The 227,989-nt window shown below is 29.6% G+C and overlaps 65 protein-coding genes across 72 annotated transcripts in view; 25 read left to right on the top strand and 40 right to left on the bottom strand.

Annotated features, from left to right (window-relative positions):
* Positions 1 to 869: 869 nt before the first annotated feature.
* OCT59_025751 (uncharacterized protein) lies at positions 870 to 1,224 on the top strand (the record flags this gene model as incomplete). Its single annotated transcript, XM_066140762.1, has 2 exons — positions 870 to 930; positions 1,049 to 1,224. The coding sequence occupies 2 exons, from the start codon at positions 870 to 872 to the stop codon at positions 1,222 to 1,224; spliced, it is 237 nt and encodes a 78-aa protein (XP_065992280.1).
* A 3,970-nt stretch (positions 1,225 to 5,194) lies between these two features.
* OCT59_025750 (uncharacterized protein) lies at positions 5,195 to 5,701 on the top strand (the record flags this gene model as incomplete). The annotated part of the gene is made up of 1 exon (XM_066140752.1): positions 5,195 to 5,701. The coding sequence occupies one exon, from the start codon at positions 5,195 to 5,197 to the stop codon at positions 5,699 to 5,701; it is 507 nt and encodes a 168-aa protein (XP_065992279.1).
* Positions 5,702 to 17,505: 11,804 nt separating this feature from the next.
* Positions 17,506 to 19,670, bottom strand: OCT59_025749 (uncharacterized protein; the record flags this gene model as incomplete). Its single annotated transcript, XM_066140738.1, has 15 exons — positions 17,506 to 17,542; positions 17,747 to 17,787; positions 17,866 to 17,907; positions 17,990 to 18,032; positions 18,167 to 18,210; positions 18,296 to 18,336; positions 18,412 to 18,455; positions 18,566 to 18,590; positions 18,808 to 18,831; positions 18,919 to 18,954; positions 19,046 to 19,080; positions 19,297 to 19,335; positions 19,429 to 19,469; positions 19,517 to 19,558; positions 19,668 to 19,670. The coding sequence occupies 15 exons, from the start codon at positions 19,668 to 19,670 to the stop codon at positions 17,506 to 17,508; spliced, it is 537 nt and encodes a 178-aa protein (XP_065992278.1).
* A 377-nt stretch (positions 19,671 to 20,047) lies between these two features.
* OCT59_025748 (uncharacterized protein) lies at positions 20,048 to 20,884 on the bottom strand (the record flags this gene model as incomplete). The annotated part of the gene is made up of 2 exons (XM_066140734.1): positions 20,048 to 20,625; positions 20,701 to 20,884. 2 exons carry the CDS (start codon positions 20,882 to 20,884, stop codon positions 20,048 to 20,050), a joined length of 762 nt encoding a protein of 253 aa, XP_065992277.1.
* A 653-nt stretch (positions 20,885 to 21,537) lies between these two features.
* OCT59_025747 (uncharacterized protein) lies at positions 21,538 to 21,957 on the bottom strand (the record flags this gene model as incomplete). The annotated part of the gene is made up of 1 exon (XM_066140724.1): positions 21,538 to 21,957. The coding sequence occupies one exon, from the start codon at positions 21,955 to 21,957 to the stop codon at positions 21,538 to 21,540; it is 420 nt and encodes a 139-aa protein (XP_065992276.1).
* Positions 21,958 to 29,357: 7,400 nt separating this feature from the next.
* On the bottom strand, positions 29,358 to 31,604 carry OCT59_025746 (uncharacterized protein; the record flags this gene model as incomplete). The annotated part of the gene is made up of 10 exons (XM_066140716.1): positions 29,358 to 29,482; positions 29,560 to 29,612; positions 29,697 to 29,965; positions 30,070 to 30,150; positions 30,229 to 30,278; positions 30,409 to 30,733; positions 30,803 to 30,997; positions 31,101 to 31,186; positions 31,264 to 31,327; positions 31,404 to 31,604. The coding sequence occupies 10 exons, from the start codon at positions 31,602 to 31,604 to the stop codon at positions 29,358 to 29,360; spliced, it is 1,449 nt and encodes a 482-aa protein (XP_065992275.1).
* Positions 31,605 to 33,428: 1,824 nt separating this feature from the next.
* Positions 33,429 to 35,072, bottom strand: OCT59_025745 (uncharacterized protein; the record flags this gene model as incomplete). The annotated part of the gene is made up of 12 exons (XM_066140707.1): positions 33,429 to 33,518; positions 33,606 to 33,623; positions 33,682 to 33,696; positions 33,764 to 33,792; positions 33,873 to 33,906; positions 33,980 to 34,010; positions 34,081 to 34,138; positions 34,233 to 34,259; positions 34,332 to 34,364; positions 34,439 to 34,472; positions 34,545 to 34,556; positions 35,040 to 35,072. 12 exons carry the CDS (start codon positions 35,070 to 35,072, stop codon positions 33,429 to 33,431), a joined length of 414 nt encoding a protein of 137 aa, XP_065992274.1.
* Positions 35,073 to 35,197: 125 nt separating this feature from the next.
* On the top strand, positions 35,198 to 36,741 carry OCT59_025744 (uncharacterized protein). The gene is made up of 2 exons (XM_066140700.1): positions 35,198 to 36,134; positions 36,206 to 36,741. Exons 1-2 carry the CDS (start codon positions 35,218 to 35,220, stop codon positions 36,615 to 36,617), a joined length of 1,329 nt encoding a protein of 442 aa, XP_065992273.1. The 5' UTR covers positions 35,198 to 35,217; the 3' UTR covers positions 36,618 to 36,741.
* A 1,092-nt stretch (positions 36,742 to 37,833) lies between these two features.
* OCT59_025743 (uncharacterized protein) lies at positions 37,834 to 38,308 on the bottom strand (the record flags this gene model as incomplete). The annotated part of the gene is made up of 4 exons (XM_066140696.1): positions 37,834 to 37,884; positions 37,966 to 37,997; positions 38,047 to 38,108; positions 38,175 to 38,308. The coding sequence occupies 4 exons, from the start codon at positions 38,306 to 38,308 to the stop codon at positions 37,834 to 37,836; spliced, it is 279 nt and encodes a 92-aa protein (XP_065992272.1).
* Positions 38,309 to 45,161: 6,853 nt separating this feature from the next.
* OCT59_025742 (uncharacterized protein) lies at positions 45,162 to 45,584 on the top strand (the record flags this gene model as incomplete). The annotated part of the gene is made up of 1 exon (XM_066140687.1): positions 45,162 to 45,584. The coding sequence occupies one exon, from the start codon at positions 45,162 to 45,164 to the stop codon at positions 45,582 to 45,584; it is 423 nt and encodes a 140-aa protein (XP_065992271.1).
* A 5,814-nt stretch (positions 45,585 to 51,398) lies between these two features.
* On the top strand, positions 51,399 to 53,661 carry OCT59_025741 (uncharacterized protein; the record flags this gene model as incomplete). The annotated part of the gene is made up of 16 exons (XM_066140673.1): positions 51,399 to 51,401; positions 51,507 to 51,548; positions 51,650 to 51,691; positions 51,766 to 51,824; positions 52,042 to 52,076; positions 52,166 to 52,201; positions 52,289 to 52,304; positions 52,407 to 52,443; positions 52,530 to 52,564; positions 52,669 to 52,712; positions 52,787 to 52,835; positions 52,913 to 52,956; positions 53,215 to 53,256; positions 53,335 to 53,375; positions 53,502 to 53,542; positions 53,625 to 53,661. 16 exons carry the CDS (start codon positions 51,399 to 51,401, stop codon positions 53,659 to 53,661), a joined length of 603 nt encoding a protein of 200 aa, XP_065992270.1.
* A 1,788-nt stretch (positions 53,662 to 55,449) lies between these two features.
* Positions 55,450 to 56,491, top strand: OCT59_025740 (uncharacterized protein; the record flags this gene model as incomplete). Its single annotated transcript, XM_025326789.1, has 3 exons — positions 55,450 to 56,196; positions 56,273 to 56,333; positions 56,406 to 56,491. The coding sequence occupies 3 exons, from the start codon at positions 55,450 to 55,452 to the stop codon at positions 56,489 to 56,491; spliced, it is 894 nt and encodes a 297-aa protein (XP_025174331.1).
* A 1,506-nt stretch (positions 56,492 to 57,997) lies between these two features.
* Positions 57,998 to 58,375, bottom strand: OCT59_025739 (uncharacterized protein; the record flags this gene model as incomplete). The annotated part of the gene is made up of 1 exon (XM_025326790.1): positions 57,998 to 58,375. One exon carries the CDS (start codon positions 58,373 to 58,375, stop codon positions 57,998 to 58,000), a length of 378 nt encoding a protein of 125 aa, XP_025174332.1.
* A 4,488-nt stretch (positions 58,376 to 62,863) lies between these two features.
* OCT59_025738 (uncharacterized protein) lies at positions 62,864 to 63,781 on the bottom strand (the record flags this gene model as incomplete). Its single annotated transcript, XM_025326791.1, has 3 exons — positions 62,864 to 62,925; positions 63,006 to 63,066; positions 63,146 to 63,781. The coding sequence occupies 3 exons, from the start codon at positions 63,779 to 63,781 to the stop codon at positions 62,864 to 62,866; spliced, it is 759 nt and encodes a 252-aa protein (XP_025174333.1).
* Positions 63,782 to 71,525: 7,744 nt separating this feature from the next.
* OCT59_025737 (uncharacterized protein) lies at positions 71,526 to 73,387 on the top strand. Of its 4 annotated transcripts, XM_066140655.1 has the most exons (5): positions 71,534 to 71,905; positions 71,977 to 72,015; positions 72,580 to 72,627; positions 72,801 to 72,930; positions 73,039 to 73,387. In XM_066140655.1, the coding sequence occupies exons 1-4, from the start codon at positions 71,659 to 71,661 to the stop codon at positions 72,809 to 72,811; spliced, it is 345 nt and encodes a 114-aa protein (XP_065992267.1). In that variant the 5' UTR covers positions 71,534 to 71,658; the 3' UTR covers positions 72,812 to 72,930; positions 73,039 to 73,387. The 4 variants fall into 4 exon arrangements, with proteins under 4 accessions (XP_025174334.1, XP_065992269.1, XP_065992267.1 ...); XM_025319173.2 differs by lacking the exon at positions 73,039 to 73,387 and having other exon boundaries at positions 71,526 to 71,905; positions 72,693 to 72,962; XM_066140657.1 differs by lacking the exon at positions 73,039 to 73,387 and having other exon boundaries at positions 71,526 to 71,905; positions 71,977 to 72,090; positions 72,693 to 72,962.
* Positions 73,388 to 79,026: 5,639 nt separating this feature from the next.
* OCT59_025736 (uncharacterized protein) lies at positions 79,027 to 79,504 on the bottom strand (the record flags this gene model as incomplete). The annotated part of the gene is made up of 4 exons (XM_066140644.1): positions 79,027 to 79,034; positions 79,108 to 79,168; positions 79,238 to 79,362; positions 79,435 to 79,504. The coding sequence occupies 4 exons, from the start codon at positions 79,502 to 79,504 to the stop codon at positions 79,027 to 79,029; spliced, it is 264 nt and encodes an 87-aa protein (XP_065992266.1).
* Positions 79,505 to 80,031: 527 nt separating this feature from the next.
* On the bottom strand, positions 80,032 to 80,633 carry OCT59_025735 (uncharacterized protein; the record flags this gene model as incomplete). Its single annotated transcript, XM_066140641.1, has 5 exons — positions 80,032 to 80,046; positions 80,127 to 80,167; positions 80,246 to 80,287; positions 80,370 to 80,378; positions 80,465 to 80,633. The coding sequence occupies 5 exons, from the start codon at positions 80,631 to 80,633 to the stop codon at positions 80,032 to 80,034; spliced, it is 276 nt and encodes a 91-aa protein (XP_065992265.1).
* Positions 80,634 to 80,926: 293 nt separating this feature from the next.
* On the bottom strand, positions 80,927 to 83,026 carry OCT59_025734 (uncharacterized protein; the record flags this gene model as incomplete). Its single annotated transcript, XM_066140635.1, has 11 exons — positions 80,927 to 80,979; positions 81,049 to 81,090; positions 81,160 to 81,192; positions 81,262 to 81,303; positions 81,365 to 81,374; positions 81,467 to 81,512; positions 81,576 to 81,608; positions 81,795 to 81,840; positions 81,918 to 82,033; positions 82,233 to 82,381; positions 82,628 to 83,026. 11 exons carry the CDS (start codon positions 83,024 to 83,026, stop codon positions 80,927 to 80,929), a joined length of 969 nt encoding a protein of 322 aa, XP_065992264.1.
* A 54-nt stretch (positions 83,027 to 83,080) lies between these two features.
* Positions 83,081 to 84,029, bottom strand: OCT59_025733 (uncharacterized protein; the record flags this gene model as incomplete). Its single annotated transcript, XM_066140629.1, has 3 exons — positions 83,081 to 83,511; positions 83,563 to 83,778; positions 83,915 to 84,029. The coding sequence occupies 3 exons, from the start codon at positions 84,027 to 84,029 to the stop codon at positions 83,081 to 83,083; spliced, it is 762 nt and encodes a 253-aa protein (XP_065992263.1).
* A 1,245-nt stretch (positions 84,030 to 85,274) lies between these two features.
* Positions 85,275 to 86,138, bottom strand: OCT59_025732 (uncharacterized protein; the record flags this gene model as incomplete). Its single annotated transcript, XM_025330531.2, has 1 exon — positions 85,275 to 86,138. One exon carries the CDS (start codon positions 86,136 to 86,138, stop codon positions 85,275 to 85,277), a length of 864 nt encoding a protein of 287 aa, XP_025174336.2.
* A 597-nt stretch (positions 86,139 to 86,735) lies between these two features.
* Positions 86,736 to 88,227, bottom strand: OCT59_025731 (uncharacterized protein; the record flags this gene model as incomplete). The annotated part of the gene is made up of 6 exons (XM_025319175.2): positions 86,736 to 86,846; positions 86,917 to 87,017; positions 87,086 to 87,375; positions 87,446 to 87,580; positions 87,640 to 87,778; positions 87,936 to 88,227. 6 exons carry the CDS (start codon positions 88,225 to 88,227, stop codon positions 86,736 to 86,738), a joined length of 1,068 nt encoding a protein of 355 aa, XP_025174337.2.
* Positions 88,228 to 90,625: 2,398 nt separating this feature from the next.
* Positions 90,626 to 91,842, bottom strand: OCT59_025730 (uncharacterized protein; the record flags this gene model as incomplete). Of its 2 annotated transcripts, none has more annotated exons than XM_066140615.1 (2): positions 90,626 to 90,904; positions 91,336 to 91,842. In XM_066140615.1, 2 exons carry the CDS (start codon positions 91,840 to 91,842, stop codon positions 90,626 to 90,628), a joined length of 786 nt encoding a protein of 261 aa, XP_065992262.1. The 2 variants fall into 2 exon arrangements, with proteins under 2 accessions (XP_065992262.1, XP_065992261.1); XM_066140614.1 differs by having other exon boundaries at positions 91,336 to 91,650.
* Positions 91,843 to 101,644: 9,802 nt separating this feature from the next.
* On the bottom strand, positions 101,645 to 102,591 carry OCT59_025729 (uncharacterized protein; the record flags this gene model as incomplete). The annotated part of the gene is made up of 4 exons (XM_066140607.1): positions 101,645 to 101,723; positions 101,792 to 102,006; positions 102,096 to 102,427; positions 102,525 to 102,591. 4 exons carry the CDS (start codon positions 102,589 to 102,591, stop codon positions 101,645 to 101,647), a joined length of 693 nt encoding a protein of 230 aa, XP_065992260.1.
* Positions 102,592 to 107,297: 4,706 nt separating this feature from the next.
* On the top strand, positions 107,298 to 107,957 carry OCT59_025728 (uncharacterized protein; the record flags this gene model as incomplete). The annotated part of the gene is made up of 1 exon (XM_066140599.1): positions 107,298 to 107,957. The coding sequence occupies one exon, from the start codon at positions 107,298 to 107,300 to the stop codon at positions 107,955 to 107,957; it is 660 nt and encodes a 219-aa protein (XP_065992259.1).
* Positions 107,958 to 108,583: 626 nt separating this feature from the next.
* OCT59_025727 (uncharacterized protein) lies at positions 108,584 to 109,661 on the top strand (the record flags this gene model as incomplete). Its single annotated transcript, XM_066140595.1, has 4 exons — positions 108,584 to 108,632; positions 108,712 to 109,170; positions 109,327 to 109,450; positions 109,529 to 109,661. The coding sequence occupies 4 exons, from the start codon at positions 108,584 to 108,586 to the stop codon at positions 109,659 to 109,661; spliced, it is 765 nt and encodes a 254-aa protein (XP_065992258.1).
* Positions 109,662 to 114,052: 4,391 nt separating this feature from the next.
* Positions 114,053 to 114,697, bottom strand: OCT59_025726 (uncharacterized protein; the record flags this gene model as incomplete). The annotated part of the gene is made up of 1 exon (XM_066140585.1): positions 114,053 to 114,697. One exon carries the CDS (start codon positions 114,695 to 114,697, stop codon positions 114,053 to 114,055), a length of 645 nt encoding a protein of 214 aa, XP_065992257.1.
* Positions 114,698 to 115,341: 644 nt separating this feature from the next.
* On the top strand, positions 115,342 to 116,066 carry OCT59_025725 (uncharacterized protein; the record flags this gene model as incomplete). The annotated part of the gene is made up of 2 exons (XM_066140582.1): positions 115,342 to 115,344; positions 115,701 to 116,066. The coding sequence occupies 2 exons, from the start codon at positions 115,342 to 115,344 to the stop codon at positions 116,064 to 116,066; spliced, it is 369 nt and encodes a 122-aa protein (XP_065992256.1).
* Positions 116,067 to 121,627: 5,561 nt separating this feature from the next.
* On the bottom strand, positions 121,628 to 125,526 carry OCT59_025724 (uncharacterized protein; the record flags this gene model as incomplete). The annotated part of the gene is made up of 7 exons (XM_025309754.1): positions 121,628 to 121,865; positions 121,954 to 122,220; positions 122,300 to 122,424; positions 122,504 to 123,107; positions 123,182 to 123,365; positions 123,438 to 123,557; positions 123,636 to 125,526. 7 exons carry the CDS (start codon positions 125,524 to 125,526, stop codon positions 121,628 to 121,630), a joined length of 3,429 nt encoding a protein of 1,142 aa, XP_025189555.1.
* Positions 125,527 to 126,377: 851 nt separating this feature from the next.
* OCT59_025723 (uncharacterized protein) lies at positions 126,378 to 130,429 on the top strand (the record flags this gene model as incomplete). The annotated part of the gene is made up of 3 exons (XM_025309755.2): positions 126,378 to 126,459; positions 126,533 to 127,132; positions 127,221 to 130,429. 3 exons carry the CDS (start codon positions 126,378 to 126,380, stop codon positions 130,427 to 130,429), a joined length of 3,891 nt encoding a protein of 1,296 aa, XP_025189556.2.
* An 802-nt stretch (positions 130,430 to 131,231) lies between these two features.
* Positions 131,232 to 133,062, bottom strand: OCT59_025722 (uncharacterized protein). Its single transcript, XM_025312365.2, has 8 exons — positions 132,964 to 133,062; positions 132,736 to 132,882; positions 132,548 to 132,659; positions 132,253 to 132,467; positions 132,015 to 132,177; positions 131,759 to 131,956; positions 131,602 to 131,682; positions 131,232 to 131,535 (listed from the first exon to the last, which is right to left on the bottom strand). The coding sequence occupies exons 1-8, from the start codon at positions 132,987 to 132,989 to the stop codon at positions 131,350 to 131,352; spliced, it is 1,128 nt and encodes a 375-aa protein (XP_025189557.2). The 5' UTR covers positions 132,990 to 133,062; the 3' UTR covers positions 131,232 to 131,349.
* Positions 133,063 to 133,123: 61 nt separating this feature from the next.
* On the top strand, positions 133,124 to 134,358 carry OCT59_025721 (uncharacterized protein). The gene is made up of 4 exons (XM_025312366.2): positions 133,124 to 133,483; positions 133,559 to 133,656; positions 133,731 to 133,883; positions 133,975 to 134,358. Exons 1-4 carry the CDS (start codon positions 133,169 to 133,171, stop codon positions 134,171 to 134,173), a joined length of 765 nt encoding a protein of 254 aa, XP_025189558.1. The 5' UTR covers positions 133,124 to 133,168; the 3' UTR covers positions 134,174 to 134,358.
* A 111-nt stretch (positions 134,359 to 134,469) lies between these two features.
* On the top strand, positions 134,470 to 136,543 carry OCT59_025720 (uncharacterized protein; the record flags this gene model as incomplete). The annotated part of the gene is made up of 11 exons (XM_025323781.2): positions 134,470 to 134,702; positions 134,797 to 134,890; positions 134,975 to 135,103; positions 135,186 to 135,309; positions 135,412 to 135,457; positions 135,554 to 135,711; positions 135,778 to 135,945; positions 136,015 to 136,061; positions 136,196 to 136,214; positions 136,304 to 136,364; positions 136,531 to 136,543. 11 exons carry the CDS (start codon positions 134,470 to 134,472, stop codon positions 136,541 to 136,543), a joined length of 1,092 nt encoding a protein of 363 aa, XP_025189559.2.
* OCT59_025719 (40S ribosomal protein eS12) lies at positions 136,427 to 137,381 on the bottom strand. Its single transcript, XM_025312367.2, has 4 exons — positions 137,319 to 137,381; positions 137,053 to 137,223; positions 136,886 to 136,980; positions 136,427 to 136,815 (listed from the first exon to the last, which is right to left on the bottom strand). The coding sequence occupies exons 2-4, from the start codon at positions 137,170 to 137,172 to the stop codon at positions 136,551 to 136,553; spliced, it is 480 nt and encodes a 159-aa protein (XP_025189560.1). The 5' UTR covers positions 137,173 to 137,223; positions 137,319 to 137,381; the 3' UTR covers positions 136,427 to 136,550.
* Positions 137,382 to 137,676: 295 nt separating this feature from the next.
* On the bottom strand, positions 137,677 to 139,888 carry OCT59_025718 (uncharacterized protein). Its single transcript, XM_025323782.2, has 4 exons — positions 139,402 to 139,888; positions 139,042 to 139,198; positions 138,823 to 138,959; positions 137,677 to 138,691 (listed from the first exon to the last, which is right to left on the bottom strand). Exons 1-4 carry the CDS (start codon positions 139,505 to 139,507, stop codon positions 137,964 to 137,966), a joined length of 1,128 nt encoding a protein of 375 aa, XP_025189561.1. The 5' UTR covers positions 139,508 to 139,888; the 3' UTR covers positions 137,677 to 137,963.
* A 426-nt stretch (positions 139,889 to 140,314) lies between these two features.
* On the top strand, positions 140,315 to 141,415 carry OCT59_025717 (uncharacterized protein). The gene is made up of 3 exons (XM_025323783.2): positions 140,315 to 140,601; positions 140,691 to 140,810; positions 140,899 to 141,415. Exons 1-3 carry the CDS (start codon positions 140,379 to 140,381, stop codon positions 141,246 to 141,248), a joined length of 693 nt encoding a protein of 230 aa, XP_025189562.1. The 5' UTR covers positions 140,315 to 140,378; the 3' UTR covers positions 141,249 to 141,415.
* Positions 141,154 to 142,321, bottom strand: OCT59_025716 (uncharacterized protein). 2 transcript variants are annotated; one of them, XM_025331022.2, is made up of 5 exons: positions 142,261 to 142,321; positions 142,150 to 142,184; positions 141,948 to 142,060; positions 141,721 to 141,884; positions 141,154 to 141,647 (listed from the first exon to the last, which is right to left on the bottom strand). In XM_025331022.2, the coding sequence occupies exons 1-5, from the start codon at positions 142,295 to 142,297 to the stop codon at positions 141,340 to 141,342; spliced, it is 657 nt and encodes a 218-aa protein (XP_025189563.1). In that variant the 5' UTR covers positions 142,298 to 142,321; the 3' UTR covers positions 141,154 to 141,339. The 2 variants fall into 2 exon arrangements, with proteins under 2 accessions (XP_025189563.1, XP_065992255.1); XM_066140525.1 differs by having other exon boundaries at positions 141,948 to 142,184.
* Positions 142,322 to 142,517: 196 nt separating this feature from the next.
* OCT59_025715 (uncharacterized protein) lies at positions 142,518 to 144,504 on the top strand. The gene is made up of 5 exons (XM_025312368.2): positions 142,518 to 142,949; positions 143,035 to 143,135; positions 143,204 to 144,069; positions 144,151 to 144,277; positions 144,355 to 144,504. Exons 1-5 carry the CDS (start codon positions 142,550 to 142,552, stop codon positions 144,421 to 144,423), a joined length of 1,563 nt encoding a protein of 520 aa, XP_025189564.1. The 5' UTR covers positions 142,518 to 142,549; the 3' UTR covers positions 144,424 to 144,504.
* A 16-nt stretch (positions 144,505 to 144,520) lies between these two features.
* OCT59_025714 (uncharacterized protein) lies at positions 144,521 to 146,178 on the bottom strand. Its single transcript, XM_025312369.2, has 4 exons — positions 146,097 to 146,178; positions 145,899 to 146,008; positions 145,653 to 145,813; positions 144,521 to 145,576 (listed from the first exon to the last, which is right to left on the bottom strand). The coding sequence occupies exons 1-4, from the start codon at positions 146,149 to 146,151 to the stop codon at positions 145,240 to 145,242; spliced, it is 663 nt and encodes a 220-aa protein (XP_025189565.1). The 5' UTR covers positions 146,152 to 146,178; the 3' UTR covers positions 144,521 to 145,239.
* Positions 146,179 to 146,200: 22 nt separating this feature from the next.
* OCT59_025713 (uncharacterized protein) lies at positions 146,201 to 149,336 on the bottom strand (the record flags this gene model as incomplete). Its single annotated transcript, XM_025312370.2, has 12 exons — positions 146,201 to 146,678; positions 146,753 to 147,023; positions 147,098 to 147,236; positions 147,307 to 147,411; positions 147,499 to 148,035; positions 148,114 to 148,208; positions 148,282 to 148,344; positions 148,408 to 148,509; positions 148,579 to 148,796; positions 148,868 to 148,984; positions 149,066 to 149,170; positions 149,259 to 149,336. 12 exons carry the CDS (start codon positions 149,334 to 149,336, stop codon positions 146,466 to 146,468), a joined length of 2,043 nt encoding a protein of 680 aa, XP_025189566.2. The 3' UTR covers positions 146,201 to 146,465.
* Positions 149,337 to 149,607: 271 nt separating this feature from the next.
* OCT59_025712 (uncharacterized protein) lies at positions 149,608 to 150,199 on the top strand. Of its 2 annotated transcripts, XM_066140493.1 has the most exons (3): positions 149,608 to 149,849; positions 149,923 to 149,977; positions 150,069 to 150,199. In XM_066140493.1, exons 1-3 carry the CDS (start codon positions 149,670 to 149,672, stop codon positions 150,098 to 150,100), a joined length of 267 nt encoding a protein of 88 aa, XP_065992253.1. In that variant the 5' UTR covers positions 149,608 to 149,669; the 3' UTR covers positions 150,101 to 150,199. The 2 variants fall into 2 exon arrangements, with proteins under 2 accessions (XP_065992253.1, XP_065992254.1); XM_066140494.1 differs by lacking the exon at positions 150,069 to 150,199 and having other exon boundaries at positions 149,643 to 149,849; positions 149,923 to 150,063.
* A 461-nt stretch (positions 150,200 to 150,660) lies between these two features.
* OCT59_025711 (uncharacterized protein) lies at positions 150,661 to 152,060 on the bottom strand. The gene is made up of 3 exons (XM_025312371.2): positions 151,450 to 152,060; positions 151,222 to 151,373; positions 150,661 to 151,147 (listed from the first exon to the last, which is right to left on the bottom strand). Exons 1-3 carry the CDS (start codon positions 152,029 to 152,031, stop codon positions 150,787 to 150,789), a joined length of 1,095 nt encoding a protein of 364 aa, XP_025189567.2. The 5' UTR covers positions 152,032 to 152,060; the 3' UTR covers positions 150,661 to 150,786.
* A 1,229-nt stretch (positions 152,061 to 153,289) lies between these two features.
* On the bottom strand, positions 153,290 to 154,236 carry OCT59_025710 (uncharacterized protein). Its single transcript, XM_025312372.2, has 4 exons — positions 154,178 to 154,236; positions 154,006 to 154,104; positions 153,853 to 153,927; positions 153,290 to 153,763 (listed from the first exon to the last, which is right to left on the bottom strand). The coding sequence occupies exons 1-4, from the start codon at positions 154,191 to 154,193 to the stop codon at positions 153,543 to 153,545; spliced, it is 411 nt and encodes a 136-aa protein (XP_025189569.1). The 5' UTR covers positions 154,194 to 154,236; the 3' UTR covers positions 153,290 to 153,542.
* A 110-nt stretch (positions 154,237 to 154,346) lies between these two features.
* On the top strand, positions 154,347 to 155,456 carry OCT59_025709 (NADH:ubiquinone oxidoreductase 24). The gene is made up of 4 exons (XM_025312373.2): positions 154,347 to 154,531; positions 154,607 to 154,857; positions 154,928 to 155,135; positions 155,223 to 155,456. The coding sequence occupies exons 1-4, from the start codon at positions 154,361 to 154,363 to the stop codon at positions 155,391 to 155,393; spliced, it is 801 nt and encodes a 266-aa protein (XP_025189570.1). The 5' UTR covers positions 154,347 to 154,360; the 3' UTR covers positions 155,394 to 155,456.
* Positions 155,389 to 156,943, bottom strand: OCT59_025708 (uncharacterized protein). Its single transcript, XM_025331023.2, has 3 exons — positions 156,177 to 156,943; positions 155,972 to 156,091; positions 155,389 to 155,848 (listed from the first exon to the last, which is right to left on the bottom strand). The coding sequence occupies exons 1-3, from the start codon at positions 156,909 to 156,911 to the stop codon at positions 155,609 to 155,611; spliced, it is 1,095 nt and encodes a 364-aa protein (XP_025189571.1). The 5' UTR covers positions 156,912 to 156,943; the 3' UTR covers positions 155,389 to 155,608.
* A 157-nt stretch (positions 156,944 to 157,100) lies between these two features.
* OCT59_025707 (uncharacterized protein) lies at positions 157,101 to 158,215 on the top strand. Of its 2 annotated transcripts, XM_025312374.2 has the most exons (6): positions 157,106 to 157,236; positions 157,329 to 157,363; positions 157,440 to 157,498; positions 157,576 to 157,649; positions 157,729 to 157,852; positions 157,963 to 158,215. In XM_025312374.2, the coding sequence occupies exons 1-6, from the start codon at positions 157,228 to 157,230 to the stop codon at positions 158,046 to 158,048; spliced, it is 387 nt and encodes a 128-aa protein (XP_025189572.1). In that variant the 5' UTR covers positions 157,106 to 157,227; the 3' UTR covers positions 158,049 to 158,215. The 2 variants fall into 2 exon arrangements, with proteins under 2 accessions (XP_065992252.1, XP_025189572.1); XM_066140439.1 differs by having other exon boundaries at positions 157,101 to 157,236; positions 157,729 to 158,215.
* A 297-nt stretch (positions 158,216 to 158,512) lies between these two features.
* On the bottom strand, positions 158,513 to 159,953 carry OCT59_025706 (proteasome core particle subunit beta 3). Its single transcript, XM_025312375.2, has 6 exons — positions 159,887 to 159,953; positions 159,626 to 159,810; positions 159,430 to 159,537; positions 159,092 to 159,361; positions 158,984 to 159,026; positions 158,513 to 158,902 (listed from the first exon to the last, which is right to left on the bottom strand). The coding sequence occupies exons 1-6, from the start codon at positions 159,887 to 159,889 to the stop codon at positions 158,897 to 158,899; spliced, it is 615 nt and encodes a 204-aa protein (XP_025189573.1). The 5' UTR covers positions 159,890 to 159,953; the 3' UTR covers positions 158,513 to 158,896.
* A 110-nt stretch (positions 159,954 to 160,063) lies between these two features.
* Positions 160,064 to 160,703, top strand: OCT59_025705 (uncharacterized protein; the record flags this gene model as incomplete). The annotated part of the gene is made up of 4 exons (XM_025312376.2): positions 160,064 to 160,079; positions 160,158 to 160,210; positions 160,277 to 160,430; positions 160,519 to 160,703. 4 exons carry the CDS (start codon positions 160,064 to 160,066, stop codon positions 160,701 to 160,703), a joined length of 408 nt encoding a protein of 135 aa, XP_025189574.1.
* A 126-nt stretch (positions 160,704 to 160,829) lies between these two features.
* On the bottom strand, positions 160,830 to 164,365 carry OCT59_025704 (uncharacterized protein; the record flags this gene model as incomplete). Its single annotated transcript, XM_025312377.2, has 4 exons — positions 160,830 to 162,621; positions 162,691 to 163,147; positions 163,216 to 163,756; positions 163,821 to 164,365. 4 exons carry the CDS (start codon positions 164,363 to 164,365, stop codon positions 160,925 to 160,927), a joined length of 3,240 nt encoding a protein of 1,079 aa, XP_025189575.2. The 3' UTR covers positions 160,830 to 160,924.
* Positions 164,366 to 164,583: 218 nt separating this feature from the next.
* On the top strand, positions 164,584 to 165,684 carry OCT59_025703 (uncharacterized protein). Its single transcript, XM_066140412.1, has 3 exons — positions 164,584 to 164,616; positions 164,693 to 164,969; positions 165,041 to 165,684. The coding sequence occupies exons 2-3, from the start codon at positions 164,844 to 164,846 to the stop codon at positions 165,554 to 165,556; spliced, it is 642 nt and encodes a 213-aa protein (XP_065992251.1). The 5' UTR covers positions 164,584 to 164,616; positions 164,693 to 164,843; the 3' UTR covers positions 165,557 to 165,684.
* OCT59_025702 (uncharacterized protein) lies at positions 165,596 to 166,154 on the bottom strand. The gene is made up of 2 exons (XM_025312379.2): positions 165,849 to 166,154; positions 165,596 to 165,776 (listed from the first exon to the last, which is right to left on the bottom strand). The coding sequence occupies exons 1-2, from the start codon at positions 166,111 to 166,113 to the stop codon at positions 165,658 to 165,660; spliced, it is 384 nt and encodes a 127-aa protein (XP_025189577.1). The 5' UTR covers positions 166,114 to 166,154; the 3' UTR covers positions 165,596 to 165,657.
* Positions 166,155 to 166,319: 165 nt separating this feature from the next.
* Positions 166,320 to 171,341, top strand: OCT59_025701 (uncharacterized protein; the record flags this gene model as incomplete). Its single annotated transcript, XM_025312381.2, has 21 exons — positions 166,320 to 166,619; positions 166,679 to 166,877; positions 166,946 to 167,013; positions 167,090 to 167,360; positions 167,434 to 167,844; positions 167,912 to 168,141; positions 168,218 to 168,257; positions 168,330 to 168,395; positions 168,473 to 168,681; positions 168,746 to 168,975; positions 169,066 to 169,174; positions 169,254 to 169,318; positions 169,387 to 169,551; positions 169,644 to 169,790; positions 169,871 to 169,954; positions 170,020 to 170,106; positions 170,173 to 170,302; positions 170,376 to 170,559; positions 170,633 to 170,653; positions 170,732 to 170,979; positions 171,065 to 171,341. The coding sequence occupies 21 exons, from the start codon at positions 166,320 to 166,322 to the stop codon at positions 171,146 to 171,148; spliced, it is 3,348 nt and encodes a 1,115-aa protein (XP_025189579.2). The 3' UTR covers positions 171,149 to 171,341.
* OCT59_025700 (Nascent polypeptide-associated complex subunit beta) lies at positions 171,187 to 172,453 on the bottom strand. The gene is made up of 4 exons (XM_025331301.2): positions 172,360 to 172,453; positions 172,218 to 172,274; positions 171,973 to 172,146; positions 171,187 to 171,888 (listed from the first exon to the last, which is right to left on the bottom strand). The coding sequence occupies exons 2-4, from the start codon at positions 172,261 to 172,263 to the stop codon at positions 171,530 to 171,532; spliced, it is 579 nt and encodes a 192-aa protein (XP_025189580.1). The 5' UTR covers positions 172,264 to 172,274; positions 172,360 to 172,453; the 3' UTR covers positions 171,187 to 171,529.
* A 100-nt stretch (positions 172,454 to 172,553) lies between these two features.
* OCT59_025699 (uncharacterized protein) lies at positions 172,554 to 173,922 on the bottom strand. Its single transcript, XM_025312382.2, has 5 exons — positions 173,628 to 173,922; positions 173,389 to 173,557; positions 173,129 to 173,292; positions 172,970 to 173,049; positions 172,554 to 172,896 (listed from the first exon to the last, which is right to left on the bottom strand). The coding sequence occupies exons 1-5, from the start codon at positions 173,882 to 173,884 to the stop codon at positions 172,694 to 172,696; spliced, it is 873 nt and encodes a 290-aa protein (XP_025189581.1). The 5' UTR covers positions 173,885 to 173,922; the 3' UTR covers positions 172,554 to 172,693.
* A 37-nt stretch (positions 173,923 to 173,959) lies between these two features.
* On the bottom strand, positions 173,960 to 177,605 carry OCT59_025698 (uncharacterized protein; the record flags this gene model as incomplete). The annotated part of the gene is made up of 17 exons (XM_025312383.2): positions 173,960 to 174,159; positions 174,235 to 174,296; positions 174,363 to 174,514; positions 174,591 to 174,655; positions 174,736 to 174,792; positions 174,867 to 175,412; positions 175,485 to 175,711; positions 175,781 to 175,865; positions 175,936 to 176,051; positions 176,134 to 176,167; positions 176,237 to 176,316; positions 176,393 to 176,703; positions 176,796 to 176,953; positions 177,034 to 177,131; positions 177,198 to 177,319; positions 177,400 to 177,493; positions 177,569 to 177,605. The coding sequence occupies 17 exons, from the start codon at positions 177,603 to 177,605 to the stop codon at positions 174,106 to 174,108; spliced, it is 2,298 nt and encodes a 765-aa protein (XP_025189582.1). The 3' UTR covers positions 173,960 to 174,105.
* Positions 177,606 to 178,385: 780 nt separating this feature from the next.
* Positions 178,386 to 181,935, top strand: OCT59_025697 (uncharacterized protein). The gene is made up of 7 exons (XM_025323784.2): positions 178,386 to 178,486; positions 178,652 to 180,152; positions 180,231 to 180,387; positions 180,460 to 180,696; positions 180,773 to 181,166; positions 181,235 to 181,772; positions 181,849 to 181,935. Exons 1-7 carry the CDS (start codon positions 178,474 to 178,476, stop codon positions 181,856 to 181,858), a joined length of 2,850 nt encoding a protein of 949 aa, XP_025189583.2. The 5' UTR covers positions 178,386 to 178,473; the 3' UTR covers positions 181,859 to 181,935.
* On the bottom strand, positions 181,799 to 182,486 carry OCT59_025696 (uncharacterized protein). The gene is made up of 2 exons (XM_025333772.2): positions 182,199 to 182,486; positions 181,799 to 182,129 (listed from the first exon to the last, which is right to left on the bottom strand). Exons 1-2 carry the CDS (start codon positions 182,451 to 182,453, stop codon positions 182,010 to 182,012), a joined length of 375 nt encoding a protein of 124 aa, XP_025189584.1. The 5' UTR covers positions 182,454 to 182,486; the 3' UTR covers positions 181,799 to 182,009.
* A 12,177-nt stretch (positions 182,487 to 194,663) lies between these two features.
* On the bottom strand, positions 194,664 to 196,139 carry OCT59_025695 (uncharacterized protein; the record flags this gene model as incomplete). Its single annotated transcript, XM_025323785.2, has 5 exons — positions 194,664 to 194,986; positions 195,097 to 195,154; positions 195,482 to 195,693; positions 195,763 to 195,825; positions 196,028 to 196,139. 5 exons carry the CDS (start codon positions 196,137 to 196,139, stop codon positions 194,664 to 194,666), a joined length of 768 nt encoding a protein of 255 aa, XP_025189585.2.
* A 2,087-nt stretch (positions 196,140 to 198,226) lies between these two features.
* On the top strand, positions 198,227 to 199,378 carry OCT59_025694 (uncharacterized protein). The gene is made up of 2 exons (XM_025333776.2): positions 198,227 to 198,287; positions 198,353 to 199,378. The coding sequence occupies exons 1-2, from the start codon at positions 198,285 to 198,287 to the stop codon at positions 199,031 to 199,033; spliced, it is 684 nt and encodes a 227-aa protein (XP_025189586.1). The 5' UTR covers positions 198,227 to 198,284; the 3' UTR covers positions 199,034 to 199,378.
* A 5,294-nt stretch (positions 199,379 to 204,672) lies between these two features.
* OCT59_025693 (uncharacterized protein) lies at positions 204,673 to 205,545 on the bottom strand (the record flags this gene model as incomplete). The annotated part of the gene is made up of 1 exon (XM_025323786.2): positions 204,673 to 205,545. One exon carries the CDS (start codon positions 205,543 to 205,545, stop codon positions 204,673 to 204,675), a length of 873 nt encoding a protein of 290 aa, XP_025189587.2.
* A 2,763-nt stretch (positions 205,546 to 208,308) lies between these two features.
* On the bottom strand, positions 208,309 to 211,383 carry OCT59_025692 (Elongation factor G mitochondrial; the record flags this gene model as incomplete). The annotated part of the gene is made up of 12 exons (XM_025312384.2): positions 208,309 to 208,416; positions 208,495 to 208,854; positions 208,932 to 209,378; positions 209,447 to 209,545; positions 209,615 to 209,977; positions 210,063 to 210,213; positions 210,291 to 210,446; positions 210,513 to 210,589; positions 210,655 to 210,743; positions 210,814 to 210,974; positions 211,042 to 211,142; positions 211,231 to 211,383. The coding sequence occupies 12 exons, from the start codon at positions 211,381 to 211,383 to the stop codon at positions 208,309 to 208,311; spliced, it is 2,265 nt and encodes a 754-aa protein (XP_025189588.1).
* Positions 211,384 to 211,505: 122 nt separating this feature from the next.
* On the bottom strand, positions 211,506 to 215,166 carry OCT59_025691 (uncharacterized protein). The gene is made up of 17 exons (XM_066140334.1): positions 214,976 to 215,166; positions 214,696 to 214,793; positions 214,510 to 214,617; positions 214,331 to 214,436; positions 214,102 to 214,264; positions 213,904 to 214,040; positions 213,770 to 213,819; positions 213,631 to 213,705; positions 213,349 to 213,553; positions 213,146 to 213,267; positions 212,648 to 213,070; positions 212,420 to 212,558; positions 212,120 to 212,342; positions 212,000 to 212,051; positions 211,842 to 211,925; positions 211,705 to 211,764; positions 211,506 to 211,619 (listed from the first exon to the last, which is right to left on the bottom strand). The coding sequence occupies exons 1-16, from the start codon at positions 215,114 to 215,116 to the stop codon at positions 211,719 to 211,721; spliced, it is 2,172 nt and encodes a 723-aa protein (XP_065992250.1). The 5' UTR covers positions 215,117 to 215,166; the 3' UTR covers positions 211,506 to 211,619; positions 211,705 to 211,718.
* A 206-nt stretch (positions 215,167 to 215,372) lies between these two features.
* Positions 215,373 to 217,962, top strand: OCT59_025690 (Putative UTP--glucose-1-phosphate uridylyltransferase). The gene is made up of 7 exons (XM_025323787.2): positions 215,373 to 215,481; positions 215,553 to 215,648; positions 215,728 to 215,804; positions 215,884 to 216,094; positions 216,185 to 216,387; positions 216,461 to 217,109; positions 217,180 to 217,962. The coding sequence occupies exons 1-7, from the start codon at positions 215,419 to 215,421 to the stop codon at positions 217,390 to 217,392; spliced, it is 1,512 nt and encodes a 503-aa protein (XP_025189590.1). The 5' UTR covers positions 215,373 to 215,418; the 3' UTR covers positions 217,393 to 217,962.
* An 867-nt stretch (positions 217,963 to 218,829) lies between these two features.
* On the bottom strand, positions 218,830 to 219,937 carry OCT59_025689 (uncharacterized protein; the record flags this gene model as incomplete). The annotated part of the gene is made up of 2 exons (XM_066140316.1): positions 218,830 to 219,309; positions 219,824 to 219,937. 2 exons carry the CDS (start codon positions 219,935 to 219,937, stop codon positions 218,830 to 218,832), a joined length of 594 nt encoding a protein of 197 aa, XP_065992249.1.
* Positions 219,938 to 221,147: 1,210 nt separating this feature from the next.
* OCT59_025688 (uncharacterized protein) lies at positions 221,148 to 221,501 on the bottom strand (the record flags this gene model as incomplete). The annotated part of the gene is made up of 1 exon (XM_025323788.2): positions 221,148 to 221,501. The coding sequence occupies one exon, from the start codon at positions 221,499 to 221,501 to the stop codon at positions 221,148 to 221,150; it is 354 nt and encodes a 117-aa protein (XP_025189591.2).
* Positions 221,502 to 227,049: 5,548 nt separating this feature from the next.
* OCT59_025687 (uncharacterized protein) overlaps positions 227,050 to 227,989 on the top strand; it is a gene marked incomplete at both ends in the record, with an annotated part of 1,298 nt that continues 358 nt past the window's right edge. The window contains 2 exons of the mRNA XM_066140299.1: positions 227,050 to 227,063; positions 227,138 to 227,297. Of these exons, the coding sequence (XP_065992248.1) occupies positions 227,050 to 227,063; positions 227,138 to 227,297 (174 nt within the window). The remainder of the gene's footprint in view (positions 227,064 to 227,137; positions 227,298 to 227,989) is intronic.

Here is a 227,989-nt window from a genome sequence, read left to right as displayed (position 1 = left end):
CAAAATCAAAAAAAAAAAATAAATTTATTAAAAAAAACAACTTGCTGTCCAGTTTCTCCTTATCTACAGACTCCATTTTAAAAAGTTCAGTCATAATTTTTATCCGGAAACTTCAATAAAAAAGAAAAAGAGATCATCAGATGATTTGTACTACGCAATTCATCTGATAATCTGTGTCGGACTGGCGGACTATAATTGGCAAATCTGCAAATCCGCAAATCCGCAAATGTTCTGCAATTTCGTAAAGTACTGCAATTGTACCGCAATTGAATTACGGTACTTTAGATCATTTGCGGAATTGCGGAATATTTGCGGATTTGCGAATAATTGCGAATTGCGGATTTGCAGATATTTAGACTTCAAAATCCGCAATGTTCCACAATACCGCAAATCGCAATTATTCCGCAATTGCCTATTTGCGGCGTCATCCTTAGTTTAAGGACAACAGTATGAATAATTGCTTAAGGGCGAAGGCTTTTTAATCAATGAGTTGATATTGTTATTACTAGTGAAAAATTCAAAAAAAAAATTCAAAAATAAAAATTGTAAAAAACTCTTTTTCTTAGACAATATTTTCATTTTTAACATAAAATTTATTTTCATTTTCGATATAAAATTTTATTTATCGACATTGATGTAGAAAGTTTATTTATTGAAATATATATAGAAGCTTATTTAAATTATTTCCTAAATAGATATAGACTTTTCTTATATTAAGCTTAAATAAATATTAAATAGTCTTTTAAATTTTCCCTTATATAACGATAAACTTTGTTTCTTACCTACCATACCTACCATACACAATAATAAAATTAGTAACGAAAAATAATTTATTTCAAATTTCGTGTCTACAGTAATAGTTATTTATAATGACAAGAGTACAAAAAGTGCGAAAAGTTACAGCATCAAATGAAATAACAGAAATCGCAAGTAATTATTTTATATAAAATTGCAATATTGATGCAAATTTTATTTTTTTTTAATATACAATTACAATGTTGTCGCAAAATTTTTATTTACTTTTTAATTTTTTTATTTTAATTGTAAGATCGTGGAAAAAATAGTGGTGGGCGAAGTTGTGGTAATAGCTGTGGTCGTGGTCATGGTCGTGGTAGAACGAATCAGCCAGTTGGCTCAGTCGAACCTTCTGTAAATACTATCAAAAAGAAAAAAGCTAAAACGAGTATAATTTTAAATACATATGGGCTGATCCTTGGAATCTAATTTTTTTACACAAAAATAATTTTATTAAAGCAAATATAAATTATCATTTATATAAGAATAATAAATTTATACTAGATAATGCAAAAAAAACTAATTAATTATATAATTTTTAATTTTTTTTTAATATAAGATATCTTTAAAATTTAAAAGATCAAATATAACTCTCATGACAAAATCATTGATAATTCTTCGTAGAAATAAGCTATACAAATAAATTTACATTCATTTGAAAGAGAAAATCGAGATCTATCTAATGAATCTAAAATCAAGTGAATTGAATCACTAGTTGTTCAGTAATCACGTTCAGTATATTTATTGAATTTTATCTAAATTTGATCATTAATTACTTCACATGTAGTGATTCAATTTGAATGAACTTTGCTCCCTAAGGTGATGCCAACTTTTATCTTTAAAATAAATTTAAAATAATTCGTTTAATATATGTAGATGTTTAGGAATCATCAATTATATTATTAATATAAAATTTTATAAGTTTGATAAAATCTGATATAAAAAAATTTATTAAATACCTGTAGATGCAAGCTACACGAATGAAATTATATTCATTTGAAAGAGAAAATCGAGGTCTATCTAATAAGCCTAAAATCGAATAAATTGAATCACTGGATTGTGAATAATTACGTCTAATATATTTATTTTTAATTTTTAAATTTGATTTGACTTTGATCGTTAATTACGCCTCATCCAGTGATCCAATTTTCCTGATCTTTGATTCTTACGATAGAGCAAATTCTCAGCTTTCAAATGAATGTAAAATGATGACGTTAGCATATCTCCAGGAATAATAATGCACGATTTTGTCACCTGCATAAAGTCCGATCTGAAAATTTTATTTCTTACCAAAAAATGCTTTCATAAGAGAATCCCAAATTCTTTTACTTTATTTAAAAGATTTTATTTGCCATTTAAGGATTTTAGTAGAATAAATCTAATAAAATAATTTTAAAAGATAAAAAACAAATATATAATTAGTTATTTTGAAAAAAAAGAATATCTTATTATTCATTTTACAACTATTTTACATCATAATTATTTTTTATTTGCATGTATTTTTTACAAAGAAAAAACAATAAATTAAAGCTAAAAATTATGAAAAAATATGTCTTATCTATGTATATAAAATATTAAGTTTTTTCTTTTACTTACCACTTAAAAATAACTGCTATATTTGCTTATAAACTTTTTTGTCATATTTAATAAAAGTGAATAGAAAAATGATGGAAAAGTGATGGGCAGTGATGGGAAAAAAGAAGTGGTTATTACCGTTATTTTTGAATATTGATTAAAAAAATTTTTTTTATTTTTTATTAAATCTGAGTTACGTAAATATGTAACACATATTTAATTTAGATTTGTGTAATGTTAATCTTACTAAAATATTAAATTTTTATAAAAATCTTAATTTAAACTAATTCCAAAAATCGGCACATATGATTTTTATTAATTACTGGTTTTTAAAATTCATTATATTTTCCTAATTTTCCTTTGTATTATGATTTATTTTAATAACTAGACGACCGTGGTCAGGGTAAGGAAAAGGAGCCAATTGAAACATGCACTCTAAGTCAAGAAGATGAAGTTGAAGCTGATTATACTGAAACAAAATCTTTTGAATCAATTCCTAATGTCATTACTATTCTTGACGATGAAGCAACAACAATACATGACGATGCTCCTAATGACTTTAACGCTTCAGAAGATACTCCTGATGGCTTTAACACTTCAGTACTCCCAGAAAGGTTGCAATTCCTACCCTTCAAATTGGATTGTAGTGTGACTATTGACAAGTCTAACAAAATACACAGAGGAAACAACAAAATAGAATCTGCATCTAAAAGTCAGTCGAATAAAGTTACAAATAAAAGACGGATCATATCCACCAATTTACCTGAAAGTAAACATCAAAAATGTCAAGACAGTATCACTAATTTACTTCAACTATCAGAAAGTGAAGAGGAAAAATGTAATTGTAGACTTTTTCCTTTATTTTTTTTTGTCTACAATTTTGACTATTATTTTATTTATGATATATTACAGATGATAGCTATGAACATCTCAAAAGCTCAGATGAGGATGATAATGAAGATAAAACTGAGCAAGTCTTTACATCACATAGTGCAAAAAAAAGTAAATGTAATTAAGCGTTGTTTATTACTAATACCATTATTTAATAACTATATCATACATCTATAGACAAGTCTGAGGCGTTAAATGGAATGAAAAGTGTTTTTGAAGTTTGCCAATAGCTAATAACGGAAAGGACGGATATATTAATGATAGCAAATCAGATGTACAATGCTATGAATACATCGCTAGATTCATCTTATGTAAATATGTCTATTATCCTAATGCTGAAATCTGCGACAGTTGTACACGAAGATGAAAAGACGCTTGCTCAGCTTTGGCACGAAGAAATAAAGTGTCTTTTTCTCAGATGCAGAGCGCCACCAGATGTAGCTATTGAGAGACTTGTCAAGAATATCTTTAATTATGACTTGTACAGTAACAATGCAGAAGAAGTCATTGGCCACTCTAAACGCGTTTTAACGGACTTCCGTAGCAAAGTAAATAAAAAAATTGATATAAAAGTCCATGAATTTAAAGAAAGCTGACTAAGAGCAGGACAAAGGACCACGCTAACAACCACAGAAATTGAAGAATTTATGTTTCAAGAGGTTGTTGAGTAGTTGTTATTCAGATATTTAGCGGCTACTAACAAAGCTAAACTTAAAAAATGTGGTATTATGGAACGACTCGTATTATTTGTTGTGAAAGCGTTTAAGGTACATTATGTTAAATATGATGTTAAAACTATCAAGGATCTTGATATGATTACGATGGAATGCAAAGTGCCAAATAGATCTGGTAAAAATATTGCTTCGAGACTTTTGTTAGAATAAAGAAAAATATTGAAAAAATCAGAAAGACAAAAAATATTTTAAATTTTATTATTTATATATTCTTTACGAGCTTTTCAATATTACATTATATGAAATATTCCTTAGCTGGTCTAAACGGAAAACAAAATAACAACGAAATAAGAAAAACAATTGAACTAGCCGAAATGACAAATAATAACACTAGAGTTACTCCAAAAACAAGGACAGAAAGGGAAAAGTCCTACCAAATTCATAACACGTCCCCCAAGAATATTCAAAACAGCAACGCGACCTATACACAAGACACGAACATTCAAAGCAATAACGCGACCTACACAAAAGACGTGAACATTAGGTCCCCACAACAAGAACAAGACGTACACAATTCTAATAGTAACATTAGCGACATTAACACTTTTAACTTAGTACTCATGGGACACAACATTAACGGAATTGGACCTGATGACTTTAAACTCAACATGTTAATGGATTATTGCGTGAATAAAAGAGCAGATATTGTGGGAATAGTTGAAACTAACAAAGACAGAAAATACGGCAAATTCTGGAATAAACAAAATCCGGAATATATCTCATTCTGGACTAACAAAGACAACAAGATCAAGAGATCCGGAGTGTGTATTATAATCAACAAGAAATGGGAAAAACATTTAGGAAAAATTAATAGAATTAGTGCCTACTACATAGAAGCCCGGCTACTACTCAAGAATTGCACACTTATAATAGGCGTCGTATACATGCCACCATCTGACACGGAAATGAAAAACGAATTAACCAATCACATAAAAAACGAATTTATTAACCATAGCAAAAGAATAGATATTATATTTTAATAGGTGACTTGAATATGTATATTGATAAATCGTTGGATTACAGCGGCCCTTCTAAGCTTGGAAAAAAACCCTCTAACATCATCATATGGTTAGATAATACTTTCTTTGTGGATACATTTAGGAAATTAAATCCCAAACAGAAGCTTTACGTGGTCAAATAAAATTACATCAACCAGAATCGATTACATCTGGGCGGATCCTAAACTTGAAACTAGAATAATGAAGAGTCACATATACCAATCAGCAGATATTACAGATAGCGATCACAACATTACGTTCGCAAAGATCTCATTCACAGATATAATAGTTACCAATAATAAAGGGGGTAGAAGAGCAGAGAAAAATACAAAACGTATTGTATACGATTATGAAAACACCACAAATGAACAATGGAATGAATATGAAAACTACCTCAAAAGCCTCTTGGAGAAGCATAAGGCCTTCAGATACATAGAAACTCATGGACGAAGTGAAGACACCTTAAATAAACTATGGGACATTATATGCAAATGTATACAGCAGGCATCACTTAAACACATCCCACACAAAAAGGTAGGAGGTACCAAAACAAACCTCAACAGAAACTATAAAGAAATTGAAGACTCCTCAAAAGAACGTAAGGATCTCCTATACATGAGAAGTATAATGAGAAAATTATATAAGAATGAGTTGAAAGGAGCGGAGTTGCTCAAGGCATCAAAAGGGATCAAAACTTTCAATGAATGATACGGAACAAATATATCTGAGCTTAACAGAAGACACAGATTGGCACACATGGAAATGCGAGACTAGAAATTGGCTGTAGATAGTCAGAAGAGTAATCAAAATGAAAGACAAAGAGTGTAAAGAAGGCAACAATAAAGAGAAGGATAGAAGAAAGGAACAACATGATCACTACAGACCAACGGAAAATGATCAATAACATATTAGACAAGACATACTCAAAAATTAACCTGGACAGAATCCGCATAGTCACGGACACACAGGAAGAAATTCTCTTAAACACTAAAGAGGAAGTCCAAGCAGAAGCAATTAACGCATTTTCATCATTATTCCGTGCGAGAATCACAAATTTGAGAACCTTCCAGAACAATGGAAAACCATATATGAGCCACGAACTGACATCAACCCACAAATATATGATCACCTGGGTGACACACCGACAGAACAAGAATGGAATGAGATGCTCAACACCATGAATGACAGTTCAGCGCCGGGTATATCAAACATAAGTTACAAACTAATAAAAAAAGCGGGTATCGAAGTTAATAAATTATTTAGGCAATACACAGGTTTGTGTTACTACCTACAGAACATACCAATAAAGTGGAAAATATCCCAACTTTATCCGATCCCCAAGACATACGATTGGGATTATAACCTAGCGAGAACGCGTCCGATCCTTTTGATTGAATGTCTACGTAAATGCGCGGTAAAAATCATCACAAAACGCCTCGGAAGTATACTCAGTAGGCATGAAATCTTGAAAGGACCAAATTACGCAGGCCTACCTGGGGAATTGACATCAACTCCACTCACAATGATAAATAGTATCTTGGAAGACGCCCGCGAAGAAAACAAAACAGTATGGATTGTATCTCAAGATATGGCGAAGGCATTTGACAGCGTTGGGATGTTTCCCCTACAAAAAGCCCTAGAAAGAATTAAAATTCCAACTACTATCATCAATTTTATCATAAACATATATAAGGATCGAAAGATAAGAATTATTACGGCTTATGGCTTAACGGATGCTTTCACTGCGCGCGATGGTATCGATCAAGGGGAGGTGATATCGCCCCTAATATGGAGGATTTTTTATGACCCTTTACTCCACAGAATACAGGAGGACGAATCATTAGGTTACTCTATGGAGCTGAAATGGCCGTATAACACAATTTGTAATGAGAAACGGAATGTAAGAATACAAACCGCCGCATCAGCATACGCAGATGATACACAATGGATTGCTAAAAGTAAAAATGAAGCAAGGAAAATAACGTTAATTGCTGATGAGTTTTTTGATATTAATGACATTAAGATAAATGGAGAAAAATCCGAAATTATAGTTGTTAATCCGGAAGATAATAATGAAGAGGAAAGGTTTATCGAGATAGGGAAAAATAGAGATAAAGTAACAGCCAACAAAGGTTCAGTCCCAATACGAATACTAGGAGTATGGTTTAAGGCGGACAAAGGTGACAAGCACACAGAAGGAATAGTGAAAAAGGAAATTTCGACAGTGTTAGGAGCCATCAGACGCAAACATATAACTCACATGCAAGCAATATATATCATCAACACAGTGCTACTCCTAAGACTCGAATACAGGCTGAAGACTACCATTTGGGAAGACAAGAAATACGAAGAAATCTATAAACCAATTATGAAGGTAGTCAAGCACAAAACGCGACTTCCAATTAATTGTCATAACAACATCCTCTTACACTCAGCACAAGGGAATCTGAAAAACCTTTGGAGAAATCAAACAGCCGCGCAAATAACAGAATTTTTAGTAGCTCTAAACTCTCAATCGAAGCAGGCAGATATGCTCAAAATGAGACTAAAAAAAGCGCAACTAACGCTAAACATTACATCATGCATATTAATGACTGACCCTGACGTTACAGTTCCTAACAAGATGTTGAACAATCATGCGTACAACGTAATAAGGAAAGCACATGACTATCTTTTCAAAATTCACCCGTTAGTGGAAAGTGAAGAATGGAATATACCAATAATTGGCCCAGACGTGAGGAATTTCGTATACCAACAGGCGTCAGAGTTGCAAAAAAAGGACAAAGAATTTATTATAAGGAAAGCAGCAGCCCTCTCAATACATGGGGCGCTACAGTTACTAAACCACGACACGTCAAACACGATTACATGGCAACAAATTTGCGACATTAACAAGAGACAAGCAAGAGGTAGGACTCCGAAGTGGTTCACTACGCTATCAGGCCTCATACAACAGTCGACCCAACTAAAAGACCTCTGCAAGACTAACATAGAGCCCTCAAATTCAGAAAGAGAAACAGAAATTGACAGAGAAGCCCTAATTAACATGCAAGCTTTTAAGATGACAAAGAAAATGCCGTCTAAAGATAGTAGGAAAAAGGAGTTTGTGTACACACACCAGGATGGCACACTAGTATGGGGACAAATTATTAAAAAAAACAATAAGACAGGGAAGTTTACAATACAACATTGGGTCAGGAATAGTAATAACCAGAGTGAGGATAGCGGTATGATGCAAAAAGTCATTCAACGTTGTAGTGGCTGTAGACTAAATGATAGAAGAGTCAACAAAGAAAGCTATAACTGCCACTTCAACAGGGACTATTCGGACTTGGCTTGCATTAACAGAATCTTTAGTTGCCAAAATAACTCAGATACCAAAGTTATTAAAGATATTATAGAGACTAGAAAGTGCCCAGGAGACAATGTATTTCAGAACAGATATCCGACCGTATACAAATTCAGGATTATGATACGGCCCTCATCCGAAACACAGTATCAAATGAGGAAGCAAGGACACAACATATAACACTGCTGCACCAATTAAGATCAATATTCAATCCATCTAATACAATTGACATATATACAGATGGCTCGCTAACAGATCGCTTTAATACAAATTTAAACGACTTTACAAAACATATGGGCACAGGTTGGGTAATAATAAATGATAAAAACGAGGTAATATTGGAATGCAGCAGCTCAATTACAGACTGGCCTTCATCTACACGTGCAGAGTTGGGAGCTATTCTATCAGCTATATTGGTTTTACAAACAGGACAGAGAGGCGAATATCTTTACAGATTCTCAAGCCGCGATAGATAGCATCAACCACACAAGAATAAATTTAACAAATGGAAAAAACAAAATTCGAATATGGTGTAAAAGCAACAATTACAGCATAATTAGTAGTATAATTAATCTAATTGACAGCAAACATTTGGAGATAAAGCTAATAAAAGTTAAAGGTCACTCAGGAGTCAAAGGTAATGAAGAAGCAGACAGAGTGGCTAAGAATGACACAGGAAAATCAACGTGCATTACAATTAATGATTCACAACAGAAAGACTTAAAATATGATTTATACTGGGATGGTAAGAGGGTTGACAGACACATCAGGAAATTTATAGATAATTTATGTGGGTCTGCACTAGAGGCATCATGGTCCTTTAATCGTACACACAGAACAATTTTCCAAGATACAACTCACATGATAGAAGAGAAAGTTACTTGGGCAATATTTAAAAAAAACACAGGATTTAACTGCACAACAACAACAGTAAATAACAATTTCATCAAACACTTGAAGCTTACAAACAATCTATTACCAACTTTGGAAATTATGAAAGAAAGAAGATATGATTTATATGGAGATGTAAAGTGCAGGTTATGTCTTGTAGAAAATGAAGATGATGATCATATAATTTATTGCCAGCAACTCAGAGATAAATGGTTAATAATGGCCAACAATACTATAAACAAATGTGAACAAATGCTTAAAGACTTTCTCTCAAAAAAAGAATATATTCAACTAAATCAAGAGGATATACAACAACTACATCTATGGAATAGAAACTTCTTTTGTTCATACAACAGGTTTTAACCAAGAGTTGCCTATCCCATTTGTACATCTAATGTTAAGGAATCTTTTCCCAAAAGGAAGATATAGAGAACTCAGGTCTATTGTCAAATCAGAAAAAGCTACACTAACAATTGCTTCCCTTTTTTTAGAAATGTTTATTACTGAATTTTATAAGGTTATTTGGCAACCACGTTGTGACATAGTTGCAGATTGAGAACGTACAAAAGGAATTAAAAAGCAAGATTTAAGGAAAAAAATATCAGCACAACAACGTATCGTATATGAAAGAATTCCAACCCAGCAAGTGGAAGATGGTACATATGACCTGAAGGGAAGAAAAATTTTTAAATGTGGTGAACAGTTGTCAGTTACTTTAGAAAAAACAAGACAATATATAAATCAATTTATTAAAAATGGAAATAGGGTAATTTGGAAGGCATATAACAATCTCAAATTATATAAATACAAATATAGTTCTTCTTTTTGTTTAGAGGGTAGTGAAAGCATTTACTAAAGCCATATGATGATGATGATCCTATATAATCTGATAGCTACTATGGGAGGATATAGGTGAATTTCATAAGGTGATGGTAGGGCACGGGAGCAATCTTATAGATGGGGGACCAGTTTGGAGTTTTAAACAAATTAATTATACATGTAACAGAACTTTCTGTTTTTTATATAATTAATAAACTCACAAATTGCACTACCTTGCAAAAAAAAAAAAAAAAATATTACATTATATTATATTCTTCAAAAATTACATTTTATACATTTTTTTTAATTATAATTGTCATTTCTTCCGATTTTTTTTTTAAAAAAAATATCTTAAAGCAATTTTCAAATATCATAACATCGTATTAGGTAATCAAGATTATCAATTTCACTATCTATTAATTAATAAGAAAAAAAATGCATAATTTACTTTAAAAAATGGATCCTTTATCGCATCTATACAGTCAACGTGAAGTAGTAAGATATAAACTAAACAAAATTTTTGAAAACAAGTCTAATTAAATATTTTGTTTAAAAAAAAATTTAATATACAGTCAGACCCCCATACAATCACACCCTAAACAGTTACACCTCTTTATAAGAACTCGATTTTGAGAAACGGTTTTAAATACTATCAAATTACCCTTCTATAATTACAATTCAACTATAATTACTATCACCGCATAATCCCAAACAGATATATCATTTCTATTAGTGATTAGATCTTTATTAATCACATCATAATTTCGGCCAAAAACAATTTCGCCCAGAATTACGAAACATATAATTTTTTCTTTCCTTTTTAGGAATTAATATTACATGACATTCCAACACAAAATTGGCAAAAAAATTTTTGTGGAATGGCTATCACCAAAAAAGGAAATATCCGTAGTGATTACATAATTTTATAAATTATAATTTACTAATTTCGGCCAAAATTAAGATATAGTACCTGTATATAAGCACACCCCTATACAATCACTGATTTTATGGGAATCAATTAGGTGACTATATGGGGGTCTGACTATATTGCACTTCTTATCGCCTCTATATAGTTGACGTGAAGAAATAAGGTAGAAACTATTTAAAAAATTGCCACTTGCATGTGACCATAGAGTCATGTGATAGTCACATGCAAGTGGCACCAAAGCTGCTAAATCGGGGGTTTCAGTAAAGTTTGATTGGCTAATCAGAGCAATCATTTATTTGTTTTATAACGCGTATAACTTTATTTCATAATAAAAATATAATAAAATAAAAATTAAGTTTCTTTATTTAACAATTTGAAAATGACTTTCCTTGGAATGTTTTAAGCTAGTTTTTGATCTTTTTTTTTGTTACATTGCATTTCTCTAGGAGTCTGTTTCGTCTCAAAGAGGTACCCCTAAAAAAAATTAATGGAAGAACGTTTCTAAACAAAAAAAAATGAAAAAAATGGAAGAAGCACTCACCCTTCTTCTATTTAGTCCTAGGAGTGTTCCTACAAAAATAAATTATTAGAAGAATGTTAAAAAACGTTCCTAAAATGAAACTAATGAAAAGAGTGAAAAACAAGATTCTCTTCCCTTACCTTTCGTCTTCAGAAGTCCATTTTACCTCCAGGGGGTGTTCCTACAAAAAAAGATTAATAAACGAATGTTAAAAAACGTTCCTAAACAAAACAAATGGAAAATAAAAAAGACTTCCTTCCCTTACCTTTTATGTTCAGGAATCCATTTCACCTTCAGGGGACACCTTCAAGGGTTTTTCTAAGAAAAAAATTAACAAAAGAACGTTAAAAACGTTCTTAAACTAAAACAAGCAAAAAAAAGGAAAAAAAGACTTCCTCCCTTACCTTTCATCTCCAGGGGTCCATTCCGCCTCCAGGAGATGTTCCTACAAAAAATTTTAATAGACATTAGAAAACGTTCTTAAACAAAGCAAACAAAAATTGACTTACCTAGTTGCCTTTCACCCATTTCGCTTCCAAAAGGTTTTTTTACAAAAAAAAAATTAATAAGAAACGTTTTTAAACAAAGCAAATGAAAAATAATGAAGAAACACTTATTTTCGTCCATTTCGTTAAAACGTTTCTAAAGAAAAAAAAAATAAAAAAATAAAATTAAAAAGATCGACACATAGCCAATCGAATTTAATTAATTTTAATAAGTCACGTGGGGTGCGCATATGCGCAGGGGGTCTGGTTCACATTACCGACACACATTTTACCGACAGGTACATTTTACCAACACTTATTTTACTGACACTCTTATTCATTTTACCAACACTTGCAGTATTTATTACTATTTCACTACCCACTTTAGTTATGAAAATTAAAATACAAAAGAATCTTTTTTTTACCATAATATATAAAGTAAAGTTCATTTGTACTTGAAAAATTTTTAATAAACAAATTACAAAAAATTACATATAAATCAAAAACTATTTACTCTTATTTATACATATTTGATAAGCAGACATGTTTAAAATTACAGGTTTTATATATTTAAAATTGTTCTTATAATTTGCTTTTTATTTATTAGTTTAGACCTTTTTTTGTTATTAGTAAGTATTCTAGCTAGAGTATTTCAAAATGCTAATCGAATATAATAACAATAATGTACTCAATCATTTCAAATAATAATAATAGGCAAAATGTATTTGGCGACCCTGTTGCCATGGCGACCCTTTAAGATCGACCAATCAGAATTAGTTTATTTGGTCACATTGGTCACATGTTTATGTGTACACGTATATTACGCTATTACGCGTATTAGTTTATCTGTATATTATGTATCACATACAGTTCTCGAAAAAAGTAATCGGAATTACAAAAAGTGCAAAAAATAAAAATCCAATGATTAAAATCGCTTTAAAATTTCCAAATTTATTGTTAAATGTGTAAATATTATGCATATAAAATTTCAGCCCTTTATCTCATTTCCTCGTCTCTCAATCAATTTTTAATTGAGAAAAAAAAAGTCATTAAAAATTTAAACTATAAAATCCTAAAAATTCTGGTATAGCATTCAAATAGTAGTTTATTAAGGATTGGATGATTATAAAATAAAGCTTACATAATGTTGATTCTAATAAAAAAATTTCACACTTTATCATTTGTTGGCTGTTGAAAAATTTGAAATCAAAGTTTATTTTCCGTATTGATCGGCAACCGTCCCTAACCCTTAATATTAGTTGAAAGGCAAAATTGGATTTAAAATATATAATTATAAAGGATTATAATAAAATCTAATTAATATTAGATAAATAACATTTAATTTATTTGAAAAAATATCAATCCAAATAAGCTTAATGCTTTTAAAATTGAGTTTTATTAATGATTTTTGAGTCAACTTTAATCCAAATTTGCTGAAAAACTGATTAATTAAATGGCAAAAAAAATATTTTAATAAATTAATAAAAGATATTCTTTTATGTTTATAATATTTTATTACAAATATACATGCTGATTATTAAGTGTCTGAGAACAATATCAAATCTTTATAAAATTTACATCCTGCTTAAATTTTTAGCGATATTTTTTTCAAATTAAAAAATCGATTGTGAGACAAAGAAATAAGATAAAAGGCTGAAATTTTATATTTATAACCTTTACACATTTAGCAACAAATATTCGAAATTTGAAGTTATTTTAATCACTGGTTTTTATTTTTTTGCATTTTTTGCAATTCCGATTACTTTTTTTGAGAACTGTATATGTGTTTCACCTTGAAAAAAAAACTCAGAGAAAAAACTCTAACGAGAAAAAAAAGCTATAATATGGAAGAACAAAATTTTGAATTGAAAGCGTTAATGGAATACAATAGTGCAGAAGAATTTTTTGACAGTGATAGGTATATGCTTATAGACTTTAATTAGTCAAAAATAACTTATCTTTACTATCAGTAAACCTAATAATACTATAATACTGCTATTATTATATGCTATTAGTAAAGGCACTAGTAATAAATCTAATAAAAGTTGTGAAGTTTCTGAATCAGAAACTTCAGAAACTTTAGGTTCAGGAACCAATTCTTCAGAAATTACTATATATGTCAGTAAAACTTTTCAAAGTTGGGAATATGTTGAAAAATTCATGCAAAGATACGCTTCTGTTAAAGGACATGGAGTTAGAATTGGTGGCGGTGGAAGAGTGGACAAAAAAACCTGTCAAATATTAAAAAGAACTTATCTTTGCCAGCATGCTGACGAGTCAAAAGCATCAACTTTTTGTAAGGTAAGTTGTTCATGGAAGCTCAATATATGGGCTAAAAAAGATAAAAATTATCTTGAAGTAACGACTTTTAAAGATCAGCATGTTGGACATAAGCTTAGTCCATTAGCAAGTCAGTTTGTTCCAACATTACAAAAATTATCAGAGGAAATTCTTCAAGAAATACGTTTTTTAACAGTAGTAGCTAAGGTTAATGCAACTGTACAATATAGAATAATCAGGAAAAAGTTTAAAACAAGAATATTTCAAACGGACCTTTATAATGCTATTGATAAGTTTCGTCGTGAAGCAATGCCAGGTGAAGAAGACACAGGAACATTGCTAAAAAGACTTTATGATAAAAAGGATGAAGACCCACGATGGGCAATTACAATGAAACTTGATTTGGCTATAGGTTCATTAACTCATCTTTTTTGGATAACTCCTGAGCAGCAGATCTTATGGCTGCATTATCATGACGTAATAATGCATAATAATACGTGTAAACCAATTGTTATAACCGTCCATTGTCTCTTTTTGTTACTCCAGATAATAATCTAAAAACACGAATTGTAGCGCAAGCGATTGTGGATGATGGATCACAATTTTTGTATGAATGGGTTTTTCAATGTGTAAAAGAAGCAACAGGTGTTGCACCAACAGTTTTTGTAACAGATGGCGATCCGGCTGTAAATACCGCTGTGATAATACAATATCCCGATACTTTTCATATGCATTGTATTTGGCATATTAGCCAAAATTTGCCAAAGCAAAGTTAGGTTCAACTTATAATGATTTCATAAAAGATTTTTATAAAGCAAGGAATAGTCTAACGGAAGGACAGTTTTATGAAAGGTATTGATTTATGAAAGGTATTGATCACTTTGTTTTGTCTTTTTATTATATATTGTAATTATACATTTATTCGATAAAGGTGGGATACATTATCACAAAATTATCCAGAATCTAAAGATTACTTAAACAGATCTTTAGGACAGAATCCACAATCATAAGCTCGTGCATTCACTAATAAATATTTTACTGCTGGTGTGCAATCTACTTCTCGTAGTGAAGGTGAAAATTCAACATTAAAACGGCTTTTTAAAAATTCAAGTCTTTCGTTATGTGAATTGTTTGATGCATTAGAAGAGAGGTATCAAGAGGAGAATAATTATTGTGATTTCGTTAGTTGGAAGAAGTCTGTACCACAAATCGGTTCAAAAAATGTGTTTAAATCCATTTTCAGACCTGTTGTAAAACAACTAACCGAATTCGTCTTCCCAAATATTATAAAAAAACAGGAAGAACAAATGGACTTAAGTCTTTGTTATCATGCTGTACAAATTGTATTGAAAAATGCACTTCCTAGAGAAAAGGTAAATAATATTCAAAGTTATAAATATCACTAAAGGTTAACATCAAAAAAAATCTTCAGTTACCAAATTTCTTTTCATAGGAGTTTGTTGAGTTAGAGCATTGCATAATTTGCATTGATAATTTGTTTGACTGTTCACAAGCACAATTGAGTTCATTTCTTGTAGATATTTTCCAAGTTCTTGAAATTTGGGAGGTTAACCATTTGGTTAACCTAAATACATCTCATTTCATATGCCTTTTAGATAATGGTACATTTCTTTGTACGTGTATGGCTTTTAAGACACTTGGATACCCCTGCTGTCATTTTTATCGTGTGATGACTTTAACACCTATTGCAAAATTTCATATCAGTCTTATTAATAACTGTTGGTACAAAGAGTTATTACAAGGAAAAAATATATCAAGTTATGAATTTGTCGTCATTTCAAATTTACCACCAAGAGAGAACCATATACTTCCATTATAATTTCTGAGCTCTGATTCTATAGATGCTATCCAAATGGAATTATCTCAAATAGGAGATATCGAAGTTTCAAAAGTTATCTTAAAAAAACGTAAATTTGGTGAACTTTTTGGCTTAGGAAGGAAAATAATATCAGATGTAATCGAGGATGGTGATGAAGAAACTTATAATGAAGTTCTTAATTTTCTTCAATCAATTCAGCAAAGAAGGCAGAGAATTTTTCATAATAATAACAACGTTAATGTTAATATTGTGGGAATTCAAAATCCTGTTACTCGAATTCCACACAGGTCGAACAGATGTCATTGTCGCAAAATTTGCCTGGAATTTTTCTGGCAAATTAAGAATTATCCCGGTAAATTGGGGTAAATTGTGTTACAATTTTGGGATAATGGAGGACTTACAATTTGGCAAATTTTGTCAAAATCGCGGAATTCCTACAGAATTCCTAATTCAAATGTTGAGAAATTTTTCAGTAAATTATCATTAAATTGTGGGAAATTTTAGGCAAATCTTTAGTAATGATATGCAAACGAAGTGCAAATTGTGGTGAATTTAGTTAAATTTTTAGTAATTTTATGCAAACGTAATGTAAATTGTGGTGAATTTTAGGCAAATTTTTAGTAATGCTATGCAAACGAATGTGCAAATTGTGGTGAATTTTGTTAAAATTTTAGTAATTTTATGTAAACGTAATGCAAATTGTGGTGAATTTAGTTAAATTTTTAGTAATTTTATGTAAACGTAATGCAAATTGTGGTAAATTTAGTCAAATTTTTAGTAATGTAATGTAAACGAAGTGCAAATTGTGGTGAATTTAGTCAAATTTTTAGTAATGTTATGTAAACGAAGTGCAAATTGTGGTGAATTTAGTTAAATTTTTAGTAATGTTATGCAAATGTAATGCAAATTGTGGTAAATTATAGTGAATTTTTAGTAATTTCATGCAAAAGTAATGCAAATTGTGGTAAATTGTAATGTATTTTTAGTAATGTTATATAAATTGTTGAAAATTTAGGTGAATTTTTCAGCAATGTTGTGCAAACGTAATACAAATTGTGGTAAATTTTGCATTTTTTCGGTAAATGTTAGCTAAACTTTTGATAATTTAGTGAAATTTAGGATAATTTCGGACAATTGAGTGAAAATGTTTTACTGATTTTGGACAATTGAGTGTAAACGATATAAATGCAACATTTTCAGAGACAATTTAGTGAAATTTTGGACAATTGAGTGAAATTTAGTAATAATTTTAAACAATTTAGTGTAAACGCCATGACAATTTAAAACACTGTTTTAATAATTTCACATAATTTATTATAATTTTATTTATTAATAAATGTACAATTATTATTATTTAACGATAATCTATGGATAATCTGCACCTCTAATTCATTCATGTATCAAATGTCCAGTGCCAAAGTAAAAGCTGGTGTAAACCTAAAAAAAAAAGAAAAAAATGAAGCGTTAATAAACGTTTCGTTAAAAAAATCAAAATAAAGAAACATTTCAAAGTATATATCTTCAAAATGTTAAATTCTATACGTTCAAGGACCGTTGAACCTAAAAAATAAAAAAACAAAACATTAATATACGTTTCATTGAAAAAATCAAAATAAAGAAACATTTCGAAGTATATAGTACCTTCGAAATGTTAAATTCCATACGTTCAAGGACCGTTGAACCTAAAAAATAAAAAAATGAAACATTAATATACGTTTCGTTAAAAAAATCAAATTAAAGAAACATTTCGAAATATATACCTTTCGAAATGTTGAATTCCATATGTACAAAGACTGCTGAATCTAAAAAATAAAAAAAAAATGAAACGTTAATATATGTTTTGTTAAAAAAAATCAAAATAAAAAAAAATATTTCAAAGTATACCTTCAAAATATTGAATTCCGGTTTGTCCAATGAGCCGCTAAACCTAAAAAAATATAAAAAAAATGAAACATTAATATACGTTTCGTTGAAAAATAAAAAAAAATATTTCGAAGTATACCTTCGAAATGTTTTCCTTTTCCCTTTCGTTTCACCCTTCCCTTTCATCTTCTCCTTCACCTTTCATTTTCGTTCTCAACTTTCTCTTTCGTTTTCTTCTTTCCCTTAAAGAAACAAAGAAAAAAGAAAAAAATTTTAATAAATATAAACAAAATAACAAAATTTCTCTAATTCCCTTTACCATATTACCTTCCACCCAAAGCCCGGTTTGTGAATTCGTTCTGGTGTTCCTACAATAAAAGAAAAAAAAAGTAACGTTTAAAATGTTACTAAAAAAAGCACTAAACTTTCCTCTACCCTATTACCTTTCACATAAACAAAGTCCGGTTCATAATTTCGTCCGGAGTTCCTACAAAAAGAAGAAAGAAACATTAGAAACGTTTCCTTACAAAAAATAATTAAAAAAAAAATTTTTTTTAAAGTTTCGAAGCGAAACGCTTCAAAACTACCATATTTTACCGATTTGGAATATTGGAGCACGGACCTACAAAAAAAAAGAAAAAGAAATGATAAAACGTTTCTAAAAAATCAAAAAAGAAAGAACTCTTCAAACTTTTTCTCCCAAATACCTTCAAGTCCGGTTCGTAAAAATTCATCCGGCAATTCCTACAAAAAAAATAAAAAATAAAAAAAAGAAACGTTAAGAACGTTTCTAAAATGCAAAAAAAAATCGAATTATCTCTCCCTCTTTCTTTAATTACCCAAAGACATTTCGTCCGGCGTTCCTATAAAAGAAAAAAGAAACGTTAGAACGTTTCTTAGTAAAAAACAAAATAAAATCAAGTTTCGCAGCGAGACGCTGCGAAACTTACCATATTTTATCGATTTAGAATATTGGAGCACAGAACCTACAAAAAAAAAGAACGTTAGAAAGTTCCTTTAAAAATCAAAAAAAATAAAAATAAAGTTTCGTAACGAAATATTCGTTACGAAACTTACCATTTTGCCGTTTTAGATCCTTGGAATACCGAAACCTACAAAAAGAATAAAGAACGTTAGTATTTAGTAACGTTCCTTTTAAAAAATAAAAAAAAGAATCGAAGTTTCAAAACGAAACTTTGAAACCTAACCGAAATCCAAGATCAGAAGGAATCCAGAGTGTATCTACAAAAAAAGAAGAAACGTTAGCTAACGTTTCTTAAAAAAATTTAATAAAATTAAGTTTTACAACGCAACGTTGTAAAACTTACCGGTTCGTTTCGATTCCATCATCCAAACATCCAGCGTTCCTACATAAAGAAAAAGGAAACTTAGAAACGTTTCCTTACAAAAATTAAAAAAAAAAATTAAAAAGTTTCGAAGCAAAACGCTTTGAAACTTACCCTTCGGTTTCTCGTTTCCCAAAGCCAAACCATTGAAAATTCTATAAAAAAAATTTAAAGTTTCGAAGCGAAACGCTTTGAAACTTACCATAATTTCAGTTCGTTTCCCAAAGTCAAAACATCGAAAATCCTACAAAAAAGAAAGAAAGGAAACGTTAAAAACGTTTCCTTACAACAAAGAATTAAAAAAAAAATTTAAAATTTAAAAAAGTTTTGAAGCGTTTCACTTCGAAACTTACCATTGTTTTTCTGAAAGACGGTTTCGGGAAGGGGAAAGGGAATGGGAAAGGAGTGGGAGAAAAAAGGGAAGGGGGAAGGGTGGAGGAAGAGGAAGGGGAAGAAGGAGGAGAAAGAGGGAAGGTGAAGGTAAAAGAAAGAGGGAAGGAGAAGGCGAAAGAAAAAAGAGGGAAGGGGAAGGGTAAAAAAAAAGAGGGAAGGGGAAGGTGAGAGAAAGAAGAAAGGGGAAGGTGAAAGAAAGAGGGAAGGGGAAGGTGAAAGAAAGAGGGAAGGTGAAGGTGAGAGAAAGAGAGAAGGGGAAGGGCGAAAGAAAGAAGAGGTAAAGGCCGTGAGAAAAAAAAAATTAAGCTTTTGCTAAAAAAAAGCTTAATTTTTTTTTTCGTTATACCGCAGCTTTACCTTCCTTTGGTTCAGAATCCCAGTCAACTTCTGGTTCTGTGTCAGGTTCTGAGATAGGTTGCTCTTCGGAAGCCGGTTCTAAATTAGATTTATCAACAGATGCAGAAGATTCTGCGAAAGACTCGGGTTGTTGCTCAGGAGCTGGGGTTGTGGTTATAGGATCTGAGTCAGATAGCAAGTCATCTAAAACGTCGTAGTCATCATCAGCTTCAAATGCAGGTTCCTCAGCAGGCGGCTCATCTTCTTGATCAGGTTCCTCATCAGATAGATAACAGTCTGAGAAACTGTCTATAATTTCATCAGTGTCTGACTCTATGGGAGCTGGAGGTTCTTCAGGAATAGGGTCCTTATTGATGACAGGTGCTGGTTTTACCTTCAAGCAATCGGGCTTGGATGGTACTGGTGGTGGAGTCTTTTTGGAAACTGGTTGTTCTTTAGTAGGTTTTTCTTCAACAAGTTTCTCAACAACTAGCTCCACTTCCTCTTGATCTACCTGTACATTCTGTATGTCTTGTGTCTCCTGGATTACTCTACTAAAATTCTTTTCGATTTTTGCTTTATCTAGTATGTAATAGTTTATTCAAGCACCTGAACGTCTTGGTCGAGTTTTAGGAATGAATTGCTTAATCTCCATACCAAACTTATTATCACTAAGTGTTTTGTTTTCACCCTTCTCACTGCACCAATTCTGGTAAGTGCTATGGAAATTTGTACAAGGGATTTCAAGTGTATCACAATTGTTGGGGCACATCATTTCAAGGTAATATTGTATGAAACGCTGGGGATTTGGAATACTTGCTTTGATTAGCTCCTGTTTCATTTGAGTATCAGAAATAGATCGGGGATTGAAGATAGTTAAGTCTCGGCTAAGTAAATAGGACATAAAGGAACTGGCTGTATCTGGATTTCTAATACTTTTACTAGAGAACTGAAGTATTCTTGATTGTTTTTATATTTGGCTGATACATTGAGGGCTACAAATCTTTCATCATTTCATTTCATGCGGATTGGCATAGCATGATTACTTAGGATCGTAGCCAGCAAAGTCATCAATAATCTTGCATCTATTCCTTTTTCCTCAATAGAGATGTAAGGCCCAGTGATTAAACTCTTAAGTCAGTTATTTGCTCCATGCCATTCCTTACCTGTCATATCACATTCATTGAGGATGATGAGTTTTTTGGCACGAACAGCTGCATTGAACCTTCCCATTACATCTTCAAGACGGGTAGTGGAGAGGAAGTTTTCACGACCAATAATATGTTCTCTGATAAAATCAGTTAAGATATTCTTACCACATCTGGGAGGACTGCGCATAATAATTGCTGTACCAGGTTTTTTGTCTGGATTTTGAACCAGAAATGCGAGCCAGTTAAGGATGTATATGGTTAACTGCTTGTCCTCTGCACACCATACCTCATGAACATGTCGAATAATTGGATTAATTAGGTTTGGTTTGATGTGCTCAGCAGGTTAAGCCCTGAAACCTAGAAAGAGATTGAAGAATTCAGGATTATACTTTGGTGCATTTGGGGGATAAGGCATGAAGTTTACATCTGTATAACAGATCTTTGTGACTGAGGCTTGGATAAGAAGGTCCTTTAACTTGGTGGATGTAATCATATCATTGTCTTCTCTTGCATCTGACCGAATACTTACCTTGTGCTTAGTAGAAATTCCCTTGAGATCTGTAGCAATCTCAAAGTATATGCTTTCATTATAAGCCTTTTTTTTTCTGATCCACATGCCAGACTTCGTGGTGATGAAAGCCACAGAAGCTGAGATTGCTGAATTGACGCTTTCTTTTGTGTGTGTACCTATACACTTTTTAAGAAGGTCATCGTAGAAAAAACGGTTGTTAGGGTTAAAGATTGCTGGAACTTGGGCAGTCATTTTTTGTTCTATCAAATCGAGTACTAATTTATAGTTACCTAATCTTCAATTGCCGAATATTTTTTCCAAAGATCTGCACTCCTACCTGGTTACCCTCCTGTAGTCCTGTAGTCCTGCGGTCCTCCGGTCATACCCGGTTATCTTCTAGGGGTAAAAAAAAACTATAAACCACAAACCTTTACGACTGCTCTAAATCTTCCTTTTCCCCTTTTCAATCCACATATATCTGAAATCCACACCGCTCAAGAGCCCACCTTACCATACCATGCTCTTTTCTAGCTTCCGATAACTCTTTACAAGCCTTTCGATATGCCTTCCATTTAAGCTTCTCTAGGTTCACAATTTCTAATACCCTCCCCTCATATAATTGACCAAGAGCATCCCCGCTTTTTCTTTTTTCCTTTTTTTCATCGCCCTGTCGTATACCTCCTCGGCTTTTTTATGCCGCTTCCAGAGTACTTGTTCAGCTTCGGCTCTCCAGATTGGGCTGACTTCTAAAAGATGTGGCCTGAAATTGCTACTTGGAATGCGTTCCAGGATATGGCCTACAAGTTCAGGAATTGCTGATACTGCATGCGGGATTTGACAGCTTTTTAGGATTTCCCTATTGATATCCATAAGATCAGGGACTGTGCAGCCGAAGATTATTGCTAACTTTTCTGCAGTATACATATTGTTTGTCCTTATATATTACTTATGGTATACCCATTGTTCAATTACTTATTTTTTCTGACGGGACAAGTGGCCATAGTTCGGTGGTCATAGTTTGGCGGTCATAGTTCGGTGTTCCAGGTAAGTAGATAAAGGGTGGTCATAGTTCGGCGGTCAGTAGTTCGGTGTTCCAGGTAAGTAGATAAAGGGTGGTCATAGTTCGGCGGTCATAGTTCGGTGGTCATAGTTCGGTAGCATAGTTCAGTGTTCCAGGTAAGTAGATAAAAGGTGGTCATAGCTTAAATCGGGTTTTGGAGCCTAAGAAGCTAACTAAGGTAGCCATAGTATTATCATAAGTTTTCGAACTGTGGTTAGTACTATAACCAGATATTCTGTCTGATTTTGGCTTTATTCGTGTTTTTATCCACTTTTTAGTAGTCTGGTCATAGTGGTCATAGTGGTCATAGTAGTTTTATATATAAGAAAAAATGGAGAAAAAAAAAGGAGTTGGAAAGTAGTGTGACCAGCCATGACCACTGTGGCCATGGTGGTAGTATATATGGGGATGCCTGAGCCCCGTAGGGGCCATATAGGTACTGTGACGGGTCGTAGACCCGGAGGTGGGTGGTGTTTGCACCTCCCACATCCAGCCCGATGACAGAGGTTGAAGCTGTGAGTGAGTCATTGTTTAAAAGGTAGATAACCAGGCTGTAAATAAAGTGTCATTAAACAGATCGTTGCACATCGTATGGGTGTAAGATGGTGGTAATGAGATGGGAAAAAAATAATCATCCCAAAATTGAAACTCATCGTGATTTATATTAAATAGATATTGAATCCTTTTCCTGGTAATTTGATTTCTGTGATACAGCAAACTGTAGCGATTGTCTTGTTTGAGTTGTGATTCTATTATAATCGCAAGTGAGTTTTTGAACAACTTTGCGACTCAACGTTGATGTCGTTGAAGTCTTTCATTTTGTTGACGTCTGACTGAAGCGTGGTGACTGAAGTTTGTGTTGAAGTTAAAGAGTTCTTTACGATACATGGAAGTACTCTTGAGACGGTTTGGATGTCTAGCATTATATGCCATATAACGTATACAGTATGAGGTACCTTGTCTGTTGGAACGAATTTCTTTAATTGTTTTATCATTCCATCATTTGAAGAGAAATGCCGCGTGATGTAATTTATGAGGTTTCTTAATCTTGTGATTATTCCAAGATTGTAAGTTGTCAGTGGTTGGAGTATCTAATTCTGAAGACCGAATGGTTAATGAAGGTTTAAGTATTTTAGTAAAGCTGTATCGTTCCAAGTGTATCTGATGATTAATACAAGCACGTCTTAAATTGAACATGATAAATGGTGTAGGAACGGCGCACGTAGAATGAATTTGATTAGAAAGATTTTGTCAGGTGATATGATTACACGAGACATAAATCCCAAAGTAAAAATGATAACGTTTGTATGAAAAATTAAAAAATGTTTTTGTTAGTGTTCCAAAAAAAATCTGATCTGATTCGTATCCGTGGATCTGATCTGAAACGGATTGGATCGGATTAGCTTTTTATGATCTGTGATCCGATCTGAATCAAAAAAATTTGATCTGTTTCAGATCGAATCGGATCAGATCAGTTATTCATTCAAATCGGATCGGATCGAATCAGATTCGAACGGATTCAGATCAGATCTAAATCAGATCCAAATCTTAGAAAATAAAAAATGTTTTGCGCAACATTTTTTATTAAGACAATAAAAAACCGTTGTGAAATGGTTATTTTTAGTTAAATAAACCATTTCGCAACAGTTTATATTAAAATAATTTAAAAAACTGTTGCGCAACGGGTTTTTTTAGTTAAATAAACTGTTTCGCAACAGTTTATATTAAAATATTTTAAAAAACCGTTGTGAAACGGTTCTTTTTAATTAAATAAACTGTTGCGAAATGGTTCTTTTTAATTAAATAAACTGTTGCGAAACGGTTCTTTTTAATTAAATAAACCGTTTCGCAACGGTTTATATTAAAACAATTTAAAAACCGTTGCGCAACGGTTCTTTTTAGTTAAATAAACCATTTCGCAACGGTTTATACTAAAACAATTTAAAAAACCGTTGCGAAACAGTTCTTTTTAGTTAAATAAACCATTTCGCAACGGTTTATATTAAAATCATTAAAAAAACCATTGCGAAATGGTTTTTTTAGTTAAATAAACCATTTCGCAACAGTTTACATTAAAATCATTAAAAAAACATTGCGAAACAGTTCTTTTTAATTAAATAAACCGTTTCGCAATGGTTTACATTAAAATATTTTAAAAAACCGTTGCGAAATGGTTCTTTTTAATTAAATAAAATGTTGCGAAACGGTTCTTTTTAATTAAATAAACTGTTGCGAAATGGTTCTTTTTAATTAAATAAACTGTTGCGAAATGGTTCTTTTTAATTAAATAAACTGTTGCGAAATGGTTCTTTTTAATTAAATAAACCGTTGCGAAATGGTTCTTTTTAATTAAATAAACCGTTGCGAAGTGGTTCTTTTTAATTAAATAAACCATTGCGAAACGGTTCTTTTTAATTAAATAAACCATTGCGAAACGGTTCTTTTAATTAAATAAACCGTTGCGAAATGGTTCTTTTTAATTAAATAAACAATTGCGAAATGGTTCTTTTTAATTAAATAAACCGTTGTAAAATGGTTCTTTTTAATTAAATAAACCATTTCGCAACGGTTTATATTGAAACAATTAAAAGAACTGTTGCGAAACGTTTTTTTTAGTTAAATAAACTGTTTCGCAACGGTTTACATTAAAATATTTTAAAAAACCGTTGCAAAACGGTTTTTTTTAATTAAATAAACCGTTTCGCAACAGCATATGGGCCGATCCTTGGAATCTAATTTTTTACACAAAAATAATTTTATTAAAGCAAATATAAATTATCATTTATATAAGAATAATAAATTTATACTAGGTAATGCAAAAAAAACTAATTAATTATATAATTTTTAATTTTTTTTTAATATAAGATATCATTAAAATTTAAAAGATCAAATATAACTCTCATGACAAAATCATTGATAATTCTTCGTAGAAATAAGCTATACAAATAAATTTACATTCATTTGAAAGAGAAAATCGAGATCTATCTAATGAATCTAAAATCAAGTGAATTGAATCACTAGTTGTTCAGTAATCACGTTCAGTATATTTATTGAATTTTATCTAAATTTGATCATTAATTACTTCACATGTAGTGATTCAATTTGAATGAACTTTGCTCCCTAAGGTGATGCCAACTTTTATCTTTAAAATAAATTTAAAATAATTCGTTTAATATATGTAGATGTTTAGGAATCATCAATTATATTATTAATATAAAATTTTATAAGTTTGATAAAATCTGATATAAAAAAATTTATTAAATACCTGTAGATGCAAGCTACACGAATGAAATTATATTCATTTGAAAGAGAAAATTGAGGTCTATCTAATAAGCCTAAAATCGAATGAATTGAATCACTGGATTGTGAATAATTACGTCTAATATATTTATTTTTAATTTTTAAATTTGATTTGACTTTGATCGTTAATTACGCCTCATCCAGTGATCCAATTTTCCTGATCTTTGATTCTTACGATAGAGCAAATTCTCAGCTTTCAAATGAATGTAAAATGATGACGTTAGCATATCTCCAGGAATAATAATGCACGATTTTGTCACCTGCATAAAGTCCGATCTGAAAATTTTATTTCTTACCAAAAAATGCTTTCATAAGAGAATCCCAAATTCTTTTACTTTATTTAAAAGATTTTATTTGCCATTTAAGGATTTTAGTAGAATAAATCTAATAAAATAATTTTAAAAGATAAAAAACAAATATATAATTAGTTATTTTGAAAAAAAAGAATATCTTATTATTCATTTTACAACTATTTTACATCATAATTATTTTTTATTTGCATGTATTTTTTACAAAGAAAAAACAATAAATTAAAGCTAAAAATTATGAAAAAATATGTCTTATCTATGTATATAAAATATTAAGTTTTTTCTTTTACTTACCACTTAAAAATAACTGCTATATTTGCTTATAAACTTTTTTGTCATATTTAATAAAAGTGAATAGAAAAATGATGGAAAAGTGATGGGCAGTGATGGGAAAAAAGAAGTGGTTATTACCGTTATTTTTGAATATTGATTAAAAAAATTTTTTTATTTTTTATTAAATATGAGTTACGTAAATATGTAACACATATTTAATTTAGATTTGTGTAATGTTAATCTTACTAAAATATTAAATTTTTATAAAAATCTTAATTTAGACTAATTCCAAAAATTGGCACATATGGTTTATATTAAAACAATTAAAAGAACCGTTGCGAAACAGTTCTTTTTAGTTAAATAAACCGTTTCACAACGGTTTATATTAAAATCGTTAAAAAAACCATTGCAAAACGGTTTTTTTAGTTAAATAAACCGTTTTGCAACAGTTTATATTAAAACAATTAAAAAAACTGTTGCAAAATGGTTCTTTTTAATTAAATAAACCATTTCGCAACAGTTTATATTAAAATCGTTAAAAAAACTGTTGCGAAACGGTTTTTTTAGTTAAATAAACCATTTCGCAACAGTTTTTATTAAATTCGTTAAAAAACCGTTTTGCAACAGTTTTTATTAAATTCGTTAAAAAACCATTTCACACCAGTTTTTTTTCGTTTAAATTGAAATAAAAAATGTTTCGCAACGTTTTTTATTAAATAAATCTTTAAAAAAATGTTGCAAAATGTTTTTTAACTTCTGATTCAGATTGGATTCGGACTGGATCGGTTTTATCTGAATTGGATTTAGACCGAATCGAATCAAGCTCATTTCGGATTCAGATTGGATCGGATCCAATTATTTTTGATCTGAATTCGGATCGGATCAAATCCAACTTTTTTTGATCCGAATTTGGATCAGATTGGATTCATCTCAAATCCGATCTGATTCGATCCGTTCGGAACACTAGTTTTTGTAGAGGTATTTCAGCGTTGTGTATTGTTACCACGAGATTTTATCATATCAATTCTATCCAGTAATTTTGACCGGATAAGTTGAAAATATTTTGTTTATGCGTCAGAAAATAACATATTGATGAGAAAAAAAATGAGTCAGCATTGTGCTCACTTGGAGTTTGATGTTAGGTAAAAGGCTCATGGAGTTATAGCTAATCGGGGTTGATTTTATGTGGTAATCATTTGTGTAAATCTTGAGGTGAATATCATTGGTGCTTTGCGGTTGATCTGCAAACTCAAAAAAGAAACTTTTTAATCGGTTGATCTCATAAATCTTGTTACTGCCTGCTCGATTAGGACAGGTCACGTGAAATTTTTTGAAAGAAATGAGAAAAGAATTTTTTAATTTTTTTTGAGGTGTCGAAAGAGAAAAAACGTTAGCTGAACTGCGTGGTTCAGCCTTAAGGAAAGCAGGTTGTATTTCGACCTGCATCTCTCTCAAGGACTAAATAACTGAGGGTTATAAGAGGAGGACTTTCCGTTAAGGCCACCCCGTGGTCCTAGTTCCTCTTTAAAACAGTGTGTGAAAATAAGTGTCTACTGCAGATTTATAGTAAAAAAAACAGAAAGGGGAGAGAGTTTTTTTCAACATCCATATCCCATATTAATATAGGTGGCAAGTAGGATTCATCCGGATTGTAACACTAATGTGATGTTACACAAATTTCCAAAAAGGAAAATTTATTTTTTTATTACACATGATTCCAAAAAGGAAATTCCCATGCCAATTATTTAATTTTGGCCGGTAGGAGAAAATTAAACCATTATTTAATTTTAAATAAAGTAATAAAAAAGCAAAAATTTTTTAACAATTCAAAAGAAAATAGCTAAAACATTAGAATTACATTATTTAAATAAAGTTTTATATTAAAAAAATTACACAATCTATAAATATTTTAAATGAGATTTGGAATGGGATTTGGGATTTGGGATGGGATGGGATTGGGACTGGTTTGGGATTGGAATGGGTATGGGATTTGGGATTTGGAATGGGATGGGATGGGATCGGATATGGGATTTTGAATGGGTGGGCCAAAATTATCTTGATTCTGGCCGAATTTATAATGTTGGCCAAATTTAGTTAAAATCGAAAATTTTCATATTATATGGTCTAACATGAGCTTTATATATCTTCATAACCTAATAAAGTTGATTATTTTGCTAAATTACACCTAGAAATGAATATATTTTGATTAAAAGGGGAAATTTTCATATTTAAGAAAAATCGATCTCAAAAAATTATTAAGCAATCCAATCAAATTTTGTTCCAAACGGGCTCATCCTTTATATGATGCACAAATTTGGTACAAATTTATGCAAATACATTTTTACTGGGTATCATTACTAATTTACTTTCTTTCATTACTAATAAATGTAACTTATGAAGTATTTTGTATATTTTTATATTTTAAACTAATAAAAATTTTATAATTTCACTTTAAAAATTTATGAATTACCATACAATGATGTGATTTTATTGCAATTTTTAGCACATTTTATTTTATGATCAAATGTGCAGAGATCATAGTGAAATTATAGTGAAAATCGTATTAAAATCGTAGTAAATTTAATTGGATGATTTTTCAACAGAAATCACACAGAATTTTTTCATAGGGCATTAATTATCATCATATATACTGTATAATGTATTTATAAATCATTCCTAATATTTTTAATTTTCAAAATAATTCCAATATCTTATTTGTTAATTCTTTCGGTAAATACAAGTTTTAGATCGCGGGGGGTTAGTAAGAACTGAGCGTTTAATAATAATTTGTCCTTATTAATGCTATTTTCAGGGAGAGTCCATTTATATTTGAGCACTTTAAAAGGAATGATATAAATTACTTATTTGGTTCAACTATAAATAAATTAAGCAATTTAAATATATTTTACTCACGGATCATTGAAAGAATAATTCTTTGTTCCATTAAAGATAAATTTTGTCCGACACTATATGTTTTTAAGAAAAAATTTAATTTTAAAATGTGGTAAAATTATTTTATATTTGTAAAAAGAAGTACATGCTGTATATACCAATTTCTTGGACCAGAAGAAAAAGTAACCCAAGAATATGCGTGTCTTTTCTCGCTACTTAAAAATCTTTCAGGGTCGTATTGATTAGGATTTTTCCAATATTTTGGATTATGATGAATTTGCCAAGCATTTACCATACATATAGTATTTGTTGGTAGAGTATAGGGGCCAAGCTTAACTGGCTTATTTAATCTTCTAGCAGTTATTATTGGTGCCGGTGGATAAGCTCGTAAAGATTCTTTAATAATTGCATTGACATATTTCAATTCCTAATATATATAGTTATATACAGTACACATAATATATATGAGTAAAATACAGTAAAATTGTAAAATGTGAAAATTAATAAATTATAGTAATGGCTTAATAGTACCTTTAATTGATCTGAATTTGGTATAATTGGTTCGTTACCAAGAATATTAATTACTTCTGCTCGTGCTTTTTCTTGCATTTCCTATTTATTTTGAATTACAAACAAATTAATGAAAAGATGTAAATTTTGAAAAATCAACCACAAAAATTTACCACTTACTGGATATTTTGCAAGAAAATAAAGCGAAACACTCAATGCTATTGAAGTGCCTAAAAAAAAATTTTTTTGAAATTTTAAATAAAGATCTTTGTAATTCATAAATAAATTTTCTGTCCCCAGAAATTTATGTCCTAATTTAATCTAATATGTACGTACTACAACGCACAATTTTAAACTTACTATCATGTCCTGCAGCAAAAATGCTCGCCAACTCATCCCTTAATTGTTTTATATCGGTATTAATTTCTTCTTGTTCAGTAAGTTTTAACATGCTCGTTAATAAATCACGACCATTATAAGAATTTTTCTTAATCTCATTTCTCCTTGCTTCTATAACATCATAAATGAATCCATCAAATTCTTTGAGTGCATCCAAGTATTTTTTGTTAGATTTTAAAGGCAATTTATCTACCCATGGAACCATACGATAGAGAGGAGATCCAACAATTGAAACAACATATTTATAAGAACTTATAAGATGAGAAACTCCTTCGGATTCTAAACACTAAAATATAATCTTTTTTAGATTGTAATAATTAGTACTAAAGAAATATATATATCTTCCAACTCTTACTCCAAACTTATGTCCAAAGCCCAATTTTCCCAATGCTTCAATTGTAACACGTTGCATAGTTTCGTATACATCAATTGGTCGATTTAATTTTGGTTTCATGAAAGCAAAAAGGTCCATCGTAGTTTCACCAACAATTTCTGGAGATAAGGCAATATTGAATGCAGAATTCGCTAAATTCCTATGAGTTCTCCATTTCTATAAAATAGTCAATATTACTTTAAGTATTAACGATTCTACTTAGGGAATAACGGCATTAACGCGAATAATGCTTATAAAAATCGAAGTCGAGATTACATACATCTCCATTAGCAAATGGTAATCCAGACCCGAAAAATTTATCTAAAAAACTACCAGGATCTGGTTCGAATTTGGTAGCATCATCCTCTAATAAATAATTTTAATTATTTAAGGGAACGTTTTGTTATGTTTTAACTGTACCGCACATTAAAAAAACAAATTACCTGATTCAGTCAATAAAATTTTAGCATATTCAGGGCTTGCGATACTTACTGAGCCGAAGTAACTCTATAAAAGTAAATAAATATATATTTTTTAATAAATAAGAGAAATTAAGATAAAAATGGGTGACATTGATATTTACAAAATAAATTCCATGGTCTCCTGAACGTCTTTGAATTAAATCCTCAATTTCATCATAGTTCTTTTGTTGTAAATTGGCCCACAATATTTCTAATGTAGAAACATTTGGAATACTCTCAAGTCCTTCAGGTTTTTTATTAATTTTACGAATGAAATTAATAACAACAATCAAGATAATAACGAAAAATATTGATATAAACATTTTTTTGTTTAAAAGTACATGCTGTAGGTACTGTACAGACAGTATATTTATATAATTACTTGTTACATGAAACATTATAGGCCCAATTTAGTAAGGTATTTTTGTCTTTCGAGATTTACGAATTATAAAATTCGGAAGGTTTTATCTAATCTGGATGCAAAATTATCATGCACTTGATTATGCCTACGGCACCCCATAGAAAATTTAAAATACACTATATTAGTTCCCTTAATTTGTATAAGCAATGTATTAGAAATTTCTCTTTTTAGCTAAGGGGTGAAAATTATTTTAATTAATGATCGACAAGTGATGCGACATTTCCGATGGCTGTTAATTTCGCAAATATATCGTTTTTTATTAAGGAGGTGATTAAAGAAGTGGGTTGTACAAACTATTGTTGAAAAAAAAATGTATCGTTTTTGATTATTGAAAAAAATGTATCATTTTTGATTATTCGGTAGTGTCACATGGCATGCGCAGTGCATGCGCTAATTGCGCTATGTACTGTACAGTACTATTGTTTTTCGCGTTTAACGGATAATCGATGAATTTATGAATTAAACTACCGCTATTTTCCATTTTTCATATTATTTACTCAACCTTTATTAAAATTAAATAATTAATGAAGTACTTTTACTAATAGCAACTCTTTACAATTAATTTAATATATGAAAATTGCTAAGCTTGTAAATATCAATACATATATATATTTAGACAAATTAATATTATTTTGCTATAATATATAATTTATATCTAAGATTCTTTTTATGTCCATAAATTAATACTTTATTATGTAATTTTTACAAAGTTATTATTAGTTAACTTTTTGAAAAACTGAAATTTTAAAAACACCAGATTTTATTAATGAAACCGCCTTTGTCGTATTAAGTAATTCGATTCTCCATAAAATTTTACATATATTCGAGCAATTAAAATAATATTTATTCTCCATTAATAAGTTGCATCTGGAGGTTGAAACTAAAAAAAATGAAAAAAGTTGGCGTAATGGAAATTTTTTATACAATTATTATATTATTAAAAAAATTATTAAAATAGATAGAGAAAAGTTCAAAAAATAAAAGTTTATTAAGGTTCATAGTATATTATCTAGAAAAAAAATCATGTTATATTAGAACTATTTATTGATTATAATATGTTTTAATTAGCAAAAAACAAGTCAGCCAAAAAAACCTGACATTTCCGCTGACTGGTATGTATTTATAACGTAACACTTTGTTGAATCAGATTTTGCGAAAGTTTTGGAACTGGTATCTGAGAGCACAGCATGTGATTTCGAATTCACATCGATAACTTGCAGTTAGATTCTAATTAGCTGATAATAAATGCATTTCATGACGTTATGTTAACAAAAACTTTGCTTTTTTAGAAACCATATTAATAAGAATGTTGTGAAAACATTTCTTTGATAGCAAAAATTAAATAAAATAAAAAATAAAATAAAAAAATAGTTTTCACCGGTCAAAATGGTGCAATCGGCTGGAAATCGGATGTCCGATTTTAGGTCGATTTTGGGTCGATTTTGGGTTAAAAGTTCCGAATTTAAAAAGTTCCGATTGGCAGCAAATCGGAATATAAATTCGGAACTAAATCATTACAAATCAACATTCTGAATTAATTCCGATTTAACAAAATCAACATTACGATTTAGCAAATTGATATTACAGATTTTGAAATATTTTGAAATATTTTTATTAAAATCATATTTTGTAAAAAATGATACAAATTAGCAAATTAAACCCACCAAAACCCAAAAACCTACCAAAAAACTCATCCAAAACCCTCCAAAAAAAACCTATTAAAAATCTACAAAAAACCCTGCCAAAATCCACCAAAAATCCCTATGCAGTTTTTTTTGCACCGATCCACCTCATATCCACCCATAAAAGCCGAAACCTACAAAATTAAAGAAAGAAATGTTAGAATGTCTCTTATAGATAATTTCGAAACTTCCCTATAAACATTCATCTACTGATTACTCACGCCTAAAGAAGCCGAAACCTATAAAATTAAAGAAAGAAACTTAACGTGATCATGGTTAAGAAAAGTTCGCTCGAACTTTTCTTAATTTGTACTACAACATAACGTGATCATGGTTAGAACGTTTCTTAAAAATAATTTAAAAACCCCCTAACACTTACCTGCTGATTATCCATGCCGAAGCAGTTTCCTATAAAAAAGAAATGAAAGAAACGTTAAAACCGTTTTTTTTTTAAAAAAAAAAGTTTCGAAATTATTTTTGAAACTCACTTTGGATTCTGGATTCCACGCCGGAGCCGATTTCCTACAAAAGTGAAATAAAAAAAAACGTTAGAAACGTTAGTTTAAAGTTTTCTGAATTAAATCTCGAAACTTACCACGGAATTCGGTATATTAGGAGCCGATTTCCTACAAAAGTCATAAAAAAAGTTAAGATACGTTTTTTAAAGTTTTCGAAAAAATAACTTCGGAAACTTACCTGGAATTCTGGTATCCAAGATGGGCCAGTTTCCTTATCTTCAGTAGACTTCCGGTATCTACGTTATAGCCGGTTTCCGACAAAAACAATTATAAAAAATGTTAGTATACGTTTTTATTAAAAGTTTTCGAAGTCCAACTTCGAAAACTCACCGGATTCCTTCCTTATTGGGCCGATTTCTACAAAATCATAATAAAAAAACGTTAAAACCGTTTTTTCTTTAAGCTTCAAAAATTAGTTTCGAAACTTACCTTGGAATTCGGCTATCCACATCGGAGCGATTCCTACAAAAAAAAATAAAAAAAAACATTAGAAACGTTTTTTTTTAAAGGTTTTGAAGATTATTTTTGAAACTTACCTTGGAATTTGGCCATCCACTTTGGAGCCGATTCCTACAAAAAAGAAATAAAAAAAAGTTAGAAACGTTTTTTTTAAAGGTTTCGAAGATTATTTTCGAAACTTACCTTGGAATTCGGCTATCCACTTTGGAGCCGATTCCCTAATAAAAAAGATAAAAAAAAATGTTTCCGAAGTAAAGGAAACTTCAGAAACTTTCGGAATAAAAAAGATAAAAAAAAAGTTTTTTTTAGTGAAAGTTAAAAAAAGCTTAAATTCGGATAGCTTATTTTTAACATTAAAATGGAAATGATCACATCAGTATCAATCGGGGACTGTATACACGATTAATCCTCCTGTTTTTCGAAATACTGTACCCTGAACCCGTTGCCTTTTCATCGCTGGTTCCTTCTCAACATCTATCCTATCCTTTAATAATTCAACAATAACGTCCATTACCCGCTTCACGTTTTTACGCAACTCCTTTTCTTCCTCTTATTCGCAAATAGAGATTGAAATCGGGATATATCACACAAGTAAAATTTAACTAATTCGGTATGAAAAGTAAGGGGAAAAGAAATAAAAAAGGATAAGAGTTGGTTGCGAAAAGAAAAGCGGATCACCACTATACTATAGATTGATAAATGTCCGATCATAATAATAATTTCGGGAAAATCCAAGTTGGGTAAAATCAGTGGATAGCGATACCTAATTTGGCTTGGGAAAAATCTGCGTAAACTTTATAAATTCACAAAATTATTCTAAATTATAGTTTCTTTTTACCGCAAATTTTTGTTCAAAATGACTGTTAGTATTAAAGAAACTTATAATGTCAGGCCAACTCAACCAACACAACATTCACCAATAATTCTATCTAATCATGATTTAGTACTTCCAATGGTTTACATGTTTGCTCATCATTTTTACAAGAATGTTGATAACAAAAATGATTTTATGGATCCTAGTAAACTACGTGATTCATTGGGAGATATTTTATCTGATTATTATCCATTGGCTGGTCGTTTAAAAAAAGAAATTGATGGTAAATTAAGCATTGCATGTTGTGATCAAGGTATTCCATTTATCATAGCCGAAAGCCCAGATATTACAATTCAACAACTTGAAGAAAAAAATTGGCAGCCTTCTTCAATTCCAGATCATCTTGTACCTGATTTACCTGTAACTCATGGATTAATATCACTTCCTTTGGATGTGCCATTACTTATGGTACAACATACCACATTAGCTGATGGATCTGTTGTTTTAGGAACGGTCATGCATCATACAATTGCAGATGGTATCTCATTATTTTGTTTTTTAGATAATTGGGGACGTAAGGCTCGTCAAGAACCAATCATTCCTCCTGTACATGACCGTTCTTTACTAAAGGCTAGTGGTAACCCACCAACTCATGAGCATCCTGAATTCAAGCTGTTTAAACTTCCGACTGAGGCTTCTCAAGCGATGCCACCGATGCCACCGATGATAACAAAATTATTTCATATTAATAGAGATAATTTAAAAAAATTATGCAATGTTTATTCTGGTGAACATAATTTGGTTTCAGCTAATGATGCACTTGTAGCTCACCTTTGGAGATTGGTAACTAGAGCACGTGGAATTCCTTTAGATGCAGAAGTTATTTGTGCATTTCCTTGTGATGGAAGAAAAAGACTCAAACCATTCTTTCCACCAAATTATTTTGGTAATTGTATCTTGTAAGTTAACTGATATGTCTTATCTTAAATCGCTGATAAATTTTGATATTTATATTCCTGATATTTCCTAGAAATACGGTTCCAAAAATGCTTGTTTCTGAGTTGATAAATGGATCTCAACCAAATCTTGCACTTCAAATACGAAAAGCAATTGATAAAGTAAATGACTCAAAAATAAGATCCTCAATTGATTGGATTGAGCAACAACCAAATAAAAGTGAAATTAAATTAAATTGTAATTACTATTGTGGTAAAGATCTTGTCTTGACCAATTGGTCTAAATCTTCATTATATGATTTAGATTTTGGTTATGGAACTCCATTAAGATTTAGCTTGAGAAGAGGAAGAAATTTGGATGGAATAGTTATCCTACTTGGAACTAAATATGATGATGGAATACAAGCTTATACAAGCTTAATTATTGAACACATGCAAAAATTAGAGCAAGATCCTGAATTTAAAGAGTTTTTTCAAATTTCTTAAGTAGATTTTGTAGGTTTTCTTAAACAATACATGTGTCATGTAATTCTTAAATTTGTAAAAATTAAAGAGATTAAATTATTAAAAAATTATTGCTTTTGTGTTTTTTTACCAGTGAGACAAATAATTCCACTATGAGTTAATATTATGAACATTACAGTATTAGTTTTTGCGCTAGTAAATAACATTGAGAGAGCACCCTTTAACTAATCATACTCATTTTTTGAAATTGCTGACTCGGAAGAACTTTTCCACGTATCTTAAATCATACTTAAGAATTTATTCCTGTAAATATTATAATATTAATAATCAAAAATTTTTTATATTTTATTAAAATGCTCTCATAATCTTTTATTTCCTCTAAATTAACCACTCCAATTGTTCAATCTTTAATTACAACTGCTCTATAAATTGTACATGATGGTATTTTACTAATCTTTTTACATTGGTATGAACTTTATTCCAATCTAAATTATGAATTTTTTGAAAATAAACACCCCTATAAAAAAGAATTGTCCGGAAATATCTACAAAATGTCCGGAAAATGTCCTGGTATATTTGAGCGTGTCCAGGAAATAACCATTTTTCGTCCTAAAAAATAATCACATCATCTGTTCATAATTTTTTAAATGTCCAGAATACGTACAGAAAATTACTAATTGTCCGGAATATGCATAGAATTATTTTTTAAAAAAAAAATTAATAATTTTCTAATGCGGAAAATGTCCGGAATATGTATGGAATTTTTTTTAAAAAAAAATTAATAATTTTCTAATGCGGAAAATGTCCGGAATATGTATGGAATTTTTTTTTAAAAAAAATTAATAATTTTCTAATGCGGAAAATGTCCGGAATATGTATGGAATTTTTTTTAAAAAAAAAAATTAATAATTTTCTAATGCGGAAAATGTCCGGAATATGTATGGAATTTTTTTTTAAAAAAAAATTAATAATTTTCTTCTAATACGGAAAATGTCCGGAATATGTATAGAATATTTTTTAAAAAAAATTGATTCGCTATGGATTGCATTCAAATATAAATCACGTACAATAGCCAAAATGTATTTAAATACCTTACACAAGTAATTATACAATTGATAAATTAAATTAATTAAATTTGTACCAAAAGTCTGTAATCCCAATAAGCAAAATTGATTCCTTGCAGGTGAACAAGAATTATAAACCCATGTAATTCCATCATTGCACTGACGCCAAAGTTTCACGTAATCATCTTTCTTTTTTTGTGACGCACAACAAATACGAGTAGTTTCTAAGTACATAAGTTCCTATTAATACAATTAAAAAAATGGTTATAATTGCCAATAAATGTTAATTGTTAATAAATACTTACACGGTAAATATGTGTTGTCACGATCAATTCCACTTAAAGAAGCACGAAGCAAGGGATTTATTACATCCGAGAAATATGAACCTTCGTTCAATTTTTTGGTAAATTTATGATCTGAATAAGTACGGTTGTTCCATACTTCTTTACTAAAAATAATTAGCGCTAAATTAAATTACTCAAATTATAGTAAATTAATAAAAAAATTCACTTACAGCACTAGCAAAATATTATCAACGACTTGTTTCTGTTTAGAAGGAACCTCCTTCCATTTTGAATCATGCAAAAATTTCACAGGAACTGGTGAAAAATTAATACTATGAAAGAACTCGTTTGAAGCATAATACATTTTGTATTTATTTCATCTCTAATTTCGGGAAGATAAAGCCTTTTGGCTCCTAATTGTAGTGCAATAATAAAATTAATTCATTCATTATGTACAGTGAAAGATCGCAAATGATAAGACAATACTAAAAAAAATATACAGATAATTGCTGCAGTGATATCTTGTCTAAGGGTTTTATTAGATTCGAATTCTCATCAAGCACAAGGCTGGCTACAGGGTCCTTCCAACTAAGTTCCTCAATATTAATAAGAGATAATTTATCTAAAATAGCGTCGCATAATTCTACATCTTCGTCTGATTCAGGTGACTTCAATCAACAATCAATTACTTACGTTAAATTAAATAAATTAACAATGTTTTTATAGATAGCAATTGGACTTTCGTCATCACTACTGGAACTCTAAAAACGTTTGAAATCTCATTATTATATAAATTTACAAAGTTAAACAACTGCAATAAATAGATAAATACCTTATAATGTTCAAAAGCACCGATTTCATTTAAGCTTTGTACAGAATCATATACTTGTTTTAACTTAAAATAACAATACTGTTAATTTCTTTAAAATTTTATGAAATTTAATTTAAAGATCTATATCAACTAATTAATTATTCTCAATTGTAAATATTCATAACATTCTTTTAATAATTATTAAAATTCAAAATAAACTTTTTCAATGAAACTCTATTCAGACCTCAAATACACAAAAAATATTCAATGCTCGTCAAAGCTATCATCAAAATATCAATTATCAAGTTTTATTCAAAATACATTTTATCAATGATACTCTATTCAGACCTCAAATACAAAATTAATATACTATTTGGTCGTCAAAAGCCATCATTCAAATCATCATCGAATACAAACTAATCATGGTTACAATATATTTTCATGAAGTATAAACGCTTTATACACTTTACACTCGCGGTCATGGTCTTTTATCTTTAATAAGGCCAGTCTACTGCTTTCTTTGCTTCATAAATTATAAAATCAAAACTTGGAAATTCTCCTTGAAGGGACTGAATGATGCGGAAAACAATTGTTGAAGGTGTAATTATATAAGTATTCGCAGAAATTCAATTACCTCCATAATATTAAAAAAACGTTTTTTATAAATTACAAAGTTACACAATCCTAAGTCACGTGGTATAATTTTCACATCACACGTCAAATCGTTTAATTTTAAACGTGAAAATTAAAATTTGTTGTAAGAAATCAAAATTTGGTTGAAGAAATGACTAAAGCATTTGAAAATCTATCATTATATGGTGGCTATCATCTATAAACGACAAAAATATGGTGTCTTCAAACTTTTATAAATCATAAATTAGAGTGACATTTGATAAATGTGCTAGAAATAACAAAAATTAAATTTCAAAAAAATCGTACATAATAAATATTACTTTTTAATTTATCAAACTGTAAATTTTTAACCTATTTATAACATAGGATTTTAGCTATGAACATTTGCCTCACTACTTCTGCTATGACTGAAGTTTGAAATGAATAAGACAAACCCTGCACGAGGTACTAGCCAATTGGTTAATTATTAGTCGATCATAGACTTATTTAGTAATTGTATGACGTGATGGAAAGTATGAGTCACATGATACAGATTAAAGTTTAGCCTACAAACCTTTTTAACTGTTGGTTTCTTTTTTATTTAAATAATAAATCAATGAAGATTTATATAACATTTAGATTCCATTTATCTTACGAAGCGTAAACTTTACTAACGTGTACATTCATCTGCGTTTGGCAATACGACATATCAATAAATGGACCTAAATGTGCAATAAATACTAAAATCATTGCGAAAAGAGAAATATTTTTAATGTTTGTTATTAAATCATTAAAAATTTTTAATTGTGGAAAACTCTTTAAAAGCTACCTTAATAGAATCTTGTTTCATATCCACGATTTAAATTATCCTCCGATTTTTTCTTTCTACATAATGCAACAAACCTTCCCCCTTAATACACACCATACACATGGTTTATTGTTCTTATTGTTCTCCGATTCTTTTCCGTTTCTTTATTTTCTTCGTTAATTTCTAAAAAAAATTTCAATATCATTTTCTTTCATTATAAATAAACCAAAAATATTTACTTTCATATTTATTATACCATTCCCCCTTATCTATCCCTTGTTCTTTGTCCCCAATACATAAAATTAAAGAAAAATAAACATATCCTCTTAATACGTATTCGTAAAAGGATTTTCAATCTATGTAAATTGAAAAATTTCAACTAAATAAACATAAATTATATATACAGTATACCAGCATTTCAGAAGATTAGGCTCTATCTAAGTAAAACTTTTTAAATCAGTATTTATATTTTTTTAGTATTAATAAATTGACGCAAGACTAGTACTAAATGGTTGTGAATAAAATAATCATGTTTATAAAAAAGTAAATCTAATGTTTCCATAAAAGTGTTAGCTTTTAAAAGATGATGATCCAAATTTGTAGATTTATACGTCAGTGATGACTGTAATAAAATATCATGTTTATAAAAAAGTAAATTCTAATGTTTCCATAAAAGTGTTAGCTAAAAGATGATGATTTCTACCAAATTTGTAGATTTATACGTCTAATAAAATAAAAAACTATCGTGAATTTTTACAAGCATCTGAAAAGATATGTTTAAAATTATCATCTATATTTCAATGTCTTATTGAATTGTCTGGTTTCTATATTTGTAAAATGTTTAATTTAGTTTATTTAATTGATTCGTTTAATTCAACGCCCTAATCCTCATTCTGATACTTATTATTTATATTTCAGCTAACGCTAATTATTGAGCGATTATTTGCATAATTCATTCGAGATTCAGGTGGTTTATATTTATTTACTGAATAACTTCTGATTAAATTTTTTTGAATTCTGTAAAGTTCGTTATAACTGTTTCAAATTATCAAAGCTATTAATCAAATTGCAGTTTTATGAAAGGGATTTATTTATTTTTGATGCAATTAGTCAGATTATTAATGAATGACAATTCAATTGACATTTTCTGACTCGAATTAAATTTTTGTCTTGTCATTTAATCGAGTATCTAATTACATTTAAAGCTCAAAATTTAGTTGTCACAGAATTGCCTTAATTTATAAGTTACTTAAAATACACAATACTTATTATAGTTTACTCAAAATCTCAAATCAATTCAACCTAAAATGTATTATTTTAACTTGGAATATTTATTGTTTAATACGTCGTTGAATTACATTGTCGAAGTAAATGATTGTATACAAACTAGATATATTAATTCCGGTATGTAGAATTAGCAAACAATTTAATTTACCGTGATAATGGCGAAGAAACTCTATGACTAAAAACTAGTTTAATTCCCGTAGTAATAAACTTACATTCTATTGATACACAGATACTGTGAAAATGAAAAAGAAGTATTTGTAATTATACTCCAGACGATCACATTTGTATTATTTTTTACGTTTCATTTCAATATGTCAGTTTTTTACTCTTTGACCAATGCTTTCCCCATGTTTCAATTTAACTCTTGATGCGATACTATTTTTATTGTTATAATTCAAAAGTTTACTAAATGTTTTTTTTTCGTTTTTAAATACGACAATTTTGACTTCCCGTCCTATCAAAAAAATTAATTAGCTTTTGTACTTACAATAATGAATAAACATAAATTACATTTACCTTTATTAGAGCGACCTATAGATTCCAACTTATTAATACATTCTTCTAAACTTCTAGACTCTAGAGTTTATACAATCTGTCACAATTATACTTGCCGCCCATTTAAAATCCCCTCCCATCCCCTCCCCTCCCATCCCATATCCCATCCCATCCCAAATCCCAATCCCAAATCCCATCCCATCCCAAATCCCAAAATACTTGTGTAACATTTCTACCATTGGCCAATTATCACGTGACGTTACACAAACTTCCAAAAAAAGGAAATTTTGCCTCCCGCAAAAAATGGGCGGATTTGGTTTCACAAGTATTCCAAAAAAGGAAATTTCTATGCCGATCACATAATTCCGGCCGTAATATTTTAGTTTTCGAAGTCTAATGTTAATTCAGGTCAGAATTTAGTTTAAATCCTTATCCTACATACCCCAATTTTTAAGAAATTTACCGATCAGATTTTAATGAAATTTATATCATTGGATTTGTCTCGATGCAAGGAATTTAATGGCAGTGAAATTATATTTCCAACATTAATATTGACTAAGTTATTATAAAAAATGTATTTTATAATATATATTATTAAATAACATGTATAAAGCAAGCAATAATTGGTTACTTTTAATATAAAAAGTTTTTAAAATATATTTATTCAATTTATTATTTTATATTTTTTATTACAATTTAACTTTGAATTAACTTAAACCTATCTATTAATTCATCAAAAAAAGTTTGATTATTTATTTCTAATATATATAATTTGATAGATATTATTATTATTGCATAAATATTTAATAAAATAAGGATAAATCTAATTGTAACAGCCTGTTATGCGTCTTATTTGTAACAACCCCCAATTTTATCCAATTAAAATTTAAAATCAGGCGTAATGTAAACAAAAACAAAAGATCAGTCGTGTAACTAAGATAAAAGAATTTTTTAAAAAATTTCAAGAAACTGCTTATAACTTAAATTTTATCTATGAAACTGTCTTAAGTACATTAAGTAAAAGTTTTCCAAATTAAATTTTGCATATAAAAAATTTATTTGTGAAACACATATTAAATTTATTATTAAAAAAAATAAAAAAAGGATGTTGCAAATAAAGATACGTAATCAGGCGTTACAAATACATTTTTTCATAAAATAATATTTACAAACCAGGAATTAATTTACTGTTAATCTAAAAAAACAATATCAACAGATATCATCAAAATTATTAATTCAAATAAAATAATCAATATATTACTGAATACTAACTGCTATAAACATGTTACTTTCAAATAATATATAGTATAAAAATACATTTTTTATAATAAATCAGTCAATATTAATTTTAGAAATATGATTTCACTACCATTTAATTCCTTGCATCAAGACGAATCCAAAGATATAAATTTCATTAAAATCTGATCAGTAAATCTCTTAAAAATTGGGTTTGTAGGATAAGGATTTAAACCTTTATAATTTGTAATTCCGGCCGGAGTTAAAATATAAACTTCGTAAATCTGTTCGGGATCTTAATTTTGCTCATATTCTGGTAATGGATGCAATGCTGGCCAGAATTATATGATCGGCGTAGAAATTTCCTTTTTTGGAATACTTGTGAAACCAAAATCTTTCAATTTTTGCGGGAAGCAAAATTTCCTTTTTTGGAAATTTGTGTAACGTCACGTGATAATTGACCAATGAGATTATTTGGGATAAGGGATGGGATATGGGATATGGGATATGGGTGGGATTGGGATTTGGGATTGGAATGGGATTTTGGCAAATAGGAGGGGATTTTGGCAAAAGGGATGGGATATGGGATGGGATGGGATAGGGGATTCTCCCATCCCATTTAATATGGGTGGCAAGTATAGTCACAATAATGTTGCCATAATTAATACAATTATTATAAATATTAAAATAAAGTAAATTCATTATCTTTAAATAATTTGTTGTATCTTCCATGCTTAAACTTTATATATTCAAAAATAGATTTAAAATCGATAATATCTTGATTTTTGCTTTGAAAACCTTTTATAATTCTTTTTGATAGCCCCAAACTTGACAGTTTAACTCTTCTCTTTTTATCAAGTAAAATATTGGAACTCTAAAATCAGAATAATTTAATAATAGAATAAAAGTGATTTGCAAATTATTATGAGAAATTGTTATATGATATTAATGCCAAAAATATCATCTTCGTGCAAAATTAATAATAATCTCGCAATTTGAACAATTATATTAATAAAATCGTCCATATAAATAGTTTGACACCTATTTCGAAAATAATCAATCATTTCTCCATTATCTGCAAATTCCAATACTAAGGAAAACGATTTATCTTTCCCTTAAAATTTAAATGTTAATATAATAAACTTTTCATTTTTTTAATTTTAATTTAACAAACCTTTTCTAGTAACTCCATAAATTTTGGAGATAGAGCAGTAATTCAACTGGTGATAAAGTTGAATCTAAATTAATGCTGAAAAATATTTTAAATTAATTGTCATATACAGTAAAACATACAATACCAACCTCACGAACAATCTCATTCATGCATTCATTATTATTATAAAGTAGTGATTTTATCGCTACATGATAACTTTGTAGACCGCGCTGTATACTTCTAAACATTGACCATCATAAATTTTATTAACATTTTTAAATTCTTCAAATTCGTATAATTTGAGAAATTTTTTATTAATTGAATCTTCAATCCACTGCATTTTAAATGAATTTTAATAGAATTCAACTGACAATGAATCATAAAGAATTGCAAGCATCGCCAACTATATTCATACCATGTAATGTTACACAAAATATTCTAACTTTACAAAGTTAGCGAAATTTACTATGGTCATCACTTTTACACGATCACCAATAGAGCTCCGAACAGGTCAGGTCAACCCAGGTGACTCGTCAGGTTGACCCGAAATTTTCAGGTCAGGTTGACAAATTATTAACCTGATATCGGATCAGGTAAATTTTTTAATCTAACCGAGTCTATCTGGGTCAGATTCAGGTCACATATATTAAATTATTATTACGTTTAAATGTAAAATATTTATTAAATAAATAAACCTGTTGATCAGAATAATTGAACCAAATTAGTAAATTGATTATCAATTGTTTGTTATAAATCTATGAAAATCCTTTTTTTTGTAAAAAAAATTTTTCTTTTTTTACTTCATAAAATATAAAATGTTTAAAGAAAAACGTAAAAACAATAAAAAGTTTAAAAATAATAATATTCATAAATCAAAGCATTCTTGTAAAGAAAAAATGTTATTTGATCAAGAAGAGGATGAAGTGTTATTTCAAGAAGATGAGATATTACTTCAAGAAGAAATATTAAGTGAAAAAGATATAAATGAAGTACCACATATAAATGAAGAAGAATCATGTATAAATGAAGAAGAATTACGTATAAATGAAGAAGAACCACATATAAATGAAGAAGAACCACATATAAATGAAGAAGAACCACATATAAATGAAGAAGAACTGCGTATAAATGAAGAACTGCGTAGAAATGAAGAAGAACAAAATATTCAAGACGAAAATAAAGCTGATGAATCAGTTTTAAGCACATTGGACGAAAATAAAAAAGGAAGTAATGTGTAAAATCATTTTGATAAGTTTAAAGATGAAAAGGGCGTAATATGGGCAAAATGCTGATATTGCAGGTAAAGAATTTTTATATTTCAATACAGTTAAAAAATTCCTTTATAATTTATATAATATATTATTTAACAGTGGCGGTAAATATAATATGGGCAAAGGGAGCTCAACAGGTAATTTAAATCGCCATCTTAAGTTACATCCAAACAAAATTGATCCTCCTACTATGAAGCAAGTAGAATTGATGAATAATTTTCTACGTGAAGATAATCAACGATTAGTAAGTATAATTTATTTATTTTATTTTTAAAGTAATAATTTATTCATTAATTAAACCTATTTATAGATATTTACAAATGAGATTTTTCGGGAAAAAACTTGCTATATGGATCACTGCAGATGATCTGCCATTTACCACTGTTGAATCTCCCGAGTTTGGTTATTTGATTAATATTTGTAATCCATTAACACGTATTCCGACTGCAGATACGGTTAAAAATGATATTTTAAAAATTTTTAAAAATTATCAAACAAAAATTCAAAATTTATTACAGGTTAGTAAAGAATTTATAAATTTTAATTTATTATTATTATATAATTAAATTAATTTACTTACCTCTTAAAATTGAAGAACGTTTCAGGAAAAATAAGTTTTGCGTTGGATGCTTGGACCTCTCCTAATATTCTTGGATTTCTCGGCATAACATGCCATTATATTGATGCTAACTGGAAACTTAGAGATATTCTTCTTGATTTTATTTATTTAGAGGGTTCTCATTCAGGCGAAAATCTGGCAAATGCATTTTTAAAATGCCTTGAAAAGAAAAAAATATTCACAAAGGTTAAGTATATATTAATATATATAATGTATTATAAAGACAAAATAAAAATACTAATGATAATACTATAATACACTTAATTTAGACCCTTGGAATAACAACGGACAATGCCGCTAATAACAATACCTTTCTTAAGGAATTTGAAAAGATGTGCATCAAAAATCACATTGAATTCCATCGCCATGAAATCATGTCAGATGTATCGCTCATATGATGAACCTTGCAGTTCAAGAGATACTAAAATATATCAAAGCGGGAGAACCACAAGATGAAGATATAATTTTAGATGATATTTTGAATAATACAAATCTTTTTACAAATAAAATAATACCTAAGGTAAGAATAAAACACTAATATTTTTTAATATTATTCTAAAATAAAAATATTTATTATTAATTTTTATTTAGCTAAGAAAGCTTATTGTAAAAATCCGAGTTTCACCATAGCGCCGTGAAAGATTTTTTTGCCAATGCAATAGTCAAAATATTAAAGAATTAAACCTTATTTTAGATGTTAAGATGAGATGGAATTCAACGTACCTAATGTTAAAATGCGCTCTTGAACTTCAAGTGGTAAAACTATTTAAATAAACATATATAAATACAGTATATACTAGATATAATGTATTAATTTATTTATCTAGTATTACATTTATACAGCCTCTTGATAATATTGCAGCTATTGACCGAGAGCTAAATGATTTTTCCATCTTATCGGATGAATGGAAAATTATAGAAGAATTATGCCGAGTACTTAAAGTAATATTTATTAATTATTAAATTTATCATCACTTATTCAATTAAATTAAGTATAATTTTATAATTTAGATTTTCCAAGATGCTACTGAATATATGTCTCAATCAAAATTCATTACGCTTTCGGCATCAATTCCTGTGTATAATGCCTTATTAGAACATATAGAAAATCTTTTAGATGAACAAAATACAAATTACTGCCCAATTCTGAGGTCGTCTAAAGCAGGAGCAAATCACGTGACTTCAAAAAAAATTGTTTTCATAAAATAAAACTTTTTACCATATATTCAACCATTCTAAACACACATCCTAAATGCATTTTGCCTGCTCTGCAAGTTTACTTAGAGTGCAGAGTAGGGTTTTGAATGCTGTTTTTGATTTATTTGACTTTTTCAATTTCGTTATCCATTTTTGAATATGATCGGCAAAGTTTCGTTCATTCATATGTAAAGTCAAAAACAATATTCATAATCCACTTTTTTTCCTTAAGTAAACTTGCAAAGCAGATAAAAATACGCTTATGTTATGATTTTAAAGTTTCTATTAATCTTTCTTTAAAAAAAATTAATCTAATTAAAATTACACCGAATCACGTGATTTGTCCCCGCTTTAGACGACCTTCCAATTCTGGAAGTTCGTAGTGCAATAAGAATGGGGTACGAAAAACTCAAGGAATATTATGCCAGAACAAATGATTCATACATTTATCCAATAGCAATGAGTAATTTATAAATTTTTGTATTTTACTATCTTTATAATATTGTATAAAATTTAAATTATTTAAATTTTATGCATCTGTAATTTTTTAGTCCTTGATCCGCGAATAAAATTAAAATATTATACCCAACAAAAATGGGAACAAGAATATATTGATGCTTCTTTAAAAATTATTAAAGAAACATACAACAATAATTACAAAAATACTTTTCAAAATACCGATAGTTTAGTTGAATCTGTCAGGAATGATTTTTTCTGTATATTTGAATTGGATAACAATGATAGGGATGAAGATGAGCTGGAAGAATATCTCCGAAAACCTGCAGTGGCATTTAAAACTGATCCACTACAGTGGTGGAAAGTAAGTTATAAAAAAATTCTAATAATTCCAATAAATATTATACTGACATCTAATTATATTTGCATTATAGACACATGAAGCAACTTATCCACATCTTGCGAATATGGCAAGAGATTTTTTAGCGATTCCAGGTGTGAATTTGTTTGATTTTATAACTTATAATTTTTTTATTTTATTTAATATAATTTTTGAACTTTTTAGGTACGAGTGTACCTGTAGAAAGAATATTTTCTGGAGGAACCGACCTAATTACAAAGAGACGTTCTAGTTTAGGACGAGAAACTATTCAAGCATGTATGTGTCTAAAAAACTGGATAAAAAATGATAGAGTAGAATAATATATATGTACGCAGTACGCCAAAACTTACTAATAAATTGTCATATTGCATTAATATTGTAATTACTACATATCCCGGCAGATTTTATAAATAACTGTATTGTTAATTTTGAAACCTAGCACATTACCGTTTATATAAATAAACAGCTCTTTTAAGTAATTAAATAAAAATATATAATCTTTATTTTTATCAGTTGCAACTTGCAAAAAAACTTCGTTATTATTATTAAAATTCTCATAAGCCACTTTGAAATTATACAAAAATATTCAGGTCGAGTCGGGTACCTGATCTGACCCGACCAAAAAAAATCAGACTCTGATCAGTTTCGGTAATAACTGCAGTTTCAGTATCAGTCGTATGATTAACTGCTAATTTTTTTTTAATGGCAAGTTATACCTTGGGTAAGTTGTAATGGAGGAAGTTTTACACCATTTACTTAAAGAAATGTTAATAAACATTATTAACGTTTCTTTTTTGTTTTATTTTTATAGGGAACAGCTTTGGAGCTTGGGTAAGTTGTAATAAAGGGATTTTTGTGTTATTATTTAAAGAAATGTAAATAAACTGAACATTCTTAATGTTTCCTTTTATTTATTTGTATAGAACGGCCTTGAAGACCTTAGGTAAGTTGTAATAGGGGATTTTTGCGTTTAGAAATGTTAATAAACTGAACGTTATTAACATTTTCTTTATTTTTTTTTTTAGTAAATCGTATTCTGTACAAATGTAAGGTAAATTCCTAACAAATAAACGACCAGTTTTGCCTATAGATTCTTCATGTGGGATGTCAGCGGTTTGATAATTTGAATTGTTATTCGTCACTTTGTTGGATATTATGTGTTCTTCATCGTGATTCATATGATAGGATAGCGTGCCTTTATCTCCCCTTTTTCTTTATCACTTTCAGTTCGCTATCGTCACTATCATTAGATTTGTTATCAGATGAAGTATAGGAACGGCCTTTAGATGACAGTATGTGCATTAGAGAAGGGGGTTTGATAATTTTTTTTTAGGAACGGCCTTTAGATAATGAACAGGCCACGGTATGTGTATTAGAAAGAGAGATTTGATAATTTTTTTTAAGGAACATTTATTACACAGGTCGAAGGGGCACCATTGTCCAAAATTCAAAAAATGCAAATTCCCCATTTTCCTGGAAAATGGTGGGAAATTGTGGAAAATGCTACATTACGCTGAGCAATTTTTTGGAATAGCATTGTTACAACATTGTCCGATTTAGCAAATCTTATGAAATTTTGGGAAAATGCTACATTACACCTCAAATGTAACATTTCGTAACATTGTTATGACATTGTTATAACATTGTCATTAAAATCAAATTTTGCTTTTTTTCTGTCAAATGTTCCAATTTTCTTGCAAATGGTGCATTTTTATGAAAATGCTGCATTTTATCTCCAATGTGACATCATTGTAACAACATTTCATAAAATTGTTGTAACATTGTCAATTAAAATCAAATTTTGTCAAATATTCCAATTTTCTGGCAAATGGTATATTTTTTATGAAAATTCTATATTTTCTGTCAAATGTTGCATATTTTCAGCAAATTTTATGTTTTTTTGGTCAAATGTTTCACTTTTGTCAGAATATTAAAATGTTACATTTTTTTTTGAAAATGCTCAATAATATGGCATTACACTGGAAAATGTAGCATTTCACCAAATTACACTAAAAAGCATTACAATTATCACATTTTTTGGAAAATTCCACATTACATTAAATTATACTAAAAAATGTAGCACTATACTAAATTATGCGGCATTGCACTAAAAAATACCACAATTACACTAGACAATGTAGCATTACACTAAAAAGTACCACAATTATTATATTTTTTAGAAAATTTTGCGTTATACTGGAAAATGTGAAATTGCACTAAAAAATGCGGAATTGCACTAAAAAACACGGAATTGCGCTAAAAAACACAAAAAAAATACTACAATTACACTGGATAACGTAGCATTACACTTAATTACATTAAAATTGTTAATTTTTATTTTTATTTATTTGTAAATTACGAACATTATTAAATTTATAATATTTATATTCTAAATGAATTATTTAACATTAAATCACATTGTTAATATAAACAATGTATCAACACGATGTGTTGTGATGTTTAATTTAGTACTAAACCTTACTACTGAAGACTCCCTCTTTTTGTCACTATAAACAGGCGGAGGGAGCAGCAATGGCTCTCCCCCTATAGGTACTTTATGGCCTCTACCTGTTTACAGAGGAGGGCTTTTCGTAAAGTATTAGTTAATAGATATATATATATGTATATATAAGCATATATATACATCTATTTAAAATTATTAAAATAAAAAAAAAAAATTTCTGGGGCGGGGGAAAGCCCCTATTTATATAAAATTATATATCACGTGCGTCACGTGATATTACTTAATAATTACCGCAGCTTCGGCTGCAGTATAACGAAAAAAAAATTAAGCTTTTTTAGCAAAAGCTTAATTTTTTTTTTCTCACCTTTACCTCTCTTTTCTTTCGCCCTTCTCCTTCCCCTCTTTCTCTCACCTTCCCCTTCCCTCTTTCTTTCACCTTCCCCTTTCCTCTTTCTCTCACCTTCCCGTTCCCTCTTTCTTTCACCTTCACCTTTCTACTTTCTCTCACCTTCCCCTTCCCTCTTTTTTCTCCTTCCCTCTTTCTCTCACCTTCACCTTCCCTCTTTTCTCCCCTTCTCCCCTCCGCCCTTTCCCTTCTCTTTTCGATCCCCACTCCTTCCCCCTTTCCCTTTCTCTTTCCCGGAACCGTCTTTCAGAAAAACTATGGTAAGTTTCGAAGCGAAACGCTTCGAAACTTTTTTAATTTTTTTTTTTTTTTAATCTTTGTTGCAAGAAAACGTTTCTAACGTTTCCTTTCTTTCTTTTTTGTAGGATTTTCGATGTTTTTACTTTGGGAAACGAACTGAAATTATGGTAAGTTTTGAAGCGTTTCGCTTCGAAACTTTAAAATAAATTTTTTTTTTTTACTTTTATAAGGATCATTTTTTTTAATGATCCTTTATTTTTTTTTTAAGTCTTTCAGTATTTTTGACTTAGGAAACGAGGAAACGAAAATGGTAAGTTTTGAAGCGTTTCGCTTTGAAACTTTTTAATTTTTTTTTTTTAATTTTTGTAAAGAAACGTTTCTAAGTTTCCTTTTTCTTTATGTAGAAACGCCAGACGTTTGGATGATGGAATCGAAACGAACCGGTAAGTTTTGCAACGTTGCGTTGCGAAACTTAATTTTATTAAATTTTTTTAAGAAACGTTAGCTAATGTTTCTTCTTTTTTTGTAGATACACTCTGGATTCCTTCCGATCTTGGATTTCGGTTAGGTTTCAAAGTTTCGTTTTGAAACTTCGATTCTTTTTTTTTATTTTTAAAAGGAACGTTACTAAATACTAACGTTCTTTATTCTTTTTTGTAGGTTTTGGTATTCCAAGGATCCGAAACGGCGAAATGGTAAGTTTCGTAACGAATATTTCGTTACGAAACTTTATTTTTATTTTTTTTGATTTTTAAAGGAACTTTCTAATGTTCTTTTTTTGTAGGTTCTGTGCTCCAATATTCTAAATCGATAAAATATGGTAAGTTTCGCAGCGTCTCGCTGCGAAACTTGATTTTATTTTATTTTTTACTAAGAAACGTTCTAACGTTTCTTTTTTCTTTTATAGGAACGCCGGACGAAAGGTCTTTGGATAATTAAAGAAAGAAAGAGAGATAATTCAATTTTTTTTGCATTTTAGAAACGTTCTTAACGTTTCTTTTTTTTATTTTTTGTTTTTTTTGTAGGAATTGCCAGATGAATTTTTACGAACCGGACTTGAAGGTATTTGGGAGAAAAAGTTTGAAGAGTTCTTTCTTTTTTAATTTTTTAGAAACGTTTTAACATTTCTTTTTCTTTTTTTTTTATAGGTCCGTGCTCCAATATTCCGAATCGGTAAAATGTGGTAAGTTTCGAAGCGTTTCGCTTCAAAACTTTAAAAAAAAAAATTTTTTTTTTAATTATTTTTTGTAAGGAAACGTTTCTAACATTTCTTTCTTCTTTTTGTAGGAACTCCGGACGAAATTACGAACCGGACTTTGTTTGTGTGAAAGGTAATAGGGTAGAGGGGAGTTTAGTGCTTTTTTTAGTAACGTTTTAAACGTTATTTTTTTTTCTTTTATTGTAGGAACGCCGGAACGAATTCACGAACCAGGCTTTGGGTGGAAGGTAATAAGGTAAAGGGAATTAGAGAAATTTCGTTATTTTGTTTATATTTATTAAAATTTTTTTCTTTTTTCTTTGTTTCTTTAAGGGAAAGGAGAAAACGAAAGAGAAAGTTGAGAACGAAAACGAAAGGTGAAGGAGAAGATGAAAGGGAAGGGTGAAACGAAAGGGAAAAGGGAAACATTTCGAAGGTATACTTCAAAATATTTTTTTTATTTTTCAACGAAACGTATATTAATGTTTCATTTTTTTTTATATTTTTTTAGGTTCAGCGGCTCATTGGACAAACCGGAATTCAATATTTTGAAGGTATACTTCGAAATATTTTTTTTATTTTGATTTTTTTTAACGAAACGTATATTAACGTTTCATTTTTTTTTTATTTTTTAGGTTCAGCGGTCTTTGTACATATGGAATTTAACATTTCGAAAGGTATATATTTCGAAATGTTTCTTTAATTTGATTTTTTCAACGAAACGTATATTAATGTTTCATTTTTTTATTTTTTAGGTTCAACGGTCCTTGAACGTATGGAATTTAACATTTCGAAGGTATATACTTCGAAATGTTTCTTTATTTTGATTTTTTCAACGAAACGTATATTAATGTTTCATTTTTTTATTTTTTTTATTTTTTCAACGAAACGTATATTAATGTTTCATTTTTTTATTTTTTAGGTTCAATGGTCCTTGAACATATGGAATTTAACAGTTCGAAGGTATATACTTCGAAATGTTTCTTTATTTTGATTTTTTCAACGAAATGTTTATTAACGCTTCGTTTTTTTCTTTTTTTTTTAGGTTTACACCGGCTTCTACTTTGGCACTGGACATTTGATACATGAATGAATTAGAGGTGCAGATTATCCATAGATTATCGTTAAATAATAATAATTGTACATTTATTAATAAATAAAATTATAATAAATTATATGAAATTATTAAAACAGTGTTTTAAATTGTCATGGCGTTTACACTAAATTGTTTAAAATTATTACTAAATTTCACTCAATTGTCCAAAATTTCACTAAATTATCTCCGAAAATGTTGCATTTATACCGTTTACACTCAATTGTCCAAAATCAGTAAAACATTTTCACTCAATTGTCCGAAATTATCCTAAATTTCACTAAATTATCAAAAGTTTAGCTAACATTTACCGAAAAAATGCAAAATTTACCACAATTTGTATTACGTTTGCACAACATTGCTGAAAAATTCACCTAAATTTTCAACAATTTATATAACATTACTAAAAATACACTACAATTTACCACAATTTGCATTACTTTTGCATGAAATTACTAAAAATTCACTATAATTTACCACAATTTGCATTACGTTTACATAAAATTACTAAAAATTTAACTAAATTCACCACAATTTGCATTACGTTTACATAAAATTACTAAAAATTTAACAAAATTCACCACAATTTGCACTTCGTTTGCATAGCATTACTAAAAATTTGCCTAAAATTCACCACAATTTACATTACGTTTGCATAAAATTACTAAAAATTTAACTAAATTCACCACAATTTGCACTTCGTTTGCATATCATTACTAAAGATTTGCCTAAAATTTCCCACAATTTAATGATAATTTACTGAAAAATTTCTCAACATTTGAATTGGAACATTTGTAGGAATTCCGCCATTTTGACAAAATTTGCCAAATTGTAAGACCTACATTATCCCAAAATTGTAACACAATTTACCCTAATTTACTGGGATAATTCTCAATTTGCCAGAAAAATTCCAGGCAAATTTTGCGACAATGACATCTGTTCGACCTGTGTTAACGTTTTCTTTCTTTTTAATTTTTAGAAAATGGCCTTGGGATAACTCAGAAAGCTGAACAGGCCGTAGTATGTGTGTGAGGGGGGAATTAAAATTTACAGTTATTAATAATAAAATTTTTCCAGTTGTATAAAATTTAACTAATTAGCATTGTTATTGATATCATTTTATATATCATAAATGATTTCTATGGTTTTTTTATTTAGTAATAAAATACAACATAAAATATAATAACAGCAAGGTCAAAAAAAAAAAATTTTTTTAATAAAAATCAGGTCAGGTTGGATCGGGTCAGGTCAAGTTATTTTTATATTTGGGTTGACACTTAATCCGATCTGAAAAAAATGAGACAGGTCGGGTTAAGTCAATTACCTGACCCTACCTGACCCGTTCAGAGCTCTAATCACCAAATGTTTCTAATTTGAGGTCAATAGAAGATTAGCTTCATAATTGCTTTTTAGTAGTTGATTAAGAGACGCGTCAATTCAGTAAGTGAAGCACTAATCAGACGTTTTCTAAGTCTTTTGCCCTCATCATTATTGTCTTAAATGTACCATCTTTTTCTAAAACATATGAAAGCTAATTTATATGGTTTTAAATAAACAAGTTTTTCCATTTTCACAAGGAATGTTTGCAATTAAGGCAATTCAGTATGCATTTGCAATTCAGATTTCCACTGCGCCAATCCATATTTCGGACCATGCCACCATTATTAACAGTTTTGCAATCTGCTGAATGCGTATTTATTACTTAAAAGTATAAATATATCTTTAACAAACGATTGTACAAAGAATTTCTTTCTTTTTTTCTTTTGTTTAAGGAAAAATGTTCCTACTTGGTGTTTGTAATTTTAACAATAAATATTGTGGTTGTCAAACTTATAAAGAAGATGAGAATAATCCAGAGAAATGTTATTATTGCCATCATTATAATGCGTTTCATACCGGTTTTTCTCCTGCACTTCACAATACTTCAACGCCATTATTAGGAGCTTGTCAAAAAGATGGAGTTTTCTGTGGATGTCAAGCTTTTTTAGCTAATCCTAATAACGAATTGAAATGCAAATATTGTGATCATTTTACTGCATTTCACAAGAATACCTCACCAAGTATCGTTCCTGGCTCAATTAATATTGAAAGTAATTTGCCATCATACTTATTAACATCAAGTATTAATAATTCTGGAGATTCTAGGTTAAGAGAAGAAGCCATTAAAAATAGACATATGCCGATTACTAAAAAGAGGAAAAGAAATCAGTCAAAATTTCAGAATCACAATTCACCTAGTATAGTTGCTTCTAGAGGTCGACCTGCTAACGTTTCACTTTATCTTAATCACATAATATTGTTTACACAAAGAAGTTGGGAAAATAATTCAGCTCCAAGAGAAAATACTTCAGCTTGGATTGAAATGAGAGATAATGGATTCATTATAGAAAATGTATTATTTAATGAAAATACTTCTGAAGCTATTAATGATTTAATTACCCGTTCTTTTCCTTCCGTTAATGAAGATAATTGGATTTTATTAAACGCTGATTCTGCAAGTAAATTAAAAATTGCTACCTGTCAGGTAATTATATAAATTTTTACTAGCTTAAAATATATTTAAATATTTTTATAATTCGTAATTTGATGTTGTGATTTAGGAAAAATCTTTAAAGAATTTTAGAGAAAATATGTCAAAAAGCAACAAAAGATTATACCTTGGTAATCACAATTATAATAATATTGCTTTTTGTTTAAATAACATATTTAATAATTTACTTTTATCAATTTTAGCTCTGACCTCAGATAAATCTAGTGAAGCAGAAGCGGATAATAATCAAGATAAATATTCTGAAATTAAAAGCGAAAACACTGATTGATTCAGAGTTTCTTGAAATATAATTTTCAAATTTAAAGGATTTATGATAGATATACTGTATATATAGAAAGTTAACATATCCAGTATCACCATTGATATAATTCTGTTACTCTTACGAGATGGGATTTGTTTTAGCTTTATATCAATATAAAGAGAAAATGTTATGTCTTTATCTCGAGCTTTTATATTTTGCTAATATATTATGCGATGCATCAAAAAAAAAATAATAATAATAAATTATCGATTATGCAACGATTGTGATCAATAAGTTATGGTCTGTTTTTGATGTAAAAAATTATATATATAATCTGAAAATAAACCATACAGTCAGCTTTCGATATAACGAACTCGCAAAATAACGAATTTTTACTCTCACGTGACATTTAACTATTCACAACTCTTGTTATAACGAAGAAACCAATTAAATTCTTCATAATTTCATGAGTTTTGCGCCAACAGTCCTGAACATCCATCCTTATAAAGCGTGACAAATTGTTTATTAGATAATAAATTGAAAATAATTGCACTAGCGATTCATACAATATATTTTTCTTTCAATAATTTTTGAAAAGTAGGACAAATAAATTAACTGACAATTTTTCTAAATTTACGAACGATTCAGTTGGATATGTTTAATGAAGCTATGCTACAACATTCATCATGATGTGTTCAACACATAACAATTCCAATTTTATTCTTATAAAAATTATACAAATTACGTTTGATAATTATTAATTCCATATTTAAAACAAAGGTTAGTTTAAAGAAAAAAATTGTTTTTACTGTCAATTTAAAATTTTCTTTATAACTATGGTGATATTTACATAGTTACACAATTCGTTTAATGTTACTGGAAATCTGGGATAGCCTATTAATCTTTTGTAAAGCCAATCCACTTCACATTCTTGAATGCTTTTTCGCCTAACGTTTTGTGATCAGTAATTTTCAAATCTTTTTTATCATTTATAATAATTATGAACCCATCAATGAGCGTGTTATCAACATATTTCATGTCTGAGTTTTTTTGGAATGAAAACTAGAAAAATGATCATTTATCGGAATCTTTTCAGAATTTTTTTTAAAAGGTATAAAGTATCGTATAATAATGATGACGGTTTGTTGAGTAGTCACCTATGTTCGATACGGATACAGAACTATGTGATAAACCGCTTGAATTGATATCAAATATTAAACAAGCCAAGTTTTAATGATGAATCAACGTTGATAGCATCTTTAAAATATCACAAATTCAGTTTATTATATATATGCATATTAATTTATTTTATTAATTATTATTTCTATGTATTATTAAAAACCAATATATTGCATGAAAACCCAATCACAAAATGAAATAACTACTAAAATATTCTAAATTTTCAATCGAATATAAAACAATCTCAATATTTTAATGAGCAAAAAAATTTTGATACACGATTTGACCTATTAACCGCTTTCTTAATATAATAATGAAAATGATTATACATTAAAAGTATTTAACTTTTTGTAATTAATCTAATGTAAAGCCAATCCAATCTACATTTTTTAATGCAGTTTTTCCCAACGTTTTATGCTCTGTATCTTTCAAATCTCTTTCTTCGTTTATTATAATGACAGGCCCATTAACATTTGTGTTATCAACATAGCGAGCTAAATATTCGTTTTGTGATTCTTTTGATTGCGAATCATATAAAAGTTTATAACTTCCGTTTAGATATTCTATAGTACATTTGCGAATTTTATTTCCTGCTAAAAGTGTACTAAGATCATTAAATGTTCCGATAATATAACGGGATTTTTTTGTTCCATCTGTTGAGATATATAGACCTTTGATTACATTTGATTTATCACTTAATAATTGTTCATTCAGATTCGATACTTTTTCCATTTTAATGAAAAATTTTATCATGGATTAATAGCCTTAATTAACTGATATATAAAGAATTTTTTATAATACTGTATTATCAATATTAACTGAATAATAATACATTAGTTAATGTATTTTCTTTTGTATAATATGGTACTTTTTAAATCTTTCAGGTAATAGTACAACGCTAAATGTAATTTGGAATTGAACGTAGCCAATTCTTTTTTATTAGTAATTATCATAATAAATAAGTCATATAATTACTAAAATAAAATTTTAGAGGTTTATGATTTACTTTATTTAAATAAATAAATATTTTGGCCAACAGATTGGCAACAATTAATTAAAGAAAGTATACAAATTCAAAACTTTAAAATAAATGCAACTAAGATTTTAAAGTTGATTTTAAGCGTCAATTGGCAATAGTGCGAATTGACACACCTTTTGTACAACTCATAAATTTAATTGCTAAAAAAATCTCGTATGCAACTTTTTCAAATTAAAAAAAAAAGAGTTGAATTAATATAAAAATTTAATATCTTTATTATGATCATGAAACAGCTATTTTTGTTATTTGTAAATAAATTTTGCTAGCTTTTTTTCCTTCTCTTTGTAGACAGCACAACCGCTTGTCTCAGATACTTAACACTTTACTTTATTAAGCATTAAATTAAATTATTGATTACTTTTCAACATTTATGGCATTTTTATTTTTTTTTTATTGTTATTGTTTATTTAATGTATGTCTGCATTTTTGAAATTAAATAAGTTTAAATACATAATGAACAAAAGTAATTGAAAAGAATGAGTAACAAATAATAAGTAATTGTTATTTTTGCTGTTTATTGTTTTTTATTTATTTATATAATACACTTTCCGAATGTCCGATTGATTATTATTTATATTAATGAATTAACAAAAACTAATAAACTAAATTAAAATTTAAATTCGAAAATGGTATTATTATATTTTTTTTCACTATATCTTTAATTTTTTAGCATAATTGTCAAATTATAAAATTTTTTTTAGACATTTTTTGAGTATTATTATCAGACTACATTCATTACTTAGAATGCAAATTCCTTGTTATGATTGAAATTGATTACAAAAATATTTTATATAATTTGGATCGCAAAAGACAAAGTTAAGTTTCAAATGGAATGAGTAAATCAAAAGTTAAGTACATACTTTTATTTCAAAAAATTAATTATTTATTATTTAAATTAAGCATCAACAAAATTTAATGCGCCAATGTGGTACTTTAAGTCTTTAATACAAACATTTTTGCAATTTTTAATAACTTAATACAAATTTGAGTTTTATTATACGATAATTAGTTATTGCAAGCACACGGTATTTGTTTAATTTTAATAAATATTTGTTTTGCACGATACTAATGTGTAATAAAAATTGTGTATGTATTCTGATGAATACAAGCGATTCTAATCAGTAAAGAAATTGTAGCCACATTATAAACTTCTTGCAATTCAAAATGATCCAACTCAAATAAAAAATATAATATTTAATCTGAAATAGTAAGCATTGATTTGTTAATAAACTAGTGATGCGTGATAAAATTATTTAACAATAAACACATAGTATATATTAATGATTACATAATTAACAACCTTACTTGTCTTTGCAATTATTGTAGTCATAACGATAAAGTTAATTACTATTTATTGAAGTTACAATTGCATTGTAATAATTTAATTACGATAACGATTATACATAATTTCATTACTTTTCTAGGACCCCGAGCAATATATATAGGTAATAACAAATTTACTAATAGCTGTACGCATCTCTTCAGGGCCAGCACTATGTAATGCTGGTCAGAAGTATCTAAAAAAAGCAATGATCTACACGATTTTAGGCTCATTTTACGCAAACTACGTATTGTTACCTTTTATGTATTATTCGGATCCTACTTTTCTTGTCTTTGCAATTATTGTAGTCACAAAAATAAATGATATTTATTAAAGTTACATCTGGCATTGTAATAATTATATTGAATATAATTATGATTATACATAATGCATAATTTAATAACTTTTTCGTCATTGCAATTATTTTAGTTATAATGACAAAATTAATTGATATTTATTAAAAGCATTGTAATAAACATATTTAATATAATAAATATGATAATATATAAAATATAATTTAATGACTTTTCTTACTTTTGCAATTATTGTAGTCATAAAGTTAATTGCTATTAGCGGGCATATAATTTTAAATCGTAACCACATACTTTATTTATATAAATAAATACCGATCAGTTTTTATCCTTTTAATCATGTCGTTTAACGAATCTGAAAAACATATTTTTACTAGGGTTTGAATCTGACCTTCTCAGATTTAAATCTGAATTCTCCCGATTTGGATGTAAATTCAATTATATCTGGTTCATCCAGATTTATTATATTCAAATTATATTGATCGCTTCATCTCAGACGTTTAAAAATAATTGTTTATAATGTTTAAATATCTATTTATTTTTTTTGAATCGTAATGTAATCAAATTATTTATTAATAAAATAGACATCTATATTTCTGAAACGGTTCTTATCGCAATGAATAATTATCTAAAATAATTTTGTATACTATATTAAAAAACAATACCAACAATTCACATTTGTAAAGTTGCATTTAACAAATTCGACAAATACTAAACTTCCACTAAATCTATAATTGCAATTAGTATACTTTATAGTTTACTGTCATCAAAATTTGTATAGATACTATTGCATTTGCAACTTGCAAGTAAATTTTTTAAAATGCCATTACTTTACTATTAACTATTAACTATAAAGCTCTATCATATCGGCAGATTTTGTTTCATCCGTAATATTACGTGCTAAGGCTTTGCCATCCTAATTAAAAATTATTTAAACAATCCTCTACTATAGATAACGATAAGTAATTAAAGAAGCCAATTTTAGTTTCTTTCAATGTTTATCTTCAAAAACATCTTTGTAAATAAGAAACTACAGAAGAAAAAAAAGAAGTTAGAACAAGATTTTATTCAGAAAAAAATAACAAAAAAGAAAGAAATAGAATAGAAAAACAAGCTTAAAAATAAGTAAAACTTTTTACTATAACTATTCATACAACTTATAAAATGACCTACCACAAGTTAGATGTGTTGTTGACTATGTTAAATGGGTTAAAACGGGTTTTATATTAAGTTTTTTTTGTCTTAACATAAGGTAAAATTAAAAAAAAAATTTTTTTTATTTATTTAGCAGTTTGAACACAATATTAAAGAAACTCAAATTTCTATTTTATTTTATCACTATTTTTTGTATTATCGTTTAAGTTTAATTTTTGTGATAAATACCGTAATGTTTGAAGATGAACTAATACATCAAGTTAATGTTGATTCTATCCTTAATTTGAAAAATGTTTTTTTTTATAACGCTGTTACTACACAAATGTTGACTTGAATTTAAACTCTTATTACGCGATCTATTTTTTTTTAATAACAGAGTCGTTGTATTTTTTTTTAATCGATCTAAAAAAATTTTGCATTTTTCACATAATTTATAGTCATAATACCAATTATAATCGCAATTTTTTACTAAACAAGCTTGGTAAACGATCGAATTGCTTGGCCATTTAATTGTTATTGAAGATAATTGACATTGATGATCGCATATGTTTCGCAACATCTTTGATACTTTTCAAGGAAAAATAGTTGTTATATATAAATTAATTTCATAATGCAATAATACATAATACTTAGAGTCTAAAAATCATAATTCAATAATGCAATGCAATTATGACATAATTAAGTTGTAGTACTACATAAAGTTAATACATATTTACTATAATAATTATATTTATTACAATGTGCTTTAACCAAAAAAAAGTTGTATAGATTTCTTTTTAATATTTTGTATAATTATTCAGTCATAAAAAAATGGAAAATTGTTCTTAATCAACAGAAGGTCTTATATTTTTTGTATTGGTGTTCTTTGAGAGGCTTATAAGTTTTGTTGATTCATCAACTAATTTTTGTATTTGTTGAAGAATGCAACATGTCAGATCAATTTGAGAGCATCGATTTTCTCGCTAATAAAAAAATTTCTGAAATTAAAAAATCTCATAATTTCTTACTGAGAAAACTACTAAAAGGTTCGCGAGAATGAAAAAAATTTTAAAAAATGAATTTTAGAATGTAACCTCTTAGGCAGAGGTATAGGTACAAACATATAAGTCTATCAAGAAGACTGGTTATTACAATATCAAGTTCGATACTTTTGATTTGATATAGATAACATTAATAAAAATTCATCTAAAATCAAAAAATGAAAAGAGTGATATTATTTTATATAGCTTATGTACTCTTTATACCACTTCTATTAATTACTAATAAATAATTTTTTTAATGTTGTCGTAATTTACGTGATTCTTATTTTATTTATCCGTTTTTAGTTAATCTTTTATGTGAATAAAATTGCCAATAATCATTAGAATAACTATGTAAATTTAGTCTATAAAATCTCAACTAATCAAGTTTTTGATATTCATCACAGAAGACTCGTCATTGGAATTATCTACCAATGCTAAAATTGTTGTTAAAGCAACATGATTAATAAATATCAATACATTATTAAAAAGAAATGCTAACTAAAAATGTAATTACCAAGATACAATTTTCTGTTGCTTTTTGATATATTTGATCTCAAATTCTTTAATGTTTTATTCTAAAACACAACACAAAATAAGAATTAAAATATAAAAAATAAACTGTTAATTTAGAACCCAATATTAAATAATTTTTACCTGACAAATTGAAGATTTAAATTCACCTTTAGTACCTTTTAATATAATGATATTATTCGCAACAATATCAATTTGAAATAAACTAACAATTTTAGTATTAAAATTTTTAATATCATCCTTATTAAATGTTACTCGTTCAATAATTAAACCTCTTTTCTTCATTTTTTTCCAAGTCGAAGTATTTTTTCTTGGAGCTGATTTATTTTTCCAACTATCTTTAAAAAACAATAATATATTGTTAAGAGTAAGTGATTGGCTTTTGGGATGACCTGTAGTTAAAATTTTATTTCCCTCCCTTCTAATAATGCCCACAGACTTTTTGTTGATAGATTCGGACAAACTAGAAACACTATTTGGAAAAGTCATCTTATGAAGTGCAGAAAAATGATCACAATATTTGCATTTCAATCGGTCATTAGGAACAGCGAAAAAAGCTTGACATCCACATGAAGCTCCCTCTTTTTGGCAAGCTCCCAAAAATGGCGTTGAAGAATTTCGAAACAAAATGGAAAACCCGGTATGAAACGCGTTAAAATGATTGCAATAAAAACATTTTCCTGGATTATTATCGTTTTCCATATAAGTTTGGCAACCACAAAATTTATTGTTAATATTGCAAACACCAAGTGAAGACATCTTCTTTTAAACTAAAAAGAAAAAAAATAATGTATCACGATTAGTATATTTATATTTTATTTCATTGCGCAGCAAAGATCAATGCTGCGGTCAGTTGAAATATGACTTCTTTACTTTTTAGTTTTAAATCACACGCAGTTACAACCAAATTTGATACATTTACACCTATTTCTAAGTGATAAACTAAATATTTCCATATTTGATCGGTAGTATCAAAGCATCAAAATATTATAATCGTTTCTTTATAGTGATAGTTTTCTAACAATTACATAAATTATAATATAAACGAATCCGTTTTTTTCCCCAAACATAATATTTATAATTAAAAAAATTCTATACAATAAATTTTTCTGCTAAACAAAATTTTCTTTGTTATTTATCATATAATAAATTTAAATTTTTTTATTATTCTAGTTAATTCACTGAGTTTGGTTTTCTCTAAATTTATTTTTTCAATGCATTTGCTGCATAACTTATGATTATGATTTACTTTAATTCCACATTTGGCAAAGCATTCTTTTAATTCGTTGTTAAAGTCATCATCGTGCCATGGAATTAAACGCTCACTTATTTTCCAACATCTATGGCATCTATAATCAGAAATTTTCTTTTTTTCCTTCTTTTTATATTTATGATTCATTTGATGTATTTTTACATTTCTGAAAATAACTAAGTTTATATACATAATGAACAATGCAATTATATTGCTTGATAATTACGTTTATTAAAAAATTGTCATAATAACTGGGTAATTTCCGCAACTTATTTTTCCTTTAAGTAATATATCTTATTTATGTACTATACTTAAAAACAAGTGTTTTTACATTACTGATTGTATTATTAATCAAAGTATTATTTTGAATCTACTGTGTTGATTGCATTGTATTGCATTGTGCTTTAAATTTAATATTTGCCTAATTTCAAACTTATAATCGTTGTCATCATATATTAACTAAATCAAATAATTACATTTGTATTATTTTTTTCATTTCATTTCAATATGTTGGTTTTTTACTCTTTTGCTAATGCTTTCCGTTCATTTCAATTTAACTTTAAATGCGATACTATTCTTATTATTATACTTTAGATTTTTATGACTTAATACATTATAAAATATACTAGATGTTTTTTTTCATTTTTTCACTACGACAATTTCGACTTTCTGTCCTATTCATAAATTAATTAGCTTTTGAACTAATAATAGTCATAAATTACATCATTTACCTTTAGTAGATCGACCCATAGATTCCAACCTATTAATACAATCTTCTAGCCTTCTAGTATTTATACAATCTGTCACAATAATGTTGGTATGATTAGTACAATAATTATAAAAATTAATAATAAGTAAATTCATTACCTTTAAGTAATTTGTTATATTCTCTATCCTTAAACTTAATAACTTTAAAAATGGATCCAAAATCAATAATATCTTGATTTTTGCTTTGAAAACTTTTTAAAATTCTATTTGATAGCTCCAAACTTAACAGTTTAACTCTTCCCTTTTTATCAAGTAAAATATTGGAACTCTGAAAATCAGAATAATTTAATAATAATTGATTTAAAATAATATGCAAATTTTTATAAGAAATTATCATACAATATTGATGCCAAAAATATCTTCTTCATGCAAATATAATATTAATCTCGTAATTTGTACAATTATATTTACAAAATCGTCCATATAAATAGTTTGACGACTATTTTGAAAATACTCAATCATTTCCCCATTTTCTGCAAATTCCAATACTAAGGAAAATGGCTTATCCTTTCCTTATAATTTAAATGTTAATTTAATGAAATTTTTTATTTTTTTAAAATTAATTTAATATACCTTTTCTAGTCACTCCATATCACTGGTCAGAATAGTCCATTTCATCCAAATTTCAAATTGATGAATGTTGGACGAAAGTTGGTTTAAATTCAGCTGATCATTGCCAAAAAAATCGTCAAAGTTATTATGGACGATTTGCACACTTCGCCTGCCACTTGGCAATCACAAATCGGCAAAATTCATTAAAAAATCGGAAATAAACTATTCGTCAACTTTTACTAGACATTCGTCCAAATTTCAAATTGCCGAATGTTGGATGAAATTAAGTCTAATTTTGTCTAATTGTTAATAATTTTATGTATTTAGCTTATTTTTAATTTTGTAATAACAATCAATTGATTAAATTTTATTATTTCGCTTTATTAAAATTACATATTAAAAATTATCATATTAAATATCTAATATATACATTCTACAGTATCTGTCTATTTACACCTACCATCCACCATCCACCATTCACCATTTACCATTCACCATCCATTGTCAACCATTGTCAACCATCCTCCACATCCATCGTCTACTACCCATCATCCACCATCCATCGTCCACCATCGTCCACCATCATCCACTCATCCAAAATTATCTATCACTTACTCTATCTGACAAAAAAGATGAAGAAAGAGAAACCTACAAAAAAAAAATAAAGAAATGGTTAGTAAACCGTTATTATTACAATAATAAAAGGTCAAAGTTTTGAAGATTCAAAACCTACCCATTCAATAGAAGTCCAAAGGAAAATCTACAAAAAAAAATAAAGAAACGGTTAGTAAACCAATTCTTTAATAAAAAAAATTTAAGTTTCGAAATATTTCGAAACTTACCCAACCAAAAATCCGAAGTGGAAACTTACCTATATATCCAAAACCCAACCGAAAGTCGAAACCTACAAAATAGAAAAATAATCAAAATAAAATTAAAAAAATATCTTTTTTTTAAAATAAGTTTTGAAGTTTCAAAGTTTCTTCGAAACTTACCCACATATCCAAAGCCCAAGAACTGAAAGTCAAAACCTACAAAAAAGAAAAAAAAAATTAAAATAAATTAAAAAAAAAAATATTTTTTTAAAAAAAAAAGTTTCGAAGTTTTCACTCCGAAACTCATCCGTATATCTAATGCCCAAGAACCGAAAACCGATACCTACAAAATAGAAGAAAAAAATTAAAAAATAACTAAAAAAAATAATTCTATTTAAAAAAAGTTTTGAAGTTTTCACTTCAAAACTCACCTATCCTATATATCCAACGCCCAAGAACCGAAAGCCGAAATCTACAAAATAGAATAAAGAAACAATTAAAAAATATTTTTTTTTAAAAGTTTCGATTCTTTCATTCTGATCGAAACTTACATATAATATATTCAACGTCCAATAACCAAAAGCCGAAACCTACAAAATAGAAGAAAAAAAAATTAAAAAAATTATTCTTTAAAGAGTTTCGATTCTTTCACTTCGAAACTCACCTATATATCCAATGCCCAAGAACCGAAAGAAATCTACAAAATAGAAAAAAGAAACAATTAAAAAAAATTACTTTTAAAAAAAAGTTTCAAAGTTTTAACTTCGAAACTTATCCATATATCCAACGCCCAATAATCGAAAGCCAAAATCTACAAAATTGAAGATAAAAAATTTAAAATATTAAAAAAAATATTTTTTTAAAAGAAAGTTTCGAAGTTTCACTTCAAAACTTACCCATATATCCAATGCCCAATAATTGAAAGTCGAAACCTACAAAATAGAAAAAAAAATTAAAAAAATTATTCTTTAAAGAGTTTCGATTCTTTCACTTCGAAACTCACCTATATATCCAATGCCCAAGAACTGAAAGAAATCTACAAAATAGAAAAAGAAACAATTAAAAAAAATTACTTTTAAAAAAAAGTTTCGAAGTTTTAACTTCAAAACTTACCCATATATCCAACGCCCAATAATCAAAAGCTGAAATCTACAAAATTGAAGATAAAAAATTTAAAATATTAAAAAAAATATTTTTTTAAAAAAAAGTTTTGAAGTTTCACTTCAAAACTCACCTATATATCCAACGCCCAAGAACTGAAAGAAATCTACAAAATAGAAAAAGAAACAATTAAAAAAAATTACTTTTAAAAAAAAGTTTCAAAGTTTTAACTTCGAAACTTACCCATATATTCAACGCCAATAATCGAAAGCTGAAATCTACAAAATTGAAGATAAAAAATTTAAAATATTAAAAAAAATATTTTTTTAAAAAAAAAGTTTCGAAGTTTTACTTCGAAACTTACCCATATATCCAACGTCCAATAATCGAAAGCTAAAATCTACAAAATTGAAGATAAAAATATTAAAAAAATACTTTTTAAAAGAAAGTTTCGAAGTTTTAACTTCAAAACTTACCCTTATATCTAAAGTCCAAGAACCAAAAGTCGAAACCTACAAAATAAAAAAAAAAATTAAAAAAATTATTCTTTAAAGAGTTTCGATTCTTTCACTTCGAAACTCACCTATTTATCTAAAGCCCAACCGAAAGTCGAAACCTATAAATAGAAAAAGAAAATTAAAATAAAATTAAAAAAGTAATTTTTTTTTAAAATAAGTTTCGAAGTTTCACTTCGAAACTTACCCATATATCCAAAGCCCAAGAACCGAAAGTCGAAACCTACAAAATAGAAGAAAAAAAAATTAAAAACATTTAATAATTTTTTTTAAAAAAAGTTTCAAAGTTTTCACTCCGAAACTCACTCATATATCTAAAGCCCTATAACCGAAAGAACCTACAAAATATAAGAAAGAAAAAATTACAAAAAATAGTTTTTTTTAGAGTTTTAAATTTTTCACTCCAAAACTCACCTATATATCCAACAATTTTTTTAAAAAAAGTTTCAAAGTTTTCACTTCGAAACTTCATATATCCAAAGCTCAAGAACTAAAAGCCGAAACCTACAAAATAAAAAAATACAAATAAAAAAATTTTTTTCCTATCAACGCCAATAGAAGAATAAGGGCAAAAGAAAGGAAAAGAACGAAATAAGGGAGGGGAAATAACGAAATAAGAGAGAGGAAAAAAGGGAGAAAGAAATAGATAGAGGTGAAGGAGCCACATTAAAAAAACATGCTTTTTTTTTAACTTGATCTGGATAATCTCACGTTAAAGATGGTGCTGCAAATAGGTAATTGCGGCAAATAATCCGTAATTGCGGATAAATTGCGGAATTGCAAAAAAATATATAATTTTAAACTTATTAATCGAAAACGATTATTTCTTATCATTAAAGTAAAAGAAAAAAATCATTTTTCATTAATAATTTTTAAAAAAGAACGATTTTTTTTAAAAAAATGGATCAGCCGGTCAATTTGACGGTTATTGATGTTCCGGCTGATTTGATTTTTTTAATATTCAGTCATAAACCGGATAATTCAACAAATATTGGATAATCCGTCAAATTATCCAGCCGAAATGCCTTTTTTTGGTGTTTTTTTTTATGTATTAATTAATTTAAAAACAATATATATATTAAATATTAATATTTTTATATTAATTAAATTAAAAAGATAAAAAAGATAAAAAAAGGCGATTTGGCCAGAAAATTTGATGGATATTGGATAATCTGTCAAATTATCCGGCCGAATTTGGATTTCTTTATTTGCGAAAATGCATTTTTTTACCAATTCAAATGCATTTTTTGAAAAATATGATAGAAACTGTCAGTAAAATGTGTTTATAATAATGCTACAGTTCCACATTTGCAGACTAATTGCGGAATTGCACAATTGATTGTCAAATATTATTGATATTAATTAATTAAAAATTTGGTTAAAAATCGTCAAAAAAGTTTTAAGTCGATTGTCATTGTTAATAAAAAATCGATAAAAAAAAGTATTGGTCGATTTATGGTTTTTTTTATATTACAACTCAACCATAAATCGACCAAAAATCTTTATGCCAAACTTTTTCTGATTTTTGTGATTAGCCGAATGTGTGACAAATCACGTGATGACGATAATGAACTTTTGACAAAAGGTATTAATGCCGAAAGAAATGATTTCGACCAGTGTATATTGTTGAGACAGAACAGTAATTCACTTGACAATAAAGTTGAATCTAAATAAATGCCGAAAAAATTTTTTAATTTATCTTAAAATAAACAGCAAAATATGCAATAACAACCTCACAGAACATTTCATTCATGCATTTATCATTATCATAAAGTAGTGATTTTATCGCAAAATGATGAGTTTTGTAAACCACGCTGTATACTTCTAAGCAATGACCTTCGTATATCTTAATAACATTTTTAAATTCTTCATATTTGTACAGTTTGAGTAAGTCATTGTTAATTGAATCTTCAATCTACTGCATTAGAAATTGGAATAATTAGAAAGAAATATAACTTTATCGTTAATTGTTATTATATAAGATATTATAGTTACATCGAAATTATTTATGATATAATGATACTAAAAAAAGAAATTCAACAAATTGATAAGAAATCACGTGAAGTTTATTACATATGTCTAACGCTAATAAGAGAAGTAGGCCTTTTGTAGAACTTTTACGTAATTACTATGAGCATATTTAAAATGTCAAGGTTATCATGTGCTTTTTGATGGCTTTTAATATAAAAATTCTCAAACCAGTGACCCACCCAATCAGCCACAAACTTAATTGATAACTCAGTCAGCAGAAAATAAACTTGATCGATTGCATGATTGCAGTTTTAAAGACTTTAAACTAGATATCAAATTTGGATCATTCTCGTCTGAATCGGAATAATCGTAGGACCCCGCTTACTTCTAATAAAGGTCTCCGGGCAAAATTTCAGATTTACTAGTAATTTTACCAACCTTTCTTATCTCATAATTTTACCATATATATATAGTGACCTTTTAAAATTATATTAAATTTTACCTTAGATTTTCAGAGACCTAAATTTTTTTAAATATTAAATAAACAAAATATTTTATAATCATTACAATAAATTTTAAAAATTTTTTATTTTTACTAAGTTTAATTCTTATTCTTTAAAGATAAATAACTTTTATTAGTAAAAAAAGTACTTTGAATTACAAAAATACTATAAAAAAAATCTTAAAGACACACATCTTTAACTTTACTTCGAAACTATTATTCACTTACTTTCTTTAAAAAAATCTAATTAATTTTTTTTAAAAAAAATAAATTCGTAATTGGTATTATTATGAAAAAATGCTCGTACCCCATAAGTATTAATCCAACTGCTATGAAAATATTTATCTAAATATTTTCGACCTTGCCGAACAACTTTACTTAAGCATGAAAAAGTGATTTCATTTGACCAAAGTGCCCAAATTACGCCCTATAATCACTGATCGGGAAAATAAAAAAAAATTAAAAGTGCGAAAATTGCTCGTATTCCGTAAATATTAAACTGATTCTTATGAAAATTAATATTCAGGTAGTTTCGATCTCGCCGAACAATATTACTTAAGCTTAAAAAGGTGATTTCATTTGACTAAAATGCCCAAATTACGCTCCGAATTTAATAAACAAAAAACGTAAATTTTAAGTTAATATTAAAATAAAAAAATGCTCGTATGCAATAAATATTACTCCAACTGCTATAAAAATTCAAATATAAGTAGTTCGACCTTACTAAACAACTTTCTTAGATAGTAAAATATGATTTGATTTAACCAAAGTACTGAAATTAAATTCTGAAGTTGCTAATTGCTGTACGAATTTTTATATTTTAAAAGCTAATTTTTGTAATAATTTTCAAAAAGATAGTGCTAATGCAAATAAAATTAAAAATATAAAATGGTTTTTACAAGTATAAAGAAGAGAATAAATTTTTTATTTTGAGAAAAAATTATAAAACGTATATTACCAAATATTGTAATAATTGTTGTACAATATTTCAAATTAGTATATATAAGGTAAATATTAAATTTTATATACAATTTTACCTTATTATTTTCGGAGACCTCTATTAGAAGTAAGCGGGGTCCTATTCCCTCACAAAAAAATTTTTTCTTTTCGCATCTCAAAAAAACATTTTTTTCTTCTACTGTTCACTTTAAATCTTAAAAATGGTAACGGTAAATAACTCGCCAAAAAAACAGAGAAATAGTGCACAACGGGCGTTAGACAGAAAACAGAATATATTAAGAAGAGAAAAAAATGGAACAGTTTCGAAAATTAAAAAAAAGAAAAAAAAGAGATCTAAACTTAAACATCAGAAAGATATTAATAGACTTAAAAATTACAATAAATATATGCAAAGCAAACTAATGGTAAATAAGTTAACTAAGCAGTACGAGGAAACTTTTATAAATGGCATGTACTTTTAATTTTGTTTTTCAAGATAAAGTTCATTTGTTATTTAGTAACCTTTAATAATTATATAGATAAATCCGCGCAGGAAGTAAATAAAGATGACGAAAATAGTAAGTGCGAGCTAACAGGGTGACATTCTCCTATCTGTTATAAGTCGTTTACTCAGCCCGTTAAAGAAGTTTATAGTAAATTAAATTTAGCTTATAATATGCTTGATAGTTTATCGTTATAATATGGGTAGGATAGAGTGTAGATAGTACGTGCTAATAGGAGAAATCTCCTGTCTGCAATGAGTCACTCATAATTTTAGATTTATATTTGATAAATAGTATAGTGAAGTGCATACTAATGGGAGAAATCTCCTGTCTGCAATGAGCCACTCATAGGTTTTAGATTCATATTTTGATAGATAGTTTAGCGAAGTGCATGCTAAAGGGAGAAATCTCTTGTCTGCAATGAGTCACTCATAGATTTTAGATTTATATATTGAAAGATTGTTTAGCAAGTGCGTGCTAATAGGAGAAATCTCCTGTCTGCAATGAGCCACTCATAGGTTTTAGATTTGTATTTTGATAGATAGTTTAGCGAAGTGTATGCTAATAGGAGAAATCTCCTATCTGCAATGAGCCACTTAGTGATTTTAGGGCTGATCTATTTTGTTTTACATTTTTTAGATCATTCGGCATTCGTGAACCTTGGAAATAGTTGTAAAAGCGGAAAAGGCAAGTAACCAAATCTTTTTATTTTAATGTTTAATAGTTGACGCTTATTTCTTACATTTTTATAGATAATTTACTACATGACAATAATCGTAATTGCTTTATCTAAGGATTGTAAACAATACGAAAATTCTTTATTTTAAATTCAAGCTTTGCTATTAAAATTCACATTCTAGTATCCCTTTAAGTCCGCCAAAATCCGTTTGTTTATATTAAAAGATTCTGGAAAGAGACCTATATTAATAATCTTTTCATCACTACAACACGAACACTCATCTGTATAAAATAAAAATCAGTATACAAAAAGTAAAAGTCAAATTTACTATTTGCTAATCTAATTGACTTATAATCGCCATATTTACCCTGTAAAAAAAGTTAATCTGTTTTTTATATTCTGTCTTTTTTCCGTAAAAGGCTCATATTTCCGGAATTAATAACCTTATATCGCGGAATTTATCGAATTATTTTCATTTTCCGTGAATGAATCTGTGAAAGGCTCATTTTTACGGAGTTTTTACAGAAATAACGGATAAAATTTTTTATAGGGTTAACACTGGAAAAAATGGGATCATGCTGAATTCTACATTCATTTTCCTTCAAACCCTTCCTGTTTCTCTGACCAAGTCATATGATTGATGCGGAATCGATTTTATTTTTATGGAATTCTCAAGATCTCAAGATTTTTTCTGTTTGGAAGGATACTTCACTGATTTTAATAAACTTCCTAATAGATCAAACTCTTTTCATAAGGATTTTATCTATATAAAATTGAAAAATATTAGTAATTAGACAAGAGTGAAATCTATTACTAATTGCCTTGGTTGAAATTTAATCCAGTTCTCTTCATAGCAACTAGAAAAAACCTTATTTTCGCATAAGTTATGTCAGCAACATTTTTGAATGTTTCTGGTCTAGTATCTCTTCTGAGATTAGATTATTTTTTAACGTCAATGTATTATTTGATTACAGGAAAATCCATTATGATCCTCAAGATCTCTGAAGACTATCAGCTTTGAAGAATCTGTTTCAATAATATATGCCATTAAAAAGATTATTTCTTGTGTCAAGAGAGATACATAATCAAAATTAAACGCATGGTGATTTTCAGCTGCCCATCATTTTTTTATTATTTTTCTATTCACTTTTATTAAATATAATGAAAAAATTTATAAGCAAATATAACAGTTATTTTTAAGTTATAAGTAAAAAAAAAAACTTAATATTATTGTATTTTCTTTGTCAAAAATACATGCAAATAAAAAATTATTAAAATGTAAAATAGGTGTAAAATGAATAATAATAACTAGTAATTATATATTTGTTTTATTATTATTATATAAATTGTAATTTATAATTGCTTTAATAAAAGTATATATTCCATATAATTTTATTTTTTACGAAGTAAATCAATTTAGGCTTTACATATATATTTAATAATTATTTTATAGTATTTATATCGGTGACGCGCTGCTTTGATGGTGTGTAATCTGGTTTCGGTGATGTGCTGCTTTGATGGTGTGTAATCTGGTTTTGGTGATGCGCTACTTTGATGGCGCGTAATTCAGTTTTGGTGACACACTGCTTTGATGGTGCGTAACCTGATTTCGGTGATGCGCTACTTTGATGACGCATAACCCAGTTTCAGTGACGCGCTGCTTTGATGGTGCGTAACCCAGTTTCAGTGACGTGCTGCTTTGATGGCGCATAACCCGATTTTGGTAATGCGCTATTTTAATGGTGCGTAACCCAGTTTCAGTGATGCGCTGTTTTGATGGCACATAACCCGGTTTTGGTGACGCGCTGCTTTGATGGTGCGTAACCCAGTTTCTTCAGATTAAATGCACGTGGTTACGAGCTGTTTTAAATTGCGCGTTACAAGTACTCAGCTATATAAATACTCTCCTTCTCGCCTGTTTTCTCTTTCACATAATATTTGAAATTCACGAATTTTAAAAATAATTATGGAATCTCCAAAATTAACACTTAACGATTGTATTAATGCACTGAATTCTGTCATGGATGAAAATTCTTATTTTTTTTTTTGATAAAAATACTAATTTGTTTATTTTAAATAATAATGTTTATTTTAAAAAAAATAATGATGATAGAGTTGGTAGAGTCAAAAATTTAACACCTTTTCAAGTAATAAAACGGGCAAATATTTGTCAAGAATTTACATATAATATTAGTGATAATGAAGAAGAACAAGATAAAGAGAATTATAGATGTAAAAAAAAAACATCCTGAAGAAAAAATTGAAGAAATTAAAGAATTTTTTAAAAATAATAAATCTTACAACAAAGATTTGGAAATTTTGCATATTGGTATTATATCTAATTTATCGATTCTTTAATAAAGTTAATAAAGATTAAATGAATTTAATTATGTTTATTTAATTTAGAAGTCTTAATACCATATGTTGAATATCGAAAGAAGGTGTTACAAAGTATTTTAAAAAATTGCACGGGAGTACGTTCGTCAGTTACTTATGAAAATTTAGCCAAACTTGCTATTTATGCAATAAATTGCGCCACTAAGGGAATTCCTTACAAAAATGATATAAAGCATGTCTGGAGTACAAATCTTCAAAGGAAAAAAAGGCTATCCACAATATTAAAACGAGCACTAAGATTTTACTTTATTGCCAACAACTGCGATGGCTCGGATTGGAGAAACTGTTCGGTACCTCCTTCTTATTGGGAAGAAGTTAATAATGAAGGTTGGGAAAAAATACTAAGTCAGTTTAATTTAAAGCAAAGCTGGAATTTATACATAAAACTGATAAAAAATTATGAAGAAACTGATTATGAAGTAGAGGTGTGCTCCGGTAAAATCTGTTCAATCCATCATCCGATTCGATCAAAAAACGGATCATCCAGATTAGGAATGAACGGATTGTGAATAATCTGGATGGATCCATTGGATAACATCGGATTGATCAGATGTTACATAGATGACCGGATTGACCGGATTGATCAGATAATCTGGTCCAATCTGGTCTATTTTTTTTTAATATTATGCTTTTTTTTTTAAAAAAAAAAAAACTTTTTTCTTTAAGGACGGGTTTGAACTTATAACTTGGACTTCGGAATTAAACTTGGACGACTTGGATTTCAAAAGGTAAGTGTAATTTTCTCTGTTTTTCATCTTGGGAATGTCACTAACATTCCTTTTACTCCATTTCTTTAGGGGACGCGTGTTTGGACCTGGATTTCGGCTTGGATTATAAATGTAAATATAAATTTCTTTGTTTTTTGTTTTGGGAACGTCGCAGCGTTGTCCTTTTACTCCATTTCTTTAGAAGACGTGTGTTTATATATATATATATATATATATATCCCACAAATGAGATTAGGCAGTCTTACTGACGGTTAAAGTATTAATAAATATATGGAAACTTCGAAAGTAACAACTCCCCAACCAGCCATGACGGAAAGTAAACAAAGTATAGTAAAACGAGTTAGTTTAATGTTTGGACCTGGATTTCAGCTTTGGCTATGAAAGTGAGTTATGGGTAGGTTTTTTTGTGTTTTTTTTTGTCTTGGGAACGTCACTAACGTTCCTTTTACTCCATTTCTTTAGGGGACGCGTATTTGGACCTGGATTTCGGCTTGACTATAAAGGTAAATTATGAGTGGGGGGTTTTTTTTTTGTCTTTGGAACGTCACTAACTTCCTATTACTCCATTTCTTTAGGGGACGCCCGCCTGGACCCTGGATTTCGGCTTGGGCTATGAAGGTAAGTTATGGGTGGGGGTTTTTTGTTTTTTTTTGTCTTTAGAACATCACTAACGTTCCTTTTACTCAATTTCTTTAGGGGACGTCTGCCTGAACCTGGATTTCAGCTTGGGCTATAAAGGTTCTCCACGTGTTCTTACATGATGATTATTGTTATTTGTATCATTATTAGATGTGAACGTTTGTTGAACTGGTTGAGGTTGATGTGTGTTTGGATCAATAACCACAACAATATCGCACAACAAATTTCTGATCCTGTCACAAAATCATATAAAAAACCCAACAGTATACGTATGGTCACAACTACTCTCCTCTAATCAGTCAATACCTAAAGACAGAAACTAGCTAGATCTCAGAGAATAAGATCAAACAAATGGAGGCAATGTATAATGCGTTAACTACAAGTGTAAATTTCTTTGTTTTTCCGTCTTGGGAATGTCACTAACGTTCCTTTTACTCCATTTCTTTAGGGGATGCCTGCCTGGACCTTTGTAAGTGGGGTTTTTATTTGTTTTTGCCATTAGGAACGTCGTTAACGTTCCTTCTTCTTTTTTTCTTTAGGGAACGCCTGGTTTTTGGCTTTGGGCTGTAATTGTAAGTTAGGAGTAAGGGTTTCATTTTTTTTTAGTCATTGGAAACGTCATTAACGTTCCTTCTTCTTTCTTTAGGAGACGTCTTCCCGGACTTAGATCTTAACTTAAGAGGGACTTTTGTTGTTTTTTGTCATTATGAATGTCATAAACATTCCTTTTTTTTTATCTTAGAGGAGACTTGGATTTTGGCTTGGGCTATGAAGGTAAGTTAGGAGAAGGATGTTTTTGTTTATTTTTGTCATTGGGGGTGTTATTAACATTCTTTTTCTTTTTTCTTTAGATGCTTTCCTGGACCTGAATTTTAGTTTGGATTTTAAATTGTAAGATGGAAAAGAAGAATTTTTATTTTATTTTTCTTTATTTGGGAACTCTTTGCTTCTTTTTTAAGGAATGGGAATCTTTAAAATTATTAGTTTTAGGATTCTACAATAAGTTTTATAATTTTAATAAAATAATAGTATATTTATTATAATAAATTATATAACTGATTAATTTAAACTATAAATAATTATCCATAAATATTATAAATATTATTATTAACTTTAATTGCATTTCTTTTTAAAAACATTACATGCTTAAAAAGTTCTGAATTCATTTTGGATCGCTTTGCTGTAAGTAGATTTCCTGCATCAGAAAATAACCTTTCTGAAGGAGTGGATGTTACATACAGGAATAGTTCATTGGGAGTTGGTAAATAATTTTCTTTATATTCTTCATATTTTTTACGTAAAATTTCCTCTCCTTTTACTTTATTATTTATAGACTTAATTCTGGGATCAAGTATTGTTGATACTATATAATCTTCGGATAAAACATTCCAATAAAAACACATTGCATTATAAAGATCTTTTTTTACTTGATCTAGAAGATCTTTAGTTTCTAACGGTTTATCCAAATTAATTTTGTCTTCTTTTGCTTGATTATTATTATTTTCAACATTATTTTCTAAAATTTCCACTTCTTCTATTAAAACAAAAATGTCAGCTGCATTTTCAATTTCCTGATATATTTCTAATGTATTAAAGGCTGTTACAGGTAATGTAGATAATGTAGGTGACGTAGGTGTAGATGAACTAGGTGAATTAGATAATGGTAAAAGTAATAAAGTTTTAATTTGTTCAATTACTGGATTCATAATGCTATGTGTAATATATTTTTCTCCACCAAGATAATTAGTTGCCTCTTCAAATGGTCCAAGAGTTATAACTAATTGTTGTAAAAGTTCCCATTCATCAGAACTTAACATAATTTTTTCAAGTTGTTTTCCATCTTTTTTTGCATCAATATCACTTTCATTATTTACTAATTCTACAATTAGAATTTGAATATAACCTTTGATTTTAATTAACCTATCCCAAGCATAGTATGTTGAATTCCACCTAGTGGAAATATCTGCAACCATTTGAAGGAAATATTCGCTAGTTTTGCCAGCATTCTAATTATTATAAAAATTATTATATAAATAAAAATAATTTAAATAATTAATAAATATAAATTATAAAATTAAAATCCTTACCACATCAATTTGATTTTGTGATTTTTTTTGAATTTCCTCTAATCTTTGACTTTGTTTTGGTCTTAAAAAAAAATCAATTAGTTTTTTTGCTCTTAATACTAATAATTTGACTGAATTTAAACCTTTTCCCACCACTAATTGTAAAGTATGGGCGGTACATGGCTGCCATTTTATATTAGATGTAATATTATTCATTTCTTTTATGGCTTTTTTCATATTTGCACCATTGTCAGTTACTATTACATTTGTTTTATCTCTTAAACCCCATTCATCTAGAATAACAAATAATGCATCAAATATATTTTGTGCGGTATGAGGATATCAATTGTAAGGATAACTTTATGAATGGTGAAATTTTTATCTAAAAAAGAACAAGTTACTACACCCAAAAATCCCTGTCTGTTTCTACCAGTCCACATATCAGTTCTCAAATTAATTGAAATTGCATTATTTTCAACAAATTTTTGAATTAAAGGAAGTGTATAATTATAGGCACTTTGGATGGTTTGTTTAATTAATTTAACATTTGGAATGTTAAATGCTGGGTCAAGTTCTTTTATAAATCTTTGAAAAGATTTTGAATGTGTAATATTTAAAGGTTGAGTATCAAAAATTATCCAACTAATTAATAGATTACGAAGTTCGATTTGACGAGACTCCTTATGTGGTGTAATTTTTAACCCATGAAATTCTGGAGGCTAAGATTATTAAATTATTAATTAGTAAATTATTAAATTTAAATAAATTAAATTACAATTATTTCTTACCACATAATTTTGCTTTGTTGTTTCTTTTGTTATTTGATGTTTACCACTTAAATGATCTATCAAAATGCCTGTTGAACCTTTATGCTGATATTTTTTACCACATATTTCACCTGAGATAACTTCTACTTGACATATAGCAGTAATTCCATCATTAGATACAAACTACTCTCATACCCAACTTTTTTTTTGAGATCCACCTCTTTTTTTTTTAGTGGAATCTTGATCATTTTGATTATTCTGATCATTTTCAACAGAACTTGAACTCATATTTATAAGAAAATATATAAAAAATTATTGTAAAAAATTAAAATTCTTTTACAAGAAAAAGAAGAAAGTGTGAGAAAAAAAATAAAAAATTTTACATGTAATTTGAATTACAAATACTTTTTGATTATCAATAACAAATAAAGTTAGATAAAATAAAAACTTAAATAGATTATCTTTATTTAAGATTGTTTTACAAAACTGATCTTTTCCTTTTTCTAATTGACCTTGTAAAATTTAAGGTGCCTATAAAAAAAAAATCAGAAGAAATATTTATAGTAATGTTCTTAAATAAAAATGAAATTCACCCCATCCCAACTTACCATTTAAAAAGAACCTTAATAATATTCTCAAACAAAAAATAAAGTTCCTCTTTTTCAACTTATAATTCAAAGTCAAAGCAAAAAACAAAGTTCAAAGAAACATCCCTAAAAAAAAAGTAAAATAAATATTATTAATTCCCAAAACAAAAAAAAGTGACATTTACTTATTCCAAACATACCTTTCATAATCCAAGCTGAAATTTGGGTTCAAGAAAGTGTCCCCTAAAGAAAAAAAAAACAAAAGGAACGTTAATGACGTTCCAAAGATAAACAAAAAACAAAAAACCTCACTCATAATTTACCTTCATAGCCCAAGCTGAAAACCAGGTCCAGACAGGCGTCCCTAAAGAAATGGAGTAAAAAAAACGTTAATGACGTTCCAAAGACAAACAAAAAACAAAAAACCTCACTCATAATTTACCTTCATAGCCCAAGCCGAAATCCAGGTCCAGGCAGGCGTCCCCTAAAGAAATGAAGTAAAAGGAACGTTAGTGACATTCCAAAAACAAAAAAAAACAAAAAAAAAACCCCCACCCATAACTTACCTTCATAGCCTAAGCAAAATAAAGTAAAAGGAACGTTAGTGACATTCCCAAGACGGAAAACAAAGACATTTACACTTGTAGTTACCGCATTATACATTTCCTCCATTTGTTTGATCTTATTCTCTGAGACCTAGATAGTTTCTGTCTTTGGGTATTGTTGTGCAATATTGTTGTGGTTATTGATCCAAAGTTCCAAACACACATCAACCTCAACCAGTTCAACAAACGTCCACATCTAATAATGATACAAATAACAACAATCATCGTATAAGAACATGTGAAGAACCTTTATAGCCAAGCCGAAATCCAGGTCCAAACACGCGTCCCCTAAAGAAATGGAGTAAAAGGAACGTTAGTGACGTTCCAAAGACAAAAAAAAACACAAAAAAACCCACCCATAACTCACCTTCATAGCCCAAGCCGAAATCCAGGTCCAAACACTTTTAAACTAACTCGTTTTACTATACTTTGTTTAATTTCCGTCATGGCTGGTTGGGGAGTTGTTACTTTCGAGGTTTCTATATATTTATTAACACTTTAACTGTCAGTAAGACTGCCTAATCTCGTTTGTAGGATATATATATATATATATATATATAAACATGTGTCCCTAAAGAAATGGAGTAAAAGGAACGTCAGTAACGTTCCCAAAACAAAAAACAAAGAAATTTATACTCACATTTATAATCCAAGCCAAAATCCAGGTCTAAACACGTGTCCCCTAAAGAAATGGAATAAAAGGAACGTTAGTGACGTTCCCAAGACGAAAAACAATGAAATTTATACTCACATTTATCGAAATCCAAGTCCAAACAAGCGTTCCCTAAAGAAATGAAGTAAAAGGAACGTTAGTGACGTTCTCAAGACGAAAAACAAAGAAGTTTATACTCACATTTATAGCCCAAGCTGAAACCTAGGTCCAGAAAGATGCCCCCTAAAGAAAAGAAGCATTAATGACGTTTCTAATGGCCAAAATGACACTCATTCCAACGTACCTTTATAAATCTAGCTCTAGATCAGCATTCCTTAAAGAAAAGAAAGAAAAAGGAATGATAGTAACGTTCCAAAGACAAAAGAACAGTAATAAAAAAACTTACCCTAACTTTCATTGTTGAGATCTGTAGTTCGTAGTGCCATTGTATCCTATAATAAAAGAAACTAATCAAATAAAGATAAAAAAAGCTCAAAGGTTAAAAAAAAACTTACCCTTTTCTGTGGCCTGTCTTCCGTCCTCCGAACCTAAAATATAAACTGTTAAAAAAAAAAAAAAAATCACTGGATATCTGATGATCCATCCGGTCAATCCGATGAATCATCCGGATCAATCTGAATCTGGTTAATTTTCGGATGGATCACCAGATATCCGGATTGACCGGATTCAGAGTCTACCTCTACACTAGTCAGGTTAGAGGAATTGGTAGTTACTTGGTCCTGATCCTCTTTTGACGAATCTTTGCCCACCCGCCGGGGCCTTGCTATATGTTGGAATAGTGTAAGACTTCCCATGTAACTTCATTCAGAATTGGTTTTTATTCGGATTGAAAATACCTTGAACTTTTCGAATCCATGTCATACCTAAACATAGCATTGGTTCAGGCTCACCATTATTAATACGAGTAAAATTTCCAGTAGCTGTAACCGATTTACCATCCTTATCCTTTATACTAAGGTTGCAGGCGAAACCTCATAGTAAATGCGAAACTTGACAAAACTATATTAAAATATTAATAAAAATTTGGTGAAACTTGACTATAAAAATCATATGAAATGACAAAACTATAATAAACTCTTATAAAAAAATTGACAAAATTGAGGTTTAGACGTTTTGCCAAATTCAAAAACCAGTTTAGCCCGCAACCTTACTTTATACTGACTGGCACATCCGTAAACCATCTCAATGATTCGGTGATATGTTTGGAGTTATCTTTTATTGTGAAGTCTAATGGCTTGTCAGCTTTCCACCCAAGGGCATTAATTGTTGCATCATTTACCCCCGAACTCACTCCCACCATCTAAAAAAGAATTAGATATCATTAAATCATCTATATTAGCATTCAGATATTGTAATGACGAAAACTACTCATCTTTCTTTGACTTCTCCTCCTGAGCCTTTCGAGATAGACATATTTTGCGCATTGCCAGTGAAAGTTTTGGCAATAGCTCGTCATACGTTTCAGGCTGGCTGGATTCTAAAGACAACTTTTTATTTACTAGTGACTGTTTTTTTTTGCTGATACATAATACCACCCATTTTCTACTTTATCATAACCATCTTCCTCATTATCTGAATCTGGAGGCGTATATTGGGGCTGTGTAGATGGAAGTTGAGGATAGTAACATTGAGTAAAATTGGATTTAGCTACAGGATTTAACCTTAGGCAATTATTCTTCTTATGCCCTTCCTGTCCGCAATTACTGCAATAAAAAGGCTTTCGAGATTGATCATTAAGTGATATCCTACCAAACTTAGATGTCATCTGACCAATTTCATCTATTTTTGACTCTAATCTATCGATTCTAAATGATTGCAACTTTTCTGGTTTTTGTGGTTTAGGAGGTGGCCCATAAGCTTTTGCGATCACTCTCATTATTTCTTCCTTAGTAAGTGTATTAGGAAAAGGATTAGCGCTTTCATATGTATCAAGAAGCTGTTCCATATTTTTAGGAGGAACTGGTGGAGGTATCTTTTTAGTTTGCTGGACCATTTGTGATTAGAAATCGGCTTTTTGTTTTTCTAATAAAGACTGGTATTCAGTTTTTTGCTGTGCTAGTGCTTTTTGCATATCTTCGAAAGATATTCCATACTGTTGTGAAGCTGAAACAGGTAAAGGTTCATATATTTGCCAAGATGCTCGATTAGATACTAGCGGATCAGATATTTTATCTCTTTTATATCTAGCTATTTGGCGTAATTCTATCTCATAAAGCTTTTTAGCTAATTCATCTAATGGCAAATGTTTACCAATATCTTCAGCTTTTTCAAGCCATAAAAGTGGTAAAGCATCTAAGAACTTTTTACGTAATTCTTCAGGTCTATAGTTGGCTCGTCTACCTATTCGTAATATTTTTCTATATAATTCATCTATAGTCATGTCTCCCTTTCTGATTGTTCCATACATCAAATCCCAAAGTTCCTCTTCTACTGTAGGGAAATGAGTTTTTAGTCACCATACGGCTTGACCAAATCGAATACCAGCTACAACTACTGTATTTTTAGCATTAGCATTTGGTGCATTTACAGGAGCATTAGTAGGACAGCCACCTGCTATACGCCAGTCTTCATTCCAAGCATCTTCTACAGCTCTTAACTTGACTATTGCATTTCCTGGTTGGCCAACAGCCTCATTTAATGCATTAGCTCCTATCTGTACTGCAGTTCGCCCATTTACTGCAACTAAGTTAGCCTTCCCTGTATTATTGAGTAAGTTAGTTAGCTTCCAATTCTGCTTTGTAGTAATCTCATCATCGAACCATTCTAAAGTCCTTCCTCACCAGTACAGGGCTGGCTTAAATGTCCTATTGCATTATCTCTTCTTGTTGGGGACCTGCTACATTATCATTTGGATCTATTTCCCGATTCTGCAAGTCTAGTCTAAGTTGTGCAAGAAAGTCTGGGATACTATCATCCCAGTCGAAATATGGATGAGGTATTCCTGCCATATTTACTTGATTAGGTGGATTATTCTGAAGCGCCAAAATTTGTCCCTGTAAATTTAAATTATTCTGGCGCTCTCGGCTGTATTTTATTTTCCATTTCTCGTATCGTTCATAGAGCCCTGTCTCGATTAAATTCTAACAGACCTATATCCCCTCTACTTCGCCGTAAGTGGCGTGCATTTCGCCGATACAATAATTGTAAGGCAAATTTTTCTTGTACCAGCACACCTATACAGGCTTGTTTTTTTGCCATATTACCTATCATTCTATTTACCTGGTTTTGAGTATTAGTTTGATATTGATGGAGATCGCAATAACATTAGTTATTCTACCTTGACAAGTTGCGCCGTATAATTTCATTATCGCTCAACCTGCATCATAATGCCTTCGTTGCTTACGGATAAATCCTGATGCAAATTATTTTCTTTTCGGCATATCTGCTTTGTAATTCTTTTTATTTGGTCTATAAGAATATCCCTAGTTGTTGCTCTATTATCCACATAACCATCTATAGCATTTGCTAGCTCTGTGATTGTGGCCATATTATCATCCGAATTATACAAGTCTGGAGAATTCTCTCGTTCAGGCAAATTTTTTCGTGATAAGATGCTTCTGATCCGGTATCGCAATTTCTTAATTTGTTCCTCAGATTTTACTAACTACTCTTCTAAACTAGAAATATATTTTCCCTTATCTTGCACATCATTTCTAGCTTAATATAGCTGACTTTTTAGGGTAGAGATTTCAGATTTTAACTCTACTATTTCTTCTTTCGAAGCATTTTCAAGACGCTCTATCTCCTTATTGAGATCTTGAATTTCTTGCTCACATCGGGTATAATCCCGTTCCAGTTGATTAATTTGTCTCTCATTCTGGCGATTAGTATCAACTTCTATCTGCAATTCACTATGAAGATGATAGTTCTCTTCTTCCAGCTCAGCTTTATGTTCTTCACATGTTCTTCTCTGCCTTCTGTGAGATCTGCGAAATGACATTCTTTTTTTGCGATTATAAAAGATAATGGGAGAACCCCTTCGGATCAATTTATATCAATCTTCGTAAAGCGTACGATCTTAACCGGGATCTGGGTTAAGGACTAATCTGAAAAATTTGGCAGGTGATACATGAAATGTATAGCGCCTTCAACCAATTTTACTAGGCGATCATGTATGCAGATTATTTAGCATAAAAAATAAAGAATAAGTTACATTGGCTAAATAATATTAATTTTCAGTTAAAAGCAATAGTCTATAATGTAGAATATTTCTCAGAATCAGTCAAGTCAGTTAGACAATCGATGATTAGTGTTCCATCCCTCAATCTCAACGCAGTGCCTTTTGGCTGTTTTGCATATCGAGACGAAATAAATATTTCGCCTGTATCACTTTTGCAATTTGATGACTGATAAGAAGTTGGTGGAATCATTTCTTGGTTACCAGAGGTAACAGAAATACAAGCTGGCTTGAATTTTGGAGCACTTGGCATAGTATTTTCTGCTATAGTTGCTTTGGCTGAAAGGTAAGCTTCATAGCTAACTGAACGAGTATCATAATCATATGATACTGATGCCAACTTATCGTTTTCTGAGTCTGAGGTAGATTGAGAGAAAAGCTCTAGACGGAGACGATTAATTTTAGCCTCTTCTTGTAATATGTATTGTTTATATTGCCAGATCTGAAATTCCCTTGTATCAATAGATTTGAGAATTTCATTTCTTGTTGCATGTTCATTCAAAATAGTATTTCCAGAAATACATCTCTTCAAGTGGTTATCTCCATAGCGATCCTCAAAAAGACTATTTGCAGGTGTGAAAACTAAGGAGTTACATACACTGCAATATATATAATTGGTTGGACGATTATGAATCCTATCATCTATATATAGCTTTCCATACATTGTAATATATCCATTCTTAGAAAGGATTCTTGGGTTCTCTTCTAGTATTTTCCTAAATGGATCATGAATACGAGAGCACCACATTTCTGGTGTTTCATGATCATGTCTTTCTGCTAAAGGCAATATTGCAATAATAATTCTTATATATTCTTCAGAGCCTCCAACACTATTGTGTGCATGAATTAACTTGGAATAGGCTTTACTATCTAAATCCATATTAGCGTTTTAGTAGATTATAACAGAATATAACGATTTTATTGATTTATACCGTTTTTAGCGATTTTAGCTGATTTAGCAATACTATACTCTAATAAATATCAGATTCATTTTTATTCGATTATAAGCATACTGAGGATTTATATAGGGCCATATCTCGACTATGCTAATTTTATATTTACATGCATGCACAACGCCTTGGCTAAATCGGTTTGTGGTACAACGTATATCATATCACAGTATCACCCTAACTCCCTGCCAGTTCCTCGATAGTTCTAGGAGAGTTCCAGGCGCTGGCGAGTTTCTATAAATCACAAGATGATTGGCCAATCAGATTTCACCTCCCTTGATCTATTGACATTATAGCAAAGCCACCGTTATTATTCATGATCTTTCTTTTCTTTAACTAATATTGTAACTTATTGTTTTATAAAACAGACGATCAATTTGATAAAAACTTTATTTTTTCAATGATATTAAATAGTATTTCGACCATTATTAAAACCACTAGCAAAAAATTAATAGGCTTAGCTTAATATCTATCGATGACAGATGTTTGTTTTATTAAGATAATATAAAAAGTACAGCAATAAAATATTAGTTTCTTAATCGTGATAATTTTTTTGCGTTGATTGCTTCTGAGTACCGACCTAACCTTCTTTTCTTTCTATGATCAATTAACGCACCACGTGTTGCATTAGCGCATAACTATATTTATGCATAACTCGTTAGTATCAGTCGTATCACGTGCAAATAAAAAATGTATGAAAGTACTTACTGCCCATTTTATTACCGCCTCATATAACCACACAAAGTTGGGCATATCAGCCCAATCCCTTGGTAGGCCGAAATTATCGACTTCGAACAATCTGTGTGTGCCTGAAAAATTGAATAATGTTAATTACTAGGTTTTGTGCAATATTTCAAACCAAGTTTACATCACATACTGCGAAAATCCATCATAGTTAACGAAACCTCAGTTTTGAACGCAGTAATTCCATATGTTTTCAAGTCCGTAAATAGTTGTCGATGAGCATCAGCCTCTGAAATGACAATATTATTATAAAGTTCTACCATACTTTTTGCGTTTTTTACATCATCATCAACACTTTTTTGTTGTGATGCTCCAGGCCTCGCTCCTTCACCACAGACAATGGGATAATTGATGACATCATTAAGAAATCCTACACCGTCTGCACGTACTTTAGTTTTCATACCTTTCAATGGTATTTCTCCGCTGAACAATGCAAAGCACTTTTAGTCATCAATGCAATCTATGCAATAAATGAAAATTCAAAGTCACTTACTATATATAATAAACTTTCGCAAAGATCCACAATGCCGAGTCCATAATTGGGTGTACAAACTGGTTCAAGTGCGGTTTCTCTAATATAGTTATGTCTCTCAATGGGTTAAGAGTAGTTAATGAAAAAGCCTTTAAACTATAAAATAATAAATTGGTTAGAATTTAGATAAATTACAATGAAATTTTCCTACTTACAACTTTGGCAATGTTTCCTTCATTAATTTTTTTGTATTCATTAAAATATCTGAATCGGTATTACTAATGATTGTATTGTTAATAGCATCATCCCAACCTCGAGCACTATGATCTTCAGGTTGACTCATTCCTCCTGTCTCTTACCTCATTTGTTAATCCAGCCATTCTCTGAGATGAAAAGCTACAATGTAATATATCTGTTTCTAATTGCCGTACTCTTTCTGCGAACTGCAATTCGAAATTACGCTCATAGAATTTATTATACCACTGCATGCAACTTTCTAGGACCGAAACACCTTCAAAGCTATTAGTTACGTTAAGTAGTTCGATACATAGTGAAGATACACAGCCCGGCATTCCTTTATGGTTTGTTCCCCTAATGTTTTTAAGCGATTGTAACCAATCTTCATAAATTTGTACCCAGGGTATGATTACTCTTTCATTTTTAAGACGATAGTTAAGGTAATGCTTCAGTTGCCAGTATTGAGCTTCGACTTTTTTAAAGTATTCATTTACAATCGTTTCTTCGCCAATACTGTCGGGCAATGTATAGTGCATGTATTTTGTTGTTCTTAAAGTTGCTGTCATTAAGAATTTATAATTAAGGTAAAGCGGATCAAGTTACGCGAGAAATAAATTTATAATGTATAGTGATGATCAAGTTACGCGTTACGCGATAATTTTTTAACAATCATATCTCCATGCCGTATTTTGATTGGCCGTTCTTTTGTCGATCACTGAATTTTATAATAGTCGCATGTCGCTTTTTTTTCGATATTATACTTGAGGATGCAACTATGCTGAAGTTTCTCGTGACGGCCGGTCAATCGGCGGTGAGAACTTCCCTTTGTATCTTTAGATACTTAGGAGAAGCCATACTTCATGTCGGCCGGTCAATCGGCGGTGAAGTATTGAGTTGCTTGGTGTCTAACAACTACTCGCGTCGGCCGGTCAATCGGCGGTAGCAGTTGATCCGCTGATTTTGCCGAAGTTTCTTGTGTCGGCCGGTCAATCGGCGGTGAGAACTTCCCTTTGTATCTTTTGATACGTAGGAGAAGCCATAATTCATGTCGGCCGGTCAATCGGCGGTGAACTTATGAGTCAGTGGGTATTCAAGTTATCTCTTGATAGTCGCCAGCCTCTTATCAGCCATTCTCGATCATATTTAATTAATAACATACACTTTAAAATGTATACATACACGATTGATCCGAGTGAAAACTTTATTATGAGAAAAAGATAAGTGATAATATATGATATGGTGCGGAAATGCTAGAGAAGCAAATGAAGTGTATGATGCTATCAAAGAGGGAGGGAGTACGCGGATCCTAGGCCATTTAATGCCCAGCATCAATTTACTTCTTTGCTCTCTCAGACTTTTTATAAACTTCTACACCTAATTTATTTCTACACTATTGCTATCTACGAGATTCTCATCCCCACACTCTTTTATTATACTAGATTTCCGAAATAAATTTTCCCGCACATAAATTCGGGAGATTAGCAACTGATGTAAAAAAAAAATAATAATTCCGATTCACACTTACCACTACGATTCATTTTCACAACATTCCATTCCGCCTTATATTTAGGAAATTTGTTGTTTAGAGCGTTATAATAAAGGTATGTCGATTTTTTTATCGCCAGTACGATACTGCGCCAAATTTTGTTGATGCTGAAAATCAGATGATAGGAAAGCCACAGCAATTTTACTGCGCTGATGAGACACGTGGCTTCGATTAGATTAGATAATATTTTCGTTATTTCACTGCGCCTATTATACACATGATGATAGTCAAAGATTTTCTCGGCGAAGATCAAAATGCCGATATATAACAAGAAGGGTAATACGTCCGTTTTATTTTGGAACATCTATAAAGGTGGAAAATCGATTAACATCATGATGGCATGTTTCAAGAAGTTAGCCGAGCAATAAACAACTTACTTTATTATTACTTTGCGGAAAATACGAGTTCGTTTGATTGTTAATACCAATGATTTTAATAATGGTTTTGTTTTACTTGCACAAGGCGGATAAAAGGGCTCATTAACAGGGACATCACCTTTTTATATAATTTGCAGGATCGATCTTGGAATAAGCTTTTGGGGAAAATTACGTTAATATGATCGCATCACAAAAACCTGATCAACGACATCCCCTTAATTTAACAATAAAGAATTTAACGCTATCCATATATAAGGATCATCAAGGGGTTATACATAATTTTTGAGAATGTTCGAGAAAGTTTGAGAATAAATTATTACTTGTTCCCGTGATAAATGTAACGATTACTATAATATTACTGCGCATTGATTTATCAAGCTATAATAAAAAAAAATAATAGCACAATTTGCTTCACACAATTCCTAAAATGTCTGGTAAATTTGCACCATTTGCTTTATTGATCAAATTACTTGAGGACATTCACATCGCTTATAAATTCCTTCCGCCACCTTCTTACACCTTTTGCAATACAGATGTGAGTGATGATCGCATTCCTCACAAACCTTACATCCATGCTTCCATCCCCTAAATATATGCCATTTTTCAAAGCAGTTCTGCCTTAGCAAAGCGCCTTCCAGCTCTTTATAAGCTGTACTATCCTGATTGTTTGTTAAGAGATTCGGCATGATATATAAATATTAATATAATAAAAAAAAATTCTCATATGACCAAAATTTCATTTACTTTGGAATTTGCACAGTCCTATTATTTCGGCAGTGCATTTATCATGGCAATGAGTACATTTTTTCGGGTGATTGATTTCACATGATCTGTTTTTGTCCTATACTACAGTACAATTGCGAACTTTAGTTTATTACTTGAAGTGTTGCAGGTAAGACAATATTCCAACTTATCTTGAGAATAGAACTTCGCTAATTCAGGATCATAAGGGAGCTGATTCCCATTTTCGCAGTACCATGAGCCATGTAATCCATAATTCCCATGTTTTCCATCGCAAATAGGACATGGTGAGCTCCACGGCTAAGGTGATGTAAAATTATAATTATCAATCCCTCTGAAACTATTTCCGAATTTCAAGTATGGGAATTGCTCTAAGACGGATTTGATAATTAATTCTGGATCAGGTCTGACTTCGAAAGTGATAGGCTTGAAATCAGAGGCTTGAGATTTTGTTGACATATTTGTCACAGCTCTTGATGCTTGCCATGGCTCATTTCCAGTTTCTTTTTTATATCTTTTGCATAAATTGGAACGAATCTTATCTGTCAAAACGCTTGGTAACCCACTTAATTTGGCATGCTAATCCAGATATTTGGGAGTTAATATTTTATTGGACTTGGTCATGTTGCTTTTTATATGAATCAATTTAAATTTAATTAGTCAGTAGTTGACCTGTAAAAAAATATCACATAATGAAATGCAGTATTATAAAATAATGAGACTATGCAGTTATCTCAATTTCACGCTGTTCACATTTAATAAAGTAAGATCCTGTTTTATAATATTATTCAAAAAAAGTTTAATTTGAGAAAACAACCTAATTTGCATAATGGGCAGATATAGTTTCTGCATGTTGTCTCATCAGTAATCCCATAATAATCAAAATTTTCACTACTACATTCTTTATATAGATTAGGATATTGATCCAATATCTTGTTGCGAAAATAGGAATGATCGGGCTTAGATTGACTGGAGGAAGATACAGATAATATATTTGCTGATGTACTTACTTCAGTCTTAATCTGATCGTTCCCTGAGAGAACGGTTTTTATTAAAGTCATATGACTCTGATGATCACTAGTATATTTTTTTATGACATTTTGGATTTGTACGTTAGTCAGTTTCAAAATCTCAGTTGCGCTATATAAGACTAGCTTAATTTTATCTAGTCTAATCCCATTTTTCCCAAATAACATAAGATGTTTTCTAGCCCTATGAGTTTTCTTGCGCAAGTTAGCTTGTGTGATTTTAGTAAGGAGAAATGGTTTCATTTCCTTGTAAATCGTTGATCTTACCGTTTTATCCTTAATTCTACCATCAGCCATAAGAGCATCAACCTTACTCTCAAATTCAAAAGAATAATTGTACCAGTCTAATATTTCCTGCTGACTGGATTTTATTGCTATTTCAAATAAATAAGATAAGTGCTGGGCAGAACCCAAAATCAAATTCTCTAAACTAACGCAAGAGCTGATGATTTCAGTAGAGCTGACATTATCTTCTTTGAGGCTGAGCATGAATGAACATAATTCACGTATTAAGCCGTTCTTACGATTTGATTTTCATTGAGCGATTCCTCTGGAAGACAAATGCTTTACAGAAACCTTGAATTTTTAAACAATACCAAATTGATATAATAATGATGTTAAATAAATATCATGGCGATATCGATTTGCAAATGATATCATTATGATATCTAAGGTTGCTTGCCGAAACCTGTTTGGCCTAATGCCAAAAGGTGAAACCTCTTATATAGTGCCGAAACGCCGAAACGCCGAAACTGTGAAACCTGTCAAAATTGTGAAACTGCCGAAACATGCCGAAACCTCTATAATAGGTTTCTCTGTAGTTTTGACATAGTTGATCATAAGATTTGCATATAGTTACGCCAAGTTACACCAATTAATAATATAATTTAGATGATCAAATAATCTACAGATAAAAGATTAAACTTCAATATTTTACCGTCGTCTTAGTTCTTTTAAGCTTTATCTAGTGTTAGAATTTTCATTTCTAACTCCCATATTAATATTATGATATTACACGTTTTTACAGTTTTTTTATAAGGGGCTTATATTCATTAAAGGAAAATGCGTAACATGCATTTAATAAACCCAATTCCGTCATCTCCTTTAACACTGAACTAAAGTTTCTTTTACTTTCTTCCGTTTTCTTAATAATAAAATTAATAATAAACTGTTTCAAATGACTGATCACATAGAAGATTCACCCATTAAAAAGAAAAATAGAAGAGGTCAGCCACCTAATAGCATTTGGGAAGATATTAATAAAGGAGAAGCTGTTGGTTCTGGCAAATTTGCCGCCTCCTGCAAGTACTGTAAGAATACATGGTCACGCGGTAAAGTTTCAAAGCTCGAAGCATCTTTCAAACCATTGTCCAGATGCGCCAGCAGCAGTTGTTAGAAGGTATATGACTAAAGTAATGGAACGGCAAGATAAGTCCAAGTATCCAAAAAAGAAAATACTCTGAAGGTCAAAGTAACATGGATGATTACTATGATTCAATGAAGCTTAACGAACAAAGATGTACACGAATTAATCATGCATTAGTTAAATTTTTTATTGCGTGCAGAATTGCGTTTAGAGTAGTGGAACATCCCTTTTTCATCAATTTTATAAAAGAGCTTAATGCCGAGTATAATACACCAACAAGGGAAGTATTAGTAAATCAACTACTTGAACGTGAATTAGCTCAAGTGAACTTCAAAGTTAATTCTGAGCTTGAAAAGGAAACGAATTTAACGTTAGGTTTGTTAAATTAAATAGGCTATCATACGTCATTTTTATTTAATCTTACTTACTATATAATATTAATTTATAATTTAGCCTTTGATGGTTGGACGTCTGGTACACATCGTTCAATTTGGAACTTCATTGTAATGACTCCGTCGCGTAAAGAATATCTTTATCAACTTTCTGATTTGTCTGAAAATTCGCACACTGCAGAATATCTAGTTACGGTAATTGAAAAGGTTATAGAAGGTATTGGAGAAGATCAAATATGTGCTGTAGTTTCCAATAATGCGGCCAATGTTCGTAATGCACGAAAAATTATACATGAGAATCATCCAAAGATTGAAAATGTGCGATGCGTTGCACATTCTATCAATTTAATTGCATGCGACATCGTCAAGGAGAAGTTTGGGAAACTTTTATTAAAACGTGTTAATATTTTGACAACCTTTTTTAGAAGTTCTCATCAGGCTAATGCAAAACTTGCTCAAATAATTAAAGAAAAAGGAATTAGTGGAGGAGGATTAAAATTATATTGCAAGACACGCTGGACTACTGCTAGTGAATCCGTAAATTCAGCAATAAATTTGGAATCAGCACTAGAAGAAATGGCCAGCGATCACGATAAAGTGCTAACAAATGATAAAATAAAACTGATTATTCAATCAAAAAATTTTTTTTCAAATTTACGAGTTCTTGGATTTGTTCTGGATCCTCTAAGAAAAGCGGTACTTTCATTAGAATCGAGAAGAGCTACACTTGCAGATTGTTTTCTGAGCTTGGCAAAACTTGCAGCTACATTAAAAAAGTTACCCAAATCATTAAATTCTGCATTCCGAAGTCATTGTATTAAAGTAATAAATGAAAGATTTGATGAGTTCGATGATGATAAGTATATTACTTGTTTTTTTATGGATCCCAGATTTAGAAACGCGCCACTTAAAAAATGCGCCCTCATGAGAATTATCAAATGTGCAGCTTCAATCGGGAAAAATTTAGGTTTTGACCATTACGAAGCTGAAACTTTATGTGATCAAATACAGAAATATATTAATGAGCAAGAGCCATTTGATCTAGATATCAGTTTTGCTAAAGATAATCCCGTAAATTGGTAGAAATATATTAATACCGAACTAGAACCAGATGCCCTGTCAAGAATTGCAAGTTATCTATTTACAATATGTCCTAACTCAGCAACTTGCGAACATGGATTTTCGACTTTAGGATGGCTATTTCATAAATATCGCTTAAATCTTAATGTGGATAAACTAGAATCCATGTGCAAATTAATTTTGTATTGGAAATCCAATTCAAAAACTGAACTTGGATTTTATGGAATTGATCAAAAAAAGAATACTCGTCTTAGTGATGATGAGATCAATATACGTATTGCAGAAGCTTTTGCAGAAGATGACGATGAGGAATATAATGAGGAGCAAACTTCTACTCAGAGATTAACTACAAGCGGCGAAATAATACCCGAAGACAATTGCCGTGTAGTAATCGAAAGTCTATGGATTGATCAATTTGTTAATTTATCGCATGATTCAATTACTAGTGAAATCGGCGATATTCCAAGAGATATGATATTGGATGATTCAGATGAAAATAATGCGGAAAATGATGAAGTTGATGATAGTGGTAATAACAAGAGACCCGGAGAAGGTGACTATGATTATGATATAGATGATGTATTAGGTATGGATGACGGTGATAATAATGACGATAATTATGATGATAATGAGAAATAATAATAATAAGAAATAATTACAATAGTTAATCCAATGAGAATTAATTCTAATATCATGTGATTTAAATAATGATACTATTTAGGAAATAAATAATGTAATTATGCAGGGCAAAATATTCGCGATCAAAGTCCAGTTAACATATAATTATGCAGGCAATGCAGGCAATTGTAATTTTATATTATATTTTAAAACATTGCAATTTAATTAAGGAATAAGGATAAGCATATTATATTTTAAAAATAGTGCAATTTAATTAAGGAATAAGGATAAGCATATTATATTAGAATCAATAAGTTTTAAGGACTTCGTTAATTAAATTTATTACATTAGATCAATAAATTTTAAGAACTGCGTTACAAAAAAAATTTAGAACTGCGTTAATTAAATTTATTACATTAGAATCAAAACTGTGTTTATTTTGTTACAAATACTTTAATTATGTAGAATGTTATTATGTTCATCAGTTCATGTTTTAAACATTATAATGAATTTTAAAATTATTATAAATATTATGAAATTTGAATTTTTTTTCGCAATTCAAAACTAAATTGTATTTTAATTTTCAAATTGTATTTAATTTTCAAGTTACGAAAAAATCATAAAAATAAAAAATGGCAGCATTAGTACCTTTTGTCCCACCGCCACCACCAGTATTCCAATAGACGATTAACGCAGCTAGGCAATCAATCGCGGAATGAAGAAACTTACATCAGCAATTCGAAAGAATTGCAAACTGTCATCATGTAAATGCATGAACAATAATAGCAAATAGGGTGTTCGTTACTATAGTTGTTTCCGAAATTCAATTGGCAAATCCGAAATCCGAAATTACGAAATCGTAATTAATTACGTAATTACGTAATTAATTACGTGTTACGAAATTAATTACGTATTCCAAAATTCCGAAATTTGCATAATAGTGCGAAATTGCGAATATCTCAGGATCTAGTGATCCGATTTCGATGATCTTACTACATTCGATTCGTCTCATCGAGACGAATCTAATGATATGTGTTTCATTTCTATAGCACCGATATTGATGGAGTTAATTTACTATAAACATTTAATGAATTTTGGTGTCGGAGCACGATCTAGTGATTAGATTTGAATGAATTTACCACCATTCGATTCGTTATGACGAGACGATTCTAATGGCGGTACGGTAAGATCATCTTTCTAGCATTGAAATTGACGGAGCTATTATGCTATAAATATTTAAAAGTTATTGGTATCGGAGCGCGATCTAGTGATTGGATTTAAATGATCTTACTACCATTAGAATCGCCTTATCGAGACGAATCAAATGGTAGTAAGATCATCCAAAACGGATCGCCTGAGTGCCGAGTTATTATTTATTAAAGTTTTTATATATAAATCGGCAAAAATTAAGGCTAATTCTGGCCAAATATTTTCGTAATACGAAATTAATTACGGAGTCCGAAATTAATTACGGAATACGGAGTTTTTCTAATGAATTACTTAATAATTACAGAATTACGTAATTATGTATTTCCGTAATACTAAAATAATTTCGGACACAAGTATATTCGTTACAACGGGATTTGCAGCGACACCTAGGCAATGCCAAACAAAATGGAATGCCCTCAAACGAGGTTATGAAAACCTCAGTAGGATAATAAATAATAATGATGACGACATTCCTATTATAAGCCCAAATAGTTTCGATAGAGCGTGTTTTGCTGATATGAACGATGAATTCTGGTTACAAACCGGTAATTATTATTAATTATTATTTTAAATTAATTTTATTTAGGCAATTCATTCAATTCATTAATATTTTTATTGGATTTTAGATCTGTTTAGACGAGAGTATCGACGGCGGCATGCTGTGCATGATCAACGTCAATATGAATATAGATTGTGAAGGGAAAGAAGAAGGTCGCGATCTAGGTCTCGATCAAGAAGTAGATCAAGAAGTAGAGATAGAAGACGAGATAGAAGTAGAGATAGAAGACGGGACAGAAGTAGAGATAGAAGAAGAGGTAGAAGCAGGTCCCACATAGAAGATAAAGATATTATTAAATTTTAATTTTTATTATATTTTTAATCGTATATTTTATTAGTTTAATATTAAATATTATAAAATAAATATTTACATACAAAAAATCATATTGTCTTTATTCTTATAAATTGTTTAAATGCTGAAACTCTAATTAAATCATATAGAAAGTATTGCCGAAACGCCGAAACAGTTTTGGCAAGTTACGGCAGTTTTGCGATTTTGATAGGTTTCGCAGTTTCGGCATTTCTTGATGATTTCGCGAAACTAGTTTCGGCAGTTTCGCGTACGCCATTCTGCCGAAACCCTTTAGTTTCGGCAAGCAACCTTAATGATATCGCAATGATATCATTTCAATATTAATTCAATATATCGAAATGATATCGTAAAGATATTTGTTTGAAAAAATATCAGATCGATATCATTTCGATATTGTTATAACAATAATGAATTTTTTGAAAAATGGGAAGTAAATACGATATTAATATGATATCGTTTCAACATTAATTTAATATCAATATAATATCGTAAAGATATCACTTTATAATTATCTAATCGACATCATAATGATATTGACGAAACATCAAATCGATATCATTTCGATATTTCGATATTGTTATAACAATAATGAAAAATAGAAAGTAAATACAATATTAATATGATATTGTTCCAACATTAATTCAATATCAATATGATATCGTAAAGATATCACTTTATAATTATCTAATCGACATCATAACGATATTGACGAAACATCAAATTGATATCATTTCGATATTATTATAACAATAATGAAAAATAGAAAGTAAATACAATATTAATATGATATCGTTCCAACATTAATTCAATATCAATATGATATCGTAAAGATAACACTTTATAATTATCTAATCGACATCATAACGATATTGACGAAACATCAAATCGATATCATTTCGATATTGTTATAACAATAATGAAAAATAAAAAGTAAATACGATATTAATATGATATCGTTTTGATATAATGAAATGATATCATTTTGATATTGTTATAACAATAATGATTTTTTTTTAATAAATGCAATATCAATATAATATTATTTTAATACATATGTGCCGATTTTTGGAATTAGTCTAAATTAAGATTTTTATAAAAATTTAATATTTTAGTAAGATTAACATTACACAAATCTAAATTAAATATGTGTTACATATTTACGTAACTCAGATTTAATAAAAAATAAAAAAAATTTTTTTAATCAATATTCAAAAATAACGGTAATAACCACTTCTTTTTCCCCATCACTCCCATCACTTTTCCATCATTTTTCTATTCACTTTTATTAAATATGACAAAAAAGTTTATAAGCAAATATAGCAGTTATTTTTAAGTGGTAAGTAAAAGAAAAAACTTAATATTTTATATACATAGATAAGACATATTTTTTCATAATTTTTAGCTTTAATTTATTGTTTTTTCTTTGTAAAAAATACATGCAAATAAAAAATAATTATGATGTAAAATAGTTGTAAAATGAATAATAAGATATTCTTTTTTTTTCAAAATAACTAATTATATATTTGTTTTTTATCTTTTAAAATTATTTTATTAGATTTATTCTACTAAAATCCTTAAATGGCAAATAAAATCTTTTAAATAAAGTAAAAGAATTTGGGATTCTCTTATGAAAGCATTTTTTGGTAAGAAATAAAATTTTCAGATCGGACTTTATGCAGGTGACAAAATCGTGCATTATTATTCCTGGAGATATGCTAACGTCATCATTTTACATTCATTTGAAAGCTGAGAATTTGCTCTATCGTAAGAATCAAAGATCAGGAAAATTGGATCACTGGATGAGGCGTAATTAACGATCAAAGTCAAATCAAATTTAAAAATTAAAAATAAATATATTAGACGTAATTATTCACAATCCAGTGATTCAATTCATTCGATTTTAGGCTTATTATATAGACCTTAATTTTCTCTTTCAAATGAATATAATTTCATTCGTGTAGCTTGCATCTACAGGTATTTAATAAATTTTTTTATATCAGATTTTATCAAACTTATAAAATTTTATATTAATAATATAATTGATGATTCCTAAACATCTACATATATTAAACGAATTATTTTAAATTTATTTTAAAGATAAAAGTTGGCATCACCTTAGGGAGCAAAGATCATTCAAATTGAATCACTATATGTGAAGTAATTAATGATCAAATTTAGATAAAATTCAATAATATACTGAACGTGATTACTGAACAACTAGTGATTCAATTCACTTGATTTTAGATTCATTAGATAGATCTCGATTTTCTCTTTCAAATGAATGTAAATTTATTTGTATAGCTTATTTCTACGAAGAATTATCAATGATTTTGTCATGAGAGTTATATTTGATCTTTTAAATTTTAATGATATCTTATATTAAAAAAAAATTAAAAATTATATAATTAATTAGTTTTTTTTGCATTATCTGGTATAAATTTATTATTCTTATATAAATGATAATTTATATTTGCTTTAATAAAATTATTTTTGTGTAAAAAAATTAGATTCCAAGGATCGGCCCATATGATTAATTCAGTATCAAAATAATATCAAAATGATATTATCTATAAATATTGAATTTACCTTTAAAAATATCAAATCAATCAAATATCGTTAAATTCAATTTTATAATATTTTAATAATTTGTAATCTAATTTAAAAGTTAATTTCAATAGATTTAAGTTACCGGTTATTTATTACAATAACAATTTTAATTTAAATATTATATAACAGATAAAAAAAAATATCAATAAATCTATAATAAACTAATTCAATAAATTAGAATTATGAGTTAAATTGGTGATGTAAGTCAAAACATTATGCCTTAATACTCCAGAATCATAACTCATCAACCCAAAGTTGAGGATTAACCAGGTACCTTGCTTTAGATTCAGCGACACTGCCCAAGTTGGATGGGGTGTCACAGGTACGCTTTAAGAAGACTCGCTACGACTCTATTGCAAAAAGGATAAGTATATTCAAAAACACCAGACATAAATTCACCTCAGAAGTTTGGCAGGAAACCCTGTAAACAACTGCAGTTTCATCATTACCAAAATCATTGAACTTAGGGATACAATGAAAAAGTTCATGAGAATGACGGCTTTAAAAAAAAATACAAATATATTCTCAACTTTGACAATTCACCCTTATTCTTTGGCCTGGAATTCTCATATGACTGCATTATTGTTGTTTGTAATTTGATCCATTAAATCCACCATAAATTGCCTGGCAAAGCGAACTTTTATTAGACAACCATAGCTTCATCAACAAACGTTGCAATGTGTTTGGACGAATGACATCCTGTTTAATAAATTTTAAATGGGCAAACGTGGACCTAAAACCCATTAAAGATAGGCTGCAAGAAGTGCAAACGCTAACTCTACCAACCCACGTGGTACTAAGGGTTAGGGAATAAAATATACGCCAAATACACACAAGTTGGTATGGAGTTAAAGTCTTACAAACTAAAAATTATTTTTGCCACTTAATTCTCCAATAATCAATGTTATAAAAAAGTTACTTACGACTTAAGCCTACTTAATTATATATAAAATGACACTTCAAACAGACAGAGCTCATGATATATGAGAATATCCCATCATGCCTATTTTAACCCTTGATTAAAGGATTTTTGTTGCATTAATTATATAAGCTTTACGCCTATATAACATAAGCTTACACCTATATAATTCAAGTCCACCTTTTCCTATAACACACTATGCACGACGGCAAACAGTATAGGAGGCAGACTCTACTTTCAGAAAGAAAGTTTTTTTTTTAAAAAAAAAATGTACAAAATAAATAGTCTTAAATAAAATAGTGGTTAAATTGACTTTTTAGGAATTAATAGGCCTTATAGCCTTATAATATACACGATCATTTAATATACGCGATTATTTAATCAGACAATTTATTAAATTTGGTATTATACGAACTTGATCAATCTGATAATTGTTTAGTCTTTTATAGGTGGATATTTCTTGAATTATCACCTAAATTTTTCAATTTTTTGCAGAATCGAAGATGAAAACTGGAAAAGTATTCTGATTCAGAATTTTTTTAAGAAATGTGTTTGTTATTTTGTAAATTACCAGTCAGAATTGGCTTAAACTTTAAAGTTCTTACTTTACGCAAATGTTACATAAATGTATTCTTTTTGGTCTGTATAATAACGTCAAATATATAGAGATATTTAGGCTGTATACATTAAAGAAGAAACGTCACATAATAACCATTCCATTTTTAACAAAACAACAATTACTTTTTAAACTTGAAAGTGTTATATCTTAGACAAACATTTTATAGTTTTATACATCCATTTTATTTTATATTATTATCACTCGACATTATGATATAATGTTTAGAATAATGATGTTTCATATTATAATTTACTTGTAAAATTTACTAAATTTATTCAATGTAATATCGTTATAAAATGCATAATTTTATAAAAAAATTAGAGCGTTTGCTAAGATTTATAATTATGTATAATTTAATATTATTATTAATAACTATGATTAAAGGATATGAAGTATCAGTATAAATAAAATAACTTACCGATAAAGAATCAACGATCTTGTTTCCGCTTCTAAAAGGGATCGTTAATTCTTTGGTTATATTATCTAATTCTTTAACGGCAGACAAATTTTTTCTGTTCTACGAAACCTTAAAGGTTTCTCTTATGAAATCAACCAAGATATCGAATCCTCCATTTCTTGTTAATTCTGAAATATTAACAGCTACAAGCTGTCAGCTTAAAATCTTTTGAACAAATTCTTCATCAACGTAATCTATAAGTTCCTTTTGAGATAAACTTCCGGTAGATGCTCTATAATTAAATTAATAATTAATACAAACAGCACTATTTGGTTAGCTAGGAAACAATTAAATAAATACCTATTTTTTCTTATTTCTTTAAATTCTTCTACAGAAGTTAAAATAATTTGGTTAAACTTATTTCTGAAGTCGATGAAAAATTTTTGGGTTTTTTTGAGATAGCTTTTAGCTTCGTTCGAATGTATTTTTATTTTGAAAATTTTTGTTATCAACTCATCAAAAACTTCACCACGTGGACTTCTCACACGTAAAAAAAGACACTTGACACTTTCGTCCTATAGATGAATTTTATCCTAAAATATTAAAAATACATTATTTAAAAGATTTAGATAAATAAATATTATCATGTTAATTTAATACTTACGTCCGTAATTTTACTGGATGATGAGATAGCAACATCTGTATTGTTCATTTCTAGTGCCAATCTTAAAATTTCCAGATGGTCGACGAGCCAAGCAACTATTTCTAAATTTGACTTTGATTGAAATACTTCGGGTTTTTTATGATCTTCCGTCTTACTCGCATCATCATCATCATCATCATCATTACTTCTTTTTTCATTTACTACTATAACTTCTTTATCGGCAGATTTGGCAGCTTTTTTATTACTATGGTTTTTACTTTTTTTCATCAACTGATTGGCTTTCTCAATGTCAATATCTCTTCTTTTTTTCGTAATTTGTTTTCTTTTCGATCCTATTATACATATTTTTGGTATTTATTAATTATTCTTCTTACATATAACTATATAACAAAATTTACTATAAATTTACAAAGAGTTATATCTACATACCTCCTTCAACTTCCATTTCTTGATTATCATCAGACGATTTATTAGGTGATTTACGTTTAGTCGTCATAATATAAAAAAAAATATGAGCGAAAAAAAAAGTGGAACAACCTTTTTGTTTCAAAGTAGATGATATATATTGAGAAAATATGAATGAATAAAAAATGTGGAGCAACTTTCTTGCTCAAAAAAGTAGGTGATAAACATTGAATGAACAAAAAAAAAGGGCGAGGTTATCATGATATAATTTTGAGATTTTAGCTATTGTAATTATGATTGTAGTATTTAATTGGAAAATATATATGATCTCAATATCATTGTGTATTGTGTAAAATGCAGGATCAGTTAAAAATATCAGGAGATGGAAAAACTAAAAATTATAATTTCAAGATCAAAAATTAAATTTAATTTATATAAATAATTTGTATTTCATTTAATAATAAAAGTGAATACTGGACACTTTTTTTATATAGAAGATTACTTCAAATCAGTTCCAAATCTTTATTTTATTGCGTATTTACGATTCAATTTCATAAATTTTATTATACTTTTTTAGGCCATATAAGGAGTAAGAAGAAAAATATTAGAAGAAAGGAGTGAGAAGAAATTAATCATGTGAAGTATCATTTTATGTGATACAATAATATGCACCAAACTCAAAAAGTATAGCCATTATAGCTACTATTATCGTTCAGCATTAAATTACGTAATGTTAAAGATATTATTGCATCTAAATAACCCAATCAAACCTTTTTACTCATATGTGACTGATTACTAAATTTGCGAAAAGACAATGCAACTCCTTAACATATGATTTTTATACAATTATGAAAAGAAAGTCGTGATTCAATAATAGCAGTCTATAGAATATTATGTAAAGCTACAAAATTCAAAAATATTTAGAGTTGGTAACGAATTTACATTTCAATAGTACCATTAAATAGAAATTTATAAACTTAACTGCTAAAGGAAGAGAAATTTTTAAACGATAAATGGATGAAACATAGTACAGTTTGATGGTTGCTAGAATACTCTCAAAATAATTTTCATGATTAATTGTGGAGGTTATAATTAAAATATTCCAATTGAAATAATACAGTGACGATCTGCTTATTTGCTTATTTAATGATTTAGCATATTTTATTATTTTATGTAGTAAAGTAAATAGTATTTTTTTCCAAATAATGAAAGATACATCGTTTGGAAAATAAAAAAATTGAATGTTGTACAGCAATATAATATTAAGCAAAATTGAATGTTGTACAGACATCAATATAACAAAATAGTAATTATGATTTGAAAGATTTACAATTTTATATGAAGTGAGGTGAGCGTAAACGGAGAGGTGAAATTATTCAATTTTAATGATTTCATAATATGAAGGTGAGCCTCGTAAGGTTGCTTGTCTAAACCTCTTCAAAATCCTACGATTAGTTTTGTCAAAATTTTACTATAGATTTATTATAGTTTCGGCAGAGTTTCGGCAGTTTCGGCATTTATAATAAGTTTCGGCAGTTTCACCTTTCTCCAAAGTTTCGCCAGTTTTTTAATATAACTTTAATATAGTTTCGGCAGAATTTCGCTTTTCGGCGAAATGCCATCTTGCCTAAACCCCTAGGTTTCGGCAAGCAACTTTAGAGCCTCGTAAACGGTAAGGTGTAGGTGATGAGTGACGGAGGAGAGGTGTAGGTGATGAGTGACGGAGAGGCGTAGGTGATGATGATGAGTGTGAATGGAGAGGTGATATAGGTGAGCATATTGGTGAATGTAGTGGTGAGGATGGCGGAGTTGTTGTATAGCTTGTTGTGTTGATTTCGTGAGCAATATCATAAATTGTTTCTAAATAAATAATCAGATTAATTTATGAATTAAATAAAAAAAAATAAAATATTTACGTAGTTTTCTAATATTTACGTCATTTTTCCCAAAAATGTTCACTGAATTTCTTGTAGTACTTCGTTCCTAGAGCACTTTTCCTTTCCTTTGGCTTACCCTCGATATATAATTGCATTTTCTAATAAAATTATAAGGATAAATCTAATTGTAACAGCCTGTTATGCGTCTTATTTGTAATAACCCCCAATTTTATCCAATTAAAATTTAGATCAGGCGTAATGTAAACAAAAACAAAAGATCAGTCATATAACTAAGACAAAAGAATTTTTTAAAAAATTTCGAGAAACTGCTTATAACTTAAAATTTTGTCTATAAAACTGTCTTAAGTACATTAAGTAAAAGTTTTCCAAATTAAATTTTGCATATAAAAATTTTATTTGTGAAACACATTAAATTTATTATTAAAAAAAAATAAAAAAGGATGTTACAAATAAGATATGTAACAGGCTGTTACAAATACATTTTTTCAAATTATAAAATTATATTAGTACTATTTAATATGCTAAAATAGTAGTTAAACCTGAAATAATATTTATATACTTTATAAGCTCTCACTAAGCCGTTAAATTTTTCTTTACATTGCCTCTCAGTATACGTGGTTTCGAATTCAAGGTTTATTTTGCTTACTAGTTCTTTCCAAAAATTATGCTTCATATTACCACTAAGTTCGTGAAAATTATCGTTTTCATTTTTTCTTTCATTAATTAAAACTCGCAATTATCTATCAGTCACATGTTATTAAAGAATTAATGAAATATTAATGAAAATGAAAGAGAAAGAATTTTGTAAAAGGAGTGGGAAAATAAAAAAAAATCCGTAAAAAAAAAAAATCCATGTAAAAAAAAAAATCTGTGTAAAAAAAAAAATCTGTGTAAAAAAATAAAATCAAATTATTACGCCTACAATCTATGAACACAAGAATTAATGAAATATTAATGAAGACGAAAGAATTAATGAAATGAAGAATTATATTAATGAAAACGAAAGAATTAATGAAATGAAAGAATTTTGTAAAAGGAGTGGGAAAATAAAAAAATCCGTGTAAAAAAAAAATCCTTGTAAAAAAATAAAATCAAATTATTACGCCTACAATCTATGAACACAATAAGAAATTGCAATGATGTGGAATAAATAGTTTAAACAAATTTGTTAAACAAATTTGGATAAGCCATGGGTATGCCGCAGGTGTGTCGCGGTGTCTTTATGGTAAATTAAAGCATTTACCGTGGGTGAGTCGCGGGTCAATTTGAGGACTTATTATGGAATAATAAAAATGTTTTTATACACGTAATTATCTTCTATGGTGGTCGATTTAGAGGTTCAATCGGGGAAGTTTTACCACAACATTTATTTTATTTTGACAATGGCTTAAAATTAACGAAAATTAATTAATGAAAATTGATTTAATTGGTCTGCTAATAACAATCATGGTGTTTAACGAATTCGCTTCATTAGTTTTGATGTTCAAAAAATATAATCGTAAATTAAATATATAATCGTAAATTAAATCATACTTTATCTATTATTTTATTAAATCGTAAACTTTAATACTCTACTACTAAATTAACTAAATTATTGTTTCGCGAGAGCATTTTCTATTTATTAAGTATAATTTTCAACCACTATTTTTTATAATCCTGCATATGAATTTACAGGTCAAAAACTTTGCAATTCAATTAGTTTAATTTTCGAGTTTTTTGACGCATTCGTGAGATTTAAGCAAGTATGAAATAAATTTTTTTTATACTAATTGAATTTTTATGTATTGATTAACGATAAAAAAAGCATGTACTACTTGATTTTGTATACGATTGTATTCCAAAACTTGACGATTGTGTTACTTTTAAAACTCCAATGTGCTACTTGATTTTGTATACGATTGTGTTCTAAAACTTGACGATTGTGTTACTTTCAAAACTCCAATCAGAATCTATAGCAAATCGGTAATAATTTTAACCAAATTGATTTTGGTTTTTTTGTCGATACGCTAAACAATATAAAAGGTATTAATTGCTAATTCGGTTAAGATCGGCAGTGTCTTACTATGTAAAATCGGGGCAAAAAAAGAAAATAATTATCTCTTGATCCAATGATCCAATTTCAATGAACTTTTTTTTGTTCTATAGATCTTGATTTCCTCAATAAAATAAAAAATTTATTGAAATTGAAATACTAAATTATAAGAAAATCGTGAAAAAGTATTTCATATTATTATTATGACTAAATTTTAGTAAATCATAAAAAAAGAATTGATTCCTAATTCAGTGATCCAATTTCAATAATTTTTTTTTTGTCTTTTAGGTCTTAACCTCTTCTTCACAATAAAAAAAAGTTTGTCAATATTGGACTGCTAGATCGGAAGATAATCACAAAGATATATTTTGCTATATCATGAATCTAAAAATCGTCTGGCAAAATATGTTTTCGCAATTATCTCACGATCTAGAGGCCCAATTTTGACAAAATTTTTTTATTATGTAGAGATTATTGAGATCCAAATAACAAAAAAAAGTTTATCGAAATTGGATCACTGAATCAGGAGATAATTGTCTGCTTTGTTATTAATGGAATCTGATCGTTGTCGGTAAAATATGTTTTTGTGATTATCTCACAACCTAATGGTCCAATTTCAATGAAATTATTTTTATTTTATAAAGGTAATCCAGACTTACAGAACAAAAAAAAGTTCATCAAAATTGGATTATTAGATCATATGATAATTATTTTTATTATTTGCACCAATTTCCCCAATTTTACATAGTAGGATACTGCTGATCTTAACCGAATTAGCAATTAAGGTATTTAATAAATAATTTTTATAAAGATTTATTGAATTTTATAAAAATTCTAAATTAAGTTAAGGATTTAAATTGTTAAAAGATGAGAAGACGATATAGTCACAATAAATCAATAGAGCCAATTCAAATTCGAAATTGGTTTTCTTACAGTAAACCTAATGAGACAACAGATTCTGACGAGAGAGTTGCAATTCGTTCGCCTGTACGTTCACCTGATAATGATAACGATGACATGGACTTTCAGTATGATCATAAAGATGATTTAAGTTTTCAAGACATTAATGATGACGATAATGCATATGGATCAATTAATCCTCAAGACTACAATGATGAGATGATATTTTCGCAAGATAATGTCAATTCATCTGATACTGAAGAGAAAGAAGACAGTGATAACGAATACAATTATAAAGAGGAGGAAGAGAAGGAAGATAATAATGAAAACAATGACGAAGAGGAGGAGGAGGAAGGTAACAATGATAATTATAATAATCAAGTGGAAGAGGAACGTAATAACGATGAAGAGGAACGTAATAATGAAGAGGAAGAAATAGATCAAATTGTTGAAGCATTAGATGAAGACAAGATACCGTTTTGCAATGGTGAGTTTGCACCGTACTTTAATAATTATACAACTACGGCATTATTTTGCTGGCTTCAGAAGCATAATGTTTCTACGAAAGCATATGAAGATCTTATCGATATCATTCACAATTCTCAATTTGAACCACCCATGTGGTAAAAAATATCTGAAGATTCCAATCATGGAGAAAACGTCTTCCTCCCTTATAAAAAATATTTTTGCTAAAATATACTTAAAATAAACTTAAAATTTTATTTTATACTTAAAATATATTTAAAATTTTATTTTATACTTAAAATATACTGAAATAGGCAAAAATTAAATATTATTTAAGTATAATTTAAGTATATAATAATATACTTAAAATATTCTTATTTTAAATATCCTTAAAATATACTGAAATGGGCAAAATTTAAATGTAAATTAAATATATTTTAAGTATATATTAAATACAATTTAATTCAAATTTTGCGAAAATTCAATTTTCAGTATATTTTAAGTATAAAATAAGAAAATTAAGTATATTTTAAAGAAAATTAAATATATTTTAAATATATTTTAAGTAAAATTTTTTTTTATAGGGCTCTCCTACCAATAATAACAAAGTCTATTAAAATTTCACCAAAAAAAACTCTATCAACCTCATGAGGATCAAAACTTTCGTATCAACTCTCAATCAGTGAAATTATATGACGTGTTCTTAATAATCCGATGCTAATGAAGCATATGTATTTTGGACCCGGCATTAATTCTGAAGAAAAATCAGAATTTTGGCATGGAAATTTATGGGGGAATCCCCACTTTTTGAACAACACGAAATATTAATATCAGAAGGTTATAAAATAATACACTTTGATACAATTATAATTTATTATCATTGATAATATTTATTAAAGTTATTTTTAATAAATAGTATTGTACCGATCTGGTGATTTTGTTTACTATCATGATGATAATGGTCAAAAAAAACTTGGAAGATTAAGATCAATTTTAAAAAATGATGATGGATATTATCAGTTACGAATTCAAAAAATTTTGGAATATAGAGATTTACCCAGAAATTTAAAAGGGTTACCAAGACAACGTCGTTCTATTACCGGTGAAGTATGGTTACAAGACAAACCATTTTTAATTATAATGACTTCTCAAATTTTAGAAAAAGTAACTATATTGATAATGTTTCAACATCAAAATATTCCTGATGGTTCATTGTGGATTAGTGAAATAATTTATAAATGTAATGACCGTTGGCACGTTCGTAATGTAAAGCTTTCATACCTACATCCATCTGATTACATTTCTATTAGAAATCCACCATTATCATCTATGCCAATTTATAAGCTGTTTTTAGATCTTTATTATGATGATTTTGGTACATTTAGAAATGTATACCATTTTCTAGGTGGTGTTTATGCACAGTTTGGAAATATGCCAGCACATCAAAAAAAGCTAATAAAGAACCATTTTGTCATTGGGTTTATCCCATTTGAAGGAAAATTTGTCGAATTTATGATACCATTCATTTCAGAAATGAAGGAATTAGAGAAAGGAAAGGTGATGACTGTCCAAGGACAAGATGCATGGATAATTGCTGGTTTAGGCGTTGTTATGGCAGATTTACCTCAAGGTAATGATATGACAGGAGTATTAAGGTATTTTTTCAATTTAGTTAATAATATAATAATATAATTTTATGACAACTATTAAAATTTTTTAAAAAATAAATTTAGACATAATGCAAATAAGGGTTGTCGTACTTGTAAAACTACTAAAGAATCATTGAGTGCTCACAATCAGGATATTGTAACAACATTACGTTATCATCATATTACAGACGAAGAAATCTTAAAAATTTCCTCATGAGACTATAATGTCAAGAAGAGATCAACTTTGTACGGAATATGGTTTACGATCATTACCTAGTATTTTAGATAAATTAAAAAGGAAAAGACATTTACAGACGCCGCAGGATGTTTATCATGCGACTGCAGGAAAGATTGGGCGGCTACTAAAATTAACTTGTGAATTATTTTCACGAGAAGGAAAAGATAATTTTATCGAAATTTGGAAAAATTTTGAAATCCCAAAAAGATGGTCTCGCTTACCAAATCCGATTACTCACTACAATAGTTTTATGATGTCGGATTTACTTAGATTAGTTATGATTATGCCATTTTTGTTAAACCAGTTTTTAAAAGAATCAAGTATCAAACGTAATGAAACAGCCATGATTCAACAAAGAATTAATGCATTTTGAGTTAGTTCAGTTTCAAAAATTATTATATTTTGTTAGATACATGTTGCAAAAACTATGAAAGCGGTTTTTAACAAGAAATTTACATCAGATAGCTATGAGGAATTGCAACAATGTCTTGAAGAAGAGTTTTCAATCCTTCCAAAGGTATAGTTACAAATTTGATATTGAAATATGGAATAATTTCAAATAATTAACAATATTTTACTTTTTATAGGTTTTTGTAAATTTTGTTAATTTACCAAACATACACGTTAATATGCATCTTTTGATGCATGCTAAAACCTTTGGAACACTTATTAATACCCAAGTTGGTATAAAAGAAATGGTCCATCGTATTTTTAAGGGGATGGTACCAAAGACTAATTGCAAAAACATAGATTTGGATTTATTAAAGCGTTACAATACTTTATTTGCAATTCGACATTTAGCAGATGGTGGTATTGATCCAAGATTTAATAGATCTTGTACTGGATTTACAAATTCAAATTTTGGACAATTATTTTTAAATTGGTATGTTACAGAAGATAAATATTCAACTGAAGCAACTGAACAAGTTCAAGACGATGATGATAATACAAAAAGTAAGTATTTTATTGCATATAGTAGTACATGTTTGATATTTATATTTACTAATCTTTTAATTTAGTTATATCTCCAGTAAACTTTATTTCCAATATTTCATTAAAAAAAAGAATGTCAAAGCAGGAACGTGATAAACTTCTTTTAACTTTACATAATTTTAAAACTGAATTGTTTTTATCTTATGTGGATATGAAGTTTGAGGCGGCGGCACTTATAAACTCTTCAATTAGTTGGTACAAATTTGCATCATATATGATTGAAGAAGAAAATGGTATCCTTTCAAAAGTTCACCTACATCTCGATGATTTTATCACAATTTATGAAGAAGATCATGAAGAATCTTATGCAATAATCAAAGGTATCTTTCAACATAAGGGTAATAATAACAAATATTATGCATTTATTGTTGTAGATTGGTTTGAAGATACTATGGTTGAACATTCAGTATTAAAATGTCCACTTTACCGTCTTCAAGCAACAGGAGATAAATGGAGACGTATTTTTCCAATTACTGTAATAGATAATGTTCAAAAAGTACACTTTATTCATAATTGTAATTCAGAAAGGTGCCAACTACCAAATCATGATACTACAAATAGAATTTGGATAAAAAATAATTTTTATTTTACAGCCATATAATTATATTAATTATATAAATATAATAAAATAGTTATTTTAATTTGTATCGTATAAAATTTTGGTTAAAATTAACCAATAAAATCATATGCATGATGTAATAATAAATTAAAATTAACCAATTAAAATCACTTTAATTACATGCATGTGATATCTAAAAATAGCTAAAATTCGCGTTTATTAATGAGATTTTTTTTGTTTATTTTCAAAAATACGCTTTTCTCTTGTCTTTTATATTAACACTTTACGATATTTTAGTTCGTCTCTTCTTTTTTCTTTTTAAAGTATACTTTAATTATCTCTTTACAATATTAACAATACTTTATTAGTTTATATATTCAACATAGTAAGACATCCACATACGAAAAGCAAGAATAAAAGCAAGAATAAAGAAAAAGAAAATGTCTTTCGCCATTCATATATGAAAGAAAAGAATAAAAGAAAGGAAAAATGTACCCACTACCCACATACAAAAGAGAGAAAAGCCGCTTTTAAATAAATAGTGGAGCTGTTAAGCAAGGTATGAAAATAGGATATACGCAGGACCCCGGATATCTAATATAAAGGTCATAATGGACTTTTGGCCAAAAACACCCCTTTTTGCTGAAACTCAAAAAATCGTTTTTTGTAAATATCTCAGCATCCAGTAATTCAATTTTAATGAACTTTTTTTATTTTGTAGCCCTCATTTAGCTCTACAATTTAAAAAAAAGTTCATCAAAATTGGACCACTGGATGCCGAGATATTTACAAAAAACGATTTTTTGAGCCCCTGAAAAATGGGCCAATCTGCCGAAAGTGTGACTTATGACCTGTTTTGAAGATATCCGGGGTCCTAGATTTCCAAAATCGGCAACTGACCATCCCTCTATCATCACGTAAGAAAATTACCATTCCAATTTCTCTACATAAACGAAAAACTAATGTGACTTCCTTGCAGATGGATACTATCGACTTAAAAAAAATTCACACTCTCGAGGAAGATTAACCTGTCATCTATGTGGAGCAAATTTTGATTTTCCCTCTAAGTTAAAGCGTCATCTTGCTAGAAAAAGTCCATGTATTTCCCAAACTTCTGCGGTAATGTTGGGCAGTAGCGAGCAGTGATAGGGTAATGCCCAAATTTTTTCGGCAGTGACGGGCAGTACCCAAATTTTTTTGACAGTAATGGGCAGTAATCAGCATGATATCCCAGTGTGAACCGTACGTTTCAGGGTAGTGCTCAAATTTTTTTGGCAGTGACAGGGCAGTGCCCAAATTTTTTTTGGCAGTAACGAATAGTAATGAGTAGTGGCTAGCCTTTGCAAATATCACATTTACGTGTTACTCTGATTTCTAGGTTTTTATGGGTTTCTATAAGTTTTTCAATAGCATTTTCCTTGTTAAAATATCTCTGGCTATATCTGATATCTAACTTTTGAAGGTTTGGTAATATATGCAGGATTTCACTTAGCAAATCTCTAACGTCACCTTTTCCACCATAGTATTGATAATCTTTTATGCTAAGTTCCTGGATATTAGGACAAGCTTGTAGCATTTTTACAATACAAATGGGCCATAATTTTACCTCATCCATATTAAGCTTTCTGATATATTTTCCGCATACTGTTCCTGGTTTTGTAAGATGTTTATACATTTGGAACTCCTTCACATTATAGCGGTTATAAAGGTCTACTTCACCCCATAGGAAAGAGTTTGCTACTACAGCCCATTTTTGACACACTAATGCATATTTTTGAAGATAATACCAACGGTAGTAAGTGCCTTCATATGTAGTTTTGAATATCTTTTCTAAAAGTTCAGGAGGTAAGCTATTATTTGTCATGGTATCTCGTATAAGATATTGATGAAGAAGTTTTATTTAATTAGATTTTTTCTTAGGATAAAATAATTTGAACATTTCTTTTCTTTCAATAGAAAAAACTAGATATGATTACTTTTAGTGAACTTACTCCGTCTCTTACTATTACTGAATTTAAAATCAATATTGAAGGACTTGATTACGCCATACTTGGTAATAAGCTTAAACCTACTAAGGATGTTATTGCTATTAATAGTAACTTTATTTATAAAGCTTTTGAGGGTTATGAGCAGTACTTGTCTAAACTAAAAGGTGAGAGGCGATGCAGACGAAGTACACCTGACAATCCATTAAATAGATGGCGACGTACAGGAGATAGTAGCACTTTTAATGCATGCATTGAGTTTGTTATCATCTTAGCTGATACTGTACATACTATTCGTTATTTTCCTAAATCTGATAGTATACAAGTTTTTGGATCTTTTAATCCTGTTACTATCTTCTTACGTTACCTTTCTGAATGTTCCCTACCTGAGTTTTCTTCTGTAGAACTTGTGGGTGAAAATAAGGCTCTCCTGCGCAATTATAAATTTGTAATTAATATTGGAGGTGATAAGTTTATTAATCTTTCTACCTTAGCATATGCTTTAGAGTCTATAGATGGTATTCGTGAGATTCTTCCCTTTCCAATAAAATATATTAAGAATGATGCGGGTGATATTCATTCTAAAATTGCTATAATCTTTACTTCAAAGATTCAGGTATATATCTGGCCTAAATCTGGTAAGGTTAATATATTTGGCACTAAGACTGAATTGGATGCTGATATGGTTTATAAGTTCTTACAGAAGTTGTTTTCTAATCCATATGATTTTGGAGATTTTATTTGTGATGCACCTATTCCAGATTGCGAGAGGTAAAAAATGGTTTCACTGAAAACTAGAAACCCTCTATTTGTAAAATCCAGCAATCGCATTCCTAACTTCTTGTTGGCATAAGACATTCGTCACATAGAGTTATAGCCAACTTATTTTTTAGCTTATCCAGTTGACTCTCGGTGGTTGGTGCAAGATTCTGGTAGTATTCATTAAATTCATTCTGCTCTTCTTCATCTATGTCTTCATCTATGTCTTCATCTGTGTCTTCATCCATATCTTCATCTTCTTTAATATGGTAGATGCTGAATTCATTTCTATATTCATCATTAGGATTTGTGAATATTCTTTGTATATTGTAATTTATAATGTTGAATGTTGTAGGTTTCTTTTTTGATAATATTTCTACTAAGTCTAATAATGCATATGCTAATTTTTTATCCTCTGAGAAGTTCTTAATGATATCTGAAAATCTTTCATATATTGCCATTTCATCTGGTAGAATAGAATATCTTACTCGTGATAAAAGTGATGGATGTATCCATATATCATCACCTTCTAACATCTCATCAAATATTTCTACTAGCTCTCCTATTCCAGATACTAACATACTTTCTTTGCTAAATTCGGAATCTAAAGCTTTTAAATATGCTATATCTAAATACCACATTATTTCCTTTACCCATTCTTCTATGTTGAGTTCAAACTGGCCTAGTACACGTCTTAGTGATGGTCTGTATTGTGACATCTTGTAAACCTTTTATATATGAATCTTTTATTCAATTACATTTTTTCTCGGTATAAGGGTAATTGCTTGCCTTGCTATTCTGCTCTATTGACTCCATGGCTGGTTTCCTGGATGGGTTAATATTTCCTTACCTTTTTTTGACTCCGTTGGCTTTGAAATCCTATTTTTTGTTCAGTTGGGAGTAAGTAGGTGAAAATATAAGTAGGATGAATAAAAAGTAGATAAAATAGGTGATGTAAGGAAATAACTTTACTAAAAATGGCCAATTTTTTGAAATATTTTTATAGACCTAGATACAATGGCTTTCAAAACAATTGTGCAATTATTTTGTAAAATTTTTAAAATATATCAAGATATATTTAAGGTATTTTTGAGATTAAAATATTAAAATAATATCAAAGTTAATTATATTATAATAATAAAATAATAACAAAAACATTAAAAAATTATTGTGATATTATTTTGAGTTATTTTTATAGACCTAGATACAATATAATTACAAAATAATAGCAAAAATATAATAAAAACATTTTGATGTATTAAATGTATTTTTGTAGTATTTTAAAATTATTACAAAATCATTTCAAAAAATTGGCCATTTTTAGTAAAGAAGTAGGTGAAATAGGTGGTATAAATAGGTAAAAATGGTGATATAAGTAGGTGAAAATATAAATAGGTAACCAGGATTGGGTCCACAGCCGGTGGAAGAGCAACGGGAGTAGCAAGAAAAAGGTAACCAGGATTGGACCCACAGCTGGTGGGGGGAGCAATGGGGGTAGCAAGAAAAAGGTAACTAGGATTGGACTCTGAGGAAAGTGAGCCAGAACTGGGATTTATATACTACTAACCTTTCACAGTTTTACCAGTTTCGTCAGTTTTGCAGTTTTGCAAATTTTTAATTTTTTAATAAAATGTTTCAACTAGTTTCGATTTCAACAATTGTCTAAACTACTTAATTTCGCCCAGCAACTTTAAATGAAACATTAGAACAAAATAAAGGTAGGCATTTTTTGCTTATAAAATTGTGACTACATTTTACTCAAAACTTACCTTTTTGAACAAAGACACATCAAATACCGAAACTGCCAGCACTGATTTGGGTTCAAAACAAGTTTCAGCTTGTACTTTAGATTTTATATTGCCGAGTGAATGGGCTTTGAAAGAAAGGCAGAAATTTGGTAAAAAAGGAGGAGAGAAACGAATAAGCAAATATGTGATTCCATATTTTGAAGCGTATTTTTTGGCTGGAGATGTTAATAAAAGTGAAAAATATACAGCTCAAGAAATGTATAATGAACTAAAAGAATTAGTAGAAGAAGGAATTTTAGAAGCGGAGGAAATTCCAAAAGTTTCTACAATTGGTAATTAGATAACCCAGTATGCACAAGCCCATCGTAAAGTACAAGCTCAACAAGCTTTAGCACAGGTTAATGATGTATTAAAAGCCCTAAAAATTTGATAAATAAACGTAAAAATGCATTATTTTCGCAAAATAAAAGTTCAAAATGTTGAAATTACAAATTTGCTTGTCATATTTATAGGCGGGAATCTGGTGTTATATCAAATAAAAGTCTAAAGTTTTATTTACAATATAGCGTGAAAAATACAAAAAAATATGCATATGGTATTCTATTATTAGCATATTTAATATGATGCCTGTATTGTACAAAGTGATGGCTCTAGCTCAATTAAAACCCACTAATTGGGACTAATTTACTATATAAGCATATGATCGGTGCCCCGATTTCGAATAGTAATTTTCTCTACTTTGTTTAAAGTTCCAAACGGGTCGGTTTGGTCCAGATTATAGATGGTTCGGATTAGAGCTGAAATCTGTAAGAACCAAACCGAAAAACTGGCAGTTCAGTTCGGTTTAATCCGATTTTTAAAAAATGTGAAAAATCGAATAGTCGGCCATCTAGTGATCGTACAAAGTCTAGTGATTATATAAAGTCGAGCCATATAACATTGGATTTGTTTCAACGAGACGCGTCGAATGGTGGTAAGATCATGTCTCTAGCATCGATAGATCACACGTTAACCCACGCTAAATGATTTATAAATAATTGGAATTAGCAAGCTATCTATCAGTGCTAGAGACATGATCTTAGCACCATTCGATGCGTCTCAGTGAGACGAATCCAATGAATATGAATTCGTTCGTGTACGACCACTGGATGGCGAATAATATCAAGTTTCGCATTTTTTTAAAATTTTCGAGCGTTAAAAATTAAAAATTCCGATACATGAATTTATTCGTCGTTCAATGGTCGTACAAATATGAAATAAGACTCATTGCATTCATCTCAATGAGACGAGTCGAATGGTGGTGAGATCATGTCTCTAGTATCAATAGATCGTAAGTTAATTCACGCTAAATGATTTATAAAAAATTGGCATTAGCAAGCTATCTATCGATGCTAGAGACATAATCTCACCACCATTCGACTCGTCTCATCGAGACGAATCCAATGAGTCCTAATTCATATTTGTACGGCCATTGGACGACAAATAAATTCATGTATCGGAATTTTTAATTTTTAATGCTCGAAAATTTTAAAAAAATGCGAAACTTGATATTATTCGCCATCCAGTGGTCATACACGAACGAATTCATATTCATTGGATTCGTTTCACTGAGACGCGTCGAATGATGCTAAGATCATGTCTCTAGCTCCGATAGATAGCTTGCTAATTCCAATTATTTATAAATTATTTAGCGTGGGTTAACGTGTGATCTTTCAATGCTAGAGACATGATCTTACCGCCATTCGACACGTCTCGTCGAGACGAATCCAATGATATATGGCTCGACTTTGTACGATCACTAGATGGCCAGCTATTCGATTTTTTGCATTTTTATAAAAATCAGATTAAACTGAACCGAACCGCCGGGTTTTCAGTTCTAATGCCCGAACCTAACCGAACCGAATTTTGAGCCGGTTTCGGATTGGTTCCCCAGTTTAGCCCGAACCGTTCAGAGCTTTAACTTTGTTTACAGATCACGAATTAAGGGGTAGTCATAATTTTTAGTTTTGGCGAATTGTATGAATTTTCTTATAGTCATATTATATGTTTTATGGATTTTCTCATAGTCATATTATTTGTTTTGGCAAATTTATCCTGTTTTGGTATTTTTTTTCACCCTTTTTCACGATTAAAAGTATATATTTGAAACTAAATATGCGTTTTTTTACAAAAACTAAAACTTTACTTTTATAATGTTGAAGTGAAAGCATACTCGAACTCGCTTAAGTGATAATAAATTTTGTGCAACTATTATTAATAAATGTAAAGTATTTTGCAAATGTAAACAAAAAGTTATTTTTAATAACGACTATGATGAGAAAAGGCTTAACTAACATTCTAGAAACTCAAGATGTAAAATAAATAACTAAAAATGACAACTTGGTTTACCTGGTTTGTTTCTGTGTACACCTAATCCTAAAAAGTAAGAGAAGACTTAGAAGACTTCATCTCTGCCTAACATACTTGTCCTTAGGTTGCTTGCTGAAACCTAAGGATTTAGGCAAGATGGCATTTCGCCGAAAAGCGAAATTCTGCCGAAACTATATTAAAGTTATATTAAAAAACTGGCGAAACTTTGGAGAAAGGCGAAACTGCCGAAACTTATTATAAATGCTGAAACTGCCGAAACTCTGCCGAAACTATAATAAATCTATAGTAAAATTTTGATGAAACTAATCGTAGGATTTTGAAGAGGTTTAGACAAGCAACCTTAACCATCACTGCTATTATTTCCAAATAAACCATGTTCTAAACTCCATTCTGAACAAATTGTTACTTATATTAATCGAGCACTAGCTACATATAGAGGTGTATGACGATGAGAAGTAATTGGAAAAACAATGTTTCCAAATAAGTTTCCAAATAAACTACCATTTAATTCTAAAAAGTTCAATAAGGAGAAAATAATCGATTTTAATTAGTAAATGATCGTTGAATCAGAATGGTTTATTGATCATCTTGGTAAGAAAAATTAGTTAACTGTATGATGATTATTTATCAATTTATTAATACTGACGTTTAATTTAGGAATGTGCGTTCAATCAGTCAACTATGAGAAAAAACTTATAAGCAACCTTGTTCACCATGTTCCCATATTCATTTTAATTCAACTTTTTTGAATCATTTGCATTGTGTAATTTCCAATCCAAAAAATACTAAATTTATACCAAAATTTTATTATGAAAATAATCCGTTATTAATATATCTAAAAAATGGTCATATTAAACAATTAAATGAATTTCTTAATACTAAGGATTCATTTGTAGGATTTTGGATGGAACTTGCTAATAAAGCTGTTCAAGGTGCATTTGACCAAAAACCAGTATTTAAAGGACTTTACTATATTATGTTACAAGCTGCAGAACATAAAGAACAAGAAAAAGGTTTACGAAATCTCAAATATCTAACTGAATTTTAAAATTTTCTTATAGTATTAGGAAGTATTAGTTTAAAAGCATTGGATTTGTTCTATCAGAATTTAGCTGGTATAACAATTCGTACAATAAGATAATGATAGTACAATTAAAAATTATCTAATTAGCATGATTATATTTATAATTAAGCATAATTTTTTATATGTACTATATAGGTATCATAGAAGTATTTCTGAAGACGCTATTAACAATCTCAACCTTTGTTATAAGAATGTTGCTCAATTTAAAAGGCTCTTAGATTTATTACACTATAAAGGTCCTGTTGTAGCCATGACAGATTGTACAATTTTAAAGTCTGGGTTGCAATATTCAACAAATTTAGATTGTATTGTTGGATCAACTTTAGACCGAAATGATTGCAAAATTGAAACCTATAATGATATATCATATGGGCTGATTTGTCTTGTTATTTGACTCAAGGTAAAGGTTCACATTTAAGAACCTATTTATAGCATGGTAGTCCAACATTTACCAACGACTACCATCCAACTGGTGTTAGTAGGCAAATTTTTTATCACTACAACTGCCATTTTAGTTTGACCTCAGGATAGTCCCTATCCATCGACAGAATACTAACTGGCTAGCTATAACCCTCTACTCATCCTTTATCCATTCTAGAGGCAAGACAAGCTCAAATTTATATTATGCCACCCTGGCCTGTTTTAGTAATGGAGGACTTTCAGTGCCAGATGTAATGGCAATCATCTAGAAACCCTTCTGTACTAACATTCACACTTCGAAGAACTGAAAGCTCGACACCAGGCCACTACAGCCTCACGATTCCTTAGCCCACCCCCAGTACAGTTGTGAATCTCCAATGGTATAGTAGTGACCACTGAGACAGAGAAAACATGAGATAGTACAGACTCGCTTGTTTGGGATTATTTCCAGTGGTGCCCTACCACCCAAGCTGCCACCCAGTACCCGCCTAGTAGGGAGTTGAATTCCATACCTCACCTAGTACACCTGTCTGTTCAGGAATATCCTAGTTGGCCTAAACCTATTAGAAGGTAAACTATCACAAAGTCATTGCACCCAGGATTTTACCATCTATAATAACCATCTAGCTACATTGGACCCCAAGCGGTATCATTTGAGTGACCACCTGGACAGGAAATTACCCCAAGGTATGCAAGCAGTGACCTCACAGACAGGACTCCAAACATCCCAATGACCTCATAGAGAATGTTAGAAGGACACCATAACCCTTTGTTGAAATGTGCGGCCTAACCGTACACACTAATTCACCATGGTGCAGTCCAACTACCTAATTCCTGTATCTTCACGCTATTGGTGGTAGCGTCCGCAGTAAAATTCTTTTTATTTCCGTGATCATGGGAATCGAACCTGCGACCTCACCATACTCAGGCTTAATGAGGGTCTCAGTAACCAACTACTGAGATAGGGTGATCAACCCTATATATGGGCTGATTTGTCTACTCTGCATTAAAAAGAGTTATTGAATTGATTTGCACAAGTTTCGTTACTCAAAATTGTTTTGTAATACCAAAAAATCATCTGATTGATGATCACTTGACTAAATAATAAGTTGAACAAAAATTTACATAATAAAAATGTTTCATTAATAAAATTTAAAAAAATAAATAAAAGTTTTACTTTCGAAATAGGAGTGCTCCAACTTCCTGATCCTAAAAAAAAGACATAAAACGATTTTGCTAAAATAAAACAAAAATAAAAATAAAAAAATAAAATGATTTCGAAGAAGTAACTTCAAAATTCCATTCAGGAGAGTTTTGGAAAGCCAAATACCTACAAAAGAAAAACTGGAACAATAGTAATGCTTCGCTGAAATAAATCAAAAAAAACAATTGAAGTTACCTTCAAAATGAGTCCAGGATCACACCTTCGGTATTCTGGATTTACAAAAAATAAGAACAAATGTTAGCTAACGTTTGTTAAATAAAATTAATAAATAAAAAAGCTTTTGAAAAAAATACCTTTGAAATGGAGTCTGGCAGCATCCTGACCTATAAAAATAAAAGAAAAATGAACGTTAGTATAACGTCCGTTAAAAAAAAGAAAAAAATCATTTCAAAAATTTTACCTTCAAAATGGAATCTGGCAACGTCTTGGACCTACAAAGATCAAAACAAACATTAGCTAACGTTCGTTAAATTATTTAATTCAGGTTTTTTCTGAACTTTCATCAAAATAATCAGTATCACATGAAAATCTTGTACTGTACAATTGTTACGTACAATTGCAGTTAGTATAGCTGACCGACCTGACCGTACAGTACAATTTATATGTATACTCTAAAGAAATTGTCTAATTTTAATTTGAAATTACATTTTTACATTATTTTTTTTTAAAAAAAAAATTAAAATTGGTATTGTGATTTAAAGATAGCTACAAACCAATCTATTTATTATTCAAATTAAAATTACAAAAAAAAAATAAATATTTTCTAGACAAATTATTATTCTCTTAATCATTATTATTATAATCATTTGCTAGATAAACTTTCATTAAACCATGAATATAATTTATTCTTTCTGATTTCTTCAGATTTACTTAACCATTCTTTCATTAAATTTGAATCTCGACGAAAACAAATATATTTTGACGTTTGTAATGGTTTATGAGAGTCTGCACTATAAAGTTTTTCATAATCATAAATAAGTTCTGATCTGAATATTGAAAGTCCATGTCTGCCATCTTCTTTAGCTTTATTAAATGCATCACTATATATGTAATATATATTTTTAAAGGTTAAATAAAATTCATGAATAATATACTTCTTAATAAATAAATATAATTTATATTACTTACTTCATCAATGCGATAATCATATTTAATAAAACAAGAACCAGAATGATATTTGCCAAAAAAGCTAATAATTTTAGTGGCCAATAATCATAATTACCAAAGTTAAGTGTATTCCAATAGTATGCAGAAAGAATGGCATCCACCGGTGTATCAAATGGATTATCTGGTTCAGTTTCAGTTAAAGTGAAATTTTCAGATCCATTATTTAATGTATAAGTTGAAACTGAAGGATGTAAGTTAACAAGTGATGGATATCCGAAAAGAATAAACCTGTTTATAAATATAGAAAAAAAAATTTATTTTCTTGTAATAACTTAATACAAGAATGAATAAAATAAAAAAAATTTACATTGAATGGCCAAATCCAACTGTTAAAACAATCATGAATGCAAAAAACGGAATAATGATTTTTAAAATACTTCCGAATATGTAGATGTTAATTGCTATTCCTGAAAATAATCGTAACCATAAGAGCTTGAGGAAATAAATAACAATAACAATTTAATATGATTAAATTAAAAATTTATAATACATAAAAAAGTATTAAACATACCATTTCAATCCAAAGTATTAAAGTAGTTACTGATGTTAAAAGAATAATCCATTCATCATCAAATACAAAAAACATTAACGTAAGATTAGTTATACCAAAAATGGTACTACATAGATCAAATATGTGTAACATGGTTAAATTATTTTTCATCCGCATAAACTCAACGATGGATAAATCAATTCCAAGGTAATAAAATATTACGATCATAACTATATTTGCCGTTTTGCTGTAATTTTCATGATTATTTAAAAACATTTGAGTAAGATAAGAATATAAGACTAAAAATATAAAATATTTAATCAAAAAAATCATCCAATTAGTTTTTGTTTGATTCCATCTTGAATTTATAATTGCTTCCATAGCCGGAATATAAAAAAATGGGCTGTTATTTTTTTCAACTTGAAGAAACGGACTAAATTGTTCATTCTGCCTAAACGGATTAATTGGAATAAAGATTTTTCTTAAGAATTTTGCAAATATTTTCAAAACCGCCCAAAATTTTTCAAATTCTCCAGTTTCTTCGGGTTCTTCATCAGTTTCTTCATTTGGACAAGTTGTAAAATTTGGAAGCGGAACCATACAAATATCAGACAACATATCATATCTATATTAAATATAAAATGAATAACAGATTTAAAATATGACTTGATTTTAAACGATATTTAGAACTACACTTACCTTAATTTTCTATATTTCGAATAAGTAAGCAAAGAAACAAAATTTGTAGGTATAAGTTGAGTGAGCGGTAAATAAACTTCTAATAAATCTTGCTTAAATGATACAGTTTTAAATCTTTTATTCGGAAAATTATATTTCATCTCTCCAAAACAAGATTTATAATATAATAAATCCACATAATTGGCTATAATATACAGTATGATAAGTTTTTTTAAATAAAAATATTATTAAAATAAAATAGTATAAATGAGCATACCATATTTATGTTTAGATAATTCCGGAAGAATTTCTGTAACATTAATCATCCAACCAATATGAGATAGAGAATTTTCTGAATAATATTCTAATAAATATGCCAACATAACAGCATCTCGATCTATTAAATAAAAAAAGAAAATTAAAATAAAAAATACAATTAAATAATATTGATAAAACAATAATTTAAAGTGCTAACCTTTACAAAAACTTAAAGCTAATTTCAAATCATTATCCAATTTCGATAATTTCAAACTCTCATGATGATATGGGTAAGAACCATATTGACTTCGAGGTCTATGTAAGTTTTTGGCTTTTGAGTCTTTGTCAAATAGAATGAATTTGATTAAAGAAATTGATCGAGCACAAATTAGAAGTGCCATTAAAGGATATTGAATCTCCATGAGTTTCCAGTGATCAGGATGGTTTTTAATGAAAGTTTTAATAAATTTTATAATTTCGTTAACATGTTTAGAATCAATAATTTTTTTCCGATCATTACGGTTATTATATGAGTAAACAAGTAATCCACATGCAATATTCATAACAGTAGTCTCGTCGTCATCTAAATCAGGGTTGCTTTTATCGTCTATCTCGAGATATAAATCTTTAAATGTTTTAAAATTTTCATTTGATAAATTTTCGGAACTAGATTTCATAGATTTTACAGAATCGTTATCGATTAAATTATGTAAAATATTAATTTTTATTTTATCGTCAAGAAAAACTACCATCCCATTTGCTTTTGTTAAACTATAATCATAATTCGATAGAATAGAAGTATTATGTTCAATGATAAAAAGATCATCTAAACATCCCGTTAACAGCCAAATATGAAATTTCATATCACCATTTGTATCTTCTCCGATGAAGAATAATTTTTTATTCTCATCAATAAATTCCAAAAATTTAATTTTTAAAACACAATCAAATTTTTTTGAAACAACTTCGAGTCCACTTTCCATTAAATATATCGTAATAATATTGTTGTCTCCATAGGAATAAGCAAATAAATCTGAATCAGTCGATATTGCGAAAATTCCAGGTTCGTTATTTAAGCCAATTAAATCTGAATCATTCGATATTATGGAAATCTCAGGTTCGTTGGTTTTTTCACGATTTATGTAAAAAACGTTTACTAATTGTGAAGTATTAATATTATAAATTTCAATATGCTGCATTTGTTGATTATAACCTTTGTCAGTCATTAAAAATTCCCGATATCTTGACTTCAAAAGATATTTCCAATTTCGTTCTACATCCTTGCTGCTTTCTAATTCTTTAAATAAATTAAATAAATTCTCAGGTAGCAAAAAGCTATCTTTTTCAATCATTTCAAATGAGACTTTATTTTTATTATTTATACGAAATTTTTGCATTCTTATATAATTCATGCAAACAAGTATCGTGCTATTCTTCGAAGGTAGAAAACCAACAACTCCATTAAAAGGGTACGTGATTCCTGAGAGGGACACGGACTCCGAGTCTTTCTTTTCAGAATTCAAGTGGGACAAGTCAAATCTGAAAATCTTTATCATTCCTTTGTTTTCAGATTTTTTAGGTTTCAAGAATAATTGAAATTGTTCAAATACTTCATTATTGAACATTCTTTTATTGTAGGGAGGAAAGAGACGATCGTAAAGGAGAGAATATAAAACGAAAGGGAGAATGCAGATAAAGGGAATGATAAAAAGGATTATGAGAAGAAAGAAAATAAAAGGTCCAAAAATGTCATTAATTTTTCTAAAATATGCCTTTATTAGAACTGGTTTATCTGGCTTTTTATCGCTTTTAGACGGAGTAGTCGGAGGCACGTCTTCGCCAATTATGTAAGAGATCGCGACAAAAAAATAATTTCCATTGATATCCGAAACTGCTAAAGACCATTCAAGGACATTAAGGACATTAAGGACATTCTTATCAAATATATTCGTTATTTTCTTGTCATCTGTATCCACCATCTTGTCATCTGTATCCACCTTTTTGATCAATATATAAGGATCTGTACTATCTGTACCTGGATTAAACTTTACTATTATCGAACCATCCGGGCTAATGGCTACGTAATTCTTTACTATAGCAGAATTCATTTCTTTTTCTTATAAAATATGAAAAAGCGACAAAAAATTCTAAAAGAAATTATTCTTTTATACACGAATCACTTAAAAAATTATCGCAGTAAAATACAAATTTTGATTGAGATCACCCAATATATTTTAAGTCTATACAAAAAAGAATATCAAAATGAAATTCATGCAATGCACAATTTGAAATAAAAAAAAAATGCAAGAGATCACCCAATATATTTTAAGTCTATACAAAAAAGAATATCACAATGAAATTCATGCAATGCAAGGTTGAAATAAAAAAAAAATGCAACCAGTTTCGTAAAAATAAAATTAACTTAGAAATTTTTAATGAATACGTACAATGCTAATGATAAAATATTTTACGCTAACCATTTTAATGTTCATCAAGTTTATCTTTATTTACAAACAAAGTAATTTTAAATAATGAAAAAACTTCCATTTTGTATTACCAATAATCTTTTTTGATTTCGCTTCATCTATTATTAAAAAAAATGAATACTCAAAAAAGAATTTTTTTGTTAATAATATTATTAAATTATGAGATGTGAAATGTCTTAAATTCAAATTATTTACAAATGTTCAAACCTATAAAGAAATGATATCACCCAAGTAAAAAATGCATAAATTAGGTCATTATAAAATCAAATCTAAATTTGTTTATATGTAATTATCTGCTCGTTATTTTAGGTGATAAATTAAGCAATGCACTTATTTTATTTATTTTATATGCTCAATTATGCAAATACGCCGTTGTATACACTTATCTTTATTTTCAGTTATGGTAAACGATTACATGTATGTTAAAGGTTATTTAAACTTCTCTTTCTTGCCTGAGTTTTGATTATAGAACAATGTCTACAATAAGTGAAAATGATCCTATTAGTACGGAACCTAATACTGTAGAATTTTCAAAGGAAGATGTCTCTGAATCAAGTCCGTGAAAAATCAATTTAAAATTTTGTTTTATTGAGTCATTTATTAATAGTTATGAATTTTATCAAATTAGATTTACTTGGAGTAGCGCGAATTAATATTGTAAATGTTAAAAATCTCAATAGTGATACTTTAGATGTAAGAATTACTTGTTTAGAGAGTGGTAATAAATATAGCAAAACTCATGTCTGCGAAAACATCAATTCAAAGTGGAATCAAGTCTTTTATATTCCAATTTATAATATTGATAAAAAATTAAAGATTCGAGTTTGTGGTGATATTGCTTTCTTTAAGTCTATAAGTTTGGGATCTTATATCTTTAATCCAAAAAACTTCATTGAAGGAAAGAAATTGGATCTTGAACATGATTTAATAAAACCAAAAAATAGTATACTACCCAGACCTAATAAAGGAAATCTCCGTTTTGATGCCGATTTCTATTCCTTTTCTAATCGTGAATTTACAACAAAAACAACAAAATTTTCTAAAACTATTATTTTCTTTTATAGTTTATGTAATTTGATAACTCAAAATGATAGTGTCAAACTAGACAAATTAGTAATCTTATTTAATTTTAATTCCGAAAAGGAATTAAAGGAATTGATAAAAACATTTGTTGATACTATTAATGATGAAAAAGTAAAAACTATTTCTGATAATATATTAATTGCAGGTAACTTGAAATAATTATAATTTTATTAATTACATAAGATATTTTGCTCATGTATTGAATACATTACGTAACTTTTTACCTCCTACAGCACTCTTTAAAGCTTCATTATGGAACGAGAAAGATTATGTGCCTTATATGAATCACGTGATGTGGAATTCATATAATATATATGAAAATTATTTGAAAACAATCGATAAAGACATTGAAGAACGATTATATAATTTGGCCAAAAAATTTATCATCAAACACTTTAAAACCAGTGAATCTTCTTGGGTCAGTTGGGTTGGCGAAGCAATACAATCTGCAACCATAGACGTATCTCAATCAACAAAAATTAAAAAATCTAAACTTATCAAAAAATTTGCTGTAAAATTTGCTGAAGAATTTGTTATTAAATTCACTGATCTTGTTAGGCTTAAATTAAAGCCTGAAAGTGCTAAGAAGCTTGTTTCATATAAAGTCGACGTTACTATTGGATCATTGCATGAACAAACCAAGGATTCTTTGGGTAAAAATACAACCGATACTGTAGTTTCTACGCTAATTAATCTTAAATCAGAAACCACGATCGTCGAAAACCAAAAACCCGATGGTTCTATTAAATTAGACAAAACCGTTTCCGATCAAATTAACATCTCTTCTGATAACATAAAATCCTCAATTCAAACTTATGGTGTTAGCGATAAATTAAAATCACTCCCAAAGAACGTATGGGAGACAGCCTTATCACTCCGTTACTTAAATATTACCTCTCAATCTCAAGATCAACATAAAGAACAATTTGAAAAAGCCAAGAAGTACCTTATTGAGGAACTCAAAGATGAAAAATTAGTAGAAGAGTTATTAACAACGTCGGAAAAGATTATTGTTGATCAAAGTGTCAAAAAAGGAAAGGAAGATGCCGTTTCCACTATCAAAAGCTCTACCACAACCGAAAAAGCAAAACAAATAGTATCATCCCAAAAAGAAGATGGATCCTTAGAACTCCCTGACACCATTTCTAAGGCGCTTGATGTTGAATCTAATGAATCATTAGTTTCATCTACTAAAACTTATTTCATCGGTAAAGGAACAAAAGCACCAGAGAACAAAAAAGTAATAGATACAGCTATAACCTTATCCTTCCTCAGAAAAACATCATCTACTGACGCTTCACCAGAATTGAAAGAAAAAGTTGCAAAAGCAGAAAAATATTTGAAGACTGAATTAGGAAGTGAAGAAAAAATTAAAGAATTATTAGAAAAAACCGATACAGTTGTTGTCGATCATGCAGCCAAGAAAGTAATCAAAGAAAAAGCGGAACAAACGATTGTCCAAGAAATTCAAGAAACTGTAACTGAAGAAGAGATCACAAAAATTATTGAAATTCAAAATGAAGAGGGTTCATATGATAAAATATCTGACCAGATTACCGAAAAACTTGGAGAAATCACAACTGAAAATATTTCATCCTCCGTCCGTATTACTGATGAACGTGTCAAAAACTTAGATACCAAAGTATGGGATACATTTATAACAATTGCTTATTGCAATAAAATGTTAGGAAAACATCAATCAAAAATGACGACTCAAAAGGAAAGAGCCCTCGCTTGGTTGCGTACTCAAATCAAGGATGAAAAATTAGAAAAAGAAATTTTAGAATCCTGTGAGAAATTAGTAGTTGAGAAAGCTTTTAATAAAAAGAAAGAATCTATTTTGTCTTCTTTGTCTAGTTGGGGATCTGATACAGCTAAATCCACCGAAGAAGTAATACATGATGCATTATCACGCCAAAGGGAGGATGGATCTCTACAACTTTCTGATACTGTTTCTAAAGAACTTAAATTTGAGTCGACTGATTCATTGGTATCTCATGTTGAACGTTGTCTCAAATACGAAGGAGATGAAGTGCCAAAGAACCAATATTTACGAGAGAATAAACAGTTACTGCATACTGCTATAATTTTATACTTCCTAAAAACGAAACATATTCCACCAGAATTAAAGGGAAAATATGAAAAAGCAGTGAAATATTTAAGAATTGAATTAGAAAGTGATAATTCCGAAAAAGTAATGGATAGAATCAGTATGATCATTAATATTGTACGTGCAATGAAAGAAGCAGAGGAAAAAGGGTTAGTAAATAGAGTATTGACCGATACAGCTAAATCCACCGATACTGTTTCTAAAGAACTTTCGACTGATTCATTGGTATCTCATGTTGAACGTTGTCTCAAATTCGAAGGAGATAAAGTGCCAAAGAACCAATGTTTACGAGATAATAAACAGTTACTGCATACTGCTATAATTTTGTACTTCCTAAAAACGACTAATATTCCACCAGAATTAAAGGAAAAATATGAAAAAGCAGTGGAATATTTAAGAACTGAATTAGGAAGTGATTCCGAAAAAGTAATGAATATCAGTATGATCATTAATACTGTATGCGCAATGAAAGAAGAGGAAAAGGCTAAAGTATTGACCGATACAGCTAAATTCACCGAAGAAGTAATACGTGATGCATTATCATGTCAAAGGGTTAATGGATCTCTACAATTTTCTGATACTGTTTCTAAAAAACTTAAATTTGAGTCATTGGTATCTCATGTTGAACGTTGTCTCGAATCCGAAGGAGATAAAGTGCCAAAGAACCAATGTTTACGAGATAATAAACAGTTACTACATACTGCTATAATTTTTAACTTCCTAGAAACGAAACATATTCCACCAGAATTAAAGGAAAAATATGAAAAAGCAGTGAAATATTTAATAACTGAATTAGAAAGTGATTTCAAAAAAGTAACGGATAGAATCAATATAATCATTAATACTGCAACGAAAGAAGTAGAGGAAAAAGAGTTAGTAACTAAAGTATTGACCGATATAGCTAAATTCACCAAAGAAGTAATACATGATGCATTATCATGCCAAAGGAATGATGGATCTCTACAACTTTCTGATACTGTTTCTAAAGAACTTAAATTTGAGTCATTGGTACTTCACGTTACAAGTTGTCTCGAATCCGAAGGAGATAAAATGCACCTATATTTACGAAATGAACAGTTAATGCATACTGCTATAATTTTAAACTTCCTAAAAACGACTCATATTCAACCAGAATTAAAGGAAAAATATGAAAAAGCAATGGAATATTTAAAAACTAAATTAGGAAGTGATTTCGAAGAAGTAATGAATATAATCAGTATGATGATTATGATCATTAATACTGTACGTACAATGAAAGAAGCAGAGGGAAAAGGGTTAGTAACTAAGTTCTTTGATTATCTTTCTTCGATGGTAAATAATTTATATAAATAGTATTATTACTTTTTGCTGAATAATTGTGTACTTTATGCTATAATCCTAAAGATAATATATACCATAATAAAAATTTTCTGCTCTCGTAAAATCTTTAATAATTAAATTAATATGTAATTATCTAATTAAAAATACAACTTTGGCTCAATAAATTACTTATAAATTCATTTTATTTTTGTTTTCAAATCATGTTTGTGAATTTTTTAATTTTGAGCGTGATTATTATGTAGGATTTTACATAATTAACATAGAATAAATCACATGAACTAAATCAGAAGTATATTTGATTAAATTTAAAATCCAATTTTTTTCTTTTGGGACGCTGTACTACGATTTATATTGGATCGGCGCAGTAGGCGCCCGCATATTATTGAAAGATGAGATCATCCTATATCAGATGCACTCGCATCAAAATTTAATTTAAAACAAAGCTTCGAATAAACTTAGCACAGAAAATTTGAATAAACATTTAATGATTTTAATCAATGGTCCTGATATAGAATTAATTTAAAAGCAAGGCGGATGCAAAATGTATTAAATTCTCAAAGAGTGAAATTAATTTTTATTAAATAAACATTTTTAGCGGGTAGGACATGTATTTTAGTAATAAATAAAATTTTCTTGCGCGCTTATTATAAGGCGACACAAAGTAAAAAATTTTTTTATATTATCACTATGCCGGGTGAGAATTTTTTAAAAATTGAAAAAAAAAAAAAATTAAAAGCCGGGTTGCCGGGTTATTGATATCTTAAAGATAGATTATCGTATGTTTTACCCTTAAAAAATTTTCCCATGAGAATTTGACAAAAAATTTTGATTCATGTTCAGTATTTTCTTTTTTTATTACACATTTGAATCATTTAACATAATTGTTTTCATTAATTCTTGAATAGTAAAATTAAAACAGATTGTACTACAATTTATATAAATTTCATTTGGAATGTTTTTTCCCTTATTTTTTTTTCTTTGTCCTTTTTACTATCTTCCTCATTATTTTCATTATCTGCAGGAAATCCTTGAAGTGCATTTTGAATCTGCGGATCAGATAAATCTACTCCCGGTAAAGTTTGCAGAACTGCACTCATAAATTCTTGATCATGCATTCCCTAAAAATAAGTAAAATCTGATAAATAAATAAACAGCAATGAAAATAATTTTTGTTAATTTCTTACAGATCCGCCTTCCATCGACATTTGAATCGCTCGGGCCATTTGTTCATCTTCAGTTTCTTCTTCCATTTGAACATCTCCTTCCTGAATAAATTAAATGTTGTTTAAATTAAAAAGTAAAAATTATAGATAATAAAAGATTGTAATATATAATACACACTCGAGTTTCGCCTGCTGAAGACATAGCTAAGGCTTGAGCTAACATATCATCTTCGGTTTTATCATTTTGGTTATCACTAACAGTTTTGTCAATGTCCATTGAAGTTGGCTGTGTCTCTTGAGTGGCCGTAGCACCTGCGGCTTTAGCTGCCTCAGCTTCCTGTCTTGCCTTCTCTTCTTCGAGAGATATACGTAGGGCCTAAAGGTTTATTAGATTACTTGTTGATAAAATATTTAATATCAAAACACGAGCATACCAGCGCTAATTCTGGATCAAGGTTAGGGTCAACTCCAAATTCAAAATTGCTCCCTCCACCAGCCGTAAATCCAGCAGGAACACCATCTTCTCCTGCTATTATAGGAGATGATATCAATATGTCACTGAGGATATGCGGACCGGGTGGTATTGGTACAAGGTGACTAAAATACATAATTAAATTAAAAATTAAAAATTGATTGAATAATTTACATATGAATACATATGAAAAGCTTTACCTATTATCACTATTATTCACTGCAGATATAAAAGCTTCCAATTTCGCGGTGTTTTCGGCTTCCTCTCCAAAATTAATGATATCCACCGCTACACTATTCTTTTTCATCTTTTTAGCTAGCTTCACTAATGTTTTCTCATCGGCTTCAATAGGACTACCTACAAATACTATAATTCTTTGTCGTTGATTTTTGTTTTGTCTGTGTTTGAGAGCAAGCTTTAAACGGTTATATTTTGTTAGATCGTATATAAAAAACGTTATTAAACCTAATGAATCAAAATAATAAAAAATACAACCTGTGCAACTTGAATCCCAGTCGTTAAATTTGCCTTCCCACCAATTTTTATGTTATGCAATGCTGTAAGAATTTTACCAATATCCGATGTTAAAGTAACGAGTACTTCAGGACTATTATAAACAAATAAACGATTTACCAATCATAAGTCAAATGTTCATATTACCGTTTTGATAAAATTGTACATACCCTTTGCCAGCCATAGTAAGTAAACCTACAGTATTCTCTGGGTTGGAATTCGTTTTTGAACCAAAAATGAGATTAACTGCATCTTTTTGTGCTTCTAAACGTGTTGGCGTATAGTCTCCATTACGCATCCATTCCGAATTATCCAAACTATGAAAAGGTAGCTTTCAAGGTTAAAAAATAGGCAGTACTCGTTGTGTACATCTTGAAATTAAAGCTAGATAAACTTACACTAGCATAGTCGCTTCGAGAACCATTTTGAATTCGATAGATCTTTGAGCGGCCTTTACTTGACTAGCCCAGTTTATGCAGTCATTAAATCTTTGGTGCTGATCGTGTGAACATTTAATTGGATGATATTTTATATGGAATTTGGCAGTCTAAATAACTATTATAGATCTATTTTTCAACTAATCGTTTTTCTTAAGGTTTTGCGATGACAGACTTTAGCTCTGAATTTCCGCCTCTTGAAGATTTTCCCACTTCTTCAAATACAAATGAAAATGCAAACTTGGAATCTGACTTTTTAGCAAGAGAACAAGCTGTCTTAGGAGCCGATGCGGCCTTATTCTCAAATTCAAATCATACTATTACATCAACAAGTAATGAGCTTGAAGGCTTCCCGGACATTACCTCACCGTCAACAAGCAACGTTTTGAGTCCTCCTGTTAGTAACACTTCTATTGTCAATTCTGTTTCTGATTATTCAGCTTTTCATTCAGAGTTTCCACCAGTAGAGGTTGAAAGTCAGGCAAGTTTAGTGGGAATTTTATTATTAGTATATGTAAATCAATTGGTATATATAATATATATTTTTTTTCTGCAGGCATTGTACAGTAATAGCAATGGAAAGGTTCCGCTTTCATTGTCATCAGATAATAATATAATCCATAATGTTGAAGAGGAAGATCCGGAAATTATCCGGTACATTTAAAATTTAATGATTTATTATTTGGACGTTTTGAATACATATAAATATAACGTAATTGATAAAATAGACAATGGAAAGAACGACAAAGAGAGATTATCGTCAAGCGCGATGAAGCATCTGAAGAAAAAAAACGAGAAACACTGTCTATTGCGCGCGATGCAATTGATAAATTCTATGAAGAATACAATGAAAAGAAAGCTCGTACCCATGAACAAAACAAGTAATTTTCATTTATTATTTATTGTTAATCAATGAAATTTATTTTAAATTATGAAGTAGTTTTGTTTTAATATATGGTTTAAATTTATAAGACAAGATGAAGAAACGTTTTTGCGCGAACGAGATGACCTTACTTCTGGCACAGCTTGGGAGCGTATTTGTAAACAGGTTGATCTTTCAACAGCACAAAGTAAGACAACCAATAAGCATGTTAAGGATGTGAGTAGATTCAAAGAGTTGCTTTTGAGCTTGAAAAAAGACGAAAAGGCCCCTGGTGCAGGTGGTTATTAAAGAAACGAACTTTATTACTTAAGGAATATTTTTGCAAAATTTTACTACAAAATAATAATTTTTTTATGATTAGAAATTAGTGTTTAGCCATAATAATAATATATAAAATAATACGTATTTGCGGATTTGTAAATTTTTTTTTTTTCTTAATATAAAAATATGGTGCTATTTAAGTTAAATTACAAAACACGTGGTTCGAAAAATTATAAATAATGGATTTTTGGATCAACAAATTTGAGTATTTCTCCTACCAATTACTTCGGGATTGTAGTTAAATTAGTTAAATTCTACCTAACATGTCTTCACCCACAGTAAATTCTCCAATTGGAGAATTTAACTTCGCAGCTAATTCGAGTCCTGATGTAATAGGAGAACGTTGTAACGTTATAGAGCGTCGAGCAAAAGCATATTTTACTAAAGCTGAAGTAACCCGTTGTGCAGAAAAACAGGGCTCTGGTGATTCTAAGGATAACATGTCAAGAGCGCAATGGTGCACTTTTATAGACGCTGTAGGAAGTAATCTTGGGTTGTAAGTTGAATATATTAGTTTAGAGAGAAATGCTTGAATTTTTCCTCTCTTCAATTTGATGGTCCTGTCTCACGAGATTCTTTATAAATTAAAGACCACAGAATACGATAAGCACAGCACAATTACTTTATAATAGATTCTTTTTATTTCAACCTTCAAAAGACTTTGCATCTGCAAAGCAAAAAACTGTAATGTTGTATTTATCATTTTTTTTTGGTTAGGTGTTTAATGACGATTATATTTTTTCCTGATTGTTATATCAATTCGAATAGGATTTATGTATCACATGTTTATTTGTTTCAACAAAGATTGAAGAGACATATAAAAAACTCAAAGACATTTTAGTGGCAGCATATCAAGTTAAGCATCCTGAAGGGCCTGAAATCAATGCAGAAAGTCAGGTACATTTAATGAAATTTGTAATCATATTTGAATAATGAGAAAATTATTATACTATATCATTTATTTGTTTATTTTAACTAGACGTTAGAAGAACAGAGACGTCGTGTTATACAGAATGAGCGCACGATAGTCGAAACTATATGTTTCGATTTTCAATTTGTGCTTCCTCATAAATTGCTTGTAAAATTCGTTAAGAAACTAAAAGGTATTTATTTCTTTTGAATTATTTTATTTTATTTTATTTATTTTATTTTTTATAATTAAAATTAATGTTAATTCGTATATATTTTACATATTATAAAAATAGGTGACAAATATTTGTATCTTAAGGCATATAATATAGTTAACGAATGGTAAAAGAAGTTTTTTATATCGTTATTATTAGATAGCTTGCAATAGTGAATGAATTTTTTTTTTTCTTTAAAAAAAAAATAAATAAATATTTCTAGTTACAAAACAACGGTATGCCTTAGGTTTCCTCCTGCTGCTATGGCAACAGCTTCAATTTTTCTTGCTACAAAATTATTGCACCGCGAAAATTTCCCATTCACAATTCACAATATGCCTTGGTATAAGATTTTTTTGGTTAAAATTGAAGATATCGAAGGTAAAAAAAAAGTGACTGTATTATTATGGATTTCCATCAATTCACATTTTTTCAAACTATTTATAGAAATAAGTTATCTTATTTTGGATCATTTTATATTGGAATCATCATCTAACCCCGATGATTCAGCTAATGAGGAATATACACAATTGAAATTATCTATAAGTCAACAAGCTAAAGTGAGGGAAGCGGCAATGGAAGATGTAACTATGAACAATATAGATATTGAATCTAGTAAGAATTTAAATTTAATTTAATCTTTTTCTAGTATTTGTGTTTTTAAAATATTCCATTTTTTATCAGACGGAGATTCATTGCAAATGATCAACGGAGCATCAAAAGATCACACCGTCCGCTATATGTTTGCGACTGTTCCGGAAATACATTTTGTTTAGTTATATGTTACCGAGTAAAGACGATAGGCGAAGGAGAAGAACGAGACGGTGATGGGCGATCACGTGATTATTTATGAATTTGTTTGAAGTTTAACATTAATAAGAATGGTAAAATAAAAATTTCTTTTTTATTTTTAATTAAGAAAAATCTAACGATATGTTCTAATGATTTCTTATATTACTATAACATTTATAAGATTTTTTCTCTCTTTTCTTTTTTTTTGTAGATATAAATGTATCAATACATGAGCACGCACAGTTAGTATTTGGAGAAAGGATACTCCTTAATTTGTAAATAAAAATTTAGAATATAAATATGTTTAACATAAATATTATATAAATAATATAGAGGTGATTTTGTAAATACTTTTAAATGACAAATTTATTATTGATTCAATTCATATATATTATATCAAATACGAAGATATCTCTTCTGAACCAGTCTTAACGTGATTTAAAGTATTCTAAAAGTACGTTCCTAGCTTCAGAATCTTCGCCATAATCTTTAACAACTACGCAAGAACAAGCTACTACCTTACGGGGATTACCTTCTCTATCAATTTTACACAATCCGGCCCATTCTCCTAACTTTTTGGCATCGCTTACTTTAATTAATTGAATATTATGTTCACTACATAATGCTTCAACAAGTTTAATATATTCTTTTTCGGTACAAGTTTCGACAAGGACACATAAGAAAGCTTGACGCCTGTTATTACAAAAAAGATCGGGATTATTAGGAAATTAACGACCTAAAAAAAAAAAATTTTATGACTTACCTATCCAAAGCCTTGGCGCATTCTCTCAATCCTCGAGCGAGACCGTCAACGACAAGAGCACGCTTTAAAACGTCCTGAAGAGCATCTTCGACGGTCTTTAATTTAAAAAGAATCAATTGATTATTTATCAATAGAATCATAATATCGTATCAATCTGATATTCCTACCATTTGGCCTTTAGCAGGAGTGTCAGAGCTAACAAGGATTTCTTCCTGTTGATTTGCTCCATCTCCAACTACATCTTCAACTTCCGATTCATCATCTCGGTCTTCTACCATGGGTGGCATTTTCTAAATTTTTTTTTAGTGTTTTTTATAACGGGTATCCAGACGTCCTCACTTAAAAATGATATAATTAATATATTGATTATACTATCATTAAAATAAATAATAACAGATAAATGATAATACAAAATAAAAAAAAAAATACATACATGATGACTTTTCTCTTTTCCCCTAAAGCAAAAATGATGAACGATGATGGATAGATGAAATTGAAAAAAATAAAAAAAAAAAATTTAAATAGATCTCGATCTGCAAATCATGAAAGTTATAAAAGATCTTGCTGAAATTAAACATGATAATTCGGGCCACATTTTGTATAATGCTGCTGACTGTCGATCTTTTTCACATGAATGTCAATTAAACCAATGCATATTTGTAGTACGTAATCTTATTATTGATGAAATTTCAATAATCACTTTTATTATTATGCAAATTTATATAATACAAAATAATACCGATCTCCTCGATTTTACATAAATATTAATAATAAAAATCACAATTTTAATTAAGTTTCAAATTTTTTTATTTATTAATTTTTTATGAAACAGAAATAAAAAAAAGAAAATATATATAAGGGGAATGTAATAAAGGGGATTTTAAAACTAATCACAAGAAAAAGAAAAATTTAAATGCACAATACGTTCAATATAACGTTTAACCATCACACTATAATAATCAACGATAATTTCTATCTAATTCAATTACGAAAAAGTATAATAAAATGTATTATTTTTTATTTTTAATTTTTTCTCCAATCTCTTCAGTATTAATTTCTTCAGTTCTTAGTTTCTTATTTAATTAGAGGTCTTTGCTTTCTTTCTTCGTTGAGTAGATGAAGGAGCTGCAGTATCATAAATATTATTTGGATAAGTTACCGAGTTATTAGAGTGGCTTGAATGATTTGTGTGATGAGATGATGGAGCGTAAGGAATAGTTTGGTGATTTGAAACGAATTCATATTCCATATTATCCACGAACTTTTTCAATGTGTCAAAGACCTTATTGTTGAATCTAATATCATCATGTTTAGCACGAACATGTTTCTTCATAGCTAAAAGACGATTTTGGTATTGGAAGATCGGTAACTTGGGAAATTTAGCGATCATGTAAGTTAAAAATACAAATTCCACTGGAGCCAATCTATGATCACGATGAAATAATTCAGCATCGTCTTCGATCATCTCTTCTATGGTCGTATAAATTTGTTTAGCCAATGCCTTAAGACCTTCAGGAACTTCGCGATCTTCTTTCAAGTATTTAGTAATTGTGGCAGGAGTTGCATTGAATTTTTCCGGTTCAGTTTCAATCATGTGTAAAGATTGAGTAATAAGTTGAAAAGGCCGAGCGCGTTTATTATCCATTATGGAAGAAAGAGTGGAATGTTGACTGTAAATTGTATGAGCGAAATCAGCCATTGGACTGCTAATGGCTTGAAGTTTTTCAGCAGGAGTTAATGCAACTCCCAGTTGTACACGACTGAAGATTTCTTGTTCTTGGTGTAAAGTAAGATCATAATACTCAACTAAATAATATAAGATAAAATAATAATATGATAAATTCTTAAAGTGATAATAAGAAATCTCATTACTTTTATAGGTGATATTTGTGATTACGATCATCATCACCATCACCAGAATATTTTTTGAATCTTACCACAAAGAAGCTCAGAACAGTCAAACATTTCACGTTCCGCTTCTGTCAAAGAACGTCTATTATTAAGATTTCTATAATATCGCTTAGTTATATTACCATCAGAAGGGCTAAGATGAGGGATTTCATTATCCATGAATCTGTAATTCAGATTAATAAACGTATTTGTTGCGTAGAAAATTAATCATGTCTAAAATATTGTGATTTAAGATAACTACTTACTTTCTGATAGCGGTAAGGCGTTGTTTACCGTCAATACAAACGCGCATCCATCTTTTGCTATCCAGTTTTTTACAAGAGAAGATTATGGGGGGGACATAGAAGTTATTAAGCACCGAGTCAACCAAGTGTGACTGCTTGATTCCTGTCCATACTATGTCTATCATAAAATAGAACAAAAGAAAATAAGTAAAGCTAAGCGTATAAAGATTTGTTTATTAATTACTCTACTGCGCCACATTCGCTTATTCTTTAAGTATGCATATATGCATTTTTTTTTGTAGTAACATAACGAAATGTAGAATAAAACAAACAATAATCTCGCATATTTTTTAAAACCGGTCAATATTACTTCATACATACCTCTTTGAAATTCAGGATTCAAGTCAATCATACCCATTTGTAACCAGTTATATAACTTATACATAGTATGGGTAACATTTCTTGGTTTTGTAAGTGCTTCATCCATAGTTGGCTCCAGCTTGACAAATTTTTTTATAAAAAGAAGGGAAAAAAATAGAAGTTTCTTTTGTAAAATATAAAATAAACAATAACTTTATTATTATTATTATTTTTCCAGGAGAAGAAATTATCCTTATAAACTATAAATAAATGAGAATTTTTTCTGAAAAGAGCAATTATTTATTTATTTATACAAAAAACTAAAATTTATTAAATGATTATTTAATATGAAAAAAGTATGATGAAAAGTTGATGGAAAGTCTATGTAGAAAATAATCACTCTTTTATATCACATTCAATAATCAAATGGAATTTTTGTTTTTTTTTCAAAATACATAAACTTGGATTAAGAAGGGAAAAAAGTTAATAATATTAAATTAACTAAAGTAAATAAGTCATGTGAAATACTATATTTATCTCAAATATATTATTATATGAAATTCCAGCCGTAGTTTTTGACCTTTACAAGATCGACAAAAATACAAATAAATTTTGAAATGCAACATATTATAATAAATTTCTGGTGAAATTTAACTAAACTAATTCCGGTCGAGAGAGACCCTTAGCAAAAACAAATAATAATAATCAAAAATGTGACAGAACAGAACGCAGAAATTATTATAAACAACAATCATTAATTGCAATTCGGAATATTATTGTTAGGTAAATCGCATTATTGTTATGTTAGTATTGTACAATAAAAAAATCATAAACTTATTACAAAGATTATATTGTATCTATACACAATATCAAAATTGGTAAGAGCTAATTGTTCATTAACTTATAAATAACACATTTTTTCTAAAATTTTATCATATCGATTAAACTACAATTCAACATTCCGAAAATTTTCACCTTGCAAAAAGTAAGATAATACAATGCAACAACAGGAAAAATTAATATTTGATGGAAGACATACACCGCAAAATATTTCTTCACATAGTTTTTTTTTTGGGGCAGTATTTGGAGTATGTTTGGCAATAGGTTATTATTCAGAAACAATTCCACAATTAGGAGTATTTCTTTCTGCTTTAGCTTTATTCCATGAATTAGAATACATGATGACAGCTCTATTTAAACCCGACATTGTAAGTTTAGATGGTCAGTATTATGATCCTATTGCGAATTATGGATTAAATATTTTAATATAATAATATATTTATCGGTTTTTTTTTTTAAAAAAAAAATAGCCTTTCTGTTGAATAATGGAAATCAGTATAATATTGCACACGTAGCAGGAATTACGGAATTCTTGATAGAGTTATATTTATTCCCCACGTTAAAGTATATCCGTTTTATACGTTATATAGGTAAGTTATCATAGTGATCATTATGTGTATGAAAAGTATCTATTTTAAATAAAAAAAACATATACTTTTGACTTAATAATTATAATAGGGTTCATCATAATGGTAATAGGACAATCAGCAAGGAGTCTTGCCATGTGGCATGCTAAATCAAATTTTTCTCATAAGATAGCATATCGTAAAAAACAAGATCACGTATTAGTCACAACGGGGATATATGCTTATATGAGACATCCTTCATATTTCGGTTTTTATTGGTGGGCTATAGGAACTCAACTATTACTTTGTAATCCTATTTGTTTAGCCGGCTTTTTTTTTGTATTACACCGATTCTTTAAGGATAGAATTGAGGAGGAAGAACCTTTGTTAATTAATTTTTTTGGTAAGGAATATATCGAATACAAAAAGAAAACTCCAACTCATATTCCTTTAATCAATTAAATCTACTTTAAAATTATTATATTTATAAAATGTACACAATGAAAGAGTAAATGTAGTATATCTTTAAAATGTTCTTAGAAATAAATTATTATTAATACCACCAAAATCGCCAATATAATACTAATATAATTATAACAAAAATAAATACTAATGGTCCATATTTACGCAAAAGCAATTGCAAATTAAGATCACGTGCTGATTTCTTGTATTTTTGAGACTCGTATCGAAGTTGATCTGAAAGTGAACTCATCTTTTCTAATCCTTCTCCACGCCACAAAACATTCTCTAAATTTTTTGTCATAATATTAGCTACTTCGTTCAATTCTGTATTTAGTCGATCTAGATTATGTTGCGTTCGTGTATTCTGGTATACTTTCTTTGTTTTTTGCATAAAAGTATCTAAAAAAACCCACAAGATATTAAATTACATTTTTTAAGTAAAGAACATTTTTTAAGTTTAAATGCTAGTTACCAAATTTTACAAAAGCGTAAGGTCTTAAATTTCTCTTTTCTACTTCATTCCCATAGCTCATTGAAAATTCTTTTGCGAGCTCTTCCAAATAACTAAATGCAAACTGCCGTGGATATGACCGCTCACAAATTGTCATATAACATACTCCATTTTGAATCAAATAGCTATATAATAAAGCAATTTAGTGTTATGGAAAAGTAGATACAAATTATACTTTATTCACTTACTGAAAATAATAGTTTCCAGACTCAATAGAGCACTTTTCTTCAGAATTCTCATTCATTTTTTTAAAAAGAAGCTTGGCTTTGTTCTTATAGTCTGCGAGTTCTGCTTCTCCATTCTATTTTCAAAAGCGAAAGTATTTAATAAATAACACTTTCTCAATATTAAAACAAATCGTGTTTGTATTAGAAAAGAAGGAATTAACACCTGATCATCATCAACCGAGGCCGCTAACGGAAGTCCTATAAAATAAAAACGTTTCTTTCAAGTAAACTAAAGAAAAAACTCTCAGTATGATACAAAAATCCTCAAGTTTACCGTCAGAAACGCGAGCGATTACTGTATGCTTAACCATCCTCAGTTGATAAATATAAAAATTAAGGTAAAATATTAACAATTAACTTTTTATATCAGTGAAAATGCTACACAAGGTTGTAAGTTGACATCAGTTTCATCTGTCAAATGTTGATTGGCTAATACAAAAAATGTTCCTTAAAATGCGGAACATTCCTTTTTGGAATTAGGCTATTTCTAGATGATAAATATATAATTCATTTTTTTGTCATATCATAATGCGGACTTTTTTTTCATTATTACTAGTAGATACATGTCAACGACTTCAGCCTCAACAATTGCGGCGAATAGTGATTCATCATCAATATCATCACTATCCGCTTTATCACAAAATTCAGAAAGCGAAATTGAAAGAATTTCGCGTATCAGAAAATTATTTGAGGAATTGGATTATGATAAAACTGGTGTTTTAGAACGCAAAAATATTTTAAAAGGACTTAATAGATTGAAAAATCATCCTTCAAAGAAGAAATATGCTTCAGAATTGTTACAGAGATGTGATGTATCATCGGATGGTGTAGTGGATTTTAATGAATTTAAAGCTTTCGTCGAGGAAAAAGAAAAAGAATTATTCAAATTATTTTTAGAAATCGACAAATCAAATGATATGAAGTTACAACCTGAAGAATTAGAGATCGCATTAAGAAAATCTGGTAAAAGTCAAATTCGTTAAATTGACGCAAACTTTTTTTTTTCTTATCTAGCATTTGCTTGCTAATCCATTGAATCATTTATAAGGCATTAATTGTACACAGGCTGAACTAAAGAGATTCATTAATACTATGGATAAAGATCAAAATGGTGTTATTGATTTCTCTGAATGGAGAGATTTTCTTTTGGTAAGAACTTTTCTTTTATACAATTCGTCAGGTGATACTACCAGATTCATATTTCTATGGAATTACAGCTTCTTCCTCGGGAAACAACAATGTCAGAAATTTTCGAATACTATAAAGTCATAGCCCAAGTTAGTATGGATGGCGAAGTAATAATACCACCAACTGATCCAAAATATCTTCTCGCTGGTGCGATAGCTGGTGCAGTAAGTCGTACTGCAACAGCTCCATTTGATAGACTTAAAGTTTATCTTCAAATTCAAACCATATCGCCTCAACTTCTTACGAATACAGTCAAAAACATGATTGTTCAAAGTGAAACGCAAGCATCAAAAAGATTAGTGTCCCCCGCATCTAATAGTATTACTAATGCTATAAAAAGCATATATTTAAGTGGGGGATTAGTTAATTTTTTTCGTGGTAATGGATTAAATGTTGCAAAAATTGCACCAGAAAGTGCAATAAAATTCTTTGCTTATGAACAATCTAAGGTTGCTGTTGCAAACCTAATGGGAGCAAAGGATACTGATTCGATAGGAATGTCTGGACGTTTCCTTTCAGGTGGTCTTGGTGGTGTTATATCGCAGTTTGTTATATATCCTTTAGAAACAATGAAAACTCGTATTATGAGTTCATCAGGTTTATCATTAAATACCTCACCTGGTGGAAGTGTTTTTCTAAAAACAGCGAGTGAGATGTGGAAAACACAAGGACTTCGTTCATTTTATAAAGGATTATTACCGGCCTTAATTGGTGTTTTTCCTTATGCTGCAGTGGACATGAGTGTTTATGAAGGTCTTAAATTGGCTTATATTAATCATGAAAAAACTCTTCATAATGAAAAGGCATCGAGTGTTTTTGTTTCTTTAGGTTGCGGTATGATTTCAGGATCTATTGGCGCGTCTATTGTATATCCTTTAGCGCTTGTGAGAACACGGTATAATAATCAATTTACACATCATTACTCTTTTACATTCAAAGATATCAAATTTTGATTTTATTTTATTTTCTTTGTTAGGTTACAAGCACAAGGAACCCCTGGACATCCACAAACTTATACCGGAGCATTTGATGTAATTAAAAAAACTTATAGTAATGAAAGATTACGTGGTTTTTACAAAGGGTTGGTACCAGCATTAGTGAAGGTAAATAATTAACAATTAATATTATCTGAATAGATTTTCTTGGTTGATAATGGTATTAACAATTTTACTGCTAATAGGTTGTGCCTGCAGCAGCGATTACATATATGGTTTATGATAAAACTAAAAGTAAATTAGAATTAAAATAAATTATAGACACTATCACACTAAAGATAATAAATAATTATTTATTCTTAATATATTGATCGATTTTCCCGATCACTCCAATAGATGATTGGTTTGGTTATAATTCAAAGTTTCTTGGTGTAAAATACCAAATACGTATTTATTAGTTTAAATTTAAAATTTGATAATTTATCTTTTGCGCATATGCATTTTATCGTGGCTATTAATTAATTTTTAGCTGAGGTTAAAATTAGAGAATAGAGTTAAGATTTATAGGGTTCAGGGTTAGGAATATTGTTACATTTCTTATAAGTTAATTTCAAAAAATAAACTGGGTTCAGTTGCTTTAAAACTAATTCTATAACTGATAATATTTGAAAGAAATCTATCACAAAAAATTATATAATAACTATTACGAGAACTTTGATCATGGAAGATAAATTTCTACGAAAGTTAAACTACCTGTAACCTTGATAATTGTTAAAAATATTGTGTATGTATTTATTAATTAATTAATTTTGCAAGTTTAGAAAAAAATCAATAAAACCAGATTATTTGCTTCAATTTCCAAATATCTTTTTTTTTCATTAAATTGTAATAATTGGTAGAAGAATTTTTACAAAACAATATTTCATTCTTAGATTCATAATTATTATTCTTCTTTTTCCTCCTTTAAGAATAATTTTAACCAATAAAATGGCTATTTCAGAAATATTAGAAATAAATTAAATGAAATGTGTGTAGTTTTAGGTGATGAATAATATTTATTAGAATTTATAAGTAAAAATCGAAGGCACGAATAATCTTTTTTTTTTCTAAAAAAAAAAAAATAATCATCATCATTGTTCATGTGGTTTATTTCCAGTTTTAACAATTTCTAATCCTTCAGATAAATCCCTTTCAAACTTTTCAATATCCATTACACCTTTAACATCAAACCAATTTCCAAAAGATTTAGAAATTGTATATTTAGAATCTTTTAATTTAATAGATGAATCTTGTTTTTCTTTTTCAACATATTCAAAAATAATATTATAAATATCAGAATATCTTTTTGTATTTGTTTGAATTGTAATTGTATATTTGTTGTCATTTTCCACACAGCTTCCTACAAATATAATTTCCTTTTCATATATAAAAGAATACAAAATAAGTAGTGTATTCAATACAAAATATCTAAATTATTAAATTATTAAGTTAAAGGGAATATGATTTTGTATTAAGACAAAAATTCAGATTAAATAAAGGATACGCAATTATACATATAAATGTTACTTCTTTTGCTTCATTGAATGGTGTTATATGTCCATAATATCCGCCAGATAAGGCAAAAGCACATGCTAAATATCCCAACACTAACTTAACATCAGTATGAGTGTTGTTCTGACGAAAGTTAGCTTTACTTACGAAAAACTAATCGTGTTAAAAATATATGTGCATTTGTTATTACTAATTAATTTAAAATTTTAACCAGTTCGTTAATAATATATATATAAACCTTTTGAATATAATCGTCACATGCATTTTTCAAATCTATCAAGTTTGAATTATTAACAATAATTGGCTCTTCCTTTTCGGTAGGTTTTTCTTCTGTTTTTGAGTTTTCCTCTAATGTTTTACGAGAAAAAAAGAGCTGAATGTTAAAACAAAGAAATAATGATAAAACAAATACTTTTGAAAGGGATTTCTAAAGTACCCTCAGTTGAAGGAACTAATGGTTTAGCTTCAGTTTCTTCTAATATCTGCCCCATTATCTGTCAGATAAAAAAGTAAAAAAAAAGCAATCATATATATTTTATTATTCTCAGTAGTTACGTGCTATGCATTTATTGGATATCTATGTATTACAAAAACGTTATGCAGGTTACAGGATTTAAAGTTTATTGCTATTAGAGAAATCAAAAAGGAAAAAGCCACTCTCTACCCACTAAGCCTTGCTTGAGTTCCTTTATTTTGAGGTTGTAAGAATTATACATTGTTTAAAAGACCATATTATTCCAATATTCGACTTTCCACATAAATGTATTTAAATTATATTTTAAATTATAAAAAATTAATTACAAATCTATTTTTCTGGTGACTTTTTAGTTTTATGTGCTGCATCTACTAATTTTTTCAAGACATCCTTCACATATTTCAATCGATTCACTTCCACGGAATTAGAAATTTTCAAAAAATTTGTGATTGTATAAGTCTTTAATTCATTTGCCTCATTAATATATGTTATAACATTCCCTTCCTCTGATATCACAATTTTCACGTGATCAAAAAAATTAACCTATATAATTCGAAGAGCACTTGAATTTTTTTGTAATGATAACTTGTTTGGAAATAATTTTAAAGACGACAAACCTGTACAATGCGATTGCTCAGCCTGAACATCATTGCGTGCGGTGTTCTTTTAAATTTCGTGAGAAATTCCATATTATGAGTTCGATCTTTATCAACGAAAGTATATGAATGTGTCCTTCTCGAAAGGGTTTCATTCATATAATTACGAAAGTTTCTCAACAAGTACATTTTCTTTTGCAAAACTTTAGGACAATCAGCTACTAAGTATGATTTACGTGTTGGAATTATTGAAGTTGAGGAGATTCGATTATTGTAAATGTATTCGAAATTACTAAACGGAGCATATGAACTTAGTCAATTATCATCGGAAAAAAAGAATAAAAGCATATTGTATTAAAAATTTACCTTCCATTAGGAGACATTATCAACGTTGTCTTATCGTTAAAATGTACACCCACAGAACTATCAGTCAATTGGTAGCCCATTCCGTATTTATTTGAATAATCAATCCATTTATTTACAAATACATTTGGCGTAGGTGTTACTTTAGTAGAACGTAGATTCGATTAAAATTTGAAATAAATAAAAACACACTTCAGTATTCAGATACGTACTATCGTTACATATTATATTTTTGGCATTTTCTTGATCAAGAATTGTCCTAAATGATATTTCAAGGGTATTTAATATTGCTTCAAGGACGCCAGTTCGTAATTTATCTAATAAATAAAAATATTTCATTAATACCTCTTTGAAACCATATAACAAAATCACGTACTAATTAAATGAGGTTGTCTTAAAATTACCTTGATGAGGAGTTGCATCATTCAACTTACCTGCTTTTTCTTCAGGCTTAACTGAAGATTTAGACTCAGCAGACCCGGGCTTCTGATTAGCGGATGATGGACCAGAGTTTTTAACATCAACTTTTTTAATTTTATCTTCAGATTTAACGATTGGCTTCTTCAGATCGGTTTTTTTAGCTGTTAACTTTATAATTCGTTTCTTCTGTTCAGTCTTATTAGAGGACGATGCTGTGGAATTTTTTTCATTATCATGTTTATTTTTATCTTCGGATTGAACGGTATGCTTTTTCAAAGCAGGCTCTATAGATTTTTTAGCGGGTAACTTTTTCCCTTGTCCAGCAATAGCCGTATTTAAGTTATTGCTAACTAGCGTCTTCAGTGGATGTCTGGTAGAGATTGAATAATTGGCAGGTTTGTTTAATTGAGGAACATCAAAACAAGGAGCAATATTTAATGCGGACACTGGAATCGTTGTTGGTGTCATCCCTAAACTAAAAAACTCATGATTCAAAATCTGTTGAATAGTCAGTCGTTTCTCTAAAAGTAAAATAAACAAATATATATAGGTGTGTTTTTATCTTAAAAAAAGAAGATACTTAAATGATGTTTAATTACCTGGTTCCAAAATTAGCATTAGATTAATCAATTTCTTTGCTTCCTTTGAGACAGTAATATGAGATGGGAATTCATATTTTAATTCTTTGATTCTCCTGTAAAATGCTTTAATTATTTTAATTGCAATTTAAAACAAAGAAAATAAATAATAAGTAAATAACACCCAACCTGTAAATTTGATCGACCTCCCCATCAGTCTGGAAAGGTGGTCTTCCGAATAGTAATGTGTACCTTTTTTTTTATAAAAATATAAATCTCGAATTCATTATTCGTTCTAATCCACTAAAAACTTACATGATAACGCCTAATGACCATATGTCAGCCTCAAAACTATGACCATTCGTTCGGTCAAATAAAACTTCGGGCGCGATATAATTTGGAGTACCACATATCGTCCTAACATAGTTAAAACGTAATTGTAATGAGAAAGTAAATTAAGTTTTTAAAGTAATTAATGAAATATACTTTTTCCTTTCACCCTCACATTCCAGCTGTGCCGCTAATCCAAAATCCCCAATTTTGATTTTCATGTCCTTTGAAAGAAACAAATTCGCCAACTTGAGATCACGATGAATCACATACTGACTTTGCATATATTCACACGCATTAAGAAGTTGGAGCATAAAATATCGAACTTCAGGTTCGGTCAAACGTTGCCGTTTTTTATTCATATAGGCTAATGTCTTTATATAATTGTTTATAAATTCATACTGCATTCTTATAATCCTTATGAAATTATCAAATAAACATATACCTTATTTTCACAAAGCTCCATCAATAAGTACACAAATGATTGATCTTCGCAACAATCGTAAAATTTAACAATATGAGGATGATCCAGCTTTTTATGTATAGCAATCTCGCTAAGAAGCTATAAGTGTTATAACATCATGTAATTAGCTTATTTTTAGACAAAGAAAAGCATCAGAATTTCTTAATTTTAAGGACTTACCTTGTCTTTATTTTTTGGATTTCTTAATGAAGCTTTGTCTACAACTTTAACGGCGAGTATCTTACCCTCTTTAGTCTCCACTTCATAACACCTTCCAAAACCACCCTATAGGCATTAGAACAAATTTACGCGTTTTTTTTTGCAATTAACAAGAAAGTTCAATTGAGTTATGTATTATATAAGATATACAAACCTCACCGAGCAGACCACGTCGCTTGTATTCATGGTCGGGTTTTTTTGGAGGCTTGATAATTAGAGGTGGCTCTCTCATAATACGATTGTTTCGGAACAAGTTTCTTTTTCCTCTTTCCATAATAATATATTATATAATTATCATGGAGAGTTCCTACGAGAAGAATTTAAGAGCTGCTCAACAACAAATCGAAGGGAATGATTGATATGTAAACAAAAAGACTGACGTCATACGTTTCAAATCTAGAAATTGCAGCCAATCAAAAAATTCCATAGATCGAATATCAATTGATCAGCTGCGGTTCATGACTTTTCAGGATTCTTATACCATTTTTGGAAAATGTTCACGTGTATATAAAAAAGTTTTTCAACTTTTTCAAACGTCGCCAATATTATAAATAAAGTCATAACCATGGGTAATACCAATGCACCAAGAAAAGTTCATAAATTGACAAAAAAACACCGAATAAGTAGAAAAGTACAAATAAATAATTTAAAATCATCAGGCAAATTACGACCCAGTGAAATTATGATTCATGGAAAACGTATATCTAAAAAGAAACAACAAAAAATTGATAGACGAATTAAATTTGTAAGTCTATAATTTTTATCTTGGAAAAAAAAAAAATTGAACATTATGATTTATTATTTTTATCGTATTTCAGCAACAAAAACACCGAATGGAAGGAGCAGAAATGATAATTGAGAAAATCCGTACAGGTGAACAAAATTAATTAAATAAAATAAAATTAATTTATTTTAAATTCTTAACAGTTAATTTAATTGATTTTGTTAATTTTTTTATAAGAAGATACAACTTCACAGATGCAAGTAGATCAATAATCATTCATGATATTAATATAAATTAATTTTTTATACATTGAATCTAAAATAAAGATTATGATTATTCTCTATTTACATACTTGTAAAGAACAATGATAATTTTATTGTAAACTTTAAAAATCGAAATGTGTTTTTAAGTAGATCATCGATGTGGTTTTCAGAATAAGTTCTTATCAAGAATTATTATATGAAGTTAGAAAACAGAAAAACAGTAGGCTCAGGTCTAGATCGAATTCTTAAGAACCAGTTTTGTTGTTGTTCATCTGAAATTTACGATCTCATATATTAAAACTTTTGTTCTGAGAATTATTTGCTCCGCATCAATAATAACTTCAGTCAATTCAATTAATCATGCGAATATTACAAATATTATCAAATTTTAAGAATATATTAAGTAATTAATGTGAAATTAAATACATTCTCTGCTTTCTTTATACAGCAAATCACTGTCCTCTCAATTACATGATAAATGCAACTTTATTTGACAAAATCCAATTAATAATATTACTATTTTATTCATATGGCAAAAAAAAAAATGTACATTCAAAAATGAAAATATTAAGTTTTCAACCTCATTGAACAGTATATATAAGTCTTGCATATTCCACATAAATGGCGAATTATACTATTGCGTATTGTTACTCTTACGCAAAAAATGATACTAAGTATCGTCCAATAAAGAATCCTTATAAGTCAGTTGTTGGTAATGTATCTAACTTGTTTAATTCCTGTAAAGAAAGATAATTTTCGTTTTCACTTACATATTTTTTTACTATATTATTAGGTGAATTCAATCCTAAATCTCTTTCTTCTTCCTTTACTCTAGAAATTTTATATTGATGTCTACGCCAATTAACATACAATTGTAAAATTTTATCTTCGGGTTCAAGACCATATTCTTCCATCCAATTATCATCTTTTTCACAGAATAATTTCCAACTATCTTCTGCATATTTACCCATACCAAATAAATTTTTTGGAGTTTTGAAATTTGAATTCAGCAAGTAAGCATATGAAAATTTTATTATTCTTTCGGCTCTTGAATTTCTAAATATCAATAATAATCATTATTATTGAATAACACTTATTTCAAAATAAATAGTTCAATAAAGATACTTAACTGTAGTCCTAATGGACGTAATAAATCAGCTAATGTATGAACATCAGCTAAAACAGCTTTTTGTGGAGTTGGATATTCTTCTAAAAATTTCCACATTATTGGTAATGCTTGTGAACCTCTTGTACGATTTAAAAACATTGTTGCTATTAATAACTTTTATGTGTAAATCGCGTCAGTTATAATATTAAGATAAGAATAAATAATAGTTATAATAAAATGATAACGTTACCTTCCATGGATCATAATATAAAGTTTCTTGTACAAGATTAAAAGGAGATGGCATAGGAATAAATTTTGGAACATAATTAATTTCGATTGATGCAGCTTTTTTAGCTTCTTCCATAGTTGGAAGTCTTGAACCGCCACCACTTTTAGATTCTTCAAAATTGAAGTTTAAATCTTTTTCTGAAGGATATTCAATCTCTGAAATAGATCCTTCTGTTGCTTCTGAGTCTACTTTTAAATCAATGTCTATATTGGATAAGTTATTCATGAAAAGAAAAGCTTCTTCTTCAGAAAATTTGATATGTTTAGCGGAGTAAGTACTAGCATTTTTTGTAAATCCCTTTTTGATTGATCTAAAATATTTGGATATTTTTCCTGTTCGTTTGATCGATGTAATATCTCGAATTTTTGACTTTGTTTCTGATTTATTTGTCAGTAAAGTATCAAATATATCTTTGGTTATATCTTTATTTAACGCGTCCTTGAATGGCGCGTTATTCTTATTTTCTCCATTTATGGAACTTATGGAACTATTAAAATAAGGACTTTTAGTTTCAGTTTTAACTATTTCACTTTTTCTTTTCATTTTATAAAATTTTAAATAATAAAAAAGAACAAACCAAAATTTATGACCAAATAATTCTTTTTGTAATTTTCGCGCCGGCCAGAGAAGATAGTTAAATCATGTGATATTCATATGATTTTATAAATCCTGTTATGCTGATAACTGATTGCTGCTGAATTCCCTTTTTTACTACTAAATTTAAAAATGTCACTTACTGTATTAGTAGGGACATATAATTTAAATCAAAGATTATTAGAAAAAGATCTAACAACATGGTTGTTCCCTCCAACATCACAATCCCTACCAGAAAAACCCGATATAATTGCAATAGGATTTCAAGAATTTAACGAATATCCAAATGCATTTTTAAATATTAATAATAAAAATAGAATAAAACATTGTGAGGAAATGATTGAAAAAGCAATACTTAATTATACAAATGAACAATATTTTAAAATAAGTAGTAGTATATTCAATGGGTTAGCATTAGTAATTTATGTAAGAAATGAAGAAATTAAAAATGAGATAAAGAGTATAGAAGTAGAACAGGTTGGAGTTGGACCAATTTGGGCTGGTAACAAGGGAGCGATTGTAGCTCGATTAAATATAAATGATACAATATCAGTCTGTTTTATATGTGCACATTTAGCACCACATTCACATAATGTAGTGGAAAGGAATAAGAATTTTAAGAGTATTATTGAGAGAGTAATATTTATTGATAAAAGTACAATATATGATAATGATTACGTATTTCTTTTTGGAGATTTAAACTATCGTATAGAGATAAAAGCAGAAAAAAAAGAACATTTAATGAATCTATTAAATACAAATGAATATCAAACGGTAATAAAACGTGACCAATTAAATATTGAAAAAAGAAAAGGGCAGGCGTTTAATGGATTTCAAGAAGGTGAAATAAAATTTCCTCCTACTTACAAATATTATGTTGGTAGTACAGAGTTTAATTCTTCAAAAAGGATTCCTGGATGGTGCGATAGAATATTATATTTTTCTAGCCGTATCGAATCAATTAAATTGAATCATTATACATCTAATAATGATTATATTACATCAGATCATAAACCAGTTTCTGCTTTATTCACGATTAATTACGAATCTCTTGATTATTATAATAATAATAATAAAATTAATTTTTTTACTAACTATAATTTTAAGATTGATAAATGGAGATTTATGAAAAAAGTAGTTGGAAATTTTGTTATTAAAATATTTGGATCATTATGGATGTTATTTTGGACAAAATGGACAAAAATAATTGTTGCATCAACTGGTATTTTCATTGGTTGGTACTTTATTTATTCATAAATATATTATTACATGATTAATTTAGTGAACTTCTACCGTAATATTCTCATTTAATATTCCTATTTAATATTCCTATTTAATATTCCCATTTAATATTCCCATTTAATATTCCCATTTAATATTCCCGATTGATATTCCCATCTAATATTATATTCCCATTTAATATTCCCATTATTTAATATCCCACTCATTTTATATCCTATTTAATCCCCGTTTAAGACAACATGAGGAACGTATTGATATTCTACTAAGGATAGATTTTTTTCTAAATTAATATTATTAATACTATTCTCGTTATTATTTTCAATTGTAATTTCTGCACTGGTATTTTGATCAACTACTATTCTCATAAATCCACGATACATTTCTACTCTTGCATTATGAATATTTACTGTAGTATTTGGTTGCAATAAATTTATTTGATCTATTTATATTTTGATAAAAAAAAAATAAACATAAATATAATATTTGGATGTTTGAAACTATTCAAGTATGATTTTTTTATATAACTACCGTTCATTGCTTTCATGATTATACATCCTGTCGAATCTCCAATTAAAATTTCTGCTACTTTAATTTTAGTCCAAGCTACGTAAAATTAAAAAAAATATTAACATAATTTTTTAACAATAAAAGAATTTCTTTCATTTCTTTCTTAACACTAACTGGGATAATCATCTACTTCTCCTATTATAATTTGTGCTATTACTTTTACTTTTAAATTTACTTGATGTTGATCTGGTTTTAAATCTGCTACTGGAATATCTATCATAAATCAAAAATTCAATTAAGTAAAAAAAAAATGTGTTTAAAAAAAATATATATATATATTACGAACATGATATCGGACCCATTTTGTTTTTTGCCAATATGATACTGATAGGTTATATTTATATATGTTTGTTTATGATGAGATCTACATTCCTACATTCTGATCATGTAACGGTGCATCATCATACATTTTTTTTTTTATTAAAAAAGATTATTCGAAAAGATTAAAGATATTTAATTAATTTTAATAATGAATTTTGCGATTGCTTCTAGGATACTTGCTAGAAGGTATCTGAATACTAGTTCTGTATTGAAAACTAGTACATCATTTATAAAAGGTGTAAAAATACCTTTTCCTGTTGCGTTAACGAAAAGACCTTTTCATGCCAGTGCTTTTACTACTTCCGATCAATTATTTCTGGTAAGATTTTTAACAATTTAAAGTTTTTTTTTAAAATAATATTAATATCGGTTCACCATTCCTGATTTTAAATAGCACCGAGATACATCGGAAAATAACTTGTCGATTCCATTCGAATTTACAGAAGATAGTTTAAAAAGAGCGAAAGATATTATATCACGTTATCCACCACAATATAAAAAAGCTGCTGTTATACCTTTATTAGATTTAGGTCAACGTCAATTAGGTTGGACGAGTATCTCTGTTATGAATGCTGTAGCTAAATTATTAGAAATGCCTCCTATGCGTGTTTATGAAGTTGCCACTTTTTATACTATGTTTAATCGGTATGTATATAAATATATATATATTTCTATTAATTTTATTAAAACTAAATTCTAAATTTATCTTAAATAGAAGTCCAGTCGGAAAATATTTTTTACAACTTTGTACAACGACACCATGTCAATTATGTGGGTCAACAGAAATTTTAGAAACAATTAAAAATCATTTAAAAATTAAACCGGGCGAAACAACTCCCGACAAATTATTTACTTTAGTAGAAGTTGAATGTGCTGGTGCCTGTGTTAATGCTCCCGTATTGACTATTAACGATGATTATTATGTAAGTACTACTGTTCTATTAAAGCAATTTTTTTTTGTTTTAAATCATATATAAATTATATATTAAATGTTTTAATCGTAAATTTAGGAGGATTTAACACCAGATACAACTATAAGAATATTAGAATCATTAAAACAAGGTGAAATACCAAAACATGGACCACAGTCTGGTCGTATTACTTGTGAACCTAAATCTGGTCTTACTACCTTAACAAGTAAACCATATGGCCCTGGTGAATTTGTTAGATCTGATTTGTAAATTAATTAAACTGTATATAAAAATTTTATTTAAATATATATCTTAAAATATCTCTAATATGAAAATTACAATTTTTCTATAATGAAATATTCTAATAATAATAATTCCTTGGTATGATATGCATATTTTATAAAAAAAATTCTCTATTAAATCTAATACTTTTAATATAAAAAAATACATTCTTCCTACCTATAATGATTTTTTAATCAATCACTTTAACTACTTTCGGTCAATTCAATAACTTGAGCACCTTCATCAACGATATCTAACGTTTTTACAATCACTTGAGTGTCTTTTTTTCTTTTTAAAACTTCTGTTATTCTATCAGCAATTAAATCAAAATTATTAACTGCTAAAGCTAAAATCGTTGGTCCTGCCCCACTTAAACATATGCCTAAAAATCCTGGAACTGTTTTTGGATTTACACTCGATAAAATTTCTGATAATCCAGGAATCTTTAAAAAATACATTGAAAAAAAAAGATCAAATCAGTACAAAATTAAGTCTCGATATATATTATATTTTGCATATTATTAACTTAATATAAGCTGAAATATAAAATTAATATAATTACTTACCAATTCCATACGGTATGGTTGATGTATTTTATCTTGCATCGCTTGAAATATCAAATCAGCATCTGGAGGTGACTGCGAAAGAGCAGTTGTTAAAACAGCTAATCGCTGTAAATTAAATACCTAAAAAGGATTATAATGAAAAGTTTTTAGTAAAAGATCATACAGATCATACTTTAATTATCAATATAAAGAGATTAAAGCATACCACATCTTGTCTTTCGTAAGTATTTGGCAATACACTTCTAGCAGTAGCAGTAGCAACTTCGAATTGAGGAATAATAGTAATAGCTTTAATTTCTTTAGCCCATTTTAATCTAATATAATGACCTATCCCATTCGGTACTGTTAGTTCTTTTTGTTTAACTGCTTGCTCATTAGCAGTTATTCCATCTTCAAGAGTTTCCGAATGAGGAATAGCAGGAGCTTCGATGTCTTTAGAATCCAATTCGCGTAAATAAGATGCAACAAACCCACCCATTAAAGCAGCAGTAACATTATCGGGATGTCTTTCAATCATTAAACAATGATCTAATAATCTATCTTTAGTTAATTTGAGATCTCCTGCTATATCTCCTAAAATCACACCAGCAACTACAGCTGCTCCACTACTACCTAAACCTCTACCAAATGGAATTTCATTATTAATATTTATGATCATTGGCGAAGGAAATCCATTTATATTATGTGAAGCTAGTACGAATAACGCTGTTTTAGTGATTAAATTTTGGTTAATTGATAATGGCACATGTGAGCTACCTTCTCCACTATAAGCTAATACTATATGTTCATTAAAATTCGGTAAATTCGAATGTTTTGGTAGAATTTTAACGGTTAAGGTTAAATATAATGACAATGTAACTCCAAGTACATCAAAACCTGGTCCTATATTTGACGAGGAACAAGGAACTCTTATTTGTAATATTTTACTTGGAGAAGACATAATTATTAAAGAAGGAAAATTCAATTTGAGATGGATTTTTTTTTCAGATCCAGATTTTTATCCAGATTTTTATACTTACTGTATTGTGTAATATGATTAGATTAGATAAAAACGTGTTCGATTTTTTAGTTTCGATTTATGGTAATGACGTTCAACATTATGTACATTATGTAATATTTGATCAATTTTTTACGAAGTTGGCGTTCTTTCATAGCATTTTAAAAATTATAAAAATTATTCTTCACCATCCTCAATTACGATATTCAATACATTAAATAAAATTTACACGTTTTAATTCCAAAGAAGAAACGAAAGAATGGGTGAGGTATTTACAATTTTTATTGTGAATATCGTGTAATTTGTGGTTTCTTTTATAATACTTGACGCTTTTAAATAAATATATATATTGTCTTAAAGGAATTACAAACTTATTTTAATAAGTTATTAACTAGGCAAGTTTTTCTCGTATTATCTTTATTTTTTCCATTTGAAAATTTTTTTAACAAAATTATTCTCTTATTTCAATAGAATAGACGGTTTGAAAGCTGTAACCGTCACGGACGGAGATGGCGTTATATTAATAAAATGTGCTTGTTGTTCCTTTCCTCTATTATTTTTTCTTACAAAACTATAACAAATAACCTTTTTTTTAAAATTTAAATAGCTGTATCAAATGATGTATCACCGAGAGTTCTTGAACCAGCGTTATCAACAACATTTTCTGTAGTAAGTGATCAGGTAAGGATTTATTTATTATAGCATATTCTTTAATAAGTCAGAAGCAAATTTAATTTACTTTTTCTTAATTATCTTTAAGGCATCAAAATTAGGTTTGAAGAAGAATAAATCAATAGTGAGTTTATTTGGCCTTTTTCAAATTGTACAATTTAATCATACGCCTTTGATAACTACTTTGGTAGCTGATTCGGGGTCTAATACTGGTGAGAAGATTGTTTTGTATATAAAATTCTTTTTTGTTTTTTTTTAAAAAAAAAATATTTTAATAAAATTAAATTAAATTCTGTTTCGAACGGACTATAATCATATTAAGGAGTATTATTGGATCTTGGAAATGAACTAAAAGAAGTCACAGATATAATTGCTTCGGCATTATCAGAAAGACAGGTCATTGTTTAAAGTAATTTATGTATTAACAGCTAGTTAAATTTTACAAATTACATACGGGATAAACTTTTATATATATACAATGTATTATATATGTAAACAATACCCCTTTTATTTATTATTTACTAGGAACAAATCAATAAATTGCATTAATAATTTTTATACTATTAAAGTTCAAAATTTACCCTTTTATTTAAAGATTTTTTTGCTTGATAATAATCCATATGAGTGTTCTAAAAAAAACAAAACTAGTAATCACTATAGCAATAAGTTTTAAACCAGTTTACTTACATTATGAAAGATATCCGACCCAAGTGTAGATCTAAGATTGTGTTACAATGATAACTGATTTCTATATAAAGATCATCCACAACTTCATTCAATCTTAGTATAAAATTTTACTTTTTTGTAATAATTATTTGATTTCAAGTAGCAAAAAAATTAAAAAATATAAACAATTCAAAACTATTCTAAATAAAAAGATCAAAACCTCGCGAAATTTTTATTTATCATTTTCTATACCTAGGCTAGTCTCTTAATAATCGGAAGCGCTCACATGAATGAAATTCGATGTACATAAGTAAAATCTTGGTATAACAGAGTTATATAATATATTAAATTTGTTCTTGATATATCAGATTTCTTGATATATCGGATGACTTTAAAAAATATTACTAATGGAACGGGAATTGACCGGAGTGTGATTTTTTTAAACGCGATAAAACATTGTGATCTTTTTATTTATCATAAACTTTACATATGTTTTTAATATCGTGAATTTAATATTTCAATTGCCCCGAAAATTTGAAAATACATAATGGAATATGTCATTTTCTATTTATTCAAAGAATGAAAATTTTTTAATCCTAAAATAAAATAAATTAAAATAAATTAATTAAGAATACATAATAAAAGAAATATATAATGTTAATATGAGATCTACTTACCATACGAGTTTTGAGAGTACGAGTGATTACCCTCTCAGGAGTTCTATGAATAAAAAATTACTTTAGTATTCATGACTTCAAAATTACTCTATTGTTTTAAATACATACACTACATGGACAACAGCACCCCAACCAGCCAAACTATCCCTATCAACAGCATTCAATAAAGATTGCGAAATAGTTTCAAATAAATCTTCAGGTTCTAAATCAGGTTCCCATAAAGATTCGCATACTCCAAATAAACTATCTGTAGTTGATCCACCTACTACAAAATCTTTTGCAAAGTTAATACACCCTATCAAGTCCATTCCACAAATAAATGGTTGATTATTTTTGTCAAGTCCGGCAATTATTGGCTCGACAAAATATGGACCAAACCTATTTTAAAATAAGAGAAAGTTAACCTCTTTGATATTTAAAAATATTAAGAATTTTTGGATGGCTACCTTCTTTCGTACAATGTTGAGGATACCATATGTGCTAATGTACGTGGTTCAATTTCGCGTTCTTCACTTAATTTATACATATTGATTTTAAAACGAAATCTTTCTGATCTATTAAAAGTAAAAAAAAATATGTTTTTATATAAATATATTACTAAGAAATTGAAACGTAATGAACTGAAATGTGAATATTATTTACAAAGTTCGAATATCAGTAGCTAGACCAGGAAGTCCTATAAAAGTTTTATCTGTTGCGGGAAATACTTTTGGAAATTCAGTTGACACAGTCATCAATTGAACACCAAGGCGTTTATCAGATCCAATAGCAACACAATTCTTTCCGGCCATTGCGACTATCGCCCCACCATTATATTCCATAATCGACTATAATATACAAAATAGTACATTTCGTTAAAAAGAAAGTCCAGCTTATATTTAAAGTTTTAATAGAATCATTTACCATGGTGACTAAAATATTTCAAAAAGAACAGGTTAATAGGTTAAGTTATAGTGCAAATGCAAATGTCAAAAAAAAAAATCTTTGATATGCATATCAGTACTACGTATATGGATTACGTTTTTTTTTTCAGATAGCAATTTATCTTCACTTTTTTTGATCTTAAATACAATTAATACAATGGAATATATTCCAAGTATTTATATAATTGTTATTCAATTTCTTTTTATTTTATTATTAAACGTTATGGTTAAATAGATTTGTTACAATTTAGTTCTTACTGAGCGCGAGCGCTTAGCTGAAGATATTTTAACAAACAAGCAATTGGTAATTTAAAATGTGCTTCATTTTAAACTTAGTTACAATTGCCTAATTACAAATTTTTTGTTCAAGGCTATAGATTATGATAGAACAAGAAACACTAATAGAGAAGCGTTAGCTAAACTTAAAAAAGAACCTTTAAATTCTCAAAAAAATGTATGGGTAAATCTGGGAGACTTCTTTGTTAAGCTGGAAAAAGATAATGTAAAAACATATATAGAAAAAGGTAAAAGGTTATTATGCTCTTTTTTTACAATTCTTTTGTAGCATAATCTGAATATAACGAATAATTCTGTCTTGTGAAATATAAATAGATCAAAAGAACCTTGAAAAAGAAATTTCTTCATTAAGAGATACAATAAAACAAAAAACTACGGAATTAGAAAAATTAGAAACTGGCGAAATTAAAAAAATGAAAGGATTCGAATTACGTGGAATTACTGCTAATGATTTATATAATATCACTGGTGTTAATAAAGAATTTGAATTTGATGAATAATTACTTTAATTACTTGTTACTGTATCAGCAAAACCAGGCTATCAAGGGGGAATTTATCATGCTTTAATCAAAGACTATAATTTTAATCCACTGGTTTATCATTTTTTTGTTTTGTTGTTGGATTAATTAAATTTATTAATAATTTAGTGAATAAACTATCATTTGATATTTGACAATATTCAAAAATGAAATATACATTATGTGCATTACTAAAATTCATTTTACCGATTCCTTTCTAATTTCTTCAACATTCCAATTAAACTTTTTCCATTTTTTTCGCAATTCTGTATTAGATGCTGTTCAAATTCCTCACGAATATTTTTTAATTGCTGTGTAATTGGCATTTGACCATCTTTCGTCACCAATAAAGGATTCAACAACAAATCAAATAATTTTTGCCAAAGCTCTCCTTGCCAATATCGTTTAAATGAAAGTATTGGTTTATATTTCTTCACTGCCATTGTCGCTGGTCCAGATATAAAAGTATTTGTTTCTACTAATACTGGAGTAATTTGCATATATCGATTATGCAGCATGCAGTGTACTATACCAGCCAATCCATAATAATCAGCCTGCCATTTCCAAGGCCTACCTTCACGCATTTCAACGCAATCTTGATCATCAGTCACCCACTCAGCGATAAATTTCATATCGTCTGGAAATAAAGTCACATCAATAGAACGCCCAAAATCAATTATTTTGATTCCTTTCTTTGACCATCCATTCGCACCGGATGGATCATATTGTATATCCCACTCTTCTACCGGTTCTAATCTCAACAGGCAGTTATCAGCTTTGATATCACCGTGTATTATTCCTGCTTCGTGAATCGACTCAATTGTTTTCAATAGTTCTATTGTAAAGAAAAATACCAAAAGTTCGTCTAACTGTGTATTCTCCCTTTTAGCTCGATTAACGGCATCCAAAATCGTTCCTTGATGAACAAATTCCATCACCATATAACTTTCATTCTTGTAATAATACAATGAATGTACAGAAATAATAGAATCAATAGTTGGGGAGTTGATTCTTTCTTGCAGTTTACGTATAATGTAAAACTCCAAGGCACTTGAAGGTGTTTCACTCTTTAATGCACGTGATGATTTCTTTTCGTTTTGGTTAACTGCATAATCTTCTGTGTCCAAAACGAGATAGACTTTGCCAAATCCGCCTTCTCCGATTTTTTGGCGTATAAGAAATGAATCATTAAAGAATGTAACGGGTTCTTCAATGTTTACTGAAACATTTGTACATCGTCGGCCTTGTGTGTCCCAGCAACGTGCAAGTTTCTCTATTTTTGATCCATTATTGCAAGTCTGTTTTCGAGCGTCATAAAATCCTTTATAATGATTTAATGGAGGTTGTAAAGCGGCTAAAATTTGTTCAATAACTTTGGGATCAATTGGATTACATGGATTCGAAAGCTTTGGAAAAGCAGGAGGTTCTAGCATGTTCGATTCGTGATCTACTGCTGTTAATTTCATTGGAGATGCCAAATCAAGCTTAATATCATCGACTCTGGGTGTATTTATAAAAGATCTTACATTCATAATATTAAATTCTTCGGATGTATAAAATGGAGTAGTCTTATACTCACGACTTGTTTCTTGTATTGGCGTCATAGGGTCAAAGAACTTCGCTTTATTTTCACGGTTAATTAAATCTAGTGATGTACTGTTTACATCATTTTCTTGATCATTTACCTTACATCCGTTCGTCCTTGAAGGGGTTTGATGATAACCAGATTGTGTTGTTTGATATACATTGGAATTTGAAGTCTTCTTTTCATCATCATCATCATTATTTTGGAGGTCTTTTAACGGTTGAGTAAAAGTAAACATTTCTATTATGTCTGATAAAGCAGCCCTTGTACATATCGTGGGGGATGGCTTTTTCTCAATTTTTTCTATATATGAAGCTAAGATTTGCCGTAAGAAATTGGATTAGAAACATATCAATTGCAAAGAGTAAATAATTTAAAACCTACGTATTGGACTTGTCTCGTGAATTGGTACACTGAATTCCGTAACCTTACTTTCTCTTTTTCCTAACTTCTCTTCGACCTTTTCACTGTAATTACTTTCAAGATACCCCAAAGTTTTAGCTCTCTTTTCTTCAAAGGAAATTTCTTCGCCATTTTCACCATAAAAATTATCGATTTTTACACAACATTTTTCTTTCGGCCCTAATTCGTATCGTTTAGCTTGTTTTTTCTCTTGAGAAACCGAAGATGTAGGCTGTGGTTTGTTACTATTTTCATTCTGCGAAAACTGACTTGACTTTGTTTGAGCTATATCCGAAGATATTTCATGTTTATTCTGTATATCCACTAACTTTTTAAGAGCTTCCGTCAAACAATTGTTTTTATTATTCAATGACTGTATTTCAACTTGTTCAGTAGCTTGACGAATATTTGTTGACGAATTTGAACTACATTCAATTGACTAAAAAAAAACCAGTATAAACGTAAAATTAACAGAACAAGGTATTGACGTATGATTTTTCTGTATACCTTATCGTGATAAATTTCAAGCTTGGCCGCCATCGGGGCGTGAACCTTTTTATTTTGAGGCAAAGTTACGCCTTTCCATTGTTCTGCTTCTTGAATATCTTCTTTTTTCCTAGACAAATAAGTTCCGTAACTATTCCATATTGAAGTTTTACTATTTGTGGATGACAAAGCAGAATTCCCTATTTCGCCATTAGGATCGTAGAAGATATTTAATTTTTCATTGTTGTCGGAAGTGCTAATTTGTGAACTTGCATTTTCAATGTCGGAGACAGTATATGAAGTAGGGTTCCTTTGATGGAAAACATTCATTGGCTGTGATCGGGTAGAAGATGAGGAAGATTTAGAGCCAAGAATTGTTCGTGAATTTAGATTCAATTGTTGCGGTATTGGTGGTGTTGGTATTGCTACAGTATTAGTGTTAAGGTTTACATCCATTAACGTCATACGCGTTAAAAATTGTTTGTAGCGTTTATTCAGACGTTCAAGCGGTTGTGCTCCACGGCTTATTCCCGTTTCATAGATTTCGTTTGCTTCTTTATAGCTTTCATTTTTATTAATATTTTTAGTCTTTATCAATTTTTAAATTATAAAGAACAATATCTTACCATTTCATCGTTTCCATTATCTCAGCATATTCTTCATAAAAAGTGGCCAGGTCTAAGCCAATTCCATTAGATTTCAAGAATGCGAAAAGTTCTTTATGTTTTCCAACATGTTTCGAATATTGTAGCCAGCATCTTAAATATCTAGGATCGTTTTTATATCGAGCATCATTTACAAACTTATTTGATGCGATCTCCAGAAGTTGACATACTCTTGAATGAGGACCAAATGCTTGCGGATAATTCTCCATTGTCCATTTTATGTAACGATCATACACGTCAAAGGGATCATCAAGTTCATCAAGATTTTCAAGCTCTGCATTAAACTTATTATTGCCAACTTGAAGTTCTGCATTACGCGTGGAAGGTTCACTTGAAAATATCTGAGATAAGGTAGCGGCACTTCTACCTTGCTTTATTGGTAATATATTCTCTTTTTGATGTTCAAATGAAGAGAACTCTGGTATAAGTTTTTGTTCATTTGATATATATTCTTTACTATTAACCGGCTCGGGTTGGGTTGTGCTAACAATTTGTTTTCGGTCCATTCTATACTATTCAAAGAAGGGTTTTGACAAAAGATATTAGATATTAATATTTTAATATGTGAATATGTGAATAATAAGAATATTTTGGTTGTATATTACGTCACGCGTTGTTTTAAGCCAAGCCACACCGATGACAAATAGTGACGTGACGAATATGAATCAGCTGTACCACATTAATTAGTCAATCAAAAGGAAAGAGACATAAGGTCGTTCTAATCGTTTTAATTCCTGAAAATTTAATTTCAAAAAATGTAAGTTATGAGTTTATGAGTTTACAACTGTATGGTATTGATTTTATTATTGATAATTTAATGTTTTTCTTTACAGGTCAGAGTACTGGGTATCACAACAAAAGCATTGGTGCCAATATTGCCGCATTTATATTGCGGACAATAAGCCCGTAAGAATTGTTTCGATGTAAGATTTATTCTATAATATTTTAATTATTTATATATTTCATATTTTTTAGAGCCGTACAATGCATGAACAAGGCAAAAAACATAAAGAAAATGTTGAAAAATTTTTACGTAATATTCGTCGTAAAGATCATGAAAATCGCAAAGAAGAAGAAAAAACTAGACGAGAATTAGAAAGAATTGAAAGGGTAGTAATTTTTCAATCTTTGCCTTTCCTCGAGAATAATATATTAACATTAAAAATTTTTTCTATGATTAGGCAGCAATGAAACAATATAAAAAAGATATCATACTTGAAGTTCCGGGAGCTTCAATTGCTTCATTAAAATCTACTAGTAATACAAATGCTCCGCCCGTTATAAGTTCATTCAGTGAACATGATGTTATATATGCAGGTTCAACGACAAATTATACCGAGTTAGCAGAATTAAGTAAAAGTGGTAAAAGTGCTGATGGGACTGAAGCTGTTATAGGAGAGTGGAGACCCGTAACTCCCCCACCTGCTCCTCCACCTGCTCCTCCAGTAAACAATGCATTAGAGACCGATCAAGGAAACAATACATCAACATCTCAAGAAGCAATTCTTCAAGACGATGAGGAAGATGAAGATCCAGATGATTTGAGGAATTTTAAAGTAGTCGAAAAAACATTTCCATTGGATGATCAAATACCCGAAGACATTTTAAAGGATAATGATTCGGGTAAAGTTACTTTTAAGAAAAGAAAGCTTGCAAGCCAATCTAATACAAGAAATATTAGGAAAAAAAAATGTTGATTATAGTGTAATTTATTATTTACTATTTACATGATTAACAAAATTTAATTAAATTTTCATAATTTAATTTTTTTTTAAGATAATATATTAAATTTAATAAATCATGAAAAGAATCCCTTTATTATAGCAAGAACTTTCTTTTCAACAAAAGAAAGCATCATTTGATCTGTGCTTGGGGGTAAATTGATGCTGACAAAGAATTGTTTATTAAACTTAGTAGCTAAACGAAAAATAGTTTAGTATCTCAAAAAATATAAATAATAAATAAGATTTAATTTTTAATAATTATTACCAAGTCTTTGTCCAAGCTGCTTAGAAGTTTCATCCACGTCATTTGATAGTACAGTTGTTCCCGATGACGACGAAGTAGAACTATTATTCCGTAAAGGTGAAGGCATGGCAATCGCCAAATTTCCTAGTATTTCGTTTCCTTCGGAACCAATCCATATAAACACGGAATCTTGAAGGATTGTCAGTTGAAAATGTATTTGTTGTGAAAGAAATAAATGACTATAAGTATGAACTTGAAAACGTGGAGTAGTAGCTTCAGATAGCATTTCTTAAATCTAGATAAAGAAATGAGGAAAGTTTATCTTTCACTCCACGTGATTTTTGACGAAATTACAAATTTAGTGTAGTCACGTGAACTCACCTTTTAGGTAATTGCGTCACAACACAAACGCGTTTTTTTAATTTCAAAATACAAAATACGAAATATCAAATATCCAGAACGTATCATTCCTTATATTATAAACGATTGAACATGCCTATTACATCTTTTGATACACCAAAACGTCGTCATTCATTCGGATCTTCGTTAAAAAATGTCAAAGATACGAATATTCCCTTGAATGACGACGCTTCTGAAATCCGGTCTCGTAGAAAATCTGCTGCAAACTCAATGCGGAGCCCAACAAATTTTTTGGGAAGTAATGTTTCTCCTGTTAGAGCCTTCGAAAGAAACGCGCCTAGACCTTTGGAAGTCGTCGCTCCCATGCCTATAATACCCACCGAACAAATGTATATCAATTTTGAGGAATGGATGAAACTGGCAACGGATAATGTATGTTATCTTTATATCATTTCGCGTAAATTTATCTGACACAGAAATTTTTTTACTAGAAAATCAATGCTAGCAATAGCTGGAAGCTTGCTTTAATTGACTACTTTCATGAAATGTCATTATTAAAAGAGGGAGATTCAATAAATTTTCAAAAGGCTTCATGTACTTTGGATGGATGCGTAAAGATCTATACGTTACGTGTTGATTCTGTCGCAACTGAAACAGGGAAACTTTTGAGTGGATTAGCCAGTAACTCCAGTTAGTCATTTTTTTTTGCATCTTTAATTTAAATCTTAAAATTTCTTAATTGCTCATAAATTTTGAAGGGGATAACAATGAAGACGACGATAGAGATAGTGAAGATGCTGATCCTGAAAGGCATACTCGTAAAAGGGTTAATAATAATATAATATAAGTAGCTATAAAATTAAATATAACATATTAATAATTTGAAATATTTTTATCTGTAGAATACAAGATCGGAAACGACACTGGTCAAAGATTATAATTCATTAACTATAAAGAAATTTGACTTGGAATTTTCAATTGATCCTCTTTTTAAAAAGACTTCTGCAGATTTTGATGAAGGTGGTGCACAGGGTTTATTGTTAAATCATTTGTCAGTTGATACGGATGGTAAAATAATATTTGATTCAAGCGATGCTATACCGGATGAGGATAACGACAATAGAATAGATACAGAAGACAATGAACCAAAAATTGAAATTTTCAAACTTCGCTGTAAGTATATATTTAATTATTCGAGCAATAAGTCATTAATCAGGTAATATTATTAACGAATTACACTTTATAGCAACAAGGTATATCTTTGGACTTCATCAAATATTTAATAAGGAGATTTGTCCTTCATTGAGAAATTTCAAATTTTCAGGAGATAATGTACTGGACTTTGCTTATGCTTCGACTGAATCGACTGAAACTGAAGGCGTTAATTATCCTGACTTATTTGTAAATGACAATGACAACGACTATGACGATGCCAATATCAATATTAATGATATCTTAGGTGATAACTTAGATACAAACAATGATGTCTCGGAAGTATTCGATGAAGAAAACATAAATCCAAATGTACGATTAACGGAAAAGGATTATGTTATGGCCATGATCAGTAACGAAAACGAATTGTTTTCTTACTTCGACTCTGCATTTTTGCGTAATTGGGCTGGTCCTGAACACTGGAAGTTAAAGAAAGTTAATAAAAGTAATTAAATTTCCTAAGTTACTATTCTTTTTTTAGTGAGACTAAAATAACTTTGTTTCTTTTAAAGGGCCTACAGAAATGGAGGGAGGGACAAGAGAAAAGAAGAAGAAAGAACCAGTTTCTATTAATTTTATTGATTCGGAAGATTTGGATGAGCGAATCATTTTTTCTTCTGGGGGAAGTATAATAAATGCGCCTAAATTAGCAGAGAGAGTATCACATAGTCATCTACTTCCTGAGGATATGCATTTTTCGTCTAAAAATTTACTTAACTTATTCTTAAAACCTCAATTCATGGTAATTATTAATCTACTTACTTATTATGTTTCCCAATAATTTTAAGATATGATATACGCTTTGCTCTTTATCGTAGTTAAACTCGAAACGTCGATATGAAGCGCAACTTGACGATAGTAAGCACTTTTTGTATAAATTATTTGGTATAAATTTAATAAATTAATAAAATTTTTACGTTTATTATGTAGGGAATTTCTGGGCTGACAAAACTAATTATTCTAATGATCCAGTAGAAACGTCTTTTCCAGATTTTAGTAAGTACTATTGTTCGTTTAAAAAAATAAAAAAATAAAAAAGATAATTTCCTAATCATTTAACCGATAAAATTTAGCGAATTATATGGGAGGAGACACCTTTTATAATGATGAATATGACGACCAATTAGAAGAAGGTGAATTTGGAGATAATTTGGTAGCTCAGACAAAGAGGAATAAACCTGAGTTTATCAAATACGCAAAGACAGCGAAAAGGATCGATGTTAAAAAATTGAAAGAAAACATATGGAAAACATTAACCGACTGTACTGACTGTACTGACTGTGTAAGTAGATTTTCAATTATAATTATTAATGTGATTGGATTTAACAAATCTCCAAATTTTATAGCCCCAAGAAAATGAAATGAGATTATCAAAAAGACTTTCAATCGAAAATAAATCAAAAGAACTGAAATTTACAAGAGTAATTAACAATCTTAAAAAGATCTACCCTCAAAAAAAAATGAAAGATATTTCAGTGTCGTTTTGTTTTATATGTTTATTACATCTAGCAAACGAGAAGGGTCTTAATATAACAAGTAATGATCAATTATCGGAGCTATGTATTGATTTGATTATGTAATATATCAATTACAATAATAAGCAAAAATAAACAAAATATAAATCACATGATTTAAATATTATATATTGTGCATGGATTGTTAATAGTTCTTTACATTTAATAAGTAATGCGATGGGAATTTTAAGTGGTTCTCGTAAGTTAGAAGAACTTTTTACTAACACCGATGCTCTTCCAACCGAGTCTTCAAAAGCTCAGGTATTTTCAACATAAAGGATTTTGTTTGACACTCGCGACTATAGTTTAAGTTTATTTAATAATTTATACGCGATATTAGACTGATACTGAGGTATCAGTATACGAATTGTTCAAAGATGCAAGAGACAAGAAATTGATAAACACGTAAGTATTGTTAAAATATTTCATTTTGAATTTACGTTTAACCACACTTTTTAATTATTATATTGTAGAATTAAGCTTAACAGAGGATCTCATATTAAATATGTAAAAGACGGTCTAAAAGGATTGCCTAGTTATCTTGTGGCATTGGATGCTAGTAAACCTTGGTTATGTTTTTGGATGTTATATTCTCTGGATATACTTGGTGATGAATTATCTCAAGATTTAGTTAAAAAGTACCATATCTTAGTATTTACATTTTGATGACTTTGTTGAAGAGATAATTCGCGTCACGAATGTATTTTATTTATTATTTTTATTCCTGTAGAGGTATTTCGACTATTACTAAGTTACAAAATCCCACCGGTGGGTTTGGAGGAGGTCCGGGTCAGATATCACATGCCGCTGCCACATATGCAGCTGTAAACGCGTTGGCGACTATAGGAACCAAAGAAGCTTATGATTTAATCGACAGGTCGAAATTTTTGAAAATCAAAAATAAGTTTACATTTAGTTTATAATTTTAAATTTTTTATTATTTATTATGTTATATAGGGAAACCCTATATAATTGGTTTCTTAAGTTGAAAAGGGAAGATGGATCGTTCGTTATGCATGAGGGAGGTGAAGTTGATGTGCGGTAAGAAATTAGCATTTTATATATTTAAAAACGTTAGTTTATTATTAATTTATAGTATTTACTAGTGGGGCATATTGTGTCTTATCTGCGGCCACGCTAACAAACTTGGTTACGCCAGAGCTGACGGCAGGAACTGCTGAATGGATTAAACGGTATCACAGTTTAAAGATGTCTAAAGGTTATTGAAGTGATCCTCTAATCCTTTAATTTTCGATTAGATGTCAAAATTATGATGGAGGAATTGGAGGTGAACCAGGAATTGAAGGACATGGCGGATACACGTTTTGTGGCCTTGCTGCCATGGAAATTATGGGAAAAACTGATTTACTTGATATTCCGCTGCTTTTGGTGATGTATTTCTTATTGTAAAAGGTTAAGAATTCACACAAAAAAAAAATATTAAAGTATTTACTCACTTTAGCGTTGGGCAACCTCTCTTCAAATGCAATTGGAAGGTGGTTTTCAAGGACGACCGAATAAATTAGTTGATGGTTGTTATTCGTTCTGGGTTGGTGGCTTGTTTCCTTTATTGGAAGCGATAATGACAAGGAATCTTCCCGAGAAAGATGTGGAACAAAGTAACTCCGAAGTTTCGAAGTATATTGGTACATGCTTATTAATCCTCATTGAAAACTTGTTTAAAAATATATTAACAATCTTTTCATTGATTTAATTCAGCTCAATCATTATTTGACAGAGGTAATTTTAATGACGTTTTCAATTTTTTTTTTATTTGTTTTGGCAAGAGCGATAATAACCAGTGATTAAATAATATAGAAGCACTTCAAGAATACATCTTAATCGCTTGTCAAAGTCCTAAGGGCGGATTGATTGACAAGCCAAAGCGTGGTGCAGATCATTATCATACTTGCTATTGTCTTAGTGGACTTTCTACTGCTCAACATCATGTAATTTATGATTTTGAAAGAGCGAAAGGAAAAGATTTAGATTCAGGAGCCAGATCATTACTATGGAAAGATGATGTTACAAATCGAATTGTACTAGGAGATCCAAATAATTTAATTGTAAATATTAAAACTTTATTACATAAATTCTCTGGGTGTTATTTACTAAGTTACTAATGTGTTTATATACTTTGATTCCTGCTAGAATTCCACGCATCCAATTCATAATGTTGCTTTGCCTAATGTCCGGAAAATGATTGAACATTTTTATGGGGAGAGAAACTTTTAAGAATGACCTATTATAATATACCATTTAATTCATTTAATTAATCTTTTTATGTACATTATGTACAATAAATATGTTTTATTAAGAGTTTCATTTAAAGGTGTAAGTTTTTCCCTCAATTTACAATGCTCTATTTAAACCATAATATATATTTTATATATTTATATTATATATATTAGTCATTAAAATTTGATTTAAAAAAAAAACCATTTCAAAACAATATAAATGAAAAAAAATCCACAATTTTTTCTTTCTACATAAATTTCTACATAGTTTTATGCACTAATGATGCTAATTATATTTATATTTCATCATAAAAACCGTTCAAAACATCCTGAAAATAACATTATTATATATATATATATAACTTTTTTTAACATGACTTTAATCAACCTCCTCAACATTTTTATCTTCGGTTTTTTCAGTAGTGGTGGCATCAGCAGTTCCACCGGTACCACTTCCACTAGCAGATGCTGCCGCAGGTACTTCGTCCTCTTTTTTCTGTTCACTAGCGGCTTCAAAATTCTCAACTAATTCAGGAATATCATCATCATCGCCAGTATTTTCGGATTGTACACGTTGAGAATCTAAATTTAATTGTTGATAGGATTCGGCTAATTTACGAAGTGAAGCAAGTGAATCAGGTCCTAATTGATTCAAAATACCCGGTACAAGTTCAGTAAGTTCTTTATCTTCGCCCTGACCGTAGATAGCAAAAGTATTTGCATGAATAGATGCTTGAACTTTTTATCGAAATAATAATAAATAAGAATAAGTGTTCAATCTTTAATTAATAAAGAAAACAATAAATTAGAATATATATACACCTTTTGGAGTAGTAAAATGAATGACATTTCCATCTTCTTTAAACATGTTAACTTCTTCAATTGACGGAATAGATTGAACATTAAGTTTTTTCAGTGTAGTTTGAAGTTTTTTATCATCATTTGTAGCGGTTTTATAAACTTTTTTAACTTTGCGTCTTGGTGTTCCCTTACCACCTATATTAATTAATTAATTAAATTACCGATTGATTTAAAAATTATAAATTAATCGTATTAATTTAACTTACCAATACGAACTTGAGACTGCAATTTTGCAAGTTTTTCCGGATTCATTATTATATATACTATAACAATAAATAAATAAATAAATAAATAATTTCAAGCAAAAAAAGTAAAAAAAAATAACAATAAACTCTAGATTTTGAATACCCTTTAATTTTTTTTAAAAGATAAATGCTCCACTTTTTTTTTTTTAAAAAAAAAACCACTTATTGCAACCGATGATGAGAACAACTGATTTATTCTTTTTTTCTTTAAAAAAAAAAATAATAATCAAATTAGATGTCACGTGTACATCTATTTTCACGGACCGCAGTATTCGCTCAACACAGTTAAAAAAGATTGCAAAGATTCTAAATTTTTACTACTATGTATTTATTATTAATTTTAAAATTTCTCTATGGTAAGCAACATATATATATTTGCAAATTTAAGCATTAAGATTATTTTATCAATATCAATAAATATGTTAACAAATAAGGAATTATTTCTTAGATTGTATATTTCCTAAAGTAGAAGCAACTTGTGTAGCCTCTTGTATAGTTCTAGCAAGTGTAGAACGTATTTTACCATCTTCCATTGTAAGTAAGCCAGCAATTGTACACCCACCCGGTGTAGTCACACTATCTTTAATTTCGGCTGGATGCTTACCAGTTTTAAGTACCATACGAGCTGCTCCTTGAAGTGCTAAATAATACAAATAGAAAGTTACAAATTGTGCCGTGTAAGATGTAAAACGTTGAAAGGAATAATAAATTACCTTGAGCTGCTAATTCTAATCCAACTTCACGTGGAAGGCCCATCATAACTCCTCCATCTGCAAGTGCTTCAAGTACAACACTTAAAAATAAATTAAATTAGTAAATATACCCGATACTAAAATATTAAAATATTTAAGGATCACTAATAAATGACTAACCATGCAAATGCAGGACCACTTCCCGAAAGACCGGTAACAGCATCTAGATGTTTTTCGTCTAGGATTCTAGCTCTACCCAATGTAGAAAATACCCAAATACTAAATGATCTATCATCTTTACTGCAATCTGTAGGACAACTCAGTACTGTCATACCTTCTCTAATCTGTATAATAGTTTAAGGGGAAGAACGAAAAGAAATTAACAAAGGGTCACATATCATTTACAAAGTAAAATAAAAATAAAATAAAATTAAAATTACCATGCATGGAGTATTTGGCATTGCTCTAATAATACGAGTTGAAGAAGGAGCCCATTCTTTTAATTGATCTATTGTTACCCCAGCTAAAATACTAATTATTAATTTGTTCTCAAGCGATTTTTGCATTCCTTCCTCTGTTAAGATAGTTTTTACAACTTGAGGTTTAGTACTATCCATAAATTTTGCATTAAATTAGTCGAATTATATTTACTGTCAATTCACTTGATAAAAACAATTACCATAATAATATAATATCAGCTTCTTTGACACCTTCAACATTATTTCCAACTAATAATGTAATTTTATCATTAAATTCTTCTTTAATTCTCTGTGCTGACTCCTCTCCTGATACGCAAGCAATAAATTTTTTTGGAATTAAAGTTGGTGGCTCGTTAGCTGGCGCTACATTTAAACTATCTAAAATTCCGGATAAGATAGCTCTACCCATAGTTCCACAGCCAAGAACACATAATGTTGGATTAGTAGGAAGTGACATGATTATTCCAAATAATTTATTTTAAGACGTTGAAATAATGAAAAAAAAAAATTTTCAGATCTATTGCATTGATTTTTAGTTGGTGTAACGATACATAAATTTAATTTATTATATAATTTGAATAGAATCTTGAATAATATATCATATTTAATATTAAAAAATTATTAGATTCTATAATCACACAAATAGTAATTATACAAATGAATCAGTTCATCGTAACGCTAATGAATTTCATGTGATTTTGCAATATTATTTCTTGATCTTGAAGCAGATTTCTAACAAATTTATAATTGCATTTAATTAATTATTATTACTAAGCTCAAATGTAAATAATACATATACACACATACCTTTGAAGGTGAAAGGGCTGATTTTGTAGGAGTTGATAAATGAGTCTTTTTGGTTAAGGTAACTACAAAACATATGTTAAGTATGAATATAATCAAAATGTAAAATAATGACTAAATAATTCACTTACCATCATGCGGTAATGTAACGACGATTGATTTATCTTGTCCAAACCTAAAGTTGTCTGCGACTATATCATCATCGTAACGCTTGATTTGATAATCAAACAATTTCCCTTGTTTCACGCGTCGGAAATTCCAAGCGATAACATATGGTCCAGTACTAATAAGTGACAGCTTATAAATGCCTACATTATATTATTTATATGGAAATCAAGAATTTTTAGAATATATTTTACCTTGTAACAATAGTTTTTTCCATCGCATGTTCTCCGGTATTAAATCTTGCAGGTGTGAAATTGACCTTAAAATTTTTCAAAGTAAATATGAGTAAAAGAACTCATCATGCATTATAGAACAAGCCACACAAGATCGAATGCTTACATCATGTCCCATAATAGTTAAATGTTCTGGCTTCAACTGAAGTGTTTTCGCCTTTGGCTAATACAGAATGAATAAATAATTATATAAAATTTGCATTATTATTTGAATATTGAATTAACAAAATAAAATACCTTTTCGTCTTTCGCAAAGCTTTTTTTAAATCCTGTTCTGCCCTCAGGATCAGATTTAATTTCTGTGTTTATCAGCAGTAAATATTTATCGGTAGTGGCAATCAACCATTTACCATCAGAAGTCACGTCGATTCCTTTAATGGCACTTCCCATGGCAGGCAAATTGGTTTTTGCAATCTTTCCCAGTGAATCAAATAGTTTGATATCACCTTTTTCAGTCCCCACGGCAATATGACCACTCGCGTCAGTAGCTCCACTGATAAAATCATTTTTTGTAACATATTGCCGACGTTTCTCATTTACCAATTTAAAATTTGGCAATCGAGGATCGATGCTATATATCGAATTATATGATAAACCAAGAATTGATTTTTCTCCCGTTGTTTGGGCGAATTTATTTATAGGAAAAATATTCTCAACGGGTATTATGTCGTGAACTTTCCATTCTTCTACTACTTTGCCATATTCTAGGTCCATCTTGAAAAGGCTATGTTCGTCATTTTCATCCATCAGGATCATATTGGAATCTCCTTCATGCAACATCATCTACAACAAAAAGAAGTAATACGTAAATATCTTCATGAATATACAATTTCAAACAATCAATTGAAATATAACCTTAGAAGGATTGAATTTCTTCCCCTGAGGTTTAGAAATATTGTCTATATTGTTAGTGAATTCTATCTTATCATCATCGGTGTGTTTGAATACACCAATTTTATTGCCCTTAAGAATAAAGGATCTGTCAAGCTTTTGCCCAACAGAAAGTTGTGTATTAACATTGTCTCCTTTACTTTCAGTGTTAATAATATCGTTATCGTCGTCTTCATCTGAGGAACCTGTTTCTATTTTGTTTTGAAGTATAGATATAAAAACCGAAAAAAAGAATGATATATTGTAATTATTCATAGTACCTTCTTCCGAGTCCTCTTCATCAGCATCGACCATTTCAACATCTTCATCTAGATAAGCATTCATAAGATATTCTTGTTCTTCTTCCTAATATAAGTAGGACGTCAATGACATTAAATAACATCAATAAATTACGTAGATTTGAAGATATACAAACTTTGGCTTTCGTTTCATTTAAAGTTTCATACATTGCTAAAGTAAATTTTTTTTTGAAGTTGGTTTCGTTATCTAAGTTCTGAAATTTAATTAAAAAGGAATAGACCAGATCCAATCCTACAGAATAATATCCTTAGCGTTTAATTTTATTATATTCTGACATTAATCTGTGTAATATATTGAAACGATAGAAATTTACCATCGAAGTAAACCCATATAAGACAATGTTGTGTCTAAATAAAGAAAAAATGTTAATGTTCAATCCAAACAATGAAACCTTCGATAGCTCCAAAGATGCTTACTGAATTGAACACAGGATTCATTCTTGGCTCTATTTTCTGTGTTACATGCCTTTGATTATCATCCTCGATATTAAGCCAATCTGTGAATAAATTTTATGTGTCAAGAATCATGTATATAAAAAAAAAATTTTTTTCTAACAAAGATGGTAAGGATACATTCGTAATTATTCCCTTTCAATATACTCGCTGTTGCTAGAGGTGATTGCGTTAAGAACGTAGCAGTATTCGGATCGAAAACATGTAATTCAACATCAACATCTATAATTGAAGTCATTTTCGATGAACTACCACCAGGAAGTTCTAATTTGATGCTAGTCTTTGTGGGAGTAGATGGACTTTCTATGTTTCGCGCTTTCATTGGAGTAGTACTAGCAGATGTCGGTGTAGTAAATGATTTATTAAAACTAGACCTATTCTTCGGAGTTGACGGGGGCGATTTATCATTTTGATCTATTTTTAGTTCTGTGCTATAATGGATAAATTAATAATTAATTGGCGATATTTATATTTTGCTATATAAGCTACAAAAATAAATAAAAAATAAAAAAATAAAACCCACTCGAAAATAAAACTTTGAATATCCTGTTCAGTCGCTTCATCTCTAGATTTTCGATATTTACGTTCAAACATACAATTATATACCGTGTATTCAAAAGCATTGACAGTATGCGCGGTAACACTTATGTCACAAACAAATTCGAATAAGTCATCTGGATCCTATTTTATTAGATTGACTTATAGATCAATAGGCATTATATTTATACATAAATATAGTATTAGTATACTGTCATGCTTACGCCGGATAAGTCTCTCCAAGAAAATGTGGTCAATCCTTCAATTTGTCCTTTACGAAACTTCAAAGATTCATCAATAAGGAACACCTTTTCTTCTTCGACTAATCAATCATAAAAGAATTAGTCATTCTTTTCAACTAAAATGAAATATAAAAATGATCACGTACGTTCTTCTTCTTCATCTTGCAACTCTAACTCTTCTTCACCTTCATCAAATACCCTACTGATCACTATATGATACTGCCATTCTGTTCCGGTACGTCGAACAGTAGCTTGAGCGGTATGAAAACTAAGAAATCATTGAATTCATAATATAAATATAAGGATTTATTCCATGATAAACGCGTAACGTAATATCAGACCACGTACATGCACTCTCGGGTTCCCTTTATACTAAAATTTGGTCTAACAAGATAAAGTTCTCCATTTGTTATCTTTATGAGTTCGGGGTTATCAGGGTTTCCTATATAAAATGTTTATTTATTTTATAATTAATGGATCAATGGCTATAACAAACACTAAATTCCCCCATAATTACCCCAAATTAATTTGCCTAAAGATTTTAAGACGTTCATAACACAAAGGTTTTAAAACTTTTTCAAATGAGTAGTAAGCATTAAGTAGTTGAAATTCAACAAAAGAACGGAGGAGAACACGTACTTGAGCATTCAAAAAAATTATGTAAACAATTGATGAAGGTTTCACAAAATTTCACTATAAATATCAATCTACGGCCTTTGGCGTCATGAAATTTTGAATCGGCGTAAGTGAAATCACAACTATGTAAACTCCCTAATTTTTATTTATGGTAGCGCTAATCTACAATTAATGGAAGAAATCAAATAAATTATACCGATTTTACCTAAATCTAAAATGATTGTTGCCCACCTGAAACGTGATAAAAAACTTATTACATTAATAGAAACAATAACTGATAAGACTTCTGCGTCTAAATCTGTTTAACAGTACATTTGGGAATTGGGAATGATGAACTGAGAGAATATATATAAACATAAACCGCTTACAATTTGCAAAACTAAAAAGTAAATTATTTTAACAGGCGAAAAACGATAAACGATTCTATTATTCTATTCGATTAATATTATTTAAATAATTATATTATATTATGTACACAATATGATAGTCACTTATCGATACTTCGATACTTAATGAACATGATTTTGATTAAACATCGTTCTTACGTTCAGTCGTTAAGTCGTTAAACCAGTTACTATGGTAATTCTCATCACGTGTATTTATCATTTATCTTAATGAAAATAGTTTAGGAAAATTGAACGGAAACCTTGACGGTAATTATCTCAATTTATTTACAGCCAATAAGAAATCAATAATGTAGTTTTTTTTTGAAAGCCACTCAAATTGTCTTTTACAATCTATAAAGTAACATTTCTTTACATAATTTTTTAATAACTCATAATTAAAATGCCACAAGGAGGTTTGTATTCACTATATTTACAAATTATTAATTACTACTTTACTTTTACGAACCGAATCCATGAAATAATTCTTTTAAGATCGTGCTGCCTTTTTTTTCGCGTTATAGTCGATCTATATTCCTAAATAACCTCATTAACAACGCTTTTTATTTTACATAATGTAGTAAGAGAAGCTAGACCAAAGCGCAATGCACGTTCTAAGCCTGTTCCTATTCCAAGGCAAACACGTTCTGCTGCACGTAAGGGCAACAAATTAGCCCTTTTGACACCACTTACACTCCCTCTTGAAACTGAGCAAGTAGAAACTCCACAAACTATTACAGATACCACTGCTACAGATTCAAATATGGATATGGACATTGATCAGACTTCTCAAGAAAAACAGCCAACACCGCAACCGAGATTAAGAATACGTTATACTGTTAATCCCGAGCCTTCACAGCCAACGGCTACAGTTATAACTCCGATAAAACGTAAACCAGGTCGACCGCGTAAGCATCCTGAATCTGTTAACAATATTATTAACACACCTACTAGCACAAAACGTAAAAAAAAGGCAGATGATGGTGGTGTCACAAAACGTAGAAAGAAAACGAAAGACGACGCTGATACGAAACGTCGAAAGAAATTAGAAGTGTCGAGCAAGCAAGTTAATGGCGATGCTACATTACGTAATAAGCCAACAGACGAAAATAATGTTGAAATTCAACAAATGATAACGACACAACCAATGGAGGCTGATGAAGCTGAAGGAGGAAACAATAACGATGAAGATGATGGTAAACTTGATGAAAAGGGGGAACAAAAAATTACGAAAGACGGGGAGTTATTAGGTGGTCGTAAATTTAAAGTACAGGTTTTTCAATTACCATCTCGAGGAAACATCTGGTACATGTTATCTATGGATCCTGCAAAACTATTAGGTTTTCGGGACAGTTATTTGTTCTTTTTACGGAACCCAACTTTGAAACGAATACATGCGACAGATCAAGAACGTGATTACCTTATCACGCATGGATTTTTGCCATCAAATTTCAGAAGCAGAGCGATTACACTTGTTTCAGCTAGAGCTACGTACAAACTGTTTGGGTCGAAAATTATTGTAGGGGGGAAAAGAAGGAAAGATGATTATTATGAATCATCAATTAGATTTAATGATGATGATCTGAGTGACAAAGGGGAGGCATCAGGAGCAGATAATGCTAGTAATATTCTTTCAAGACGAGTATATTTGGGTTCAAAACCACGTAAAGTTGTCAATAAGACAAATTGGATGTATCAAACAGCTTTATCGACAAGAGATTATAATACTAGATTAAAGATTCATAGGAAAGAAAAACCAAGATTTTATGATCCTCATACTAATATCGATCAAGTACCTCAGGCAACTCAGCCTACGTGCATACGAGTTGAAGCCTTATCACAGCCGAGAGTATTACCACTATCAAGTGATATTACGATAGCAACAAAGGATCCAGATATTCATTTTGAAACGGTCCCTCACAATCCTTTTGGCACGCTAAATCCAGAAGTTTTGGAGGTTTTACCTCATGAGATCCGACAGATTATTGACAGTATGAAAATGGAGGAGGGGACACGACAAACTCATGAGGAAAAATATCCTATGACATTAATGGATGGCCAATTTCAACATAGGTATCCAATGTAAGTAATTATTTTTTAATTGTAACATGTTTTCCTTTATAAACTAATTTAATACTCTGATTTATAAAATGGATATAGTCACCGTACAAGATTTGGTCAAGATCTTCCCAGAGTTTTAAACCACCCTTCGGCCGTTGCCTCTCACCAAGAAATTGCCCCGCAACCATCATCTGTTATGTCACATGATGCTAATGAGACTCCATATGAACAGCGTTACTATTATACTCCTGATCCGGTACGTCAAGACTTTTCAAGTATATTAATGATAATTTCTCAAACAATTTATATTCTATTTTTTTTTTTTTAGACAAGTAATATTATGAATAGGTTTCAGTATACGACTGGAAAAGCACCTCCCCAGTATATTTGTGGTGTATTGACCGCAACAACTGGACAACCTTGCAAACGCGGGGTGTCTTTCGAGGGGGACAGGTGCATGTATCATAAGGGACACCCGCGTGACCCTATAAATGTTGAAGCAACCTCGGATAGAAATACCTTAGAAAGAACTAAACCTGTTGTAATAGGTTCCAGTATAGTCCCGGTAAGAAAATATATTAAATTTGTGAATCAAAATTTATCGTTTTATCATTAATTAGTATATACAATTATTGTTGTAGTTATCAAATGACGTTGCTACATCAAATTACGCGGTTGTTGCACCTACTCCAAATGTAGCTCAACCTTTACCCGTTCTCCCTGAGAATTCTTGCGCGATATGTTTTTCAATTACTGCTCCTGACGCCACCGTACCCCGTACTGGTGCATCATGTTCAAAAGAATATAAGAGCAAATGTGCAAATTGCTTAAGAAAGTATCATCCGCTTTGCATAGGCCTTACAACCCCACGACCTATCATTGCAATGGAAGGATATTCTTGGCTATGTAATGATTGCAAAAGTTGTGTTAAATGTCATTCTTCTGAAGACGAATCAACACTTCTAATCTGCGACGACTGTGACCGTGGCTGGCATCTTGATTGTAGTGATCCCAAAGTTACCGAAGTTCCCCAAGGTAAAGAAATTTATTGGATTTATTTAAGTCACCTTAGTCTTTATCATAACATTTTTTTTTTAATATAGGCCCATGGTTGTGTTCACTTTGTGCCCAATGCAATTCATGCGGAGAAAAAGCTATCTCGCTGAATGATGCTGCTAACAACTATCATCATGCGGAGGCAACATCTGAATCAACAAAATTTCCAATATACTTGGCAACGATATGTAACAAATGCAATTTCAACTTCTCCGAAGATAGGTTCTGTCCAATGTGCTTGAAAACTTATTCCGAAGATGGAGAAGAAAATGAAGATGATAAAGAAATGATTTGCTGTGATGTATGTGATAGGTGGATCCATATAAGGTGTGATGAAGACATCACATCAGAAAAATATCAAGAATTAGTTGAGAATACCGATGCCAATTATAAATGTCCCTTATGCGACGAAAGAATTATGCCAATGGATCAAGGGAATGAAAAACAGAAAGCGGCTTTGACCACCGGTCAACCAAGTGCTGTGCCGGTTGCTATAATCGCTGGTGGTAGGAGGATCCGAGGGATAGCAGAATTTAAGGGGAAGAAAGTGGCTGTCCCCGAAATCCAGGGATGGAACAGTCAAATGTAAATCATAACTTTTTTGCTAATTTGCAGTGTATATAATTTTACATTTTAAAAAAAATTTTTTATTAAATTTAAGATACATTTAAAAACTATGAATCCAAAGAAAATAATTGTCTTAATTGGATTAATAATATGAATAATAAAACCAAATATATTATTAATGTAACGAAATAAACGGTTTAATAATTATAAGATTGATTAAGTTAATCATTTAATAATCATCGACCCACTTCAATTTTAATCTCTTGTACTTGGTCCTTCATTATATGATGAAGTTGATGTGATGAAATTTTTATTTTCAGGTTGTGGCAAACCTGTTAAATAACGCAACATACGTAATCTAGTTCTAGCAGGCGACTAAATAAAATAAAAATGTATGATTTAAGATTTTTTTTTTTCTATCGTAAAATTATTTAATTGATTTACCTCACCACTTGCAATTACATGCATAGCTAATATAGAATTTTGATGTAAAGCATTTACAGCAGTCTGTTTAATTTCTTCTTGTTCACTATCAATCTTTTGTAAACGAGTAGAATTATCATCAGAAATAGGTTGAGATATATTTGGATCTGGCGAAAATGCTGCCGTAACAGGTGAAGTAGGTGAAGTTGGTGAGAATGGTGGCGGGATAGGAGAAGTTATTGATCCATAATTTTGTGATTCTGCCGATTCTGCCATATTATAGAAAAGGAACGTTAAAATATATCTTTCAGGTAACAAAAAAGGGTTCCTCGACCTATACCCTTTTTCTTTTGTGACACATTTGTAGATCTTTAGGGTTCTAACAGATTACGTAAAGTTTTAATACTATATATATAGTACTTATTTTAAAAAATACAAACAATATACATAATGCTAGTCCAGTAATTGTATAATATCCTGGATTAATTCCTTAAATTTCACCAAAAATTACATTAATATAAATATTGATATAGTTTTTTAAATTTCATTTTTTTAAGTTATATGCAATTTACCTTACTTTTCACTCATTAAAAACTTTAAAATTTAATTTTTATTAAGGTAAAGTAAATTAATATTAACAGAAAATCATTATATTTAAAATTATCATAAAATTCTATATTTAATATTTTGATTTTTATAATTATAAATCTTATTAGTATTATATTTAAAATAAAAATTACATATAAAAATAATAATTTAATTAATATCAACAAACTATTAATAAATATCTAACTTTTAAATTGCCAATTGGTTACTATACAAATAATCAAACTTTGAGTTATTAAACCAGTTTCATTATATAAAATCAGATTCCAGTTTCATATATTTTTTAGAATCCTGTATTTAAGTAAAAAATTAAGTAAAGCAATTACAGTCAACTCCCTCTATAGTCACTCCCGTTATAGTCACATTCTACTATATAGTCACACCAGTTGAATGTTCAAAACACTTTATTATTAAAATCTATCCTATATAGTCACAATCTATCTATAGTCACTATCACACCTATCCTCAAAAATCTTATATTAAAAAGAACCGTTTATAATCACGGTTATATAAAGAATATATTAAATAACTTGGCATCTAATAATCGTACAAAGATGTGTCGCTAGCTTGTTAGAATCGTCTCACTGAGACGAATCGAATGGTGGTAGTTTTATCCTTTTCCTTTGCAAGTGTTTACGGCCAGACCACCCATTGCCTCTTGGCGAGACTAATCTCGGCGTGCCCTATCATCTTCAATGCGCAATCATTATACCGAGTACTTAATTCCTCGTAACAGCACCACTATAAGACATCTCCCATCGGGCCATTTTAGGCTGATCTGAAGCAGATACACGCCGCCTACTCATCCTATACCCATTGCATGATACGATACTCAATTTATTTAACGACCTTTAGAGAACATCTACTTTCATGGAGGATTTTCGACAGGTAACATCAACCATCTAGTACCCTTCCATACTACCATTTTAGGTACTAAGTCTCACTCAAAGCGCCACTACAGCCCGCGATTACCTAGCACCGATAGTACAGTTGTTTACCCCAAGTGGTATACTTTGTAAGTGACCACTCAGACAGGAAGTAGCAGGCATCTGTCCAGGATCACCCCTTATGGTGGGTATCAACCACCAGGGATCAACCAACCAGGACCCAAGGAGTAGGGAATCGAACCCCATAGCCATGCTACCTGTTCTGTGCACGAACACCTTGGTTGGTTCCTAAGACCTAACAGAAGTCTAACTACCACTAAGACATTGCACCCTCAGCTTTACCATCTATGGATGACCATCTAGCCATTACTGACCCCAAGCGGCATCGCAGAGTGACCACCAGCCCACAGGAAGTCCCCCCACCCCGGTATAGTAGCGACCTCGAATGGACAGGACTGCGCACATGCCAATGGCCTCATAGGGACGTTAAGAAGGCACCATGACCCTTACGCCCCTGAAATGCCGCGGCCTAACTGTACACACTAATTCACCATGATGCAGTAAACCAACTACACTAATCCCTGTACCTTCACGCTATTGGTTGTAGCGTCCGCAGTAAAATTCTTTTTATTTCCGTGGTCATGGGAATCGAACCTGCAACCTCACCATACTCAGGCTTAACGGATGGTCTCGACTAACCACCAAGATAGGGTGACCAACCCTAGTTTTATCCTTTTCCTTTGCAAGTGCTTTTACGGCCGTACCACCCATTCGCCTCTTAGCGACTAATCTCGGGTCTGTGTCCTATCATCTTCAATGGGCAACTATTAAACCGAGTACTTAATTCCTCAGGTAACAGCACCACTATAAGACATCCCCCTTCGGGCCATTTAGGCCGATCTGAAGCAGTACACGCCGCCTACTCATCCTATACCCATTGTACGATACGATACTCAATTTATTCAACGACCTTTTAGAGAGCATCTACTTTCATGGAGGACTTTCGACAGGTAACATCAACCATCTAGTACCCTTCCATACCACCATTTTAGGCTAGTTTTATCCTTTTCCTGTGCAAACAGTCTTACGACTTTATCTTTTATTTATATTTAGAACTTCGAAAATAACATCGAACAATATTACAAAAATAAGAAAATAAACTAATAAAAAATAAAAAAGAGTAGCTTCACGACTCATACAAGTAAAGAAATCTAAACTAAAATAAATTAAAGCAAAGAAAAACTAAACTATTACAGAATCGCATACCCCAACTTTACCCGAAGGCCAGTGTGAGTCAACTATCCAACATCCAAAAATCCAGTCCGTTACCAGAAAGAGATCCTAAGAGGTTGAACTGTTAAGCGGCGCAGAAAATCCAGGTGCGAGATCCATGATCCACCCCGAATTATAGAAGAGGATATCCAAGAAATCCAGGAATCCTGAGAAACTGTCGCCAAAGAGGAGTCGTGACGATGAGGAGAGATAGTATAAGAAGAAGAATTTGTAGAAGGGCCACGTAATTTGGAAGCAGCCGAGATACCCTGCGACTCTTCCCAAGCATGAAAAAGAACATTCCGGCATAGCCAAATTTCACCATATAATTCGACTTGGAAGTCATTAAGAAGGGGAGAAATAGTCTTGTATATAACAGAGAGAGAAGTGTTGATTCAAAAATGTCGTTAAATGTGCAGGCAACAATCCTCGAGTAAGCCAAAGACAGGATAAAGAAGGAGCTTCATAGTTCCAACATTCCAAAGCAAAAAATTCAGTTTGAAAGGAAATATCCAAAGATTTCAAGGATAGAAAGGAAGATAAACAAGAATTTCTAAATTTAATGACTTCAGACCGGTGTGTTAAACAAGGGTTTAATTCTGGTAAAATATAAGGACAAGTCCAAAGATGATTCAAATCTTCTGGAGCAGAGTTACACTGCGGACAAAGCCAGTCAGGAGAGTATAAGTAAGGTTTGCGTTGTTGAAGAGTAGTTAAGGTAGGCAACATATCCAAAAGGAGTTTGATACGGAAGATCCAGAATTCCGGACGACCATTCTTATGTGAAGCAAAACCTTTGATTTGTGAAAGGCAAAAATATATACCAGCCCAATCAAAAAGTGAAGGAGAACCAAGAGCAGTAAAACGTGCCAATGAACAAAAAGATAAAAGAGCACGAGCGTCTGCTATAGAGCGAAGAAAGTGACGAATATTCATGTCAACAGGTAAAGAATTAAAAGTTAACAAGCATGGAGCATGACAAAATGCCAAAGGCGAAACAGAAGGTTGTATAGATGAATGAGCATCTTTTGCCAAAGAATCCGCTTGTACATTATAAATGTCATCGCCATGAGCAGGGACTTTAATCAAATCGACATGGAGGTTACGATCCATAATAAGTTGTCGAATAGAAAGCCAAAGAAGATGATTAGGTTCTCGAAGCAACTTCGGTGAGAAAGGAACATCAACAAAACGTGTCCATAATGAAATTAACTGACTACAATCAGTATAGATAGAAATTGAAGAATCACGGGAGAGGGCGGTCAATCCTAATAAAACAGCATAAATTTCAGAACGTAGAGCCGAAGGAAAACAAGAGGGAAGATGCATGGATGAAGATTCAAGGATAAATCCATCATCATCGAGCGCAATCCAAGCAGAAGCCATGGAAGAGGATAAAGAATCATTGGCAGGACGGAAAGAGCCATCGGTATACAAAGATTGCACAGAAGACGGCAAAACATCATCATCTAAATTGTCCTTAACAGAAGGAGAAAGGGTGAAAGAAGCGGTTGAGGGCGGGTTCATCAAATGAACAAGGGCCAAGGACGTGGCATAACTCCATGAAGTAGAAAGAGTGATGGGGAGGTAGGCCGCAAAAACTTTGGCGTTTCTAGTAGGGTAACCCACAGTTTCCGACAGGGTGATATTGAAAAAACACTTCTCACTATTACAACGTTGTTTGATAGCAGATTTCTTGGATAAGGCAGGAATGTTAAGAGCACAACCAGGACAAGGGTTATAGGATCGTTCATCAGCCGAGGGAGATACAGGAAGCCAATGCGACATAATAGCCGAGTTTTGTTTCTTGTAGGTGATACACACACGACCAACAGATAAAGTTTGGGTAGCAGAGTCAAGATTAATAGCCCATTGAGGATAAAAAGAATAATCTTTAACAGTATGATCTAATAAACAAGGAAAAGCTAAAGTAAAAGAAGAATTAATAAAATATGAAGATAAAAGTAAAGTAGAAGAAGAAGAAGAAAGAAAATTATTATTGATAAAAGTAAACCAATTAGGAATCTGTCCTTTACGACCAACGATGCCAAGATAACGAAGGTCAGGCCAATTCATAAGATAACGTCTACAAGGAGAAACCAACTGAGCAAGCACAAATATATTCAGGTTTTTCCAAAGTTTCCAACTTGATTGAAAGATGGAATGAGGTAGAATAGATCGGAGTGGCAGAGCAGGTTGTAGATCATGCCTCGGAGGCCGGAAGGAAAGAGACCACGTGATGTTCAAACGCGAAGAAAACAATAACGAATTAAACAAAGTGTGCGTTCGCAAAGAAACGATTTGTGACCATGGTTCTAAGTTGATAGTAGTCGGGCAACTCTCAGCACCCAAATATCCTTGAAGATAGGAGATAGCATAAAGGGCAAAATTTTTGAAATCAGGGTGAGTGAAGATTTTTTGCCAAGATGCAATATGGGAAGAAAGAAAGCGATAAAAAGCATTTTGAATAGAAAAGGGAAGTTTAAGGAATAATAAAGGTAACGGGGTAGTCGCAGCAAGACCAGCTTTTCTTCGAAGTACCGAAAACATAGGCTTGACAATTGTTTGAATAGTACTTTCAGAAAAAAGGGTAGTTTGAAGGCGAAATTCCAATCGCGGAAGAAGGACAGCATTATAAAGATAGGCCACATGCTGTGCTAATAATTTCTTCGGTCCCAGGAGAGCTGCCATATCTTTAACCATGGAGCGCACTTGTCTGAGAACAAAAGCAGAAGAGGCAGATAAAGAAAACCATACTCCTAAAAAACGAAACGAAGTTTTAACAGATAAAGAAGAAAGGGAAAGGGAAGGAATGGGAACTAAAGGAGAAGGGGAAAGATCAAAAATAATCTTCGAGGAGGGGGAAGAGGATGAAAGGAGAACATATTTCGCAGAATTAGCTTGAACATTATTTAAAGTATAAAATTCAGCAGTAATAGAAAGACGGTCTTCTATGCCAGATTTTGAAGAAGCAATGAGTGTAGAATCATCCATAAACGTTAAATGTGAAACCGGTAAAGAATGTTGTTCAAATTCAAGTGGAGAATAATTTAAAAGGGCTGAAGATTTTAAAATAAAGGGATCTCGTGCTTGTTGATTCAAAACAGTAAGTAAAGGATCCAAATAAATAACCCAAAGAAGAGGGGAAATGATTTCTCCTTGATCGATACCAACACGTACTCTGTAAGCAGCTGTATCGCCATGACAAGTAATTATCTTATTATTTCGTCGTGTAAAAAGATTTAAAATAAATCGCACTAAAAGTGCAGGAATATGTAATCTTTCTAAAGCTAATTTAAGCATATTTAGATCCATAGAATCAAAAGCTTTAGAAATATCCTGAGAAACGATCCATAGTTCTTGATCATCAGTAGAGTCATGCTTCTGTTGATGAATAATCGCGTCGAGCATTTTGATAGGGACATCAGTGGAACCACCAGGTAAACCAGCAAAGTTACCTCCTTGAAGAATTTTACCATCAGCAAGGATATTAGAAAGACGATTCGTAACGACCTTAACTACACATTTACGAATTGTTTCCAAAAGGGTAATAGGTCGAGTGTTCTTCAGTTGAGCATCAAAATCGTGAGGTTTAGGAATAGGATAAACCACAGCTTCACGCCAGTCAGCAGAAATATCACCGCGAGAAAGGCAGGTATTGGCAAGTAAGAGAGAAAAATCCAAGGCTTCACCGGACAGATGTTTAATCATCTCATAAGAAATTTTTGAAGGGCCGGAAGCTTTGTTATTTGGCATGGAGGAAATCACAGCAGACCATTCTTGTAGAGAAATAGGCGCCAAAACAGGATCATATAATGAAGCAGACACATTTGCAAGAGGAGTGTAAGCTTGTTGCCATCGGGCGGGAAATGAAGTGATGGAAGAATAGTGGACCAACGGGGGAGAAACAATCGATTGAAAATGAGAAATAGCGGCTTGTTTAATATCCGAAGGATCCGTTAATAAAGTAGGAGTTGAGTCCAGAACAACCAGGATACGGTCAAGAATAATCGAACGTTTTTCTACTGATAAGGCAGAATCTATAAATGAGCCAAGTGAAGTCGAAAAATGTTCGTCACGTAGTGCAGTATAGTATTCCACTGAGTCCGTAAGGTGTTGGGCGAATTTAGTAGACAAAAAGGCAGAAACTAAACTTTTCTGTGATCGTAAAAACGATTTAAATACAGATGCAGGGGTGGTGGAATAGGTAGGAACTGAATAATCAGGAAGTAAGGAAGCTAGGTTCTCAAGATGGGAAGGCAAGGCAGCAGTCATTTGCGCAATCTGAGCGGGCCGATTAGAGCGACGAGTAGTAAGGCGATATAAAAATCGATCTAAAAACTTGTTAATAGCAATAAGTTTAGTTAATTCAGGAGAGTACGAATGTCGGTGTGTATTAGAGACTTTTTGAAAGGGTAATGTTTCAATTGCAGCACTAATTATGGCAGCTTTCAATGCATGCCACATACGATCAAGAGAAAGGGAAGAGAAATCAGAATTAGGGCGATAATGGCTATCTAAATAAACTCCAAGAGAATCATCTACTTCAACGGTAAAATTATTCCATTGTTCAACTGAAGTGGAAGCATAAGAAAAAATAGTACGCATTTCTTTTTTTTGTTTAAGACGAGATTTAGCCAAAATGGCCAGACAAGAATTAAAGTCAAAAACAGTTGTAAGAACTTTGTGGTCGGTGAAAGGTCGATCAAAAAGATTCGGACAAGTAACCACTTGCGAAAAAAGACCAGGGGCAGGAAAACCAGGCGAAGACCAAATATAATCCAGTCGAGAAGATCCATTATCATGAAAGAAAGTGGGATCAGGACCATTTGTAGAGGAGTGAGCTTGATGATCGGTAAAAAACCGAGAGGAAAGCAAGCGAAGAAGCTTAAAATGATTAGGTGAATAATTAGAATGAGCGATTACATCAGCATTGAAGTCGCCAAGAATAACTACAAAATAATTATTAGCTCGGGCATAATCGAGCCAAGAAAGAAGTTTGGCAATAAGATCATTGCAAATAGATTGATGAACAGAGCCGGAAGGGGGATAATATACAGAAATAATAGAAATTTTAGTTTGATGAAAGAACAAATCTAATTTAAGAAGTCGACCGTTCCAAGGATCAATTGTTTGAACATGTTTATGAAGGGGATTACGTAATAAAATACCAACACCATCATGAGGGCGAGAAGAAGAAGATGAACAAGCCCAATAGGACTTAAAGTGATGTTGGGAGTGTTCATTTTTAAAAATAAATTTAGCATTTGAAGGGGAAAGACGCGTATCATTAATAGATAAAGCACCAAAGGAGGAGTGAAGAAAAAAATTAAGCAAATGTTGTTGTCGAACTGGGGAACATAAACCATTAACATTTAATTGACCAAATTTAATAAGGGGAGAGGGGTGAGGGGAAAAATTATGTTTATTGTTGTCCATCATTATTACACACTGATAAATCGGTAATAAAGAAGGGGGAAAAAGAGAACAATTATTGATTGGCTTGGCCTTGTTGCCGAGCCAAGATGAGGTTGTTTTGTTGGATTCCTTCTTTAATAGAACCAGCCAAAGAGGCAACAGTATCAGAAAGAGAGGAGAGACGCTGTTCCATATCAATAGGGGAGGAAGGAGCGACATTGGAAGGTGGGATGGGAGCAAAATGAGGAATCGGGGAAAAACCACTTGTTGATTGCAAAGGTGGAGAATTAATATCAACGAGGATATTATTATCAGTTCGATTCACTGTATCATCCCATCCTTGCATAGAGGAAGGGATGTAGGAAGAAGGTTTAGCGACAAAAGGTCCAGGAATAGGAGTACGAGCAGCCATAGCAGATTCCAAATTAGTGATGCGGCTGTTCATAGAAGCAAATTGTGTGGTAAGAAGGGCTAATTCTTCAACTACTTTTTCAAGAGCAGCACCAATAGATTTCCAATCAGTGAGCACAGTGGGAGGAGCAGGGTATGTAACATCCATGCCATCAATATAGTAATCAAGTTCATTTGCATCAGGAATGCGACGGCGTTGAGCATTATTATTGTTATTGAGATTGTCACGATTCCATGGGCGACGTTGAGAACGAGAACGAGATTGTTGTCGGGTATTGGGTCTGGATTTTGAACGATGGCGAGAAGCATTGGCACGGCTTTGTCCATCATCAGCGTTATCAGGGCGAGCGAAACGATTATGTCGTTTAGCAGGATGAGAAGGGGGTAAATGCTTGTTATATAAAGCACGTAATTTATCATTAGATTGCCAAGGGCGAGGAGGGCGGTTGGGTCTAGATGAAGAACCACATCGATCAGGGTTACAGTTCGGGCGACCACATCGATGACAAAGAGAAGTAACTTCATCCGGAGAATGCCAGGTAAGGCCAACTTTCTTAAGGGCACATGAAATAGATTTAGCGTTTTCCATAGCCGTTTCAGAGGCAAAATGGCAATAAGCGTAAGGTTTCGGATTGTAGGAATTCATAGAGAAGGGAACATTGACAGATTTAGCGGAAATTTCATCGGCAATTTCAGCAAGATCGACCGCTATAGTACCACGCGGAAGACCGGCAAGTAAAGCGACATAAGCGCGTCTTTCAGCACGTTGGTCAGGTGAGAAGGTAGCGGGGCAGATACGCAAACAATGTCCTCCACAAAGGACGCCCCAGGTAGAGTCGAGGTCCCGTAAAGCACCAGTAGATTCAAAGGTAATGTATGCAGTACGATAAAGTTTAGATAAACGGGTATGGCAGCGAGTAATATTGCCGTAACGAGAAAAAGTACCACGCAAAAGAGCGTCAGTTATAAAAAGGGGGATATCGGTAACCACCAGGGTACGCGCGTGTTCATCTGCCTTAATAGCCTGGGGGTCATATGCATGGAAATGCAAGCCAAACAAGGAATCCATAGCGGAAGCTGTGGCTTTGTCAAGATCATCCTTTTTTCGGAAGTGGACGATGATCCTCTTCAAATCGTTGGAACCACTACACGTGGCACGACTACCATAAGAGGGAAACAAGGAAAGTTGCCTATCAACCGCGTCGCACGCGTCGCGGTTCGAAGCGAAGTGAGTCCAAAAGCCTTCGACGTCATTAGGAGCAGCCGAGGCGTAAAAAAGTGTAGGTTGAGACTGTACTGCAGCCTGGGACGCGTCCGGGGAGGCAGCACGTTCAGGGAAGGATACTGCGGGAGTAATATCTGGGCTTTTGCCTTTATCGCTAGGGGCGTGTTGAGAGGCATCAAGAGAGGAGGTATCAGGTTGAGAAGGTAGCTCAGCGGAAGTTGTCTCAACAGGGCCAGGAGGCGTGAGAGGTTTATCAACATCCATGACAGAGTCTTCAGCACTGACTCTGGTACGTTTATTAGTAGAGGTGGTCAAAGGTGGGGTGTTCGAAGGACCAGACATAGAGGAACCTTGACCAGAAACGTTGCCAGTTGGAGAGCTAGAGGCAGGACGTTTAGATGTAGTATCTTTGTTAGACTGGTTATTTTTCTTTTTGTTATCTTTACCCATTTGTAAAGTGTCGTAGTAGTTAACTAAAATAAAGAAATTATAAAGAAAAAGTAATAAAAAACTCCGAAAAAATTTTTTATTTTTTTCGTAAATATTGTCAAGTGAGCAGAACGGGAGAGAGTTTTTGTTTTATTCTTTTTAGTTTTATCCTTTTCCGATCACTGGCTGACGAGTTATTCAACAAAATGTTAAACATCGGCATTATAATATTTCTTGATTTACGTTTACTGCGCCATTTAACATTTTGCTAGATTTCTCGGTACCTAGTGATTGTAAAAAGATGATTTATAGCTCGTTGGAATCGCCTCATCGAGACGAATCGAATGGTGGTAAGCTCATCTCTCTGTGATCAATATTGACGAAGTTATTACTTAAAAACCATTTAATATTTTTTAATTTCGGAAATTGATCTAGTGATTGGATTTCGATGTATTTTATACCATTAGATTCGTCTCATCAAGACGAATCGAATGGTAGTAAGATCGACTTTCTAGGATCAATATTAACAGAGTTATCACACAAAAACCATTAATATTTTTTTAATTTCGGAAATTAATCTAGTGATTGGATTTCGACGTATTTTATACCATTAGAACCGTCTCATCAAGACGAATCGAATGGCGGTAAGATCATCTCTCTACGATTAATATTGGCGAAGTTACGATACAATAAAGGTTTAAGTATAATTCTGGCTAAAATTATGTTAATTTTTGGCCGGAATTATGATATACAAATATAAGAAATTTTTTATATAGTCACATCTCTTTATAATCACCAAATATGGACTGTCCCAAATGTGTGACTATAAAGAGAGTTGACTGTATATAAGCTTAAAATTAAAAATTTGATAAGCAACTATCAAAAACTTGAAAAACATTATGATGTTACATACAATCTACTAATTCTTCAAACTGTATTATAAAAATATTAATAAATTTAAAATCATAAGAGGATCCCGCTTACTTCTAATAAAGGTTTCCAGGAAAAATTTCAAATTTACTAGTAATTTTACCTTACTCCAATTCTTAATATTATTGGTTAATTGATTTAAAAGGAAAAAAATTATAATAATGCAGTGTAATATTTCCTTTTTTAGATATAATTTATTTATTTATAGTAGGATCGTCATCAAAATTTTTTTCTTAATGGTTTTACCTTAGAATTACAGTGACTTTTATTATAAGTAAGCGGGGTCCTATCATAAGGTATATACATTTTTTAAAAATAAATTTACCAATAGGATAATATGAATCTTATTATGTGTATTACAATTTAACTTTTTAAAATTATTAAACTTTAAAACTAAATCTTTTTGTACTAATTTATTACCATTCTTTTTTTTTTGATAAATTTATTACCATTTCATTTACTATTAAAGAAAAATCAAAGTTCGAGTAATATATATAATGATTTTTATAATCTTATATTTCTTATTTTTATTAATTATCATTTTGGAATATTGCCAAATCAAGAAAATTTTTCTTTCTTCTTTATATTGAAAACTCTCTCAACAATAATTTTTCACAAAATTCTAACAGTTCTTTTTCATTTTTAACTTGGATATGCAACCAAGAACAGGCTTTTTCATTTTGAGTTAAATTTTTGTTGATATTTATATAATACTTTATTGCAATAAGCTAATGTTAAGAATGTGATCAATATTTTAGTATTCAATTCTTTGACATATTCATCAGCAATACAAATTATTCATGAAATATTTCATTTGTAGTTATGCCAAGATCATCAGTGATTTGTTTGAAAATATCAAATAAACCATCTTCAGTTTGAGTTTTAATAACCTTAATGTACTCTTCCTCAGTTACAGATTCTGAATTTTTTTGATAAGATTACTTTTTTTGTTGTATATTTAACAATGACTGTGTTGGTGCTTTTCACTGGTAAAGTGACAGTGATTTCAATAATAGTAGTATGGTGGGTGTAGTGGATGGAAAATCTACTTTATAAATGATATCAGTAAGTTCCACTTTCTTGGTTTTGGTGACAATAGGCATGGCTTTCCTTTTCACATTGAGGATCTTTTTTCTTCTGTTTCCTAACAATTATAGTAGGTTTCTCTTCATTTTTGACCATCTTCGATTGTTCTCCATTATTTTGAATTTCAGGTACAGTTATTTCAATTTCTTCACCACATTGATAAATGGAAGTGATCTTGACTTCTTGATCTGAAACAGTAGCATTTTTGAAAATGGACTTTAGTCAAGGTATAAGCACAAGGAGTTTTCCAGTAAGATTATTAGTAGTTTCTATAAGAATATTTTCAATAAATTCTTTAGTAGCTTCGAATTTGCTTTTAGTTTTTGTTGTTGATTGAGATACATCTATAGCAGCTTCACCAATCCAACTGGCCCAAGAAAGTTCTAATACTTCCTCTTCATTGATTTTAAAATGATCATTTGCAAAATTTTCAGCCAAACCATATAATTGTTTTGTATCTGTAACGATTTTCTTCAAGTAAACTTCAGCTTCCTTAAATGAATTCGTCCACATCACGTGATCCGTATATAAAATTTTAAGGAGTGCTTTAGGTAAAGAAATATGTGACAATTTAATATGCGAGTAAAATATTTTATGTAATTTTAATAAAATTATAAATGTCGCAAGTTAATAATAATGAAAGAAATAAAATTACCTGTAGTTAATACGGTGCCCCAGATATCATTGTGGAGAGATTTTACTTTTTCATCATCCTTTATAGTAGCAGTGAATGCTTTTTTTCAATTCATTTTTGGAATCAAAATTAAATAATTTTGCTAATTTGTCTGTTAGTTCGAAATTACCATCTGTACATTGGTAATTTATCAAATTATATAAATTATAAAGAGTAATAGTAGTTTTAAAAAATTTTGTTGTTTTTGGATATTTTGAAAAGGAATAGAAGTTGGCAACAAAACGAAGTTGTCCTTTATTAGGTCTGGGTGGTATGTGTAAAAATCTATTTTTTGGTTTTATTAAATCGCGTTCAAGATCCAATTTCTTTCCTTTAATTAGGTCTTTAGGATCAAGGATAAACTTACATGGTTAAAGAAAGCATTATTATTATAAACTCGAATCTTGAATTTTTTATCAATGTCGTAAATTGGAATATAAAATTCTTGATTCCATTCTGGGTTGATGTCATTGCAGATATGAGTTTTGCAAAATTCAAAACCACTAGATAAACAAGTAATTTTTACATAAAAATTCAAAGAATCGCCATCAAGCCAATTATTTAAAATTTTGGCACTGACTGAAATATAAATAAAATGTTAACAAATGATTTAATTAAATAAAATTCTAAAATTTATTTTTCGCGGACCTGGTTTTGAGACATCTTCCTTTGTATGTTTTACAGGATTAGGTTGAGGCGGTGATTCTATAACTATAGAATCGTTTTCATTTGTTATAGACATTGAACTCATTGCGCACCGTTTACCATAATTGAAAATAAAGATTTAAAATTTAAACTTAGTCGACTTATACTATTTAAAATTACTATATTTGTAAATACAGCGCTGCTATACTCTTTGATGAATTTAAAAATGGTTAGCGTAAAAAACATTTTACTCTTAAATATGTTTTACCATGAGGAACAATATCTAAAAACTTCTTAACATCAGGAGTATCGTCATTTCTTACCATCTCCCAAACTTGTTTTGCCAAAGATTCGGCACGAAGGTAACGGTGGTTTTGCATTTGTAATTTTGCTTGGTGTGATTTCAAATTATTATAGCTGCTCTAAAAAGTTGATTCATTATTTACTGCAATAATTTTTTAAGTGATCTGTTATAAAAAGAAAATTTTTCTACTAGAATTTGTCGCTTTTTCATATTTTTATATAAGAAAAAAGAAATATGAGTGTTGCTGTAAATATGGAAGAAAAGCAAAATGATATGGGAAGAATTATCCTGAAGAAATTGAAAAATTTGAAAAATGTGCAAAATTATTAAGATGAACAATTTAGTCCATTTCTTCAAATTGAAAAATACGATAGTCCATTTTTTTATATTCCGGCTATGGAAGCAGTAATAAATTCAAGATGGAAACAAGCAAAAACTAATTGGATGATTTTTTTAATTAAATATCTTATATTTTTAGTTCTATTTTCTTATCTTTCTCGAATTTTTTTAAAAAATAATGAAAATTATAGCAAAACACCAAATGTAGTTATGATCGTAATATTTTATTACCTTGGATTTGATTTATTCATTGTTCAGTTTTTGCAGATGAAAAATATTTTATCAATGTTACACACATTTGATCTATGTAGTAAACATTAATAATTTCTGGAATTGAAAGTGAATGGATTATTCTTTTAACATCGGTAACTACCTTAATACTTTGGTTTGAAATGGTATGTTTAACGCTTTTTTATATATAAGTTTTTTATGAATTACATGTATAATAAATATGTAATATTATTATATGTATTTATTAAAGAGTTATATTATTATATTATTCATAAATATTTATTTAACCTTTAAATAATATATATTTACATATATAGTGATGCGTTTAATAAAGCTAAAGAAGATGGTAAACACGGACTTTTAATATTCCGATCAGGACTTATTAAAGACTTCATGGTGCGGATTTATATAAATCATTACAATCATCAAAATATATTTGTTTTCGTCGAGATCAAAATTTAATGAAAGAATGGTTAGAAAAATCTAAAGAAATCCGAGAAGAAAAATTGTATTCATGGTTTGATGAAGATACATCTAACGAATGATTACCAATCTTTGATTATATGACAGCTTGTATTTAAAGAAATGTTAAAAATATTTCATTTATTCTTTTTTTTTTGATATTTTTTTCAAATTGCCAAAACATGTGACACATTATTTCTTATTAATAATAAAACGTATTTGAATATATACTCTTAAAACATGATCTTGTGTGACTGACGCAATAACTCTTATTTAATTTGAGTAATAAATAGATTGTTCCATAGCTATTTTCATACCACAATGCCATTTTTAATTTTTTTAATTTAATTATACATAAAATTTCGACATATCATACGTCATACGTCCTATTGCCATTGTGAAATTAATTCTTAATGCCTTAATGCTATAATGTTGATTGTGATTAACTTTAGAGCTTAGACATTTTCTATATTAATCCAAGTAATAAATTGGTGAATCAAAAACAATAGGATAATATACGAGCTCTTTTATGTAAATATCAAGCCATATTTATTATTTCTAATTTGATAATTTACAATTTAATTACTTTAATTTAATTACTAGACTTTAGTTATTTATTATCACATCCCAAACGCTTGAGATACTTTAGAGCGAAAATTAAAGGTTGTAGGTACGCTAGAGCTCCCGTAAGTAGCTGCAGATGATTTCCCATAGCTATCCCGAGCTATTGTTATTACAGTATATATTATCTTAAAGTTATAGCATAAAGTACAAAATATCGTATTTGACCATTATTAAGCACCTTTTTTCTGATATCTTATGATTTAATGGTCGCAGGAAAATCAAATTTAGTTTATAAATATTAAAGATGCGATAAAATTTTTCTAAGATATTACGCAAATTAATAAATATTAATTTGGACCAATGAATAATCAAAAACGATACAATTTTTTTTTTTTTAATAATCAAAAATAAAGTATATTATACAACTAACTTCTATAATTATCTTCTTAATCAAAACGATATATTTGCTAAACAATTGATTATGTTTGATATTGTGATTATTACCAAATCTGTGCGACAATCGTTCTTATAAATATCATAAATATTTCTATTTTAAAGAAATATCTCAACAATCGCTCTTAAAATATATAAATTATGACCTCAAGTTCTCGCAACGATACAGCAGATGGTAAGATTATAGAAATTTACCAGTTTTATCATTATAAAGTCTATTAACTAGTGCTGTAATTTCAGACTCAGGAGTTCGTTATTTTCCTTATCGTATCACGTGTTCCCAGTCTCGACAGTCTAGTCAACTTACTTCTCAGCTTAGTGACTCTAATCAACTTCCTCTCCAGCCTACACAAGAGCACTTATCCTCCGTGGCTATTAATTCAGCAAGAGAAAAATTGCTCACATTTAAAAAAGCCCGAGAAGAAGGGGAAGAAGTGGAAGAAAGTACCTTCCTTTGTTCGTTCAACAGTAATAGGACGTATCACAGTATTGATGGGTAGATGGAATGATCAGGATTTGGATTATGGTACTGATGCAACCGCAATTCTGGGTCAAAACATTGCAAAGGAATCTGATTTTTGGGTTCGACCAAGACATCGTCCCGATCCACCAGCTGGATCAGGTCAGGGCGTAGATGGAAAGGATAAAGCATATCCAACAATGATGATTGAAGTTGGTTTTTCTCAGAGTCTCCCGCCTGATCCTCATCAAATAGCCGCTCTCTACTTTAATCGACGAACCACAATCCAGATTGTGTTAACCATCAAGATATTTGGAAAACGTATAAACACTAATACAAACACTAGTACTATTGCACTAATTTCTGCATTGTACCTTCGTACAAGCACAACCCCACTGATTCTAACTAGTGTCATTTTTTCATTTCTTTTGGGACAGCAAATCCTGATACAAATATTGTAAAATATATTATTAATCAAATGGGTGTTCCTTCTGGTAGCTTTTATTGGTGTTGGACATTCTGATCCTAATAATAATAATAAATTTCCTCCTTGCAATGCGGCAAATCTTCCAGATTACCAAATGAATATTCCTAGGCCAGAAATATTTGATGGAGTTCACATTTACTTCCCGCAGGGTTTCCTATTGTACCAAATACACCTCCTGCAGGGTTTGCTGCCGGATTTAATTTGGATCTCTGGGAAGTTCAAGACATAATACGACGACACATATAATTTTATAGGTGTGAACTTGGTTGGCTGAAAAAGCATTAATAAAAAAAGTCTATTGCATTTAATTTGTATTACATATTAGTGTAAGAATGCAATGTTATTTATTTTTTTGCGAGACAACTTAATCATCATCATTAGTAGAAAATTTTTCTCAAAGTAAATTTTTTAGCTAACACTAATTTTAATAAAAAAGATTATCTGTTATACTTTCACTTCAGAAAAATTTAATGCATACTAAAGTTATACGAATCCAATCCCTTCTCCATACGAAGTAGTCACTTCCTTAAATAATATTCTTGATCACGTCTCTGACAATGCATTGACATACTCTAGTTAAATTGCTTTCCTTTGGTAAAGCTAGTTCAGAGGATGTGAAACCCGTGACAAAATATCATGATCAATTAGCTGAGGTCAAATTTCCATATATACTTAGGAGGGTTTTCATTAGGAAAAATACAGTGGTACGTGCTTTTGTAAAAGACTCTACTCTCAATTTATTTGTTGAGACCTTTATTTCGATTGCATTTTTTTCGAGAGGATAACTCTGATTAACGTTACAAAAATATATGTGTTTAGAATATTCGTGAAATGCTTGCACGCCCTTGCTAAGTAGATATTTATAATAATTCTTCGAATAAAAGTTGCCCTTTGTAAAATAAAAAATACGTGTCACATTCATCGAGTAATACGAATTACTGATGAAATATTTCGTTTGTAGTCATGCTAAGGTCATCGGTGATTTATTTAGACATAACAAAAGAAGCATCTTCATTTTGAGTTTACCTTAATGCACTTCTTCCTTATTTTTTTTGATAAGCACTTTTACTTCTACATTTTTTCGTTGTATGATTACCAACATTTATGTATGGAAAAAAATTATAAAATATTTTCTCTGCTTTTTTAAATTCTGGTGAAGTATCAATAAACGGTAAAGTTTATTGCAGTATCTATTAATTTATTGGCAAAATAAGTTACAATAGAACATATCAACGAATCATTTAATGATCTAAAAGATCTCATAATTTTAAATTCTAAATATTTTTAATAATTGTAATAAATGACTGAATTTATTTAACGTATGTAAAAGTTTGAATAAATTATACGGATTGAAAATTTACAGAATAATTTGAATTCGAGACGGTCCACTCGGCAATTCACGAATATATTACCTACCTATACTATTTTAGGTAGTTAATTATTCCTGCATTTGTAATTTTGTACACACACTTGGCGTAAATATCAAATTATTATAGCTTCTCTAAAAAGTTAATTCATTATTTATCTTTAAGTTGTGCATATCATTGTGTGACTTTTTTTATATACTTTAAAATATATTCATATTTACTGCGAATTTTCTAATAGTAATATTTTTTTTGTCGGGTTTTCATATTATTATATAAGAAGAAAAGGAATAACATTAAACGATCTTTAGCGGTCTCAGATATCAATAAAACCATTTGTTTTGTCGCGATCTTTACGTAGTTGACAAAGTTGCGCCTCAGCCTAAAACAAAAGACCAAATCTAATAAATATATATTATTATTATAAATTTCATTTTAGGATCATTCTTCTCATCACAATCTTTTTATTATTCCTTTTATATGCATCCTCCCTTTAATTTCATATTCTCACTTTTTACAAACGTCTGTTTCCTTCCTATAATAAAAGAATATTCATTAATGAAGTATTTGACAATTTCAATTATTCATGAAATCTGAAAGCAAAGGAAAAATAAAGATTTTCGGAGTCCACGTACGAAGAATTGTACGATATTTGTCTGCATGAATTACAGAATATTATTATAAACATACAAATTTTCTATATAAATAATAGAAATAATAAAGACTCATTTATATTTGCTGGAAAAGATTGCTTTTTGTTCCCGAGAATTTATTTAAAGGATTAGAACGAAATTGGAAATATTTTGAGAAATTTTAATGACTGATTGAAATATATAATTTTTTACAGATGTCGCGAAAAAAAAGCTTAAATAATGGCAATTTACTGTAATTTGCTTATTCATATGGAGATAATATTATTACAATACATTGTATTTTAAATTATTTTAAATTTTTGATTTATTGATAGAATAAGATTTAAAGAATTTATATTTTTAAAAAATTCGCAATGTGCCGTAAAAAATTCTAATAATAAATTTTTTTTCAAGTTTAATTTATATCGAATATTAAAATTTGTTTACAAATGGTTGCTGGTTACTACCCAAAATTTCACGCCCAGAATGTATTCTTCAAATTCAGAACAGGTAAATTTTTTTCACGAAAATATCTATATAAAATATTTGTATTTTATCTGAAAAAAAAAAACTCAGAGAATTCATTCAATCCTTATTTAAGAATAAAATTAATTTAAATTTAAGAAAAAGTAAAAATTACCAGGTTCTTTTGCTCTTTCCATCTGATTTAATTGAAATCTTCTATTTGTTGTATAAGTTCATCATATGTTTCCTTTTCTATTTTTTTTTTGGATAATATGATAGATCTGAATTTTTCTTTTGTTTCGTGTTAGTTATTCCTCGATTATAAATATCAAAATTATTATAATGAAACTGACACGATTGATCATTAAATTTAAGTTCAAAAGTAATTTGTTGTGCAGCAGAACTTTTTATCGTTCTGGTATATATTTCTTCAGGAATTTACCGACCACATACAGTACAAGGACCACTATTTTGATGAAAATTTACCCTTACCATTACCATTACACGAAGTTTAAACTGTAATGGGATCAAGAAAAGTTATTTGAGGATCAATATAGCGAAAACCTTCTCGGAAATTTTTATTGTGGTACAAGGTGACTTTATTATTATACATTAAAATAACACATCAAATATAATTGCTGATCATTTACAATTGATTACATAATACAACAATGAAATTCGATAAACCGGGAATTTACTAGTAAAAGCTTGATATTCGCTATAACGAATGTTCTAACCAGCTATAGTAAAAATGATTCGATAAACCGTATCACGTGATCATGAACCAATAAAATTGATGCGGTAAATCTTAATTTTGGCCAGAATTATAAAAATATTAATTCCGGTTGAAGTTATGAATTACTTATATATTCAATTAAAAATATTTTTATATTTATTTTCATGATCTCTATGACTTAAAACTATGATGAAAAAATTAAAATATAGTGTGTATTAGTTTAATTAGCATGAAAAATCAGTATAATAGATTTTCAATACATCGAAATATATTTTTAGTGGAACCGATAGATCCGGTTTATCGAATTTCACTGTGTACATATAAAAATAATCCTTGTAATGATTTAACTTTTAGAATAGAATACATATAGAAAAATTTCGATTAACCATTTAAAATTATGATCTTAATTTGTTAAATATATAAACAATAATTTGTCTAATATTCCGTTCATACGCGCGTATAAGGGTCAAATCATACGTACATTCATTCAAATGAAGTGAAAGATGAAGATTAGGAGTGATTTTATCCTCTTCTAGTGGCTTTATTAAGAGATCCTCAAGTTTCATGGGATAATGCATTGGCAATGTTCCAGCATCTTTATATAATAATTTGACCTTTTAGTCTTTTCCACGAAGAAGTGAATTTTTTGTTCTCGCTATTGAACGAAGTTCCTCTAAAAAAAAAATAAAAATTTCCTTTTTTTTGTAATAAACATAAAATTGGTTACAGCTTTCTGAACTGTTTTCGTCACGCTTATCCTCTGATTCATAATACTTTGAGCGCCTAGCCTCTGATTCATCACACCTAGTTATTGACTGTCCTGGGTCGTTTTTAGCACACCTAAGCTTCTGATTTATGCCCGTAAAGTTCACGACGTATTAATGGCAAATGAAGAAAATGTATGTTGGCAAAATGAATAGTTAGAAATGTAAAATATTTTAAAGACAGAGCGTTACGAAGCTCTTAAATAGATTAAAGAGGTTCAAGATCACATTGTGAGAATTATTGATAAATTTATATGACTCCCTAAAAAATAATTTCTTCATGCGTGGGATGAAAACGTTTATTTCCCGAACCCCGAAGCGTTATCATGCATGTGATGTCTGTCCGTACACGTGTTGAGTGCAGTTATTGTAATGTGCAACAATTAGTTTTTTTTAATACAGTATTCAAAACAAATCGATAATTTTAATTAAAATAAAAATGTATTGCGATAATTTTCTTTTTAATGATCATGTGATTATAACGCAGAATATAAAAATATGTATATATTAACGCCTGTTACTTAGTTTTAATAATAAAGCGTTAAAATAGTAAATAAAATATATTTTTTTTTTTAGTTCATTTTTCTTTTTCGTGGACAACTCAGTAATATTGAATAGTTTTCATTCTTTGCTTTTACAAACATTATTTTCTATTTCTATCTATATTTTTCCCCTTATCTAAAAATCTTTTATTTCATTATTATAGAGTTTACAATTTGTATCCTTTGATGAAAAACCAATATTTATGCTACCCACAAGTATTTTCTTTTAATTTATACTATGTAAGCACATAAATCACAAGTATGGTCGGTTCGTTAGCCACCAGTCGCTTCTGGAGGTTTAGATAATGAGATTAAAATCTGGTTCGCAACTTTTTTATTGTTGCAAAAATTGTATGTATATATATACTGTATGACTCTAAGGAATACTTGAATTAGGGGAGCGCAATCTGGGGAACATTATCGTACTCTCGAGGGTCATATATTAGCTTTTACCGTTTATACAGATATTATTATGGTTACTTGATTTTGTCTTTTCTATCATTTAATTTTATATTATTTCAAATCTTTTTTGCATATAATTTTCATATCAATTTCGTTCGATAATACTATTGAAGAATGGGACGTATTAGAAGGCAACCTGATAAACGATATAGAAGCCAAGCCAGGCAATACTTTAACTTATATTAAAATTTTATTTATTTACAAAAAACTAAACAATTTTTTACATTATAGAAGTTTGTTGGATAATGGAAATTACTTTGTTACTGTTTCACAGCATGGAACTATTGATCTCAGAAAGATTTACAAACTTAATTACTTTACCTCTTCCCAGAAAATGAACAAGCTTCCAACGTCGCATTCGCGTCATTCTTCACCGGTGCAAGACAATAATGAGAAGATAAATATCTGCCACTGTAACATTACGGAATATGCTAGATGATAAAGTTTTTAAGGGCCCGACATTATGCATGCAAAAATTCACCGATAACAGTTTTTTAAGACAACACAAGTTTTTTTTAATGATAGATGATTTTAATAAAACATCTTTATAACTATAATAAAAAAAAATAATTATAAATTGGACTATAAAAAATTTACGTGTTATGTTACAAATTCGACCAATTATGAGATCTTCTGATTTCATTTTCTTCAGGTTTTGAGTCGATCTTGTGTTGTCAACTTCTCAAATATATCGCAAATAATTCTATAAACTACAATAAATGTTCTTAACAAATCTAACACAGCCAATACCATAGCTAATATTTGACCAAACCCCCAGTCCCAGATTCCTGATATCGAATTTCTTTGCACTGATAATTCAGTTGAAACTATTTCAACTGCCATTGGTAATATAAAAAACATTCTACCTTTTTTTTTCTTTGGATTTTCTCGGGTTAATACTTTTGACCCTTCTGACCCTGAATCTGGTGTAACTTTTCGAATAAAGTTAATTTCCTTTCTGTATACGAATCCCGCGATAATTAAGCTTATTAACCATATTGATAAATATATCGATGTAATATAGCTCATTATTAACATGAAGATTCGAAACCCGCCAATTGGGTTAACAGGAACAGCATAAAAATAAAATTTCACTTGGTCTCCGCACTCTTCTTTGGGCAACTTCCATTTAAGCACTGTAAATAACCATACGTTATAAATTAAAGCTGTTAAATTAGCTATCAAGCATAACAGAATTGTAGAATACGTATTTTTAAAATTTTTAACATTTTCAAAGTTCTTTATTATGAATAATGGACTTTGTAATGTCATTATTATTGATGTTAGTGTCAATATCGATACAAATTTAGATACTTCTAATAATAATACATAGTTTAAGTCACTGATTAGAGCGGATAATATCAAGGAGAAGGATGTTAATGCTCCAAGTTTTACTGATTCTAAAATCTCATCTTCATCCGCTAGTATTTTAATAAGTATTGTTATACATTGAAGGTAAACTGAAAATCTTACTCCTGGTCCTACTATATCAGAATCACCTATAATTGTGCACTTTTCCATTGGAAATAATAATATTTGTGAAGAAATCTTTTTATTGACGTGTTTAAGGAATTTAAGAGGTATTTATATTTAAAATATTATTATTATTTTTTTTTTTTTTCAAAAAAAAATTTATTTTAATCTCAAAAATTGTAAGTTTTATTGAGCTAAACAAAATAAACAGAATTTTTCCAAACAAATTTTCCTTTTTCGAAGCCCCTGTCGATCCGTTTTGTCTTTTTTCCGTAAAAAGCTAATTAATAACCTTATATCACGGAATTTATCGACTTATTTACATTTTCCGTGAATAAAGCTCATTCGTACCGGATAAAATTTTTTATAGGAAGCATTTTGCACATATAACACGCATATTTAATTGGTACAGGTACGATGCAGATGTGGTTACAGGTACAAAAGGATATATTTGAATTCTGATATAGTATAGTACGGTACGATACTACGATATGATATACCATATAAGAAGAATCATATATAGGTACGATGCCAATCGTACTGAAACACCAAGGAATCATAATATCACATAAATAACCCTTTGAGTGTGATTAGAGTGTGAAGGTACGGTAGTGAACGGTACTATTAACGTACGAATGGCCGGAATGGGTATGATCCAATAAATGTTATTATTGAGTTAATATTGATGTTACGATTGATTTATCTGATTTCAATTTAGTTGAATTCGATTGAACGAACCATTAGAATTTGATCCATTTGTAAGAAAAATTTAAAAAATTATGAAGAATGACTTTATTTTTGTAAAAGAATGATAAAAGAGTTCTATAATTATATAAATTTAGATAGCAATTTTTTGCATGTTTAAGTAAAAGAAAATATAACATAATATCAAATAAATTGTATACAGTAAATAAAGAAAGTAGGGTTGACAATTTTACTATATAGTACGAAATGTATAAATGAAATTATTATTTTTTAAAGTTTCAATCAATTGCTTCATCACAAATATAAAAATTTTTAGAGGATTTTTTACTACATAAAATTTTAGTAAAATTTATGCTTATTGTTGCTTTTAGTTGGGCAATTTCAGCTTCTTTGTCTTTAATTGTCAGCTGGACGCAATTTGAACACCTTTTTAATAATCAGACTTGTGTTAACAGTATCTAGTAGTTCGTATAATATTACCAAAGTCACGTGAATGCATTACAATATACCGGGGATTCAGAATTGCTTGCACATAGAGGAAGTGGGAGTGCACTTATAGAGGGTGCACTTATGTAAATCAAAACTATCAGCTATGTCATGTAAAATAAGATTTTTCACATGTCAATCCCATTATATTTCCTAATGTAATTTTATTGCCTATTATACAAGTTAAAAAGGATTGACGCAGCTACTTCTTGTTTAAAGGTAATGCCATGTTTGCATGAGTTTTTTTTTAAATCTAATTATTAAAAAGTCCCTCAACTCCTCAACTTGTTGTTAGTGGATAATAATAAAATAGAGATGTTTTTTAATATAATATAAGATTATCAGCCTTGCAAAATTCTTTGTTATCTAATAAAATTTTTGTAGACCAGATCAAAAGTATTAATTAATGTCATTTTTTGTAAATCTTAATTTCATATCCGTATTATCTGTTTATGGTTTATTCCAATCACTTCTTAAGATCATACTGTCGGCATGTGCAGAATCTCCAAGATAAGGGTAAATGAAGCCATGGATAATTAATTGACTGATGGTATTATTATGGGAAACATTGTGTGATATTTGTGCCGTTTTCTAGCTTCTTGGGCTGCTTTCCGAGCTAGACTTTTTCATTTATATGATTTGTAATTTCCCATACTAAATTTAGATTGTTTAAGGCTATAAACTAATTTTGATTCCAGGATAACAAAGTTACGTTGCTAAATTTGAAATATTTACTAAGTTTTTATAGGCATTAATTTGAAAATTGATCAGAAATACAGTATGTGTGAGAATGGATGCATATAAAAAAAAGTAATAAAGTTATTGAAAAAATTTCAAATTCAAGATTATACAAACAAAAATCAGTTTATTGTCGTTTATTAGAAATCAAAAGAAGGGTTTAACACTTAATTTGTTAAATCACGTGATTTGCGACTAGAGGAAAGGAAATGCGTACTTCTAATAGTAAATTTTTGATCTGACTTCATTGACTTGTATTAGTATTTTTCCTCTTGAAACACTATTCCGTTATCTTTCATTATATTCATTTTTATATCGAAGCAACCTTCCTATTGAAAGTAAAAAGTAAAAAGTAACTGATAAAGTTATATCATTTTATATTTGATTATTAAATGTGTTCGCTATAAAAGTGTATTAACTTTTTCAGATCTAAATCGTATCAAATCTTATACCGATTTATATAAAAAATTCAAATATATATTATAAAGTCATGTTTTATCGTTCAAAATACGTTTATAGAACTTTTAAAATTGAGACGTAGTACCGGGTTAATTCCGGCCGGAATTGGGATAGTATCGGTTTATCGCAAATACTTGGTTTATAATCAAACTTCGTTAATGTAATATCGCGAAATTTATAATAAAGTCGTATATAGTAATAAATTAATTATAGACGAGTTTGGTTTAAGGAAAAGTTCGTTATGGGCCAAAATCGGTTTATCCCGAATCGTTATGACTATATATAATTTTTTATCACCGCAACTTTTTCTTAACGCATTATTTGTTCAAAACAATCATTATATACGCTACTCTTATTTATTCATTCTTATTTATATTTATATAGAATTTCTTGTAACTTCAGTTACATTACCTATATAAATTATTATTTTTCAGTTGCTTTTCTTTTCTTATATTCATTAATTAATTCTTCCTGTACATGTGGCAAAACCGCTTGATGAGTTTTATATTCCATAGTAAATTCACCTTTACCCTATTATTATTAAGGTAAAAAAAATTATTAATTACAAATTACAATTAAATAAATATAAAATAATTAATTGAAAAAAACCTGTGTAGCACTTCTTAAATCACTAGAATAGCCAAACATGCTGTTTAAGGAAACTTCAACAGTAACTATAAAATGATCTTCATGTACGTCAGTATCTATAATAGTTCCCTTACGCTTATTTAAATTTCCAATGACAGTTCCTTGGAATTCTATTGGTGCTATTACTGATACATTCATTATAGGTTCTAATACAACAGGATTAGCTTTAAAAAATGCTTCTCGAAACGCGTATTGTGCTGCTAGGCGAAAAGCGAGTTCTGAAGAATCTACTGCATGATATTGACCATCCAAAAGAACAAATCGAACATCTTTTACTGGATGTCCGATTAATCCGCCCTTTTCTATTGCATCATGAAATCCCTAAAAAAATGATTTTTTTTTTTCTTTTTTTTCTTTTACTTAATAATGCAATCATTTCTTAAACATAAATAATTTACCTTTTCAACGGCTGGAATAAATTGAGATGGAATATGTCCACCAACAACACGACTTTCAAAGCTGGGTATTTGTTGTTTATCATCTTCAACATTAGGTAAAGGTTCAATATAACCAATGATTTTACCATATTGTCCTGCACCACCAGTCTGTTTCTTGTGGGTATAATCAAATTTAGCCTTTGATGTTATAGTTTCTCGAAAAGCCACCCGTGGCTTACCAGTTATACAATCAACGTTATATTCTCTTCTCATACGTTCAACATAAATGTCTAAATGTAACTCTCCCATTCCCGATATAATAGTTTCTTTACTCTCCACATCATATGTTACACAAAATGTTGGATCTTCACGTTGAAATTTATTTAATGCTTTTGAAAAATTTGGAGCATCTTTAACTTTAGGTGAAATTGCCAATGAAATTACAGGGTCCGGAACAAACATTGATGTCTAATATAGTATTATAGCAAAATTAACAAAATTAGCCACTAAGGAGATTATGTTTTGACATTTCTTACCATAGAGTAGGCAACAGTGCCATCAGTAAATGTATCACCAGAGGAACATTCAACTCCAAACAATGCGCATATTTCTCCAGCTCCAACTTCATCTACATCCTATTTATGATTAAAATTTCAATTAATATCATAAAAAGTAATTTCAATTTATTATAGTATTAATATTACCTCCATTTCATTGGAATGCATACGAACAAGCCTTGGAACTTTAACTTTCTTTGAAGTCTTTGTATTGGTAACTACAGCCCCTTTTTTTAAAGCTCCTTGGTAAACTCTTATATATGTTAACTGGCCAAATCTCCCATCTTCTAACTTAAAGGCTAAACCAACAAAAGGTTTTTTCACATAAGGAACAAGAGGAACAACAGCTTCTTTATGATTTATATCTAAAGTATTATTCTCCACTTCGGAAGGATTAGGAAGATAAGCACATACAGCATTCAGTACAAGTTGTACTCCAGTATTCTTAAATGCTGATCCCATTAACACAGGTGTAAACTTATTTGCAATTGTTGCACGTCTTATTGCATCCTAAATCTCAATTTACAAAAGAAAAAAATTTCATATATAGTACATAAATTCCAGTCATAACTGAAAAGAGAAATGTTTATCACACCATTAGCTGTTGTGAGGTTGGATTTTCCTCATTCAAATAAATTTCTGCAAGTTGGTCATCAACATCTACGAGAGTTTCAATTAATTCTTGCCGTTTTTCTGTAGCAAACTTAATTAAATTCTCTGGAATATCTTTTTCAATAACTGATTCACTATATATTTGATAGTAACAAATGTATTAAAAAATTAAAGTCTTGCTAAAGTTTTCATTAAATTACTTTTTTTTTACCCGCGATTTCCTTCATTATAAACGGATTTCCATTTTACTAAATCGACAACACCTTTTAGGTTGTCTTCAAGCCCGATTGGAATTTGTATAGCAGCAGCAGTTATTTTCAATTTTTGCCGGACTTGGTCAATTATGTTGAACGGATTTGCCCCAACACTAAAAGTTAAATTTAAAGCTTAATCATTGCATGAAACAAAATTATATCATATGACATAGACCTACCGATCCAATTTATTAATGAATGATATGCGGGGAACATTGTAACGGCGCATCTGACGGTCAACTGTGATGGTTTGACTCTTTAATTTGAAGTATAATTGTAAGTTTTGTTTTTGTTGAATTTTACATATATAATGATACTCACCTGAACACCAGCGACACCACATAAAACTAAAATAGCGCCATCAAGAACTCTTAATGCACGTTCAACTTCGATAGTGAAATCAACATGCCCTATTATAATTTATTCAATTGATTAAAAAAAAAACTGAATACTACCACACCAATTTATTTCATTCTTAACCTGGAGTATCAATAATATTGATATTATAATCCCCATGATCTTGCCATTTCCAATTACAATAAGTGGCAGCAGATTGGATAGTGATACCACGTTCCCTCTCCAATTCCATACTATCCATTTTAGCTCCTTCACCATCCTTTCCTCGAACTTCATGTATCGCTCTTATTAAATGTTGATAATTAATTCGCGTATATTAACAATAGTTAATGAAATATGAAAATATTTTACTTTATTCTTCCGGTATAATATAGAATTCGTTCTGTCAAGGTAGTTTTCCCTGAATCAATATGCGCACTGATACCAATATTGCGAAGTTTTTGAAGACGTTTCTAAAAAAAAATTATTTTTTTTTTTTCAGAGATGCAATTAAATTATAAATGAAACTAGTTATTTAATTAACTGAATTGTTAATAATACCAATTCGGCAGGGTCTATATCCTTTAGAGTATCATTTGAGCTCACACTAGCCTTAGCATATTGTCTTATACAAAATACAGTTTTTTTATTCAATGACTTTGTCAATGAGACAAATTTTCTATCGAATGGTTTAAAAGCCCTTATACGTATCATCTTTTTAAGGACAGACCGTTTTTCTTAAATAATTCGGTATAATAGTAAAAAAACCAAAAAAAAACAAAAAAGATCACAATATAATAATTGATAATCTAATTAGGTAACACAAAAAGGAATATCAAATTTCAAAATTTTTTTTTATTTATTGCAAATTGAATTAGGATCTATCAAAAAGAAATCAGCACGAGACTTAAACACGGCTTTTTTATAAATACGTTCACAATAAATTCTTACTACGAAATCATCAATTCGAGAATTTTATAAGAAAAATAAAATGACAATTTCTAGTAGAGAAAAAAATAAAAATAATTTACTTACTTATAGATACTCGATTATTTCTCTTCATTAAAATAGCTTTGAACCCGTAATTCCAACACTCTATTTAGTAAAATAAAAATTTCAATGATAAAAATGTTTGATGCATCATGCTTTAAGTATAAGAAGAAAAAAATTACTTTCGATCCTCCTTTCGATACAACAAATTTAACGACTTATGTGCTCTCCAGATAGGTAATACAATGGGTACCTTTGTACGAAACCTGATAATAAATAATAAAATATACGATTAAAAAGATTAAAACGAACATTTTCTAATTTTAATAAAGAAACCTACACTATTTCCTCCTCTTGAGATGGATCGATATATGCTACGATACACCCTATTTCTACAAATATTAATGTGTTAGACTTTATTTTTAAAAACATGAAAATTTCATTAAGAGCGTATACATACCAAATGATTCTAATTGTTCTCTAATTTTTTCATCAAACTGATCAAAAAGTGGCGTAGGTTCCGATAATAAAATTCTTACCTCTTTCAATCCAAAATTTATGACTCTTTTATTGGATAAATAAGGATATACTGTATACATACCCTCCGCATTAAATCGAAATGGACACTTAACGGGTTCGTTAGTATCTTGTCTTGTGAATATTTTTATTCCCGTATTCACAAGCTATAAGAAAAATTGTTAGATAAAGTTGTTCGAAAGTAAAATAAGCGAATGTCATTACTCATTAATGTAATAATTACCCTTAATTTGTGTACATCTGTTGCCGATAATACTTGTTTTACTGAATCTGATACGAGATACAATATTTTATTTTTCTCATTCTCTGATCGAACAAGTAATTGATCAGTTTTAAAATCTTCTGATAATCCGTAAAATTCTCTAGTCATAAATCAAAGTTCATAAAAATTTCATTCATTCATTTTTTTTTTTTGATAATTTGACTTCAATGTAAATTAATTCAATCGAACCTGATTAAAGGTATATCTTCATTATCTGACCCCAAAAATATAAAAACTTCTCCTGTTTGCTTGCCTTTTGGTTTTTCTTCTTCATTCTCACAATTAGATTTAAAAGTTGTCGTACTTTCATTTGTTCTTATTCGTTTGTGTGATCCTTTAATAGACTGATTTGTGATTGAAGGCCTTTTTGTAGAAACAGAATCATCCTGATTCATTTCTTCTATGTCATTAACATCGTCATTGCATTCATACTTAATAGTTGTGGAATCAGCTTCAACATTATCAACACTTTCTGTTATTGAATTTTCTCCTCCGTTTTCATCATTCGATGTAGTATCATCAAGTACACTAACATCCTTTATTATGCCTATTTTTTCAAAAACTGCAATAAAAAATCCTCCAGTATCTTGAAGGTGAGGATATATTCTTATACTAAAAGATATATATTATTTTTACAAGAATTCTTATGCTGCATTAACAAAAAATAAGCAAAATCATTAAACTTACCATCTTGTTAAATTTAATTTTTCAACGTCTGGAGGCATCCAAAGTGATTTCGCATATTTTTTTCGATATTTTGGATTAATATCATCTAATGAGCTAACCCAACTTCCTTCTTTACTCATCACCTAAAAATAATTACAAATTTTACTTCCTTAGCAATAAATTCTTAATGCAATTTATGAAAAATTCGAATTAAATTCATATACCTTCCATGATGTCATTCCAGGCACTTTTCTCAATTCAGGCAAGCGATCATTCACATCTACAAGTATTAAATTTCCTCTTGACCGTCGTAATACTTCTGCAACCACGGCCTCATTCTCTAAAGGATTAAGCGAACACGTGGAGTACACAAGACGACCTCCTTCTTTAGCGAGTTGTGCTCCACGAAGTAAAATATTTACCTGGGTTCTGATAAACATAAATGAATGGTAAAGTAAATTATAACGAATAACTCTTTTTTTCTAGTTACATAATTATAAACTCACGGGTGAAGCCCAATTGCATTTCCAATATTCCAATTTGACCATATTGTCAAGTTCTTTCTCATAGTTCCATCTCCACTGAATTTTATAACAAATTAATTACCTGGCAAGAAAATTAATTGTATTTATGAAAACAACTTACCTACACGGAACATCCACCAAAATTCGATCAAATTGCACAGGTGGGGAACTCTATTTACATGAAATTTATGTTACAGTTTACGATTATTACGATTGATGGTAATACTATTTTACTATTTTAATAATTGATATTACCTTTTTTAAATGAATATTCGGGAAATGTTGCGCATCATGATTTGTGACTAATAAACATGGGCTTCTCAATCGTTTCGTTTGATGAACTAACATATAACTTCTTTTTGAATCCGAATCATTCGCAATAACAATACCAGCTAGAATATATAAAATAAATTAGTAAAATTCATAATACTATTTATGCGTTCTGTGACTTACATGGAATCCCAATTTCTTGTGCATCATTAGCATGAATAGCTTCGATAATTTGAGCAGTCTTTGACCCAGGAGCCGCACACATGTCAAGAACCCAATGATTAGGTTTAACGTCTAACAATAAGGGTGGGATCATACTAACAGCTTCTTGTCTACTTATGTTTCCCTGCATATAATTAATACTTAAAAGCCTGCAATTATTTTTAATCACACATATATAATTTATACCTACTACTTCAGTTTCTGCAACAAGCCATCTGTGAAATGTTTGGAATATTGGATCTTTCTTAATTGTCATTCTTGAAGCGGAATGTTGCCACCCAAGTTCATTTGGATACCTTTATGCAAAAAATTAATTAACAAAACTATCAATGAATAAACCTCATCTTAAAATAACCATTACTGATTTACCAGGGTAATGGTTTTATAGGTTCAGATTTTTGATCTATTTCGAGTTGAATTTGAATTAATTTTGGTATATGTTCTCTTTTCATTAAATCCCTTAATTCAAAAGCATGGCTTTGAATTGATATTAAATTAGTTTAATAAAATTTATAGAAAAATTTTCATTATAGATAATGAAAGAATGATTTTTACCGTCTGCTTCCTGTGATTCGAAATGCTGTTGGAAGAATTGTTGCATTAACTTCCATAAACTTTTTCCATTCCGCTTCATCAGAAATTATATTTTGATCCTTGATTAAAAGAATATGATTTAAAAATTTAGATGATTTCATATCAAATATATAATATTTTCGAATAATAAGAGTACTGTAACAGATAAGAGCTTAACCGCATTCTTATTGACAGTATCTTACCTCAAAATAAAAAGATATCAACCAACCACTCCTAATTTTTTATTATTATTACTAAATACCTTATAATATTTCTCAAAGGTTTCATTCTTCTTTTCAGCTTCTTCATAGGTTTTCCTTTCTGTACGTCTTACAGTCACTTCATTATCACCTTTTTGTCTGGTATTTCTATTTGCACCTCTATTCTTTTTTTTCCTACCCATTTATACTCTTCGGTTGATTTTTCTTCGTATCTTCGTATTTGCATGGCAGTGATGTCACATCTAGGTTGCAGTGTACATAGTTACCCAAAATTCGTATGACGTAAATAAGAGTTACTTGACATGAGAAATTTCTGCAACTAGATGATCGATGCCTATAATTGTCTTCAATTTTTCAATCTTTATTTGACAATGATCTAATAAATACGTAATGATATAATGATAGAAAAACGGTAAAATCGTGATAGCCGTATTTTCGTAGTTATTCATTCTCCCGAAAAAACTCTCTCTTGGAATCAATAGCCATGTCAAACCAATCAACCGAAAAAAGCAGCGGAAGCCACCATCCACAAACATTGTCTGCTGTGGTAAAACTTATAATGTTACTCATTGATTTGTTTGTCATCGTATTTATTTAACTTAAATATTAATTTCTCAGGATTTCCATAGTGCAACTTTAGGAGTTGCCGCTAATACTATGAAGAATGAATTGAGTAGGATGGCTCATACGATTCAAGATATGAAATCTCGTCGGGTTAGTATCATTGATAAGTATTAGAGGAAATTGCGAAATTTAGAATATTTCGGGTTAACTTGCATAATTGATAATTTAGGCTTTTCAAAATGAAATGGACAATTTCTTTATTTTATTCACTCGGTATTTGAATGAAAAGTCTAAAGGGACTAAATTGTATGTTATGATCTTGTTGATCTGATATAAATATATATATATATATATTTTTATTTACAAGGAAATTTATTCTTTTAAGGAATTGGGATAAGGTTAAGGAACCTAGCCCGGAACAAATTATTCCGTACAAAAAAATACCAAAATGTGATAATCCTGAATATCTCAATAAATTGGCGGTTCTTAAGCTCAATGGTGGTCTTGGAACTACAATGGGTTGTATTGGTCCAAAAAGTGCCATTGAGGTTAGAGACGGAATGACATTCTTGGATCTTAGTGTCAGGCAAATCGAGGTATAAATTTAAATTCTCAATTCATCAATCATTTCTTTTAAAAATCAATTAATTAATATTAAAATAACATTATTTAATGTCATGATTTAGTATCTAAATAGTAAGCATGATGTCAACGTGCCTTTCATACTTATGAATTCTTTTAATACCGATGAAGAAACAAAACGCATCGTTCATAAATATTCGAGCCATAAAATTAATATTCTCACTTTCAATCAATCGCGTTATCCGAGAATTAACAAGGAATCTTTATTGCCTATGACCCGTTCTCCTAACGCTGATATAAGCCAATGGTGATTAATCCATTTCTTTTACATAAATGATATGTTATTGTATGTTAGTAATAATCTATACTTTGTCAATAAGGTATCCACCAGGTCACGGTGACTTGTTTGAGTCTATGTGTAACTCTGGAATATTGGATCAATTAATCTCCGAAGGAAAGGAATATCTTTTTGTTTCCAATGTCGATAATTTAGGTGCTGTAGTTGATCTAAATATTCTTCAGCACATGGTTGAATCAGATACCGAATTTCTTATGGAAGTAACTGATAAGACTAAAGCTGATATAAAAGGTGGTACGCTTATTGACTATGAAGGCACTGTTAGATTGCTTGAAGTTGCTCAAGTACCTCCTGAACATATGGAAGAATTTAAGTCTATTAAAAAATTCAGAATCTTTAATACCAATAATTTATGGATAAATTTGAAAGCAATTAAACGTATTAATGATGAGAAAGAATTTAACATGGAGGTTATTGCTAATAGCAAAACGCTTGAATCTGGTGAAAAAGTTATCCAACTTGAAACTGCTGTTGGTGCTGCTATTAAGCATTTTAAAAATGCTCATGGTATCAATGTACCAAGAAGCCGTTTCTTGCCAGTTAAATCGACTTCGGATCTTTTCCTTGTCACATCTGATTTATATTCTTTAAATCATGGTGAACTCGTAATGAACCCTAAACGCCTTTTCGAAACTGTACCATTGGTAAAATTGGGTGATGAATTCAAGAAGGTAATACATTCTTTTATCAGTGAAATAATCGTAATTTTATAGGAATTCATACGTTTAAAATAAATTTTAGGTATCGAACTTTTTATCAAGGTTTCAATCAATACCTGGTATCCTTGAATTGGATCATTTAACAGTGACTGGCGATGTCAGATTCGGAGCTGGCGTGACGCTTAAAGGAACTGTCATTATTGTAGCGAATCATGGTTCAAGAATTGATATTCCCCCACATTCCTTGCTCGAAAATAAAGTTGTTAGTGGTAACTTGGTGCTTTTGGAACATTGACTGGTCAATTTTCCTGAAAGCAAATTCTTTAGTATAATTAGTGTTTACATGATTATGCATGTAATCTAATTAAAAGCAGTATTTATTTGCTTTCTAATTTATTTTTAAAAAATTTTTTTTTTTCTTTTAAAAAAATAAATAGGCAAATTGCCTCAAAGAAGTATGGAATAATAGATAAAATCTTTTGCTTAACAAAATTAAGTTTGAGTAATTGTATTATTTAGTTTGATTAGTGCAGCACTAAGATATCAGAGTTGTTAATATGCAACTAAACATGTTGCCAAGATAAATCTTAAATTCCAAATTAATTATAGCATTCCAATCAAAATTTATTTACTATATAATTTATATAATTCTAGCTTTATAGTGATTTTTTTCCAACCTAATTATAATATACATTCTCTTATCTGTAATATCTTGAAATGGGCACATTCTTATTGATCAATTCATATCACATGATATTATACAAATCCTGAAATTTACAATTTTTTAAAAAGGAAATTTTTTTGCAGATTACTTGATAAAAAAAATGCTTTTTGTCAAATAAATCAAAAAATAACATTTAAAACCATTTTTGTTATCTTAATAAATTTGTAAAGAAGGCAAAAATACATTTATTATATTATTTTTTTTTAATATTATATATTGATGTATTATAATTTTTTTTTGTCATTTTATTTTAGAGGATATTATAATAAAATATATAATAGAATATTACATATACAGTATATTTATAAATAATATTATGTGATAATTAAAGTATAATAATTAAAATATCATATTCAAAATGTCATTTCTTTTGTACATATAAAAATTATCTTATGTATTATATTATTAATATATAATCACTATATAACCAAAATAATTAGTAACAAAAAATTATAAAATATATATATAGAGATTAGCTAATATTATTCCAATTTACTAGCTAGTATTTATAATATTTTTGGTAGTACAGTCTGCCCTCGATATAACGAATTTGGTGTCCGGGCCGATCAGGCCTTCGTAATACAAAAATTTGGTAACACTATAACGAAATATTCGGTATATCATAGCGAATAATCGGTATGCCACTATAACGAATTTTCATTATATTATACCGAATATTCATTAAAAATTTATTATTATTTATTTTAAGAGATAACTATAAATAATAAATTACGCGATTTTTAAATTTTTAACAACATTTTATTATACTGAATTATTTATGAAAATGTAACAAAAATTGAGCCTCTTAATTACACGAATAAATTTACTCAATTATATTAATATAACTATCAAGATTAGTCTGTTTTGCAGAAATAAACCGTTGTTTTAAAGCTTCTTTTTTTAGCTTTTTAACAAATTTCAACTCTTCTTTTTTTGTATCAAAACCGTCTTCCTGTTGCTCCAAATATAAAATCACCTTATCATAAAATTCAATACACATAGAAGATACTAGGTAAAGGAATCTCCTCTACTTCCTCTTCGATTATTATTGGGAAGAACGGTTTTCAAAATTTCTTCATTGGATATCATTTCCGTTGTAATTTCTTCCCTATCACATTGAATAAATTCTTCAGCAGTAAAAGGTTTTTCAAAATCAAGTTTATCAATCAACATTTGAATCTCTTCCAATTCCTTAATATGTGTAAGATAAATTTGAGTATCGGCATGGTCATTGGAGTCATGGTCATCATGGACATGATCATCATGCTCACAATCATCATCTCTAACTTCGTCTCCATCATCATCTTTAGGCAGGATATCCGCTTTTAGCCAACAGTTTTCAATGGTAGTTTTTGTAACACTATCCCATACACGTGCAACATATTTGATGCATTTTTTAATATTAATTTCAACGGGTTCAGTGCCATATTCATTAAAATTATCATATGATTTGACTCGATTGTGTAAATATAGCTTTCGATATTGTGCCTAAAATAAACAACGAATTTTTAAAATTTCAAGTATAAAACATTACTACATTCTGAATTGAATGTTCATTAATTGAAGCTTACGCTTGAAGCTATTTATAATACCTTGATCACATGGTTGGAGGTGTGCAGTAGTGTTTGGAGGAAGAAATTCAAGCGTGATATTTGTAAGGCGTGTGGTTTCAAATAGGGCGTGAGTTGGAGCATTGTCGACTAAAAGAAGAATATTTCGACCTTGTGTTCTCATTCGAGCATCAAGTTTTTTAAGATATTGGCCCAGATCGAAACTTGCATCCAACTTTTTGGATTCCAGTGATAATCTACTGGAAGAGTTTTCTTATTGATGTTTTTGAGGGCTCGAGGGTTTTCATATTTGTGTATGAATAATGGACATAATTTTTCACTCCCAGTTGCATTGCAAGTAAGCAAAACAGTTACACGATCTTTTGACTGTTTTGTTCCAGAAATTGGGGCATTAGAAATTGTACGACTAGGTCGCATTTTCCAAAAAAGACCTGTCTCATCACAATTAAAGATGTCTTCAGGGCATAATTCTTTAAAACTCTACGAATTTCTTCACGCATTGTATCAAGTTCTTGAACAGGTGCACTTGCTGCTTCTCCATGCATGTTGTATTGCCTAAGATTGTGCCGCTTTTTGAAATTGTCAACCCAACCATTTGACCCTTTGAATTTATCTTCTCCACACAAAAAAGCAAGCTCAGGCAGGCCTTGCTTGAAAGAATATCATCATTGATGATAAGACTGGCTTGAAGTGCACTTTCTACCCAAAGAGTTAAAGCCTCTTCAATGATAGGAAAAGGAATCTTTTTTCGCGTCGTAATCCAGCTTGATGTGAATCAAGATCTACAACAAGCCAACGGTCTTTTTCCTTTAAAATATCACTGATCATTCCTTCACTAACCTCATATTCGTTGGCTAGTTCTTTTTGTTTTAAGGAGGGAGTAGAAATTTTTTTCAAACAAATTTCTTTCTTTTGTGCTGCTATAAGAGATTTACGTTTTCTGGGGATTCCATTAAGTTGTTTATTACCAGGTTTTACAGATTTGGCTTTTGGCATTTTTAAAAAATATCCAGAGTAACAATGAAGTGTAAAATAAAATATGAAGTATGAAAGTATCCATTATAAATTAATTTTATGATGTAGTTCTTACATTGAGAAAATATTTCATGATAAATAGTCCTTTATAGTAAGATTCATTTCGCAAAAATTCTTCGGTATATTCATAAAAATTCAAAAAATTCGTTATAAAAAATAATTCTTCGGTATATTCATAAAAAAATCAGAAAAAATCTGTTATAAAAAAAATCCGTTATAAAAAGGATCATTTTATATAAGCATGTTCACACACTTTATTTCGTTAAACGTTGTACGAAATTTAATTAGTAAAGTTCGGTTTGACAAGGTTTTTTTCATATGTCAAAATCTGTACCACGCTAAAGATCCGCTATATCGTGTTATTCGTTATATCAAAATTCGCTATAAAAAGGACAGACTGTAATTATTAAAAATTTAAAATAATTTTATAGTAATATTCACTAATTCATTTATTTATCTAATTATTTTTTTTAATTTATTTATTTATTTATTTATTTTTTTTATTTTAGATGCGATCTTGTCTTATTATAACTACGCTTACTTACATATATAAAAGTTAAAATAAGATAAACAAAATACATATAAGAATTAAGCATTATGAAACAAGATTACTTCTCCTAAGAACAAGTTGACCTGTCACCTAAATGGTTATATCACTATTAAAAACAATAATACAACTCAAATTCCTAGGTAACTGTCAAGATCTACCTAAAAATTTGCTCAGTGCCCCTCTCGATCATAGAATGCTAAATTATTCCATTTGTTCCATTTAGTCTCATCACTGAAGCCTAATACATTAACATTTGTATCATCACGTTTTTTACTATTCAACTTCATTTTTTTATCTTTACTATTAATATCAAACTTCTTTTCTTTCGCAATCTGCAATTCATTCCTTGGTTCCCAAATCAATATCTTAAACTCTAAAATAATTTTTCTAACTATTTGTTTTAACATCCTTCGTAATACTTTTACATCTGTTATCTTGTAAAACTTCAACAGATCAACTAACTGGTGACTAACTTGATTTTTCATCAAAAAAGTGAAATCATAAAAATAACCAATATCCCACATATTTAACTTTTCAACCTTATCCTCAAGTTGTTATTTATATATTTCTTCTTTTGAAAATTCACCTATTATATTTACCAAAAACATTTTGAATCTTTTAATTATATTCTGCACAATATCTTGGATCTTAATACATTTCCAAAAATGGTCAAACATTTCTTCTTCAATTTTACAGAAGTTACACTTCTAACTATCATCATATAAATCAGGTTTGCGCTTCCTTAAATTTACACATGTTGGTAATTCATTACAACAAATTTTAGTCCTAAACGATTGCAGAAAATAATCTTCAAATAAAGTATAGTGTTGATCAATACAATTTAATTTTAATGATGTTTTCCAGTCAATCAATTCTAATACTTCTGACTGATATCTTATTCTATTCCTATTTAATGTCATGAACTCATCTATAAACTGATTTTTTTAATTTATTTATTTCATAATAAATAAAATTAATTAGTAATTAATTATATAATAATAAAAATACAGTTAAAGAAATTATGCTTTTATTAAAATAATTTAAAGTTTTATATAGAAATGATATTAATTCAATTTAGTTTAATTTAGTTTAATTTAGTTTATGAACTGGCAGTTTAAACAACAAACTGAACTGATCGTGGCTTATTATTTAATGCAAACTACAGTTTAAACTGCAATTTATATATTTAATTATTAAATTATTATATAATTTATAATTTATCATAACAATTAGAAATAACATTCACAATTATTTATTTATTTCATAATTTATTAACATCAAAAACTTATTCATTTTTTCATTTTTTTTCTTACCATTATTATTATTATTATTATCAGATTGATTATTCTCATTATTATCTTTGCTAATTTTTTCAGTAATCAGATTTTTTAAACATAATAATTAAAAAAAATCCTTTTTACTAATAATGGTTTTTTATCTAAAAAATAAAAAATTTAAATTATTAAACTAAATGTTTTGGATCAATTATTTCAAGATCGTCATACACAAATACCATAAGATGTATTTCATGTAGTGGCTGGATTGGAAGGTAAATTGCTTAATATTACTTTTAATCAAAAGTTACTATTTTATATTAGTTTAGTTTTAAACTGCAGTTAAACTGGTTTTACTTAAATTAATACTATCTTTAATTTTATATACAGTCAACTCTCTTTATAGTCACACATTTGGGACAGTCCATATTTGGTGATTATTTTACAAGTGTATTGTACGTTTAGTGGCCACTACTTTCCGCATCCTCTACTGAAGGTTATAGAGGTAGGTCGTTCAATGCATCATCCTCACTAAGCCATGATGTAACCATTCCCGCCGCCTTTTAACAAGGACAATTCAACACCACAACCGAGACGCAAGGACTTATCCCAGGGACCCGAAGGCCTTCGAATCTGCTGAACACCACCCTACTTGTCCTTTAATCCGTTGCATGATACTGTAATGGCTACTATTATAAACCCCTCACCACTACTACTGTCACGGAGGACTTTCATCAGATAACCTTCAAAATATTTGGTGATTATAAAGAGATGTGACTATATAAAAAATTTCTTATATTTGTATATCATAATTCTGGCCAAAAATTAACATAATTTTAGCCAGAATTATACTTAAAACTTTATTGTATCGTAACTTCGCCAATATTAATCGTAGAGAGATGATCTTACCGCCATTCGATTCGTCTTGATGAGACGGTTCTAGTGGTATAAAATATGTCGAAATCCAATCACTAAATTAATTTCCGAAATTAAAAAAAATATTAATGGTTTTTGTGTAATAACTCTGCCAATATTGATCCTAGAAAGACGATCGTACTACCATTTGATTCGTCTTGATGAGACGAATCTAATGGTATAATATACATCGAAATCCAATCACTAGATCAATTTCCGAAATTAAAAAATATTAAATGGTTTTTAAGTAATAACTCCGTCAATATCGATCACAGAGAGATGAGCTTACCACCATTCGATTCGTCTCGATGAGACGATTCCAACGAGCTATAAATCGTCTTTTTACAATCACTAGGTACCGAGAAATCTAGCAAAATGTTAAATGGTGCAGTAAACGTAAATCAAGAAATATTATAATGCCGATGTTTAACATTTTGTTGAATAACTCGTCAGCCAGTAATCGGAAAAGGATAAAACACTCTCTAAAGGTCGTTAAATAAATTGAGTATCAGTATCATGCAATGGGTATAGGATGAGTAGGCGGCGTGTACCTAGCTTCAGATCAGCCTATAATGGCCCGATGGGGGATGTCTTCTATAGTGGTGCTGTTACCTGAGGAATTAAGTACTCGGTATAATGGTTGCCCATTGAAGATGATAGGACACAGACCCGAGATTAGTCTCATAAGAGGCAATGGGTGGTCTGGCCGTAAACACTAGCAAAGGAAAAGGATAAAACTACTACCATTCGATTCGTCTTAGTGAGACGATTCTAACAAGCTATGATACATCTTTGTACGATTATTAGATGCCAAGTTATTTAATATATTCTTTATATAACTGTGATTATAAACGGTTCTTTTTAATATAAGTTTTTTGAGGATAGGTGTGATAGTGACTATAGATAGATTGTGACTATATAGGATAGATTTTAATAATAAAGTGTTTTGAACATTCAACTGGTGTGACTATATAGTAGAATGTGACTATAACGGGAGTGACTATAGAGGGAGTTGACTGTATAATGAAAAATATAGTAATTATACTACTAAAAATAATATAATTTGAATATTTTAATATAACATTTAATTAAATAAAATTCTAATATTATTTATAATAAAAATTAAAAATAAAAATAAAATATTATAAAAATAACAAATAAAATAAATAAATAATATTTAAATTTAACATTTAAAATACAATATACATAAATCTTACAAAATAAATATTAAAATTTTACTACTAAATTTTATTATATCAATATATTTTTTTGCAAAACTAATAATTTATATTAATATTATATAATAAAAAAAAATTAAAAATAAAATTACTATTAAACTAAAAATAAAAACATTAATTCGTGATCCGCCAGTGAACCATAAAACTTGGCTATTAAATTCCGGTGAAAGTTATATATATATTTACTAATAGCGCGGAATCTACAGTTCCGGCAATGCAAGGTACAAATTACTAAAATATAATATGAAAACTAATATTATAGCCATAAAAATATGCCATTTGGCTGTCTTAATAATAAAAGACCGGTAAAAATTTTAAGCACCAAAAGACACTTTCATAAGAGCTGAAAATTTGAATTTGAAAAAAAAAAAATTTAGTATTTTAAAAATTTTAAAGATAACTCATCATCTAGTGGTCGTAGGAAAATAAAATTTGGTTCATCGGATTCGTCTCATCGAGACGCATCTAATGGTAATGATTTTATGTCTCCATGACCAATAGAAGGCGAGTTATCCCATATTTTTTCTCTGGAATCGCAGATTCTAAATTATTGATAAATATATATATGAACTTATCACCGCCTTTTAATAGTCAAATTTTATGGTTCACTGGCGGATCATGAATTAAACATTATAAATATTATTCAAAATAAAAATTACATTAAAATTAAAATTAAAAATTAATAATGAAAATTATCACTAAAAATCAAAAATGCAAGTTATAGTAAAATCTACCAAAAATCAAAAATAAAATTACTATTAAATTAAAAATTAAATTAAAATTATATTAAAAATCAAGATAAAAATTATACTAAAAATTAAAAATAAAATTACTATAAAATTAAAAATTAAAAATGAAAATTATAACAAAATTTAAAATAAAAATTATACTAAAGATTAAGAATAAATTATCAAAGAAAACCACATATTTATAATTCTAAATGAAAATATCTTATATATTTAAAACTTAAAAGATAAAGAAACATATTTATATTTATAGAAATATAAACATTTAGGATAAGTATATCAAGATATAATTGGTAAATTTCAATAATATTTACAAGAATTATTGATAATAAATAATAGTTAAATGAAAAATGTAAAATATTATTGTGATTAACTAAAAAATAATAATTCTAATTTACAACCATTATAATTACTTAATTTTTAAACTTACAACTATTTACGACAGGTAATACTAATATATACCAATCTTATTAAATATAGCATTATGCTTTTCCTTACACTTTTCTAATTAAATTTAACTTTACTAGGCTGAACTATTATATATTATAGTACTGGAAGCTGAAATACAATTGTGGATGATCCAGCAAGAAATTACTGAAATAATATGCAGTCAGAAATCTGTGAAAATATTTTTCAACCAACTATATCTACTGAATAAACACAGGTCAAAAAGTGAAAAATCAGGTATCAATCAGTCACCAATCTGTTAGCTGATTGGTGACCGATTGGTAACTGATTGGCATTTTCGCCAAATACTATCACCAATCAGGCAGTTTGCTAACTTTTGATCCAATGATCAGAAAAGGATGAAATATAGCTCATTGGAATCGCCTCAACAAGACGAATCTAATGATAGTAAAATCGCATTTTTAGAATTAATAGTTAATAAAAAATTAAATAAAATATAAATAATATATTTTGCATCCCTTTTTTGTGTGCCAGGTTCATGGCAAAAATGTGTAGCACAGCTGCACCATACGTCACGCGCCACCACTCTTCTAATAATTTACTTATTTACGTGACCTAATTTCGCATTGTACACAGATTTTATTGATTTTATTTGTGTCGTGTTAACCATCTCTTTTTCTTCCCATCTTATTTACCATTTTTTGAAGCGAAATATAAAACCACATAGACTATAATAAATATTTTTATTTAACGTTTTATTTAGTTAAATAAAACCAAATAGTTTTGTTTTTTTTTTGCTGTCTAAAATTATAGAGAACGATAATAGTATAGACGAGGTTAAAGTACAAATTACAAAGTTTTATTAGTATTATATAACTATATTTTATATTTTAATTTATCAAATTTGTACTATTGTAAATTATTTTCATTAAATATTAATATATTAATATATTGCAAAAATTTTACTATTCCGATTTGTTAAAATATTTTATTTTGTCAAAGTCACCATTGTTGCTAAACTTGTCATAATTGTTATTTCTTAATTCTTACAGATTTTAGTTTAGAGTTCATTACCCGATCTTTTGAAATTAGTTCTTTCATCAGGTTACTCATACTTAATTAAAAAGTTTAATTAACTACTATCTTATCAAACTTTTGAGAATTTTTCGATCCCACAATTTGAACTAAAAGCATTTATTAATATCAGTCATTCTAAAATCACGATGTCTCAAACAAAGGGATACAGAGTAAAAGGAAAAAAGGTGCTTTTAAAACGACATTGTATACATGGAAATGATGTTAAAAAAAAATAAGGTAATCGTGAAATAAAGTTTCAGCAGTCAACTTGAATAAGAAATGTTCACTGCAATGCAAGTATTAAAATTCAGCTAGAAAATTGGCATATTGAGTCGCATAGCAATCTGCTGGAAATCAATATTAGATTTACGCACAATCATGTAATAAATTTGGCAGAATCATTAAGTTTTTAGCATGTTAAGGAAGAGGTACATGAAAGGTTTTTAGAGTTATTTGAAGATGGGCATTCGTCTGCTTTGACAATATATTTCTATGAAGATAGGTTTCACACTACTGCAGAAAGTAATCAGGAGTTGCTTGAAATGCTTGCAGATCGAGCTATCAAGTCAGACTATGGTTATATTGTTAGACTTTTCCATAAATACCATAATAATATGCTTGGCAGTTGTAATGGTGAGAAAATGTTTGAACACTTAGTAGAAGTAATTGATCATTATAACAATTTGGGTAATGGTAAAGCGATTATACAGGAATATGATATATAAACTGAAAAAGCGTTCATCTTATGCATTGTATCCAGTTTAATGTGCCGCATTCATGAAAAAATTCTGCAAGTTGGAGAAATTTGTTATGTTGATGCATCTGCATCGTTTGAACCTCAATTACACTTTTATATACAAGTTATGCAGCAGGTGTGCTGCCACTTGGATGTTAATTACACTGGTCAGAATAGTTCATTTTGGCAAAATTTTAAATTGCTGAATGTTGGACGAAATTCAGTCTTACCTTAGCCGATCAGTACCAAAAAATCGGCAACTAATTATATAGATGATTTGCACCATAACGCCTGCCATTTGTCAACAAATTGATCAGTAAAAATTGGCAACAAATCGGTAAAATCAAATTGACGATTGTTAATAAACCTAATAATTTATTACCGATTTTTGTACATTTAACTGATTACTGATTTAATTTTATAATAATTTATTAATTAAATTTTATTAATTCATTTTCATATGTGCCGATTTTTGGAATTAGTCTAAATTAAGATTTTTATAAAAATTTAATATTTTAGTAAGATTAACATTACACAAATCTAAATTAAATATGTGTTACATATTTACGTAACTCAGATTTAATAAAAAATAAAAAAATTTTTTTAATCAATATTCAA

The sequence above is a fragment of the Rhizophagus irregularis genome, chromosome 5, assembly GCF_026210795.1.
Source record: "Rhizophagus irregularis chromosome 5, complete sequence".
Taxonomy (NCBI): domain Eukaryota; kingdom Fungi; phylum Glomeromycota; class Glomeromycetes; order Glomerales; family Glomeraceae; genus Rhizophagus; species Rhizophagus irregularis.
This window is presented reverse-complemented; position numbering and strand designations above follow the sequence as displayed.

Coding starts and splice junctions, on each gene's coding strand:
- OCT59_025744 (XM_066140700.1), top strand. CDS start 35,218: ATGACTGTTAGTATTAAAGAAACTTATAATGTCAGGCCAACTCAACCA. Junction 36,135..36,205: donor TATTTTGGTAATTGTATCTT/GTAAGTTAACTG, acceptor GATATTTCCTAG/AAATACGGTTCCAAAAATGC.
- OCT59_025737 (XM_066140656.1), top strand. CDS start 71,659: ATGGTAACGGTAAATAACTCGCCAAAAAAACAGAGAAATAGTGCACAA. Junction 71,906..71,976: donor CGAGGAAACTTTTATAAATG/GCATGTACTTTT, acceptor ATAATTATATAG/ATAAATCCGCGCAGGAAGTA. Junction 72,016..72,549: donor AAATAAAGATGACGAAAATA/GTAAGTGCGAGC, acceptor TAGTGATTTTAG/GGCTGATCTATTTTGTTTTA.
- OCT59_025722 (XM_025312365.2), bottom strand. CDS start 132,989: ATGGTTCTCGAAGCGACTATGCTAGT. Junction 132,660..132,735: donor CTTACTATGGCTGGCAAAGG/GTATGTACAATT, acceptor TGTTTATAATAG/TCCTGAAGTACTCGTTACTT. Junction 132,468..132,547: donor CTGGGATTCAAGTTGCACAG/GTTGTATTTTTT, acceptor AACCGTTTAAAG/CTTGCTCTCAAACACAGACA.
- OCT59_025721 (XM_025312366.2), top strand. CDS start 133,169: ATGACAGACTTTAGCTCTGAATTTCCGCCTCTTGAAGATTTTCCCACT. Junction 133,657..133,730: donor GAAGATCCGGAAATTATCCG/GTACATTTAAAA, acceptor TTGATAAAATAG/ACAATGGAAAGAACGACAAA. Junction 133,884..133,974: donor CGTACCCATGAACAAAACAA/GTAATTTTCATT, acceptor TAAATTTATAAG/ACAAGATGAAGAAACGTTTT.
- OCT59_025719 (XM_025312367.2), bottom strand. CDS start 137,172: ATGCCACCCATGGTAGAAGACCGAGATGATGAATCGGAAGTTGAAGAT. Junction 136,981..137,052: donor CTCCTGCTAAAGGCCAAATG/GTAGGAATATCA, acceptor TTTAAATTAAAG/ACCGTCGAAGATGCTCTTCA. Junction 136,816..136,885: donor TGCGCCAAGGCTTTGGATAG/GTAAGTCATAAA, acceptor TTGTAATAACAG/GCGTCAAGCTTTCTTATGTG.
- OCT59_025718 (XM_025323782.2), bottom strand. CDS start 139,507: ATGGATGAAGCACTTACAAAACCAAGAAATGTTACCCATACTATGTAT. Junction 138,960..139,041: donor CGCCTTACCGCTATCAGAAA/GTAAGTAGTTAT, acceptor TCTGAATTACAG/ATTCATGGATAATGAAATCC. Junction 138,692..138,822: donor CTGTTCTGAGCTTCTTTGTG/GTAAGATTCAAA, acceptor TATATTATTTAG/TTGAGTATTATGATCTTACT.
- OCT59_025717 (XM_025323783.2), top strand. CDS start 140,379: ATGCAACAACAGGAAAAATTAATATTTGATGGAAGACATACACCGCAA. Junction 140,602..140,690: donor CGACATTGTAAGTTTAGATG/GTCAGTATTATG, acceptor AAAAAAAAATAG/CCTTTCTGTTGAATAATGGA. Junction 140,811..140,898: donor CCGTTTTATACGTTATATAG/GTAAGTTATCAT, acceptor TAATTATAATAG/GGTTCATCATAATGGTAATA.
- OCT59_025716 (XM_025331022.2), bottom strand. CDS start 142,297: ATGGTTAAGCATACAGTAATCGCTCGCGTTTCTGACG. Junction 142,185..142,260: donor AATCGCTCGCGTTTCTGACG/GTAAACTTGAGG, acceptor TTTATTTTATAG/GACTTCCGTTAGCGGCCTCG. Junction 142,061..142,149: donor CCTCGGTTGATGATGATCAG/GTGTTAATTCCT, acceptor TTTTGAAAATAG/AATGGAGAAGCAGAACTCGC.
- OCT59_025715 (XM_025312368.2), top strand. CDS start 142,550: ATGTCAACGACTTCAGCCTCAACAATTGCGGCGAATAGTGATTCATCA. Junction 142,950..143,034: donor GATCGCATTAAGAAAATCTG/GTAAAAGTCAAA, acceptor ATCATTTATAAG/GCATTAATTGTACACAGGCT. Junction 144,070..144,150: donor TTAGCGCTTGTGAGAACACG/GTATAATAATCA, acceptor TTTCTTTGTTAG/GTTACAAGCACAAGGAACCC.
- OCT59_025714 (XM_025312369.2), bottom strand. CDS start 146,151: ATGGGGCAGATATTAGAAGAAACTGAAGCTAAACCATTAGTTCCTTCA. Junction 146,009..146,096: donor ATTAGTTCCTTCAACTGAGG/GTACTTTAGAAA, acceptor GTAAAACATTAG/AGGAAAACTCAAAAACAGAA. Junction 145,814..145,898: donor GTGACGATTATATTCAAAAG/GTTTATATATAT, acceptor TAACACGATTAG/TTTTTCGTAAGTAAAGCTAA.
- OCT59_025712 (XM_066140493.1), top strand. CDS start 149,670: ATGGGTAATACCAATGCACCAAGAAAAGTTCATAAATTGACAAAAAAA. Junction 149,850..149,922: donor TTGATAGACGAATTAAATTT/GTAAGTCTATAA, acceptor ATCGTATTTCAG/CAACAAAAACACCGAATGGA. Junction 149,978..150,068: donor AATTGAGAAAATCCGTACAG/GTGAACAAAATT, acceptor TTTTATAAGAAG/ATACAACTTCACAGATGCAA.
- OCT59_025711 (XM_025312371.2), bottom strand. CDS start 152,031: ATGAAAAGAAAAAGTGAAATAGTTAAAACTGAAACTAAAAGTCCTTAT. Junction 151,374..151,449: donor TATATTATGATCCATGGAAG/GTAACGTTATCA, acceptor TACACATAAAAG/TTATTAATAGCAACAATGTT. Junction 151,148..151,221: donor TTACGTCCATTAGGACTACA/GTTAAGTATCTT, acceptor ATTGATATTTAG/AAATTCAAGAGCCGAAAGAA.
- OCT59_025710 (XM_025312372.2), bottom strand. Junction 153,928..154,005: donor AGAAGTAGATGATTATCCCA/GTTAGTGTTAAG, acceptor AATTTTACGTAG/CTTGGACTAAAATTAAAGTA. Junction 153,764..153,852: donor AATCATGAAAGCAATGAACG/GTAGTTATATAA, acceptor AAATATAAATAG/ATCAAATAAATTTATTGCAA.
- OCT59_025709 (XM_025312373.2), top strand. CDS start 154,361: ATGAATTTTGCGATTGCTTCTAGGATACTTGCTAGAAGGTATCTGAAT. Junction 154,532..154,606: donor CTTCCGATCAATTATTTCTG/GTAAGATTTTTA, acceptor GATTTTAAATAG/CACCGAGATACATCGGAAAA. Junction 155,136..155,222: donor CTATTAACGATGATTATTAT/GTAAGTACTACT, acceptor TCGTAAATTTAG/GAGGATTTAACACCAGATAC.
- OCT59_025708 (XM_025331023.2), bottom strand. CDS start 156,911: ATGTCTTCTCCAAGTAAAATATTACAAATAAGAGTTCCTTGTTCCTCG. Junction 156,092..156,176: donor CTTACGAAAGACAAGATGTG/GTATGCTTTAAT, acceptor AATCCTTTTTAG/GTATTTAATTTACAGCGATT. Junction 155,849..155,971: donor AACCATACCGTATGGAATTG/GTAAGTAATTAT, acceptor TATTTTTTAAAG/ATTCCTGGATTATCAGAAAT.
- OCT59_025707 (XM_025312374.2), top strand. Junction 157,499..157,575: donor TGGCGTTATATTAATAAAAT/GTGCTTGTTGTT, acceptor AAATTTAAATAG/CTGTATCAAATGATGTATCA. Junction 157,650..157,728: donor TTTCTGTAGTAAGTGATCAG/GTAAGGATTTAT, acceptor ATTATCTTTAAG/GCATCAAAATTAGGTTTGAA.
- OCT59_025706 (XM_025312375.2), bottom strand. Junction 159,538..159,625: donor GCTACTGATATTCGAACTTT/GTAAATAATATT, acceptor TACTTTTAATAG/ATCAGAAAGATTTCGTTTTA. Junction 159,027..159,091: donor GGTGCTGTTGTCCATGTAGT/GTATGTATTTAA, acceptor TTTTATTCATAG/AACTCCTGAGAGGGTAATCA.
- OCT59_025703 (XM_066140412.1), top strand. CDS start 164,844: ATGCATGAACAAGGCAAAAAACATAAAGAAAATGTTGAAAAATTTTTA. Junction 164,970..165,040: donor AATTAGAAAGAATTGAAAGG/GTAGTAATTTTT, acceptor TTCTATGATTAG/GCAGCAATGAAACAATATAA.
- OCT59_025702 (XM_025312379.2), bottom strand. CDS start 166,113: ATGCTATCTGAAGCTACTACTCCACGTTTTCAAGTTCATACTTATAGT. Junction 165,777..165,848: donor GCAGCTTGGACAAAGACTTG/GTAATAATTATT, acceptor TTTTTCGTTTAG/CTACTAAGTTTAATAAACAA.
- OCT59_025700 (XM_025331301.2), bottom strand. CDS start 172,263: ATGAATCCGGAAAAACTTGCAAAATTGCAGTCTCAAGTTCGTATTG. Junction 172,147..172,217: donor GCAGTCTCAAGTTCGTATTG/GTAAGTTAAATT, acceptor TAATTAATATAG/GTGGTAAGGGAACACCAAGA. Junction 171,889..171,972: donor TCATTTTACTACTCCAAAAG/GTGTATATATAT, acceptor TTCGATAAAAAG/TTCAAGCATCTATTCATGCA.
- OCT59_025699 (XM_025312382.2), bottom strand. CDS start 173,884: ATGTCACTTCCTACTAATCCAACATTATGTGTTCTTGGCTGTGGAACT. Junction 173,050..173,128: donor AGTGGTCCTGCATTTGCATG/GTTAGTCATTTA, acceptor TTTATTTTTAAG/TGTTGTACTTGAAGCACTTG. Junction 172,897..172,969: donor ATTAGAATTAGCAGCTCAAG/GTAATTTATTAT, acceptor TGTATTATTTAG/CACTTCAAGGAGCAGCTCGT.
- OCT59_025697 (XM_025323784.2), top strand. Junction 180,697..180,772: donor TAGGTTCCAGTATAGTCCCG/GTAAGAAAATAT, acceptor TTATTGTTGTAG/TTATCAAATGACGTTGCTAC. Junction 181,167..181,234: donor AGTTACCGAAGTTCCCCAAG/GTAAAGAAATTT, acceptor TTTTTAATATAG/GCCCATGGTTGTGTTCACTT.
- OCT59_025696 (XM_025333772.2), bottom strand. CDS start 182,453: ATGGCAGAATCGGCAGAATCACAAAATTATGGATCAATAACTTCTCCT. Junction 182,130..182,198: donor ATGTAATTGCAAGTGGTGAG/GTAAATCAATTA, acceptor TATTTTATTTAG/TCGCCTGCTAGAACTAGATT.
- OCT59_025691 (XM_066140334.1), bottom strand. CDS start 215,116: ATGGGTAGGAAAAAAAAGAATAGAGGTGCAAATAGAAATACCAGACAA. Junction 212,343..212,419: donor CAGATGTACACAAATTAAGG/GTAATTATTACA, acceptor TTTTTCTTATAG/CTTGTGAATACGGGAATAAA. Junction 211,926..211,999: donor TCTCAAGAGGAGGAAATAGT/GTAGGTTTCTTT, acceptor ATTTATTATCAG/GTTTCGTACAAAGGTACCCA.
- OCT59_025690 (XM_025323787.2), top strand. CDS start 215,419: ATGTCAAACCAATCAACCGAAAAAAGCAGCGGAAGCCACCATCCACAA. Junction 216,095..216,184: donor TTAGTGTCAGGCAAATCGAG/GTATAAATTTAA, acceptor GTCATGATTTAG/TATCTAAATAGTAAGCATGA. Junction 216,388..216,460: donor AACGCTGATATAAGCCAATG/GTGATTAATCCA, acceptor TTTGTCAATAAG/GTATCCACCAGGTCACGGTG.